Source organism: Carassius gibelio, chromosome A25 (genome assembly GCF_023724105.1).
Source record: "Carassius gibelio isolate Cgi1373 ecotype wild population from Czech Republic chromosome A25, carGib1.2-hapl.c, whole genome shotgun sequence".
Lineage (NCBI taxonomy): Eukaryota > Metazoa > Chordata > Actinopteri > Cypriniformes > Cyprinidae > Carassius > Carassius gibelio.
Genome location: NC_068395.1, coordinates 19,579,786 through 19,868,143, shown reverse-complemented (window position 1 = coordinate 19,868,143; position 288,358 = coordinate 19,579,786). Strand labels below are relative to the sequence as shown.

Below are 288,358 nucleotides of genomic sequence, written 5' to 3'. Positions count from 1 at the left end.
ATGGAATTCATAAATATTGACTTAGCACAAACTATAGCTTTCATTATGAAGTTCACTTGTGTATACGTCTAATTTTGCACAGAAGCCAGTTGTAATATTAAATTTATGTCGTGTATGTTTTATTAATCTAATGTTTATAGGATGAATTAATCCATTAGTAAAGCTGTCCAGTCTTGCTCAGCCCAAACCCTGACTGTGACTGGATTGTATAAAACAATAGTACAGTCATCGCCAAAACTACTGGCAGTGATAAATCTGTTATGCAAAGTTTGATGCTTCAGTATTACCATTTGATTTTTCACTGGTTTCTATAGTATACTAAAAAAGTTTTATAATAAATAAAAGCTCTTACTGGCAAAAACATTCAATATATGCGAACAGTTGATGGTTACAGTTTAGACCCTTTCTTAAAAATTTCCTCTGTCATGCTGGATATTAGCTTCTGGGACAGATCCTGACTGATGGCGATCCAGTTATGCTTTATTAGTTCTCAGAGTTTCTGCTTGACCTTTTGAGGATTGACCACAGGTTCTCTATGGGACTGAGATCCGAGACTTGCCTGGCCATGGATCCATAATTTCAATGTAATGATTTCCAAACCACTTCATTATCACTCCTGCATTTTCACATGGTGCTCCATCTGCTGGAAAATGCCCAGATCATCACCGAGGTACTCCTGGATCATTACAGGTTACTCTTGGGCTGCTTTCATATCTCTAGTTCGACTCATTTGGTCCGAACCAAGGGCAAACAAAAATACATTGTAGCATTTTTCAGCTTTTTTGGTTCCTTTTCACACCAGTTGAACGAACCAAAATGCAGTCACATGACAACATATACATCACTCATTGGCCAGGATGTATTTCCTAAACTGCTTTTTGATTGGTCAGAATTTACGTGTGGGAAAATTCCAACATAAGAGAGAAAGCCAGCAACATGGAGACAACACAACTATGGAGAGATGACTGCGTGGGCCGATTTTGTCCCTGGCCATAATCTATTGTTTGTATACACCACAATATGCACAATAAAGCGCGGATGCAGCTTGAAAACAACGTTCTAATGCACTGCAAACGTCCCACTCGTAACTTCAAGCGGAGGCGTGTATTAATTCTTCTTAACTCTGACATGCTCATGGTCATCTGACCAAATTTCTATGAGGCTCCGCACCTCTTCCTTACTCCAAGTTTGTCCACGAGCTGCCATATTAAAGTGTCAACAAACACTTCCTCATCCCATAATGCACAACACAGCTGACTACGGCAGCTGGTTTAGTCCATAAATGATCAGTACTTTTTGCAGTTGGGTCTGTTCAAGGTTGGATCACATTCTTACCACAAACGAACCGCACCAGAGTTCGTTTGAAAGAGTACTGAGACCACCTCTTCAAGCAGGTCTCGGTACGCTTGTTTGGTCTGCTTTAGTCCGCACCCGAGTGCGATTGCTGCTTTCTCACCTGCCCAATCGAACCACACCAAAACCACACCACTCTGGTACGATTCAACCGAACTAAAATGAGGCAGGTGTGAAAGCACCCTTGCAGGACATTTTGCATTCCTCATCCATGGCAATGTTTTGGGCCAGAACTACGGTAGAGTCCACTCTCTTGAATGAAAACACATCAGGATCCCGTCAGGATGTGTCTCTGTTGACATTCACCTTCTTCTACTGACAATCAGTTTTCCAGATGTCCCAAACAGTCGGAAAGGGACTTCATCAGAAAAATAAAGATGTCTGCTGTTCAAATCTTGTTCAAATCTTGTCCTTGATGTTTTTCTTGGAATAAAGTGGCTTCTTTGACAGCAGGCCATTGTCCTAGTCTTTGCCTCGCTGTGTGTAGATGCTCTCATCCCATCAATGATAGGAGTGTGACCCAGTATCACCTCGCGCCTGCACTGCTGTATGCGGGACATATGCACGAAACTCTTCTGATGATGACACTTGCATCACACAGTCAGTGTGTGGACTGGGAACTGTGGGATGCCTAAAGACTACCCATGAGTCCAGTCTGCTCTTATAATCCAATCAGAATCAGGGTGATTTCACCAGACTAGTACTAGTTCACACTTTCCATGTGCTGATGATATCATTAGTGAAATTACATTAGCTACTCATTTTGTGCCAGGGCCAAAACAAAACTGTTTGCACAATAATCTAGAAAGAATGTGAATCAACACTACAACAATGTACGCAGCAAACTAAAACCAGCAGCAAAACAGCAGAATACTGCCTCTCTCTCAAGCAATTTATACATGTGTGTGTTTTCAAGTTTGAGATCATCATGAAATCACCACTGGATTGTCTTTGTGAAACTACGCCAAAACTGCTTCATTATACAGAACAAGCATTTACACGACTTACTTCAGCCACACCAGCAGATCCATTCACCACCTCGAAGATCCCCGTCTCCTCCAGCGAGACCTGCGCACGCACACACACACACACACACACACACACACTGTCAGTGCAGCACACACACACACACTCTTGCGCAGTGGAATGATGCAGCGTCTCAGACCTTCAGATCTCTCAGTCGTGTCTTGGCAAGGCTGATGTACTCCTGGAGTAGAGAGCGATACTTTCCTCCGATGTACGGAGGATGCATCACATGAACCTAAAGAACAAGTAGAGGAAGGAAAGGAAATATGACGGGAGATCAGTCCTCAGCTTCATCAGTGAGGACAAAGACATTTGAGGTTTTTGACATTTAACTGGTATTGGGTTGCACTTAGATCCCAGACCCCGAGTGTGTGTCTGACCTTCAGATACTGTGGAGGTTCGTAAGGAACCAGGTCTGACAGGAACTTCAGGAGGAACACCGTGGACTTCTTGCTTTTAGCATGATAACCGCTGGAGCCACCAAATGACAACTAATGAAGCAAAACCACCACCAATAAATAAACACCAGGCAGAAGAAAAACATTTCAAATGTAGGTAAAGGCTACTAGAGCGTTTAATATGAGAGTGTTTGGAGACAGAGCACAGACTTTAAACCAATCACTGTATGAGGGAAAGACAGCGGGACCCTCCAGAGACGCCTGACGGGCCAACAGGAACAACGTGATCATCTTCTCCACATCGTAGCGGTCGAACGCTGATCTGAGCAGCCTGGACAGCAGGTCTGAGCACACACACACACACTGCATGAGCTGTGGTTACTCCTCAGGTTCACGGATCAGAAGCTGAAGTACCTGTGAGACAGCTCTGTGTCTGAGAGTGATAGATCAGCAGATGAGACAGACACGAGAGAACGTGACGCCAGTTCACCTCATGAGTCTCTAAGACCTGCTGCATCTGAGAGAGCACACACTCCACGCTGAACACCAGACACACCTGACGGATGGGACACAGCGGTTACTCGCTCTCCAAAACAAGAAGTGGACCGTTTCAGCAATAGCACACTGGATCACGGTAACTGACATGGCTAAGCAGTAACGGAGCCCATCCGTGTGTAGTTCACTTCCAGAAGAAACATTTACTCTCCCCCATGTCATCCAAGATTTTCATGTCTGTCTTCAGTTGCAGAGAAATTAAGGTTTTTGAGGAAAACATCCCGGATCTTTCTCAATATCATGGACTTCAGTGGGGACAAACGGCTGAAGATCAAATCACAGTTTCAGTTTGCTCTTCATCTGAGTGTCGGGGAGGGTGAAGATCGCATTTTCAAAATCATCTGACATCGTGTTGGACCTTTTCTGTAAAGGGCATTTGACTTTCGTTGCACGTTAGTTTTGTGGTTGGTACTTTCCCTTCATCACTCATGACCTTTCCAATGTGTGAAGTCCAGCTAGTGCAAGATGAGCATTTGTGGTCAAATAGTATATGAATTATTAAAAACATTTTGAACATAAGATATCGTTTTGCTAGATGAGACTCTTATTCTTCGTCTGGGACTGTGTAGAGCTCTGTGAAGCTGCACTGAAACCGCTATTTTCATCCTCAACCCGCTGGACCCCATTGAAGTCCATTATATGGAGAAAAACCCTGGAATGTTTTCTCAGAAACCTTAATTTCTTCACGACCGAAGACAGAAAGACATCTTAGATGACCTTGGGGCAAGTAAATGATCAGGAAACGTTTATTCTGGAAGTGAACACTCTTGATCTGGTTACTCTGTGTGTAGAGAATACGTTCAAAGAGTATAAAATTAATTTACCTTCGAAAAAAGAGGCGTCAATAATGGAAGAGTTTTAGCAAAGCTCCATTCACTCTGTACAGCGATGACATCTGACACTACACAAATCACAATCAGAACCAATTACATACACTTCAAACTGCTACAAAGATAAATCACAAACTGAAAAGAGCAGGGCTGGGTATCGAGTTCGATACTTTTAGACACAGACCAAAATTGCCTCTATACCATCGAGTATCGAAAAACGTCTTGTTATTCGGTACCAGATTTTGAAACCTAAGGAGTTAATCTAGTCGATGTCAGTGAGCCAGTGAGCATGAAGCATGCCTGATGTGCCTAAATCAAGGGCTGGTGATTGGCTCCGGTGAGGCTGTGCAGGACTGTGGGGTCTTCTAATATTCATTATTATGGGGAATAGGGGTGCATCAGGGTAAAAGGAGTAGAAATTATAATTCTGCCTAAGCTACGCGTTTTAAAATGAAAAAAAAAAACAATAGTGTAAACATAACCTAAAGATGTGAAAAAACTGAAAACCACTTGAACTATAACAGTTATTTGCACTGATTTATTTTGTTGATCACATTATGTTCCTGTGCGCAGTGGCTCAGGAGATGAGGCTTTGAGTCTGTACAACATCAACAAACTGAAAAAAATTGACCAAAGTTTTAACCAAAGACCGATTTCATCAAATTAGAATTTTAAAAAAGTATGGTTCCGGATCGGAAGTTGAAGTATCGGTATCGGTATCGATCTTGAACACGGTTGAATGATACCCATCTCTAGAAAAGCGGTTCGTGACACACTGTCAGTCTGGGCTTCAGAAGACTAGTTTTCAGTGTCTCTTCCTGCAGGTCTGGAAGTACGTCATTAACAATTACTCAAATTATTTGTTTAAAGGGGTCATATGACTTTATATGAAATTATTTTGTGTATTTGGTGTAATGCAATGGGTTTGTGCGGTTTAAGCTTTGAAAACACATTATTTTCCACATACTGTACATTATTTTTCTCCTCTATGCCCCGCCTTCTGAAACATGTCTATTTTTACAAAGCTTGTCGTTCTGAAAAGCGAGGTGTGCTCTGATTGGCCAGCTGTCCACTGCGTTGTGATTGGCTGAACACCTCAAGTGTGTGACGGAAATGTTACGCCCCTAACTATACTGTGATGTGTGTCCCCATGCGACGAGACAAAACCAATAAAACCCATTACAAACTGGAACAGTGTTGTAAATACAACTTGACCCCTGATCTCTAGCTGTGTCCTCTTTGGGAAGACCAAACAAAGTAGCTTCCTTCTTTCTTTTCTTGAACATTTGTGTGGAGTTATGCACATCTTCCCACACAGTGATGTAGACGTGTGGGGGCGTGTTAGAGTGATGTGTTTTTGGGGGGCGTGGACAAGTCTTAACTTTGATAAAGAACATCTCTTTGGGTTTGAGACTTCAGTCTTTGCACCGTTACGGATCTTATCTATGCACAAACAGCTTGTAACACTCCAAAGAGAAAGGAAAACTTGAAATGGCATCATATGACCCCTTTAAAACGACTGGAACCATTTAATTGGTTAAGCAGAAACACTTGCGGTTAACTTCTTGTTTATGGAGCGGTCACCGTCATCACTCCAGCACTCGTCTGTGTGATATTACTCAGATCTCTACGCTGTGTTTCTACATCTCATACTGTACCCTCATGTTCTGTGGGTGCTGTTCACTTGTTCAGAGAAGAAACAACAGTCTGCCCTTCACTGATGAAACATGAAGGCAACAGATACAAGAAATAAATCACAGAGGTCTCACCTTTAAACACGGGTCGGTGTGTGAGGACACGCATGAGTGTGTGTGTGAAGAACCGCTGCAATGTGTCTTCAGTAACACAGCCAGCAAACACTGAGACGTCAAACACCTGAAGCCTAGAGAATCAGAGTCAGCACACAAGCAATCTGTGTCCTGCTACACACACACACACTCACACACACATCAAGAACATCCGAGACTGAGAAAACAATAATGATGCGTCGTGCATCTGTAACAGATTTATGTACGGATGTGTGCATTATTAACCGTTTATACAGCTGTATAAATGACAATGTATTTACATAATACTTGAGAGAAAGGCAATAATTAGTTATTAAGAAAAGAATGACATATAGTTTTATCGAATTATTATTCACTCATAAGCTTTACCAGAAGCCAGCGGCTGACGTGTGTGTGTCTTTAACACTCAGTGTGTCCAGCAGCCCTGAAGATCAAACACAACACATGCTGCTCATCATTTGTAGATGTCCCAGTGTGCTTCAGCTGATGCTAGTTCTGCAGCGAGTCTTACACGAGATCATGGAGTCCAGGATCCAGCAGCACGTCTGACAGAGATCATGACTGGAGTCCTCAAACGCCCTCCGCACCAGGACACACACCACAGCTGGGAACAACACCACAACACACACACTCCGAGCATGAGACACAGCTTTAACATGACTGACACGTCACACACCGGACAGATCTGTATGAGGCTCGTGAAGAAGAACACTTCTCTTACCGGAGAGGATCTGGTGCTGTATCTGGTGCTCATCTGGGGTGGTGTTCATGGAAGCACACAAAGCTTTCAGCTGATCAGTGATCCATGATCTCACAGCTGCGTCTCTGCTCATCACACACACACACACACACATCACATCACACACACATCTGATCATCACTGATCTCCCGTGTCTCGTGACTGCAGTACCTCTCCAGCATGAAGTCCAGCGTCAGGATGTTGTGAGTGTGCAGATGATAAATCACCTCCAGCACGGGCTGTGTGCACACAAACACACACACACACACCTGTCAGTGCAGTCTCTCTCTCTCTCTCACACACACACACACACACACACACACACACACACACACACACACACACCTGTCAGTGCAGTCTCTCACACACACACTCTCTCTCTCTCTCTCACACACACACACACACACCTGTCAGTGCAGTCTCACTCTCTCTCACACACACACACTCACACACACACACACCTGTCAGTGCAGTCTCACTCTCTCTCACACACACACACACACACACACTCTCTCTCACACACACACACACACACACACACACTCACACTCTCTCACACACACACACACACCTGTCAGTGCAGTCTCTCTCACACACACACACACACAAACACACACACACCTGTCAGTGCAGTCTCTCTCTCACACACACACACACACACACACACAGCAAACACTACTGAATCACAGAAGCCTGTCTCTGAGTGTGTTTTTGAGCAGCTGTCATCACAACACAACGATCCTCTCACACACACTCACACACACACCTGTCAGTGCAGTCTCACTCTCTCTCACACACACACACACACACTCACACACACACACACCTGAAGCTTCCAGTAATCCTGCCACAGCAGCTCGGGGCTCAGTAATCCAGCGGACACCAGCGCTTGAGCCGTCTTCAGTAAGGCACACACACCAGACTGTTACACACACACACACACACACACAGTTATAATGAATCCATGCATCAGCAGCTCCAGCTTCTACAGGTGATGTGTCAGGAGCACTAAATCAAGACCATCTCATCATAACATCACTACTGTTCTGCATTAATAACTCTACTATAATAATTATATTTCTATATGTTACTATCGTGCTTCAGAGTTGGGTCACACCAGGGCCACTGCTCACTAAATGTGGTCCCATGAGCAGAGAAAGGGTGTGTGACGTACTCTCTGTGTGCTGCTCAGTAACACATCTGTCTGTCTGATCAGATCCTCAAGGTTCTCCAGCAAAACCCTGGCCGACAGCAGCCCGACAGGAACCCCCATCTGCTCCGATCGCCTCCGAAGCTCATGCTCTGACCAACACACACACACACACACACACACACACACACACAGATCAGTTTCAAACACGCGCTGACTCCCCATCATGGAGCTTTGATAGTTTCTGAGCACCGCAGGCTCCAGCAGAGGCGTCTCACCCAGAACAGATGTCTGCACGCCCGTGTGGTGCTCTTCATATCCCTCACAGCTGGAGCTCCTCATTTTACCATGTGACTGTGAATCACACGATCAGATCTGTTAACATCACTGTGCTATGCCAATTATCATTTGTTACATTACACTTATTAAAAATGTAAAAGTGCCAGAGTGTGTTCTGTGTGAACGCAAACACAGATGTGGACCTACAAGCTCCTCACCATCCACACTGAAGCTGAGATTGTTCTTAGCTTAACTATCATAATATAACTCGTCTTTACAGGATCCTTACGGGACGTGTGTGTGAACACAAAGAGTCTTAACTTTAATAAAGAATATCTCTCTGGATTTGAGACCTCAGTCTTTGCAGCTTTACAGATCTTCTTTATTCAATAAGAGCTTGTAACACTCCAAAGAGAAAGGAAAGATTTTAATCGATCATATGACCTCTTTTTAGGATAAGTGCTGACAGAAGAAGTGTGTCTTTAGCTGCTTCTGGAAAGATGCATTTATAAACACTGCCATTACAAAAGGATCTAGGGAGTAGGGAGCAAATATCTCCTATTAATGAGAAAGTGAATGTGTGTCCCTGACTGGATGTGCAGTGGTTCAGACTCACGGTGATCTCCAGCAGCAGCTCTGATGTGTTCTGGTGTCTCATCAGCAGCTTCACACACGACTCCTGTAGATCATCTCTGGCTCTCTTCACCGGCCTGCGCGCTGAACACACACACACACACACCACTGTCTGAACTACCGACACACGCGATCATACTGATACTGACACTGACAATGCAGGACAGTCTTACCGAGCAGAGCCGTGATAGAGCCGGAGCGCGCGGAGTGATCTCCGTCTGACGGCGCGCTCGACATGATGAGATACTTCTAATCAATCCACTCGATCCCGCGTGGAAGTCAACTACACAGACAACAAGCACAAATACACACAGGAACTTCATCCGCCGCGATTTCCGCAAACCCGCGCGCTGCACATCGGAGTTTTCACTGGCTGTGAGAAAACCGAGAGCAACCTATCGCGAGCAGCAGACTTTCACTGCGAGCATTTTGATTGGTTCGGAGTGAATCGGAAGCAGCCAATCGTCATGAGCGCCTCTGTTTTCAGCCAATCAAAGAGTGAGCGTCAAACCAATCACAGACATGCTACGCTTCTCTGAGCCACACCCCTAATATTAGACGTAAACATTCAACTGTTGCCTGAATTATGACGAGTTTGAAGTCTCTCCGTGCAATTATCGATCACCTCATATTATTATTTACAGTAATCATCTACACGTTTGTGTTGTATCAGTATTGATATTTGTATTGTCCATAATGGTAATTCAGGCAACAATGGTGTGCATAATACATTAATTAGATTATTAACATAACAGAAATGTTCAAACCAAGCTCTTATGCGTATATGTGTTAATGTTACTCTAGTGACGTGTTATTTTCATACTCTAATATGCCTTTGTTTATCTAAGATAATGTTCTTATTAACATAATTCCAACGAATAGTTTTCTGTTCCTATGAAGTTTCACACGGATTTTCCTGTCAGTTATTAAAACAACACATAAGAAGCAGTCAGAGGAGCACTGTGCTTCTAATGTTGAATATATGGATATGAAAACTCGAGAGCATTTTAGAGGTTGGCAATATATTACAACAAATGCATCTATTAGGCTCAATAAATATTAGTTTTTTTTTTGCTGATGCACTGAGAAGTACAATCAATACAATAAAGAGTGCATCATCACAAAGATCACTACGAGCAGAAGAAGAGCAAAGACCACTGGAGCAAAGATCAGGCTCATGCAGAGCTGAAGGGAGATTGCTCCTTTAAAATCAATATTCTGTCATCATCTCTCATCTTAATATCATTACACACCCATGTGATTTTCTCTCTTCTGTGGAGCACGTTTAAAGAACATGACCTAAAGTCATCAGGACCCACAGCTTCACGCTGCAACAGGGACATGTAAAGAAAGGTAACTAAAGGAAAGGAATCAAGCTGCAGTGGTACAGTTCTTACACACGTGTGTCCTTTTGGAGCTTGAACCTTGGATCCCATCGACTCTCACTGTACGGAGAAAAACAGCTGAGACATTTCCTTTTGTGCTCCACAGACGAAATGAAATCATATGAGTTTGAAATGAGACACTGATGAGTAAAAGATGACAATAAACTGTTCCTTCAATAGAAGATGTGAGTCAGGATGGTTTTGTAGTGAAATGAGAAAAATGAGGACTGGATTAAAGTTTAAGCGGGTCTCAAACACAAAGCCAACTTAATACTGTCTGCACTTTAAATCCACACAGGAAAAGCCAGTTCACAACCCTGTCTGTGACAACTTTTCACAAGATAAATTAAGTTTGCAAGAATGTAAGAGCGATTGTTGAAAATGTCTTACAAAGTTCACAAATGTTTTAAGAACATTTTATTCATTAAGAAGAGCAGCTCTGGTGAAATCATTAAAGAGCAGATGTAGAGCAGGCTGGAGGTTAGTCTTCACCAGGTTAGTCTGTGAGTTTAAAGATTTATTAGGATTTCAAATTCCAATCTTAAGAAATGATTTAGAAATGCTAAATACTGGTAACACTTTACTTACAGCATTGATGTATAATGTATTATAAAAGTAGATTTAATGCATTAATTACACCTTGTAATACACCTTAGGATGCACTGTCCAATCTCATGAATAATTGTAAGCACAGTTAATACATTATAACACTCATCAATTCATCGTTACACTATGCATTTCAAATTATAATTATTTACAAGATATAATGTATTACAATGCACATTAAGAATTATTACAATGCATTATACCCTTTAATAACCATTTAATTCATTATACATAAAGGCTTTAAGTAAAGCATTACCAAAATATTCCTAAAGTTAAAAGAGGAAGAGAAAAATGTGAGAATTTCTTCAGAATGTTGAGTGAATCCGGCCCTGGTTCTCGAGATGAGCTTTGCCCTGAAGATCAGCTTGTGTAGCTAACACTGAGACCTCAGATGAGAGTTACAATCTAATGTTGTGGACAGACAGCATCATCTGTGAATAAATACAAATCATGATGCTAGTACACTTGTTCTGTCAGGTCAAAAAGCATTTAATCACATGTCACCATCGCTCGATCACATCATCATCATCATCATCATCACACATCATCTCTAAACAAGATACAAACAAAGCATCCCAATTACAAAAGAACAGATCGCAAAATTACTTAGAAAAATATCTCATATCTTTCGTAAACACTGTCATATTTATACACAGAAGACTGTGTTAATTAAAATCTGATTTAAAAAAAGAGGCTGAAACAAAAATGGCCACAGCGAGCGAAGGCCTTTGGTAGTGAGACAGAAACACTGGAGCGGTCCGCAGATGTCTGGCAGTAGAGCTGGGCAGTGGGGTGTGGCTGGGGTCAGGCGCCGGGTCCGGAGGCGGGCGACACACACACACGCCGCTGCACGACGTGAACCAGCACCAGCAGAAGCATCTCCGACGTGCTGCTCAGGGCCACGATGAAGGGCGCCTGCGAGGCGTAGTCTGCCTCGGCCCGCTGGAACGACAGCTGCATGACGGCCAGCGCCAGGAGACTGTTCTGCACGCCCACCTCGATACTGACCGTCTTCCTCTGAGCCAGCGGCAGCCCCGCCAGACGCCCCAATCCACAGCCCAGCAGCAGCCCAAACACGGGCACCGTCACGCCCGCCACCACGATCGGGGGCTGCACGTGGGCCAGGATGGAGGAGCCCATCTGATAGGCCATGAAGATGCCCCCGACGATGAGCACGAAGCTGAAGGGGCGGATGAGGGCGAGCAGGACGCGGGTGACGGCGGGCAGCCGGAGCTTCACCAGCATGCCCAGCGAGATGGGGATGGCGATGAAGAGCAGCGTGCCGAGGATCTTGACGAAGGGCACGTGTAGAGCGGCGTGGACCCCCAGCAGCCGGCCGTACAGCGCGGAGGACAGCGGCATGGCTGCGGCCGCCACCACGGTGGAGATCAGGGTCATGCTGATGGCCAGGGTGACGTCTCCGCCCAGCAGCAGGCTGTAGAGGTAGCCCCCGCCTCCACCCGGGGCCGAGCAGGTGATGACCAGACCCAGCGCCAGCGCCTTGGGGAGCGACGCCAGGCGGGACAGCCCGTACCCGTACAGCGGCATGATGAGGAACTGTCCCGCTACACCCAGCAGCAGCGGCACGGGCCTCCGCAGCAGCCCCAGCAGGACCTCCACCTCCACCTTACAGCCAAACGCACACTTATTGATGAAGATGAGCGGCAGCAGGGCGAACAGCACCGGGTTCTCGGAGAAGTGCGACAGCCCGCTGGACTCCAGGAGCCGGGCCGCGGGGTCATCGCCGCCGGACGCCACCCTGATGGAGTACTCGCTCCGCTCCTCGATCAGAACCGGCTCCGAGTCCCTGTACAAGTCCAGCAGCTGGATGAGTAACGGAGCCGTGCCCGGCGCCCCGGACCGGATGCTGATGACGTAACTGCTGACGGCGCCCGAGCGGCCGCTGTCACTCACGTTGAGGATGGAGATCACGTGCGGGTCCAGAGACCTCACCCGAACCGTCTGCTTGAGGCTCTCGCGACCCTTCCGGCCTCCGGAGCTGCGGTACCGGCTGGAGATCACGATCACTCCTGGCGTGTCCCGGGGAAACTCGAACTGCTGCGACGAGCCGTCGCCGATGGACAGGTACTGGACGGGCTTCTGGCTCTGATCGGGCTCTTCGGGATCCTCTGCTCGAGCGAGTAACAGCAGACAGCTCAACACGAGCACTGTCTTCATGTCTCCAGTACAATCACCGAATCATTACTGCTTCAAACACAGCTGCGCTTCGCTAATAACACCTTTAAATCTGCTCATGATCACAAAGACCAGACTCACAATCATCTCATGACGGCGTGGACTGGAAACACTCAGAAACATCCAGCGCGATCGGTTCAGAGACTGTATTTCCGTGTGTGGGGATCAATGTTTCCCGTCATGTCTGCTCTGAGCTCGTGATTCCGGTCTGAGCGGCTCGGGCGGTTACTATGGGCGACTCCCTGTAGAAACACCACAGCAGCAGAGCGGAAGCCACGTCTGGAGGTGGGCGGGGTTTAGCAGCGCGAGCCCCTTCTTTGATTGGTCGTATACGATGAGTCTAAGCTATAATTTTCATAATTCAACTCTTCACTTCGAAATTCCAATACAGAGTATTTTAAAGTCTTTTTCCATCATTATTCAAATGTAAATTATTATCCAAACAGTAGCTGAAACGCGGTGTTGGTCACGTGGTACCCGTTTCTTTATTCAACGTTTTCAAGGATGGACCAATCACAGCGGTTTATAATTACATGTCGAGACGTTGTATTAGATCGTTTCAGAAAGACTGCAGCAGCGGATCTGCGTTTGTGAATTGGGCACCGATTCTTAAAAACGACACATTTAAACTGTTATAGCTTCAGTGTAGAAATGTGTCAAGTGAAGCATAAATGTGCTCAGGAATGTGAAAGGATTGTGCTGTCTGAGCAGCATTGCGCCCCCAGCAGGAATCATCATGTGTTTCATGGACTCCGGGGTTGGACAGAAATGCCCAATAAAACTCTTCAGAAAACACGGAAACACAATAGAACTCTTCAGAAAACACGGAACCACAATAGAACTCTTCAGAAAACACGGAAACACAATAAAACTCTTCAGAAAACACGGATAACACAATAAAACTTGTGTTGAGATACTTCAGAATCAAAATATTACAGAAATATTGTAGAAACCATCGCATGCACTGTTAGCTGCCCTGATACCTCAGCTGCCATCAACGACTGATATCTGTATCTTCATGTGTTATTGGGCTGATTTAACACTGTTTAACACATGTTGTCATCTACCTCTTAATGTGTCACTTTATCATTCTGCTGACAGATTTATAAATCGCTGTTCCACGACACTCGAGTGCTCTTGAATGTAGAAATGGAGCCACCTTTCTAAATTAATCACACATTACTACATGATTACTTGATTATTCATTAAAAAAGGCCAATTCCTAAACCAATCAAACAATATAAAATAAAGGCAGTACAACTGTACTGTGCAACACTCAACATTGATAATAACCAGAAATGTTTCTCGAGCAGTAAATCATCATATTATTCTGATTTCTGAAGATCACGTGACACTGAAGACTGGAGGAATGATGCTGGAAATACAGCGGAGCATCACACATTACATTGTACACGTACACGTATTTCACAAAATTACTGTTTTGTTGTATTTTTGGTTAAATAATAATAGCAAAAAAGACCTCTGCTTGCTCTATTATTTTTTTCCATTTTGTTTTTATTTATATATTATTTAAAAGCTCTTGTTATGTGTACTACCTGTACCTAACCCATACTCGTTATAGCACTTATATATCATTGCTCTTTTTGATTGCTTCCACTGTCCTCATTTGTAAGTCCTTTGGATAAAAGTGTCTGCTAAATGAATAAATATAAACCATTGAACCTTTGACTTGTTTCAAAAACATTAAAAAGTGTAGTTTTATTCAGCGAAAAGAACAAAAACACCCAGACAAGAAAGATCAGAGAATGTATTATATAATTGATTTCAATAAACATACAGTAATGGTAATAAAGCATGTGTGTGTAGTGGAACATTACTAACATTAGTTATTTATGAGTGGAGGAGACATATCCCAAACAAACACTTAACATCACCGTATGTCCTCCCACGCTGTAAACCAGCAGGTCTCAGGTGAAGAACGTGTGATATCTGGACGTGTAACAGAGCTTCTGTGGCTTTGACCGGGTCCTTCAGTCCAAATGAGCTCCGAGTCGAAGCTAGCCGCAGACAGAGAGGATTCATCCCCAGAAATATACAGCTTCACAGATCTTCAACATGAACGAGCTGTAAACACCATCCTCTCAACTGTTATTTGACAGATTAAGAGCCTTTAAAAACTGGAACATGCCAAAGAAGATGCATCTGAGAACTGATATCAGAATGATTTTATTTATTTACATGATAAACCGATCTAACCCCACACCCGAGCTGATCCGGAGGAAACACAGCATGACTTACAGAAACATGAGACTCCCATTACAATATGCTGTGTGTGTGTGTGTGTATATATGGGGGGGATTCATACACTCTCGTAATATGACGGAGGCACTGAACGCAAGAAGCACCCCAGTAAGGCATGAGGAACCGAAGCAAACTCAGGAGAAGATCATGCGCCGCTCTGCATCTCACTAACGTTATGAACAGACCAGTCTCTAACAGGTTTGAATAAATATGCAGACTTCAGTCAACACACACACTGCATCCAGAAATAAAGAGGGGAAATGACTTGTGCTCTTTTGAAAGGCACAGTCACGTTTGATGATGGAGACACTAAGAAATAAAGAGCAGACAAAGAGACAGTTTTCATCATAAAGTGTGGGGTATAATGTGTATAAATGGACTGGATTATAAAAACCAGCCTCCTCCAGGCGGGAAACGTTTGACCGGATCTCTGAGCGCCGTCAGTTACGTAGAGCTGCCAGCCTGTAACACAACATCAGCATCAGTCGTCATGAATCACAGCAGTCCTACACCAGACGAAACCTCAGGCTACTGTGAGAGGAGCAGGTACCGTCTGGAGAGCTGGTCCTCTTTGTCCTGCGAGCGCACAGACGTCTCTCCCAGTGACGTGGCTCCCGCCGGCAGCTGACTCAGCTGGTCCTCCACCTCCAGGCCGCTCTCCTCCGCGATCTGCAGGATCAGATCGTCCACCTGCTCCTGCGGCGTGGTCAGCGTGGTGGCCGAGCTCATGGAGTCCTCCATCACCTGCACAGACACAGACACAGACCCCCTCAGAGACCACGGCCTGGGCTACACGCTTCACCACAGAAAGGATCTCAGCACTCACCGAAGTGTGAACGTCCAGATTCTGGACCTGGCTCTCGAACTTGTCCATGACAGCCGACACTTTCTGCAGGTCCATGGAGTTCAGAGCCTTATCCAGAGCTTTGGTCACCTGCGTCATGCTCTTCGTGACCTTTAGGAATGAAGCAGGATAAAGGCTGGGCTCAGATCGGTTCTTAGAGCTGTTGAGAAACACGATCAGGACACAGTCGTCATCTCACCCCCTTCATAGTCACAGCCGTCTGGACCTTGGAGGCCACGGCGTCCACACGAGACGCCATACGCAGCCAGTTCAGACCCTCGTTCTTCTTACGAATGGCATTCTCTGCGTACACTCGCGCACACTCCACGTTCTTCTGCTGGAGAGCCTGGAGAGTTACAACACAACCAACACGTGAATCAGGTTCAGCCGAGAGCGGATCATTCATCATTAATGAGGAGCACAAGTGATTTCAGAGAGGGGAGCAATAGTGAGCTAGCTTTGAAAGCACAAGAATTAATAAATCATCTCTCCATTAATGTGTGGTTTATTAGGAGGACAATTTTTGTCTGAGATACAACTATTTGAAAATCTGGAATCTTAGGTTGCATAAAAAACACAATCAAAATATATAGAAAATGCCTTTTAAAGTTGTCCAAATGAAGTTCTTAGCAAAAATATTACTAATCAAAAAATAAGATTTGATATATTAACGGTAGTAAATTTACAAAATAGCTTCATGGAACATGATCTGTATTTAATAACCTAATTTTTTGCATAAAAGGAAAAAAAAATCTGAAATTTTGACCCATACAAGATGTTTTTCTACAAACAGACCTGTGCTACTTGAACCTTGTTTAGAGACAAACCCGTGACTTTACCCATGAGCTGACGGACACACCTCTGATTGAGGTATTACAGGCAGGGTTGGTGATTTGGTTAAAAATAATGTTTTGTTACATGGCTATGACAGACCGAGCTGACGTCACCGTCACAACACACCCTGCGGCCGTGACGTCACGCAGCTGCTGCTCTACCTTTTTGACTTTGGCCTGTTCGGATTTGGAGTCTTTCTCTGCCTTCTTGGCCAGTCGCTCCAGTTGCTTCGCCGTGAACTGTGAAAGAGACGAGATTGAGAGATCAGATGAGAGAGACGGCCATCATCAGAGCGAGGGAAAGACAGAAATATAGTCACCTTGAGCTGGAAGAGTGTGTCTGCGTGAGAGAAACACAATCAATCAATCATCAGTGAACATGATCAGAACCAGTGAACATCTAACGTGTTTTACACAGCAGCGCTGAGAGTTAATACATTAACAAACTGATCACACTACACCAGTGACACAGCAGCGCTAAGAGTTAATACTGATAACAATAATAAACACCCGAGTAACGTGAGTGTGTGATGACACAGCACATCGCTTCATAATCCTGAAACAAGATCATATCTCATGTCAGAAAATCTGATCGAATGACTTCCTAATAAAGTCAGTGACAACACGGAGCGAGAGTGTTCTTACCGTCCATGTTACTGTTCACTGCGGTTCTATGAGGTCTGATGGTTTAATTCGATGTTTTTCAGCTATAATCGTTTGTTTATGTGTCTCCGCTCGAGCGTCTCTCTCTCTTCCGGGTTCAGCTGCTCATTGGCATCATAATGACGTCACGTGCCACTTCTTCATGCTTCAACGGCGGCTTGAGCGCTGGGTGTGTCACTAGCGCCCTCCTCTGGAGCCACGCAACTGCTAACATTCTCCAGTCTCAGCGTGAGCGAGCGCGAAGAAAACGGCCCGCTAGGCGGCGCTAATGCGCGTCCCCGAGCTCTTAGCCGCCCGCAGGTCGCAGCGGCAGAGAAGAAGAAGTGCTGCAGTGGAAGGGCACAGCGATGGCGGCGTCCATCAGACTCGGACGGAGGGCCGTTTTCATTGCTCTCAGAGCCATAAAACCCAATAATCTGACAGTTCAGAATAGACTAATAATTCAGAATGAACGCCAGCGGACAGCAGGCTGGACCGGAAGCGGCTTCAGACACTTGTTTCAATCGCCGTCAGTACGTGGTGAGTGTTTTTCTGGCAGATCAGCGGAAGGACAAGACTCACTTTTATTAATTATAGCTCAGTTTACATCATAACAGCACACACACACACACACACACACACACACACACACACACACACACACACACACACACACACACACACACACACTCTTACACTTGTATCTGGTCTCATCCAGTCATCACTGATCTTGTTGTCACGCAGGTTAGTATCAGATGATTGTGACACTGATCAATATTTGCTTTATTGTGTAATTGCTCTCTGCTGTCATACTTGTATTTCCTCAGGATTTCATTCGTTTAAGTGCTATTTTTCATGATAAAATCGATCAAATACAACCTTGAAACGTCTAATCTGGAACAGTTTAAATGGCACAAATGAAGCACAGCTGTCTTGGGACACGTTGATCCCTTAATATCACATTTGATCATGTGTTTTTATGCTTTTCAGACTTCAGTTTTCTGTCATAACTTGATCACTTTTGTTGTAAATTGAGCTGATTTGCATGTCACCAATGTCATAATGTCATATAAATGACTAACATCCATGAAAATCATTATTTATGTGCACTTTGTGTCATAAACACATTCCAGTAGAAAAACAAGAACCGAAAAGACCTGATATACTTAAATTATATTTATTTCATACCAAGTATAGTTTGAATCTTAAGTGTCTTTTTTTTTAAATTGAGATTTCTGCATCATCTGAAGCTGAATAAATGATCTCTCCAGTGATGTTTGGTTTGTTCGGAGGACAATATTTGTCTGAGACACAACTATTTGATAATCTGGAATCTGAGGGAGACAAAAACATCTAAATATTGAGGAATCATCTTTAAAGTTGTTCAGATGAAGTTCTTAGCAATGCATATTACTAATCAAAAATTAAGTTTTGATATATTTATGGTAGGAAAATTACAAAATATCTTCATGATTTTTGGCATACATTTTTTTTTTTATTTTCTATAATTTTGACCCATACAATGTATTATTGGCTATCGCTCCAAATACACCCCAGACTTCAGACTGCTTTTGTGCTCCAGGGACACACATCACTCCAGACTTACTGATATAAACAGTGTAATGTTTGGAGTACTACTTGAACACAATGCACATTTCTTAATATTAAGCCTAAAATGTGTTTTGATGTCACTATCGATGAGGATTGCATGATCTTTGAATAATATTGGTCTTTAAATGCTAGAGATTAAGTCGCTTCTGGATTTGATGTGTATTTGTGAAGCAGACTGTTGTGTGTCCAGCAGGGCTCGCTCCTCTGAAGGTGCAGATGCCAGCGCTCTCGCCCACCATGGAGGAGGGAAACCTTGTCAAATGGCTGAAGAAAGAAGGTTAGTCATTCTCTGAAACACACCGATGAGAAGGATGCCAGGGTTTCGGCAGAGTTTTTAAAATCAGATCGAACTCTTTTTAAGACCAGCACAAATATACATTAATAATTGGTCAATCTACATTGGATTGTGGGCTTAATCCTGAAATACACAAGGACTCTTATTTTGAAATGCTTTACTTCTATCAGCTGCACATTAAAATATTTGAGGAAGATAAAGGGCTCATCCAAATACTCACACTTGTGGTCTTTGCTTTTGACACTTGTGTCCTTACATGACATAATTACTGTGTTAAGTGTTCATGTGCACGAATGTGTGTAGACCTTTTCATTTGTAGTGTTGTAAAAATTCAGGTTTTAACAGAGATTTATTCAGATTTTCAATACTTTGCATTTTAAAAACCTTCTAAATGTCTGCTCAGTAGTCCCTATAACAGTTTAGTAATTGTACTGCTTCTAATTCAGTGATAAACATGTACAAATGTTGCACAAAATAAAAACATCACAAGTATTTGGACTTGCTAATGACTTTTAGCAAAAACGTTAAGCAAATTTGGGGGAAATATTAATTTACCAATTATTTTACGGTCAATTATTTTAAATGAGTCTCTTTACTAATTCTGTGTTATGCTGGGATGACATGGATTGTCAGGCTAATTTGGGAATAAAATCAGAATTTTAAAACAAAACAATTCTGCATGAGTACGTGTGTGTGTGTGTGTGTGTGTGTATCAACATGAACAGAGGATAAGCTCTGTGCTCGGACTCAAGGAGAGGACGCTGGTGCTGGTGCAGATGAATGTAAACATCAGTTCTCCAGTCGTGCCAAAATAACGCCAAGTTTTTATCCACTAATCTTTTACTATCCTTGCCACCGACCAGTGACCTTTAAAAAAAAAAAAAAAAAAAAAAAAACCTGTTTGCCCTCCGTATCACCCAACTGTGGACCTTACTGGATAGCTATCAAGTAGCTTTCGAGTGGCCTACCTGTCTCCGCTAGCAAACCACCTGCCCGGAGACTCCCTGGAATCGTTCATCGCTGCTGATACGCGGCTAAAAGCAACTGTCTTCCACGCCGTCGCCGGCTCCTCCACCTTGTGTCAGCAACACAAAATATCGCTCCAGGCACACGTGATCAGAGCGGTGTCTCTTACTGGATGAGTAGTTTGGACATCTCCATGTCAGCACCTCTCAGTGAGCTGAAAGGAAAACGTGGAGTGGATTCATTACAGAGACCTGGCATCAACTGAATACCTTTTCTTCTTTAAATGAGAGCTGTCCGCAAGGATACAGCTACCTCCAGACAGCTCGCCTGTCAGTCATCCATCGCAGCGATCTGGAGCTATCTGCAACCATTACCTGAATTATCTTCATTTGAATGCATTGCGTTTAAATGTAAGTCCCCTTCCCATGTGCAGTTCCTCCTCATCTACTGACCACCGAAACCATCCCTTCATTTATCACTGAGATGTCGAATCTCCTCACAACTTTCTCCACATCCTCCGCCGATGTTATACTTTAAGGGGATGTGAACATCCATGTTGACACCCCCTCCTGCTGTTTTGCAGCTGAATTTCTTCAACTACTGGACTGCTTTAACTTAAAACAACTTGTAGGTGTCCCCACACACACCAAGGGCATACCCTAGATCTGGTCATTACCAACTCTGCCCCTCTCACCAGCCTGCAGGTGTATGACCTAGGTGTGTCTGATCACACCCTCTCCAAACCGAAGCGGAATATCTGTTTCAGAAACCTAAAAATCAAAAACCCAGAAATCTTGGCAGCAGACTTTCAGCATCTTTCCACACATTTTTCATCAGCCGACGAAGCAGTGGACTACTACAACAGCCATCTGAGCAGCCTCCTGGACCTTCATGCCCCTGTTAAAACAAGAACAGTCTCCTTCAGCCGCTCAGCACCCTGGTTCACAGATGGGCTTCGTAAGATGAAGGCAGCAGGTGGGTCCTTGAGCGGCGTTTCAGAGCCTCACTGTCCACAAATAAATCAACAACAAAAATATGCACTGTCGCTCAAAGAGGCAAGATCTCAGCTTTACTCTGATGCCTTCAGAAACAGCCCAGGAAATTCCAAGCAGCTCTTTTCCACTATAAACCACCACCTCCAACCACAGTCTCCCCCACTTACTGCCACTACAGAACAGCAGTGCAATAAATTCAAGGATTTTTTTCTCGTCAAAAATTGCACATATTCACTCTGTCCTCTCCGGTCCTCCCACCCAAACTGTTCCCCCAACATATACCGTCTCCAAACCCTTAAATAATCAGGAAGATGAAATCCTCCACCTGTCTCCTGGACCCTCTCCCAACCTCAATGGGAAAAACTCCTATCACTGTCCTAAGTCCCCTGATCACTACTCTTATAAATCATTCCCTCAAAACTGCTCACGTTCCCCCTGTCTTAAAAAAAACGCTATTATTACACCACTGCTCAAAAAACGATTCTTGATCCGGAAGTCCTATACATATATAGGCCCATCTCCAATCTCCCCTTCATATCAAAAGTGCTTGAGAAAGCAGTTTCCACCCATCTTCAGGACCACCTCAAACATAATAACCTCTTTTGAAAAATTCCAGTCAGGTTCGGTTCTGCTCACAGCACAGAGACTCCCCTCGTTAGAGTCACAACAACCTCCTTCTGTCATCTGATGCTGGCTCTCCCTCCCTCCTCGTCCTCCTGGACCTTTCTGCTGCATTTGATACTGTCGACCATGGCATTTCTTTTAAACCAGCTCCACCTCACTACTGGACTAAATGACATTGCCCTCAGTTGGTTCAGATCGTACCTCACAAACCAGACAGAATACATCTCCCTGGGCCACTCCAAATCAAATCCACACACAGTTACTTGCGGTGTTCCCCAGGGGTCAGTCCTTGGCCCCATCCTCTTCATTCTGTACCTCACTCCCCTTGGCCAAATCATCAGCCGCCACAAAATTTAATTTCACAGCTATGCCGATGACCTACAGCTCTATGTACATGCCACAGCTGAAACCACACCCTCACAGTCATCCCCATCTAAACTCAGCTCCTGTCTGGAGGAGATAAAGGTATGGATGGAGCACAACTTCCTTCAACTCAATTGCTCCAAAACCGAAGCCATCCTGGTGGGCACTTCTCACCAGATCAAATCATCATCCATAACCAGCATCACCTTTTCTCACACCAACTTTCCCCTCTCATCAACAGTCACTAATAGGGTATTTTGTACTGCTGCCCCACATCTGTGGAATGCCCTCCCTGACTCCTTGAGGGCACCTTAATCCACTCACTGTTTTAAAAAAGGCCTTAAGACATTTCTTTTTAGCAAAGTTTTTTTTTTTTTTTACCTGTAGCACTTTGAGATCTCAGATGAAAAGTGCGTTATAATGGAGCTGCATGTTTAAGAAACAGCTATACTCTGCTCGTTTACACACACTTGAACCTAAAATAACTATGGGGGTGATTTCGGACACACGCCAGGTTAGGGGTTATGTGCAACAGACTTCCTATTTTGTTAACCGAGTCTCTTCACTTTCGGTTCAAGTCCTTTACATATTCTTTGTTAAATATCAAGCAGCTTCACTCAAGATGCCTTCAAAGCTTATTATAACCCATCACATATGTGGACTGATGTCTAAAAGTGTTTTATTTATTCTTTTCACTAACATATGTATATATATATATATATATATATATATATATATATATATATATATATATATATATATATATATATATATATATATATATATACTAAAATTAAATAAACCATCACCAATAAAACTGATTATCTTAAAAGTTCATAGATCTGTCTTTTATTAATAATGGCTGTGAGCAGCAGCGATCTGTTTTCTGGGTTTGGTCAGGTGACGTTCAGCATGTACACTACTGATCTAGACACATCCGCTGGGGTTACCAGGGGCATACAGAGGGGTTTCAGCAAGGAAACAAAACCGCACTAGTTAACGGTTACAGAAGGAAAAACGTTACAAAATGAACATTTCATATCATATGTACTTAAAGGGACCACAATAAAATAACACTGTGTATAAAAAACTGTAATCTTTCAACAAAAGGCTGGTCAGTGGTGTAACTGTTGGATAAATGTGTACAGTGGGTCTGCATGAGCTGAAAAATACATAATATGAGCAAAATGGTTATGGTTGGCCCCTTCCTATATCTGTGCATTATTCATGAGTATCATCAAGCCACTAGACCCCTTCGGTCTTCCAGACAGGATCTGTTGTTTACCCCTGAGTGCAGTGCAGGAGAGATCATGCCATTAGACAAACCTCTTGTCTTGCTCTAATGCTGGTTTGACTGACACCCCCGCGTGTGTGTGTGTGTGTGTGTGTGTGTGTGAGCAGGTGATGAAGTGGCTGTTGGTGACGCTCTCTGTGAGATTGAGACTGATAAAGCTGTGGTGGTCATGGAGTCCAGTGATGATGGGATCCTTGCTAAAATACTCGTAAGTGTGTTTATTACACAGATATTGAACCAATGCCCAAACTCTGACATTTAATATCAATCTATGACAGAAGAGACTGTGAGATCTGAGACGGATAAACAAACCCTGTATGTATGGAAATAAAACAAAGATTATGTATTTTTAATTCAAATAAATCTCTATTCAATGCTGTGCTTAAAGGGATAGTTCACCCAAAAATGAAAATTCTGTCATTATTTACTTACCCTCATGTTCCAAACCTGTATGATTTGTTTTCTTATGTTGAACATAATAAGATATTTTAAAGATTACTGGTAATCAAACAGTTGATGGTGGTCACTGACTTTTCTTCTGTGGAAGTCAATAGCAAACACCAACTACTAGTGGGCACAGATATTATCATACACCTCTGTTTTAAAATGACAGTTTGCATATTAATGTGGAAACTATGTGCAGCTGACCCAATAAAAAGAAAGCTATGGGTGTGTCTGTGTCAGGTGCAGGAGGGCAGTCGAGGTGTGCGTCTGGGGACACTCATAGCACTGATGGTCGATGAAGGTGAAGACTGGAAGCAGGTGGAGATCCCAGCGCTGGAGCCCGTGACGCCCACCACAGCTCCGCCCACCACAGCCCCGCCCCCTGCCACTGACCACGCCCCTCCTCGGACCACTACACCATCAGCACCCAAACAGTCAGTGTCTGCAAACAGATGTTGTTTGTTAATATATACAGAATACCCCCTCTGGACATAAAGATATATTATATTTTAATAGCTACAATGACAGTTAAAGACAAAATTGCAATTTATTAACCATCATAAATACCTGTAAAATTTGTAAATAAGGTAATTTTGTTTAAATGAAGGTTTGCAAAAATGCGTACAGCCTTGATTCAATTCAACCAAAGTGAACATTCTAGAGCACGGTTCACGTGACACGTGAAATACTTTCCACCTCGTCATGGTGAACATTTTTTGGATGCAGAATGATAGTCTTTGTCCCATGAGGAGAGTGTGGACCCCTCGAAGTCTTCATTCTGTTAATCTGGGCTTTAAGAAGACTGAAGCATGTCAGTCTGTCTGCTTCCTGTGTGGAGGACAGCCGTGTGTTTCAGCTGCTGCAGTCTGAGAAGAGAGGGGAAGAGAATCACGCTTCTCAGCTTTGGCTCTGAGACACTCACTGAAAGCTGAAGTGAAGGCTTGATTATGGTTTCATTTGGTAACTCTCTGGAGGCTGTACCTACACGTGTGTTAAACAGACTCTTCTGACGCCGCTTTATGATTGAGTCATGAAGCTCAGAGGAACACAAACATCATGTATAGTAGCACTTTCATTGTGGCTTGGTTCAGAAAGAAACGAGGCTCTCCAGCGCTCACTGAAGGAATGTGAGGTGACGATAACAGTCATCCTGGTCTCACGTGACAGTGCAGGCATTCACTGGCTCTGTATTGTGTGTGTGGCATTGACATCAGTGTGTTCATGTGTGATTTTGGACAGATTACGCTTGAGTCCAGCAGCAAGACACATTTTGGACACTCATGGTTTGGATCCTCATCTGGCAAGAGCTACAGGTCCACGTGGGCTCATCACTAAAGAGTGAGTCACACACACACACACACACACACACACACAGCTGTGCAGGTTTCATATCACATCTGTCAGTGTTTCCCTACTTTCTCATACAAAGACAGGCACAGATCGAAATTTAAGGACTGTGAACTTTTCTGCTCTCTCTCTCTCTCTCTCTCTCTCTCTCTCTCTCTCTCATATATGGGCACATATATATATATATATATATATATATATATATATATATATATATATATATATATATATATATATATACACACACACACATTTATTTATTTAATTATTTATGTATGTATGTGTGTGTGTGCACAATCTTGTAGATGTTCATAAACGGTGTTCTAGTAAATCTATTTTTAGTTTAACAATGGAGGGTGTTAGACACACACACACTGAGCAGGATCAATACTAACACATACACACACACACACTGAGCAGGATCAATACTAACACACACACACATACACACACACACACACTGAGCAGGATCAATACTAACACACACACACATACACACACACACACACACACTGAGCAGGATCAATACTAACACACACACACTGAGCAGGATCAATACTAACACATACACACACACACACACACACACACTGAGCAGGATCAATACTAACACACACACACACACACACTGAGCAGGCTCAATACTAACACACGTTACCATGGCAATGCAGCCTCCTCCTCCCGGGTGTCCATAGAAACAGAGAAACTGACCCCTGTTAATAATAACTGGAATCTGAAGATCTGAGGAAGACCGTTCAGCTGTGAGAAGAATGTGCACTCCTGTTAGATTATCCAGAGATTCGGTTATATAATAGTAGTGACATCATCATCATATTATATAAAAAATGTATCCATGAAAATTTGATTGGTCTGTTATCATCAGCCTAAGTTTCTAGTGCCAAATATGTTTTAAATAGATCTTTATGACCACTTTTACCAAATCTCTGACACTTAAACACCTAAAGGCTGAACAGATCAGAAAGACTGACAGTGCTGATGGCTCTACAATCAAACACATAGGCTTACAGAGTTTGAATCGGTTCAGGCTGACACTAATGTAAAAGATCTTTATGAAGATCTGTCCTTCGGTCTCTGTTCAAAGCTGCGGCACATTCTTACATTCAGTCCAAATCCAGTGTGCTTCTCTAATTAGCAGGATGAGATGGAAACAATCAGATTTAAAAAGATTGTCAGAAAAATATTGGACAATTTCATGTTTTTTTTTTAATGTGAAATATTTGAGTCACAAGGCTTTTACAGTCATTTATTGATCACAGCTAAAAATGTTTTCATTGAATTCAAAGTCTTGATGATAAGTGATTTCTACTGATTTCATTGAACTGTAGCTCAGAGAGAATCTCTTTCCTGCCATGAGCGGTGTCTTCGTAGCGTAGTGTACCGCTGTGCATGTGAAGAGTAAAACTGAGCTGTGGTTGGACCAGAGCAGAGGCGCTGATGATAGGATAGAGCACTAATAAAAGACTTTTCACTTACAGGAACACTGTTACACTGATCAGAGGACTGTGTGTGTGTGTGTGTGTGTGTGTTCCTGCTTATTATTATTGCATTGATGCCTCTTTATCATCAGTTAATATAATTCTGTGATTTTACACTGTCCTGCTGTTTTTGTTTTTTATTTTGTGTGTGAAAAGATACCTGCGATTCAAATAGCAATTTTTAAACAAACCCTTTGTTTGCACATATTATATAGTGTACACTTATATTTGATTTATTGACTTCAGTTTGCACACTATATGGAGGAGAACATTTGTTAAGATGCCGGTGTGGCTTCTTTCTGTAATGAGATATAATAAATAGGGCTGGTTATTTAATGCGTTAATTAGATTAATTAATTATGGAGAAAAATAATGCGTTATAAAGTTATTAATGCATTTGACGCACTTGACCCGGCCCAGACTTGTGTGGATCATCTACCATTTCATACAGTCGATTGATAGCTAATATGAGGAACCTAGAGAATATGCCTGAAATTCAAGACATGGGCCTATCTGCTCCACCACCATCACACTCAACACCGGCGTACCACAGGGCTGTGTGCTGAGCCCATTCCTCTACTCCCTTTACACCCACGACTGCAAGCCTGTGCATGCATCCAACTCCATCATTAAGTTTGCAGATGACACCACAGTGATTGGACAATGATGAGACTGCCTACAGGGAAGAGCTACAGCACCTGGCCACATGGTGTGCTGACAATAACCTGCTTCTTAACACCAGCAAGACAAAGGAGCCCACAACGGCATTTCATTTCTTAATCCACGTTTTTGAACGAATTTGGTGAACCATTTGGCGCGTTGAACCATTGGCCATAGTCATATTGGCTTTGAAGTGGCGCTGTATGACATCAAAGTAGCGCAAGAGTGATTCAGAAGCACAAGGACTCGTCTGCTCTTTAAGCTCTTGCTGTTCTTTGATGTCACACACCGATCGGTCTGATGGTGATGATCCGCTCGAACAAGTCGAACAAGACTAATGATTTAATGAACCATTCGTAAAGAACCATTTACTTCACTCCTGAATGAATCATACATTTGAATGAATCAAACGAATGAATAAATGACTCGATGACTTAATCATTAAGACATTTACCACCACCTACTGGCAGTTTTAGTTTATTATTTAGAGTTTCATTTCATTAAAGAAATAATTGTATATTTTCATAATAATAATAATAAAATTAAGAAAATAAATTATTAAAGTTAACCCAACCAAAAATAAGTCTGTCATAATTTACTTGGTCCATAGAGTATATGTAATCAGAGTTATCAAACAAAATATTACTTGCTGAACCTACTTTTTTTAAACAGTTATTGATGTTTTGCTCAACAAATGACTTTAAATTATTTTTTCAGAGTAATTCTCTTCAAATTTGATTTGTGATTAATTAGATTAATCACATCATGTAATTAAATAGATTAGAAATTTTAATCACCTACCAGCCCCAATAATAAATCAAATTAGCCTTTTATTGTCTAGATTATCAGAGTAGTCACTGCATGCAGTCCTGGTGAATTTACTTTAGAAACTCCTGTATATCTCGTGTCAAAATGAAAGTGATCAGTAATCAGTAATTTTCTGTGCCTGATTGAATTCATTTGTGTTTCAGAGATGCTGTGAAGCTGTTGAATCAGAGTGATGAAAGGCGTCCAGCTCCTCCAGCAGCTGCGGTCGCTCCTCCTGCCCCCGTCACCGTCTCTCCACCCATCGCCCCGAGCACCGGACGCCCCTCCTTCCCACCCCTGTCTGTGCCCGGAAAACCGGGAATGCCGGTGAGCGGATCCTTTGTTTCATTTTATATTGTCGTGCTGGAATGAAAAAAACAAACATTTTAAAGCACACAGTTCCCAGGAATGAACGATGTAGCATTAAGCTTTGATGTAAAATAAAATTTTCAATCAGTATCATGCAGAGGATGTGGCCTTGGAGAGTTTATTCTAAACAAATGTGTTTAAAATATAAGAAGGAGTGGCTGCAGTGATGACTCTTGGGATGCGTTATGTTTCAGGGCACGTTCACTGACATCCCGGCCTCTAATGTGAGGAGAGTCATTGCACAGAGACTGACACAGTCCAAGAGCACCATTCCTCACGCGTACGCTTCGGTCGACTGTGACCTCGGGCCCGTCATGAAGCTGCGGAAACAGCTGGCCACGGGTGGGACACCTTCCTTTACATCACGCTACAACATGATAATCCACCCAGAACAGCAAGACAGAGGATTAGTATTAGACTGCCTGTGCTTTGAGGACGTTTATATGCTGCTCTGCAATAATATATCTGATCAGTGGATAATTGGTCAAACTGCGTGATGAAACATGATTGTCTGATGCACAGAGACCGTCTGATGATTTAGCTCAGATTCATGTGTTTTGAAGGAGATGAATGGAAAGCTGCTTAGCCTCGTGCTAACATCAGTTTTGTGTGTTTGTGTGTTCAGAGGACATCAAGGTGTCAGTCAATGATTTCATCATCAAAGCGGCTGCCGTCTCACTCAGAGTAAGTCATGAATCACAGGACTGTAACAAATCATTCATTCACTGTGGTTTTCATTTCCGTTCTTTATGGGAAATTAAACTGTGATGTCATTCATTGGCCACTGTTAGTGTTAAAAGGGACACAGTTTTACCCAAATGAAGGCTCTTTTATATATTTGTGCTGCCCTTCTAAAGCAACACCTGATCAGTTCCCTGTGTTGGTTGTCTTCTTGAGTTTGGTCAAATGCTTGTGTCCTGCAGGAGATGCCGGAGGTGAATGTGACGTGGTCCGGTGACGGGCCCCAGGCTCTTGACTGCATCCACATCTCCATCGCCGTGGCAACACCACGGGGCCTCATAACCCCCATCCTCAAAGACGCTGCTAACAAAGGGCTGCAGGAGATCGCTGCTACCGCAAAGGTCATTTAACATCACATAACAATCATAGAGTTAAGCTCAGAGTGCATATGGAGGTTTTCCTTCAGGGAGTATAACGCTGATTTCGATCTGGGGCGTTGTTGCATCATTGGCTTATTGAAGAAAGAGCTGTGTTCTCTTTCAGGCTCTGGCGCAGAAAGCTCGGGACGGGAAACTGTTACCAGAGGAGTATCAGGGAGGATCTTTCTGGTGAATACCATTTTATTATTTGAAGTAAAACCTGGATAACTTTCTTCCGATGATTTCTAAAAGAATTGTATTGGTCAGTGTTTTCATTTCAGAAACAAACACTGTTGGGAACGTTACTTTAAAAAAGTAATTAGTTATAGTTACTCACTACTTGTTCCAAAAAGTAACTGAGTTAGTAACTGAATTACTCTATAATAAAAGTAACTCGTTATCAGGGAAAGTAACTATTTGCGTTACTGTAAGAAAAAAAAAAAGTTGCTATGTCAAATTTTTTTTTTTTTGGAGCAGTTTTCACAAGTCAGTTAAAATGAGTAGAAGAGACAGGCGTTCGTACATAACTTTCAATATTTATTGCATGTCAACAGACAGCAAGAGTTTTATCCTGCACTTCAAGTGTTATCTTTGTAAGAAAAGTGTCTTTGACCACAATGAATTTGAATTAGTGCTTATATCTCCACCTTGAAAATGCCAACTGTTTCACAATCAGATTTATCAACAGAGTTCACCTAAAGACCCCATAAAATCAAAATTCAAATGTTTTAGGGTTCAACTTCAGTCAGTGATTATGCTTTCCATTGGGGTGAATGAATCCAGAATATTCTATTTAAAGTGCTAGAGTGGAGTGCTTTAACATCATATCACATCTAATCAATTAGCAGACACTTTTAGCCCAAGTGATTCACAAATGAGGACGATAGAAGCAAACATAAGTTAATCGTAATGCTGTTATAGTCTCTGTGCCGTCACTAGCATGTGCCTTCGGTGGGTGATGATGTTTGTTCTGTGTCTGCACATCATCTCTACTGTATTATACAAGAAAAAGGAGGAAGTAGAAAACAGAAGCTTGGTTTCAATAAAAGCTGTTTTTGAGAAATTTGCTGTATGTTTGGACCTGTATTTGACAATGACCTCTTGCTCTTGAACTGATTTCTCAATTCATGACTCCTTTAATATTCAGAGACTGTACAGGGGGGAAATAAATAGCAATAGAAATAATTTATAATGTTTGAGTCCACATCAGCTGGTAGTCAAGGCAAACAATTACTCAACTCATTATTTAATTCTCTATATATTATTTTTGATTCCTTTTTAATAAGTCGATATTTAAATATTTTTTTGCACAGAAAACTTATATACATGTGGAAAAATAATGATTTTCAGCCCTCATTCTGACCCGTTGTCTGAAATGATGGGCTCTTGAGGAGCGGGTCCTCTAAGGCTTGTCAGTAAACAAACTCTGTTTTTATTGGCTAACATAATTGAAGATAGAAAACGGTCTCAATCTCCCCCTCAGTTTTCCTTGTGAGTACGATCCCCATTATTCAAACGAGCTGTTTTAGGAGCTTGATTAAATAAGTGCTTTGTTTCGAATGAGAAGGCAGTTTTAACTTGCACAGTTTTAACTTCTCGTGTCACAACAGCTTTAATAGATCGTGCTTGGTGTAATTCAGATCGTCTGATCCTGCAGTGTTAGCTCCAACACCTGTCTGGAAGTTTGTGGTGAGTCTGCAGACCTTGGTTACTTTGGAGCTAAACTCTGCAGGAACAGGTCTGGACACCCCTGTATTAGACCTGTTTATCAGTCACTCAAATGGTTTGTTTGTTTGTTTCAGTGTCTCTAACCTGGGGATGTTTGGTATCAGTGAGTTCAGTGCTGTCATCAATCCACCTCAAGCCTGCATCTTAGCCGTGGGCGGCACCAGGACTGAGCTGAGGCTGGCCCCCCAGGACCCAGATGGCCCCGTTCTCCACACTCAGCAGCTAATGACGGTGACTTTGTCTAGTGACGGGCGTCTAGTGGACGACGAGCTTGCCTCACGCTTTCTGGAAAGATTTCGCACAAACCTAGAGCAGCCTCAGCGTGCGAGTCTGCCGTAGAGAGAGAGGAAGTGTTGGGACTGAATGTGCTCTGGTGTTATGGGGCTTCTCTTATACATGCTATTTATTTGTTAAGAAACACTTTGAAGCTCTAGGTCAATTAATAAAATCGTTTGAAGCACTTCTACCATAAATGGAATGGAACGTTCTGGTTATTTTGGAGTGAGAAGCATTCAGTGTACTGCGTGAAAGTAAGTCATGTGGCAATGTTAAGGCACCTTTATAGTGGACGATGTGTGTCAACTTAAGTATAAAATCATTGAACAAAGCTATTAAATCATGTTGGGACACTATGTTTGGACTGCCAAATAATCCAATAAACCCATGTCTTCTGCTGCACTGAATCCGAGTCATTTTCTGCTGTTTTCTGTTCTTCATCATGCTTGTTTGCATACTGATCACCTGTCTGAAACTCCTCAGAAAGCTTTCGCTGGGCAAGCTTGCTCAGAGTAAACAGGTAAACTCTGCTCGCCATTATTGTTCTTAACTGTATACACTTCTGACACTAATATCAGTATGTAAAGGATGCAGTAATTTGGCAGAGACGTCTCAAATGGACCTGATATCCCACCATGTTCTTCATCTCCATGAGCTGGTCTCCTTTAATGTTCAGCTAAATCTAACATCTTTACTGATCGTTTTTGGCCCAAATTTTGCAAACTAAAACTGGCACAAGCTTTAAGGTGAAAGTATATTCAGGAGTATTTCCTTTGCTTCTTGAGTATCTGAAAATTAGGTTTGGTAAGAATGGTTATACTTCTGTGTAGCACTGCACCGCAGCCGTGTGACTGTGTGCAACTCCTACTCTCACGGTACTGTTGCACAAATTAATCAAAAGAACATGATTGCTTCAGGTGGTTGCTAGGGTTCTTATCTCATTATCATCAATGTATATCTATTTGTTAATAGATATGTATCTGTTCTGCCAAGACCAATCGCATGAACGGTGCCATGTGTATTTTCATGCTAAACCACTGCAAGAGCTGTCATGCCATGAATACAAAGTTCTGTCCTGACACACTGATTGCGCAGGCAAATAGATTCAAAGTCAGTCTGTGATAAACCCATCTGTTTTTCATGATGCCTGACATTGTCTTGGTCTAATAACCATGGACTTCCTGGGAAAAGATGTCATTTTGACAGCAGCATATGTCTCTGTACAATCCAAACACATGCCTCCGCTTCAACGGTATCTTCACACATACAGGTGCATCTCAATAAACTAGAATTTCGTGGAAAAGTTAATTTCAGTAACTCAACTCAAATTGTGAAACTGGTGCATTAAATAAATTCAGTGCACACAGACTGAAGTAGTTTAAGTCTTTGGTTCTTTTAATTGTGATGATTTTGACCAACATTTAACAAAAACCTGTATGCGATGGCACTGATGAATCTCATACGGTGACATTCCTCTAAAATAGAAGTCTGGATGGTCCTTTCATTATTGGTAAGGACAACCTGATGTCTGTTTTTCCCAGCTGGACTGATGTTTACCTTTCTCCCTGTCTAACACAGATTCAAGTTGTATTTCCTAATGCAGCGATAGACCGTTAAATGATAACGATTTTCTGAAGTAATTGATGCGATAGAGACGGATTCCCTGTGAAGACCTCATCACCTCGATGACCCATCGGCACAAGACCACAGGAACCAGACGAATCCTCTGCACAATCTGGCCTCAAGTAAAGTCAAGTCTGCTTTATGGAAGGACCTGGGGATGGGGGATGTGGGATCCTGGGGTTCTGGCCTGGTCCTCCCTGATGGCAGCAGACTGAAGAAGCTGTGTGACGGCTGTGTTGGATCATCTGCAATGCAGAGGGCTTTGCAGGTGAAACGGGTTACATATATGCCCTGGAGGGAGGGTCCCCAATGATCTTCTCAGCTGCTCTCACTATGCGTTGCAGAGTCTTTCGGCAGGACACGTTGCAGGCGCCATACCACACAGTGATGCAGCTCGACAGGAGGCTCTCGATTGTGCCTCTAGAAGGTGCACATGATGGGGGGTGGGGCTCTGGCTCTCCTCAGTTTGCGGAGGAAGTAGAGACTTGAAATGTCTCTACTTTTCTCTGACAGCACAGTGGTGCTGTTTTGTTGCTCAAAGCGAGTGAAGAGGGTGTTCAGCTCGTTCAGCAGTGAGACGTTGTTGTCACAGGTCCGTGGCGAGCACCAAGATTACACAAGATGAGGGAAACATCTTGGCGCTCTCCGGTGTTATGGTTTAACTGGTTACCGTGTGATCTGGTGACCAACTTCCTGGTTCAGGTCTGATATTCTTGCGCTTGCGGCATTCAGAAAAGTTTAGATGTTTTTAACTCGATGCGGTGCGGACGCGCCTGGAAAAAATGAGCGCATCGCGACCGCGTCGCTTCCATTATTGCTTATCGCGCGCCTACATTGGAAATAACGAACTTGCGCGCGCAAAAGACGTGATATGTGAACGGCCCCTTAAAAGACAGCGCGCCGTGAGACAACAGTCACAAACCATCAGCTCCAGATCTCTGGAAACCAAGCTAAACCATAGCAGAACCCGGACTACATTTTATGGTTTGTAATACTAAAGAACATTTCATGACGTCTCAGACAACTGTAAATTTATGGCTACTGTGGTTTAATTATAAACGCTATCATAAACTCATATTTACCATAGTAAAATAATTTTATTTGCCTCTATTATTTTATACTGTAAAAACTTCAACCACATTGGTTGAAAATTAATAAAGGTTGACATATCATATTAGAAGTTGTACTTATATTTTTTTTGTAAAGTTATCCAAAGGATTCATTAGCTAATAAAAAAAAGAACATTAGGTTAATTATTTATTGTATTAAAAATAATTGTTAGATTAGTCGACTAATCGAACAAATAATCGTTAGATTAGTCGACAGAAAAAATAATCGTTAGTTGCAGCTCTACTCTGATGATCCTTCTGGCCACACTTGAATCTGTTTTTGAACTGGTTTGGCGACTTTAATGAGCGGTCTGTATGCAGGCATTAGCATGACAGTGATGTGGTCTGAGGCTCCGAGGTGGGGGAGGAATGTTGTTCCAGGATGTTATTACCTCATGTTGGAAAGTTAATGTGTTGGTGTATTTTTGGAAACGAACTCTTTAAGTCAGCAATGGTTGAAATCCCCAGCTATGACGAGAAAAGCATCGAGGTGTACTGTCTGCTGCTCACTGATTCGCTGGTACAGTTAATTTAGTGCGTCATTCCTGTTGCTGTTGATGTTGTTCGGTGGAATGTAAACTGAAAGGAGCAGTATGGCACTATATTCCCTCAGCAGACAGAACGGCTGGCACTTAATAATCATAAACTCCACCAGGGGTGAGCAGTGTTTGCAGATCACAACAGCATCGCGGCACCACGCGTCATTGATGTAAACACAAAGCCCGCCGCTGTGGGTTTTTCCTCCCGCTTCTGTCCGCTTGATGGCATGTCAGCTGAGCTGAATAGCGCCATCTAGAACGCTGTTGCTAAGCCATGTTTCCATGAACACAAAAACAACAGTCTCTTACAGTCCTCTGAGTTGAGCGTAGTAATCGAATGTAGTCCAGTTTATCGTCCAAAGAGCGTATGTTAGCCAGTACAATGGTGGGGATAGCTGACTTGTGTTTGTTAGCCGTTAGCCTAGCCCGGATACCTCCGCACTTACCCCTCTTCTGCTTCCTCTCACACCGCTTGTGGCGCCTCCACTGTGGGCGAGATGCAGTAGTGGGGGTCTGTGATGGTGTAGGCCTCCGGAGCAGACCGAGGTCCCGCAGCTCTTCGGCGTGTGCAGAGTTTTACTCTAAAAATGTGGTTCTGCCGACATCCAGCAGAAACTCACGGCTGTATGCGTGCTTAAAGACAAGTAGACACAGACGTACAAAATCACTGCGACTCCCAAGAAAATACACGCGCCACTATCTTGTTAAAGATGTTACTGAGACCTGCAGTCTGGAATTAAACTACGCTTAATTTTGTTTAACTGCTGTTGAATTCCCAACAATTCCCATGATATCCTTTTTTTCCTCCGCAAGCAAGAACAAGCAGGATATCATGACACTTTCTCATACCAGGCCTTGCAGTTTGTTATACACAACAAGACATTAGCAGAAGAAACTTTACAGTGGAATACACAATAAATGCAAATATCCTGGTAATTTGAATTAAATATGATAATATATGAGAATTTTCCTTCTACACAGTATGTTGTTAATTCATAAACAGCCTTTAGAATCAGCATTAGTCGCAATTTAAACCTGTTTCTGAGAAGAAACAGAGGCTGCAGGACTGTTTCCAGAGCTCTCATCTTCATTTGTAAGTCTAATTATAGCTTTCTGGCTAAGTTTGTTATGATCTTGATTGGGAGACTGTCATGGTGTAATAAAGATGTACTTAATATCATCTCTCTTTGCATGATCACATTTTACAGTCTTTAACACATCTGCCAATTCTAATGCAGTGAACTGAAGTCCACTGTCTGTGATTAAAGTCCCTGGGGCTCTGTGCTGAACAACTGCTGCTTTGAGTCTCTTCATCACAGCTGCTGTGAGTACTTCTAAAGTACCTCTGCAGAACATGAAAGGAAATCTTTTATGTGAAAAGTTATGTGAGCCTAGTAACACTGCACTAAACTTTGATGAACAACACTCCGATCCGCAAACAACAGATGAAGAAGAGGAGGATGATGACAGTCCAGCGCATACAGGGAAAAAGGTTTGTAGTTTTAGTTTCCATATTCTTATTTTTATGAATGTGACTGAATGTAATTATTCAAAAATGTTAGAGTGAAGAGGGTTTGTTTGTACTATTAGTATTATAATTCTCGAAGAATGTTCTTTTCAAATGAACTAAATTTAAGCTAGTTGCAGTGATCTTGAGTTAAGTTGAACTTATACCAAAAAAAGAAAAAAGAAAAAAGTGACGTGACATTCAGCCAAGTATGGTGACCCATACTCAGAATTCGTACTCTGCATCTAACCCGTCCGAAATGCACACACACAGAGCAGGGAACACACACACTGTGAGCACACACCCGGAGCAGTGTTCATCATTTATGCTGTGGCGCCCGGGGAGCAGTTGGGGGTTCAGTGCCTTGCTCAAGGGCACCTCAGTCGTGGTATTGAAGGTGGACAGAGAACTGTACATGCACTCCCCCCCACCCACAATTCCTGCCGGCCCGAGACTAGAACCCACAACTTTTCTATTACGTGTCTGAGTCGCTAACTGTTAGGCCACGAATACTAAACCTAAACCTACCCTAACAGCAACTTAACAGGTAACAGGTTTTAAGTGGTGACTGTCAGTTTGTGCAAGTATGACAGGATTTTTAGAAAAATTAATATAAGACGTAGTCAACCAGATGATGAACATTACTAATATTATTAATAATTAATAATTATTATATGATGCAGTCACACATGTAGCAATATTTGTTAGTTCTGTTTGTTGATTCAAGGTTAGCATCATCTGAGGTCCTCTGAGGGTCAGCATCATCTCTTCTCAGGAGTTCTGGATCCAGACTGGAGCTTGTGTAAATCCTAGTTACCACGGGATGAAGATCCAGCAGAAACAGAGAAACACATAGAGACATCATTAGCATAGCTGCTGATCCAACAGAGTAAAATTAATTAGTTTAACCCAAGCTGAAGAATAATAATGTGCATTTGATGAGATATAACTGCAGTACAAAATTAAGAGATACATTATTCAAATGCTTGGTGAAAGAGATGTGTTTTTAATCTAGATTTAAACAGAGAGAGTGTGTCTGAACCCCGAACATTATCAGGAAGGCTATTCCAGAGTTTGGGAGCCAAATGTGAGAAAGCTCTACCTCCTTTAGTGGACTTTGCTATCCTAGGAACGACCAAAAGTCCAGCGTTTTGTGACCTTAGGGAGCGTGATGGGTTGTAGCGTGGTAGAAGGCTAGTTAGGTACGCAAGAGCTAAACCATTTAGGGCCTTATAGGTAAGTAATGATAATTTGTAACTGATACGGAACTTAATAGGTAGCCAGTGCAGAGACTGTAAAATTGGGGTAATATGATCATATTTTCTTGACCTCGTAAGGACTCGAGCTGCTGCATTTTGGACGACCTGTAGCTTGTTTATTGACGAAGCAGGACAACCACCTAGAAGAGCATTACAATAGTCCAGTCTAAATGCTAGAGGTCATAAATGCATGAACTAGCTTTTCTGCATCAGAAACAGATAACATGTTTCGTAGCTTGGCAATGTTTCTAAGATGGAACAGTTTTTGTAACATTGGAAATATGATTTTCAAAAGACAAATTGCTGTCTAATATAACACCCAGATTTCTGACTGTAGAGGAAGTAGCAGTACATCCGTCTAGTTGCAAATTGTAATCTACAAGATTCTGTGTTGGGGTTTTTGGTCCAATAATTAATATCTCTGTCTTATCCGAATTTAATTGGAGAAAATTATTTGTCATCCAATCTTTTACATTTTTAACACACTCTGTTAGCTTAGATAATTGGGAAGTTTCATCTGTTATCGTTGAGATATATAGCTGAGTATCATCAGCATAACAGTGGAAGCTAATTCCGTATTTTCTAATAATATTACCAAGGGGCAACATGTATATTGAAAACAGAAGGGGACCTAGGACGGATCCTTGTGGCACTCCATATTTTACTGATGATAAATGAGATGACACCCCATTTAAGTAAACAAAATGGTAGCGATCAGACAGGTAGGATCTAAACCATTTTAGAGCCTGCCCTTGAATACCTGTATAGTTTTGTAATCTATCTATGAGTATGTCATGATCTATGGTGTCGAACGCAGCACTAAGATCAAGTAAAACTAGAAATGAGATGCAGCCTTGGTCTGACGCAAGGAGCAGGTCATTTGTAATTTTAACAAGTGCAGTTTCTGTGCTATGGTGGGGCCTGAAACCTTTTCTTCATACTGATAATTTTTGTTCAGGAAGGAGCTCAATTGAGCAGACACAACTTTTTCTAAAATTTTAGACATAAATGGAAGATTTGAAATAGGCCTATAATTTGCCAGTTCACTAGGATCTAGTTTTGGTTTCTTAATAAGAGGCTTGATAACCGCCAGCTTGAATGGTTTTGGGACGTGACCTAAAGATAACGACGAGTTTATGATATTGAGAAGCGTTTCTTCTGCTACAGGTAACAGCTCTTTCAGTAATTTAGTGGGTACAGCATCTAATAAACATGTTGTTGGTTTAGATACAGTGAGAAGTTTATTTAGCTCTTCCTGTCCTATGGTTGTAAAGCACTGCAGTTTATCTTTGGGTGCGATGGATGAAACTGAAGTGTTAGACGCTGTAGAATCTACATTCGCTATTGTATTTCTAATGTTATCTATTTTATCAGTGAAGAAATTCATAAAGTCATTACTATTTAATGTTGGTGGGATATTTGATTCAGGTGGCGTCTGGTAATTTGTTAACTTAGCTTAACTTAGAGACTTTAAATGTGTAGCTGTAATTGCAATGTACTTCAAGTATTGAAGCTTGATCCTCTTGCACTTTGGTCCCCATCTGGTTGCCAGTTATGTACCCTCTCCTTTGTTGGATGTTTTATGTTTTATGTTGTCTATATGTTTTATGTCTGCCTATGCAGCAGTACCCTGTCTCTAAACCAAATTTCTCCAAAGGGAGACGAATAAATGAACTTGACTTGACTTGAGCCACTGTGCTAAATAAAAACCTTGGATTGTTTTGGTTATTTTCAATGAGTTTGTGTATATGCTCTGCCCTAGCAGTTTTTAGAGCCTGTCTATAGCTGGACATACTGTTTTTCCAGTGCAATTCTCCATTTGCGTTCAAGAGTACGAGTTACTTTCTTGAGAGAGTGAGTATTACTGTTATTACTATTACCATGGCACAGTACGTTTTTCTGTAACCTTATTCAATTTGATGGGGGCAACAGCTTCTAGTTCTAGCTTCGTCTAATTCATGTGTATTTTTGGAGAAAAAATAGCAGTTGAGATAGATCAGGCAGGTTATTTGCGAATCTTTCTTTGGTGGCTGGAACAATAGTTCTGCCCAGACGGTATCGCTGAGACATATAGTTAATATCAGTGATACGCAGCATGCACGATACAAGGAAATGGTCTGTAATATCATCACTTTGAGATACAATATCTATAGCAGTAAGATCGATTCCATGCAATATAATTAAATCTAGTGTATGATTAAAATGATGAGTGGGCCAGGTGACATTTTGCTTGACTCCAAAAGAGTTTATTAGGTCAGTAAACGCAAGTCCTAATGCATCATTTGTATTATCAAGGTGAATATTAAAATCTCCCATGATTAGCGCCTTATCAACTGTAACTAGAAGGTCTGAGAGGAAATCTGCAAATTCTTTTAGGAATTCTGTATACGGCCCTGGTGGTCTATACACAGTAGCCAGAGCAAGAGATACATTAGATTTCTTTTGCATGTCTGACAGTGTAACATTTAGCAGAAGTATTTCAAAAGAGTTAAACCTGTATCCTGTTTTCTGGGTAACATTGAGAATATCACTATATATTGTTGATCAGTCTGACAGGGCTCATGCTTATAGCAGTAGTTTGGTGGAGTAGACTCATTTAGACCAAAATAATCATTTGGTTTTAGCCAGGTTTCAGTCAAGCAGAGTACATCAAAACTATTATCTGTGATCATTTCATTTACAATAACTGCTTTGGGTGTGAGTGATCTAATATTTATGAGCCCAAACTTTAAAGATTGTATTTGTTCATTTACTTTATATGTTTCTGGTTCTGGTAACAGTCACTCTTAGAGTCAGTAGACATGTAGTTGCAAAGTTACTTATAGTTAGTAGAATGTCTAAAGTGGACTATCGAAACAAAGTGTAACCAAGCAGACTTACTGTATGTGTACAGGTGCTCACTACTGCCAAAACACATGTAACTACACCAGACAGAACACAGATTTACAATTGTGTTGCTACTTCACTTAGCATGTAGAGACATACAGAAATAACTGAATATTTCTCTTAAATGTGCCACAAATGTCTTTAACCTATGTTTTGTAGTAACTAAGAGAAATGTCATTGCAGAAGTTCCTCAGACACCTCTAAACACCAAGCAGTGCACATTATCTTTAAGAGTATACTTCTCTGACTAGAATAGCACGGAACAGTTAGAGTTGATGAGAAAGTAAGTTCAAGTATACATGATTATACCATGCAATGTTATTTTTGTTGTTATTTTTTGCATACAAAAAGTATTCTCACACTTCATAATGTTACGGTTGAATCAATGATGATAGATGGACTATTCTGAGAATGCTTTTCATATTTTTCTGGACCTTGACAGTGTATTTTACTTGGCAGTAAATGGGACAGTCACAAGCCTCCCAGTTATCATCCAAAACATCTTAAATTGTGTTCCAAAGATGAACAACGCTTTTACGGATTTGGAACGACATGGAGGTAATTGAGTAATGACACAATTTTCATGTTGGGGTGGAGTATCCCTTTAAGGCCACAGGTCCTCACTCAGTAGTAGGCTGCTGTCTGTTTGTCTGTGCTAAGGAATGACATTTGTTTTCAGAGTAAGTAACGCCCTAGGTTTGTTTTTCCCAAATCAAGTTTTCTTTTTTTATCCTCAGAAGGTCTCAGAAGTTCCCCATACAGAAGTCACATAGATTGAAATATATTTTTAATAAATAGATTTTGATATATTTAAATGTCTTCTTCAAATAGAAAATATTTTTATACAATATATGTAAATTAAATATATATAAATACATATATATAATATTTGATTTTTAACACTTTTAAATATTTTTCACATATATTAAATATATGTAAATATATTTGTTTTGGAAATATTTACATATATTTGTTTTGGAAATATTTACATATATTTGTTTTGGAAATATTTACATATATTTATTTCCTTTATATTTAAATACATTTAGATATCAGACTATGTAAATATATACATTTCCAATATATGTCCTTATATTTATTTCTAATGTTTGTTCACATATTACATTTATGTACATGAAAATATATTTTATACAATATATGTAAAAATATTTTGAGATGTATATTAAAATATATATATAAAATATTTGCTTTTGTCCACTTTTTAATATTTTTCACATTAAATGTTAATATATTTTTATCTGAAATATTTACATATATTTATTTACTTTATATGTAAATACCTTTAGATATCACACTTGTCCATAAATCAATTTGAAATATATGTCCATATATTAATTCTTAATATATTACATTTGAAAAATAAAAAAAATGGCGGCATTCAGGGGACAGGTGCATCAGGAGCTTTCCTGGCACTTTTCGTTTTTGGAGTTATTTTAAACTTTACAGATTCGGGAACGTTTGTTAACACAAAGCGAGTTTCCCAAAATATATCAGTTAACCGGGAAACAACATCAGTAAAGCACTTAGGACACAGAAAGCATATTTTAATGCAAACGTTTACAGTTTTTTTCAGTCGCTAACAAGCATTTGTCCAAGCAGTTGTCACATTTTCAAAACTCTAAACACAATTAGCACAGCATCTGTCTATTGTGGGCATACCATTCACACATTTCATGTCGTTTTCACACAATATGGATTCATTGAACACATTTCCACAATGCTTACATTTTCTGAACAGACAAGCTATACCTCCCAACAAAATTATGGATTGTTTTGGTAGTATTTACAAATGTTAACACACAACATCCCACAATAGCAAAAACAATGTTCCAAACCTTAGATACAGTATAAAAACCTCTGCTTCTGCAATGATATCAGTTCAAAAACAATTTATCTTAGCTGATTTATTTTGTGTAAATTGGGCCAACCACAACTGATTCCTATCTGGCTTAGACTCAATGGCAGGGGTTATTTTTTTCTATTACATTGACACTTATACAATAAAAGGAGGACTTTGAAGAGTGATATTTTTGGAAACAGAAAAGACAAACACTATATGTATGGACGAGGAAGAGTAAGAGCAAGGGGCCCAGGGAGAAGAGCAGGCCCAGTGAGATATGCAGTGAGAGGAGCAGGAGCAGTGGGAGGAGTGTGGTGTATTTTGCCGGTTCTCCCAAGGATCAAACTCAGTCAGGGATTTTTCTCTCAGAAGAAAAGACTTTATTTTAAGCAAAACAAAGTCGAGAGCTCGTTGCAAGGAGTTCCGTCGAAATGCTAGGTTGCATCTCATTATATACCCTATACAGGGCGTTTCCAAATAGTCAAACCTTTCCTTATGCTTGCAATTTTGATCCCTCCCTAGGGAGGAGGGCCCCTACTTGTTTTTGTATAACGAAAGGCCCTTTCTGGCCATATGTTTCTCATCAGTTCTGCACATTCCAGCACGTAAGCAACTTTCTATCCATTACCTATAGGATTATAATGGAAAAACAACTAGCAACAAAAATGGCTTGATTCACATTGATTATTCTTGATTGATTAAAATCTTACTAATAAAAATCTTCCACATATTCTCCCCTTTGAGACTTAATAAGTCTCACATTTGATTATTCTTATCCAGAGTGCTACTCCATAATCCAGTCATATTATTTACACTACCTAGTGACTAAATAAGTCACATTGTATTATCACCAGTGACTAGATTATGAAATTCCACTCTGAGGGATTACTGGACCAAACATCTCTCTCCTAATTTGACATGGAGTGAGTAAAAGATCCAGTCTCCCTAACCCCTCTTTAATAGTAGACATTGTTAAAAACATGAATGTGCAATTGGTTCAGCATTTGCCTGGTTCTCACAGTTTTGTATAAAAGGCGTAAAAATACATACACATACAAATACAAATCACATCACACATTGAATATCACAAGATTATAAGAGTTGATCTTCAGCTTAGATACCTTATGTATAAATTTCCCATTATTTTGATATCTTTGAATTTAATTTGCTTAACTGTGGCTTTGACTAGTGACCTCAATATAGGAAGTATACAGTGAAATAGTAAATATTCTGTCATTAATGCAATTCCTAAAAACTGTCCCTATTTAATTATAAACTATGCTCCACATGTTCCTAATTGTAAATCAAACCAGTCTTACATTTTATTATCTTTTCCAACATTTTCTTTATCACCATTCTTAGCCTTTTCAATTTGATCAGTTCTTCATTAAATGCTCCCTTCTATAAATACAGCATTTTCCCCAAAACATAACACATACTTTTCCTTCTTCAATTCACAAATCTTGAGCTTTTCTATTTTGCTCTTTTCATTCTATTTGTTGCATCCAATTGCTCTATTTTCCCTTCAAATCTTCCTACATCCATATTTCCCCTCTCATAACCTTCCAATTCTTCATCTACCATTACTTAAAATTCTCTTTCCACCTTTTCTTTTCTATTTGTTGGCTCATATCTGCTCCCAAGTATTTTGATCTCAGTAGCAGTCCCATCACTCTCTCAATCCATCTTCACCAGGGAGACTCTTTGCGAGTCGTTGCAATGGTCTTTCCCTCGTTGGCAAGGGTGGGTCGTTACTAGCACGCCCTTCATCCCTCACTTCATGCTGTGTGGAGTTGTTGAAGCTGGTTGGGGTATTTTAAGGTTAGAGATGTGAACTCAGGTGTCACTCTGTAACCGTTTTTCTGATTAATGCAAGGCTCTCTTGAGATCATCTCTGCACCCTCACTGGTTCTCTTTGATGGGGCGAAGCATTCCTTGGCCTTACTGGAACTGCTGTCACCTGTAAATGGAAAACTTAAGAATTTTTTGTTAGTGTTATCAAGCATGCTAATTTGTTCCTCTTGCTAGTCGTCCTTCTTGGTGTGACCTGTGGAAATGTAATGTGGGTTGAGGGCTGTCTTGGCCCCTTTTTGAGTTTTCACAAATCCAGTGCTGTCTTTACAATAAGAAAAGGGTGAATACCCATTTTTTATATTATAACAAAGAATGTGGTTTTACTTCGTTTTCGTCATTCTTACTATTTTTAAATTCATTTAAATTTTATTCTCAACAATTTGCTTATTTAGTTATCTCTTTGTTTTGAAAACTGAGTTCCACTATATCACTGGATAATTTATCTAGGCCTATCTTGCTCAGTAGCATAGGCCTTTTGCCCTGGAAAACACTCAACCCACTGTATTTATTTTAACAGTCAGAAAGACAATATTTCATCCTTTTGACACAATCAGCTCCATCATGATATGCTGAAAAGAAAGTTAGATGTGGGGTGGACAGAGCAAGCGTGCTTTGCTCTGCCTTCCCATGTTATACGCTGCGCATGTGTGGCACTGTTTTTCTTTCTGCCACAACAAAGACCTAGGTACTGACCAGGAAACTTAACCAAATTCATCCATGGTCATTATTTTACTGGGCATAAGTTTGCCCTGTGGGCCCACATTCATATTTGTATACAGCTGTTTGGGCAAATTGATTGAATTGCCTCAGTGTCTCGTCAGACACTCTCTTTCATGCCATACAACACCATCATTCATACTTTTTCACACACTTTCACTCCCCCTTTTTTTTTTTTTTTCTCAAAATCTCCTAGATTAATTTGTTTAGAGTATTAGGCCTAGGCATTGGGCATTTGAGAGAGCCAATTATCATTTCTCAAATGTCATGTGTTTGTCTAATTTAAAGTTTAGTCAAATACTTTTTTGTTATTGCTCATGAGCGTCTCTGAGAAGAGGATTGGAGATCTCTGTAAATCTTGGATCCATGACCATCTACATTTCCATTTTGTTATCCCCAGTGATGACAGTATATGTGATTTCATGATTTTGGATCTTTGGAATAATCTTTTATTCATTATTATTTTATTCAGTTTTACCTTAGAAAATTACCTTAAAACAAAATGGAGTGACCAATATTTCTATTTTTTCAACCATATATATTTTTCCTATTGTTCATCAGGATACCCTTTTTTATTTATTAATTTATTATCTTCTTTCCCAAAGAGCTCAGCATTGTTGTCAAGTATTCAGTTATGAATTTTCCCCTAGTTGTTTAATGAAACTGTCTTACTATGCCAAATCCAGCTCCGTGTTTATCTGATTGGTGACTCAAGTACTCACTTCTGTCTGTCAAAGTTATTATTTTTTCTTTAAGACATGAGGCTGGACTGGTACCTATTGAAAAGCAGATTGAGAGAGTTAGTTAAAACACAGAATTTAAAGAAATGCTGTGAGACCAGTGAATAATCAAGATTAAAACATAGTAAATAAAATAATTAATAAAGTAATTAACATTTGAAGAGCATCTTGAGAGCATTAATCAAATGTACCTATGTAACTTCTGACCAAATTGTTTCTGAGCAATCAGCTCTTTTTTTAATTTTCACTTTTCAACTTCTTCTTTCAGTGGTCCCTTAATAAAAACAAAATCATCTGGTTGAAAACAGCAGTTCTCTTATTCTTTGTTAGTAAAGCAAGTTCTTCATTGCAGGAAAATGGCAAGCATTTTTTCTTCTTTGCAAAATGCAGAAATCAGCTACCTTTATTATCTAAGTATACTGCAATAAAATAAAATAAACCTTCCTTTTATAACAGTCAGACATGCATATGGTAAAATAAAGACTTCAATCATAATTTTTCTTCTAAATTTGCATACATGATTCAGAATAATCTGGTATTTGTGAATTAATGTTTCCTAACCAACATAAAATAATTCCTATTATTGTAAATAAAATAATTAAATTTAATTCTTTAAGCAACTAGTTTCCTTCCTATTGTAAAATGCCTATAGCTTTTGAATCAAAATGTCTATTAACTTGGTCACCCAATCTTGCTTTCATTCCACATTGCACAAGTTATTTCTTTTATTTTTGACATTTACACAAGCCCAATCTCTGAAACTCTGTAATGGATTAACTTTCATACTGTCCCAGGGATAACAAGATACAAATTCTAGATGTCTTCACGTATTAAAAAAAGTTTTAAGCACGTGCATATTTTAAATTAATCTATTCAGACAAGTTATTAAATAATAAATGCATATCTTATTTTAATTAATTTATTATTATTTCTATATTCCACCATTTCTGCCATCCCTATATTAGTCCATTTCTTGGAACATTTGTATTTATTTTTCTCTAAAACAACCTTCATACAGTTGACTTTATTGTTTTAGGGCTCCTGCATTCCTTTCTCAACACCAGCCACCCCCGTCTCTGTAACCTAATCACTCCCAAGTGATGGTCCAGGAGGGGAGAGCACCTCTTGCTCCACCCATGTAATACAACTTTACTGTGGAAACGACCTCCTTTGTTCTCACTCCCACTACACTGGGCTCAGAAAATGTTCTCCCCTTTCACCCAGACATCCTAAATGCAAAAATCTATTATAGATCTTGGTTCAAACTTTATTGATGCTAATTTCCTAACCTCATTCACACTTTCTGCACTCTTTATTGAGCCAGAGTGCTTATTCTTGCATACTTTTTCCCTTTATCTAAGGGATAATCAGTCATTAATTGTCCTTTTATTATCAACAGTGTTGGGTATAGTTACTTTGGAAAGTAGTTAGTTAGGTTACAACGTTACCATCAATTAAAAGTAATCAGTTATGATACAGCGTTACCTATTCATAAAAGTAACGCGTTAGAGTACTCATGCGTTACCAAAAATTAAAAGCCGTTTGCAGCGGCTCACACACGACAGACATAGCCCCCGGCCCCTTTAAATGTACCTAGAAGTCGTGACTCCCGACAATGAATAACGTCAGTCATCCGACTAAATTAACACAGCAGGATAACAATAACAGGAAAGACAGTCAGCAATTGGCTATTCCACATGGCGTTTTATTTATTTATTATCACAGAACATATTATTAATCAAAATTCGCACCTAACGTTACCCAGCCCGGGTAGCCGAGGCTACTGTATATTATGAGCACCACAAGATAACTCCTGATTTTTCTTTAACTTTAAATAATGCAGTTATCAAAGTACAAGTATGCTTACTTGTAAACACAACCTTAAACAGGCTTGCAGATTTAAATCCATTTAGAAATGATGAACAACCAGCCAGCCAATGATCTAACAGAAATTAACAGCTGCCTGTCAGACAAAAATGATAACAAACCGAATTAAATCCTTCACTGCCACACAGGCAAATGACAAATCGCTTAATAGCCGAACTAATTATTATTAAAGTGTCACTCACAGTCACAAGCCTAAATTCGCTTTAACACAGTCCTCTTACATTTACTCTTCAAAGTAGTGATTAAAACGTAGCGTTAAATTTGAGGTAGAATTTTTGGCGGTCGACAGAAGCTTTTCACCAAAGCAGATTGGGCATTTTACCGTTATGTTCTTTTCTTTTTCGTTGACAAATTGAAAATAATGTGCGTACTTCCATAAACCAAACGCTGTCCTCTCTGCTATCTTGCCGGGAGTTCGAAAAAAAAAAAACCCCCACACACACACAGGGTCAGGCGCAGGGCACAGACGCATCACAGCCATTGACTTTACGATCACAGAGCTTCGGCTCCGCTGATACATCCGCAGGTGGCACAGTAGACCTAGGCATACTGTCTGACAAAAAGCAGGCTGCAGTCGGGATTTTCCTTTCCTTAAAATAACGGATTACTTTTTTTAAAAAATAACGAAGTTACTGATTACTTATGCACGAAACTAACGCGTTAAGTTACACATTTCAGGAAAAAAGTAATTAGAGTACTCTAACGCGTTACTTTGTAACGCGTTACCCACAACACTGATTATCAAGGCTCATCATACATTCATCCCTCTCAAGTGGATACTAGTTGCGTCCAACTCCACCCAGCCACCCTGAAGTGACGGTCCAAGAATGGTGCGCAACTTTTACACACCCAACACAGAATTTATTTGTTCACCCATTCATTCGTCCGGACACAAATACATCCACACAACAAAACACAGCTCACCTAGAGCTCCTTAAGGGCCCACCTATTTCTGTCCTTCGAGAATTTCACTTATACATTCTCGAAACGGTATCCGTGGGACTTTTCCTCGCGATTCCTTAATCTGCTTATCCGTTTATCACTGTCCTACCTAGGCCCAGCTATCCGATAAACACAGACACACAGCATGCCATGTCTTTCTGCCTACACCATATTTGTCTTAAATCGAGGTTGCCTTCCAAGGCCTTCCTATTAATAACCCAAATATGTGCATGCAGTTATTTCTTCTGGAGTAAAACCCCTTTTTCAATTTAGATATCATATTATTTTTCTAAATTTGGAAGAGCAGATTTTAAGTGTCCTTACCACTCAGAGCTGACCAGTCAACAACACACACTAATTATATAAGCAAAAATGCTTACCTTATTCTATGGTGGCCACCACTGTGTGTGTGTTGCTCATCAGTCAGCTCAAAAGCAGTCGTCCACTCTGCTCCTTTCCTGTCCCATCTGAGCTGGAGCAGTGAGAGGAGCAGTGAGAGAAGCAGGAGCAGTGAGAGGGCAGTAGCAGTGAGAGGAGCAGTGAGAGGAGCAGTGAGAGAAGCAGGAGCAGTGAGAGGAGCAGGAGCAGTGAGATGAGCAGTGAGAGGAGCAGTGAGAGAAGCAGGAGCAGTGAGAGGAGCAGTGAGAGGAGCAGGAGCAGTGAGAGGAGCAGGAGCAGTGAGAGGAGCAGTGAGAGGAGCAGGAGCAGTGAGAGGAGCAGGAGCAGTGAGGGGAGCAGTGAGAGAAGCAGGAGCAGTGAGAGGGCAGTAGCAGTGAGAGGAGCAGTGAGAGGAGCAGGAGCAGTGAGAGGAGCAGGAGCAGTGAGGGGAGCAGTGAGAGAAGCAGGAGCAGTGAGAGGAGCAGGAGCAGTGATAGGAGCAGGAGCAGTGAGGGGAGCAGTGAGAGAAGCAGGAGCAGTGAGAGGAGCAGGAGCAGTGAGAGGAGCAGTGAGAGAAGCAGGAGCAGTGAGAGGAGCAGTAGCAGTGAGAGGAGCAGGAGCAGTGAGAGGAGCAGTGAGAGGAGCAGGAGCAGTGAGAGGAGCAGTGAGAGAAGCAGGAGCAGTGAGAGGAGCAGGAGCAGTGAGATGAGCAGTGAGAGGAGCAGTGAGAGGAGCATGAGCAGTGAGAGATGCAGGAGCAGTGAGAGGAGCAGTGAGAGGAGCAGGAGCAGTGAGAGGAGCAGTGAGAGAAGCAGGAGCAGTGAGAGGAGCAGGAGCAGTGAGATGAGCAGTGAGAGGAGCATGAGCAGTGAGAGGAGCAGGATCAGTGAGAGGATCAGTGAGAGGAGCAGGAGCAGTGAGAGGAGCAGGAGCAGTGAGAGGAGCAGTGAGAGAAGCAGGAGCAGTGAGAGGAGCAGTAGCAGTGAGAGGAGCAGGAGCAGTGAGAGGAGCAGTGAGAGGAGCAGGAGCAGTGAGAGAAGCAGGAGCAGTGAGAGGAGCAGTGAGAGGAGCAGGAGCAGTGAGAGGAGCAGTGAGAGAAGCAGGAGCAGTGAGAGGAGCAGGAGCAGTGAGATGAGCAGTGAGAGGAGCATGAGCAGTGAGAGGAGCAGGATCAGTGAGAGGATCAGTGAGAGGAGCAGGAGCAGTGAGAGGAGCAGGAGCAGTGAGAGGAGCAGTGAGAGAAGCAGGAGCAGTGAGAGGAGCAGTAGCAGTGAGAGGAGCAGGAGCAGTGAGAGGAGCAGTGAGAGGAGCATGAGCAGTGAGAGGAGCAGGATCAGTGAGAGGATCAGTGAGAGGAGCAGGAGCAGTGAGAGGAGCAGGAGCAGTGAGAGGAGCAGGAGCAGTGAGAGGAGCAGTGAGAGAAGCAGGAGCAGTGAGAGATGCAGGAGCAGTGAGAGGAGCAGTGAGAGGAGCATGAGCAGTGAGAGATGCAGGAGCAGTGAGAGGAGCAGTGAGAGGAGCAGGAGCAGTGAGAGGAGCAGTGAGAGAAGCAGGAGCAGTGGGAGGAGCAGGAGCAGTGAGAGGAGCAGTGAGAGGAGCAGGAGCAGTGAGAGGAGCAGGAGCAGTGAGAGAAGCAGGAGCAGTGAGAGGAGCAGTAGCAGTGAGAGGAGCAGGAGCAGTGAGAGGAGCAGGAGCAGTGAGAGGAGCAGGAGCAGTGAGAGGAGCAGGAGCAGTGAGAGGAGCAGTGAGAGGAGCAGGAGCAGTGAGAGGAGCAGGAGCAGTGAGAGAAGCAGGAGCAGTGAGAGGAGCAGTAGCAGTGAGAGGAGCAGGAGCAGTGAGAGGAGCAGGAGCAGTGAGAGGAGCAGGAGCAGTGAGAGGAGCAGGAGCAGTGAGAGGAGCAGTGAGAGAAGCAGGAGCAGTGGGAGGAGCAGTGAGAGATTGTTTTTATTTTACCCCCCCGCCCCTTTTTTTTATTCTGGCCTTTTTGCTGTTGTTGTTTTTTTGTTCAGAATGCTCTTATGTGTTTTATGGATATTTTGTTCACTGTAAGCAATACTGTCAAACCTTTTCTGTTCTATCATACCGTGTTTCTACTGTACCTCCTGCAGTAAACAGTAAAGGAAAAAAATAGTTCCTAACCAAGAAATTCAGTGTAAAACAGTGAATTGCATGTTCTGCATGCAAATACCTGTAAAACTGAGACTGAAAAGTCTATGCAGTTTTTGTAATGTCAGCAATAGCCAGTATTTTGAAACCTGGTGTACTTTGATTGACTGCATGTACCTTTTGAGGTGAAAACAAGTGTTATTCTTTGACAGAATAATTTAATTTTGAGTCAGATTTCCAGTGTTTTGGTAAAGTTGGTGTGTGCAGAGAAAGATGTGTTCTATTTTGAAATGAAGATTTAGTATATATTTAACAAAATGTGTTTTTGAGAAGGAAATTATCCATTTGGCCAATTGTGTTTTGTAGGTGTGAGTCTGTGTTAAGAGTTTAGAAAAAGTATCTGAAGTATGGTTTAGCGCTTGTTAGCGATTGAAAAAAACTGTAAATGTGTAAACACTGCGGTGTTCTGTCGATGTAGCATACTTTGTCAGAATAGCAAACCGGAAGTTGGGTTTTATAGAGGAGTCTTGTCAATTTTAATAAAAAATACTGTTTAAACAGGGGTATGCTTTTTTGATAGGCCCAGGTTTAATAAAAATACGGTTCATAAAGGGGTATGCCATTTACCGCTTGTAATCTCAGGTACTGTATGCTGAAGTGATGTTTAAATTAAATGCATGCACATTAACCGAAGTTATCCCATTCTGATGGGTAATGCAGTCTAGGGCAAATGCCAAAGTGACAGTGGGATCATCATCATACTTTACCTGCTGCTGTCCGGAGATGTCCCAGCTATCAAAAAAAAGGTCCCCAGGACGTCCCCTAAATGGCCTCTGCGAATTTACCCCGGACGTCAGTGTGTAGGGTCCACTTTACGTCCTCTGGACGTTCACAGGACATGCAGCGGCCAAACGGGACGTTTAGGGGACTTGAATGTCCTTTTATTGTACTTTTAAGCTAATCAAAGACAACAAACACACTGTATGAAGCAAAATATGTTTATTTTAATTGAACAAACGTAAAGTTGCAGTGCTCTTTTCGTGTGTGTGTCTGTTGGTGGGTGTGTGTCGGCGTGTCTCTGGTTGTCAGCTGTGGTTAGTCGATGGCATTTCTTCCCATTGTCTTCTAACCCAAAACAACAAAATTAACACATTCAGTAGTGTTATGATTTTATATGTCTAGGACTATCTTTTATCCATTGACAAAAGATTTGTAAAGACTGTTGACAGTTTGGATTTAGACCAAGTGGTCCGAAATTTCACGCTTCATGCTGAATCACACATGTGTAGTATCATCAGCTCCTCGGTTCTTGAATCAGAAACGTCTGACAGAAACGGTTCTTGACTCGAGAACGAGTCAGTCTTTCGTTCGTTATCTGGCTCGGCTCTGTGTTAATCTTCAGTTCTCTCTTCACAGCAGTTCAGTCAGTGTACTGTTTGAGTAAATGAATTACTCCGGGATATTGGTTTGTTTTAACTCAGAGGGAGTGTCAGACACATTAAAAAAGTTATCAGCTTAAGTCATTTGTGGATTAATGCGTATTGGAGACACGAACCGTTTAAAACGATTCAGTTTGATTTGGTGAACTGGTTCAAGAAGATCCGGTTACATAGAATGATTCGTTCGTGAACCGGATATCACAAACTGCAGACACGGAAGAAAAGACAATGCTGAATAAAGTCGTAGTTTTTATTATTTTTGGACCAAAATGTATTTTCGATGCTTCAACAAATTCTACCTGACCCTCTGATGTCACATGGACTACTTTGAAGATGTATTTCTTACCTTTCTGGACATGGACAGTAGACCGTACACACAGTTTCAATGGGCTAGGTGCACAAGATGGCGCCGGTGAGCTTCAGCGACGCGAGTGTGTGCATACTTATTTCCGGTCTTGCGATGCTCGCATTGACTATAAGAGAAACTTACATACGAAACTTGGCTAGATGTATATAATCAAAGATTTTCAAATTTAACAGCCGAGAGTGGTTTATCAAAAACATGGGGAAACATCCTCCCTATATGTGTGGAAATTCATCAAGATACAACGCGGAGATTGCTTTATTCTTCTGTTGATTATGCGGATCAGCGTCCGGTCTGGTACACAGGGATTTCTTTTTTCAAACACAAACCTCTCAAATATGCAATACTTTTCATTTTCGAAGAGCTGGTTTTGTTCTGTTATGTAAGATAAATGTTTCTGACTGTCAAACAAGACGCACAGAGATTTCTGATAAAGCGTTTTATTAACTTTATTTGATAACATAATTTATAACTAACTGTACAATTAAACGTAATATAATTATGGTAGGTTTGCCTTAAATAAAAGATCGCTGTTTGCATTCATGTGTGTTTTTATCTGGTTATTTGTTTTGTGAAAGATCTGCAGCATAAATCATTATCTGTCGATGAGCAGCCATGTATATTGTTATTGTTTTGCATTAATTATCAGATTAAACAGATATTAAAATTAGTCACATATTTTTTACTGTGTAAAATGATAAAATATGTTGTGAAAATAACGATGAAACAGACTGATGTATGTGTACAATTGAGAAATGGATACTTCTGAAGATAAATCGCAGCCCACGTCTCACGAGGTAAATATTTAATATAAAAAATAATAATAACAATGCAAACATCTTCGAGAAATAAGTAATTTGTACATTTACATATTTGGTAAGATAAAAATACATTATATAGCTGTGTATACACACCATGAGTTAAACTTTCATCTCGTGAACAGTAGTGAACATTAGTGTATTTAATTCATTCACCAGACAATCCACTGGGTCAGTTAACATTTATAGTATAGTGATAATAGCAGTGTATATCTTATTTGCATATGAAGTGATATTATAAATCCTGTAAACATATAGAAGGTAATTTTTGGATTTCTCCGGTTCTCTGCACTGACTTTAAGCACAACCGGAAATACCTACGCACACACTCGCAAGACCGGAAATCCAAGATGGCGGAGATATGCAACTAGCCCATGGAGGGACTGAGAGCTCTCGGACTGTGTTCCGAAGATAAACGGAGTCTTACAGGTTTGGAACGACATGAGGGTGCGTTATAAATGACATAATTATGATTTTTGGATGAACTAACCTTTTAACTTCGAAAGTGTTTCAATAGCCTAACCTTAGCAGCCACGCGGGACAACATCAGCAAGCAAAGGTTTAAAAAGGTAAACTTCATCAAATGTAAGCATTAGGAGTTAAATAGTAGTTACAGTTGCTATAATGTCTAATAATATAAAAGAATAAATACCTTTTTGACCAAACAAAAGCGAAAACTGTGTCTGAGGAAATCACCGGATGACCGTCAACTGTCACGCGGCTTAGCGTTGACATGAGCCCCTTTCACACTGCCATTCCGGCAAATACAGGGGTAAAGTGTTTCTGCAGTTGTTCCCGGGTCGCTAGATTTGGCACTTTCACACTACCAGTGATGACCCGGTATATGTGCGTGCTTTCACACACAACCCTTGAAGATCCCGTAACGACACGTGACATCAGCGCGTGACATGTAATGTACGAGTCGACAACGCTTGGCACGTTATACTTTCACTGAAGCAAGCAAACGATCTCTGCGTCAGCTCGGAAAGTGAGGAACTAACTGATCTCTGCTTCATTACAGTTTGCACATATGTTTTCGTCTCGAACGTTGATCTTCCTTCAAAACAGCCGGTAAAAGAGTCGCGTTATAACACGCGTCATCACTTCGACACTGAATTAGATCTGGCTTTTGTTCACACAGCGCTCGTTCCGGATCGATTACCGCAATGTTACTAGGTCCCCGACCCGGGTTCAATTCGGTAATCAATTCCGGGACGTGGTTGCTTTCACACAGAAGGCGACCAGGCAATGTTACGGGAATATTGCGGGTCCGACGTGCAGTGTGAAAGGGGCTATGGATACATGCCGCGTGCCCTAAAGTGACGTCATTCGGTCATGTGCTCATTTGATTGACAGCTGCTTGGATCCTATCTCCAGTGTGGCTATATTACTTTTTTTATTAGAGCTCTATGTAGTATAGCAGTCTTAAATGCAATAACTAAAATAATTTAATTCCTAAATAACTTTTCTTGTCATCTTACCAACAGTTTATACAATATATAGCACAAATAAACAGTTTAATACGTAAATGAAAATAATTAATGTATTTGTCTTACCTGTGTTATTTTTCATTACAGAAGTTACTCCTATTTTCTTTTTCCAGAAATGAAACTTATTCATTTAACATTAACTTTATTTTACAATGTATTCAAATCTATTTAGTAAAAAAAAAAAAAAAAAAAAAAAATAATAATAATATCAATCTGCAAAACAATTGTTTATTTTTTATTATAATTTTTTTAAGTTATGACTTTTTTTTTTTTTTTAAGGATTTTGTTTTAGGCAATAATACCCTTTAACCTGATTACTGTCACTCACGTTTTTGAAGATAGACTTGAATGTGCATGATACAAACCTAAATTTTTATATTTCATGACTGAAAACATTTTGTAACATGATTTTGATGTGCCATTTACATGGTAATGCAATGTCTGATTTTAAAATGGGTTTTGAAGGATGAATTTTGAGATTTTATGTTTTCAAGTGATATATAACTTCTGATGATTTCTAAAATGTGATAGAGAAAAAGGCAACGAGGAAGTCTTATTTTTAAACAAAGGTCAAAGCTCCTTTTGTAATGTAGATTTCTGAGGGTGCACTCTTGTCATAAATTGATCTATTACTTTTCCTACATAATTTTTAACAAAAAATATTGGTATAATATATATTTGGGAGTCTTAGACCTTTCCAACGATATATAGTTTGTCAAGATTAGATTAAATTTGATTGTAATATAGTATAGTCAACGTAGGTTTCCCGTATACTGGACGGGGTGACATTTAACAGGTTAAAATGAGTTTATATTAGTTTGATTTTGTCAACTCTCTTTGTCTGAGTTGCAAGGTGTCAGGTCCAGTGTTGGGAAGTTTACTTTGGAAATGTTATAGTTTACAGATTACAAATTACCTTATTTAAAATGTAATATAGTGTCACTGTTTCAAGTGACTTTAAGTAATGTAACTGATTACATTTCATTACTTTTTGATTACATTTGATTACTTTTTGATTACTTTTCTAAATTTCTATTGTTTTCTAATTGTGATTATTTTGAATCATTTAAAGCAGGCAGGGTTAATGATACAGTGGTACTCAACACTGATTACTCTCAGACTTTCAGAATCCTTCTTCACTTGAATTAAGATTATAATTTAATTGTAAAGTACAACCACCTCAAAATAGGACTTTAGCAGCTCTTTTTACTTTGCAATCTTTTTGAAGTTTAATACAGATTTAAAATCATATAGTTTAATAGCTATGATACTGTTTTTGAAATTAAATCTTTGCATAGCTATGTAAGGAAACATTGGCATATAACAATGCCTTGGAAAAAGGCAGTTATTCTAAAAAATAAATAGATAAATAAAATAAATAATCATATATATAAACCAAAATAGGAAAATAGGAAATAACAGTTATGGAATAAGCATTTGTCATATTCTGAATACAGAAACATTGGTGTCTCATATTTTAAATATGTATATGTGAAAATATTCAAATGTAACTCCCTTTGTAATCATTAACAATTTCATAATTAACTGTATTTTAATTACACCTTTTTCAGTAACTGTAACAGATTACAGCTACTTATTTTGCAATTAAATTACGTAATTTATTTACATGTAACTACTGCCCAACATTGGCCAGGTCTGATGATAAAAGATAAAGGACTGAATTTTTCAAGTGTTTGAATGGAAATGGCAGATGGGGGACGAAACAGCAACGTTCACAAATTATCTCAGACGAATGTCCTCCGAAAAAAAAAAAAAGCGGACGTACTGCGGACCTAAGCGGACGTTCGGAACGTCCGGGGGACGTCCCCTGTTTGCTGGGGTGCACCCGTGCCTATAGGTCCGATTCCCCGCGGTACCAGCTGCAAGGTCGTAAGCATACCCAAATAGGGCTCGCTGCAACCGCCACTGAGGGAGGTGGATATACTAGTGACGGGGAGCGGATTTAGGACAGCGAGGGCTGTGACGCTGGGCCTGGTGAGCGCCGAGGGCCTGGGCTGCCATCTGTCGGCGCGTGGATCGACGGCGGCGGGGCTTTCGCCGTGGAGGAGCAAACATCTCCTTCCTTGCCCTACGTTTCTGACCTTACGGGATCATCGTCCGGATGTCACGGTAACTGGTCATTGCGCTCAAGGTAAGCGTGAAAATCTAAATGGTTCAACCTATAGTTGATTCAAAAGCATTATAAAACCTGCTCTGAAAAAACACTGCCAACTGAACTTTTTTAAAACCGTCAATCACTCACGACTGATTTGGGATCATCAACTCAAACCTAAGGGTCTCTTTGGAGGCCATAACATAGCCTCACATCAAAGTCTGAACAAGCACATCATCTTCTTACTGACTCTAACTTAAACTTTTTAGGCCTGACATAATCGTGGTTACATAACAACTCTCCATCTGCTGCATTACAGGTACCAGGGTATAATATTTTTAGACGGGACAGGTCTGAAGGAAGAGAGGTCATGATTTACATAAAATATATCATCAACTGTGATCAGATATGTTGGCCTTTTGACCATGATTTGGAGTGTATTGGGTTAAAAATATAGTGCTCTCATCTGAAATGTCTTTTGTGCTCATCATCCACCCTCCTCTAATAATGATTTTCATATAACCACATCATCTCAGAAACAGATAGATTTAATATTCAGTAACAAGCCAAACGAATTGTAAAAACATTTAATTTTATTACTGAACTGTCTGACCATAATCTGACATTACTTTCGAGAAAACTTACAAGAAAGCGCTTTCATCATAAACCCGTGGAGCAATTTAGGATTTCAAAGAATGAAATGGATCATTTTCAATACTGAAATATTTAATTTGATGGAAGAAAGAGACTTTGCTTTAAAAATATCATTAAAAACATTATTAAAGTTAAATAGTGATAGGCATAGATTCACTTTATTACGTAATCAAGTAATCAAAGTGATCAGAAAGGCTAAAGCCAATTTTTTAATGACAATTATTAATGAGGGAAAGGGTAATACAAAGCTAATCTGGGAACAGATTAATGTGATGGGAATTAACCATAGGCTAAGAAACCAGTTAGAGTTGAACATGAATGGTAAACTATTACAACATCCAGCACAAATAGCTGTAGCTTTAAATGAATATTTTATCAATTCTGTGGATGAAATCGCACAGAATTTTCCCCTAAAACTGGAGATATTGTCAAATTAGATGAAAGCAAGCCTTGTTTTAGCATTCAAACTATCTCTGAAATTAAAACCCAGGCAATTTTTAATTCTTTTAAAATGTCATCAACAAAAGATATTTATGGAATGTACTCTAAAATTGTTAAATTCCTGAAAGAACATCTAGCCTACCCTATTACACAAATTGTAAATAAGTCAGTATTTGAGGGGATATTTCCAACTACCTGGAAGACTGCAATTGTAACTCTCATATTTAAGTCAGATGACCCTCTGAACATATCTAACTACCGCCCAATTAGTATTTTACCTGTGGTCTCCAAGTTTGCTGAAAAATGTGTATCAGAGCAGCTTGTCTCCTTTTTTAATAATAGTCCATTCACTTTCTCCATCCGATGCCGTTTGGCTTCAGGGCCCATCACTCTGCAGAAACTGCAAACTGTTTCTTTTTAGAGACTGTTCGAGCAATGGTGGACAAAGGAGGTGTTGTTGGTGGTGTGTTTTTAGATCTTTTAAAGCTTTTGACATCGTCAATCATCAGGTCCTTATTGCCAAACTCTCTACTTTTAATTTTTCTCCTGCATTCAAATGGTTTGAGTCATAATTAACTAGTAGAACTCAATTACGTTTCTGTGAACACCCATCGCTCATTAGCTCTTAATTTATGCACCGGGGTGCCACAAGGATCAATACTTGGCCCGCTTTTGTTTAGCCTATATATCAATGATCTGCCATCAGTTTGCCCTGATATTAATAAAATAATGTATCTGGATGGCACTGTAATTTATGTGCATGCCAAGACAAAACATCTGGCTGCTGACAAACTGACTACAGCCATGGACCAGATCACAGGTTTGCTAAATCGTTTGTGCCTTCAACTAAATGTAGATAAAACTGTGGGAATGTTTTTCACAAAAAGACAATGTAACATTGTGTCAAACATAACGATTTCAGGTCAAAACATTGGTATTGTGCCACAATTTAAGTATTTGGGCATTATTATTGATTCAAATCTTTCTTTTAAAGCAGAGAGAATTAGCAAAGACTTTGCTAATTTTAGATATACAGTATTGTTCAAAATAATAGCAGTACAATGTGACTAACCAGAATAATCAAGGTTTTTAGTATATTTTTTATTGCTACGTGGCAAACAAGTTACCAGTAGGTTCAGTAGATTCTCAGAAAACAAACAAGCATTCATGATATGCACGCTCTTAAGGCTGTGCAATTGGGCAATTAGTTGAAAGGGGTGTGTTCAAAAAAATAGCAGTGTCTACCTTTGACTGTACAAACTCAAAACTATTTTGTACAAACATTTTTTTTTTCTGGGATTTAGCAATCCTGTGAATCACTAAACTAATATTTAGTTGTATGACCACAGTTTTTTAAAACTGCTTGACATCTGTGTGGCATGGAGTCAACCAACTTGTGGCACCTCTCAGCTGTTATTCCACTCCATGATTCTTTAACAACATTCCACAATTCATTCACATTTCTTGGTTTTGCTTCAGAAACAGCATTTTTGATATCACCCCACAAGTTCTCAATTGGATTAAGGTCTGGAGATTGGGCTGGCCACTCCATAACATTAATTTTGTTGGTTTGGAACCAAGACTTTGCCCGTTTACTAGTGTGTTTTGGGTCATTGTCTTGTTGAAACAACCATTTCAAGGGCATGTCCTCTTCAGCATAGGGCAACATGACCTCTTCAAGTATTTTAACATATGCAAACTGATCCATGATCCCTGGTATGCGATAAATAGGCCCAACACCATAGTAGGAGAAACATGCCCATATCATGATGCTTGCACCTCCATGCTTCACTGTCTTCACTGTGTACTGTGGCTTGAATTCAGAGTTTGGGGGTCGTCTCACAAACTGCCTGTGGTCCTTGGACCCAAAAAGAACAATTTTACTTTCATCAGTCCACAAAATGTTCCTCCATTTCTCTTTAGGCCAGTTGATGTGTTCTTTGGCAAATTGTAACCTCTTCTGCACATGCCTTTTTTTTAACAGAGGGACTTTGCGGGGGATTCTTGAAAATAGATTAGCTTCACACAGACGTCTTCTAACTGTCACAGTACTTACAGGTAACTCCAGACTGTCTTTGATCATCCTGGAGGTGATCATTGGCTGAGCCTTTGCCATTCTGGTTATTCTTCTATCCATTTTGATGGTTGTCTTCCGTTTTCTTCCACGTCTCTCTGGTTTTGCTCTCCATTTTAAGGCATTGGAGATCATTTTAGCTGAACAGCCTATCATTTTTTGCACCTCTTTATAGGTTTTCCCCTCTCTAATCAACTTTTAAATCAAAGTACGCTGTTCTTCTGAACAATGTCTTGAACGACCCATTTTCCTCAGCTTTCAAATGCATGTTCAACAAGTGTTGGCTTCATCCTTAAATAGGGGCCACCTGATTCACACCTGTTTCTTCACAAAATTGATGACCTCAGTGATTGAATGCCACACTGCTATTTTTTTGAACACACCCCTTTCAACTAATTCAACTAATTGCCCAATTGCACAGCCTTAAGAGCGTGCATATCATGAATGCTGGGTCTCATTTGTTTTCTGAGAATCTACTGAACCTACTGGTAACTTGTTTGCCACGTAGCAATAAAAAAATATACGAAAAACCTTGATTATTCTGGTTAGTCACATTGATCTGCTATTATTTTGAACAATACTGTATTAGAAATGCACTTACTTTTAATGCTAAATTATTTATGGACGCAATGATTATTTCACATCTAACATTGTCTGATAAGCTGGGGACAAATTAACAGCTCAGCACAGTGATAAAAATTATCTGCTAGATTTACTTAAAAAATATTATGAATTCTTTTGCATAATTTTATTATGTAGATCCAACAAGAATAGTCTTTGTACAAACTACTTTTTCTGTTTGTTGAAATAAAATTTGCACATAAAGTTAACTTAATTTTAGCATTGATCTAATCAGTTGTGTGTGTGTGATCTACACAACTTTAAGAATTATAAATATGTATTTTTGATTGAATCCAACTTAATTTTTACATTTCAATATAACAAATTTCAAGTGGTATCTACTGTTTTCAAAATTTGTTAGTGTATTTAAAAGTTACATGTACTCAGATATTCTAATTAGCAACTGAGTAATTCTAAAGAAGGTATAAATTATGCAAATAGTACTTATTTTACTACTATAGTAAAAGTTCAACACTGGTACTTGTAAACAGAATGCCAGTAGAATGTACTCATCAAATATGGAAATCTAGTTATTACATTACATAAAGCTGACATTTTTGCCATTTGATAGTAAAAACTGACAAGGTCAGAATAAAACAAAGTATTATAAAATATATCCACCTCACAGGTTGAGACATTGTGTACAATAGAAAATTGTGCTTCATGGTGGTGCTAGAGGAAAGCTCATTAAGTAAAGGTGACAGGCTTTATTGTCTTCAGAAGAAACAATTCAGGGACATTTACAGAATATTTTTTTTTACAATTGCGTTTTTCAGTCCTGTACAGTAACACGCTTGCACACGATGATCCCCGTGTGACAATGGAGATCTTCTAAGAAACCTACATTTCAGTTTCTTTGGGTTTTTATTGAAAAAAAAAACTCACATGGTGCAATATAGTTTCTGACTTATTAACTGTCATCTTTCCTTCAACTGCACCTTTAACATTAACAGACTCACAAACATGGTCCCTATATGAAATAGGATTAGTGTAACTTGAGAAAGTGCATTGAAAAAATCCTGAGAAATTGTCTTTGTTTGCTAACGTGAAGAATGCATTTAGCTCTTTACTCTCCATCTGAACAAAAATCTGGGTGGGATTATGTGGTTGCTGCAGTGTTGTGATTTAAGCCAATTTTTTTCCCACATGGATTTGCCTACATTTATAAACAATAACAATCTTGAATCTTGGGAAAGATATTTTGAAGAATGTCTGTAACTTGGGTCCCATTGACTTCCATAGTATATATTTTTTCCTGCTATGGAAGTCAATGGGACCCGAGTCTGTCTGTTTACCGACATTCTTTAAAATATCTTTCTTTGTTTTCAGCAGAAGAAAGAATTTCACACAGGTTTAAAACAACTTGAGAGTGAGTAAATGGTGACAATTTTCAACTTTGAGGTGAACTAATCCTTAAGGTGAAAAATTAAGTCTGAAATCATCAGGAACCCTTAAGTCTCCAGCGCCACCATTTTCCAGAACTGTAGCCTACCTGGAGTCTCCAGAAGAGCACCCTGACACCTTGCACTTCTGGAGATTTCAGGTAGGCTACAATTCTGGAAAATGGTAAAGAAATATAATTTCTTTACCCGGTAGTCCTTGATTAATTCCTCTGTCTTTTCACCAAGGTAGAGAATGAGGCCTCTGATTACAGATTCTCTTCTGGACTCAATGCTGTTGTCCTACAAATATATGAAATATGGAATTATATTAAAGGGTTCGTTTAACCAAAAATGGATTAACCAAAAATTCTGTCATTAATAAGAAGAAAATAAATAGTTGAATAAAGTCGTTATTTTTGTGTGTTTTTTCACACAAAAAGTATTCTCGTCGCTTCATAAAGTTAAGGTTGAGCCACTGTAGTCACTTGGACTATTTTAACAATGTCTTTACTAACTTTCTGGGCCTTGATAGATGCAATGGGCTAGGTGCACAAGATGGCGCCGGTGAGCTTCAGCGACGCGAGTGTGTGCGTACTTATTTCCGGTCTTGCGACGCTCGCATTGACTGTAATGGAAACTTGCACATGGATCTTGGCTAGATGTATATAATTAATGATTTTCAAATTTAACAGCCGATAGTGGTATATCAAAAACATGGGGAAACATCCTCCCTATATTTTGCGTACATCTGTGTGGAAATTCATCAAGATACAACGCGGAGATTGCTTTATTCTTCTGTTGATTATGCGGATCAGCGTCAGGTCAGGACCACAGGGATTTCTTCTTTCAAACACAAACCATTCAAATATGCAATACTTTTCATTTTGAAGAGCAGGTTTTGTTCTGTTATGTAAGATAAATGTTTCTGACTGTCAAACAAGACGCACAGAGATTTCTGATAAAGCATGTTTTATTAACTTTATTTGATAACATAATTTATAACTAACTGTACAATTAAACGTAATATAATTATGGTATGTTTGCATTAAATAAAAGATCGCTGTTTGCATTCATGTGTTTTTATTTGTTTTATGAGATCTGTAGCATAAATCTTTATCTGTCTATGTATATTGTTATTGTTTTGCATTAATTATCAGATTAAACATATTAAAATTAGTCACGTATTTTTTACTGTGTAAAATAATAAAATATGTTGTGAAAATGAAACAGACTGATGTATGTGTACAATTGAGAAATAGATATTTCTGAAGATAAATCGCAGACCACGTCTCACGAGGTAAATATTTAATATAAAAATAATAATAATAATGCAAACATTTTCGAGAAATAAGTAATTTGTACATTTACATATTTGGTAAGATAAAATACATTATATAGCTGTGTATACACGCCATGAGTTCAACTTTCATTTCCTGAACAGTAGTGAACATTAGTGTATTTAATTCATTCACCAGACCCAAACATACACAAGTTTCAAATCCACTGGCTCAGTTAACATTTATAGAATAGTGATAATAGCAGTGTATATCTTATTTGCATATGAAGTGATATTATAAATCCTGTAAACATATAGAAGGTAATATTTGGACACCTCCAGTTTTCTGCACTGACTTTAAGCACAACCGGAAATATCTACGCACACACTCGCAAGACCGGAAATCCAAGATGGCGGAGATATGCAACTAGCCCATTACCTATCAGCCTATGGAGGAGTGAACAGGAGTTAACACAGAGTTGCACTTCAACACCGGCAGCGTTTTTTAAGTAGAACACGGAAAGGCAACGCTGTGTTTACTATGTGAACAGCATAGGAGACTGACATGGAAGAGATGAAATAGTTGAATAATGTCATTATTTTTGTATGCACAAAAAGTATTCTCGCCGCTTCATGGCAGGTTGAGCCACTGGAGTCACATGGACTATTTTAGCAATGTTTTTACCGCCTTTCTGGACCTTAAAAGTTGCAATGACATTGCGGTCTATGGAGGGTCAGAAAATTCTCAGATTTTATAAAAAATATCTTAATTTGTGTTCCGAAAATGAAAGGTATTACGGTTTTGGACGAAATGAGGGTAAGAAATTAATGACAGAAATTCAATTTTTGTGTGACCCTTTAAGTACAGATACAGATTTTAAAAGTACATGCCTCATTCATGATTTCAAGGGTCTCATCAAGTTTCTTCCCAACAGCTCCTCCCTTCCTCCTGTAGAGTCTCAACAATTTAGGCGTGTTTTCGTCCAACTTCCCAAAGAATGTGGACTGTAGTGGCTTCAGTGTGATCCTCCGGAATTCCTCCTCGATCTGAGAAAGAGACCAAGAGAGATGGAGAGACATCATGAGATACTGAAAGAAAAGAATTAGAGGGAAGAGAAACAGTATACCAGCTAGAAAAAGTAACCCTAGAAATACACTAAGAAGAACATTTAGGTGGCCTGATGTCTGGAAAGGGATGCTGCACCGGATGAGAGTTAATTTAAGTGCATGGTTTCAGTTTAGTTAAGTTAGCAGCTTAGTTTCAGCAAATTCCAATCAGAATTTAGATAAGTTTTAAAATGCAATTAGATAAGTATTAAAATGTTCTACATACCTGGGAATACTCAAGCAGGGCAGGCCATCGAGCATTTAAGTCAATAACAAGTGGTTTCTGGATCACATCTTTACGACGCAGTGAGAAGGTTTTTGCCATCTTCTCATTAATGACACTGTTGTTGTCTCTGTTCTTGTACTCGTAGAGAAGCTCCACTCTCTACTTTTCAAGGGATGTATCAGTTTCGCCTTGAGGATGAGGCGGGAGATAATTTACCTCAGATTTCTTTGCTTTTTTTTAAGTTTTTGCTGGGGTTTTATCTGCAGCTGACTTTCTCTTGAGACAGTTGACATTTAGCTCTGGTATTCCAAGATGTTTCACCTTTGCTCTGAAATTTCCAAGTTTGTACTTCAGGCTGTTGTGCCAACTATATAAACCATTGAAGGATACTGGGTCCCTCAAACATGGGTGTTTCATAACCAGGGCCTCAGCAACCTGCTCCCTTTGTGCACTTGATGGATAGGCGGTGTAGACAAAGATGCTCTCTGCTAGTTTGTCCAGAATGTTGGATTTTACTGCAGGATTGCAAAGTAAGATTCCGTCCTTTAGGTTAGCTTCATTTGCTGCTTGAAGAATGAGCTCCGTGTCAAAAGAGAAGGTAGGAATTACAAACTGAGCTGGCCAAGGCACAGAACAAAGGAAGTAGGTGCTACCTGGAGAAGACAGAATTGTGGTATCGCTGGATGCAGTGGAGCAGGTACCAGCATCTTCCAATAACTCAGTGCAACTGCTATCAAAGCTATCCGGGACTCCTTGATCCTTAGAAGAATCTCGAAAAGTTACTGTGATAACTGGTTCAGCAAGGACCACCTTGATGGTGTCTTTGTCCTTTATTTCATTAGTTTCAAGGAGAGTAAAAAACTGACCATTAAAATCTTGGTCCTGGAACTGAAAACGAAAATCTTGGTGTATTGCAAATGTTTCTTGTACAATATGCTTCAATTCCTCTAGAGTCTGCGGTATTCCTGAAGGCAAGGAAAGCTTGCGAATTTCTTCTTCCAGTATAACTCGAAGTCGGGCAGACATGATGATTCTGTAGTTATAAAAAAAAAAAGTTTGGTTAAGTTAAATTTAGGCATGCAGTGAATCAAAAAGTTTACAATTTTAATTTAGATATGGGTCACTTGTAAAGGATGCCTCTGGGTGACATTTTTGGGTAGTTTTGCATTTTTTCAGATCCCAGTAAGTTTGAAAGTCATGTGAAACACTTAACTAATGACAGTGAATTGAGGATTTAGAAACAAACGAAAAAATAAATATATACTGTATATAAATACCTAATCTTGTATGGGTATATGATGCTTCAAGGTGACAAATCGCTTTTGCTCAACAGCGTAAGCTGCAAGGGGATAGGAGTCTGTCAATTCTAGTTGCTCGCAGACTGTCACTTGTCTTGTGGATTCCAATTCAAAAGCCCTAAGGTGCTCACTTTACCATGAATGTAGACACTTGACAGCAAATACAGGCTGGCCATGCACAATAAGGATCAGATTTAGTTCAACAAAATCCGGAAGCCCTCCAGTGGATCCATATGGCAAAATCATTCCCACTGAGTAAGTGGTGCCATGACAGGTCACTGTATTGGCAACCTGAATGTATGTTTCTCCAGGAAACCTTTTAAGCACTGCTTCCTGTATGTTTTCCTTGAGGACATCCACAGGCAATGTGAACATATTTGAGACACTGAAGGCAGGTTTGAGTACATCTGTGCCATGCAGATGGTAAGCCAGCATGAATTGATGCTGAACAGCAAGAGACAGTAAAATGTTACGAAAACAGTTGGTATGTCGAACAACTCGCTTGAAAAAGCTATGCTTCGCTTCAAACGCATGGTCCACATGGCTACAAGCGGTCCAAATCCTTGATCCTTCATCTACAGCGATATCGTTGACTTGATTGCAAATAAATGCACAGACACTGAACAGAGATGACATCACTGAATTCAATGATGAAATGCCTTTAACTATCATTTTGCATTATTGAGACACTGTTTTCCAAATGAATGTTGTTCAGTGCTTTGACACAATGTATTTTGTTTAAAGCAATATATAAATAAAGGTGATTGATTGATTGATTGATTGATTAGTTGTGGGTAATGCTCTTGATAATGGTGCTTTGGCAGAACTCTTGCTTCTGGAAAAACCTGCAAGTATCACTTTGAAACCAATCATAAGGGGGAGTAGTCGCAATAAACTCCAATTTTCATGAGCGTTTCCACCTATGCTTTTCCGGGTGGCAAAGTTCATCGGGATAGGCTGTGGGCTGTCAGATTTGTCAGTCCACTTGTAGGGGAACTGGCTGATTAGGCCATTCAGTTGAAATAACGTAAAGTATTTTTTCTTAATCAGAAGATCAAGGCACAAAGCCAACTCCAAAGGTACTATTCCCTCGAATAGGTCGTTGAGCAAGTCTGGGGATACCCTGACAAAATATCAAAGTATTTTAATTTCTTAGTTAAGGGACATTGCCTTTTCACACCGAAGCAGTGAGTGACAGTGGGACTTTCTAAAGCTGCTTGTACATGAAAAGAATGTTCCTGCTTCGTTCTTGCTTGCAAGGCCCCAGTCCTCACTTCTTTTACCTGAAACTCAGACAGCTTTCCCACCTGCAGACATGAGATCCAGAAAATCTTTCCAAAAATCCACCGAGTGAATGGGCACCTAAATTGTCAGCTACTACACTAACTATTGTGGCTTTTTATTTTCTTTCCAAACAAAGGAATAAAGAGTCCTTCTTCTTCCAATTAAACAATGTCTTTTAACAATGGCTCAAGCACTGCCTCATAACCATACTTCTTTACATCTACAGCCTTACAAAGTACAGCTAAATAAATTGACTTAAGTGTTGCACAAAACTGTAGTGGAACATTTGCCAATACCCAATACACTGCAGTAATCTTGTGCTTTTTTCGGGATGTTCCCAGAGGATTGCACACTTCAAAATCATCAATATAGAGAAGTAGAGAAAGTGTTAGGTCTTCAGTAGATGAAAGTGCATTTTCTTTAAAATGTGTTCCATCAGTAAATGACTCGTACCGACTCTCATGAGTAGCATATGAAGCTTTCTCCTGTATGTCTTTAACGCTTAATATCTGTGACAATAACTGAAGAATGGGAATATATTGTAAGGTTCGACCTTCCTTCTTGTCCAGAATGAATTCAACAGGCTCAACCGCATGAAAATTATTTTTAAAAAACTGCTGTCTTCTGTAAGATGTGGCTAGAGGACCATCAGCTCTTAAAGCTGTGCTAATAGAGTTGGACTCACTCAACTGTTTGACTATATCTGAGATGACAGTGTCATCAAGCACACAGTCATGTTTCCTTAAACATGCGTTTACAGTCTTTTTTTATGCCAGGACCTGACAATGAAGAGGATATGAACTGGAGCTCTGCTACAACTTCATTAATGCACTTGCTTGGAATATTGTAAATGCTCTGTAATTTTGACAGAAGGTGGCCTAATTTTAGTTCAATTTCATCCTCTTTCAATTCTTCAGTTTCATACTCTCCTAAAAAGTCATCCTCTCCCAAACACGCATCAGAACAATGTGCTTCTTCAACAATATTATCTGTAATATTTGACTGATCTATATGCTTATGTACAGCTTGTGCCTGAAAGTCACTCGAAGAATATGTTGCGTGTTGTCGGGATCTGTGTGAGGCAGAGGTTCTATACACATTAGTATGAAAATCACAGTCTTTAAAGGGGGGGTGAAATGCTCATTTTCACTCGATATCCTGTTAATCTTGAGTACCTATAGAGTAGTACTGCATCCTTCATAACTCCAAAAAGTATTTAGTTTTATTATATTCATAAGAGAAAGGTAGTCTGTACCGATTTTTCCCGGAAAAACACGAGCGCCTGGAGGCGTGACGTGTGGGCGGAGCTAAAGAATCACGAGCGCCAGTTGCGTTGAGAGCATGTGGAAGCTGTGACAGCTGTGAAGGCTGAAACTGAACGAGAGCAGCAGCAGCAAGGACTCGCTCCGAGCGGGGCTCGAACCCGGGTCTCCGATGGGAGGCGGACGCACTAACAAGGAGGCAGAGATATTTTAAGCAGTTTTACTCACCGCCTGCGGTTCCAACACACGATCGTGATCCTTTTTCGTTGGGATTGCATCATCCTTAAGAAATAAACGATACGCAAATCCGTCGTCAAACTGGGCTTTGTTTGTAAAACAAGCATTCCAAAAATGCAAAACAAACTCCATCCACTGGTCCCTTAATGCTGTTTTTTCTTTGGTAATCTGTGCAGGGTTGTCTTGCCCTGGCAACCAAAAACACACTCCTTTTGTGACATTTCGCGACGCTCTCGCTCTGAATCTGATGAGTGATTGTCTGTGCACAGCCTCTCTCTGCTCTGCTATACGGGAGCGCGCGCTCTTACTGCAAACGTGCCCTCAGGACCCATATAAGGAAATTCCGCTCCATCTAACGTCACACAGAGCCATACTCGAAAAAAACTTTCCGAAACTTGTGACAAACCGGAAGGAGTATTTTTGGAACAGAAATACTCCTTCAAACGTACAACTTAATTTTTGAAACTTTGTCCATGTTTAGCATGGGAATCCAACTCTTTAACAGTGTAAAAAACTCAGTATGCATGAAATAGCATTTCACCCCCCCTTTAAAGACACAGTGCACAGTTTCATTTTTCCTAAGATGAACTCCAAGATGTTGGAAGTAATCCTTCTCAGTGGAGAAAAAAGAAGTTCACAGTTAAAAAAAAAGTACTTCTGGTGTTGATTTTTCAGTTGAATGTGTCCTTCTCAAATGTGATTTTAGGGCACTATAGGTTTTGAAGGAGCAAGGGCAATCAGCATGTAAACAGGGAAGAAATTCATTGTGTGTAGAACTTTCCAGCAGGTGTCACTACTGTTTGTTTATGTGTATGACAAGTGATGGATGTTATTTTTATTTTCTTGGGTATTTGAGGAAAAATGTATACATTTACCATCTTATTCTAAATGCAACCACATTTATGTTATATTTTATACATGTTCTAATATTACTAGGTCGCAGATATGCCTCTTATCATTCCTAGTCACCAGATTGTGAATCTGTACATGCGTAGTTAGTGAGTGCACAGGCGCCGCCTTTATTTTTCATTTTCATTCTTTCATTGATCAGGACTGGTACGCTTGCCGGTAAGTGTCTGTAAACTGGCATTGCTAGTAATTCAGATCGAAAAATGATATTGCATGATCGTGTAATTTCATTAGTTCTTTGATGTTTGTTTGGTTTTCATTGCAGGTTTACAACCTAAAGATCTATAGTGATTAGTTAACTGATGAGCTAAACGTCACATATGACGAGCTGTGTATGTGTGCTCAATAAATGCTCAAAAAGTGGCTCGAGTTGTATCCGCCGTGCTTGTCCTGAAATCCTTCCAGTGGGGAGTTTACTGAGCTATAGCAGGTAGCTTAGAAGAAAACTGGACAGTTGTAAACCGCCGTCGGAGCCGTGCTAGGGAATTCACGGACACCGAGCGGGGGAGAAGCCATTGTTGTTGACAGAAGTCGGGATCGGAGACCCGTATACTGAGAAGGAAGTGGCCGTTAACAACACCACTGCAACGGAAGAGCCGAAGTTAAGAGCTAATGGGGGCGTTAAAGTGCTGAATAACCGTGAGTAAGACTGTGTGATTAATAACAGCTGCGGAGCTATAACAACACGACTATCAGCCGTAACCGCTGAGTCTAATCTTTTGAAGCGAATCTTTCAGAACGAGTTATTTGAGTCGACTCTTCTGAACGATTCTTTTTGCTAAAAAGTGATTTTAGTGATTTTGATCACTAGGAAGAGGAAAAAAGATACAGAAATGGCAGATGAAAAACCAGATCTGGAGAGTTTAATACGGAAACGCTCAAATGCACAACAAATCTTTACAACAAGAATAAACCGCCTTAATGTCAGTGCTGGCCGTTTACGTGAAGCTGAATTGTCAGAAGAGTTAGTGAAGTTGAAAGATGATTATGACAAACTCCTTGATGTCAGTAATGAGTATGTTGATGCACTAAGCCAAATAGATGCTACAGGTGATGACAGTGAGTCGCGGGACGCTCTGGCGAGGAGAGATGCCAGTGAGCAAAAATTCCTTGAAACAGAGTAAAATCATGGAAATGCTGTGGACCAAGTATGCAGAGCCAGACATAGACGCTATTGTAAAACAGTTCAAATCTGCTTTTAATCGAGCTGAGGCACTCGGCACAAGTAAAGTGCCATTGGGTGCAGCAAAGGGTCGAAAGTGGTAAACTGGAGAGGAAACTCCATGAGCTCAGGGATGCTGTGTACACTTGGAGAGATTATCGACCATATGGAAGAGACAAGTGGATGCTCTTTTTATCATTAAGAGAGGATAAAGAGCAACTGATGGATGGGTGGACATACAGACGTGAGGATGAGGTTATGAAGAGGGACAGTACAGAACTAAAAGGCGATGGTGAGGAGGCCGAGGATGAAGATGAGGGAGGCAATGATGTGGTCGGTGGGCATGTTATAACAGATATCAACAGCCTTACAACTGCAGATAGCATCACCTTTACCCAACCAGTAACTCTTGCTATTACTACTCCACCTGTTAACAGTCAGCCTGCTGTTGTCAGTCCACCCGCTGAGGGGCAGGAAACTGTATATGTAACAAGTTCTCCTTCATTCATGTCTACAGACAGAGCAATCATCTCTACTTGTGCTGACAAAGGTTCTACAGCCACTAGTCTACCTCAATGCAGGTATGGCGCAGCTACTGCACACAATGCCCCCCAACAAATGTTACAGCCCATTCTGCAGTCAAGAAGGTCTGATAGTGGGCTTGGTGTCAGTTTCACCCTACCTTCAACTTTTGCCAGCACGCCACAATTGTTGAGCGATCATGCTACTCCGCCTGTTGATCTCAGCATGGGACAAAGTAGTAGCATGCCATATAGTAACCCTGGTTCGCACGCTGGTGCAGATAAAAGCTCTCAGTGGGCCCGACCAAGAATAAAGCTCACACCAATAAGCTTACCTAAATTCTCCGGTGACCGGAGGAGTTATTGGCGTTGGAAGGCTGAATGGGAAAGTATCCAGGCACAAGCAGAACCTACAGGGTCTAGGGAATGCAAGAAACTTCACTTACTGGATAGTATAAGTGAGTCTGTGAAAAGTGAACTCAGGCTATATCGGTGCAGAGATGCAAATGATATCTTCAGGGAATTGGAGAACCATTATGGTGACAAAGCACACACGGCCGAAGAGATTGTGTTGGAGCTTCAGTCACGACCTGCTGTAAAGAACCATCAGCCACGAGAAACGTTAGAGTTGATTCTAGCAGTGGAGAGGGCAGTACTGGACCTCTCAGACCTGGGGTGCGAAGATGCTGTACGCAATCAACTTGTGATTCGGTCTTTGGAGAGTAAACTCCCTGATGTTATGAAAAGAGAGTGGCTCATGTGTGTGAGAAATCCTGTAAATGACGTCCATCCTGGAAACCGTTTTGACAGGCTCTTGATGTTCCTGGAAGACCAAAAGTCATTGCTCGTGAGGTTGGAGCAGTTGCTGCCCAGCAAACCATGGCCTGCTAATGCTCCTGAGAGACCAAGCCACCGGGAGAAACCAGGTGACAGATGGAGAGAGAAGTCTTTCACTAAGACTACAGCAAGTGAAGTCAAAAGAGAATCCAAACAGTTACCATGTGCCGTGTGTGGTGATGGAGATCACGGAGGTAAACTGTTTCGTTGTAAAACTTTCAGAAAAGCCAATCTGTCAGAAAAGAAAGCTCAAGTGAAAAAGGTAAAAGCATGTACAAAGTGTTTGGATGTTCACGGGGTCGAGAGTGACTGTACTCCAAAGTTTCTCTGTCGTAAAGATGAGTGTAAGAAAGGCGACACTCCAGCAGACCACCACTATTTCCTTTGCCCTAAGGCGTCAACAAAGAAGGACACTGTTAAAAGGGAAAATAAAGAAGAGGAAAAGAGGGGAGCTCGAGGTCCAACAGAGGAGCAAGAGGCTGTGTTCGTTGAGTTGGGACTGACTCCCGACCAATTGGAAGCTGTCCGCAGAGCCTGTATTAACAAGGCGATGAAGGTGAGAGTTGATACAAAAAGGTATCTCGTAAAAGTAAAAGTGTGGACCTCCCGAGGAACTCTGAAACTCCACGAGATGATTTGCTGTGGGATGGAAGACATCGCTAAAGTGGATCGAGTGGTGAAATCGGAGCGGCTAGAGCAATTTTTCCCCGAAGTAAAGCCAGGAGAATTGGCCCGCCCAAAAAAGATTGATCTTTTAATCAGCACTCGTGAAGGGCGATTAGCTCCACAAAGACTGCAAAGGGTCGGCGATCTAGTGTTGTGGGATGGTTCTCTGGGTAAGATCGTGAGTGGTGTGCATCCAGACCTCTTTGAAGATGTGGAGGTGGCTGCATGGCGGTCGAAGACGCACTTTGCTCATTCAATGAGGACGGTAGCAGTCAAAGTTGAAGAACACTTGGTTGTAAGGCCAGGAAGCCATTGGGAGCAAGGAAACAGAGCAGAAGTTCGAACGACAGCAGTGTGCAATAAAGAGGTCCTTGAGTGGCTAAAGTGGGACAGCATCGGTGCTGCCTGTGATCCTATCTGTGGAGGATGTCGCTGTGGAAAGTACTCGCGGGGAGGAAAGGAGATGTCCCTAGCTGATGAGAAAGAGCTGGAGATAATAAAGGCAGGTCTAACCTTCAGAGAGGGAGATGCACACAGCGACCAGCCCCACTGGGATGCGAAGTATCCCTGGATGGAAAACCCAGTCTCTCTTCCTAACAACCGAAAGGCTGTGGAAGCAACATTCCTGAGAACGGAGAAGCGGCTCATGCGAGACCCTCTGTGGAAAGAAGCTTACACGAAGCAAGTCCACGAGATGGTAGAGAGGGGAGCTGCTATTAACCCTCTGGAGTCTAAGGGTATTTTTGGGGCCTTGAGAAGTTTTGTCATGCCCTGACATTTGTGCTTTTTTCAGTTTCTTATAAATATCTAAATGGGTAAAGTCTAATATCACTGTAATCAGCACAAACTGGGCTATAATAATATGTGAAATGCATGCATGTACATGATTGTATTTTTGAGAAAAAAAATGTTATGCATGGTTAGTGAAAAACTTAAAATGTTAAATCACTTGAATAAGGCAATAAAACACATACATAAAATTGGTTGCCGGAAAAGTTGAGAACTGGAGCTTGTAGCCTAGAATTTTTCTTTCTGAATGATGTGAAAATCATCTTGTTTACTCACTCACAGAAAACAATATATTGATTTAAATTTTCTAAAACACTTTTTGTTGGTAAAAGTCATATGCGAGTAGGCGTCAACTATCATGAATATCATTGTGATTTACACCTGAGAAGACAAAGGCCTGCATAATGAGCTGCATAATGAGCCTCTCATTCAACTGTGCCACTCTGAGGGCAAATTTTTTGGCATCCTTTCTCTAGTCACACAATCCTTCAGAAATCCTTTTAACAATCTTATTTTCTACCAAATAAACCCCATTTATTATCATTATTATTATTATTATTATTAATGTTGAAAAGAGCTGATAATATTTTTCAGGTTTTTTTTAGGGGGAATAAATCGAAAGAACTGCATTGTTTTTACATTTGTTAGAGTTATCTCTATTTGTCACATTTATATTATTTACATCAAGCTTTTGAATGGTATAGTATTGTATATTGTTATTGAAACTTCATAATGTTTCACTTGATTATACATTTAGTCAGGAATTATAGTTTGGAAAAAGTATTTGGAAAAAGTCTAACTAGTAAAATGTTTACACGTTATGTGAAAACTAGTACAAATAAATAAAAAGAGACTTACTCATGTTTATGATCTCTGCTGAATAAAGCGCTTCATTCTTTTTTCTGAGGAAATCCATTTCTCAAATCCTCAACCACATCACATCTTTTTGGGTTGAATTATGTCTTAGTCCTCTCATCGGCGAAGCAAACAGTAAAATAAAATAAAAACTTGAAGAATAGTCTCGCTGCTTTTACTTCTGTGTGGGCGTATTCAAGCCGCTCGCTTCAGTTTGAATCTGAATAGCGCGTTAAGCGCGGGGGCGTGGTCACATTAGATATAATGAGCGGAGATATGAAAAACAGACATTGCGTTGTTTTCATATGGATTACTTTATCTCAGAATATTTGTTTTCGGCAGCACTTGTTTAGTTTAAAAGTAGACATTCCAGGCTTTCTATAGATATCTCTCTCATGTTTCTTCGTTGAGTATTCACGGAGTTACACTTCATTTTAATGAAATGTTTGTACATGACGATCAGCGGAGATAAAGACTGTAGACAGCGCACCTTGTTTGTTATCTTTATTTTATAAGTGCACAAAGGTTTTTTGTTATTATGTCTGTATCCAAAAAAAACTAGACCCTTTACAGATTCGATAGATGTATTGCTCTTATCTGTACGATTAAAACTGAGAGTGTAATTTAAGTTCTTTTCAGGGTTATCAGGTGAAAATGACTCAAAACGCATATATGCGTTAATCGACTCGAAAGGGTTAAGCTCACTATGGATGTTATGGACCCTATGGAAGGGTGCTGTGTGGTGGGTGAGTCACCTAACTGCCCCAAAACCCCATTCAGTAACTACGCCAGTACGACTCGTCTGGAACAGTAGCCAGGAGTTTGGAGGGGTCAGTATGAATAGTATTTTGCTTAAAGGCCCAGATGTCTTAAATCCCATCAGAGCGGTGCTCCTTAGATTTCGGGTGGGAGAACATGCAGCCATCGGAGACATCACCAATATGTATAATTCGGTCTGGCTGGAGGAAGAGGAAGTCCATGTGCATCGATTCCTATGGAGGGACTCACCGGAGGATGAGATTGAAGATTACGCTGTCGTGAGGGTGAACATGGGGGATAAACCTGCGGGATGTATTGTGCAGGTTGCCATGCGAGAGACCGCAAAGTTACCCCAGTTCTCTGAGATGAAGGAGGAAAGAAGGGTAATCGAGGAAGACTCCTATGTCGATGATCTCCTCACATCCCACAATGACCCACACCGTCTAAACAAGATTCAAGAGGGAGTGGAGAAGATACTAAAAACAGGAGGTTTCTACCTCAAGCCTTGTATCCGGTCTGGTCAAAGTGGGAGGAGAGAAGAAACCAAGTCCAAAACAGTGACTCTGACTTTACCCAACCAGTTAAGGGAGGAAGATAACAAAGCCCTGGGAGTTGGTTACCTTGTGCAAGAGGATAAACTCTTTGTGATGCTCTCTATTAACTTCTCCAGTAGGAAGAAGAAGATGAGAACTGAGATTGACCTCACTGAAGGGGAAGTAGAAGTGAAAACACCAAACCCACTTACTCGTTGTGTTCTACTGAGTCAAATCACTGGACTGTATGACCCGATCGGTCTAGTAACTCCTGTGAAGCAGAAAGGAGTAATACTTGTTAGAAGAGCCTTCCAGGAAGCTGGTAAGCTTACTAATGATTCCTGGGATGAACCTCTGTCTGACGAGCTCAGAGGCAAGGCAATTGAGCTGTTCAAGGAGTACGCTCGTCTGAGTAGTATTAAGTTCTACAGAAGCCTCATGCCTTCTGTTTGGAAAGGTAGACCCTGGGGAATCACATTTTCTGACGGCAGCTGTGAGTACTATGGTGCAGTACTTTACTTAAGATAGGAGACATTAAATGGTGTAGTCACTCGGCTAGTGGAGTCAAAGGCCAAGTTAACTCCTCTCAACCAGAAAGGTGATGCAGTTATGGCAGAGGTATGTGGGGCTGTTTTTGCCACACGCCTGAAAGGATACATGTTGAAGCATGGACGGTTGGACGTGGAGAAGTGGTATCTTTTCATTGACAGTCAGACAGTGCTTGGAGCCATCCAGAGAGAGAGCTATGGTTTCCAGACATTTTTTGCGAACCGAATCGGGGAGATTCAGAAGGCTGGACCTGTAACTGACTGGTGGTGGATACCAGGCAAAGTCAATGTAGCTGATCAAGTCACAAGAGGGTGCGCTCCTGATCTGCTGGGTGAGCATTCTGAGTGGCAGAAAGGTCCCGAGTTTCTTTCTAATCCAGTCGAGGATTGGCCCATAAAGTCAGCCTCAGAAGTGTCAGCTGATGCAAGAGAGGTAGTGAGTAAGCTCCAGAGAAAAGCCTTTTCAGCAGTTCTTACCAGAGTTCAAGCCAAGAAATTGTTAAATCTTGGCAGTCTTGGTGGTGAAGATCCAATAGTCACAGATGGAGAAAGCGGGGCTTCACTGTCCTCTGAAAAAGGGAAGAAAGTAACCTTAACTGAGACTAAGGAAGAGGAGACTCTGTGGGGAGCCGCACTCATAGACCAAGTGGATCCAACAAGGTGCAGTTCTCTAACTAGACTTTGTGGAATAGTTGGTTATGTCCACAGAGCTGTAAAGAAGTGGTTGGCCCGTATACACAGGACCTCCAAGTCAGCAAATTGGGAGGCAGTATTGACAGTTAAGGAACGCGAAGCTGCATTCCAAGACCTGTGCTTAGCTGCCCAAAATGATTGTGATTGTGATTGTGAAGTGACATTCAGCCAAGTATGGTGACCCATACTCAGAATTTGTGCTCTGCATTTAACCCATCCGAAATGCACACACACAGAGCAGTGAACACAAACACACACACTGTGAGCACACACCCGGAGCAGTGGGCAGCCATTTATGCTGCGGCGCCCGGGGAGCAGTTGGGGGTTCGATGCCTTGCTCAAGGACACCTAAGTCATGGTATTGAAGGTGGAGAGAGAACTGTACATGCACTCCCCCCACCCACAATTCCGTCCGGCCCGAGACTAGAACTCACAACCCTTCGATTGGGAGTCCAACCCTCTAACCATTAGGCCATGATGGAGTTTTACAGTATCTTTAATGGAGTTATGTTTCCTGTGACCACCCTAAACAGGCTTGTTGTCAGCAGGGATGAGGCTTCAGGGCTCCTGAGATGTCATGGTAGAGTCCAGGATTTGACCCAGGGAGAGATTGGTGTACCTTTGGTTCCCTACAAGGCATGGATCAGCGCTCTTCTCGCGAGAGAGGCTCATGAAGCTAACCACGAAGGGGTTGCTGGCACACACCTTCGTGTGAGATCTAAAGCATGGGTGATTAGGGGTTCAAGGATTGCCAGAAATGTTGTTGATTCTTGTATGCATTGCCGGAAGATCAAAGCAAAAATGTGTAAACAGGTAATGGGTGAACTTCCCCTTGAACGAACTAAACCAGCCGCACCATTCGAGTTTACAACATTAGACCTTTTCGGTCCCTATGTTGTTAAAGATACTGTAAAACGAAGAATGGAGATGAAAATCTGGGGTGTGGTGTTCAGCTGTATGGCTTCAAGAGCAATACATGCTGACATTGTAGAAGATCTGTCCACGGAAGGATTCCTGAAAACATACCAGCGCTTCACAGCTCTCAGGGGTCACCCAAGAAAGCTTTGGTCGGACCAAGGGACCAACTTTATGTGTGCCAAACCAGTAGTACAGGAGCTTTATGAGTTCCTAAGTAACATTGACAAGGATCAGGTCCAGAGGAAAGCAGTAGTTGAAGGAACCGATTGGACATGGGTGTTTCACCCGGCAGACTCTCCCCATCAAAATGGAGCAGCTGAGGCAGCAGTTCGTGTACTCAAGAGGGCGTTAAGTAGTGTTGGCAAGGGATGTAATCTGACAGCGCTAGAGTTCCAAACCCTTCTGTACCTGGCTGCTAATCTGTCGAATGAGAGACCTATCGGTGCCAGAGCTCAGGTACAAGATGAGACCGTGGAAGTAATCACTCCTAACTCACTTCTGCTTGGTCGTGCAGGACCCAGTGGGGACTCACGAGGGTTTGAGTATCCAACTTACCCCGTTGTGCGTCTGAGAACAATCCAGATTGAGGTTAATAAGTTTTGGAAGCGTTGGAGTCAGCTGGCAGGTCCAAACCTCTACATCCGGCAAAAGTGGCATGCACCTGCTAGAAATGTTGCAGCGGGTGACCTGGTAAGGTTAGCTGATCAGAACGCACTGAGGGGCCAGTTCAGGCTGGGTCGAGTCGTGGAAGTGTGTCCTGATGTGAGGGGTGTAGTACGAGATGTGAGAGTGGCAACATGTCGAAGTTGTCCAGTTTCCGGTGGGCAATCCAAAAGAAACCGAGTTGAGGAAAACTATCCCTCCACCATTCTCCACAGGGATGTTAGAAGGTTGGTGGTTCTGCTTCCAGTGGAGGAGCAGTAAAGGATCCCCACCATGATGTGTTTCGGTAAAGGTTCCCCACCATGGTGTGTTTCGGTATAGGATCCCCACCATGGTGTGTTTCGGTAAAGGTTCCTCACCATGGTGTGTTTCGGTGAAGGATGAAGACTTTCCCCACTACCATCCTCTTCAAGGCTGGTAGTCTGTTTCGGTAAAGGAGGTTGTTATGTCATCAAGAACAATTTGTGTTGTTTCAGACATTAAAACCATCTTGAAGATATAATTATTCATGTTATAACGTGATATGTTTATTCATATCGAAGTATGCAATGTTATTTGCATGATTATGGAGAAATGTTATGTCTAAAAGGGAATTGTTTGGTTATGGTGGCCTACTTGGATTTTAGAATCAGTAGACCAAGTGGGAGGTGTAGAACTTTCCAGCAGGTGTCACTACTGTTTGTTTATGTGTATTACAAGTGATGGATGTTATTTTTATTTTCTTGGGTATTTGAGAAAAAATTTATACATTTACCATCTTATTCTAAATGCAAGCACATTTATGTTATATTTTATATATGTTCTAATATTACTAGGTCGCAGATATGCCTCTTATCATCCCTAGTCACCAGATTGTGAATCTGTACATGCATAGTTAGTGAGTGCAGAGGCGCCGCCTTTTTTTTTTTCATTTTCATTCTGTCATTGATCAGGACTGGTACGCTTGCCGGTAAGTGTCTGTAAACTGGCATTGCTAGTAATTCAGATCGAAAAATGATATTGCATGATTGTGTAATTTCATTAGTTCTTTGATGTTTGTTTGGTTTTCATTGCAGGTTTACAACTTAGCGATCTATAGTGATTAGTTAACTGACGAGCTAAACGTCACATATGACGAGCTGTGTATGTGTGCTCAATAAATGCTCAAAAAGTGGCTCGAGTTGTATCCACCATGCTTGTCCTGAAACCCTTCCAGTGGGGAGTTTACTGAGCTATAGCAGGTAGCTAGAAGAAAACTGGACATTGTGGTTGTGCCTTAATCTGTAGTGTCTCAAAAGTTCATTTATTACAGGGGCAACAAAAGTACAAATCTTGCAAATCCATCCCATATAATCCAGATGCTAGATCTGAGTACATCCAGACCCTAAATGAGGAGCAAATTGGGTGGTCTCTCTGAGGGTGGTGGAAGTCAGTTTCGAGATTCGTCATATACTGGTAGCGGTGAGGAGCACAGCTTCCATTTAGTTGTGTTTGCCTCTCTGTCTGCTTGTCTGTCCTCAAAAATGTAAAGAGAAAAAATATATTTATTTATCAAGTCAATCATTTGTAATCTTAAAGGGATGGTTGATTATGATTTAACTTTTTTTTACTTTAGTTAGTGTGTAATGTTGCTGTTTGAGCATAAACAACATCTGCAAAGTTACGACATTCAAAGTTCAAAGCAAAGGGAGATATATTATTTTAGATAAATCTATTTTTAAGGACTACAACAAATGGCTGGTAGAGACTACAACGGCTTCCACTCGGGTTGGTGACATCACTAACCCTAAAATTTACATAAATCCTGCCCCCAAGGATCATTCAACCAGGAGCAGCAGGTCATTTGCATTTAAAGGGACATACAAAAACTGAGCTTTTTTTTACTACGTTATAAAAAAAATTCTGTGCGGTATGTTGAGCAAAAACTTCACATACTCTGAGGACATAAGAGATTTATTTTACATTTTGTAAAAAGGGATATTATACCACCCCTTTAACCAAACAATACTACAAATTAAGGAAAGACGGCAGCTATTTTTTGCCTGTTTACATACTGATTGCCCTTGTCCATCCTGGAATTCCCTTGAATCACATCTGTTAAAGAAACATTAAACTAAAAAGTCAGCACAAGTCATTTGTTTTGATTGTGAACTTTACAGAGAAGGATTACTTTCAACACCTATGACATCTTTAAACAAAACTGTCTGTGTCTTCAGTGTGAGTGTCTTGACTTTTACATTAATTTATGGTGCCTGTGCATCACACACATCCCAGCATATTCTTAGTCATTTTGGGGCACTAACTGAACATAAGTAGATTGGTCAAATATGACAATATTGAGGCCCGAGTATGCAACTGACGAAATAAAAGAAAAGAATCTAAAATTACTCCATCATTGATAAGGTGATCAGATGTTTTTCTGACAGCCTCATCAGGTAAACACACTTATATTTTTTCCACAGCAAGCATACAGATTGGTTGCATTCTCTTTTCATTCTTACAGCTTCATCAGGTAAGCATCTTGTTATTTCCTCCACAGGTAATCGGGTAGGTTTGATTTTATCACAGCCTCATCAATGTTAAATAGAAAGATGTGACTTTAAAATGGTGGAAGTAAACTAAGTTTTTTTGTATTTTTTAGCTAATGTAACCATGGGATCAACAAAAAAAGATTATCATGGCAATGGGAACTAATACAATGGCAGACTTTGAGCAACCAGCAACATATGGTGCATACACGTTAAGTCATCACTTTTTTTTGTACAATTTTTTTTTTACAGGACTGTAAATTTACTCTGTGAAATAAAAAATAATAAAAAAAAAAAACGTCATACTTGGTTATAACTTTACCCCCAGTTTCCTCACTACTATAAATTTATTATATAATTTAAATAAAATTTATTGAAAGTTACATACCTTTATCCAGTGTAGCCTATTGTCAGGAAAATCACCTGGTTAAGTACACAGTGTAAGATAATGGTTACTAACTGACCAATGCAAGAAACCCAATTCATAGCAAATCATGTAACTATAACTAATTAAAAATAGTTTCACATTTTCTTCTCTCCACAAACACTACAGGTAGTTGACCTGCCGATCAGATCAAATAAATGTCGCTACCACCTAGTTTTATCATAAGATAGTGTCCAAATATCCAAGCATGAGTCCGATCAAGTAAATGTTTTAACGTGCAGTGAATATTAAACAATAATTTTTCTACATAAACTAAAGAAGTTAAATAAAAAGTATTTACTCTATAACAAACGGGTTGACCTCAGTAGTAATCCTTTCCATAATGTTGTCAGACACTTAGAGTAATAATCTGAGCATGTCAGTGGCAAATAAGCAGGTTTTGTGGATGTAAATTAAAGATACGCAATTGCCCATTAACATAGGCCTACCGTTCGACTCTCCGCCTCTGCAGACTGCAGCGGTCTTGTATAGCCTAATGGCCGATTTAAAAGATTGTTGTTCCCAACAGTCACTTAATCACAAAAACATATATTTTTAAAGAATAAAATAAGACCCTGATTGAAAAAACAACAACGTTACCCTACATTATACATGGATCGTGGATGTTCTAAAAATCCATGTGCTTAGACTACCTTATGCTGTGTTCACACCAAACACGAATGATTTCAATGTTAAGTCAATGCAAAGGCGCGTTTACGCGCGTCTGGAGGTCTCGCGTCGCGAATGAGGCATTTAGCGCGGCGCAGAAAACGCGTTGAAAAATTTGAACTTTAACCAATCAGGAGCCTGCTAGGAGTCACTCATTCAACATGGAGGAACGACTGATGTTGTCAGTGAGCAGTCAGACGGAGCTATATGACAAAAGTTAATATTTCTATAGAGATGGGAAATAAAAAGGACCTATATATATATATATATATATATATATATATATATATATATATATATATATATATATATGTATAACATATTGATAGATTAATTGAATAAGGGCCAAAGATAAGAAACGTTTCGTTTTACCACAAACAAATTATATTTTATCTTGAACCACTAAAGAGACATCAGCACCAGCGGCGAATGTCAGAAGGTCTAGCCGAGGTGAGGCTGCTCTCGGCGCATAAATCATGACGGAGCTCCTGCTGATCGCATGAAGCTAATCTCCAAAATCAGCGAAACACATTTTTTAAATAGATGCTGTTTTTATAAATAAACTGCATATTTGAGTTTAAAACAACTACATTCTCGCCTGAAATACTTTTAAAACTAAATTACATGACACTATCACAGTAATATTTTGAAAATTATCCGAATAAAAAAGACGCGAATTTGACACTCTATTCATGTTTGGTGTGATCACAGCATTACATGACTTATTTTATTGCATTCTAATGTAAGCTTCAAATTACACTACAAAAAACTATTGTATCACCACTTGCAAAGTTTCAATTAGGCCTCCATTACGTTAAAGCAACTAAGTTAGCCACCTAACATTAACTTACCAGCGTAACCACATGGTAGGCCTAATGCTAATTAGAAAATCCACGTACAACAATCTTCAAATTACATTTAAAGCCTAGTTTTTGTACAGCAATTCGAAAACCGTAAAGAATGTACCAACCCAAGTAACATTAACTGTTAATTTGCTAGCTTTATTCTGACCTTAAGTTCAGTCCGCGTGTTCGTCTTCGGCTTCGTTAGGAATGCAAGGGGTTTCCAGACCAACGGAACAGGAAGGGGAGGTTTTTTTTTTTGTGTGTGTGTGTGTGTGTGTTTTTTTTTTTTTGTACCGAGCAAGCAAATAAAACAAGGTATTGTTTGTTGTGCGTGTATACCTAAAAAGCTTGGCTGGGATTATTAATTTTGTAAAGGAATAAATTACACATTGTCTTGTGTTTTGAACAAATGCAGATTAATTCAAAGCTAGATATATTAATGTAAAGACACAAATTTAACATTTTATTGTTGATATCACGCATTTTAATTACTTAACATTTACATCCACTCAGATTAATTTTTTTCAGTGCACTAAAGCCATTAGCAACTCTTTATAAAAAAAAAAAAAAAAAAAAAACTCTCAAGGTTTTGGACAAGAAGCCTAACATTTCACATCATTGTATTATCTTCAATAACCATAAATTGCTAAGCTGGGAAGATGTAATGAAATACAAAAACATCTGTCTGGTCTACAAAATTGAACATAATACTGCTCCTGCTCTTTTTAATTTGTTCATAATCCAACATAATAATAGTAGTCAAAATACCAGAAGCACTACACAATGTGACCTTCTAATCCCATTCAGGAAAAGCACGTTTGGTCAATTATCATTTTCTGTTAAGGCAATACAAAACTGGAACGCATTGCCCACTACAATCAAAAACATACATACTCCACTTTTACTACACACCTTAAAAACTGTCTGTCTGACAATTATAACTCCACACATTAATCTGATAGATGTAATGTGTATTAGATGTGACATGGTCATGCTTCTGCCACTCGATGTATGTGCTACAATGTGGCCTCTACTTGCTTGAACTGCTTTTATACTTTTGTAATTTTTGCTTGCTTGTCTTAATTATGTGCCTCTTTGCTCATATGTCTAACTCCTTGTCTAACTATGCTGTAAATATGAATATAATTGTAATGTATTTATTTGATGTATGCCTATTAACAACTGACTACAGCTGGAAATTAGCTGTAGAGGCTAAAGCTGCTCTTTTTATGAAAGGAGACTGTCCATGTTATCATAAACTAATAAACTAAACTAAAGTAAACTATAATACTGTCAATATCCTAAATAATACATGTAAAGAAACAAGATTCATTAAGGCTCAGCCAGTTCACAAGGCAAAAGAAAAAAACCCCAGATATGAAAGTTTATGAACTAAATAAATTAATATAAAATAAAAGATTTTTTGTATCTGCAAAATAATATTTTTATTTTAAGATATTCACCCATTCAATTTTAGTAGTATTCCTAATTATGTTGTAAATGCGAGAAATGCTATTTTCGTCACAATAATTATGAATTACATTAATCATATAAATGACAGCCCAACTTTCAATTAAAACAGCGGAAATTGACCAAAAAAATAAAATAATAGTTTGCATCACTGGATAATACAGTAGAGCAGACTGTTGTTATAGAAACTAATTCATACATTCAACATTAATGGCAAGACAAAAGGGGTAAACTTTCGGCTGTGCCTACATGCATTTCAGACAATTTTATGCTTGTGCCTTGTCATGCAAAGAACTTACATTATTGAGTGTTTTTTCCCCTTCTTCTTCTTTTAGAATTTTAACATCGATTTTGTGTAGATTATCAGTGAATTACGGCTCGGTGTAGTAAATGCCAACCAGTGTTGCCAAGTGTGTGGTGGTTGTTTTTCATGTCCGCGGGTCACAGTGACCCCAATACAAATAACGTGATATTTAGGCCCAAAAAGATGAATTTTACAAAGGCAACCCTGCTAAAAAACCTATATTTTAACCCCGGGAAGCAATGTTTTATCGGGGAACCTTCTGGAAGCGGGATTGGGTTAGTTTTGAGAAGCCACTGGGCAGGATTTGTTGTGAAAACCTGGCAACCCTGATCTGAACACACGTGCTGGAGATATAATTCTAATTACAGGAGCGTCTTTACTGATGAGATGTACAAAAAAATCTGATTCGATTTTATGCACAGCCCTAACATAGAGACGTCGTTGCTGATGCTGCTCTTATTAAATTTCAGCCTCTGGATCTGATTCTGGATCATAAATATACGCTGAATCTGACTGTTAGCCATGGTTTGTTTTGGATGATTTTTTTTTCCTCATGGTAATGTCACAGCTTCCAAACGCTCTCAACGCAAAAGCCTACTCGCGCTCGTGATTCTTTAGCTCCGCCCACACGTCACGCCTCCAGGCGCTCGCGTTTTTCCGGGAAAAATCGGTACAGACTATCTTTCTCTTATAAATATAATAAAACTAAATACTTTTTGGAGTTATGAAGGATGCAGTACTACTCTATAGGTACTCAAGATTAACAGGATATTGAGTGAAAACGAGCATTTCACCCCCCCTTTAATTATATCATTTATTTGAATTAGAGACAGAGAGAGAGACAGATGAAAGTTGAGTATGTGAACCTGCGTCTGCGTGTCTTTCTCTACAAGCAATGAGGCTAGTTTCTTCAAAAGCTACAATTTTTATCCGCTCATTGCAGAGAAATATAACACTGCGAGTCAGTAGCCTGTTGAAGCTATTTTACAAATAAAAGTGTCCATTCTCTGTGTGATCTCTGATATCTGTAGGCAACATTTGTGTGTCCGTGCGTCTAACCAGCGTAGCCTGCTGCATATAGTTTTAGTTTAGCTACAAACCCCAGCCTGACACGAACCCAAAGCTATTCATTGAACATTAACCTAAACACGACCCAAAAGCATTTGGGGACAAGTCTGGCTCCAGAGCCCCAGACCATGACACTCCCATCACCATGCTTGACTGAAGGCAAGACACACTTGTACTCCTCACCTGGTTGCCGACACATGCTTGAAACCATCTGAACCAAATAAGTTTATATTGGTCTCATCAGACCACAGGAAATGGTTTCAGTAATCCATGTTCTTAGTTTGCTTGTCTTCAGCAAACTTTTTGTGGGCTTTCTTGTGCACCATCTCTAGAAGGAGGTTTCCTTCTGGGATGACGGCTATGCAGACAAATTTAATGCAGTGTGCTGTGTATGGTCTGAGCACTGAAAGGCTGATCCCCACCCCTTCAACATCTGCAGCAATGCTGACGAGGCCTGTTCTGAGTGGAACCTGTCCTGTTAAACCGCTGTATTCTCTTGACCACCGTGCTGGAGCTCAGTTTCAGGGTCTTGGCAATCTTCTTATAGTCTACGCCATCTTTGTTTTTGTTTTTTCAGATCCGCAGAGAGTTCTTTGCCATAAGTTGCCATGTTGAACTTCCAGAGTAGTAGATATTGTGACGAGTCAGCTGCCTCCTCCCTGATTATCACCGGCACCCCGTCCTAAATCGCCGCCCTTCACCAGGCTCCCGACTGGAGTGGGTGTGTGAGAGGAGGGGCGCTAGACGAGTCAGGGCTGGCGGCGTGTGATGGGGCACACCTGAAGGAAGTGGAGCCTCATTACCGCCGCTGTTTAAAAGCCCAACGCGCCTCTCCTCAGGAGACCGGTCTCTTCCCCGTGCATGCACACTGGTGTCCTCGTGGGTCCAGGAAGGGTGCGTTGAGGGACTCCCGCGCCACCAAGACGTGAGCTGCCGGACCCGCGATCCGGATGGGAACCGCACCCGTATACACGGCCGACGGGCCAGGATGCCGGGCCGTCCATCCCCTACCAGCGCCGCGGCCAACGAGAGAGACGCGGCCGCTAGGAGAAGCCGCCGCCCCTCGCGCCCCGGACCAAGGAGGGGAGCGCGTGCGGCCGCCGGACTCCGCCCCTTTGCCTGGACCCTTCCTTGATGAACACTGCCCGACCTACACAAATCCCGCAGCACGACGAGGACACCAGATTCCCTGTTATTTTGGACACTTTCCCCCTTTGGCCACTTTTATTCCCTTTGTTTTATGATTTCTGTTAATAAAAGCCTCTCCGAGGCCTGACGCCACGCCCACTGTGTCTGTCTTGTGCTCCTCCCGTGACACTGGTGGAGAATGCGGGCAAGGCGGAGCCTAGACAGCGCAGTTGGGAAACGTCTGGTGACGTCACTCCCTCTCGCTTGCAAACGTTCGTGAGAACCCAGACTGGGACGGAGGAAAACTGGGGACAGCCTCCCAGCCACAAAAGGGGTAAGTGACTTCTGTTATTGTCATTTTACCCTGTGGTTGGTTGAGGCTGTCACTAAAACCCGGTTTCTCTGTCCCTGTTCTGGCGCGCTGCGAGAGGGAGGACCGCCCGGAGAGGAATCCCCGCCCACTCCGACCGTTTGGAGTCTGGTTGAGGATGGTAGCACTCCCGTGTGGGTGGCGCCCTGGGGACGGGGATGTCGCTTGGGAGGGGGAATGTGACGAGTCAGCTGCCTCCTCCCTGATTATCACCGGCACCCCGTCCTAAATCGCCGCCCTTCACCAGGCTCCCGACTGGAGGGGGTGTGTGAGAGGAGGGGCGCTAGACGAGTCAGGGCTGGCGGCGTGTGATGGGGCACACCTGAAGGAAGTGGAGCCTCATTACCGCCGCTGTTTAAAAGCCCAACGCGCCTCTCCTCAGGAGACCGGTCTCTTCCCCGTGCATGCACACTGGTGTCCTCGTGGGTCCAGGAAGGGTGCGTTGAGGGACTCCCGCGCCACCAAGACGTGAGCTGCCGGACCCGCGATCCGGATGGGAACCGCACCTGTATACACGGCCGACGGGCCAGGATGCCGGGCCGTCCATCCCCTACCAGCACCGCGGCCAACGAGAGAGACGCGGCCGCTAGGAGAAGCCGCCGCCCCTCGCGCCCCGGACCAAGGAGGGGAGCGCGTGCGGCCGCCGGACTCCGCCCCTTGCCTGGACCCTTCCTTGATGAACACTGCCCGACCTACACAAATCCCGCAGCACGACGAGGACACCAGATTCCCTGTTATTTTGGACACTTTCCCCCTTTGGCCACTTTTATTCCCTTTGTTTTATGATTTCTGTTAATAAAAGCCTCTCCGAGGCCTGACGCCACGCCCACTGTGTCTGTCTTGTGCTCCTCCCGTGACACTGGTGGAGAATGCGGGCAAGGCGGAGCCTAGACAGCGCAGTTGGGAAACGTCTGGTGACGTCACTCCCTCTCGCTTGCAAACGTTCGTGAGAACCCAGACTGGGACGGAGGAAAACTGGGGACAGCCTCCCAGCCACAAAAGGGGTAAGTGACTTCTGTTATTGTCATTTTACCCTGTGGTTGGTTGAGGCTGTCACTAAAACCCGGTTTCTCTGTCCCTGTTCTGGCGCGCTGCGAGAGGGAGGACCGCCCGGAGAGGAATCCCCGCCCACTCCGACCGTTTGGAGTCTGGTTGAGGATGGTAGCACTCCCGTGTGGGTGGCGCCCTGGGGACGGGGATGTCGCTTGGGAGGGGGAATGTGACGAGTCAGCTGCCTCCTCCCTGATTATCACCGGCACCCCGTCCTAAATCGCCGCCCTTCACCAGGCTCCCGACTGGAGTGGGTGTGTGAGAGGAGGGGCGCTAGACGAGTCAGGGCTGGCGGCGTGTGATGGGGCACACCTGAAGGAAGTGGAGCCTCATTACCGCCGCTGTTTAAAAGCCCAACGCGCCTCTCCTCAGGAGACCGGTCTCTTCCCCGTGCATGCACACTGGTGTCCTCGTGGGTCCAGGAAGGGTGCGTTGAGGGACTCCCGCGCCACCAAGACGTGAGCTGCCGGACCCGCGATCCGGATGGGAACCGCACCCGTATACACGGCCGACGGGCCAGGATGCCGGGCCGTCCATCCCCTACCAGCGCCGCGGCCAACGAGAGAGACGCGGCCGCTAGGAGAAGCCGCCGCCCCTCGCGCCCCGGACCAAGGAGGGGAGCGCGTGCGGCCGCCGGACTCCGCCCCTTGCCTGGACCCTTCCTTGATGAACACTGCCCGACCTACACAAATCCCGCAGCACGACGAGGACACCAGATTCCCTGTTATTTTGGACACTTTCCCCCTTTGGCCACTTTTATTCCCTTTGTTTTATGATTTCTGTTAATAAAAGCCTCTCCGAGGCCTGACGCCACGCCCACTGTGTCTGTCTTGTGCTCCTCCCGTGACAATATATTGTACCATGTTTTTTTTTAGAAATCAAGGTTATTCATCATCAGCCATGAAATGACATCATCCGTGAATAATCGGCAGCTGTAACCCATCATCTGTTTCATAATATATAATGTCATAAGGGATTATCCTAATCACAAGTGTGACGGCCACCTGTTTGAAAAATAGACTCCGGACCTCCGGTACGTGACCCATGTCCTTTAGGTGACAAATAAATCTAGTCTGTGTGTGACTATCTGGTGACCTATGAACTTGGGGTGAAAGATCTTATGGTCTGTCACTTGTGGGGCAGGGTTTCCCCAGCAGCAGCGGCAGCGGATTGGATTCACTCAGATAAATAGGATCCCCCTCAGATTTCTGAGGAAATCAGAAAAAGAGCTGTGAAAAAATCTTATACTCACCTAAAACCCCCCGAGAAGGAATTGGACGTAGAGGACAAGCGGATTAATATAGGAGTGAAACACGGGCTTTATTTTGGAAACATGGAAGGTGGAATGAATCCTCCTGTACACTGGAGGGAGTTTGAGGCGGACTGCCACCGGACCAATGGTCTTGGTGACAGTGAACGGGCCGATAAATTTAAAGCTACATTGGAACAATGCCCCCAATGAATAACGTCGGACCGTAATCCCTCTGGCACAAATAAACGGTTCGGTGGACAGTCAACCGGGGGCGTTACCCCTTGTAAGGCCGTCTTGACCTTCGATTCGACCTCCTATGAGAGTGTGGAGATAATTAGGGTCTCCGGAAAAATGCACTCGGGAGTAGACGTGCGATTGGAACGGTCAAAAATGCGTGATAATGAATCGAGCTTGATGTTTTTGGAGCCCGGGCGGTACGAGAGAGTAAAGTCAAAACGTCTGAAAAAAAGTGCCCACCGAGCCTGCCTGGAGTTCAATCTTTTAGCGGTTCTAATGTATTCCAAATTCTTATGATCGGTCCAAACGATAAAAGGTACCCCCGACCCTTCTAACCAGTGACACCATTCCTCCAATGCTAACTTGACTGCCAACAACTCTCTGTTACCAATATCATAATTGCATTTAGCAGGGGACAAACGGTGAGACAAAAACGCGCACAGATGCATCCTTTCATCTGCAGGAGAAGGTTGGGATAGCACTGCACCTACCCCTACCTCTGACACATCGACCTCCACCACGAACTGACATGATGGATCAGGGGTAATTAAGATCGGGGCTGAAACAAAACGGCCCTTCAGTTTTGGCAAACGCATCCCCCTCTGCCCCAATTTCTACCGGCGGTTCATTCGCAATTTCATCCAACTAGCCTTGCCTCTGGCCACCTTGACCTCCCCCAGAATGATGTTCAGGTGGTCAGAGGCAAGGCTAGTTGGCTGAAATTTCGAATGAACCGCCGGTAGAAATTGGCGAACCCCAGAAACCTCTGTAGGGCCTTACGGGAATCTGGACTTGGCCAATCCACCACAGCCTTAACCTTCTCAGGATCCATACGCATTCCCTCAGACGACACGATGTACCCTAAGAAAGGGACAGACTGTGCATGAAAAGCACATTTCTCCGCCTTGACAAAAACCCCATTCTCTAGCAGCCTCTGAAGCACTCATCGAACATGCTGCACGTGCTCCTGGAGAGAAAAAGAAAAAATCAATACATCATCCAGGTAGACATATATGAACTGATCGACCATATCTCGCAGCACGTCATTGACGAGTGCCTGGAAGACTGCTGGGGAGTTGGACAAGCCAAAGGGCATGACCAAGTATTCAAAGTGCCTCCTGGGGGGGTTAAAAGCAGTCTTCCATTCATCTCCCTTCCTGATGCGGACCAAATGATAAGCATTACTTAAGTCCTATTTAGTGAAGATCAGCTCTCTCTGCAACCTCTTGAAGACATCAGCGGCAAAGGATAAGTATTCTTTACCGTGATGCTGTTCAACCCCCGATAGTCAAAGTAAAAGTCACCTTTATTTATATAGCGCTTTAAACAAAATACATTGCGTCAAAGCAACTGAACAACATTCATTAGGAAAACAGTGTGTCAATAATGCAAAATGATAGTTAAAGGCAGTTCATCATTGAATTCTGTGATGTCATCTCTGTTCAGTTAAATAGTGTCTGTGCATTTATTTGCAATCAAGTCAACGATATCGCTGTAGATGAAGTGACCCCAACTAAGCAAGCCAGAGGCGACAGCGGCAAGGAAACAAAACTCCATTGGTGACAGAATGGAGGAAAAATACCTTGGGAGAAACCAGGCTCAGTTGGGGGCCAGTTCTCCTCTGACCAGACGAAACCAGTAGTTCAATTCCAGGCTGCAGCAAAGTCAGAATTGTGCAGAAGAATTAATATGTTTTTGTAGTCTTGTCCCGGTGGTCCTCTGAGACATGGTTTTTACAGGGGATCTGTATCTGGGGCTTTAGTTGTCCTGGTGTCCGCTGTCTTTCAGGGCAGTAAAGGTCCTTTCTAGGTGCTGATCCACCATCTGGTCTGGATACGTACTGGATCCGGGTGACTGCAGTGACCCTCTGATCTGGATACAGAATGGATCTGGTGGCTATGGTGACCTCGGAATAAGAGAGAAACAGACAAATATTAGCATAGATGCCATTCTTCTAATGATGTAGCAAGTACATAGGATGTTTTGGGAAGTGTTTCCGGTTCTGGTTTACCTAATTAATGCAGCCTAAAAATCCTTTAACGGATTTGGATATTAAAAGCATATTAGTATGTTATGTGTAAGAGATGGGTCTTTAATCTAGATTTAAACTGCAAGAGTGTGTCTGCCTCCCGAACAATGTTAGGTAAGTTATTCCAGAGTTTAGGCGCCAAATAGGAAAAGGATCTGCTGCCCGCAGTTGATTTTGATATTCTAGGTATTATCAAATTGACTGAGTTTTGATTATAATGTAAAAGGAGCTCATTCAAATACTGAGGTGCTAAACCATTCAGGGCTTTATAAGTAATAAGCAACATTTTAAAATCTATACGATGTTTGATAGGGAGCCAGTGCAGTGCTGACAGGACCGGGCTAATATGGTCATACTTCTTAAATACAGTAAGATTGTTATTCATGCCGGCGCTAATGATGTTCGACTTCGCCAGTCGGAGATCACTAAAAATAACTTTAAAGAGGTGTGTGAACTTGCAAACACGATGTCAGACACTGTAATATGCTCTGGTCCCCTCCCTGCTTACCGTGGTGAAGAGATGCATAGCAGATTGTCATCACTCAATGGCTGGATGTCTAAGTGGTGCCCACAGAATAACATAGGTTTCATAGACAATTGGACGAGCTTTTGGGGCAGACCTGACCTGTTTAAAAGAGATGGTCTTCATCCCTCCTGGGGTGGCGCCACTCTTCTCTCTAGATATATGGCAAATAGTCTTAGTGTTTATACTTGACTAACTGAGGCCCAGGTCAGGAAGCAGACAGACTGGCTAAACCGACCGTCTGCTAGCTGCCTCCCGTCACAGAGGTCAGTTAATTCTCAGCACATAGAGACTCTTTCACCTAGATATCACACTATAGAGACTGTGTCTGTTCCCCGAACTAGAAAATACAAAAAAAACGTCCAAACCAAGTTAAGGCTAACAATTTAATTGAGGTTCAACAAATAAAAAAGAAATGCAATATGGATAAACAAATGATAAAGATTGGCTTATTGAATATCAGATCCATTTCTACAAAAACACTTTTTGTAAATAATATGATAACTGATCATAATATAGATGTGCTCTGTTTGACAGAAACTTGGCTAAAACCTGATGATTACATTATTTTAAATGAGTCCACCCCCCAAGATTACTGTTATAAACATGAGCCGTGTCTAAAAGGCAAAGGGGGAGGAGTTGCTTAAATTTATAACAACATTTTCAGGATTTCTCAGAGGGAAGGCTTCAAGTATAACTCGTTTGAAGTAATGGTGTTTCATATAACATTATCCAGAGAAACCAATGTTAATATCCCCTGTTATGTTTGTACTGGCTACTGTATACAGGCCACCAGGGCACCATACAGACTTTATTAAAGAGTTTGGTGATTTTACATCCGAGTTAGTTCTGGCTGCAGATAAAGTTTTAATAGTTGGTGATTTTAATATCCATGTCAATAATGAAAAAGATGCATTGGGATCAGCATTTATAGACATTCTGAACTCTATTGGTGTTAGACAACATGTTTCAGGACCTACTCATTGTCGAAATCATGCTCTAGATTTAATACTGTCACACGGAATTGATGTTGATAGTGTTGAAATTATTCAGCCAAGTGATGATATCTCAGATCATTATTTAGTTCTGTGCAAACTTCATATAGCCAAAATTGTAAATTCTACTTCTTGTTACAAGTATCGAAGAACCACCATGCTTTTTAAGTTATCTTCCTGATGTATCCAAATTCCTTAGCATATCCAAAACCTCAGAACAACTTGATGATTTAACAGAAACTATGGACTCTCTCTTTTCTAGCACTTTAAATACAGTTGCTCCTTTACGCTTAAGGAAGGTTAAGGAAAACAGTTTGACACCATGGTTTAATGAGCATACTCGCACCGTAAAGAGAGCAGCCCGAAAAATGGAGCGCAGCTGGAACAAAACAAAACTAGAGGCATTTCGTATTGCTTGGCGGGAAAGTAGCATATCCTACAGAAAAGCATTAAAAACTGCTAGATCTGATTACTTTTCTTCTCTTTTAGAAGAAAACAAACATAACCCCAGGTATTTATTCAATACAGTGGCTAAATTAACGAAAAATAAAGCCTCAACAAGTGTTGACATTTCCCAACACCACAACAGTAATGACTTTATGAACTACTTTACTTCTAAAATCGATACTATTAGAGATAAAATTGCAACCATTCAGCCGTCAGCTACAGTATCACATCAGACAGTTCCACTCATTCTCTACTATAGGAGAGGAAGAATTGTATAAACTTGTTAAATCATCTAAACCAACACCATGTATGTTAGACCCTATACCATCTAAGCTCCTAAAAGAGGTGCTTCCAGAAGTCATAGGTCCTCTTCTGACTATTATTAATTCCTCATTGTCATTAGGATACGTCCCCAAAACCTTCAAACTGGCTATTATTAAGCCTCTCATCAAAAAAACCACAACTTGACCCCAAAGAACTTGTTAATTATAGACCAATCTCGAATCTCCCTTTTCTGTCCAAGATACTAGAAAAGGTGGTATCCTCACAATTATATTCCTTCTTAGAGAAAAATGGTATATGTTAGGATTTCCAGTCAGGATTTAGACCGTATCATAGTACTGAGACTGCTCTCCTTAGAGTTACAAATGATCTGCTCTTATCATCTGATCGTGGGTGTATCTCTCTATTAGTTTTATTGGATCTTAGTGCTGCGTTTGACACAATTGATCACAGCATTCTTTTGCATAGACTTGAACACTTTGTTGGCATCAGTGGAAGTGCACTAGTATGGTTTAAATCATACTTATAAGACCGCCATCAGTTCGTACCAGTGAATGAAGATGTATCATATCGATCACAAGTGCAGTATGGAGTACCTCAAGGCTCAGTACTAGGGCCGCTACTCTTCATGCTTTATATGTTACCCTTGGGAGATATCATCAGGAAACCTGGTGTTAGCTTTCACTGTTATGCTGATGATACTCAGCTCTATATTTCCTTGCAGCCCGGTGAAACACACCAATTTGAAAAACGAATAGAATGCATAGTCGATATAAAAAATTGGATGACGAGTAATTTCTTACAGCTAAATTCAGAAAAAACAGAGGTGTTAATTATAGGGCCTTAAAACTCTGCTTGTAATAACCTAGAACACTGTCTAAGACTTGATGGTTGCTCTGTCAATTCTTCGTCATCAGTTAGGAACCTAGGTGTGCTACTTGATCGCAATCTTTCCTAAGAAAGCCACGTTTCTAGCATTTGTAAAACTGCATTTTTCCATCTCAAAAATATATCTAAATTATGGCCTATGCTCTCAATGTCAAATGCAGAAATGTTAATCCATGCATTTATGACTTCAAGGTTAGACTATTGTAATGCTTTATTTGGTAGGTGTTCTGCACGCTTAGTAAACAAACTACAGCTAGTCCAAAATGCAGCAGCAAGACATGCTTGACATGCCATCTCTGTGTTTTCAGACTGGGAAAGGACATTCTTCACCTTTTCATTTTTTGATTTTTTCTTGAAGTACTCAATGATAGCATTTCCACATTCAATCATGGACATATCGAAAGCATTCAGAACATCAATGTCAGTGAGCAACTTGAAGTGGGCACAGATAGACTTCTGGTGGAAGAGGTACGGCCACTGATTCCTAATGTCTTCAACTAAAGGTGCTGGGATGGTATTTAATTGCTGACGTATAATACAGAATGTAGTCTCCATGAGACTTTTTACTTCTGCTCTCTCCACACCTTCAATTCCCTCATGGCTGTATATGTCCTGTAGTCTTTGACGTTTGGACTCTATTGTGTCTGTTGTCTCTTCTGGTGAAAGCTGCGGTTCAAATCTCACACAGCCATAGGTGTCCGATGGTCCTCTTTTGCATCCTCAGTTTGGCTTTGCTCTATGAAAGACAATGCTGCTCTCATGGTTCAAATTTTCCACTCAAGTCTTTACTTGAATTAGGAGAGATGTATATACCGCTCCTATTAATGAGCCATTTTGAAATTTTTCTCCAAAAGTGTTAGGGTACTCCCTTGCAGTCTTCTAGTAAGATACTGTGCATGTGTTGGGGAAAACTTCAAACTTTCGCATTTCGTCAACCAAAACTCTAACCATTTGGCTCGGATTTCAGGAGACATGTTGTTCCGAGGGACTTGAAGATTGTAGCCCACGTCCCCCGACCGGGGTAGCCCAGGCTGACATACATGAAAGTAACGGAGTCCATTAAATAGAGAGTCAAATTTGACACCTCCAGTGGTATTAGATTTAGCATCACTTGTCTGACTTTGAACAAGATCCTTATTTGACTGTGCAGTGCGTTTACTTTGAACAAGGGATCTTTTTTAAAGGTTTCCCTATCTATATTGCAGTATCTGCAAAATGCACAATTTTTGAGAAATTTTCCACAAATCCACCAATGCCATGGGAGCCCAAATTATCCACACAAATTGCAGGTAACGTTACCCTGTACACTGTTCCATCAGGCAAAGTAATGCCACTTACCTCGATCTATTTAAGGTCTTTGATGAGAGAGATTAACACTTTATCCTGGCCGAAATACTTGAAGTCCTGCTCCCTGCAAAGCAAAACAAGCTGCATCTGATTAATGCGTGATCTATGTTGTGGAGGAATATCTGCAAGAGTTGCATATATACAGAGTAATTTATGCTTTTTCCTGCCAGATCCCAGTGGGTTGGCTACTTCCAAAGCATCCTGATAAAGGATTAAACTAAAGGATGAGGCATCTGTTTTGAGCAGCTCATTACCTAAATTTCTACCATCCCATACATCGTGTAGAACATTGTGAGGAAGGACACCAGAAAACACTTGTTTGCGATGTTCTGTAACTGTGTCGAACTGTAATAGAGAACCAGTTGTTTCTTTAATTGAAACATATTGAGCAAAACACTCTTTGCCTGCCTCATTTGTCCCAAGACACAGTGTAACTGGTGCTACCTAGTTAAAGGTATTCTTCAAAAAGGTCTTTCTTTTTTGATCAGTTTTAAGTGTTTGTGAATAACAAGTCTGAAAGAGATTTTCACTTTGCAAAATTTCAAAAATAGCATTTGTGTCTGCTTCTGCAACCTCCAATGCACTCAATTTTTCTCTCAATTTAGAAAGTAGTTGTGAGTGACTAATTTCATGAATTTCCTGAAGGTGATCAACAATTATTTGAACAGTGAAGGATGGAATCAGAAACTTTGATTGCAATTTGAGATAAAATAAAGCAAGATGTCTCAAAAATGTATCTTCATTCACACTTTCACCAAAGGTGTCTTGTTCCACACCATCTGTATCACTGCAAAGAATTTCCTGTGGCATTTCATGATGCTGTTCAGAGAACACATGCATGTCATGAGAAAGTGCAACTGAATCAATCAGGTTTACCTCTGAACAATCAGAGTGTTTTCTAGATACATGAGCTGTTAAGGTGGACACAACTGAAAAAGACTTGTCACATTGCTGAAATGGACATGAAACTCTTCTTCCCTCTCAAATGTGAGTTTGAAGATATTGATAAAATTTACTCAGAGTTTCACACTTGACTTGACACGAGTCAGCATGACATGTTAATTCAAATGAGGTAAATGGCATAGATTTGAGTTTAGATTTACCCTCTTTGAGTTTTTAAAGCTGAAAAGTTTTTAAAGCTCTATTACAAGCTGGCAATGCACAATTAAACCTGACATTAGCTACATGAATGTGAATGCACATGTGTCTCACAAATGCACGTAAAGTACTGCATGTGTGTGCACAAAGATTGCAAGTAAACATTTTCTTGTATGGAAGAGCACAATCCAGCTTTCAACACACGCGTTTTAACTTGTTGTTAAGAAGGATGTTAAAATTTAAGTAAATTTCATGTTAAATCGACGGCTCAATGTACGTAGTTCAAGAAAATTTATTAAGTGCTAAAGTATGCTGTTGATAGGACTGTACTCAAATTCTGTACAAAATCAAGCTAATAAAATGTATATAACCCCGTATTGCTTTAGACGAGACTTATTTAATCAGTGCAGATAATGTACAGTGAAAAAGTAAAAAACCTTGCTTCCCCCCACCACGTAAAAAAAAAAAAAAACTTTACTGCCAAAAGGCGGCAAATTCAAGAGCCTCCCTAATAAACTAATCATATGAACGCACTTATTTTACATTTTCCTCTATATTAGGGTGACTTTTGCACAAAAAAGAACAAAAGTGTACGCACACACTTAACTTTAAGGAAACAATACATTTAGCTACAACCACTTTCTTAAAGCTCAAAATTAAAAGTAAATTAATAAGATTAACTGAACACTTATTTTAGATTTACTCGTGGTCTACTACCTGTACATGAGATTTAAGATTAAACCTGTTTAGATGACTTCCACCGAGAAAGACGTATGCTGTGCAATTCACTTGTGCTACCCATAGAGTGTAAAAAACTTTCCCCCACAGTGTAAAAAAACTGCCCAAAGGCGGCAAATTCAAAAACCTATTTAATAAAATAATCCAACGAAAGCACTTATTTTACATTTCCCTCAATATTAGGGTAGCTTTTGCACAATAAAAGAACAAAAATATGCAACCAGCTGCAAGCACACATACACACTTAACTTAAAGAATAAATTTAGCTACATCCACTGTCCTTAAACTCAAAAATACATACAATGAATTAGATTAAAAGTGAACACACTTATTTTAGATTCACCCGTGGTCTGCTATCTGTAAATGAGTTGTAACTTCACACAATGAAAACTGCAGATTCCACTGAAAAGACGTCTATCACCAGAGACAATTTGGTATCACTCACTAACTTTTGCCATTCCTCCCCTCACCCACAGAGCACGTGCAAATTTATAGTAAGAAACTGTAATTTTAGAAAACTGTTCACTACTGTTATTTACTACTGTAAATTTACAGATTTTTTTACAGTGTACCAACACAGTAAACATTCTAAAGATCATGTAGTATAACTGATCTTTTTCAGAAGCTGTATAATTATATATTTTTACTGTACACCTACCACCACACAATACTGCATGCACATACATTTTTTTATTAAATTTAGTTTTTAAGCGATCTGAATTGACTACTCAATAAATTTCATCATATAACACACGTACCTTGTTATATCAGTGTAATATCAACATTCTGATAAATCATATAAACAAGCAGACATATACATGAACATATCAAGTTAAAAAGAGACTTATCTCTGTTTTAAAAAAATATGTCGGGGGATGCCAAAATATCTCCAGTGCCCACAAACCCCCTCAGACTTCAGGGGTTACAGAATATGGAAATAAATAAGTATATAATGACATCACGCTACTATAGCAATTAATTAATAATAAAAAAAAAGTATTCAACATTTAAGTTAATCAAACTTATAAAACACACCATTCTCTACTTTTAAAAAAAGAATAAAAATTATGTTATTTTAATACAGCGTGATAAGATCTAGCATCCATTAAACACAGTGAAAAAGTCTAGAAATTTCGCAAATTTAGGAGAAATAGTTAAGTGCACCACTCGGTAGATGCTAATAATTATGACCAATGTGGTGTACACATAGACCTATGCTTTAATGTCAAGCAGAAATGTTGAAAGAAACGAATATGACGAGTAAAATATGAACATTCTCATCGGCTATCTGAACAAGAAGTCTAAATCTAGTGGCGTAAGAAAAAAAAAAGAAAAGAAAGAAATTTAAAGCAGCTTTTATAAGAACACATCAAAATGGTCACAATCTGGAATTTCCAAATTCATATGCTAATTTTCTTAGTGATTCAGTTACACAGGGGTTCTGTGTGCACAACATAATTTTATTTTTTATGAGTGTCGAGTGTCAACCTCAAACTTTTTGAATTTGACCACAAAGATGAGATGTTTCAGTTGAAAAAAATATGCTATTTACTTAAAAATATAGTGCATCATTTTTGCATCTCTTTTCTCAAGTAAATGTAGCATGGAATTTTAAGCAGTGTTACCTTAAAATCTTTAGTCAACAATGTAAACAAATGTATTAGTTGGTGTAACACAATATTTTAAGTACATTTTACTAATAAATGTAAGTTGTTTCTACAATAAAAGTCTTGCTAATCCCATTATAAAATTTTAACTCATTTAGATTGATAATTTTAAGTTTTTGTATTTTATAATACCTAGGTAATGCTCAGTACTTACATTAGTTATATATAACAATCAGTGGAAGACATGACAGACAACTGGTGAATATTATATGAAAAATATTCTTTTTTTTACAAATGCAAATCTTTTAAACCTTTTTAAAACAATTAAAAAAATGACAATACAGATACAGTAAAAATACTGACCAGTAAGTATCAACATGCTTTTTATATCTGCAGTGTTGTATGTGTGTGTGGCATATATTACACAATGTTTGAGGGGTTGTTTGTGCATGTGTGTTTGAGTGGAGTGAAGTGCTGAATATGTAATTTGTGGTGTTGCATGTGTGAGTTTTACAATGTTCTGAGGCATTAAAAATGCATTAGTCACCATTTTCTCACATCTACAAACACTCAAAACTACACACCAGCTTGTGCAAACTTCAAACTTGCAGGTCAAAATCAAACAGTCTGAGAAAATCATGTTCTCTTTTGTCAGACTAAAACTTTGTCCGCAGATGATGCACAAACCTGAAGTTCAAGGTTTGAAAACACTGTTACGAAGACCTCCTTTTGGGAAATAGGAATCCTTTTGCTAGTCAGTGACTCTAACAGGACACTCAAAAATATATATATATATTTAACCCCAAAAATAAAAATGTATGCAATTCAATTAGATGTCAATTTTCCATCCAATTTAATCACATAAAATCCAACGCGAAAGTTAACATTTGTTTAAGCTTCAATCTTTCATGTTCAGTTAACGTAAATGAATTAAATACATTTTATGAAAACTGATTAATTTTGATTTAAGCCTGATAATACATAAACTTTACTCATTTTCAATAACTCATTGTTACTTGCTTTATATAATCACCTTACATTTTCTTAATTCTATTAAATAAATGGACAAAACGTTACATTTTCAAACATTTATTTGCTGTAATTGGTCCATCAGTTGAAAGTAACATCCAATCTGCACGAGCACCTCAGAGGAAAACATCCTGGCACTGTCCGGTGTAAGGGTTTAACTGGTTACAGTGTGATCTGGTGCCCAACTTCCTGGTTCAGGTCTCTGCTGCAGACGTGATGGAATGACCGCAGCAGATGCGGTTGAAGTAAGGATAAAATAAAAAATAAAGTAAGTTTGTGCTGGCACGGGTTTCGAACACGCATAAGGGGCCGTTCACATATCGCGCCTAAAAACGCGTGGAAAACACTAGTCGCACCACTTTCTCCTTCTTTCCAAAGCGCTCGGGCAGTTGCGCCCCTGGGATGTCTGCCGTTGCTAAGCAACCATGACCCTCTCTCTCCATGAAGACACGGAAAAATTTCAGCAAAGGATAAATGGATTTGCAGCAGTAAAATTCGCTTTCAGTAGCTCTGCTACTAAATTTATTTCAATATGGCAATCCATATACAACTATGATCAGCAGTTCCTTCATCTTAGCTGAGCTTTCAACATTGTTACGGGAAAGGATGAAACTGATTGGTTAGTTCTTGTCACATGAGCCGCTGTGCGCTTAACCATGCTAAACCATAGCAGAACCCTGATTACATTTTATGGTTTGTGATACTAAAGAACATTTCATGACGTCTCAGACAACTGTAAATTTGTGGCTACTGTGGTTTAATTATAAGCTCTATCTTAAACTCATATTTACCATAGTAAAAATAATTTTCTTTGCCTCTTTATTTTTGTATACTGTAAAACCTTCAACCACATTGGTTGAAAATGAATAAAGGTTGAAATATTATATTAGAAGTTGTACTTATATTTTTTTGTAAAGTTATCCAAAGGATTCATTAGCTAATCAAAAAAAGAACATTAGATTAATTATTTATTGTATTAAAAATAATGATTAGAGTAGTCGACTAATCGAAAAAATTATCGTTAGATTAGTTGACAGAAAAAATAAAGCTCTAGTACTTAACAAATAAAAGCAATTAAAAACTAAATCTTCCACTGGTCATGTCTCATGTTTGACTTTTTAGCTCTGTGTGCCCACAACTAACCGGGATCAACAAGAGATTAATTTCACATTTTCAAGGTAACGCTGTCATATTATTGCATAGTCCAGTAAACAGTGTGCTTTCTTATGATCTATAAAAAATAAATAAAAAGAAAATGGAAATGGTCCCTTTATACAATAAAAAATAAAAACAAAAATAAATAAAATAAAATAATTAAATTTTAAAAACGTAAAAAAGGGGGTAGGCGTCAATAAGCTTAAGCTTCTGCCTACTCCTTTTGAGCATCAGATCCACGGTTTTATTTATTTGTTTTAATGTACTTGATCATCTGCGCATGTATCCTTTTTGGTTTCGCCTGTTGTGTTGAGGATTGTTAGTTGTTACTATGTTGATTTTGTGGAATTCTGATGCCCAAATAAAAACAGATGATGATGATGAAATTAAAAGGGAAAAAAGAAAAGCAAATATTTGACTTCACATATGTTTTCAACACTTTTTTAAATACATATAACAGTTTTTCACATTTCAGCATTTAGGCCATTACAACGTGTCCTACTCACTGCAGAGGGGTATGCTGCATACCAAAAGACCTTCTCAGCCATGCCTTCAATAATGTCAGACCTTTGTTTTGGTGGTGGTATACTGTAAGTAGCATTCCACTTTAATTTAACTCTGTTTTCACTCTCTTAAGCTGAATTTAAAGGGGGGGGGGGGGGGGGGTGAAATGCTATTTCATGCATACTGAGTTTTTTACACTGTTAAAGAGTTGGATTCCCATGCTAAACATGGACAAAGTTTCAAAAATTAAGTTGTAAGTTTGAAGGAGTATTTCTGTTCCAAAAGTACTCCTTCCGGTTTGTCACAAGTTTCGGAAAGTTTTTTTCGAGTATGGCTCTGTGTGACGTTAGATGGAGTGGAATTTCCTTATATGGGTCCTGAGGGCACGTCTGCCGGAAGAGCGCGCGCTCCCGTATAGCAGAGCACTGAGAGCACAACAGATGTTCACTGATCGGAGCGAGAGCGTCGCGAAATGTCACAAAAGAAGTGTGTTTTTGGTTGCCAGGGCAAGACAACCCTGCACAGATTACCAAAAGAGAAACAGCATTAAGGGACCAGTGGATGGATTTTATTTTTACAGAGCATCAATGGAGTTGTGCAAGTGTTTGTTCCCCTACATTTCGAAAATGCTTGTTTTACAAACAAGGCCCAGTTTGATGCCGGATTTGCACATCGTTTATTTCTTAAGGATAATGCAGTCCCAACGAAAAAGGTTCACTATTGTGTGTTGGAACCGCATGCGGTGAGTAAAACTGCTTCAAATATCTCTGTGTTGTTAATTTAGCTATCGACGTGTAAGCACATCAAGTAAACAACATGCGATGTTGTCATCAAACTGCACTTTCCACATGTACAGCTTAAAAAAAAAAGAAAAAAAAAAAGACGACAAAGTGGAACTTAGTCATTTTCCAAAACCGCTAAGCAAATATATACAGTTTCAGTACATACTACATAGAGACGTTTTTGCTGATGCTGCTCTTGTTAAATTTCAGCCTCTGGATCTGATTCTGGATCATAATTATATGCCGAATCTGACTGTTAGCCATGGTTTGTTTTGGTTGGTTTTGTCCTCACGGTATTGTCACAGCTTCGCTCTCAACGCAAAAGCCTACTGGCGCTCGTGATTCTTTAGCTCCGCACACACGTCACGCCTCCAGCCGGTCGTGTTTTCCGGGAAAAATCGGTACAGACTATCTTTCTCTTATGAATATAATAAAACTAAAGACTTTTTGGAGTTATGAAGGATGTAGTACTACTCTATAGGTACTCAAGATTAACAGGATATTGAGTGAAAACGAGCATTTCACCCCCCCTTTAAGCAGGACATGAAAAACGACCAAGTACTACAACGAGGCTAAGATCTGGAACCGTTAACTCGAGAGGGCCTCAACGCTACCGGAAAATCAGTTTTCTGAAAAGTTGACTTCCTGGACTCAATAGCAATATAAGTAACATCTCCTGTATTAAAAGTTTCAGAGCTACAGGAAGCAGGAAAGTGCAGTCTCTTGCATGCTGGAGTTAGCGTCATCAGTTTTTAGAAATATTTCTTTCAAGGGCATTCTTGTCTAATAGTTTTCAATATTCCTCCAGTTGTTGGAAATATGTAGGCAACCAGTGAATGTCCTATTCACTGAAACATTATAATTTTAATAATTTTACCTTTGGGGAAAGCTTGCTGCCATCTAAATTCATCAGTACCTTCTGGAAGAATTCAAATGTGAACCTGAGACTTTGAGGGTAGCTTAATGGGAAAGTTCACCCAAAAAAAGATATTTTAGATTTAGTCAGAGAGAGTCTCTCAGTCCCTCCATTGAAGCTGTGTGTACGGTACACTGTCCATGTCCAGAAAGGTAAGAAAAACATCATCAAAGTAGTCCATGTGACATCATAGGGTCAGAATATTTTGAAGCATTGAAGATACATTTTGGTCCAAAAATAGCAAAAACTACAACTTCATTCAGCATTGTCTTCTCTTCCGTGTCTGTTGTGAGAGAGTTCAAAACTAAGCAGTTTTTCATTTCCGGTTCGCGAACGAATCATTCAATGTAACTGGTTCTTTTTGAACAAGTTTACTAAATCAAACTGAATCATTTTAAATGGTTCGCATCTCTAATACGCATTAGTCCACAAATGACTTAAGCTGTTAACTTTTTTAAATGTGGTTGACACTCCCTCTGAGTTCAAACAAACCAATATTTCGGAGTAATTCGTTTACTCAAACAGTGCACTGACTGAACTGCTGTGAAGAGAGAACTGAAGATGAACTACGAGCCGAGCCAGATAATGACTCAAGAATTAATCAAGAACCGGTTGCATCGGGTTTTCGGATCACCAGTAGTTCTTTCGGACAGTTCAATTCGATAAACCGGTTGAAGAAAACGGTTCACCGTTTTTTTTTTGCGCTTGACGTAATGGCTTCATTGCTGATGATTGCCCTTCATTCAAGCCTTCGGTTTACCCACGCTCATAACACTAGTACAGTGTAGGATTATCCTTGAACAGTCCATTTCAGTAAAGAAACCAACACCGCATTCAACAGTTCAGAACACAGTCATGGTGCCAAGATGGCTAAAGTAGATATCAGCCCCCCTCTTCTCTTCTCGTACCTGTCTAATCTCATACAAGCGATGTCAGGACAGCAGGAAATGATTTCTCTTTGTTCCCCAAACTTAAGACCAAATGGCCAGGAACCCTGTGGTGACCCCAATGCATAAATCCCCAGCCTTATCAGGAATCAGGAAGGCATTCCTTTGGCCCAGGATCACCAAAAACCTTAAACCAGGGTTAAACCACCTCCTTGCTGCAGCTGTAAATTCCAGAGACTTTGTCTCCACATTTAAATTTAACCCACTTGTGGTTTAATACAAACAACGGTCTCAAAATTGATTCCAATAAGCTGAATTGATTACAAATATTTACCTCACACATTTATTAGGTATCATGTATCAGTATCATTACGTTCTATATAACCTGTGGAATTATTTCAGTGTGTTTAACTTTCATTACAGCCTATTCGTAGGGTTTTCTACCTCAGTTATAGGAACTAATCACCAGAAGTTGCCTCATACATGTATATTTTCTGTATTATGCATGCTTTATATTACTCAAGTAATTTTGTGTGTTAAACACTTATCTCGGCTAAATCCTTATTTACTTCCATCTCAACTATGGGACGTATATGTGTTTTGGTACTTACTTGATGGGTAAATGATTGGCAGGACACGCTTATAACCCAATGACAAGCAGCTATGCATTGCTTTTTGCCTTGCTCTTTGCCTTGCTTGCAGTGACTTGGGCTCTTGCCTATTTTTGTGCTGACCTTTCCATCGTCCAGCTTCAATCCACCAAGAGCTCACTCAAAACTCATCAACTCTTCCGTAAGATCCTTCGTTGAACTTCATTAAAGAAAAACCCTCTCAGAGACACTCTCAATTCAGGATGTCTCGCGAACGAAGTGCCACCCGGCAAAGCCAACCAACCACTCACCATCGATCGCTGTCCCTTTAGAATGCGTCATCGACCGACTGCCAGCCAATCAGCACCAGAGATTCCGTCTCCAGCAACGCGCCCACAGGAGCATCCAAAAGCAAGTACACAATATCTCCTAATTCTGGCTGACTACAACTGGTGCAAATCTTAAGAAACCGAACTAAAATTAAAGTGCTAGTAGATGATTCTCTCAGGTTGCGATCAAGAAATAGTGTCTAACGCTAGACACTTGGGACTCCATTCACCCTCCGTTATTAACATCACTTTTCTCTGTCACTGTTTGAATGAATATTTGTGTGTTTTCGTTAGTTTAGTTTGTGTGTATTAGAATATTTCGATAAAGCCTTGTTTGATTTTACATACCAGTTTCTTGTGCTATGTGTTTACAAGTTACTGCCTTAAACTGTAGATTCTGTTACCTTGCTCATAATCAGTTATCATATTTTCATGATATTATTACCGTAGGCCACGGGATAATATTTTGTCCAGAATTAATAAAATACCCTAATCTCAATTTATCGGTGGACGAATAGATGATAAAGTGTTAATAATTAATCCTAAATCATTTCCATACTAATTTTGTTCTTATTCACTGTAATTCAATCCCCTTTGAGTTATATTGATCTTAATTCCCTTATTAATCTTACAACAGAATCAGTTCAGAATCAATCATCAAAAAAAACAGTTCGGTTCAGACGCTCTGTGTGTCAGTCTGTTTCACGCTGAATCACACATCCAGTATCATCAGCTCCTTGGTTCTCGAATCGGACACATCTGACATAAACAGTTCTTGACTTGTGAACAAGTCAATGTTTCGCTCATTATCTGGCTCGGCTCGGTGTTCATCTTCAGTTCTCTCTTCACAGCAGTTCAGTCAGTGTACTGTTTGAGTAAATGAATTACTCCTGGATATTGGTTTGTTTTAACTCAGAGGGAGTGTCAGCCAGATTAAAAAAAGTTAACAGTTTAAGTAATTTGTGGATTAATGCTTATTGGAGACACAAACCGTTTAAAACGATTCAGTTCGATTTGGTGAACTGGTTCAAAAAGATCCGATTACATCGAATGATTAGTTCGCGAACCAAGTATGACAAACTGCTTTGTTTTGAACTATCTCACAACAGACATGGAAGAGAAGACAATGCTGAATAAAGTTGTAGTTTTTGCTATTTTTGGACCAAAATGTATTTTCAATGCTTCAAAATATTCTAACTGACCCTCTGATGTCACATACTACTTTGATGATGTTTTTCTTACCTTTTTGGACATGGAAAGTATACCGTTCACACAGCTTCAATGGAGGGACTGAGAGTTCTCGGACTAAATCTAAAATATCTTAAACTGTGTTACGAAGATAAATGGAGGTCTTACTGGTTTGGAATGACATGAGGGTGAGTTATTAATGACATAATTTAGATTTTTGGGTGAACTATCCCTTTAAGTGGAGGGCGTAGATCAGTCCGAATAGCTTTACTAATCCAAAGGAAATACTCTTTAAGTGTTGTAGCAGCTTTGCACCCTCTATCACAACTCCAACATCACCAGGATCATCCTCAGCACCAGCACCTTCTTTGAGAATCACAAAAATTTTTTTTGAGTGGTCTCAAAAATTCCTTTTTCTGCTTCTTCATGGTTGCAGTCCTAAGGCCAAAATAGATAAATAAATATTAAATAATTTCATAATAATAAATTAATAAAAAATTAACACATTTTCAGTTTCAAAGAAATATTTACAACATACAGACTGGCAATGTAAGGTAGTTCCTTAAAAAAGGGCATATGTACACAAACCTTGAATTCTTTGATGACTGTTGTAATGTCCTCATTGAGGTAAACACATAGACTCTGGATGACACAATCTCGTTTGATGTGTATGTCACCACACTGAAAATTTGACACAAAATTAAGCAATCAGAAATGGCACTATAATAAATGCTGATTTTTATTATAACTTAATAAGAACTTAAATGCAATTTACCACATGTTGTCTGCAACTGACATAATGCATGAAATCTTCTGTCTAGAAACACCTCCTTTGCTGCTGAAAACCTTCTGTAGATTAGCAGTGTATTTGTCCAGCTGCGCTAAGAACTTTGACATAAGGGGCACAAGTCGTTATCCACATGAATTCTGCATTAATCTACAAGAAAAAAGGGAAATGAAGTACAGTATAGGCGTACTTTGGATCTGTTGTATAGGACTTGATGTTGATATCCCTCAATGCATACTTGACGCACCGATGAGACTCCGTGGGATGGTCCATTGAGTGATGGCATTGTTGTCAAGTATGCATCCCTTAATGCATACTTGAGACTTCGATGAGACTCCGTGGGATGGTCAATTGAGTGATGCCACCCTTTGGGTTGTCAAGTGGGTGCCCTCCTTCTTTGGTGTTTCGCTGATAGGCCCACGACACCTCCAGAGGGTTCAGCAGTGAATCCCAGCATCCCAGGTTCACTCCCTAGGTGCCATCAAGTCACTTGAAGACCCAGGCAGAGTCTTTTCTCTTCACCCATAGCCTAGGCTTCCCTTTTCCGCAGCCGTGGAGAGGTCTTTGACTGCCTGCCAGTGGGCCTTTCCTCGCACTCCAATCTCCCTGAGAAGCCTTGATGTTGAGGTGGCTACGAACCATCTGCAGCCTACTTCCACTGGGCGTAATTTCACATTCCAGCCTTTTATGTTGCGCATCGGTTGCAAGTTCAGCGTACTTCAACCTTTTGCGTTCATAAGCCTCCTCCACTGCACCCTCCCAGGGCATGATGAGCTCGATGATTTAAACCAGCTTGAGCGAAGCTGACCACAGAACAAGGTCTGGTCACAGGTTGGTTGCTGTGATTTCAGCTGAGAAGCAGAGTTTCTTGCTCAAGTCTAGTCCCGTGCTCTGACCAGAGTCTGATCTTATGGTGGTGAGGTTGGCTTGACACTCACCCTCCCGAACAAATGGTGTTGGATGCCACTGGGGTGATGGGGAAGGAAGGGCATTCACCCTTGTCCGTCGACTTTCTAACACTGCTGCAAGACACTTTAGCACCTGGTTGTGCCGCCAGGTGTAACGGCCTTGTTTAAGGCTTGTCTTGCATCCCACTAAAATGTGCTTCAGTGTTGCTAGTGTTGGGCATAAAGGGCACGTGGGGTCTTCGGCATACCATTGTCTTCGGTTTGTGGGAGAATGAAGGACATCGTAGGCATCCCTGATAGTAAAGCCTACCCTGAATGCCTCCATCTCCCACAGCTCTTTCCAGGAGATTTTCCTCTTCTCCACTCCTTCACATGCCATCCACTGCCCTTGCTTTGCCTGAGCCACAGCTTGGGCGCACCTTCTTGATTCCTCCTCCTCACGTACCTCCTGGACCACCATCTTGCATCTCTGAGATAGAGAGGCCTTGCTCCATATTGGTGTACTATCCCCAAGTCCAAGACCACTCCTCCCCTCCTGCACTAGCTCCACGATATCTTTGTGTCTGAGTGCTGCCTTTGCCTGCTTAGTTGCAACCAGCGGGGGGTCCATTTCCTCCCGGTGGCCAAGATAGGGGCAGCATTGGGCTACAAATGGATCGTTTGAATTCAGTAGCATCATCTCCAGTCTGACTTTGGCACACTTGTACTCCTCTACCAGACTGGAAATGGTCAGGTGTAGCATCCCTTTGCCGTAAAGTCCAATACTGCTGAGGCACCTGGGAAGGCCAAGCCACTTCCTTACATATGAGCTGACCAGTCTCTCCAGCTTTTCCACCTTTGACAGCAGGACTTCATAGAGGGTTGGTGGCAACAGTAGACGTGGAAGTAGTCCATACCGCATACACCAGAGCTTCAACTTTCCAGGAAGCAGGGTTCTGTCAATGTTCTCCAGGCCACTGGCTACCTCCTTCCTAAGCTGCTCCACTTGCTCTTTGTCTTTAAGGGAGGCATCATACCACCGACCTAGGCTCTTCACTGGCTTCTCGGAGACAGTTGGGATGGGTTCCTCACCAATGTGGAAGCGGTGGTCTGACGGCTTCCCCTTAATGATAGAGATGCTTCTGGACTTGCTCGGCTTGATCTTCACACGAGTCCGCTCAATATTTTCCAGGAGCTTTCTTAATGGCTGTGCAGGGCAAACCTTGGTCGTGGTGAGAGTTGTGAGGTCATCCATGTAGGCTCTGACCGGCGGCAGCCTCAGCCCAGGATTTTATTCGCTGTCCGCCAACTGTCCATCTAGAGGCCCGAATGATGACCTCCATGGCCAGGGTAAAGGCCAGTGGGGAGATGGTGCAGCCTGCCATGATTCCCACTTCCAGGTGTTGCCAAGCTGTTGTGTACTCTGCTGTTGTCACACAGAGTTGGATGTCCTGGAAGTAGACCTTGACAAGGGTTGTGATAGCTGCTGGGACTCTAAAGTAGTCAAAGGATTTCCAAGGAGGTTGTGAGGGACTCAGCCAAAGGCATTCGCAAGATCCAGGAACACTACATAAAGATCTGTTCCCTCCTTTTTGGCGACCTGGATCTGATGCCAGATGACACTGGCGTGTTCTACACAACCAGAGAAGCCTGAAATGCCTGCTTTCTGGATTGACGTGTCAATCAAGTTGTTTCTTTGGAGGTATCCTGCCAGCCTGTGAGCGACCACGCTGAAGAAGATTTTTCCCTCTACGTTTAGAAGGCTGATCTATTGGAACTGCCTGATCTCCGATGAGTCCTTTTCCTTGGGGATAAGGATGCCTCCGGCTCTCTGCCAGGATGTTGGTATCTCATTCTTTTGCCACACAACTCTCATCAGTTTTCAGAGGAATCGAAGGACATCTGGAGCAGTTTTTGTAGAGCCTGTATGGAACTCCATTGGGACCTGGAGATGATGCGGGCCTTGCTCTATGTACGGTTTGTTCTACCTCACTCCACCTAGGTGGATTGATATCCAGCTCATGCTCTGGTGGGTTGACTGGTGGCATGTCAGGTGGGAGTGTAACTTTTTCCTGGTGTCTGTCATCTTTGCAGGAGTTTTTCAGATGTTCTTCCAGGTCGGCCTTTGACACTGAGAGACTTACACTCTTCTCCTTTGTTAAGAGACTCGTCACATATTTGAAGGGATCTTTGTAGAAGCGTGATCTTGTTTGCTCCTTCCTTATGCGCTTCCTCAGGAGGTTTTCAGCTCTCCTCAGTGCTGCAAGCCTGCCCCGAATCTCTTTCTGCAGCAGGTTTATACACTCCTTCTCCTCCTCTATGGCCTTCCTCCATTGCTTCTTTAGCTGTCTCCTCTCCTTGACTATCCAATCTATCTCTGTCTGCCTTCTGGACTTGGTGGGGATTGAAGGAGTAGTTTGTTTTCCTTCAAGCACTCCAAGTTGTTCCACTCCATAGGCATAGATAAGATCGCCCATTCTATCCAACTTTTTCATGGCTGTGCCTTTGATCCCTGCCAGCATGTTGCAGAGATCAGTGTTGGCCTCCTTCCATATCGTCTTGTTGCAGGCCTTTGGCCACTTGACTAATGGCCTTTGCTCCTGGATCTTCTTCTCTGCTGTTGGTCCTGATGGGTTGGGTTCAGGTTGCCCTCTTGTGCAATGTTGTTCCTCGTTTAGGGCAGGTGTGTTGATGTCCTGCAGACTGTGGTGTGTGTCCTGCTGCTGAACTTCTGTCGACTGACTCGGCCTGCTTCTCAGAAAGTAGCTGTCGAAGCGACTTCCCTGTTGACCCTTCTTTAGGCACCCTAAATCACTGAAACTTATACAGTATTTATTGTGTTAATATGAATAACACTTACTTCATTTATTGTGAACAGCGCAGGCCACCTGCTTTGTAAATCAGAAACCACTGGCAAGTCCTCAACCAACTCTTGCCACCTCCTATAGGTATAGGTCAAGAGCATTTGTTCCTTAACGACTGCCTTGTTATTTTTCTTTTTCACTTCAGTCAAGAGAGCAATTCTTTCCTTCTCCATGCTTTCTGCTGTTTCTCCTTTCGGATGGCAAGGAAGGAAATTCTCTCAGCTTTTTTTGGCTTTTTGATGTTTGATGCTGCTTTACCCTAACCTTTACGCTTGTTCCTAAGATAGTTCACAGTAATTTCAGGGTGCCAAATCTTGCTGAGTTTGGAGTGAAAATTAGTTATCTTAATCTTTAGGTAGCGTTTCCATCCTTCATTGCCAGTGCAAGTTCCTTTTTTCTTCAAGCAAGGGGTGGGCATTTATCAAGGCTTCAGCTGCCTGATCAAGCTGACTACCACTTTTGTTGAACTCTGTGTCAGCTCTCTGAAGCTGAATTTCAGCAGAACATGCAAGACAGTCTCAGCACTGCTGAAAAATGAGTCATCAGACAAGTTGAATTCCTGGACTGAGTCAATGACACAAGGGCTAACATCTCTTCTGTCAAGAGTGTCAGAGCTACGAATTGATCTGGGTGAAGGAACAAGAATGCTGGAACAGGAAGGTGCATCAGGTGAGGTCTCTTGCATGCAGGAGTTATAGTTATCAGTTGATAGAAAAATCAGATTCAGGGTATCCCTGTCTTCAATTTGACTGGTTGACATGAGATTCATGTAATCATTTCCAAAGTCCATACCTTTGTACTGGAGCCAGAACTTTTGCTTCACCCCAAAAACAGTCATTATTTCAAGTACAAGGTCATCCACAGACTTTGGGATTCCTGTCTTAAGTGTACGCTTTCTTGCATCATCATCCCCACCAAAAACAATCCTCAGAATGACCGGACTCTGCATTTTTCTCTCCTTTTCTAAAAAAGGGTACAAATCAGTAATACAATTTTTGTGCTGTAATTTTAAATAAAAACACCTCATAAATACATTACCTTAAATGAGGATGTGCCTCTTCAGGGTCACCATTCGTATTCCTCCTACCATATAGTCATACAGTAGATAAGCATCAGTTAGCTGATCTAGATCAACCAGGGCAACCTCTATCAGGAGAGACAATCAACAATCATTTATATTTAAAATGTTTTTAACACCATGCACACAGTACCTTCACAACAAAATTCAAACTGCTTTTGACAATACAGATTTGAAGAATTTCAGCAAACTCTGGGCGCCCACCAGCTGACCCAAATGAAATCAGCATACCAGTTCTATAATTTATCCCATCGTTTGTCACATTTTTTTTGCAAGATAAACTTCATTAATATCAGGTGGATAGCATCTAGTAACATGAAAGTGAGATAAATTCTCTGTTAAAATGCAAACTCTTTTTACTCCACAAAATGTAGCAGAGTTTTCCTTTGCAGATGTAACATGTGCATCATGAATTCCCTTTGTTCTAAGGGCAAATTCCCAATAAACAGATGAAAGAGTGGAACTGAATCCGGGTGGCAAATTTTTTAAAATCCAATAGACACCACAAAGTTTGTGCTTTTTACGTGAGGCGCCTTAGAGGTTACAGAGCTCAAAATCATCAATGTACAATGACAAAGAAAATTTGAATTCCTCTCCACAAGAAAATTAAGACTAAGAGCCCTCGGACTAAATCTAAAATATCTTAAACTGTGTTCCAAAAATAAACTGAGGTCTTACGGGTTTGGAACAACATGAGGGTGAGTTATTAATGACATAATTTTGCAAATTGGGCAAACTAACCCTTTAAGAAATGTTTACTTTCATTACACTAGTGTAAAGCAATCGTATAGTAAATGAAAAGCACTACGTAAAAAGGGCTAGAAGAGAATAGGCTGAAGGCCAAACAACTGTTGGGGGAATACTATCAGTTAAATATATTGTTTTATCAATCAATCAATCATTCACCTTTATTTATATAGTGCTTTAAACAAAATACATTGCGTCAAAGCACTGAACAACATTCATTTGGAAAACAGTGTCTCAATAATGCAAAATGATAGTTAAAGGCAGTTCATCATTGAATTCAGTTATGACATCTCTGTTCAGTTTAAATAGTGTCTGTGGATTTATTTGCAATCAAGTCAATGATATCGCTGTAGATGAAGTGACCCCAACTAAGCAAGCCAGAGGCGACAGCGGCAAGGAACCGAAACTCCATCAGTGACAGAATGGAGAAAAAAAACCTTGGGAGAAACCAGGCTCAGTTGGGGGGCCAGTTCTCCTCTGACCAGACGAAACCAGTAGTTCAATTCCAGGCTGCAGCAAAGTCAGATTGTGCAGAAGAATCATCTGTTTCCTGTGGTCTTGTCCTGGTGGTCCTCTGAGACAAGGTCTTTACAGGGGATCTGTATCTGGGGCTCTAGTTTTCCTGGTCTCTGCTGTCTTTCTGGGCAGTAGAGGTCCTTTCTAGGTGCTGATCCACCATCTGGTCTGGATACGTACTGGATCCGGGCGACTGCAGTGACCCTCTGATCTGGATACAGGCTGGATCTGGTGGTCACGGTGACCTCGGAACAAGAGAGAAACAGACAAATATTAGCGTAGATGCCATTCTTCTAATGATGTAGCAAGTACATAGGGTGTTATGTGAAGTGTTTCTGGTTCCGGTTTACCTAATTAATGCAGCCTAAAAATCCTTTAACGGATTTGGATATTAAAAGCATATTAGTATGTTATGTGTATGCCAGGTTAAAGAGATGGGTCTTTAATCTAGATTTAAACTGCAAGAGTGTGTCTGCCTCCCGAACAATGTTAGGTAGGTTATTCCAGAGTTTAGGCGCCAAATAGGAAAAGTATCTACCGCCCGCAGTTGATTTTGATATTCTAGGTATTATCAAATTGCCTGAGTTTTGAGAACGTATCGGAAGTAGAGGAGTATAATGTAAAAGGAGCTCATTCAAATACTGAGGTGCTAAACCATTCAGGGCTTTATAAGTAATAAGCAATATTTTAAAATCTATACGATGTTTGATAGGGAGCCAGTGCAGTGTGGACAGGACCGGGCTAATATGGTCATACTTCCTGGTTCTAGTAAGAACTCTTGCTGCTGCATTTTGGGACTAGCTGTATTTTGTTTACTAAGCGTGCAGAACAACCACCCAATAAAGCATTACAATAGTCTAACCTTGAAGTCAAAAATGCATGGATTAACATTTCTGCATTTGACATTGAGAGCATAGGCCGTAATTTAGATATATTTTTGAGATGGAAAAATGCAGTTTTACAAATGCTAGAAACGTGGCTTTCTAAGGAAAGATTGCGATCAAGTAGCACACCTAGGTTCCTAATTGATGACGAAGAATTGAGAGAGCAACCATAAAGTCTTAGACAGTGTTCTAGGTTATTACAAGCAGAGTTTTTAGGCCCTATAATTAACACCTCTGTTTTTTCTGAATTTAGCGGTAAGAAATGACTTGTCATCCAATTTTTTATATCGACTATGCATTCCATACATTTTTCAAATTGGTGTGTTTCACCGGGCTGCGAGGAAATATAGAGCTGAGTATCATCAGCATAACAGTGAAAGCTAACACCATGTTTCCTGATGATATCTCCCAAGGGTAACATATAAAGCGTGAAGAGTAGCGGCCCTAGTACTGAGCCTTGAGGTACTCCATACTGCACTTGTGATCGATATGATACATCTTCATTCACTGGTACGAACTGATGGCGGTCATATAAGTACGATTTAAACCATGCTAATGCACTTCCACTGATGCCAACAAAGTGTTCAAGTCTATGCAAAAGAATGCTGTGGTCAATTGTGTCAAACGCAGCACTAAGAACCAATAAAACTAATAGAGAGATACACCCACGATCAGATAATAAGAGCAGATCATTTGTAACTCTAAGGAGAGCAGTCTCAGTACTATGATACGGTCTAAATCTTGACTGGAAATCCTCACATATACCATTTTTCTCTAAGAAGGAATATAATTGTGAGGATACCACCTTTTCTAGTATCTTGGACAGAAAAGGGAGATTCGAGATTGGTCTATAATTAACAAGTTCTTTAGGATCAAGTTGTGGTTTTTTGATGAGAGGCTTCATAACAGCCAGTTTGAAGGTTTTGGGGACATATCCTAATGACAATGAGGAATTAATAATAGTCAGAAGAGGACCTATGACTTCTGGAAGCACCTCTTTTAGGAGCTTAGATGGTATAGGGTCTAACACACATGTTGTTGGTTTAGATGATTTAACAAGTTTATACAATTCTTCCTCTCCTATAGTAGAGAATGAGTGGAACTGTTCCTCAGGGGGTCTATAGTGCACTGTCTGATTTGATACTGTAGCTGACGGCTGAATGGTTGCAATTTTATCTCTAATAGTATCGATTTTAGAAGTAAAGTAGTTCATAAAGTCATTACTGTTGTGTTGTTCGGAAATGTCAACGCTTGTTGAGGCTTTATTTTTTGTTAATTTAGCCACTGTATTGAATAAATACCTGGGGTTATGTTTGTTTTCTTCTAAAAGAGAAGAAAAGTAATCAGATCTAGCAGTTTTTAATGCTTTTCTGTAGGATATGCTACTTTCCCGCCAAGCAATACGAAATATCTCTAGTTTTGTTTTGTTCCAGCTGCGCTCCATTTTTCGGGCTGCTCTCTTTAGGGTGCGAGTATGCTCATTATACCATGGTGTCAAACTGTTTTCCTTAACCTTCCTTAAGCGTAAAGGAGCAACTGTACTTAAAGTGCTAGAAAAGAGAGAGTCCATAGTTTCTGTTAGATCAAGTTGTTCTGAGGTTTTGGATATGCTAAGGAATTTGGATACATCAGGAAGATAACTTAAAAAGCAGTCTTTTGTGGTAGAAGTGATGGTTCTTCGATTCTTGTAACAAGAAGTAGAATTTACAATTTTGGCTATATGAAGTTTGCACAGAACTAAATAATGACCTGAGATATCATCACTTGGCTGAATAATTTCAACACTATCAACATCAATTCCATGTGACAGTATTAAATCTAGAGTATGATTTCGACAATGAGTAGGTCCTGAAACATGTTGTCTAACACCAATAGAGTTCAGAATGTCTATAAATGCTGATCCCAATGCATCTTTTTCATTATCGACATGGATATTAAAATCACCAACTATTAAAACTTTATCTGCAGCCAGAACTAACTCGGATGTAAAATCACCAAACTCTTTAATAAAGTCTGTATGGTGCCCTGGTGGCCTGTATACAGTAGCCAGTACAAACATAACAGGGGATTTATCATTAACATTGGTTTCTCTGGATAATGTTATATGAAGCACCATTACTTCAAACGAGTTATACTTGAAGCCTGCCCTCTGAGAAATCCTGAAAACGTTCTTATAAATTGAAGCAACTCCTCTTCCTTTGCCTTTTAGACGCGGCTCATGTTTATAACAGTAATCTTGGGGGGTGGACTCAATTAAAATAATGTAATCATCAGGTTTTAGCCAAGTTTCTGTCAAACAGAGCACATCTATATTATGATCAGTTATCATATTATTTACAAAAAGTGTTTTCGTAGAAATGGATCTGATATTCAATAAGCCAAGCTTTATCATTTGTTTATCCATATTGCATTTGTTTCTTATTTGTTGAACCTCAATTAAATTGTTAGCCTTAACTTGGTTTGGACGTTTTTTGTATTTTCTAGTTCGGGGAACAGACACAGTCTCTATAGTGTGATATCTAGGTGAAAGAGTCTCTATGTGCTGAGAATTAACTGACCTCTGTGACAATTAACGGTTTATATTTATATTAAGTATATAATATGGATAGCAAAGATACTTCTAATATAAAATATATTAAATAGAATTACAGCCATTAGATTAAATTTTATTTTCATTTTTAACATACAGAAAGAATTTAGCATCATGTTTAATTGTGTATGTGTTGTGTATTTGTATGTGTGTGTGTGAGGGAGAGAGAGAGAGGCCACTGTAGCATCGACCAGATGGCTACAGTTCAAAGAGGGAGTGTGATGGATGTGAGGTGTCCAGAGTGATTTTGCCAGCCCTTTTGTCCAGTTGGAATTGGGTTGCAGGAGTTGTTGATGGTGTTAACGGTTGATTGGAGAGGAGTTGTGAATGGTGTGAACGGTTGATTGGAGAGGTGTTCAGGGCAGGTTGCAGGAGTTGTGAATGGTGTGAACGGTTGATTGGAGAGGTGTTCAGGGCGGGTTGCAGGAGTTGTGAATGGTGTGAACGGTTGTAAGGGAAACAGGTCAATTTAGCTCAAAGGGAATCATTTAAGATTTTAAAGGGAATTTGAACAGAATCACTGTTTCACGGCTGTTCACGGAAACGCGCCTGCGGTTCAGTGAACAGGCCGTTTAACATCAAATCTGCGCTGGATACTAATATACAAACTATAGTGAAACACTATTAATTAGCACAGTAACAAGATCGGCAGTTTAAGACATTAACTTGTAAGCACAAAACACAAGATACTTCTCTTTTCAATATGAATAAGGCTTTATTAGATAAATCTAAGACATATAAACTAATCTAACACATAAACGCACGCACACACACATTCACACAAGTTGCAGGAAGGTCGAAAGTTAGGGAAAGATGAGTTTAAGAGAATGGAAATATGGAATCCCAAGTTTACAGCAATACGTTAAATTGCATAGACATGAACAACCATCAATCACGTAATTAGCCCTTGCATTGAGTTCCTCAATGTGACTAAAATGATATTAGATACACCAGCACAACAAATATCTGGGGATACCTTGCCTTAGTTTCCTGTGAAAGGGACTCCCGTTGAAAGGGGTATCCCGGTGTCGCTGATTGGCTGGAAGTTCAGTAGTGAAGTGACGTCTTGGGAAGCCTGTGGTTGTTGGGCGTTGGCTGAAAGTGCAGAGTCGTGTGCGCTGGTCGAAGTTGAACGGGCATCCGAGGTCAGGTGTCGGAGACTCGACGTTACAAAACTTAACTCAGAACACGAAACTCTCAAACGGAAAAGAAAAGAAATAAAGTTTGACGAGACTAGGTTGTGTTCCTTCTCATTGTGGCATAGTAGCAGCAGGCAGGCACGCTGGAACCGCGCTCAAAGAACAATGATGACTAACCGCATGGCTAGATGCTACAAGCTAAAGCTAGGTAGCAAAGCTAAAAGCTAAGAGCAGGCATGACTAATAGCATGACTGATAGCCCGAGCAAGGCTGGAACTAAAAGCAGACATGGCTAATAGCAGCAGCTAGGGACTAAAAGCAGACTAAAAGCCCGCATGACTGATAGCACAAGCAATGCTAGACTAAAAGCAGACTAAAAGCAAAATTTCATGGGGTCCAACGTATTTAACTTCCTTGTTGGCCACCCCTCAAATGTTGCCTTGACCAATCAGATATGGTCTTGGGGTGGGTATCATAAATCATTTGTTTATCTTACCAAGCATGTGGTTCTTGCCTCACAGGGTCTAATTTTGGACATGATTCCTATAACACGATTATGATATATTTTACAAATAAATGATTGTCAGGACAATATCAAGCAAGAAAATTCGATTATGTCAATACTAGACATGACTATGTATCCTATAGTTATCAAAAGACATACACAATAAGTGATTATACATGATAGTCAAATGTGTGGGTTACACATAAATGAATATGGAGTTAAGCAATGGAACGATTCATTTAGAAGTTTTTTTGAGTTCATTCTGGTCCATATATAATGTATAAAAAGCAGTTTCTTTGCCATTCTCTGGCAAAGGGACTTTTCTGTGAAGACAAAGGTTTAAAGCCCTTCCCCCTTAGGAATTTCAGTCTGGTTTCACTGGCTGGGGGGGAAGTCAATGCAAGTATTTAACTTGATCTCCTGGGTTTACATGTGATGTCCAGCGTTGCATTCCAATCACGAACAATAAATTTGACAATCTCTTCTTCGAATTAAAATTGTCAATAATTGTTATATTGGTGTTAATGTTGAAAGCTGTTGTGTGAACAAGTTGGCTGGTTGGTTATCTTGCTTGGTTCTTGTGGCACTAGAACTGATTTATGACTTCCTGAGGAGTTCGGCTCTCGTTTCAATGCACACAGCTCTGATAGACTCTTTGATTTGTCTGATTCGACTCATTTCTGCTACATATATCCCCCTTTCGATCGGCGAGGTGTTTAGGTGAAGACATCGTCGATCGCTGGAGAAACAAAGGCAGAAGAAGCAGACAAACACAGCAAACAGCAAGACAACACCTCCATGACAGTTACTGTACTGGTGCAGGCATCAGGTTATTTAGGTACACGTGGTTAAGTTCAATTAGTCAATGTAGTTTAGCACATTGTGGATAGTTTAGATCGTCTTGGAAATTGTTTTTATTTTGATTCATCAATCAAATTTGTGGTTAACTTTGTTTGGTTCTTCTAGGTTGTCTTACTTTACATGTTTACCATTAGTTTTCTAGTAATTTCGTTTTCAATTCAATGGATTGACCTATCATGCATGGAGCTCTCTGGCTTCCATTCAGTTTAGAGTGGCTGGCGGATATTAGGTGTTGCGAGTCAATCCTAATATCAGACCTTCGACCCTCGCAGGGTGTCTAGGCGTTTCACCTACTCAGGAAAGAGGGGAAGGAGAAGGATAGGTAAAAGAAGAACAAAACAAAACAAGGCTGCTGTGGGTTTTCCTAGCATGTGTTACAACTACTATTGAGCTAGGATGTCAGGTGCAGCTAGTGTGTCGTGAACCTGAAGGTGTTCTACCTATTGTGAGGATGGCTGCACGTTTCTTCATGGTGGGTATGTGTAACTTTGTTACGCTAAAAGTTGGATATTTTACCTGTGGGAAGAATATGTTTGTTGACTGTGTTATCAGTAGATGTGTTTACCTCTGGGTGTAGGTAATGTTGTGTGTTACTGGTGTAGTGCATGTGTGGTCAGATCTGTTCAAGTCTGTGTTGTCTCCCCCTTTTTCTAGCATGTCACTGAAGACTGGCTCTCTGCATCCTTGGCTTGGATGAGGGTGTGTCCATGGTCTAATGAGGGGTCAGTCCAGCAAGGCAGGAAGTTCTTTAGCACGCAGTCGGAGGCAGTTTGGCATGGCTGTGTGAAGCTGAGTTGCAAAACTTTGTCTCCTATGTTGCATTCTTCTTGTGATGCCTTCTGGCTGTAGCAGACTTTCTGACCTTCTGTGCTCTGGTGGTTGCTGTTGCACAGACAGGGAGTTTGGTACCTGGAGTTGGAGTTAATTTGACAGTTTGTTAGTGACTGTGTTAGGTGTCTGAGGTGATGTCCTTTAGTACCTCAGATTTTTCATCAACAGTTGGCCGTGAAAGACTTGTTCGTTCTGGGTCATTGTTGAACAGGTGCTTGTCATCTCTGATGTGGTGCACCAGGTGATCACTGGCCTTCCGTTCGGTCGCTGGTCACAGCGAGCATTACTCAAATTTGTGGTCACCTGCATGTAAATTGTCTTGAAGGAACTCTCTTAGTTGTTCCATGACTTGTTCCGTGTCTTCTAATGGTAAGCGGTTATGTTCTTGTGCATACTCAGCACTGTGCATGTCTGAGTGGTGCTGAGGTGGGTTTTGTTGTCGCTTACCCACACGAGTTGCTCTTGGATGAGTCAGCTGATCACCTTTGGATATCTGGTTAGGTTTCCAGATGTTCTTATCCTTTTGGTTTCTTGAGAAGCGTGGCTGGTCCCATGGATTTTTCCAGCAGTTGGGCTGAAAGCGGTCGTGGATATGGGCGTCACGTTCTCTGTGCTCTTGATGGAAGACTCTGGTGTTGTGATGCCACTGGGTGTCGTCCAGTGCAAGGCTTGAGTCTTTGTTGACAGAGTTCAAGAGTGTGGATGTTTTGTTACTTTTCTTTGAGGCCAACTTCTGCTTGTTATAGGCCTTCTGTGTTAGGTCACGCAACTGTTGGATGGTCATGGAGTTCGGACAGGCCATGACACCTAGATGGTGACTGACTCCGGGGTGCAGATTTTTTTGGAAGAGGGTTTTGAAGTTCACATCCTCTTCAAGGTCAGGGCTGTTGTGTGCACCAAAGTAGGCTTGTCGGAGTCGGATGTAATAAGCTTGTGGAGTCTCTTGACGACCTTGTTTGGTTTCCAAGGCAGTTAACAGTCCATGTTCAGACTCTGGGTCTGTAAACTCTTTAATCAGGACCTCACGAAGTCGCTGGTAGTTTGACTTGGTTTGACTGGGCTGTCGATCTAGAAAGTTTCGTACCTCGGGACTGGACGTGGCTCTAAGGAGGCATAACCAGTCTCTGTCAGTCACATGAGGTCTCACTTCCAGGTGAAATTCGATATCTCGCAGGTAAGCTTGGATGTCGGGGCTCTCTGTGGAGTTCGGGTTGAACCTGCTGATGTTTTTAGACAGCTTGTTGAGGTCTTTGATTGTCATCCTGTGTGCAGCTTCAAGGCCTTGGACGGGAGGTTTTCTTTCGTTGGCAGGAAAGGGTTGTGTGGCGAAGGCAGGTGAGGTTTTGGGTTGTGGCCCTTCGCTCCTTTCGTCATATGCCAGTTCTTGGACGTGGGACGTGGGTACAACTAAGTGTTGTATCAGTGATTGTGAACCACTAGTGAAATGTGGTGATGACTGTGTTGGTCTCAGGGTGTCTAAGTAGACTAGAGATGCGAAGACTTTGTCACTTTAATGAGGAAGAGGAAAAGAGAGACAGAGGTGAAAAACAAATTCAAATGACAAGCAAAATGTATGTTTTTCAAATGAGGAAAATTATTATTTTTTTTTCCAATTAAATGTTATCAAAAACGTAAACAATATTATTATATTTCTTTCTTTGGACAAAAGAATACAATAATAATTCTGATATCTCTTTTCTTAGTCTGACAGGATTGACACCGTACACCTTTCAGTTGGACCGCTCACCAGGGAGTCAGCGAAGGCGACAGTTGCTCAACACGTATCTCTATTAAATTGATCTCAACGTTGGATGAGATGCTAAAACTTGGATTGCGTTTCCAAATGTAGGGAGGTTAGGAAGAACAAATGAGAGGATAATTACAATCAAATTCATAAGGATGATTCGTCGTCTTTGGCACGATTGTGTATTTACTTCACTTAGAATTGATTGATGGTTCTTACATGTCCTACAAATGTAAAAAGAGAAGAGGAAAGTAAAGGAGAGAGAGGACGGAGATGGTAAGTCTCAGTAGCGGTTATCTCAACTACAAGGAGAGCGTTGTGTTAGTTGCTGCACAACTAATCAAACAAAATAAACTTTAAGTGAAAGAGAGTTGTCTTTCTAATTTATTTGAACTCGTAGTGAGGGATAACAATGTCTTCTTTTAGGGCTCAGGTTTGTCGTTCCCAGGCTAGGATACACAAAAGAAATGGTAAGAAATAGGAAAATTAAAAAAAAATTAATAAATGGGCAAAATATGCAAAAATGAAATTAAAAAGAGGAAATCAATAAGTAAAACAATAGTGGTTAAGTGTATAACCAAAACAGGAAGAGGGGTAAAACACATTCAAATAAGTAAAGGTCTGAATAGCATATATTCAGATGGGTAATAAATAAATTAGGAAGAATAAGTTTATTTTAACTTCCAAAGTTCAAGGCTTATTCACTCCTAAAATAATTAGACCCAAAAGAGAATACTAGAAATAAAAGATCATATGAAATGATCTGAGAGGGAAATTTTAAATGCTTCCAAATAAATTTAATGTTTCAATTAAATTTCAATTTGACAATTAATAATTGTGAGTCAGTATTTCCCTTTTTAGTAAAATGAAAATAAGTGGTCTAGTGAGAAAAGAGAGCGATAAAAAGAAAGGGACTAACAAGTGTTAGTTAAGATGTTTAAAATGGTTAAATCACGTCAGCGTTGCCCAAACACACATTATTCTACCACTGGATGGTAATGCTAATGGCTAACCTTTGAGGCTAGTGGCTTTAGTATAGACTTCAATGTAAATGCAATGGTTTCGTTAGCTTAGCGACACCGCAGAGTTTGTGCGCTGCGCGTGCACAGTTCAGAGTTGCTCCGGAAGTACGTTAGGCTTCCGGGTCACGGTCGTCACTATGGCAACCAAAACACATTCTAGTGGATTAGCACATGAATCGTTGCATTGTTGCAAATACAGTTAAGCATGTTACATGAAATGTCGGCTCATTTCAACACTGTAAAAATAACAACACCGCCTTTCAGTTGGTTTTGCGATGTGGCACTTAACTCTCAGTTTGTATAGAGTTAAATTTATCTTAATTCAAATAGCAGCTTCCTGCTGGAGTTATTATATCAATCTCAGCAATTTAAATCTCCGCGCCAGTTTTTCTGGACACAAACATAAAAGTTTTCCTTCGCTGTTGGTACACAGTTAAAATTTACTTGATCAAGCTTTTAAAACACTCCCATTCAAATTACTCTCGGACACACGCAGTGTTACGCGAGATTGCATTCACTTTGTGAACGGATACAAATGGGCAAACATTGTTCTCTAATGTTTAACGTTAACTTAGGGGAGTCGAATATCAAATTTGATTCGGCAGTGGAACACGCACTGGCAATCAAACTATATGAAATATGAATACGGGGACTTTGATACATAGATTGAGGAACCCGCTCAAAACTATTCTTTATTCACTTTATCCCTTTTGAAACACTAACAGTTTAGCTCCGTTCAGCAAACAGTGACTAAGATAGCGTTTGAGACACTGGAACACGCAGTGAAATCAAATCAGCTATAAAACAAGGCATTAAACAAATGAGGAACACGCTCAATTTCTACCTTATTGTACGATCTCAGATGTTTACTTTTAAGTTCACTTACTGCTGTTAACATTGAAGAGACGGACTTGAGTTAAAGTCTCCTCTAGTTCCTTTCATTCAAGCGGGAGGGCGCGCGCTGCTTACGTCACGCAAACACACACACATACTCAGGTCTCGCATGCTTCTCATCTTTCATTCCTTTAGCAAAATCAAAGATTAAATAACTTGGTTTATGCTCACAATTTAGATTAAACTGCCCGCATTCTCCACCATTCTAATGTAAGGGAAACAGGTCAATTTAGCTCAAAGGGCATCATTTAAGATTTTAAAGGGAATTTGAACAGAATCACTGTTTCACGGCTGTTCACGGAGACGCGCCTGCGGTTCAGTGAACAGGCCGTTTAACATCAAATCTGCGCTGGATACTAATATCCAAACTATAGTGAAACACTATTAATTAGCACAGTAACAAGATCGGCAGTTTAAGACATTAACTTGTAAGCACAAAACACAAGATACTTCTCTTTTCAATATGAATAAGGCTTTATTAGATAAATCTAAGACATATAAACTAATCTAACACATAAACGCACGCACACACATTCACACAAGTTGCAGGAAGGTCGAAAGTTAGGGAAAGATGAGTTTAAGAGAATGGAAATATGGAATCCCAAGTTTACAGCAATACGTTAAATTGCATAGACATGAACAACCATCAATCACGTAATTAGCCCTTGCATTGAGTTCCTCAATGTGACTAAAATGATATTAGATACACCAGCACAACAAATATCTGGGGATACCTTGCCTTAGTTTCCTGTGAAAGGGACTCCCGTTGAAAGGGGTATCCCGGTGTCGCTGATTGGCTGGAAGTTCAGTAGTGAAGTGACGTCTTGTGGTTGTTGGGCGTTGGCTGAAAGTGCAGAGTCGTGTGCGCTGGTCGAAGTTGAACGGGCATCCGAGGTCAGGCGTCGGAGACTCGACGTTACAAAACTTAACTCAGAACACCAAACTCTCAAACGGAAAAGAAAAGAAATAAAGTTTGACGAGACTAGGTTGTGTTCCTTCTCATTGTGGCATAGTAGCAGCAGGCAGGCACGCTGGAACCGCGCTCAAAGAACAATGATGACTAACCGCATGCCTAGATGCTACAAGCTAAAGCTAGGTAGCAAAGTTACAAGCTAAAAGCTAAGAGCAGGCATGACTAATAGCATGACTGATAGCCCGAGCAAGGCTGGAACTAAAAGCAGACATGGCTAATAGCAGCAGCTAGGGACTAAAAGCAGACTAAAAGCCCGCATGACTGATAGCACAAGCAATGCTAGACTAAAAGCAGACTAAAAGCAAAATTTCATGGGGTCCAACGTATTTAACTTCCTTGTTGGCCACCCCTCAAATGTTGCCTTGACCAATCAGATATGGTCTTGGGGTGGGTATCATAAATCATTTGTTTATCTTACCAAGCATGTGGTTCTTGCCTCACAGGGTCTAATTTTGGACATGATTCCTATAACACGATTATGATATATTTTACAAATAAATGATTGTCAGGACAATATCAAGCAAGAAAATTTGATTATGTCAATACTAGACATGACTATGTATCCTATAGTTATCAAAAGACATACACAATAAGTGATTATACATGATAGTCAAATGTGTGGGTTACACATAAATGAATATGGAGTTAAGCAATGGAACGATTCATTTAGAAGTCTTTTTGAGTTCATTCTGGTCCATATATAATGTATAAAAAGCAGTTTCTTTGCCATTCTCTGGCAAAGGGACTTTTCTGTGAAGACAAAGGTTTAAAGCCCTTCCCCCTTAGGAATTTTAGTCTGGTTTCACTGGCTGGGGGGGAAGTCAATGCAAGTATTTAACTTGATCTCCTGGGTTTACATGTGATGTCCAGCGTTGCATTCCAATCACGAACAATAAATTTGACAATCTCTTCTTCGAATTAAAATTGTCAATAATTGTTATATTGGTGTTAATGTTGAAAGCTGTTGTGTGAACAAGTTGGCTGGTTGGTTATCTTGCTTGGTTCTTGTGGCACTAGAACTGATTTATGACTTCCTGAGGAGTTCGGCTCTCGTTTCATTGCACACAGCTCTGATAGACTCTTTGATTTGTCTGATTCGACTCATTTCTGCTACACGGTTGTTTGGAGAGGTGTTCACGGCGGGTGATGGGTGTTCTTTCAAACCAGCAGTAAAACTCGTTCAGATCGTCTGCCAGTCGTTGATTCTCAACAGTGCTGGGGGGTGGTGTCTTGTAGTTGGTAATCTCTTTCAGACTTTTCCACACTGATGCTGAATCGTTGGAAGTCCTTATTTTTCCAGAATAATTCCTCTTTGCCATTCTGATCTCCTTTTCTTGTGTGTATTTAGCCTGTTTATGCAGGACATTGACCCCCTTCCTGTAAGCATCTTCTTTGGCCTGACGGAGCTGTCTGAGTTTTTTATATATTATTTTATATATTATTTTATATAGTATATGATATATGATCAGATTTTTGGTAATAAAATAATATAATTCTTCTTTTTTAAGCTTTTTTAAGCTTTTTTAAGCACTGATATTACACTGATATAACAAGGTACATGTCGTTTATGATTAAATTTATTGAGAAGTCATAATTCAGATTGCGTAAAAACTCAATTTGATTAAAACTGTATGTGCATGCAGAATAGTATTGTGTGGTAATAGGTGTACAGTAAAAATATATAATTATTCAGCTTTTGAAAAAGATCAGTTATACTAAATGATCTTTAGAATGTTTACTGTGTTGGTAGGGGTGACATAATAATCATTAATATGATGTGAATATAAATATAAAAGGTTCTAAATATAATGTAGAAAATGTTTTGTGACAATTAATGTGAATTGAAGTGAATTGTGTCAATGATGTGTCCGGGTTCCCCAATAGCCCATTTCCTTCAGCCTGTTCAATTTATATATATATATATATATTTATATATATATATATATATATAAATAAATATAATTGAACAGGCTGAAGGAAATGGGTTCACACCATTCACAACTCCATATATATATATCAGTGGTGGGCATAGATTAATTTTTTTAATCTAGATTAATTTCACTGTGATCTTGAAATTAATCTAGATTAGTGGCTCAGTGGTTCATGTAGGTTGTCTACAAACCGGAAGGTTCAATCCCCAGCTCCACCTGACCAAGTGTCGAGGTGTCCTTGAGCAAGACACCTAACCCCAGCTGCTCCCGACGAGCTGGATGGTGCCTTGAATGGCAGACACCGTAGTCGGTGTGTGAATGGGTAAATGTGAGGCAAAATTGTAAAGCGCTTTGGATGGCCATTTGGTCTGTTGAAAGTGCTATATAAATGCAGTCCATTTACCATTAATCTAGATTAAAATGGCTAATTCGAATTCTACCGAAGGCATTCAGAATATGTGTGTAACCCAAATAAAATTGAAAAACAGTAAGTCTTTTAGAAGGGGTTTATCAAGCTAGGTTGTGCATTAGAAAAGGGGCTCATCTCCCGTTTCCAAAATGCATCACAAAGTGCTTGAAAAAGCTGACTAATTCCACATCGCACAAGGTGCAAACAACCTTACGCCTGTTTACTCCGTCTGCAGTGCGTATGCGTTGCATATTTTTTTTCATTTTTTTTTCTTAGATTAACATTACAGCAGCCGGTAGCTAAATTAGGCACGGTCACTTTAAGAGACGATGAACGCATCCAATATAATACACATCCCATTTTCCTCAACTGTTTACTTTCACTTAAGAAATAACTGACAATTCTTTCGAGCATGATTTCCGCAAATTCGATGTTCAAGTGTTGAGACACCTTTCTCTGCATGAACATCAGAACATCGCGAGTACTGAATTGGGCTCTTTCACATCTTTTTGTTTGTCCAAACTGTGATTTGTATTTGTTCGTTCAGGTGCAGGAGGGACTTCGAGGAGAACTTCGCAGAAGAGAGCTCGGTTCAATGTTGCTGTCTGTGATACGCGTCTCTCTCTCTCTCTCTCTCTCTCTCCGCACCGAACACAGCGCACGAGTGACCAGCTCTGTTCAGCTTTTCCGCGTCTTGTGTTTGGATGCTTTAATGTTTCAATCGACAAGAGGTAAGCCTTAAAAACACGTGAAAAATATGAAAAAGATAAGATTTTGTGACGATGCGCAGCAGTGGCCTGTCAACTGTCCTGAGCATCTTTTTAGGCTGGCCTCAGCCATTAGGTTATATAAAATATCAAGGTGAAAGTCATCATAGCTTGCTTAGTATAGACCCAGCTCCCAACCCAACTTTGAGAATAGATTAACGGCGATATTTTTTCATCGCCTGATAAGAGTCTCACGTTAATGTAGCACGTTAACGCCGATAACGGCCCACCACTAATATATATATATATAATTTTTTATTTTTTCGGATCCTGGCAAAATGTATATTTTTAGTGATGACTAAAACTATTGAAAATGTTTTGTTTTATATTGTGTGTGAATGAAGAAAACAAGGCTTGGAGACGATTGAATGTGTTAACGTGTATGAGAGGGAGAGAGAGAGAGACATGAATGGACCATAATACTTGTGCCACGTAATCCACAGATGCGTCTACAGCATAAGAAAGGAGTAGAGAAGAGACTGTAATATTGATGAATCATCGATCAATATCCTGGGGAAATGACAAATGCTCACGTCATATGAATACCTCACATGTTTTAACACAAAGGAAGAGTTTAAAGAGATGGGGATTGAATCTCACAAAACTGCCAGGAGCGGCTGTGTCTAACACACACACACACACACAAGGTCAAAAGGTCAAGGTTGAATGGGGAGAGTTCAAGGTCAAAATGTCACAGTCATGTGGGGGATTGGTCAAAGGTCAAAGTCATCAATCAAATCTTGGCAGGTGGTGCAGTATATCTACTACTCTCCAGTGACCAATATAAGAGAGTGACATCGATAACACCAAATTTAACACACCTGCTCCCCATTCCTACCCGAGACCTTGTAACACTAACGAGTCACATGACACCGGGGGGAGAAAATGCCTAATTTGGCCCAATTTAGACTTTTCACTTAGGGGTGTACTCAGTTCTGTGACCAGTGGTTTAGACATTAGTGGCTGTGTGTGGAGTTATTTTGAGGGGAAATTAAATTTGCACTGTTATACAAGCTGTACACTCACTACTTTACATTGGAGCCAAGTGTCATTACTTCAGTGTTGTCACATGAAAAGATATAATAAAATACAGTATTTACCAAAATGTGAAGGGTGTACTCACTTTTGTGAGATACTGTGTATGTATATGTATATCTTCATGCACCTACCTCTGAAGAGAACTCATAATATGCTAGTAGACAGCAATCCTTGTGCGTGAGAAATCTGGTGTTGAGGGTGGATCTGGAGCTGAATTCAGTCCAGGTTGTCACAACATCACGAACAGCCCTGATATATAAATCAAATATTAAAAATGGTTGTTATAAATGTAATGTGAAGCTTTTACATTCACAATGCTCATTTTGCTCTTGGTAGTGAAGTGGGCAGGAAATTCTGCCAGACTGCAATTTAGTCTTTAGGGAACAGTTTTCAAGGATGCAAATAAGATTTTAAGTTTTAAGCACCTTTCAGGCTTGTGTGAGGCTTCCATAATCAACAAAGTATACTTGAGCAAACACTTTTTTTACATTTAAATTTTAGAAAATCTTACTTATTCCTTCCTTCTCCATGGATCTGGCATGGCAGATGACCATTACAGACCATAGCGCTTTGAAGTGAGGCACAGTCACAGTACTCAGTTCTGTCTTACCATTATTAATTTTCATTTCAAAGTACTTTTTTATCATCATCTGTGTCTTGTAGTGTCCTCAGTGCAGTGTTAAACACAGGATGGCCTAGAAAGACATACAGGACTCAAAAAAAAAAAAAAAAAAAAAAAAAAAATATATATATATATATATATGCTACTGTAAATGAAAAGACATTAGAGTTTTTTTATTATCAATAAACGCTTATTAATTCATAGCCTTATTGTCACGGTTGGTAAACCATGATCTGGGGTTGTTTACACTTTGTGGTGAATTCTGTGTGTTCTGCGTCTGCACTGATTAGTTGTGGGCGTCTCCGTTAATTGTATCAGCAACAGCTGCCACTCATTACTCATCTCCTATATAATGGCTTGTCTCACCTCTTGTGGTTGTGAGATCGTTGTTTCATGTCATTGTGTTTACCCCCGTCTGGCTTCTGTGTAGTTTGCGTTTGGATGTCTGTGTTTCCCCAGAACCTCATCCACTCTCCGCACGATCACTCAGCCACGGACACTTACCTTCGGCTCTGTTCCCCGCAGTTCCTGTGCCACTCTCTCCTGCTGTCTCACGCCGTCAACACCCGGACTCCTCACCTGCACTCCATTACCGTCTGGACTTCTCACCGCCTTAATGATCCCTCTGGAGTGTTCCCGTATCATCGTCTTTGTGTGTCTTTGTACAATATCTCATCATCTCATTAAACTTTGTTAACTTGCTATTGTTTCCAGACTGTCCTTTCACCAGCCGTTACAGAACGATCTCACCAATATGGAAGCAGCGAGCACCAATACCCTCAACGACTTCATGCACCACAGTGGTCAACGCATGGATCAGCAGCAGGAGAGAATCACTAACACCGGACGCGCTGTCCGAGAGCTGGTGGCACAGGTGTCAGAGCTCACCCAGCGGATCCATCAGCTCAAATCTCCCACTGCGCCCATCGCATCGCCTGTGCCGTCCGTTCCCCCGGGGATTCCCCAGGACTTACGGCGCCGGAGAATTACTGGTGAGCCAACTTTTTGCAGAACATTCCTTAACAAGTGCTCTATGCATTTTGCCCTGCAGCCCCGCACTTTCGCCACAGAAGAATCCAAGGTAGCGTTCATGCTCACCCTTTTATCGGGCAAGGCTGCCTTATGGGGAATGGCGGTGTGGGAAAATCAACATCCGTGTTGTGCCTCGTTCCACCTCCTATCTGACGAAATTAAGAGAGTCTTCGACCGGGCCGCGACTGGCAGGGAGGCCGCCCATCGCCTCTCGGAACTCCGGCAAGGACATTCATCTGTCACCGAGTATTCCATTGAGTTCCGTACCCTGGCAGCCGCGTGCCAGTGGAACGAGGCGGCGCAGTGGGATAGATTCCTGCATGGGTTATCCTACCGTGTTCAGCAGGAGATCTACCTCCTCGAGCTGCCCCCTACTCTCAACAAACTCATAGACCTGGCGTTGTGGGTGGAGGCCAGGTTTAATCGCCTGGGCCGCCAACACAGTCCTTCCAGACCTCCATTCTCTCCTGGTAGGGGGCGCTTGAGTCGAGAGAACACGGTCGGTTCTGTCGACAATCACGAGCCCATGCAGGTGGGTCGAGCTTGGCTGTCCCGGAGGGAGAGGGAACGGCGGAGGTCCCAAGGACTATGTTTATACTGTGGAGGCTCTGACCATAACATCTACTCATGCCCGGTTAAAGAACCCAGCCCGGTAGTAAACCTGAGGCTACTATCGGGTGGGATCTCCGCTGAGAAGTCCTCACCTACATCATCGACCCTCCTTCCAGTGAAACTGCGGTGGAGAAATCAACATTACGAGTGTCACGCCCTTCTGAACTCCGGAGCCGAAGGTAACTTCATGGATTCTTCACTGGCACATCACTTGAACATTCCTGTCCTTCCTGTGTCTCTCCCCATCCATGTCACCGCACTCAACTTGGGAAGTCTTGGGAAGTCTTGGGAAGTCGTGGCCTAATGGTTAGAGGGTTGGACTCCCAATCGAAGGGTTGTGAGTTCTAGTCTCAGGCCGGACGGAATTGTAGGTGGGGGAGTGCACGAACAGCTGTCTCTCCACCTTCAATAACACGACTTAGGTGCCCTTGAGCAAGGCATCGAACCCCCAACTGCTCCCCGGGCGCCGCAGCATAAATGGCTGCCCACTGCTCCGGGTGTGTGCTCACAGTGTGTGTGTGTGTGTGTGTGTTCACTGCTCTGTGTGTGTGCATTTCGGATGGGTTAAATGCAGAGCACAAATTCTGAGTATGGGTCACCATACTTGGCTGAATGTCACTTCACTCACTCAACGGCCAGGAACTGCCTCACGTCACCCACCATACTGAACACATCACACTCATCACATCTGGCAACCATCAAGAAACCATATCCTTTTTCCTAATGGACTCCCCTGTTGCTCCCATTGTATTAGGTCACCCCTGGTTGTCCAAACATAATCCACGAGTGGAATGGGGTTCTAACACTGTCATTGTGGAGTGAAAGATGTCATGAGTCTTGTCTGGTTTCTGCTTGTCCTGTTGTTCCTGTTTCTGTCTTACAAAAGGAGACCATGGCTTTGCCAAACGTGCCCGTTGAGTATCTGGACCTGAAGGAAGTGTTCAGTAAGTCCCTGGCTGCTTCTCTTCCTCCGCATCGTCCCTACGACTGTGCCATAGACTTAGTGTCAGGTAAATCTCCACCTAAAGGCAAGTTATACTCTCTTTCTATTCCTGAGAGGGAGGCCAATATATTTCTGATTCCTTAGCCTCTGGGTTCATCCGTCCTTCCTCTTCTCCAGCGGGGGCGGGGTTCTTTTTTGTGGGTAAGAAGGATGGTTCTCTCCGACCTTGCATTGATTACCGAGAGCTGAACAACATTACTATTAAGAATACTTATCCGTTACCACTCATGTCTTCAGCTTTCGAGAGGTTGCAGGGAGCATCTGTATTCACAAAATTGGATTTACGTAACGCTTATCATTTGGTCTGCATCAGGAAGGGGGATGAATGGAAAACTGCCTTTAATACCCCTAGAGGGCACTTTGAATATTTGGTGATGCCGTTCGGGCTCTCCAACTCGCCCGGGGTTTTTCAAGCACTCGTGAATGACGTGTTGAGAGATATGGTAGATCAGTTTATATATGTTTACCTGGATGACATACTGATTTTTTCTTCATCTCTCCAGGAACATGTTCAACATGTCAGATGAGTGCTCCAGAGGTTATTAGAGAATGGGCTTTTTGTCAAGGCGGAGAAGTGCGTATTCCATGCACAGTCGGTCCCCTTCCTAGGGTATATCGTGTCGTCTGAGGGAATACGAATGGACCCTGACAAGGTAAAGGCTGTGATAGACTGGCCATCTCCAGATTCCCGTAAGGCCCTACAGCGGTTTCTGGGGTTCGCCAATTTCTATCGGCGTTTTATTCGTAATTACAGCCAACTAGCCTCACCTCTGACAGCCTTGACCTCCCCCAGTACTCCGTTCAGGTGGTCTGACGCACCTGAGGCTGCGTTCTCTAACCTCAAGAACCGTTATGTTTCGGCTCCCATCCTTGTCGCCCCTGATCCCACACGGCAGTTCGTGGTGGAGGTTGACGCATCAGAGGTGGGGGTAGGAGCAGTGTTGTCCCAACGTGTTGCTTCAGACGATAAGGTACACCCTTGCGCATTTTTCTCTCATCGATTATCTCCTGCCGAACGTAATTATGACATTGGCAATAGAGAGTTGTTGGCGGTCAAATTAGCATTGGAGGAGTGGCGCCACTGGTTAGAGGGTTCAGGGGTTCCCTTTATTGTTTGGACCGATCACAAGAATTTAGAGTACATCAGAACTGCTAAAAGACTCAATTCCAGGCAGCTCGGTGGGCACTTTTTTTCGGCCGTTTTGAATTTACCCTATCGTACCGCCCGGGTTCCAAGAATGTTAAACCGATTCTTTGTCACGTCTTTTTGATCCCTCCGCCCATCCCGCTACTCCCGAGTGTATTTTGCCTGAGAGATTAGTAGTCTCAGCACTCGTATGGGAGGTCGAGTCGAAGGTCAAGACGGCCTTAGAAGGGGTAATGCCTCCATCCGGTTGCCCACCGAACCGCTTATTTGTGCCGGAAGAGTTAAGGTCCGAAGTTGTCCAGTGGGGACATTGTTCCAACATGGCTTGTCATCCAGGGATAAGTAGAACTAATGGGTTGGTTAGACAACGATTGTGGTGGCCACGTATGGCTCGCGATGTCCGCGATTTTGTTTTGGCTTGTTTAGTTTGCGCCAGAGGTAAGTCATCTAACCGACCTCCTGATGGGCTTCTTCAACCGCACTCTGTCCCTTCGAGACCTTGGTCACATATCGCTCTAGATTTTGTCACCGCCCTCCCGCCCTCTAATGGCATGACAGTCGTTTTGACTGTAGTGGACCGGTTCTCGAAGGCGGCACATTTCATTCCCTTGCCCAAATTACCTACAGCCAAGGAGACAGCGGTTACTTTTTTAGATCACGTCTTTCGGCTTCATGGCCTCCCGGTAGACGTGGTTTCAGACAGGGGATCTCAGTTTATATCCAAATTTTGGAAAGAGTTTTGCAAATTATTAGGAGCGTCAGTTAGCTTGTCGTCGGGTTATCATCCCCAAAGCAACGGACAATCTGATTGAGCCAACCAAGATTTAGAGAGGATGTTGAGATGTTTGGTCTCCAAGAATCCTTCTTCCTGGAGTCAACAACTCTCTATGGTGGAGTACGCCCACAATTCGTTGCCAGTGTCAGCTACGGGCCTCTCTCCGTTTCAGTGTTGTGTAGGGTACCAGTATCTGGTGGCCTGGGAAGGTTACGGTCCGGAGGAGAAGAGTTGGGTACCTGCTAGGGACATATTGGATCACTCCCTTATTGATGAATTCAATCAGCAGGTAGGCCCTTCTGGGAACTCCAAGAGGAGTTCTTGGGGGGGGGGGGGGGTGGTACTGTCACGGTTGGTAAACCGTGATCTTGGGTTGTTTACAGTTTGTGGTGAATTCTGTGTGTTCTGCGTCTGCGTCTTTTTTTTCATAGTTATCATGTAGTTTTTTCATTAGTATGCCATGTCAAAGTAAAATAATTATTAATTTCTAAAATAATATTTATCATGCAAGCAGAGAGATGTCATGACAAACGTTTAGTGATCATTTGAACACAACTGGATCAATTCAATGTGCACATTTTCATTACATTAACTCTTTAAGCAAGTCTTAATGTTTAATGAACTTCACTAAACAAATGTGTGTGTGCTGCGCAAACCAGAAAAAGATAAAGATGCAAACATGTAGGACAAGTAGAAAATGTATCCATATCTAAGTTGATTATAAGCGTGCTCTCAAGAACTGGTTTTTGTGAGACTGAGATGCGCAGCACAACTGTTTGATTGGTGAGTGTGCTGTGCTTAATCCATTAATTCGTAGCCTAAGGTTTAAAGCATTGCCTTTGAAATGTATACAATAGAACGTGTATGATGTATTATTATAGGTGATATTTTCTTGCCAAGCTCTGATTTCTGAGAGATGCACAGAGAGGCAACAGCAGTGTGTTAGCGGTCTTTTCATTCATAAAGTTTACATTCATTCAATTCACACTCTGACTTTAGAGGTCTATGTATAATATTGTGCTGATTCCTTGGCTCACCTGTTATCTAGCAAACTCCGGACTGTGCCAGCTTCAGACGATTATTCAGGCAGAATTATTCCTTGTCTGTTATTCATTTTTGAAGCCATTATCCGTGCCATTCGGAATAAAGTATTCGTAAGCCTATGTACATATTTTAATTTTACATGCAACATAGATAAGGTCATAGAAAGTAACAGCTACACACAATACTGTAATCCTAAAATTCACGTCGTACTTGCAAACTCTTTGTACACATTATGGTTAACGCATGCTCGAGTAGTCCATTGTTTCCGCCAGCGCCGACTAGTGGTTTAAGTAGTCGATCACTCGATTACTCGACTAGTCTATGCAAGCCCTAATGTACATGATTGTGTTTTTGAGAAAAAAATGTTTATGCTTGGTTAGTGAAAAACTAAAAATGTTAAATAACTTGGTTCCCGGGACTTTTGAGAACTGGATCTTATAGCCTAGAATTGTTCTTTCTAAATAAGGTGAAAATCATCTAGTTTACTCACTCACAGAAAACAATATATTGATTTACATTTTATAAGACACTTTTTGTTGGTAAAAGTCATATGCGAGTAGACGTTAACTATCATGAATATCATTGGGATTTACACCTGAGAATACAAAGGCTGCATTATGAGCTGCATAATGAGCCTTTCAGTCAGCTGTGTATCTGAGAGGGAAGACTTACAAGAAGAATGTGAGGACTAAATAAATGTATATAATTTTATGTTTGTTGTTTATTTAGAATATATTTAATTAATCCCACAACATAATTTAATATCCATTTGCGAGTGCAGTTAAACAGTTTATTAGGAACAATCAAAGCTGACTTTTAAACTAATTTTTTTGCATCATTACTCCAGTCACACAATCCTTCAGAAATCCCCTTAACAATTTTATTTTCTACAAAAAAAAAACATTTGTTATTATTCATTCATATAACATTCATTATTAATGTTGAAAAGAGCTGAGAATATTTTATCAGGGTTTTTTTTTTTGGGAGGGGGGGGATAAATTGAAAGAACAGCAATGTTTGTTACATTTATATTATTTACATAAGGCTTTTGAATCGTATAGTATTGTATATTGTTATTGAAACTTCATAATGTTTCACTTGATTATACATTTAGTCAGTCATTTAAGTTTGGAAAAAAGGCAGATAAGTACCATTCCACAGTTTAGCTTGTTCGACAGCCAAATACCAGAGACATGAGCGCTGGAATCTTCTTGGAGTAGTGCATTCGTGAGAACAAAAAGGCAGAGCAAAACAGTAAAAGACACCGGAGCCTAAAGACAAGGTGAGTACACAGACCAGCTCAAGCTATTGGTAAGAGTTACAAAAGTCTGGCAACGAACAGAGAAACACAGGGAATTATAAAGGGAAAAAATTAGAAGAACATTGAGAACAGGTGGCGAAAAATTAAGGTTAACAACAGAGAAACAAAGAGGGCAGGGAAAACTCAAATCAAACAGGCAGATGCAGTAAGCGGTCAAACCATCCAAACACACATTCACAACCCCCAAAAGGCAGGTGTTTAGCCCCGAACCCTGACAGTACCCAGGGTTTGAAAAGACAAACAGAAACAACCTTTAAGGACAGGACAAAACAGACAGGATAGCCTCTTCAGATGGCTGACAACTAGCAGGAGCATCCTCCGAGGGACTCGTCAGAAGCAGCAGACAGCTGGTCTGGTATGATCTCGTGGTCGCAACCTCTAGCAGGAACAACCTCCGCGGGCTTGACAAGGCAAACAGGAACACATCTCCACGGCCATGACCCAACTGGCAAATACGACCTTAGGACATAACCGAACCGACAGGAACACTGTCTAAGGCCACGACCCAACTGGCAGGAATGACCTCTGTAGGTCTGACAGGACAGGCAGGAACACTTTACATGGCCCAGATGTGACCGGCAGGAACACTTGATAACTTGACAAGACAGGAACAATCTCTATGGCCAAACAGACAAAGTAGGTAGGGGCAACCTCTGAGGGTGTGATCTCTGGACACTTGACAACAGCTGTGGACATGACAGGAATGATCTCTGGACACTTGACAACATCTGTGAACATGACAGGAGTGATCTGTGGACATGATAGGAGTGATCTCTGGACACTTGACAACTTCTGTGGACATGACAGGAGTGATCTCTGGACACTTGACAACATCTGTGAACATGACAGGAGTGATCTCTGGGGACTTGAAAATGTCTGTAAACTAAACAGGAATGACCACGTGGGACTTAACACTGTAGTGTTGTCTGCCGGTTCTCTGAAGAAGCACACTCAGTCTGGGGTTTTTCTCTCACAAGAAAAGACTTTATTTCAAGGAGAATAAAGTCAAGGGTTCCTTGCAAGGAGATCTCGCGAATGTTATTTGGTATCTCCTTATATACACTATATGGGGCGGTTCCACATAGTCAGACTTTTCCTTATGATTACAATTTTAATGCCTCCATAGAGAGAAGAGGCCCCCTGCTTGATTTATTATAAAGAAAGGCCCTGTATATATGTCTGACCATAGGGGTCTCATCAGTTTTGTACATTCCAGCACGTAGGCAAATTCCTTTCTATACTTTACCTATAAGATTATAATGGAATAATCCCTAGGAACAAAAATGGCTAGTTTCACATTGATTATATACCTGATTAATTAAAATATTACTAATAAAAATATACCACAACACACGACTTACAGGAACATTTTCTATGGGCTTGACAGGCATTAGGATCGCCATTGGCGGATTGTTGACATGGGGTTCAGAATAGTAGGACATACCGGTGTGAAGAACGGACCCCCTGCTCGTCGCCTCTCGCCAAAGGCCATCCACCCGTGTCAGGAGTTAGAAGACTCGGGCACTAAGAGCGTCCACATCCTGCGTGATGGTGTTGAGCTGGATGGCAAGCTGACCCAACAAAACTCCTTGCTGTACGATAGCTGAGCAGAGTGGATCAGATCCCGCTGAATCCATAATTGGCCAGACTGTTCTGTCAGTAGAAACAGGGATTGGATTCAGTTGCAGGTTACACTGAGCTTTATTGAAAGCAGATAAGACAAGGCAGATGAGTATCGTTCCACAGTTTAGCTTGTTCAACAGCCGAATACCAGAGACATGAGCACTGGAATCTTCTTGGAGTACTGCATTCGTGAGAACAAAAAGGCAAAGCAAACCAGCAAAAGACACAGGAGCCTAAAGACATGACAAGACAAGGTGAGTACACAGATCAGCTCGAGCTATTGGTAAGAGTTACAACAGTCTGGCAACGAACAGAGAAACACAGGGAATTATAAAGGGAAAAAAAAATAGAAGAAAATTGAGAACAGGTGGCGAACAATTAAGGTTAACAACGGAGAAACAAGGAGGGCAGGGAAAACTCAAATCAAACAGGCAGACGCAGTGAGCTGTCAAACCATCCAAACACACATTCACAACCCCAAAAGGCAGGTGATTAGCCCCGAACACTGACAAAGTCTAACTAGTAAAATGTTTACATGTACAAGTAGTACAACTAGTACAAGTATTTAAATGAATAAAAAGAGACTTACTCATGTTTATGATCTCTGTTGAATAAAGCTCTTCATTCTTTTTTTCTGAGGAAATCCAAATTTCAAATCCTGAGGTAATCCTTATCACATCTTTTTGGGGTGAATTATGTCTTATTCCTGTCATCGTGAAGCAAACAGTAAAATAAAAATAACTTGAAGAACAATCTGGCTGCGTTGTGTCATTATGTGTGGCGTATTCAAGCTGTGCGCTTCAGGGAAACATTAGAATCTGAATAGAGCATTCAGCACGGGGGCGTGGTTGCATTAGAAGATAATGAAGAGAGACATGAAATATGGACATCGCAATGTTTTCATATGGATTACTTTATCACAGAATATTTGTTTTCAGCAGCACTTGTTTAGTTTAAAAGTAGACATGTCAGACTTTCTATAGATATCTCTCTCATGTCTCTTCGTTGAGTATTCACGTAGTTACAGTCAATAAGGTTCCATTAGTTAATGTTTGTTAATGTATTAATTAACATGAACAAACAATGAATAATACATTTATTACTGTATTTATTCATCTTCGTTAATGTTATTTAATGAAAATACAGTTATTCATTGTTAGTTCATGGTAATTCACAGTGCATTAACTAATGTTAACAAGCACAACTTTTGATTTAAATAATGCATTAGTAAATGTTGAAATTAACATGAACTAAGACTTATAAATGCTGTAGAAGGATTGCTCTTGCTTAGTTCATGTTAACGAAAGTAGTTAACTAACATTAACTAATGGAACCTTATTCTAAAGTGTTACCGTTCATTTTAATGACGCGTTTGTAAATGAAGACCAGCACAGACAAACGCTGCAGACAGCACACCTTGTTTGTTATCTTTATTTTATAAATGCACACAGTTTTGTTGTTATTAAGTCTGTAATCAAATAAAAGTAGACCCTTTACATATTCGATAGATCTATTGTTCTGATCTTTACGATCAAAACTGAAAGTGTAATTTAAATTCTTTTCAGGGTTATCAGGAGAAAATGATTCATAACGCGTATAGGCTAGTTAAAGATGCATGATGATATAGGTGAAATATATTGTGAAAAAAACATTTTAAGTTATTTAAAGCTCGGTTGGTAACTTTTGACGCTCTAACGGTTAATAAACAGAACTGCTTGCGTCTTGTGGAAGAACATTGTAGCCGGAAGTACTTCTCTCTGTTTATGTCTATGAAGAATCACAAAGGTACTGGGTTACTCCCGCCGCGGTACCCCGAAGCAATCTAAAATAGTCTGAATATAAACACTTATTATAGGTGCACCCTAGTGAGTCAGGACAAGCTAAAAACACAGTTTGGAAAACGGATTCATGGTGTACTCGCTTATTATATACATTTTTCTACATTTTGAACACAAACAAAGTTACGGACCACAGCTCTGATTGGTTGTTTTCTTACCGGGAGCGATGGATTTCTGCAAATGGCAATAGGAGCACCGGGAGGAGCCAGAGGAGCTTGATTTTTTTTCACAGATTATCTGTCTCATATTCTACTGTCAGGACATAATGAGAGGTTTAACAAATATGTAAAAAAATATATTTTTACAAAAGTTACCTACTGCAGCTTTAATAAGCTTTTTCAGATCACCTGTGTTTCCTGTATCTCTATCAGCAGCTCCCATTAGATGGCTTTTTTCTGACACTACTAAAACCGCAGTACAATATTTTGTATCAATATTTGTCTACAATAAAAGATAAAAACGTGTTTGGAATAGTCAACACATGGTATGTTGTTAAAATCCCACTTTCATAAATAAGAGCTCAAATCTATAGCTAGTTTACCTCTTAAAGCTAGCCTCTATAGTTAGCTCACAGTTGTGATGCTAATGGATTTATTCCCATGACACTGAACAATTTATTTAAAGTAAATATTCCACAGAAGCATGTCATTTAAACGTAAGAGCATGTCAGGAAAAGTTGTATGTATTGTTTGTGTAATTTTAAGGACTAAACGTACCTGAAAGCAGTAAAAACAACAGTGAGTGACAGAGTTTGCTTCTTTTCACCCTCACCCTTGCCACCCTGTTTCCATAGTAACTCCCTCCACTCCAGTTTAAATGTGCCTCGAATGTTCAATGTGTGCCAATCAAACACACAAGTTACACAGCGTTTACATAAATAGTACATAAAATTTTAAACTTGTCCTGAAACTTCATAACGTATTGTTTAAGTTGATAGTAGGCCTAAATTGAATGAGAATATAGGATCTACATAACATAACACAGGCCTCTCAAGGGTCACACATTTCATTCTTTTGTCACGCACTCCCGCCACACATTGAATTTCTATTTCACACATTTATAATACATTATTATGCCGCATTGCCCAAAATTTTTCAGGCCGCGCCGCTCTCACTATGGAACCAATTAAGCGTGTCTCTGAGTTCTTAGTCGAGCCAGCCACTTATCAGCCAATCAAAAAAAAAGAAATATGCTACACAATAGCCAATCAGAAAATAGCACTATTGTATCTGGGTAAGATTTAACAACAACCAATGAATAAAAAGCATATCCTGGAATTGTTCACTATCTTCCTCGTTCACATTTACATTTACATTTATTAATTTAGCAGACGCTTTTATCCAAACTGACTTACAAATGAGGACAGTGGAAGGATTTAAAAATGAACAGAAAGAACAATGAAATATAAGTGCTATAACAAGTCTCAGTTAGGTACACGTAGCAAGGGCTTTTAAATAATAATAAAAAAGAAAACAGATAGAATAGAAAAAGAATAGAGCAAGCTAGTGTAAGAGGTCTATATATATATACATATATATATATATATATATATATATATATATATATATATATATATATATATATATATAAATTAGTGGCGGGCCGTTATCAGCGTTACTGTGCTGCTCTTATTGGGCGCAAAAAAAAAATATTGCCGTTAAAGGGGGGGTGAAATGCTCGTTTTCACTCAATATCCTGTTAATCTTGAGTACCTATAGAGTAGTACTGCATCCTTCATAACTCCAAAAAGTCTTTAGTTTTATTATATTCATAAGAGAAAGATAGTCTGTACCGATTTTTCCTGGAAAAACACGAGTGGCTGGAGGCGTGACGTGTGGGCGGAGCTAAAGAATCACGAGCGCCAGTAGGCTTTTGCGTTGAGCGCGTCTGGAAGCTGTGACACCGTGAGGACAAAACCAACCAAAACAAACCATGGCTAACAGTCAGATTCAGCGTATATTTATGATCCAGAATCAGATCCAGAGGCTGAAATTGAACAAGAGCAGCAGCAGCAACAGCGTCTCTATGTGGTATGTACTGAACCTTTATATATTTGCTTAGCGGTTTTGGAAAATGACTAAGTTCCACTTTCTTTGTCGTCTTTTTCTTTTTTTTAAGCTGTACATGTGGAAAGTGCAGTTTGATGACAACATCGCATGTTGTTTACTTGATGTGCTTACATGCCGATAGCTAAGTTAATAACACAGAGATATTTGAAGCAGTTTTACTCACCGCATGCGGTTCCAACACACGATCGTGACCCTTTTTCGTTGGGACTGCATTATCCTCAAGAAATAAACGATGTGCAAATCCGGCGTCAAACTGGACCTTGTTTGTAAAACAAGCATCTTCAAAATGCAGGGAACAAACACAAACACTTGCACAACTCCGTTGATGCTCTGTAAAAATAAACTCCATTCACTGGTCCCTTAATGCTGTTTCTCTTTTGGTAATCTGTGCAGGGTTGTCTTGCCCTGGCAACCAAAAACACACTCCTTTTGTGACATTTCGCAACGCTCTCGCTCTGATCAATGAAGTCTGTTGTGCTCTCAGTGCTCTGCTATACGGGAGCGCGCGCTCTTCCGGCAGACGTGCCCTCAGGACCCATATAAGGAAATTCCGCTCCATCTAACGTCACACAGAGCCATACTCAAAAAAAACTTTCCGAAACTTGTGACAAACCGGAAGTAGTATTTTTGGAACAGAAATACTCCTTCAAACGTACAACATAATTTTTGAAACTTTGTCCATGTTTAGCATGGGAATCCAACTCTTTAACAGTGTAAAAAACTCAGTATGCATGAAATAGCATTTCACCCCCCCTTTTAATCTATTCTCAAAGTTGGGTTGGGAGCTGGGTCTATACTACGTGAGCTATGATGACTTTCACCTTGATATTTTAGCGCAGATGTATACCTAGCAGAATCTGTAGGGGGCGAGAATGAGTCTTTAAACCTGTTTGTATGCCTACTGTGAAATTACCACATTAAAACGTGACGTGCTAACATGGATGCAGCTTTGTTTTTGTTTTTTTGCACCTTGTGCAATGTGGAATTAGTTTACAGCTTTCTCAAGCAGTTTGTGATGCATTTTGGAAACAGGAGATGAGCCCCTGGTCTAATCCACCACCTGAAACCCCATTCTCAATGACTTAACGTTACTTTTAGTCATTAGTTTATTTGTGTAGCACACATATTCTGAATGCCTTCAGCACAATTCAAATGAGCCATTTTAATCTAGATTAATTCCAAGATTACACTGAGATTAATCTAGATAAAAAAAAAAAAAAAAAATCTATGCCCTCCACTATATATATATCATCTTCCTTTTCTTCTTTGGTTAATTGATTAATCCTGTCCTGTCCCCATTCACCTAATTTCTCCCTCATGTTTAAATACCTCCCTCATGTCCTTTGAGTTCCTCCTTGTCCGTGATTGATGTAGTGATGTTGCATCCTAACTTGATGTATTGTATCATGTTGGATGTGCCCTTATTCTCCCGCTATCATTAAAAGTACCCTTTAGTATATCTTCTCCTTCATGCGCATTTATTCACACACCTAGCAGCCATAACAGAATCACGGACCCAATTGAGCCTGAGCGAGTGGTGTAAGGCATGCCTGCCAGCGAATGGTACCAGAGAGGATTTAGCAGCTTTCGTCGAGTGGGTGCTGGAGAAAAATGGATCTTCGTTCACCATCTGCACCACTGAAGAGGATATCTCCAGCCCCACTCCCGAACCAGAGACCAGCCAGCCACCATCCCGCTGCACAGAGCGAAAGCCAGAGCCCATCAAAGCCGCAGAGCCCGAGCCAATCACTGTCGGGGAGCAAGGACTCGAGAGCATGACTGACCAGGTGTGTGAGCTGGCAACACCGTGCATTGTGGGATTACTGGTGGAGATCGAGGGCGTGGAGGAAAGTCCTGCCCACACTCCTGTGACTGAGGGTGAGCTGCAATTGTTTTTTGTAAATTATATGGAGGAATTAATGGACCTTTTTCAAATAGACCTTATAGAATTGTACAGTGAGTTTTACCTGAATCCCCTGTGTCTCAGCTGGTTCCGTCCAGCCCTGATCCTCCTGTGTTCCCTCCCAGCCTCCCTCTCCCACCTCCTCCTAGACCAGTCAGTTCCTCTGCTCCATTCCGCTGGTTCCACCCAGCCCTGAATCTCCTGTTTCTCCACTGGCTCTGTCCAGCCCTGTTCCTCCTGTGTTTCCTCCCGGCCTCCCTCTCTCATTTCCTCCTAGACCAGTCAGTCCCTCGACCTCATCTCCGCTGGTGCCAGTCAGTCCCTCAGCCCACCCTCAGTCAGCGCCATCTGGGCGCGATGGTTCACCGCGGGACATCCAGTCTCCAGCTCTGCCTTGGCATGTGGATTCCCTGTCTCTGCCTCCAGCCTCCGAGCCCTGGACTCCACCTCAGTCCTTCGACCCTGCGGCTACGCCTTGGCACCCTGATCCCTCTTCTTCACCTTGGCCCGTCATCCCAACTGCTCCACCGTGCACCCTCGTCCCTCCGGCTCCACCTTGGTCATTCGTTGACCATTCGCCGCCTTGGGACTCCCCTCCTATGGCTTAACCTCGTCATTCCATCCCTCCGGCTCTATCAGGCTCCTCCTTCCCTCCGGCTCCACCTCTATCCTCATTCACTCCAACTCCGCAGCAGGCTTCCGGAGCCCCACCTCCACCTCGGTTGCCGGTTCCTTCAGAGCTGCCTTGGACCTCTGGACCCTCTGTGTCACCCTGGCTCTGAGGCTGCTCTGCTCCATCTTGGGCTCCTCACCCACCAGCGCAGTCTCCGTCAGTCAGCCCCCTAGTGTCGTCAGCTACTCCTCCACCACGGCTCCTCCCACCGTCGACTACACCATGGATCATCATCCTGGCTGGTCTCTGGAGCACCATCTGGCTCCTCCTGCTAATGGCTCCTCCCTCCATCCACTCCACCCTGGTTCCAAGCTCCTTGCTCCCTCTTTGCCTCCCCCTTGCCTGCTCCACGCCCGCCTCCAGAACCCCCACCCTCCCTCCGATTGTATTCCTCTTGCGGTGCGAGGACGCACCATTCTGGGAGGGGGAGAACTGTTACGTACATGGACTTTCAGTTCCTTATTTGGTCATCTTCCTTTTCTTGTTTGGTTAATTGATTAATCCCCACCTGTCTCCATTCACCTGATTTCTCCCTCATGTTTAAATACCCTGTCTTTTGAGTTCCTCCTTGTCCGTGTTTGATGTAGTAATGTTGCATCCTAAATTGATGTATTATGTTGGATGTGCCCTTATTGTCCTGCTATCATTAAAAGTACCCTTTAGTATATCTTCTCGTTCGTGTGCCTTCATTCACACACCAGCAAACTGTAACACTGGTAATATAATATAATAGCTTTAAAAATTGTAAACATAGTGTAGAAATAAAATTCATTGCAAAAACACACTGATGCACTGTTTATTTTTTAAATATATTTTTTAAATATATTTAACAGTGCTTCACGTATATGTGAATATATTATCTTTCCGTATGGGTCCACAGTGACACAGCCAGCTGAGACTTTACATTTCAGTGTTTTTACTGGAGTTCTTTATAAAGTCATGTTTCTTGTATAGTGCCTGAGACAGACACACCTATTTGTTGTATTTAAATATATGCTTCTCGTCTAACAAGTAAATTAGGTGACAGAGTGTTTGGGGAACTACTGCCAGACTGTAACTAACTAAAAAAAACAGTTACCATAGCTGCAAAGACACATAAGCAAGATTTAACTCTCACTTCCTCTCAGATCTGATCATCTGATTACAGTCAACTCGGAATAAGAATGAAACAGACAAACTGATGCAGTCGTTATACAACATAACAATCCTTTAACAGATTAGAGTATTAGAAATGTATTAGTGTGTTATGTGTAAGGGCCAGGTTAAAGAGATGGGTCTTTAATCTAGATTTAAACTGCAAGAGTGTGTCTGCCTCCCGGACAAAGGTAGGAAGGTTATTCCAGAGTTTTTGGCTCTGCTGTCCACAGTGGATTTTGATATTCTAGATCAAGGATACATTTATTCATTTAGCAGATGCTTTTATCCAAAGCCACTTACAGATGAGGACAGTGGAAGCAATCAAAAACAACAAAAAGAGCAATGATATATAAGTTCTATAACAAGTCTCAGTTAGGTTTACACAGTACACATAGCATGGGCTTTTAAATATTATAAAAAACAAAACAAAAAACAGATAGAATAAAAAAATAAATAAAGCAAGCTAGTGTTAGAGGTCTTTATATATATATATATATATACAGTACAGACCAAAAGTTTGGACACACCTTCATAGAGTTTTTTTTTTTTTTTTTTTTTGAGGACTATGAAAATTGTAGATTCACACTGAAGGCATCAAAACTATGAATTAACACGTGGAATTATATACATAACAAAAAAAAGTGTGAAACAACTGAAAATATGTCATATTGTAGGTTTTTCAAAGTAGCCACCTTTTGCTTTGATTACTGCTTTGCACACTCTTGGGATTCTCTTGATGAGCTTCAAGAGGTAGTCACCTGAAATGGTCTTCCAACAGTCTTGAAGGAGTTCCCCGAGAGATGCTTAGCACTTGTTGGCCCTTTTGCCTTCTGTCTGCGGTCCAGCTCACCCCTAAACCATCTGGATTGGGTTCAGGTCCGGTGACCAGGTCATCTGGCGCAGCACCCCATCACTCTCCTTCTTGGTCAGATAGCCCTTACACAGCCTGGAGGTGTGTTTGGGGTCATTGTCCTGTTGAAAAATAAATGGTCCAACTAAACGCAAACCGGATGGATTAGCATGCCGCTGCAAAATGCTCTGGTAGCCATGCTGGTTCAGTATGCCTTCAATTTTGAATAAATCCCCAACAGTGTCACCAGCAAAGCACCCCCACACCATCACACCTCCTCCTCCATGCTTCATGTTGGGAACCAGGCATTTAGAGTCAATCCGTTCACCTTTTCTGCGTGGCACAAAGACACGGTGGTTTGAACCAAAGATCTCAAATTTGGACTCATCAGACCAAAGCACAGATTTCCACTGGTCTAATGTCCATTCCTTGTGTTCTTTAGCCCAAACAAGTCTCTTCTGCTTGTTGCCTTTCTTTAGCAGTGGTTTCCTAGCAGATATTCTACCATGAAAGCCTGATTCACACAGTCTCCTCTTAACAGTTGTTCTAGAGATGTGTCTGCTGCTAGAACTCCGTGTGCCATTGACCTGGTCTCTAATCTGAGCTGCTGTTAACCTGCGATCTCTGAGGCTGGTGACTGGGATGAACTTATCCTCCGCAGCAGAGGTGACTCTTGGTCTTCCTTTCCTGGGGCGGTCTGCATGTGAGCCAGTTTCTTTGTAGCGCTTGATGGTTTTTGTGTCTTCACTTGGGGACACTTTCAACGTTTTTCCAATTTTTCGGACTGACTGAGCTTCATTTCTTAAAGTAATGATGGCCACTCGTTTTCCTGTACTTTTTTCCTGCTTTTTTCTTGCCATAATACAAATTCTAACCGTCTATTCAGTAGGACTATCAGCTGTGTATCCACCTGACTTCTGCACAACACAACTGATGGTCCCAACCCCATTTATAAGGCAAGAAATCACACTTATTAAACCTGACAGGGCACACCTGTGAAGTGAAAACCATTTCAGGTGACTACCTCTTGAAGCTCATCAAGAGAATGCCAAGAGTGTGCAAAGCAGTAATCAAAGCAAAAGGACTCAGCTGGATCTTCGTTCACCATCATGAAGAACCTACAATATGACATGTTTTCAGTTGTTTTTGTTACGTATATAATTCCACATGTGTTAATCATAGTTTTGATGCCTTCAGTGTGACTCTACAATTTTCATAGTCAAGAAAATAAAGAAAACTATTTGAATGAGAAGGTGTGTCCAAAATTTTGGTCTGTACTGTGTGTGTGTGTGTGTGTGTGTGTGTGTTTGTGTGTATATATATATATATATATATATATACACACAAACACACACACACACACACACACACACAAAACTGCATAATAAATGAAAAGGAAATAGAATACAAAATGATTAGAAAGGTAGTTAGATTTTTTTAAAGAATAGAATTAGAATAGTGAGTGTTAAAGTTAAAGGGTCAAACAAATAAAGATGGAAGAGATGTATAGATAAGGATAAGGATAGAAAGATAATCAATTTCAGATTGGCTATTTGATAAAAATGGCCAGAGTTTTGAGATCGCAGCCTATGTGAAGAACTGCATATTGTGATAAGATCTTGTTCAAGTACTGAGGAGCCAAACCATTCGGGCTATATAAGTAATTAGCAAGATTTTAACATGCACATATATTTAACAGAAAATACAGTCCTTTTAGGGATCCCCATATTTTACACCAACAAGTCATTGCATATATAAATGATTCACAAAGACTTTCAGAAAAAAAAAAAATACAAAAATAAACCCATATAATAATCTCTGCATATACTGGAAGTGTGTATGGGACATGCAAAGATGATGTTTGAAAAACTACACAAAGTGAACAGTGGTAGTTCATGTGACTGCAGCTGATCAATCAATGTCTTCTGAAGTGAAGCAACGTCTATAAGAAAAATACTTAGATGTTACATTTTACCATTTTGTTCACTTTGTGACTTTTACACTTGCATTATATGGACTAAATCTTTCTTTGTGAAGAAAGACAGTCAAAAACATCTGATGTGGCATTAAGGCTGAGTAAATGATGAGAGGATTTTCATTTTTGGGTGGACCAGAAAAATAATCTAGACAGAATACTAAGGTGTGTGTTGAAATAATGATTTTTAAAGCCCCCTTTTTTGTGTGTGTTTTCTATTCAACGCCCTGTCTGCAACAGTTTGTTTTGTAATTGTTCATTTGTTTAGTATTTTTTTTTCTCAGCAAATACTATTGTGATTGATTAATTAATGAGTAAGTCATTTAATTATTTATACTGAAAAATAGTCAGTCCTGATATCAAAACTATTGGCCTTTGCTAATGTATTTCCTGCTTGAATACACTCATTAAAAATGATGATAGTTGATAGTTTATTCATTTTAAAATTGATGTTTATACAGTTCTACTATATATAATATTAATGAATTACTAAATAATATAAATAATATAAAAGCATTTATTTGATTATTTTAATGAAAGAAATTCAGTTTATATATGTCAATGTTCAGTTATTTTGGTCTGTAGGTTAGGTGAAATAACCTAAATCATCAGTAAACTTTTAAAAGCTGATGTATGTAAATAACACTAGATAAGCAGGGTTATTTTGATAATTCCTTGCTTTCATTGGCATCTAAACGTTTGTGTTACCATGGTGAGATTGCAAAACTGCAACCACTACAACCACTTCCTGTTTTTAACTTTTTTTTTCCAGTTCAGTTTGATTTTGTGAAAATGCAATTCATTAGAATTCTTTGTAAGATGTTTAATAATAATTTCCTATTTTCAGCAAAATTCCAGCAGGAACCAGACTCTGAATAACTCTACATACTGTAGTTGGCATCATTTAGCACATCTTCAGTTCTTGTGTAGAGGGCATGCTGTGCATCGTTGTTACCACTTACCCAAACTCATGACGTAGCTCATCTTCTGCCATCTGCCATCTTTCACACTTCAAAATTAAAATAAATCGTACCTATATATTAATTTCTTGACAAAACTTGAACTGGAGCAACCAGAAACTGTTGAATTGACTTCAATTGATTTCATACACATTGCTTTCCATGTTTTGTTAATGTTGAGTGTATTTTTCATTTCTGGGAAGAAATGTTTACTTATTTGTCTATTTTTTTGGACTTTGTCAGATCGGTATGATCAGTAAAGTGTTTTAGTAGCAGCCATATGATTTGTGCCTCATATATGTATTTATTGTGAATTTAAATGAGCTTTATGGCACAGACATTAAATGAGGCATTTTAAAGTGTTAAAGTGAAATTTCATTCGACTAGACTCATCTTTACTTAATCGGTCTTTAGGGGTTTTTGTGTACATTTGTTTTTGTGTATCACCATAGCAGAGTGTGGAATCTTAACACTATGAAACCAACAGCTCTCTACAGGAAGTGACAGTGTCTTGTTTACTCTGTTCATAACAACAGTACTGTTGACAACACAGCATGATGAACTGTGATCAATGAAGCAATTCACCTTCATTCAAAAAGCAGTTTCTGTTTTTCGCATGGAGTAAGACAATGAGATACTTGACTAATAATGTCAGGTTTGTTCATATTGTTGTGTTTGTCAGCTGTTGTTGCTTTACAAAGAAACTTCCTGTTGTTAATCTTAAACTGAGAAATCATTTGGGTTATTTCAATAAGTCACTGATGTGGAAGATAAATGCTGGTGTTCTACTTCTAATTTGGAAGTGAAATAAAAAATCACTGCATTATAATATTTTTTTACCTTTGTAAAGATCTCTTTGTGAGCTGACAGTAGTTGTACCGTGTAGTTCTCAGAAACTTTCACCTTCCCCAAATTATTTTTACCATCTTTGCATCTTTTCTACTCACACAAAATGACCAACACATGTTTAAATATGTTTAAAAAAAAGAAACAAAACAAAAATTCCAGTGATTGTTCATCTCTTTAGCACTGGTTTGATTCATAGTTACATTTTATTTGACCGCCAATATAAATGTAAAGCATGACGAGAATCAGTAGCAGGGTGATTTAGAGGTGAAGGAAGATTCAAGAATTACGTCAATCAGCGATTTACAGATAATCATGGTCACTTACCAAACAAACACACTAAAAGTGTCAGGCTCACAGAGGCCTGAGAGAGAGAGAGTGTGAAGGCGAGTGGATGGGGAAATATAGAGGGGTGTGTTGAAGCATGCACCTCCCTTTCCTCTGATCTTTATTAGCTCTGACACTGAAATCTCACCTTACAAAACTCCAAACTGACAGCAAACTCTAAGCTCTACTGTACACCCTCTGGATTCACACAGGTTTCCTCACCAGCCATCGAGATGTGGATTATGCTGTTGGGACTCGCCTCTGGATTACTGGTCTCCTCGGGATCAGATGATACCACAGGTAAGAAAAGCCATCACAGGAACATTATACATCTGTCTATATTGACTGAATTTCACAGAGTATGAATTGAGGAGCGTCAGTATGCCCTGAGTACAGATAAACAGCTGCTCAACAGCTGCTCTGAAGAAATACAGATATGCTGAATGCCGGTAAAGAGCCAGAAGAGATTAAGCTGTGTGAAAAGAAATAAAGATGGGGAATGACTAATGGTGGATCAGATTGTTCTCTATGTGTTGTCATGCAAGCAAGAAATGAAAACTCCTCCAAAAATGCACTCACTGTTTCCTTAAGCAGTTACTGTGGTAACATTTAGTTCTGAAGTTTGTCACCTGTAGTTCTTGAAAGCTTTGACCGCCATGACACATTTGATTGGATAAGTGTGATAAATTCTGTGGTGTATTATTTGTATTATCTCTTCTTCACATCTTAAATCCCTTCTAAGGGTTCTCTATGATTGCACTACTGATGAAAGCAATACTAATGAATACCTTAATGAAAAACAAAGTGAAACTCAGTCGCATCCACCAAAGTGTTTTTAGCCAGCTGAAAATGCCAAGTGCTCTGCAGAAAACGCCCAGCTGTGAGCATCTTTTCAGTAGAGATGCGGTTGCAATGAAGCTGTGGTCACACTACACTTTGAGTGTGCCAAATTCATTTGGATGCTGCAGCGGTCGGGACATGATTCAGATTTCCGATTCACATTTTAATTCAGATTGGAGGTCAAGCTGTTATGTATCGATCTGCTGTTGGTCACACAGTGTCACGTAATGCTAATTCACAGGCCAGAATTCACCAAGTTTGAACTTTGGAACACAGCAAAATGCGAAAACTTTTTCCATGGGCTTTCATTTCCAGCCTGATGCATTTTCATGTGTATGAATGGAAGTCAATGGAATGAAAAGTGTAGTGTGACCGCGGCTTGACATAAGTAACATGGCAGATGCATCATGAATTAAATGTTTCTCCAAGCTTTATGTTTCATAACAATGCTATGGTAGTCCTGCAATTCCATGTGGTAAAGACATAAATACTCAAAGTTCAGTCATGACATGCAGGGCAGTGTTGCCAAGTCAAGCCAGTGTTGCAGATTTCCCGCAGAATTGAGGGATTAAGCTCCTACCCTCAAACACAGATGAGGCAATGGCCATTGAGTATCAGCTGCACGGGGAGCGGTTTCAGCGCCATAGAGAAACACTGGAAGATCCGAAGCTCACATCGGTTTAATGACGTTTATGCTGTAAAAATGTAAAAACAATGTACCTGGGATATTTCTAACACTGATTTCAGGTATCCTGAGAGGATGGGCAATAGAATGTATTTTATTACATTTCCTAAACCCAAACAAAAAAGAGCAAGATGCCCCTAAGCATTCAACCCTAATCCCAATGAAGAGGAAAACGTTCATTTTCCTGGTTATCATACTCTCATTTAAGTTACAAATTTCATCTGCTCAAGCAGAACGTTAATGTAATCTTGCATTTCAGCAAGGTATCTCTGGCTAAATCTTCTGTAGCTAACGTTAAAGTTAGTGAGTCAATACCATTACATACCTAAATAGTGAACTGTTCTCACATCATTTACAGTGTATGTCAAAAATACATAAACAAATGTCTACATTTCAGTGCCTCTCCATATTAAACTAGTTAAGTGTACATTAATTTAATCGTACTCTGCGATACATGAACAGTGTTGATGTGGGATGTTCTCATCCACATCTGTGACGACCATAATATCAGATTTCTCCTGCTTGCATTGTGATCTGTAAACCATGTCTTTAAGTTGCCGACCATATTTACTTTAAAATCTTGAATGTCCACAGATTGAAGCGACCCAATTAAAGTGACAAAAAAATAGAATGATTTTCAGTGATAACTATTAAATCACTATAAAACTGATTTCTCGCAGGAAATTACATCAAAAGTGCAAAAAGTTTGTCAGAAATATACATTTACACACAAACTGACCACCAAATGCAACTTTCAGATTCCATCTTTATTTTTAGTTCAACCATCATGGAATGGAATGCACATGACTGTGGTATATCAAAGGCAGTGAAGTATATCTATGCTGCCTTCAAAAATCAATTAGATTAAGGTATCTCATGAGACAGGAAGTAAAGCTAACTTTTGATTCAGACATTTAATTAAATTAAATACAATTAAATTCAAGTTTATTTGTATATTGCTTTTTACAATATAAATCGTTGCAAAGCAACTTTACAGAAAATGATTTTTCTACAATATTTGGTATTAGTTTATCAATAGTGACTGTCAGTTAATGTGCATATGGCAGAAATGTATGGATTTTTTTTATTTTAACAGAGCAATGCGCGGCCAATTGAGCTACAGGAACACTAATATAACTAATAATTAATAACTAATATGTAATCAAACAGACGATGAACACTATTAACAGAAATGATTATATGATGCAGTCACACATGTAGCAATATTAGTTAGTTCTGTTTGTTGATTCAGGGTTAGCATCATCTGAGGTCCTCTGAGGGTCAGCATCATCTCTTCTCAGGTGTTCTGGATCCAGACTGGAGCTTGTGTAAATCCTAGTTACCACGGGATGAAGATCCCAGCAGAAACAGAGAAACGCACAGAAACATCATTAGCATAGCTGCAGATCCAACAAAGTAAAATTAATTAGTTTAACCCAAGCTGAAGAATAATAATGTGCATTTGATGAGATATAACTGCAGTACAAAATTAAGAGATACATTATTCAAATGCTTGGTGAAAGAGATGTGTTTTTAATCTAGATTTAAACAGAGAGAGTGTGTCTGAACCCTGAACATTATCAGGAAGGCTATTCCAGAGTTTGGGAGCCAACTGTGAGAAAGCTCTACCTCCTTTAGTGGACTTTGCTATCCTAGGAACGACCAAAAGTCCAGCGTTTTGTGACCTTAGGGAGCGTGATGGGTTGTAGCGTGGTAGAAGGCTAGTTAGGTACACAGGAGCTAAACCATTTAGGGCCTTATAGGTAAGTAATGATAATTTGTAACTGATACGGAACTTAATAGGTAGCCAGTGCAGAGACTGTAAAATTGGGGTAATATGATCATATTTTCTTGACCTGGTAAGGACTCGAGCTGCTGCATTTTGGACGACCTGTAGCTTGTTTATTGACGAAGCAGGACAACCACCTAGAAGTGCATTACAATAGTCCAGTCTAGAGGTCATGAATGCATGAACTAGCTATTCTGCATCAGAAACAGATAACATGTTTCGTAGCTTGGCAATGTTTCTAAGATGGAAGAATGCAGTTTTTGTAACATTGGAAATATGATTTTCAAAAGACAAATTGCTGTCTAATATAACACCCAGATTTCTGACTGTAGTGGAAGTAACAGTACATCCGTCTAGTTGCAGATTGTAATCTACAAGATTCTGTGTACTGTTTTTTGTTCAAATAAGTAATATCTCTGTCTTATCTGAATTTAATAGTAGAAAATTATTGGTCATCCAATCTTTTACATTTTTAACACACTCTGTTAGCTTAGATAATTGAGAAGTTTCATCTGGTCTCATTGAAATATATAGCTGAGTATCATCAGCATAACAGTGGAAGCTAATTCAGTGTTTTCTAATAATATTACCACTCAGGACATGCCTTGATGCCTTCCTACCTTGGAATACATTCTTAGGGGGCAGCATTTTAGAGCTTTCAGATGCAGCAAGTAGGCTTTGGTTTTACCCAAAGTTCAATTTTTTTTATCGCTCAGCGCTGAGAAAAAAAACGACTTAGTGCTCAATGCTCAGCGTGAAAAAGACATTCAGTTTTGTGTGAAAACTCAGCATGAAAGATGTCAAAGTGAAATGTGTACTTGTGTTTGTTTGTTTTGAGGGAATGGTAGGAAACTCTGTTGGCTGCAGAGACATGCTACTGGGAGTTGTAAATTTCAGCATTTCAAAAGAAAACCAATGAAAGTCAAAAGTTTAAACAGTTTCAGAATGGCTCAGGAATTGCCTGTCGTCATTGCCAAGTAAAACTCCATGCAGGGCTTTAGTTTTTTTAGAACATCTATTTCAGAGTGAAAACTACACACAGTTTTAGAATAATACAATATATCTGCTCAGAACTCACTTTGAGTGTTTGTATTTTGTGTTGTATTGTGGATTTTGTACATAATAAAATAACAAATATGTGGGGTGTTTTAACTACACTGGTTTATTATTTCTCATATAAACATACTTTATTCTAATTATTAATACCACAAAATGCATGGAAAACAGAAAAACCATACACTATGATCAAACATAGTAGAATTGTGAAACATAGGGAATTATGACCAAACTATATTGACTGATGAATCTGCAGACAGTCTCTCAGTGAGTCATCAATCCTGGCAGAGAGAGAGGTAGACAGTGGTTGAAGTTCATTCTCGTCAAATTTTATTATTAATGGAAAATGAATGACACATTATATATATATATATATATATATATATATATATATATATATATATAAACCAAAAAGTTACCTTCTGAATAAGTAAATATTTTTAAATTAAAATTAACCATGATTTTCCAAAAAAAAACATAAACACAATATGGTAACCACAAATGGTTTTGCTACACTACCATTTGTATAACCACAGTTTTACTACAAATACCATGGTTACTATGATTAATCAATATGCAAACCAATAATCAATATGCAAATCAACCATGGTTACTACACTTATACTACAATAAAACCATGGTTGATTTTTGTAAGGGTGGACTTAGGTGTCACAGGGATCCCAGGCCATACCACTTCTGTTAATATCCCTTGAGGCAGTAAAATAAAAAAATAAATAAATAAAGACTTCCCTGGCTATAGCGTGTAGAATTTTGGGTATTTTCCCTTTACTACTGGAATGATACTGTCTTAGGGACTGTTTATTCTGAACTGGAGGATATTGCTCCCAAGAGGTTGATGCATTTTGACTCTAGCTGGTTGAACTGTGGAGTCAGGATATTCTATGCCCACTATGATCTATATATCTAGAGTCTAGAGAGGAAGGCACTCCCTTAGTGTGGTGAGTGGGCGTTGGTTCCCCATAGTGTCAACATAGTTCCGCTATGAATGGGAACCTCTAGGTTATGACTGCAAACAAAGATCACTAAAAAAAGAGAACGAGAAGTGACATCTCATTGCCATGCATTGGGTCTGCCCAAGTCTCCTGAGCACATGTCAGGTAAAGCATGAAGAGTGATTAAAAAATAAATAAAAATAAAACTCTAAAAAGTGAAAAGAAGTAGATTGGTGAATAAGAGAGTTGTTACATTTCCAGTCTCAGATTTCCAACTCTTGGAAAGTTAAATGGTTTTAAATTCCTCTGACAGGTAAAGTGAATAGCATTGATCATATCACTAGAATAGAATCTGTCAAGCGGTGGGATATAGGCAGCAATTCAACGTACAGCCCTTGGAAGAAGGAAAACAAATGTCTGACAAGGGCCAAATAGTGATGGCTAGATGACCGGGTATGCCGTGGTTAGGACCCACCAAAAGTGTTGCAAGGAAGGACAAAGTGTTCTACTAACAAAAGTAAAAAGTAGCTTGAAGTCATTTTATTATTTTGTGTAATCTAAAAAAGAATACTCTACACATTTGAACAACAACAACAACTAAATTATATTAATGAGTTATAAATCCTAAGTCGCCTGAACAAACAATTTCACAAATAACAAAGCATGCATTGTATTTTGAAAAAAAAAAAAAAAAAAAATGTTGATCATCACCTTATTTGCTTGTGATTTTTGTGTTAAAGGGGTGGTTGATTGCGATTTCACTTTTTTTAACATTAGTTAGTGTGTAATGTTGCTGTTTGAGCATAAACAATATCTGCAAAGTTATGAGACTAAGTTTAATGCAAACTGAGATATCCTATGGTAGTTTAATGCCTACACAAATGACAGGTAGGGACTACAATGAGTTACTTCCCTGATTCGTGACATCACAAACCCAGATAAACCCCGCCCTCTGGAAAAGGCAGCAAAAGGAGGCGAGACCATGCTGCACTGCTTTAGAGAAGAGGAAGAGAAAACTAGAGGTGCACGTAAAAATCTGTTCAGATATGAATCGCGATTCTGTCTTCTAACGATTCTAATGGTTTCACAAGTTTCGAAACCAGTGTTCTAAAGCAGCAGTTCTCAATCCTGTTCCTCACATTGCCTTGTTCTGCATCTCTCTCTCTCTCTCTCTCTCTCTCTCAGCTCAGCTCCAGTGATCACCTGTTACAATTATACACTTATTTTCACATAGCTATGAGAAGCATTAATGTGTGTGCAGCTGCCATACTGTACTGAAGCTTTAATAAGGATGACTGTATATTAAAAGCTGAAATAAACAGTAGCATTTACAAATAACATTGTATCTAAAAGTCTGAGACAACAACAAACTAAAAACATTGGCCTACCAATACCATTAAAGCCTTGCTTGCACAGGTTCTGGAGGGTCCTCTTCAGTAATATTCTCTGCCTCTCAAGCAGGCTCAAACTGATAAGAGATATTAACGATACTGTTTACAACACAACTGGAGCACATGCTGCTGAGGAGAGGGGGCGGGACGTTTAGACACACTAGAGGTGGTTTAGCCAATCACAACACATAGGGCTAACTAGCCAATCAGAGCCCATCACTTATTTCTGAGGGCAGGGCTTTACAAAAGCAGGACATGATCAGTGAGCCTGTGGAATAAACATAAATTATGCTGAAATTTTTTTTTTCTATTTATTAAAGAAGCATGTTAGACTGCACCCTATAAACACAATCAGGTCTAGAAAAAAAAATATTTATGTAATGTCACATATTCCTTTTGTTTTCTTAGGACTTTTGTATTACTTCTTGTCCCATGTGCTATTTCAGTTTGTAGTCTTTCTGTTTGCTCATGTTTCTGTTCTCAAGCACCATGTGTTCCTGGTTATTTGTTTATTTTAATACTTTCATTAAAATTAAGTTTGCCAGTTAAACATGAAGTTTTTAATTGTCCCAAAGCTTATGATCTTTATGTGATGTTAGCTTCTTTCCCTCTTCGAGATTTAAGCGAAAATCTTCATATAAACCTATAGTTTCTATAACTTTTTCCTTTGTCTCCATTCTTCTGCTATGTATTACAAACAATCTTGCATCTAGAGTGGCACTATATGAATAAAATCCATTAATTACTATCATTAATGTCCTGTTTGACCTGTTGTAGTGCGCTCACGGACCTGCAGCTTTGTTGGAGTGTTTCTCGTGGAGGGGAGAGATCGCTATAGTCTGACATTTGAGAAGGCCGGGAGATTGTGTGAGCATTTATCATCTTCATTAGCCAACCTGGAGCAGGTGGAAAAAGCCTACAGTAAAGGACTACAGACATGCAGGTTCTCACATTCAGCTGAACATAACCAAATGACAATTAAACATACAGGCTCATTATTGAAAAAAATATATGTTTTGTCTGCAGGTATGGATGGATAAACGGCACTGATGAGGTGGTGATAGTCCGTCAGAAGCCAAATAAACTCTGTGCTGGCAACCAAACTGGCATCATCAAGAAAACTCCAGATGGAAAAAAATGCTTTGATGCTTACTGTTTTGATGCTAAAGGTTTGATTTGTGCAACATGCTGTAAGTTTTAGTCAACACATGATTTATCTTTTTTTTTTTGGTTAACAAAATTGCATTTTTATCAGATACGTCAGAGAAGAACTGCATAGCTCTGCTCGACCCTGAGAGTTCAAACAAAACAGATGGAGGCTCAGCATCTACAGGTATGATTTAGCAATTAATAACATTTTAAATGCATGCATTTGGAAGGCACTTTTGTATGAAAGAAAAAAGTTTTAACATGGGTCTACAGCCAGTACGCTTCTGAAATAAATGTAGTTAAACTTTACTAATTTTGAGTCACTGGGAATTAAAATGGGATTTTTTTTTTTTTTTTTTTTTTTTTGATTGGCTCTATTTTTTTTTAAGATATACTATTGGGTCAGTATATATATATATACCTTGACTTGGGAATGGCAAATGACATAAACATAATATAGAAAAAAAGAAACATATATATTTTTTTGTTTATTTATTTATTTACAAGGACAGTGTATATTAACATAACAGCTCAATTGTACAACATGCCAGAGTTAGTCAGAAGGCTAGTATTCATCTGTAGTCCTAGGCTAGATGTACAGTAGGCACCCTGGAAATAGGTAATAAGTAAAACAAAATTGATTATCACATGGCAAAATAAAATAAACATCACATTTGCTGCAGCAGCAGGAATAAGACACCATAACAAACATGCAACAAGGAGTTCATGTGCTACAGAGCTTAAGTGGGAATGCAGCTGGAGGCGACATGACATAAGAGCACAAGCAGCAGTTCATGAAACAACTAGAATCAATATTAAAGGACAGTCAATAACAATATTCAATTATAATACAACACTTATAAAAGGGAGAGGAAACATTAAAATGCAGCAGTATCGACATTAGATAAGAAAAACATGCAAAATGACCTAGGAGAGTGGCGGTGGAAGTTTAGTGCTGGTGTGTTTGATTTTTATGGAGCCAACGTTTTAATGATGAGCGGAATACATTATAACTACTGATTTCTCTGATTTGTGTTGGAATATTGTTCCATTCTTTTGAAGCTTTAATAGAGAATGACACAGTCTCCTCTGGATGTTCCTCTAGTGAGGCGACTGGTGTTGGACCTTAAACTAAGAAACTCACTAAGAGGTGGAGGAGCCAGGCCATGAAGGATTTTAAATGCTAAACAGATATTTGTGAACTTAATAAGATTTTCCCAATTTAATAAATTATGTTTTGACAGAATATTGCAGGGATGAAAATGAGGTGGTTTCTTATCCAGAACTTTAAGCGTTTGTTTGTATAAGGACTGTATATGTTTCAAAGTTGTGTGGTTGGCCTGAGACCAGCTGGTGAGGCAGTAAGTCATATGCAAAAATGACTCGAAAATTGGATAGATTCAATTTTACTTTCTTAACAGTTTTGGTGATGTGAGAATTAAAGTTGAGTTTGGAGTCTATGAGAATACAGAGATATTTAAATTCTGTGACTATTTGAAGTTTTTCTCCAGATATTACAATGTCCGGATTTGCTGTAGAGTTGGTAGTTTTAGTAAAAAACATACAGACTGTCTTGGAAACATTTAACTGAAGGCTACACTGGTTTAGCCATTCACTGATCTTTACCATAGCGTTTGTAAGTTTAGTTGCCACTGTTGTTTTTGATGGCCCATGTATGTATAGAACTGTGTTGTCTGCATACATTTGAATATTTACTTCTGGGCACACACGTGGTACATCATAATAAACATGCAGAACAGAAGAGGGCCCAGGATTGACCCTTGGGGCACACCTGAGGACAAATGAATGGGTTCAGACTGACAGCTGCCAATACCTACGGTTTGTGATAGATGGTAAAGATAAGATGTTACCCACTTAAGAGCATTATCTGAGAAGTTGAAATTAGAAAGTTTGGAGAGTAAAATTTTATGATTAACAGTGTCAAAAGCTTTCCTGAGATCTAAAAAGATGGTTCCAACAACGCTGTTCTTATCAAATAATGATTTAATGTTTTCAATGAAAAAGCAATTCGCTGTGTCGGTAGAATGGTTTTGCCTAAATCCAAATTGTAAAGGATGGAGGGAAAATACAGTGTTGTTCAGGTGATCTCTAATCTGTTGAGATACCCACTTTTGTAAATTCCCCCTCGGAGATAGACTGATTTATAATTTTTGTGATGGGGATAACTAATGATGAATCTAGATCTTTCAGCATTGTGGTATCCATTACAAACACATGTTTAGCTTTTGATGTGTTAAGTGACCTGATTAAGGCTTCTATGGCCTAATCCCAATTCTACCCCTTAGCCCTTCCCCTTTCCCATACCCCTCTGTTTTGCGCGTTCACGTGAAGGGGTAGGGGTGTCTCAATTCGTTTTTGGCTGGAGGGGTAGGGGAAGAGCCAGATAGCCCTTCAAACAAAGATTTTTCGGGACCACACTTCAAACGAAGGGGCATGAATTGTCTCAGCAACATGGCTGCTACAGCGAACAAAAAGACACATAAATGTAAGCTTTTTTGGCATTAATGAAAAGTAATCATTTGTTTTATGTTACATTCAATTGTGAGTTCATATTAACGGTCATGTTACTCAAAGAAATGTTTGCAAAAAATCACTAATATTTGCTAACGTACTATATAACTATCATATCATTATAGAGTGCATGATAGTGCCACAGCATATGTCGGGCAATAACTGCCGTAGACATTGAAGGGGGCTAATCCCCCCAATAATTTGAAATTGCTAAACCAATTTCTTAATTATTGTCTATTCGAGAGAGAGAGAGAGGGAGAGAGAGAGAGAGAGAGAGAGAGAGAGAGAGAGAAATGGATGTTGCGTGTATTCGGGTCTGTGCGTTTATCTTTTTAGAGTGAGCTTACTTAAAAACAGCGATTTTATCCTCTCGCTGCTGGAAAATATAATGTAGCGATTCAGTATTTAAACTGTATTTAATAAAAGTCGTGGGGCAGCGTTGACAAGTTTATTTTCTCCTGGATGTGTGAGCTGCACAATTTCTGATATGTGTGTGTGCCAGTAAGCAGCTCATTAATACAGAATGATAATTAAAGGCTATACTGCACACCAGTATATGTGTGTGTATTGTAAGAGCTAGACGACAAATGATGACGTGTGACGTCATGGTAGTGGTGTCTCAATATTTTCTCCCCTACCCCTTGACAATCTGTTTTAAGGGACAAGGGGAAGGGGTAGGTGGAGGGGAAGGGGTATAAAATAGAATTGGGATTGGGCCTATGTCACGGTTGGTAAACCATGATCTCTGGGTTTTGCACTTTGTGGTGAAGTCTGTGTGTTTCACGTCTGCACTGATTAGTTTGTGGGCGTCTCCGTTAATTGTCATCAGCAGCAGCTGTTTAATTACTCACTCCCTATATATTGGCTTGTCTCACGTCTTGTGTTTGTGAGAACGTTGTTTAATGTCGGTACTCTGTCTTTTGCTTCTGTGTCATTTGCGTTGGATGTCCGTGTCTCTCCCCGGAACCTCATCCACTCTCCGCACTTTCACTCAGCATCAGACTTACCTTCGGCTCTATTCCCTGCAGTTCCTGTGCCATCCTCTCCTGCCGCCTTCTCACCATCATCCTGTGGATTACTCACCGTCTTCCCACCATCTTGGATTGTTGTCTTCCCAGCATTGTTTTTGTACTCTTGTTTGTTTGTCTCATCCTCATTAAATTGTTAAATTCGCACTTCTTTCCAGCTCCTCCTTCACCCAGTCGTCACAGCCTATATTTCTTTCAGAGGCACTGGAAAACACAAGGCTGGGCTCTGGCAACAAAACTGAACAAATACTGAACAAAATGTCTATCTGTGAAAAACATAGAGCAACAGAGTCGACAAAATAGTTGTTAAATACAGTGTTCCTGTAGCTCAATTGGTAGAGCATTGCCTCATCAAGCGCAAGGTTGGGGGTTTGATTTCCCCGGGAACACATGATCGGTAAAAATTGATAGCCTGAATGCACTGTAAGTCGCTTTGGATAAAAGCGTCTGTTAAATGCAGAAATTAAATTTGTTTAATTTAAATACCATAGCAACACTTGCAGGATCAGAGATATGTTTTCCATCTAATAAAAGTTCAACAGGTTTTCTTTCTTTGTGTTCCTGCCCCATCAGTTTTTTTTTACCGATCCCAAATCAACTTCAAATTGCCCCCTGCTTTGCTTATTATGCTCAGAAAAAAGTCAGCCCTTGACTTTCTCAACATAGATGTTACTTTGTTCCTCAGCATTGTAAAATGGTGTTTATCATGACATAGTTTTGATTTATTTGCCTTTTTTTTCTTTTTTTTGCAAGGTCACGTTCTTTCATCACTTTCGATATTTCAACATTAATCCATAGAAGGCTATTCTTGGAGTTTCTATTTCTACATTTCTGAGTAAACTCCTTAATGAAATATTGCAGTTTATTTGAGAGCGCAGTACTTCCCTCATGTAACTCTTTGCCTGCAAGCAAATTACTCCAGTTAAACCTGTTTATTGTGTTTTTGAAACGGTCCTGTTCTTTGTTAGGTATCTTGGATTCTTGCTCCTTAGCAGTGGAAACACAAAATCTTTTGGACTGTGATCATGTTAAAGGATTGTGTGATTCTTTCTGGTTTGTTTGTTGAGTTCCAGTATTATGGGATATTCTTGTTGGGCTTATCGGGAAGTTATCGCTTATTTGTTTGAGATGTTTCCTGGCTGATTTGTCTTCCCAATTAAAATTAAAATCTCCCATTAGTATTTTCAAAGTTGCAATTTAAAAGCATGCTGCAGAAATTTTCATAAATTCATCCCCTCATCCCACTCGCTTCGAAGAGATGCTCCATTTAATGTTTACAAAAAAGTGCAGAGTAGACACTTACTAGGACTAAAGTATATAAATAATAGTTTTTGCCTTTTGTTTCATTATACATTTTATGGTGACACTTTAGTATAGGGAGCAGTTTCTATTAACTAGTTGCTTATTATTATGCATGTTAGCATCTTGGCTGTTTATCTGTACTTATGCTTAAAAGCTTATATACTTACATACCCAAAACCTAAACTTAACAGCTACTTTACTAACTATTAATAAGCAGCAAATTAAGAGTTTATTAAGTCAAAAGTTGTAACTAATGTTTTTTTGATAGCGATATTTGGACCTTAAATTAAAGTGTGACCAGTTTTACTTTACTTTTGCTAAAGTTTAGAGTTTTACTTAAATGGGAGAGGTGACAAGTACTATAGACGTAAAGTTTTGTGTAACTTGTTTTGAAGTAAATTGTTTTAATTGTCGTATTTGAATTCAGCACATCAAAATACACAATAAATATCATATTTTATCTCTTTAGCAGACAAGTTCTGTAGACCAGTGTTATCTGTAAAAAACAAAAAACATGACCAAATGAATGCTAAGCTGTGAATGTTTCGCTAATAACTCTGGTTGTCTAATAAACTATTGTAAATATCTATAAGACAACACGATGGACCTTATTTTTTTCATACAATCAGTGTTTGATGAGCAGATACACTAAGTTGTGCATAATGGTCATTTGACAGTAGCCACACCACAGCGACCAAATGCTGGAGGGGAAGATTCTGAAAATTCAACCTCTGAAGTCACATCTGTGTCTGAGTCCTCTACTCCAGTTCACTGGACACAGACCAGTCCCACACAGAGCACCGTGGAACAGAGCCACACTGATCAGACAGATGATCAGACAAGCCGTTATACTCATATAGAGTATATAGAGTCGACAACTTCACATCCAAATCCAGACACCACAGGGCTGTTTGAATCATCAACAAATACAACAGGTGACGTTTCAGTTTAAAGTCATTATAGGAATTTTAGTATCTGACATTTCATTCTTTACTAAATGTATACTGTTCTATCTGGATTATTTGTAATTATTACTGAAAATGACTTCTGACCTCTTACTTGAACTGTTTTGTCTCTGTGCTTCTGTCTAGCTGACACTTCAGAACAAGCCATCGCAAGCAACAGGTCTATAGGTATGACCGGTTTAATATAAATCATGTAGTAAAAGTAATGCCCAAATCAATTGAATTCAATTTGAGACTACTATTTGCTTTAACAAGCCTTGATTGACAACATTCTGACAAAATTTCATCAGGGTGTGAATTATAATGCAGTCTTAGGTCAGGGCTCTTCAACAACTCCAGTCCTGGGGGCCGGGGTCCTGGAAACTTTACTACCAATCCCAATTAAACCAATACGTCTGTAATTTGCAAGCAACTCTGAACTCCTAGTTTCAGGCATGTTTGGTTAACCCATTTAACCCATAAAAAAGGTTTTCATTTATAAAGCCCAAAGGGTCTCAATTAAATATGTTCAGTGTTACATAGTAAGTGCAAACTGTCACATGACTAGAGCAGTTTAATTCTGGTTTACACCATGAGAAGATGATGACTGCATCAAAACTCCAAAACAAAAGGCTAATAAATCATATTAACATAAAGATATGACAAAAGTTGTGGTTCAAATTATCTTTAAGGTGTCTAGTAAAAGTAAATATTGTTGGTGACAATAGTGTCTGGTGGGCTAACAGTGAATTTGGGTATAGCCTACACTATAAACCCAGTTGCAGTTGTTAGTGAAAGCTGAGCTAAAATATTGCAATGACAAAATATTGCACTACATTAAAAGTTCAGATGTTACAAATTTTTTACAATATTCATGTTGTAATACTGGTTGCAGTTGTATAAAAAAAAAAAAGATATATTTTACAATAAGTTAACAATTTTGTGGTGATGGTCCGTATTTCAGACACATGTATTTAAATTACGTATTTGAAATACAAAATGCTAGATTGTATTTTGTATTTTAAAGCTCTTGGCAAAAATTGAATGTAATTTGTATTTAAATACATTTAAGATGAGTACTTTTGTATTTTCAAACACATAAAATCGTTTGTGCCAGTCGTCCTCTTTATCAGGTGTTGATTTGGTGCATCATCTAGTTCAGACAGTCTCCCCTGAACCCAACAGTCCTCATTCAGCTCTGAGTGAGAGAAGGGGAGGATGTCATGCTCAGCTGTACTCGATGATTACAGTTCAAATAGTGCATCATTCAGATTTGCCTTCAGTTAACATGAAACAATAGCACCATCAAGGGAAGAAAAAGCATTAACCAATCACTTTTATAGTTAATCAAAAATTTTTTTATCAACTATCTTTCCAAAAACCATAGCAAATACTTAGAGAAAATTGTGTTAAATGCTATTTAAATGATTGCTAATTTTAAAATGTTCATTTTAGATAAACTTTCTTATTTTAATAAACTTTATATAAAAAAAAATAACCTTTACAAGAAAAAAAAAAAATATATATATATATATATATATATATATATATATATATATATATATATATATATATACACATACATATACATATATATATATATACACATACATATATACACACACACACACACACACACACTGTAGGGAAAGGGTGTGTAAACTGAGGTTTCTAAGCAGTGGTACACATCTTATAGGGATGCCTACAATGGATGGCCAATTTCACATGTTTTGTGTATTTCAAAATACAAAATATTGTATTTGTATTTAAATAAAAAAAAATTCCACACAATATTTAGCCTTTTTTATTTTAAATACATTTTCATGTGTTTATGCCCATCTCTGTTGAAGGTTTTCTTTTATCTCAGTATTATTTTTTTTTATGACTGCAGAAATATGTTAATTCAGTTCACCAGTTACATTTGTGACTCCCGTAAAACAAAAATTTTCACACACTTTTCCTGCAGTGTTCAGCTCCAACCCCAATCAAACAAAACAAACCTGAACCAAAGTAATCAAGCTCTTACTAGGCATACTACAAACTTCCCGACAGGTGAGATGAGGCAAGCTGGAGCTAAACTCAGCAGGATACTGACCCTTCGGGACTGGAGTTAAAAAGCCCTGTGTTAGGGGTCTGATCACCATCATCAATGGAGGGGTAAAATAAAGGGTTGGGGCATTTACAGTGATAAGGTACAACTTTTTCTGAGTAAGACTTGACCCCTAAAACACAATCTGTTTGCAAAACCAAAGGAAAACAGAACAATGTTCCTAGTCAATAATATTCTCATAATTGGGGGAGTTAAGTAGAATTTATTCCCATAAATACATTTGTGTCACAAATACAAATGCTAAACAAAGATGACCCTGAGTGCTGTTGTACTGAATAAAAGAAATGAATCTCATAAAACAGGAAGTGGTTTATTTTTAAGTTAAACCACAAGTTTAGCAAACAGTTGTACATAACAGCTTTTGGTTGTCTAAAAATTGTAAATATGTATTTGATTATTTGCTGACAGCAGACAATCCAGCAGTTTTCCTCACATTCTGGGAGGACACGAATAGGGCAAAGCATAGGCCTGACCCTAAGGACACACACCCAAACCTCCTGCCAAAGTGATTATTTTGTAATTTGCACACTGACTTGCACTGCTGCACTGAATTTTCATCATTGCTTGGTTTGAAATAACATCTAATTTGTTCTAATCCTCTTACAGACTGGCTGATCATTTTACTGGTCATTTTGGCAGTTTTTTTCATTCTGCTTCTCTGTGTTATTGCAGCCAACAGAAAAAGGTATGTTGTTTTAATGCAGATAATTACGGCCCACAGCAGAAGTACAAACAATACCACCAACCTGCCACAAAACCTGCACTTGTCAATTTGGACTTGCCTAATTGTGTTATGAATTGCTAATAATTCTAGCCACTCTGTGCAAGTGTGCATCTTGAATGTGTATAAATGAATGTTTGACTGACACAGCTATCAAAAAAATCTAAGTTGCTGTTAGTTTATACCAGATAGTTTTAGAAAACAATATTATCGTTGTCTTGCAACTGTCTTTGCTCAGGAAGGAAGGCTTGTGGGTTGCACTTTGAATTTAGTGTGTGTTAGTGTTGGCAGTCTTGTTATACTTCCTCTCTGTCACATGCGTGCACCCTGAAGTGGGCAAGAGCATAAGTTTGGGTATTGAACAGGCTAAATGTGTTTAAATCAGGTATGCTTAACCAACCATATGTGCTCCAATATAATAAGTAGACAGTAGTGTCAACAGCTACAGTAGATTTGAACCCACACCCGAAACACAGGAATAAAGAACATGTTTGGTTTACACTTTCTAACTTTAAAGATTTTAGATTCATAAAATAGCTGCCAGTCATTTATGTATTTATTTTTCTATAGATGGTGTGGCAAGAAACAGACTCTGATTATTACAAAAGAGAGCAGAAGTGAAGAAAATGCTGCAGCAGCTTCATTGACTAAGGAGCAGGAGATGGTCAAACTCGTGAACACGGAGAAGATCACAGAGGACTCAGAGCTTGTCAGCGTCAGTCCAGAGAAGTGAACAGAGATAACCCAGATGGCATAAGGAGAACACAAGCCGTTTTACACTAACAACAAATACAGATGCACTAATATGCCTTAATTAAAGCTGAATTTATGCACAGATAATCTTTAGATAATGTATGATTTATGTAGAACTAAGCCATACATTAACAATTACATCAGCATCTGATATAGTGTATGATTAATAGATTAAGAAATAATTAGTTAAATAATTAATTAAATGTGTCATGTATTAATGCAGCACCAAGTAGGTATTACGGTCCATTGTTTATTATTTTAATCAATTTGCCCATCCTTTAAACACATTATTTGATTTCAATTTTTCAAAAGTTTTTTTTAATTAAATTTTTGTCCTGCGTAACCATGAGAAAGGACTTCTTACCTGTTCTCTCACGTGTCTTCTGAGTATCATCTGCATCTTCAGTCTCTTTCTCTTCATGAGCAACACTTTTACCATCTAGACTTCTCTCAACCCTTTATGATCGTATGCTTATTAAGTAAAGTCATAACAATGATACCTTCACAAATTATTAGCTGGAAGTTAAAATACATGGCTTTGAAACATTTTGTTAATTCATCCACACTGTTAATAGTAGAATTTGATCCATGATGACACATTTAATTAACAGAAATTCATATAGGACTTAATCTATTAATCGGATAAATTATTAGTTGATGATTCAGCAATAATTAATGAATAGATTAGTTTCTCATGAGTCATACATTAAATGTGCATTAGTAAAGCTATGAATTAATGGATGTGCACATGTATTTGTAAGTGTTGCCAGTTTTACATCATAAAAACATGAGCAAAGAAAGAGATAAGTAAAAAAAAGAATGAGATGGACATAGATGTGAAACAAATATATGTCTATTCTGAGTTTTTGATAGCAGCCTACTGTATGTGTGTGTGTGGCATCAAGATAGCCAACTCACATCTATGTTGTACTTTGTTGTTTCATATCTCGCTATCTATGTTTGCTTATTTCTTAATATTAATTTTATAGTAAAATATTAAATAAGTAGTTAAATTTAATTTTATACAAGAGTTTATGTAAACCAGCAGTTTCCCCGTGCCTTTGCTTGGTATAACACTGGTTAAATCGGTGCTGGTCAGATAAGTTGAATGATCATTGATAAAGAAGCAGCCAAGTTTATTCAATAAAGTTGTTAACATCACTTGGTCTCCAGCTTTCTGTTCTTCCTTTCCCTTCTCTTCCATTCTGAAAGAGTAATGTTAATATGACAATGTGCTCACTGCTGTGAATGCACATAAAATATTTTTTGACAGAGAGAGAGAGAAGTCTTGTAAAGGCCTCCAGATGAGATGATTATCTGAAGCCTGCATACAATCACATCATTTAACTGGTTGATACATTAATCCCACTCCAGCTCTCAGCAACTGTTTTCCTTTTGGGAGAATATTGGTGTTTGTGAGACATTTCATTAAGAATGCAGAATATGTAATAGCATTGAAACAGAAGTTCCCTTTCAAATGGGAACTCGAGCTGTGTCCTCTAGAGGGCACTATGGGGAATGCCCTCTAGAGTTTCTCATATTGCTGCCACACCATCCTCTACCCAAGATTCGACTATGACATGGCTTGTGAATACTGGTTTTCTACCACCCCCTATACATCTTGAGAACATATTTGAAGCATTAATGAATGATGAATGATGTGGGTGAGGAATCTCCAAATGTGATTAAACATGGATCGGATCAGCCAGCAGCTAACACCGCTACTAACAGGTGCTCAAGGTCGAGCAGACAGCGGCATTCAGCTCAGAGCGCAGCCGATCCCAGGACTCTGATAGTGGGTGACTCTGTTATCAGAAACATCCGTAGCAGGACTACAACAACATGCTGCCTTCCTCAAGCAACGGTCTCTGATGTGAACAAGGAACTTCAGAACATTCTGATGAAGCACAAGACTGCAAATCAAATCATCATCCATGTGGGGAAGAATGATATTTGGAAAGAGCAGTCAGAACTTCTTAAGAAGGACTTCATTGAACTCTTTGAAACTGTTAGAAGACTCAAAGTTCAGTCGTTCATCAGTGACCACTCCCAGCAAGGGGAACAAATATGTTTTCACAGTTGCTTGGGCTGAACACATGGCTACAAAATCTTGCAGTAAAAAAGGAGTGAATTTCACTTAAGGACAATATCTACTTTTCCCTCCAAACACTGCTGATAGACACTATCCCAGCTGACTGTGATGTATCAAAACAGCTACAAGATTCAGCACCCAAGGACAACTTTCTGGAAAACAGCCAGGGAAGCCAGGACAACACATCACAGCCACCGGAAACACAGCCCATCTCACCAGACACATTATCACTCTCTCCAGCATCTCCACTTCTGTGCTTCTCACAGAAAATGGAGGAATTGGTGTGTACTGGGACTAAACTCTCCCACTCATTCGCTGCAAGCCCGCAGATATCAACAACCTGTTGGCCCTGCTCCTGTGAGAGCTCTCCGACCATTGCCACAACACCAGGGCCCAAACCCTCTATCTTCTGAAGGTGAACCAAAAACAACTGATAGCAGCTCTCAGTGATATGTGTCGTAGCTTGCTCTATTTCACGTGATAGAAAGTCTAAGGCCTTTTCAAGCCAGAGGGAAAACTCATCTAATCTGCGGCCTATTATGCGTCAAACTAAGATTGCTGTAAAGACACAAAACACTGCCCTCAATTCAGCATTTTTAAACATTTGATCACTAAAACATAAGTAATTTCTAATCAATGACTTTATAACCACAAACAATCTGGGTTTTATTTTTCTAAAAGAAACATGGCTAGAAGAAAGTGCAACAGTCCTAAATGAAGCAGCCCCTCCTAACTTTACTTACATGAGTATTTGCAGGATTGTTAGGAGAGGTGGGGGTGTAGCTGCTCTATTTTTAAAGATGTCTATCAATGCAAGCAAGTGTCATGTGGTCAGTATTTGTCTATTGAATATCTAGGGATTGTGCTGAAAGGCGCTCCACACATTCTGTTTATCATTATTTACAAGCCTCCACATTACCCTCCAGCCTTTGTTAAAGAGGTCACAGAAATGTTATCAATGATTTCCTCAGTGTTAAACTGTTTTGCTATTACAGGGGATTTTTATATTCACATAGACAATGCAGAAAACAAAACTACAAAAGAAATGATAACTGTTTTAAACACTTTTTTTAAATACTTTTGAAAAAGTTCAAAAGAACTCAAAAGTTAAGAATGTAATTTATTATATTGCTCCAATAATAGTCAGTAAGAAAACAGACAGAAATCAGCTTGGAGAAAATCAAAAGCAGTATGAAAATACAATGCAGAAAAGCTGAGCGGATGTGGCGGAAGATGAAAACTGAAATTCACTATAGCATCTATAAAGACAGCCTTCATGTTTTCAATGTGGAACTAGCCATATCTAGACGGAGGTACTTATCAAAACTTATAAATAGTAACTTCAACAACACTTATACTCTTTTTGCTACTTTTAAGAGACTAACAAACTCCTCAAGTCAGATTCTCAGTGAAATGCTCTCAAACAGCAAATGCAATGAATTTGCTTCATTTTTCTCTTAGAAGATTATGAATATCAGGAAGGGGATTAGCACATCCTCAAGTTATGCAGAGGTCAGACAGATTTGATCACAATATCAAAACCTAAAATCGTCAACCTACTATTTTTTCAAAAGTGTGCTTAATTATTTAGAGGCAGATGTCTTAGAAGTGGTGAACGCATCATTCTTTCTGGGACATTTCCAAACTCCCTGAAAACTGCAGTTGTTAAGCCCCTCCTGAAAAAGAGAAATTTTGATAACACCATTTTGACCACTTGTAGACCAATATCTAATCTTTCTTTTATAGGCGAAATTATAGAAAAGGTAGTTTTTAAACAGCTGAACAAATACTTAAACTCAAATTGATACCCGGATACCTCAATCTGGTTTCCGACTGCATCACATCACAGAGACAGCTAAGATAATAAATGATATTCGCTTAAATTGTGACTCTGGCAAAATATCGGTGCTGGTATTGCTAGATCTCAGTTCTGCGTTTGACACTGTCGATCAAAACATACATACTACTAGAGAGACTGGAAAACTGGGTCTGGATTTCTGGGATGGTACTCAAATGGTTCAGGACATACTTAGAAGGGAGAGGCTATTATGTGAGTCTAGGAGAACATAAGTCTAAGTGGACGTCCATGACATGCGGAGTCCCACAAGGGTCAATTCTTGCACCGCTCTTGTTTAGCCTGTATATGCTCCCACTAAGTCAAATAATGAGAAAGAACCAAATTGCCTATCACAGCTATGCTGATGCTACCCAGATTTACCTAGCCTTATTTCCAAATGACTACAGCCCCATTGACTCCCTCTGCCAATGCTTTTATGAAATTAACATTTGGATGTGCCAGAACTTGCTTCAGTTAAAAAAGTAAAAAAAAAAAAATGATGTCATTGCATTTGGAAACAAAGAGGGAGTTTTCAAGGTGAATTCATTCCTTGATTCTAGGGGTCAAACACCTTAAAATCAAGTCAGGAATCTTTCTGTGATTCTGGAGACAGACCTTAGTTTCTAAATCAGCATACTATCATTTAAAACATTGCAAGAATTAGATATTTTGTTACCAGTCAAGACTTGGAGAAACTTGTTCATGCCTTTATCACCAGCAGGGTGGACTATTGTAATGGGCTCCTCACCGGCCTTCCCAAAAAGACCGTTAGACAGCTGCAGCTCATCCAGAATGCTGCTGCCAGGATTCTTACTAGAACCAGAAAATCGGAGCGTATCACACCAGTCCTCAGGTCCTTCAAGATTCAAGATTTTTATTTGTCACATACAAAGTTATATATAGCATATATAACCAGCAGTGAAATGTGAGTCAGGTCCGCTCCATGGAAAGTGCAAATATTAAGAATACAACAAAGATGAAAATAGACATAAATATAGCTATGAAAGATTGAAATAACAGTAAACAATACAAATTTAAAAATAAGATATTAAAAAAAGATATAAAAAAAGATAAAATAATGTGCATGAAAGTAAATTGTAGTCTTAAATATTAAGATACCCAGGGATGTGGAAGAGGCAATGTGCATATGTGCATTATACTGTAGTCTTAAATATTAAGATACACTGGAATGTACAAGAGGCAAATGTGCAAACAGGTTGACACTTCCAGTATGTCAATGTGAGGTAGAGAATGATGAATATCTTACTAATAAGGGAATGTTAAGTGGAGACATGAGTCTCTCGGTTTTTGCCATCAGGCTACGGAAGCGATTACCAGATGGCAGCAAAGTGAAAAGATGGTTACTGGGGTGGGTGGAGTCTTTGATGATTTTAGCAGTTCTGCTTCTGCAGTGTTTGATGTAGATTTCCTGCAGAGAGGGGAGAATAGATGCACTCAGCTAAGCGCACAACTCTATGCAGGGCTTTGCAGTCTTGACTGGAGCTGTTCACATACCACACTGAGATACACTGAGTCAATACACTTTCTATAGCCCCAGAATAGAAAGTTTTCAGGATTGCTGGTGAGACCGTGAATGACCTCAGCTGTCACAAGGATGATGAAAGTTTTTTGAATGGGGTGGGAACCACAGATGAAGCAAGAGACTCATTAAAAAATGGATGTAAACAAACCGCAGGACAGTAGAATACTGTCAGAAATCCCATCAGGTCCAGCTGCTTTCCTGACGTTCACTCGCTTTAACGCCCTCCGAACCTCGTCCTCCGACATGGTGATCACATGATAATCACTGCTCTGACTGCTGCTTCCTGACGCACTGATCGACAGACTCGTGCTGCTTAGATTGTTTTCAAAGCGGTCATAGAGATTGTATAGCTCGTCAGCCAGCGACGGATCTGCTTTCACCTCTGCAGAGGATTTATTTCCAAAGTCACAGATGGTCCTTAGTCCTTGCCACATGCGTCGGGAGTCATTAAGCTGGAAATGTGACTCTATGCGTTCCCTGTATCTGTGTTTGGCGGTGTGAGGAAAATGGCGGAATGGTCCGTTTTTCTGAAAGCCAGTAGTGAGCGAGCTTTGTAGGCATTCTTAAACTGAGTTTAATTCGGTCTTCTGGTTGGACAAGATACATGTTGATAAAAATTAGGCATAACTTGCTTTGTTAAAGTCCCCAGAGATGATAATAGCAGCTTCAGGATGTTTGTTGATGTTGCCGCTGAGCGCATCATGAAGCTCAGACAAAGCCAAGCCAGTGTCTGCTTGTGAAGGGATGTAAACAGCAGCTATGATGATCAATGTAAACTCCCGGGGCAGATAGAATGGGCGGCAAATAATGGATAAATGTTCCAGATGAGGTGAGCAGGGGCGCGACAGAGTGGAGATATTCCTGGGGTCACACCATTTCTTGTTAATCATGAAACACACTCCTCCGTCTTTGGATTTGCAAGCCTCAGCTGTCCATCTGTAAAACAGAGAAGTTTTCAGACGGCATTACAGCAGCGTCCGGGACCAAGGGCGTGAGCCATGTTTCAGACAAACAAAGGATGTTACAGTCCCTAATGTCCCGTTGGAAACTTATCCTGGCTCTAAGATTGTCCATTTTATTCTCCAGAGACTGGACATTGGTGAGCAGAATGCTCGGAAGAGGAGGACTGTGAGCTCTTTTTCTCAGTCTGTTGCGGATCCCAGCGCGTTTCCCGTGGTGTTTTCTTGATCTATCAACTCGGGTGGTTATTCATGTGGCCATTGTTAATCTTGGCATTCCGGAGAATCTCAGATGGCCACGATGGGTTGGAGGATAAAGTGTCCTGAAAAAGGTCAGTGAAGCGATGTTCAATGTCCAAAAGTATTTCTTTGTCGTAAATGATCAGTGCAGAAGTTATGTGTGTAAAAAGAGAAGGCAAAAGTAGGTAAAAAAGTTAACAAAAACACAATCTAAGCGGAATGACCTGGATGGCGATTGGACATGGCGGCGCCATCTTTTTTGACATCTTTACAATGGCTCAGTCTTTAGCTTTCAACTGCACAGCGTACAGGTAATGTGCTCCGCCTCTGTAAGCACCAGGAGAGAAGGGGGCAACAAATCTGAGAAGGGAGACAGGAGAATAGTAGAGCAGACGGGTGGTCAAGTGAGGTGCAGACAGGGCTGAGTACGGCGGACAGCAATGGGGTCAAAAACAGACCGAACAGGACGAGAACCAGAAGAAAATCTGAGAAACTCTGAGGGCAAAACACACGTTACACCAACTAGGCAGACAAACAATCTAGCGCTCAGACCAGAGAAGAGAGACAGGATTAAATCACCAGAAAACACCAAAAAATAACAGAACACACTGACAAAGAGTACTGAAATCAAGCAGAATAAATAGGATGAGTAACGAGATAGAGGGAACAGGTGTGTCAGACAAGTCGCAGCATAGATTGCTAAACGTTACCATTGTGTTTGCAATGTGTCAAGTCAAGTCAGGTCACCTTTATTTATATACAGGGCGCTTTAAACAAAATACATTGCGTCAAAGCAACTGAACAACATTCATTTGGAAAACAGTGCGTCAATAATGCAAAATCATAGTTAAAGGCAGTTCATCATTGAATTCAGTGATGTCATCTCTGTTCAGTTAAATAGTGTCTGTGCATTTATTTGCAATCAAGTCAACGATATCGCTGTAGATGAAGTGACCCCAACTAAGCAAGCCAGAGGCGACGGTGGCAAGGAACCAAATGTGCTATATAAACAAACTTGCATTGTCTTACTAGTGAACTAAATTTTAATGAAGGAATTATTTTACAGATATCAAGAAGTATGTTTATTAATAGTTGGAATTACATATTTGATATCATAAACATATTTCTGCAAGTAATTATGTCATTTTTCATGTTGAATACATTTAATTTCATCAGGAGTATCGTTTGACGTAACAGTTGTGGAGTGTGGAGGCACGTCCAGGATTGGAATAGTTGTGTGTATATTGTAGGGAATGGTTGACGTGTTTGCTTGATGTTTTTGTAGTTTTGGTAATGTAGGATTTATCCTAGGGATGACGTTTCATATATTTGTGTTATTAGACAATTGTTGTGTCACTACCAAGTGTATGTGATTTAAAATTTCAGTTGGGTGTCATTGCGTTTTTGGCAAGTGTCCGCCATTTTGCATTTCACAATTTGTTTTGGTTAGTGATAATGATCACCTGTATGCAAGAAGTTGTGTTCTTTCTCTTCAATGTTCTTCAGAATGGATTATTTTTTAAACTTAATTTTTTTATTTATATAATTTATTTACTGAACATATGTATTCAGGAATCATTAAGATCCACACTGAAGACAACAGTGAGGTAAGAGTAGTTTGTTAATTAGGTGCATTGTTTTCTGTAGGTGAAAAGGATGACAGAATTTGAAGTGGATCAATTTTGTGCAGGTGAGATCACGCAGGGAAAGCTCTCTGGGCTTAAAAAAACTTCATATTAAATTGATGAAATTGAGGGTGACTTAAGGAAGTCGAAGCTTATTGATGAGCTTTTGTTGTATTTTGACGTACCTGATGTGACCTCTGAAATGGCAAGAGAGGAGATGGGGAAAAAAGGTGAATCCATTAGGAGAAGTAAGGAGCATGAGTAATTGTTGTAATTGATGCAGTATGTGGTCTGGCATTGTCATGTTGGAAAAAGCAAGGCTTCCCTGAAAGAGACGACGTCTGGATGGGAGCATATGTTGTTCTAGAACTTGGATATACCTTTCAACATTGATGGTGTCTTTCCAGATGTGTAAGTTGCCCATGCCACACACACTCATGCAACCCCATACCATCAGAGATGCAGGCTTCTGAACTGAGCGCTTATAACAACTTGTGCTGTCCTTGTCCTCTTTAGTCCGGATGACATGGCATCCCAGTTTTCCAAAAAGAACTTCAAATTTTGTCTGACCACAGAACAGTTTTCCACTTTGCCACAGTCTATTTTAATGAGCCTTGTCCCAGAGAAAACGCCTGTGCTTCTGGATCATGTTTAGATATGGCTTCTTTTTTAACCTATAGAGTTTTAGCTGGCAACAGCAAATGGCACGGTGGATTGTGTTCATCGACAATGTTTTCTGAAAGTATTCCTGAGCAAAATTTGTGATTTCTATTACAGTAGCATTCCTTTATGTTATGCAGTGCTGTCTAAGAGCTGAAGATCACGGGCATCCAGTACCACTTTCTGGCCTTGAGCCTTATGCACAGAGATTGTTCCAAATTCTCTGAATCTCTGGATGATATTTTTTTTTTTCTCTGAGAAACTCCTTTCTGATATTCCTCCACTATTTTTCGTTGCAGTATTGGGGGAATTGGTGATTAATTGCAAACTGGTCCTCCAGCCGTTCCTTATATGTACATTTAACTTTTCCGGCCTCTTATTGCTACCTTTCCCAACTTTTTTGATAGCTCTCATGAAATCCAAAATGAGACAATATTTAGCAATACATTTCAAAATGTCCCACTTTCAACATTTGATAAAATATATATATAAAATATAAAATATATGTAATAATATGTAAGTTTATGAGATTTGTAAATTAATCCATTCCTTTTTTACTCACAATTTGTACAGTGTCCCAACTTTTTGGCAAATGGTTTTGTACATAGGGGTGTTTAGATAACTATATAAGAATTCAAATGTTCACAATTTTTGAAAAATATTAACTGAAATGTTTTATTTTTGATATTTTATTAAAATAAATAATTGACCTCAAAAAGGAAATTCATTACCAATAATTGTTCCATTTTTTTCATTATATTGTATGTCACTTATCTAAAATTTTCATAATTTAGTTACATCAAAGTTCAAATCAAATATAAATACCATATTAAGATTAAAAGTTGAACACTTTTTGTGTGTGCACACTCTACAGTTCTGGTATAATGTTTTTTGCTAATGTGACCAAAATGTCCTCCCAATAGAGAAATGTTTTGCTTAAAAAAAAAAAAAAAAAAACCCTTCAGGGATGGCTTGAAACCTTTCCCAGTAGCTTTTGTTTCTTGATGTGTCCCTCAGAGTTCTGTTCTTGGCCCGCTGGTCTATATTTCTTATGATGCAAACAAATGCTTAGTCACAGTATTTGCAGGCATAGACTCCCTAAACCTTAATTTCTTAAACACTACAATATTAGTTTCAAACCCCCTTCCCCACTAGATCCTCGTCTCTCTTAAATACCCTGTCACATAAAAAAAAAAAAAAAAAAAAAAAAAAAAAAAAGACAAAGAAAGAAAAATACATTAATTAGTTATGAATCAACATTTATTAGTTATAATAACTGTATGTACACCAATGGTACAACATATATTGATATGCATGAATACACTTTTATTTCACAGATATGAAACAGGAAATCATTTATTTTACCACTTTCATTTTGAATATAGTTTCCTCTCTTTTTACATAAAAAAAAATCACATCACAAAAAGGATGAGAGAAAAGAGAAGCAGATGAGTTTACGTAAAGGATAAGTGTAAGAAATGCAGACCATCTATTAATGATGGTTTCAGATGTATTCAACTGAGTAAGAATAATAAATCTGGGATATTCTACAAGAATGTTTCACAATTGCCTGTAAATTGTGTGTGTGTGTGTGTGTGTGTGTGCTTGTGTCTATGTGAGTGTTTAAAAATATATCAGAAACATTGAAAAGAAACATTGGAAAGTCAAGCGCAAGACAGACAGCATGGAACAGGATCTGTTTTACATCTGTTTAGGATCTGATGTACATATAACACAAACATATGTAAGACTATCACATTAAAACAATATTTTATTGTATAACATCTTCAAAAATATAGCCTGAATATTTTGAGATGCTATAAATAATATACAAATATCTTCGTTTTGAGTCTGGTGTTAGATTACATAGAAATGTAGGGACACATAAATGTATGTAGGGAAAGAAATTCCAAACATAGATCAGATAGAATAATTGATATGAAATTGTTGAGAGCTAATCTGAACTAAACTCAAGCAAAGTACTATCTTTCTACACTTTTCACTATAGTATTATCTTATGCAGCACAGAAAAACACTTAGTTAAAACTGTCACATCAATAAACATCAACTCAGTGTTACCTACAATCAGTGGCTTCGCTAGGTTTTCTTGGCCCCCTGTACAGCACATTTCAATGGGTCAATATCCCTCAATAGGAATTGTGGACTGTCGCCCCCCTCAGTGGGGGGTGGAGGAGGAAGAGAGGATGCTGCTCTTCCCCCACTAGCAACACCTCTGCCTTCAATATGTACAAAAACTGCGAGGAGACACTTTAAAATTCATGCTTTTTAAGAAACTGGTGCAAAACACTAAATGTCCATGCAATGAAATAAAACACAAGAGTGACTCAACACTCAACGACCAAACAATCTCAACAGTCTCAAACATCTGCCTTTTGATGGGCAACTCTCACAACATCTAAAATTCAGATTATATTTCTATATAAAGTGGCAACATGAACTTGTGCTCATATGGCATTTATTCTCTTGGCAAGGGTTGAAACACTGGAACGTCAAATAGCTGTTTAGAATTCAAGGAATCATAGAGAGATATCTCAAATTAATTAGACATATTAGGGGTGGAATTCTTTTGATTTCTTTGTTTAGTTTTGTCAAATACAGGATTTTTAAAATAATCATCAAACAAATAAGCAAATAAAAAAGGCCAAAATTAGAATCCTGTGATCCGAGATCACACGGGGAAGAAGTGTGCTCGTCTGAATGTATCATTCATTTGAAAGAATCTTTTGTCTGAATCTCTGATTGGCATAGTGAGGTATGTGGAATGTGCATATTGATTGGTCAGTCTGACAGGAAGTGATAGAAAGTTGGCCTATGAGTGTTTTGCAGCATGGTGGGGCTAAGAAACAGTCATTTGTAATATGAGGGAACGATGCTGTCAGAGATGAATAAGAGGACAGAACATCCAGAGGTAGTATATAATATCAGCTCAGTAGTAAAATCCTCCTCTTTATTATGCTTTAACCCTTCAATTGTAATACTACTTGGCTTCATTGTTACTGTAATTTAGTTCTGATTTTCAAAAGCTCAAAATAAAAACTGCTTTAAAATAGTTATAATAGCCTTGGGGTAATGTCTCTCTGAGGTAAGAAATTCTGTTAATTGCAAAATGAAAATGAAGGCATTATGTATTTATAACTGTGTATAAAAACAGGTAAACAGTTCTCTGCAGCAGGCTAACTGGGCCTTAATACAAATGATCTCTGTGTGCATTAGCGATGTTATTTTTTTATTATTTTTTTTTCCCTGACAAAATTTTTCCTGGAAAAAACAAATAGTATAATTTTATATGCCTGAGTATACCTCTATATCTTACCAGTGGAATGAAAAATAGACTAAATGTATACCGTTTGTGGGTAAAGGCATTTAACTGCTTTAGATGGGGTGTGTGCTCTCAACATGCTGGACATATTAATAATGCCAGTCCAGGTTTAGCACTCACCACTCTGAATTATATAAAAATAATCCTGTTATTTTAAAAGATGCACTGAAGCCATCACTGTATGTTCACTGTATGACTGACAGTGTTCAGGCGCTGTTTTGGTTGTACAACATAAATAGACAATTTGTGCTTTATAATGAACTAAACGTAAGGCATGCATTGCATATTTCAGTACTTCTGAATGACGCAAAGGGCTCTTGTAAGACCTGAAATAGTAAATATAGAATGTGCCTGAAAAGTTTTTGTGCTGTTGTGCCACTGATTCACCAACATACATACGAGAAACACCCTATCATCCGTTTCCTTGACAGAATATAGAAGAAAAAAACCCTCTCCAGTGAGCACTGTGATAAAAGGAGCTCCAGAGACTTGTGCTTTACCTTCCATCTGTCGCCTCCATCCCTACTTTTGTATCCTAGCAACACCATATTAGCCTTTTGAGAAGTGGTTGTAACATTTGTTCGGACCAAGAGGTGCTACAGTGTTGTGCAACGTAGTTCAGCTGTCTAGTGTAAGGCCAAGGAACTAGAGGCAGACAAGAAGGTTTCTGTCATGTTCTCACATAAAAAGTAGTGGACGATGGCTCTGCAAGAAGCTATGTTATCTGTCTGTTCTCACTCATTTTTCACCCCTTTTCAAAATACATATGTTTGGAAGTTTACGTATTTATTTATTAGCATCACAAATAATTTATGTAACTGCCTCAATAACATTATGTCAGCTGCATGTGTGAGCTTTTGGCCTCATATTCGTGTGTTACATGAGACAGTATGATATTGTTAAACATGTTAGAAAATAATAGAAACCATAGAAATAAACTACAAAACCCATTTGTTCTATGTTCATGAATATAGGTTGCTTTTTTCTCTCTCTTCTGGGGTTTCGGCGTCTGTGTGCTTGCATTAATCATTTTTCCAAGGTTCTTCCTCAACGAGTGTGTTCTCCGCAGTTGAGCCGTTTGTGGCCGCCAAGGTTACCTGAAAGAGTTTCAACAAATTTGAGGTCATATCCATGTGAATCTTCAACGGTAATTGTAAGATCTCTCTGGAGCTTCGGAGCAAAGAATTCTGGGACTTTTAGCACAAGTACAAATATAGCAGAAAAAATATTTTGATAAAAAAAAAAAAAAAAATATTAGGATGGATGGCTGTTTGAACCTTTCAGTTCTAAAAGTGTTCCCAAAAGCGAAACATGTTTGTATTGTTCCTTTGTGTTGTTACCATTATTGTTGTGGTGTGGACTCCACTATATGTTTGTTGTCATGATGTATTGACTGATAATAATATTTCAAGGTCAAAGCATCCACTCCGTTTCAACTGAGAATACCATCTCAACAGCGGTTCATGAGCCCAATTCAATTGCAGCACACAAGCTTTTAAGAACTACAAACAGTCTACGGTTACAGCGTCCCAGACACCAATATTTTTACAATTCAGAAAAGATCAATCACAAGTGAGATTTCGTTTGGGAGATGTTGGTTAAGACCATGATTTTTTGGAATTATTACACAGCACACCATGTGCATACAGTATATTAGCACTGTATGCTGTTTGCTTTTGTGATCTGAAGGTTTGGTCCCAGAAAAGACGTCACCAGGTTTAACAGCCAGAATCTCTTAGAGTTCAATTTTTTTACTTTAACTAGTTAACTTGTTATAGTTATTTTACAGGTATCATTCTTGACGTGGATGATTAAAGTTTACATTAAACAAATTCACAATCTAACTGCCAGTGCTGATGTCATAATTAATGCCTGTTATCATTGTTTACTTCAGCAAATGATGCCATTCTCTGGCACTCTTCTGCTTTTGACCATTTAATTCAGGAAATTTGAATCCAGTTGTTTAATTTTTACTATGAAACATTGCATAGTGATGAATACTTTTGTTTCTGTCATTTAGAATTCTGTGCTCCAAGATATATAGACCTTGACACTAAAGCCATTTGACCATTTACCTGTATGAGATTTTCAGTGACAAATACACAGACTGCTCTATAACATTTGACTAAAAATAAATAAATAAAAATAGCAAGGTACAACAATAGGACAAGCATTAATGAGTGGTTACTTTGCATGGCTTCTACAATGGATTGCATTTTTAGATAAAATGGGTTAGTTTTTGTTAAATTATGGTTTGCATTCAGAGCATGCAAGCACAACAGACAGCAGAAAACAGAAGCAGATTTTCTAGTCTAGTCTATTTTGCACCAAGGAAAAACACAACAAAAACATGTCTAACTGTTTTGTAAAACTTTCAAAACTAAAAGATGAAGATGTGTCTACTCAGGAGGACGGATCTTCTCTTTCATTCTTAACTCCCATAAACGTTTGTTTAGTCTCAGGCAATGCTTAATTGCTGATGTTCTCAAACTTGATTAATCAGTTAATTTATGTAAACTTAACTTAATAATTACTTAAACTGAATCACTCAATAAATCATCCGTATCATAAATACATCAGAGTTGAATAAAGCCTGCTTTCCACCATCAGGTAAAGGGTAATTGTTACCAAACCATGCACCAAGATGGCCACAGTCACAGTTTCTTTTTAAGATTAGGATGCATGTTACTTTGGTGATGGAAGAGTTGGTGGCGGTATGATACTGTGAATAAACCCTGGAGCATTTGGGCCCTATTTTAACGATCTAAATGCAAAGTGTAAAGCGCACGGCGCAGGTGCACTCAGTGCGAGTCCAAATCCACTTTTGCTATTTTAACGTTAGAAAAACGGTTTACGCGCCCAGATACATGGTCTAAACGGGTTGTCTTTATTCTCTTAATGAGTAATGGGTGTTTTTTGGGCGTAACGTTCAATAAACCAATCAGGGTCTCATCTTCCATTCCCTTTACGAGCCAGTTGGGCTTTGCCATGATGGATTTGCTATTTACACGGCGGAATTTGGCAAGCGCAAAGACAGAATGCGTCTCCGAGATGAAACAGAGCTGTTCGTATGCGAGCAAATAGATAGACTAGTTCCGATACATGCGATGACTATCCATTATGACATGTAGCCATTTTTATATTTAATTAGCCTAAAAAAAAATTTATTTATTGCAATCCTTTAACTTTTTATATTTGGCATGTTTGTGTGCTGCTGTGCGTCCCTGTGTTTAATAAGCAGCGTGTACGCGTGTTGCTGAACCGCCTATAGTAACACGCTCTTTAAATAACAAAGAAAAAACATTGCTCCAGACTTTAAACCAGGTCTGAGCTGGTCTATGGCGCAGTCTATTTTCAGCACCTTAAAATAGCAATGCGCCAGCAGTGCGCCTGAAAACACCTCTTTTTTTAGACCAGCAAGCCCATGGATGCCAAAATGAGCGCAAATACATTGGCTAATTAAATGATGTGGCGCTGGACGGGAAAATGCAAATGGCACCGGACTGAAACTAGCAAACACACTTGTGCTGCACCTTGTGTCGCATTGTGCCGGGGGTATGATACAGTAGGGACCTTTATGTTGTATGGGATGTTCACATCATGTAGAAAGGGAAAGGTTCCCATAGTAGCTAAAAAAGGAAACAATATTATATTATATGTTTAAATGTGCTAGCCTCTTGTTGAAAAAAGCTTGTAGAATAATAGTCTACAAAACTATAAACACATTATCACGTATGGTTTGCATTCGCATCATGCTCAAGTGGAACTGCAACTAGAACCATTCAACACCATGCTCTGAATATTCGGCCTGCTGGTGGAAAGGTGCTTTCATAGGTTTAGCTTGTAGTTTATTATTTAAATCATGGATCTCAACTGAACTTAGAGTGAACATTATTCACATATTATTTAAATAACTGGTGTAGGTAAAAGTAAAAATAATAATGAATTATTTGATTTGATATAGATTATGATGCACTGGTGTTCAAAACATATAATATTATGTTGTAATATCCTCAAAATATGCTCTGAGAAAAGATGCAAAGAAATATAAGTATATGAGTAAATATGCAATTATACATATGCATATACATATATGCTAACATGCAAAAGATATCAGAAAAGAGACATGCAGGGATGTGTTATGTAGATGTCTCTACCTCCTTAAGCATGACTTGTACCTTGCAATCATCTAATAAGACTGAATTTTGAGCAGCAAAGACGCACTGGTTGGAGTTGTTTTCATGATGGTTTTTGAGGTCATCATAGTAGGACTGGGTCTTGTTCATCATCTCTATGTCATCAGACTTTGCATGTTGGGCGTCCAGAGCATCCAGCTCTGCCTTGGACAGATGGTAGACGATGCCAGCCCCATATGAGTCTCCAACCACATTAACTGAGGTACGGAAACGATCCCTGAGAAAACAAAAAACAAAAAACAAATGATGATATGCTCTGTTCAGCAGTCACATATTTCCTGAACAACAGCAGGACAATCTTAAACATAACAGTAACAGCTTCAGGGAAGGCTTTCATTTAGTATTTACAAGTCCCAGTCAGGAACAAATACGTCGAGATTCAGAATACTCACAGAAGCCAGTCAACAGCCACCAGCAGACTGATGTCTTGAGTAGGAAGTCCAACGGCTGTCAGAATGAGTAACATGGTGACCAATCCAGCACTGGGGATACTAGCTGCCCCAACACTGGCAAGTGTTGCTGTAAGACTAAATTTTGGGAATGCAAACACTTATGTTATATTCATATACACATAAAGTAGTAGAAAATAGAAGACAATCTTGTCCAGAGCAACTTAAAGTGAAAATACCAGGCTACTGTTTAAAAAGGGCAAACATGTTCTGAATTTTGCCAAACAAGTAAGTGAACACCTAAACTTTGACATTGCTTGGCCTCAAAAGACTGGCAACAGACAGTCAATTCTTTTTAGAACACAAGATATGTGGTACAGTAGGTGGACATCCAGATTGGGTAATACCGCCGTGTGCAGCGCTGCCAAAGGACCGTGGCGTCAGCTGCAAGTCAGTCGCATGTGTAAAAATCAGTCGCGAAACCGAGAGGGCGCCTCCCTGTCATGCTTGCGCATTAATAATTTTCACACTTGAATATGAATAATAATTCACATTTTGCATATGCATTACAAAGTAAATATTTTTTACAAGCAATTATCTAAAATAAAACCAAAAAAGATTTGTAATGAAGATAAAATATGTAGACAAATAAGAATAAAGCAGTAAACACACGCACTGCTGCTTACAATGCAGCATCATCTGTCATCATCCCTGTGCCTAAGAACAATACATCCTCTTGTCTGAATGACTATTGTCCAGTTGCCCTCACATCAATAGTCATGAAGGTATTTGAGGGACTGGTTAAAAACGTCATCTGCTCCTCCATCCCGGATACTATAGACCCTCTTCAGTTTGCCTATCGCCCAAACAGATCCACAGATGATGCCATCTCTCACATCCTGCACTCTTCTCTCACACACATCGACAGCAATAACAGGAACTATGTAAGGCTGCTATTTATTGACTATAGCTCAGCTTTTAATACTACAGTCCCCATAAAGCTAGCTTCCAAACTCATAGACCTCGGCCTGAATTCTTCACTCTGCAACTGGATTCTTGATTTTCTCACTGGAAGGCCTCAAGTGGTGAAACTAGGCCAGTACACCTCCAGCTCCATCACCCTGAACATAGGAGCCCCACAGGGCTGTGTCCTGAGTCCCCTGCTCTACTCTCTCTACACACATGACTGCGTGTCTTCGCACAGCTCCACATCTATAATCAAATTTGCTGATGATACTGTGGTTCTGGGCATCATTCACAACAATAATGAGACTGCATACTTGGATGAGGTAGAGAAATTAACATCATGGTGCCAGGAAAACGGTCTCTCTCTGAATGTGAGCAAAACTAAAGAACTGATTGTGAACTTCAGGAAGAGACAGCAGCAGCCCTATACTCCTCTTATGATCAGCGGGACCCCTGTGGAGAGGGTGAGCAGCTTCAAGTACCTTGGTGTAAACATCTCAGAGGAAATGATTTGGATTACACACATTCAAACACAGGTTAATAAAGCCAGACAAAGACTGTACCATCTGCGACAGCTGTGGAAATTCAGGGTCTCACCAGCAATCCTGAAAACTTTCTATTCTGGGGCTATAGAAAGCGTATTGACTCAGTGCATCTCAGTGTGGTATGTGAACAGCTTCAGTCAAGACTGCAAAGCCCTGCAGAGAGTTGTGCGCTTAGCTGAGTGCATCTATTCTCCCCTCTCTGCAGGACATCTACCTCAAAAACACTGCAAAAGCAGAACTGTTAAAATCTATTTTTAATTCTACAATATACATCTTTTTTATATTGTATTCTTATATTTGTATTGTTTACTTTTATTTCATTCCTTCATAGCTATATTTATGTATATTTTCATCTGTGTTGTATTCTTTGATAATTGCACTGTCCATGGAGCGGACCTGACTCATTTCACTGCTGGTTATATGCTATATATAACTGTGACGAATAAAAATCTTGAAACTTGAATCACTGAAGTTGTCAATTAATGAAGCACTTTTTTTACATTGTGTACATTTTGTTGATTATAATGAGAGAACTTGAGTTTAATCGTGAGGACATTTTATTGATCAGTCCATTCTTTAGAGTTTCACTGATTTAGATAAATTGTGCAGGTTTAATTTATTAATTTCTTGTTTTGCTAATATAAAAGAAAATAATTTATAAAACACGCAACAATTTCTTAATCAGTGTACAGACAGATATCTTTTCCCCAAGAAGTTATCTGTCAAAATAAAGGACAGGTAACGATTAACATAGTAGTGCGTGACAAAAATGCATGTTGTTTTATTGAAGGAATTTTAAAATATAAATGAAAATCGGGCCTAATATGTGAGAATATTGACATTTTGCATATAAATCCAAGTAGCCTAGATCACTAAAATAGGCTACCATTTTTAATGCCACAAACCACAATTTATTTTATTTGCCTCAAACCTATTAAATGTGTCAATTCTAAAATATTGTGTAATACTGTGTTGCTTAGAGAAAATATAAGCACAGGCTCATAGGCTTGACATTTATCCTGCCTGAATTTGTTCTAATAAACACAGATAACTTCAAGTAATAAACTTTCATCTGTAAATATTAAATATTTCAACTACAGTGTTTTTCTTTCATTTTCCCCGAATGCAGCTGTCAAATGTAACACATCGGTGAGGCAAAGCTGATGGCTATTTGCGAATTTGCTGTGATGAGCTTGTTTGATAACTTATGGTCAAAGCGCCACTCAGCGGTCAAAAACTGCAAATGCACTATACAGATGCGACGATGAATCATTATCATTTTGGTTGGCCAACTACTGTACATACATTTTGGAAGAATGAACTGGACCATCATGTATTCAAAATACACATTATGAAATGTCATTATGTAAATTATTACTTAATTATGATTACTTAACTACATTTTTGTTACATTTAAGTGACAAACAACACTGATCATTGTGGCACTGTCAGCATCATATCTAGTATTTAGGTTGTGTAAAATGTTTGTGTCATGTATATAACCCTAGTTTCCTGAATTACGGGACGGGACACTGCGGTAGTAACTTATATTTATAAAACTCCACCCAGGAGCTTGTATAGAATAGCAACAGTTAACTGAAAGATGCTGTTTAAGGTCCTCTCCTCAGCCCAGTGACATTTTATTAAGAAGAATAAACCTAGATTGTCACAAGGCACTGCAACTTTTGTAACTTATAACAGTGGTTCTGATACCTGTCCTGAGGAACTCCACCCACTGCATATTTGGCATGTCTGGCAGGTCTTGATTCAACTTCATCAGCTCTTTAGTAGAGTCTGCAAGAGTTAAACTGTGTGTGGCCTATGAGGGAGATATGCACAATTTGTGGTGGTTGAATATGGGTGTGAGATCAACTGCTATAAGTCACTTGATCGCCAAAACTAGCCAGAGAGACATTCTCAACTTAGAGATAGTCAGACCATTGACACAGCCCATTGAGGGCCCACAAGTCCAACCTCCACCTCTCCAGGAGAAGGTACCAGATTGTCCTTACTTCAAGAGAAGCGAGATTTCCCAAAGAACCATTATTGTGCTGCTTTCACCATGAAAATATTCACTAATTGTATAACCTTCTACAAGAGAAGGCTCTTGCATTTAAAATGTTCTCCAATATCTCAGTCGAAAAACCACACTTAATCGAAGTGCTTAGTTTGGAGGCCGAACCCAGGGTTTCCACATCTACAGACAGGGGTGCCACACATTGCCCCAAATCCAAAAAAGCAAATCTGCTCTGATCTCAATCTCCTCCAAGAGGGAAATAAAACCCAAGAACAATATGTGGTATATTGCATGTATGGAACTTCCAACCAAAGATGCATTCCACACTCTCATTGTCACAGTTGGAAGCAGGTATGTCAGCAGGAAAACATACAGACTGTTGTGCAAGAGCAACTATCCACAAAGCTGATGATGGAGACAAACCAAAAGGGGGCAACAGGCTGTTTCGCATTTAGACCTAAAGAATTTTTGTCTTCATTATGCCATTGCACATACTGAGTGTCAAGTCCGGCAGATGCAAGTGCAGGATTGGCCACAATCAGTTATCCTTTTACAGCACCAGAAAATACAGACTGTAAATTAAGGGATTCTTTTTGGGAAGGATGCACTTCCTCTCCCCATGGCTCTTTTCTCCAACAAAGAATGAGTATCTGCCCAGTACTGGAACTTTCGATGCAGAATCAGTCATGAAGCGACTGATTGTGTGTCTTGGATATTTGGTAGCTCAAAGTGACAAATCAATAATAGCAATTCAAGTTGAAAGGGATTGCATTGTGAAAGGGATTGCATTGTGAGCTTTCAGAGTTCCAGAATGCCCCATGTGCAAGCCACTTAGAAAATACACCACACAGAGTCTGGGAAGAGTGAGAGACTGACTCTTCTTAGACTTGAGCTCAGCATCAGATTCCCAAAACTCTAACTCATGCAGTGCCTCAAAAATTGCATAAGTAATAGTGATAGAGGATAGCCAATTGCCCTTCTTTCCTCCGAAAGGAAATGAGCCTCAGTGAAGCAATAATATCTTAACAATATTATTTAAAAATTAAATAATATGTCAGATAGCTAGGTGACATTGATACAATGTTGAGTTTTCATCCAAACCATCATCTTGGTTATGTCAGGATTATGGAGCTGTCTGTGTGTTTTCGACCCTGTGACCCAGTTTCTGTCTCCCGTGATTTGTTAATTTGATTCCAGGTGTGTTTAGTTTCTTCCACATGTGTTCCATGTCCCGTTAATTTAATCATTCCATACACCTGTGTTTTCCCCCATTATCCTGCCTTTTATAAGCCCATGTCCTTTCTGTTCAGTTTTGTCGGGGTCTATCAGTGAAGTATGTGTCTTCCTCCTGTTCTCCATGTTGGATTTTCCCCTGTGTTGGATTAATAAAGACTCATTCGATTATCCTCAGCACCGTGTTCCTTCCGGCAGCATAGTGTGCCAGGTTGATGTCATTTCAATATTTCAAAAATGTTGGATCAACATTGAAATTTTGATGAAAGAAGTCTTGTTTGATTAATCAAGTGACAAATTTCACACAACTTCACTGGTACACTTTTAAACAATGCTGCTTCTACTTTAGACTGTAGTTGCATCTACAGTCTATTGGACATAGAGTATTGAAAGAGAGCTGAACTGGATGACAATATCACCTAATCATCAATGAACTGACTTTAGCTGAAAAAAGACTCTTTGTTATTTTCTTCTTGCATTGTTGACAATCTATTTTCCTGTTTAACACTGTAAAGCTGCTTTGACACAACCAGTATTGTATAAAGCACTATAGAAATAAAGGTGACATGACTTTATTACTTGACAAGTGACATGAACATCAACAAGAATGTCACATTTATACATAGCCCATGTCTTACTCAATGTTTGCAGAGCACGTTCCGTTCTTTCTTTTAGTAGAGATAAAGGAGGATTTACTGCTTTGTCGGGTAATCATTCATTTTCCTCAATCTATATTAAATGTTGTTGTTGTTGTTGTTGTTTTTAGCAATTTAAAAGTGATTCATACTGTGTTTTACAGATTAACATTCCTGAATGTTTCTGTATGTATGACAGATGAACTGACTTGCTCTAAGGTGACTCCATGCTTTCTTTTTCAGATTTCAGAGAGCCCTAAGGAAAAGAGGCAGCAGCCTGACATATAAGCCAGTTTTTTAAAAACTTGAATCACTTGATCACTTGTAATCTGACATCAGACTCTTATTAAAAATATTTTAAAGTTTGTAAAGCTTTTGTAATTGTGTTATTTTTGTCTCACTTTTATTTTTTAAGACTGATATTCTGTATCTTTTGTCACTGATTATGTTAAACTGTTTAAAAAATTACATAAAATGAAGCGACTTTTAAATAAATGCTCAGGAATTAGTCGATATTCCATTCTGTAGTTGAAATATTGTTGTTTTATCATAAACTTGGCACATAAGATGGCAACATTATTTATGTTGAAATTTCAGTATTTCAGTAGTTTTATGTTTGTTTTCAGTGTTTCGACAAAAGTGGTTTAGTATTAACATTACATATATTGATCCAACAATATTACCAATGATTAAAAGAAAAAACAAAATCATTATAGATTAAACAACAGTGATGTAGAATCAATATTACAATGTAATGCTAATTCAATGACGTTGCCATTGTTTTCAAAAAAAAAAAAAAAAAAAAAAAGCTTTAACAGCACCGAATTAATTTTAAAATGTGATGTTGTTTCAACATCACTTATTAACCCTCATTTAATGTTGGTGTTGATGCATCAACATTCTGCTGGAAGAGGTGTTAATGAGGCTAGCAGGGGGTGCTTCTGTTTGGGTCCTAATGCCCCAGTATAGTGATGGGGACACTATACTGTAAAAAGCACCATCCTTTAGATGACACGTTAAACAGAAGTCATGACTCTCTGTGGTCATAAAAATCCCATGCAACTTGTTATAAAGAGAACAGGTTTTTCCACTGATGTCCTGGCCAAATTCCCTCCACTGGACCTTGTCATCATCAACACCATCATCATCCCCATCCACTGAAATGGCTCTACCAGTCTCTCTCTCCTCTCTACCTGTAGCTGGTGTGTGGTGAGTGCACTGGTACAGTTTTCGGCAGATCGGCAGACCCCAGGTGGTTAGAACTGGTAATCACACATCCTCCTCACTCACATTTAGCACTGGTGCCCCACAGGGATGTGTACTCAGTCCTCTCTTGTACTCCCTGTTCACTTATGACTTCCCTGCTAAGCTCAGCTCCAACATCATCCTCAAATTGCTGACGATACAACTATCCTAGGACTCATCACTAATGTCGATGAGACATCCTAAAGAGATGAGGTTAATGCACTCACAGCATGGTGTGCTGATAAAAAAATCTTTCTCTAAAAGTCAGCAAGACCAAGTAGATGACCGTAGAATACAGGGAATCAAAGAGAGAGGGTCACGTTCCCATTCACATCAATGGAGAGATAGTAGAGACAGTTAAGAGCTACAAGTTTCTTGGCATTCACATCTCTGAGGATCTTTCCTGAAGCCTACACTCAGAGACCATAGTGAGAACAGCCCGTCAGCGTCTCTACTTCCTGTGGATACTGAAGAGGTTTGGCATCTCCTCTAACATCATGTCAAACTTCTACTGCTGCACTATTGAGAGTATTCTGACCAGCTGCATCACTGTATGGTATGGCAACTGCTCTTCTTTGGACCGTAAAGCTCTTCAGTGAGTGGTAAGAACAGCAGAGCTCATCATTGGACATAAACTCCCAGCCTTACAGGACATCTATCAGACTCGCTGCTTGAGAAAGGCTTGCAGCATCATCAAGGACCGCACTCACCCTGCTCATCACCTGTTTGCCACACTGCCATCTGGCAGGCACTTACGATCCATCTGATCACGGACAACCAGACTGAAGAACAGCTTCTATCTTCAAGCCATCAGACTGCTTAACAATCAGCTATCCTCCATCTAAAAATACCGGAATACATGCTGTTTACTTTTATTGTACTTGCACTGCCACTTTTTTAATATTCCTTCATGTAGCTCTGTGACAGTCTACAGTGAAGATTTGGACATTGCTCTACTCAGGAATACATCTGAATGTGTGCTGCTCTTAAGTTTATTTATTGCATCTGCACTAAATTTCCACTTTTCCTCAATGTAGCTCTACGTCACCCTAAAATGACATTTTAGACACCGCTCTACCCCAATAATCATATTAGTACCTCGGGACTACTTATGAATACTATAACTCCTAACACTGTCTACCTTTATTGTATCTGTTACTTCCACTTATTTGTATATAATGCTCTGTCCGTGTCTTTCTGTGTATGGGCACTAAAGTCACTCCAAAAATATCAGTGCTCTCCATGTACGTCTATGTCTTATGTCTTGTTATTGTCACTGTACTGTATGTCTGAGCCTCGTCACAAGCCTTTCAATGCCCAGTTTTTCCCAGCGTTAACTATGCAAATGACAAATAAATGCCTCTTGACTTCAAGAGGCATTTATTTGTCATTTGCAAAGTTATTTGCATAGTTAACTCTTGACTCTTGCCTGGTGGTGGTTGAGGAGAGATCCCTGATATGATTTTAAAGCGCTTTGGGTGTACAGCAATACACAATAATTTGGGTGTACAGCGATACACAATAATCTGCTATATAAATCCCTCATTAATTCAATCCACACTGACTTTTGCTTGCTATCCCCAAGTGGATATTAAATTATGTTGTGGGATATTTAAATATATTCTAAATAAACTAACATAAAATTATATAAATGTTTTTTGTCCTCACATTCTTTCTTGTAACTCCTCACTCACAGTGGCACAGCTGAATGAGATGCTCATTATGCGGGTCTTTGTCTTCTCAGGTGTAAATCACAATTAAATTCATGATAGTTGACGCCTACTCCCATATGACTTTTACCAACAAAAAGTGTCTTAGAAAATTTAAATCAATATATTGTTTTCTGTAAGTGAGTAGACAAGATGATTTTCACATAATTTAGAAAGAAAAATAATAGGCTACAAGCTCCAGTTCTCAAAAGTCCCGCGAACCAATGTTCTTTGTGTGTTTTATGGCCTTATTCAAGTGATTTAACATTTTTAGTTATAATATTTTTTTTTCTCAAAAATACAAACATGTACATACATGCTGCTCACATATTATTATAGCCCAGTGTGTTCTGATTACAGTGAGATTAGACTTTACCCATTTAGATATTTATAAGAAACTGAAAAAGGACAAATGTCAGGGCATGACAAAACTTCTCCAGGCCCCAAAATACCCTTATACTCCAGAGGGTTAAAAGCCTGTTTCGCCCTCACTGATTGGAGTGTTAAAAAAAAATAAAAAAAAAAAAAACGGAAAAATAAGGTTAATATAAGATTTACAGCTCCACCTTTCCGTAACATTTAGAAACCAATATGGTGGCATGGTCAGATGCAGCGGCTTCTCCAGGTCCCGAGTCTGTCTGCTGCTGAAGCTGAAACCAGAGACCGCAGCCTCGTCTACTAACACTACCTGCACAAAATGGCAATGTCGGCGGTGTGATACGAGGCAGAAGCATGTCAAGTGTGGAGCCAATAGACAAGCGATTCCATCACTCATGCTCTCAAACGTTCGATCTCTGGAAAATAAACTGGATGTAATTCAACTCAGTCTGTCTACACAGCATGAGACAAGGGATTTATTGTGTGTTTGTTTTCACTGAAACATGGCTAAACAACAATATCATGGACTCCACTATTCACCTGCAAGGTTCAACCTGCTTCCAAGCAGAAAGAGATACAACCCTGTCTGGTAAGACTCATGGGGGTGCCTTGTATGTGTATGTCAACACAGAGTGGTGTAACAATGCTGTGGTAGTGACAAAACGCTGTTCATCGCTGGTGGAGATTATATTTGTGAAGTGTTGACCATTCTATCTGCTGCAGGAGTTCATGGCCATTGTTACTGTCACAGTTTACATTCCCCTGTGTGCAAATGCCAAGGATGCGCTATACAATCTGTACAGAATCAGAATCAGAATCAGAATGAGCTTTATTGCCAGGTATATTTACACATACGAGGAATTTGTTTTCGTGACAGAAGCTCCGCAGTACAACAGAATGACAGCGACAGAACATAAAACACATAATAAAAGAATAAAAAATACAAATATGTAGACAGTGAATGACAATATACAAATGACAATTGTAGGCAGGTATATTACAAAGTGAAGTTATGTATGTACATATATATTGTGTGATATAGTATGTGTGTTAGATAAATAAAGTGTGTGTATATAAATATAAAGTGTAGTGTGTTCGCCATTATTATCAGCTGTTCATAAGATGGATTGCCTGAGGGAAGAAACTGGTCCTGTGTCTGGTCGTTCTAGTGCTCAGTGCTCTGTAGCGTCGACCAGATGGCAACAGTTCAAAGAGGGAGTGTGCTGGATGTAAGGGGTCCAGAGTGATTTTGACAGCCCTTTTTCTCACTCTGGATAAGTACAGTTCTTGAATAGATGGGAGAGTTGAACCGATGATTCGCTCAGCAGTCCGGACTACTCTCTGTAGTCTTCTGAGGTCAGATTTAGAAGCTGAGCTGAACCAGACAGTTACTGAAGTGCAGAGGATGGATTCAATGATGGTGGAGTAGAACTGTTTCAGCAGCTCCTGTGGCAGGTTAAACTTCCTCAGCTGGCGGAGAAAGTACAACCTCTGCTGGGCCTTTTTTACGATGGAGTCAATGTGAATGTCCCACTTCAGGTCCTGAGAGATGGTGGTTCCCAGGAACCTGAATGACTCCACTGCAGTCACAGTGCTGTTCATGATGGTGAGTGGGGGGAGTGCAGGGGGGTCTCTCCTGAAGTCCACGATCATCTCCACTGTTTTGAGGGTGTTAAGCTCCAGGTTGTTGAGACTGCACCAGACAGCCAGCTCTTTTACCTCCTGTCTGTAAGCAGACTCGTCACCGTCCTGAATGAGGCCGATGAGTGTGGTGTCATCTGCAAACTTCAGGAGCTTGACAGAGGGGTCCTTAGACGTGCAATCGTTGGTGTAGAGGGAGAAGAGCAGTGGGGAGAGAACACAGCCCTGGGGAGCTCCGGTGCTGATTGTACGGGTGCTGGATGTGTATTTTCCCAACCTCACTAGCTGCTGCCTGTCTGTCAGAAAGCTGTTGATCCACTGACAGATGGAGGTGGGCACGGAGAGCTGATTTAGTTTGGGCAGGAGGAGGTTTGGGATGATCGTGTTGAAGGCCGAGCTGAAGTCCACAAACAGGATCCTCACATAAGTCCCCGGTCTGTCTAGGTGTTGCAGAACATAATGCAGTCCAATGTTTACTGCATCGTCCACAGACCTGTTTGCTCTGTAGGCAAACTGAAGAGGATCCAGCAAGGGCCCAGTGATGTCCTTCAGGTGGGCCAGCACCAGTTTTTCAAATGACTTCATGACTACAGACGTTAGAGCCACAGGCCTGTAGTCATTTAGTCCTGTAATTTTGGGTTTCTTAGGGATGGGGATGATGGTGGAACGTTTGAGGCATGAAGGGACTTCGCACAGCTCCAGCGATCTGTTGAAGATCTGTGTGAAGATGGGGGCCAGCTGGTCAGCACAGGATTTCAGACAGGCTGGTGTAACACAATCTGGGCCTGGTGCTTTTTTCCTTTTCTGCTTCCGGAAGACCTGGCGCACCGCATCCTCGCTGATCTGAATTGCAGGTGTGGGTGAGAGGGGGGATGCAGGAGGTGAGAATGGTGAGAGTGCTTGATTGGAGAGGTGTTCAGGATGGGTTGCATGAGCTGTTAATGGTGTGAACGGTAGTTTGGAGAGGCATTCAGGGCTGGTTGCAGGAGTTGTGAAGGGTGTGAATGGTTGTGTGGGGAGGCGTTCAGGGCAGGTGATGGGTGTTCTTTCAAACCTGCAGTAAAACTCGTTCAGATCGTCTGCCAGTCGTTGATTCTCTACGGTGCTGGGGGGTGGTGTCTTGTAATTGGTGATCTTCTTTAGACTTTTCCACACTGATGCGGAGTCGTTGGAAGTGAACTGAGTCCTTATTTTTTCAGAATAATTCCTCTTTGCCACTTTGATCTCCTTTTCCAATGTGTATTTAGCCTGTTTATACAAGACATTGTCCCCCTTCACGTAAGCATCTTCTTTGGCCTGACGGAGCTGTCTAAGTTTTGCAGTGAACCACGGTTTGTCATTATTGTAAATTAGTTGAGTCTTTGTAGGAATACACATATCCTCACAGAAACTGATATATGATGTTACGGTCTCTGTGAGTTCATCCAGATCGGTGGCAGCAGCTTCAAAAACACTCCAATCAGTGAGGTCAAAACACGATTGTAAATCCTGCTCTGCTTCATTAGTCCATCTTTTTACAGTCCTTGATACAGGTTTAGCTGATTTTAGTTTCTGCCTGTAGGACGGTATAAGATGAACCAGAAGGTGATCAGAACGTCCCAAAGCTGCTCGTGGAACAGAGTGAAATGCATCCTTTATTGTGGTGTAACAGTGATCCAATATATTACTGTCTCTTGTGGGACATGTAACATGCTGTCTGTATTTTGGCAGTTCACGGGACAGATTGGCTTTATTAAAGTCCCCGAGAATTATTAAAACAGAGTCCGGGTGTTGTTGTTCTGTCTCTGTGATCTGATCAGCGAGTTTCTGTAAAGCTGAGCTCACATGCGCTTGAGGATGGATGTAAACACTGACCAGAATGAACGAGGGAAACTCCCGCGGTGAATAGAACGGCTTGCAGTTAATGAAGAGTGTTTCGAGATTTGAGCAGCACGTCTTCTTTAACACAGTTACATCTGTACACCACCGTTCATTGATGTAAAAGCATGTCCCGCCGCCGCGCGATTTTCCAGTGGATTCTGATTCGCGATCCGCTCTAAACAGCTGAAAGCCCGGCAGATGGAGCGCGCTGTCCGGTATGGTGTCATTCAGCCAGGTTTCCGTGAAACACAGAGCAGCAGAGTGTGTGAAATCCTTATTAGTCCGAGAAAGCAGAAGGAGTTCGTCCGTTTTGTTGGGTAGAGAGCGGAGATTTGCCAGATGGATGCTAGGCAACGGCGTTCGAAATCCGCGCTTCCTGAGTCTGACGAGCGCTCCCGCTCGCTTCCCCCGTCTGCGCGTCCTGAAGCGCTTGATCAGCGCCGCCGCTCCTCCGATAACAACGTTCAGTAAAACGTCTGAATAATTGAAATCCGGAAAAACATCTTGTGGTGCGTTCTGCCGAATGTTCAGCAGTTCTTCCCTGGTGAAACTGATGGCAGGAATATAACTAAAGACAGGACAAACTAACAAAAACACAAAAACATATGCGGAGCTCGTCACGGAGGCAGCCATCCTGTATCGGCGCCAGCGTTAAACGTACAGCGCCATCAGCAAAGAAATAACAAATAACCTTAATGGATTTTTCATAATACCCAGTGAGTTCATGGTCATATGCTCAAACAATCAACAATCACTTCAAAGACACATCCCTCCCAGATGCACTCAACCACTTTTATTCACGATTTGACATTTAGAATGTGCACACCTGTACAAAAACTGCCCATAGCTCCCAACGACCAGGCGCTCTGTCTGTCTCCAGCTGAAGGAAGACCCTATCTAGGATTAACCCATGCAAGGCTGCGGGTCCAGCTGACAGATGTCCTAACAGATATCTTCAATACCTCGCTGAGCCAGGTAGTCATCCCCACATATCTCAAATCCACAGCAATCATACTGGTACCAAAGAAATCACCTGTGTCCTGTCTAAACGATTACCGTCCCATAGCACTAACTCCAGTCACGATGAAGTGCTTTGAGAGGTTAGTCATGCACAACATCAAAACCAGCCTCCCAAACACACTCGATCTGCTCCAGTTTGCATACTGTCCAAACCACTCTACAGACAATGCAATATCCTCAACTCTCCACCTGGCTCATTCCCACCTAGAGAATAGGGACTCCTATGTCAGAATGCTGTTCATCGAATTAAATTTAGCATTCAATACAACAGCTCATTAATAAACTAAACCTGCTGGGCCTAAATACCCCTCTCTGTAATTGGATCCTGGACTTTCTAACTGGAAGTCCATGTCGGCCACAGCACCTCGAGCACTACCACACTGAGTACAGTGAAAGTGAAAGTGAGGTGACATACAGCCAAGTATAGTGACCCATACTCAGAATTCATGCTCTGTATTTAACCCATCCAAAGTGCACACACACACAGTGAACACACACCCGGAGCAGTCGGCAGCCAATAATGCTGCGGCGCCTGGGAAGCATTTGAGGGTTCGGTGCCTTGCTCAAGGGCACCTCAGTCATGGTATTTCCAGCCTGAGACTCGAACCCACAACCTTAGAGGTTAGGAGTCAAATTATCTAATTCTTAAGCCACAACTTCACCAAAAGTTTAATTCACAGGTGCCCCACAAGGCTATGTGCTCAGTCCACTGCTCTTCACGCTGCTGACCCACATCTGCACTGCCAAGTTGAACTCCAACCACATCATCAAGAATGCAAATGACACAACTGTGGTAGGTCACTTACCATCAACAGCTTGACTGTGGGGAGAGTCAGCAGCACTAAATTCATGGGGGTGTACATCACAGAGGATCTCACTGGACCACCAACACCATGTCACTCTCCAAGAAGGCACAACAGCGCCTACACTTTCTCTGCTGGCAGAAAAGAGCAACTCTCCTTCCAACCATCCTCACTACACTCTACAGGTAAACCACTGAGAGTGTGCTGATGGGTGCATCACTATCTGATATGGGAACTGTAGTGCAGCAGACCGCAAGGCCCTCCAGCAGACAGTGAACACAGCTGCAAAGATCAGCGGTGCCCCTCTCCCCTCCATCCTGAATATTTTCCTTATACAATGCTCCAGGAAAGCCAAAAGTATCGTGAAGGACCCCACCCATCCCTCCCACAGTCTCTTCCAGAGACATCAGAGCTCGCTCTTCCAGACTGCTCAACAGCTTTTTCCCCCAGGCTATGAGAGCCCTGAACTCAAATCACCCCGCCCTCCTCTGAAACCCCACACAAACCCACTACCTCCTGAAACATAGACCATATCACGCCCCAAAACAACCCCCAACTTTACCACATCACAGAAAGACTGTCTGAAACTCTTTTTTTCCATGTGCAATTCGAAGTGAGCTACTCGCAGGTGAGTGGGCCTGTACAAACCACCTGTAGTAACAAGGCACCTGTAGTAGGCAAACATTTATATGTAGTATATTTAGAGTCAAAATCTGTCAGTAGGTTAGTTGTGTATAGGTTTATACTGTTTTACTTAATTGTTGTATGTCTGTATTTATGTCGCACCATGTTCCTGTGAAGCATAACATTTTGTTCCACTGTATGTCTACACATGTAGCAGAATGACAATAAAGCTTAACTTGACTTGATTTAATTGGTGCACAGCACACTAATCAATTAGGTAGATGTTAGTTCATAATATACATTTTTGAAAATATTCTGTCTTACCTGACAGTGATGATTTGACCGGGATCTAAATCTATTCCGTTCATCTGGGCAATGAAAATGGCAGCTACAGCCTCATAGAGGGCTGTTCCATCCATGTTAATTGTTGCTCCAACAGGAAGCACGAAACGTGTAACTCTCTTGTCAATACCAAGGTTTTCCTCAAGACAACGGAACGTTACTGGCAGAGTGCCAGCACTAGAGGAAGAAAAGGAAAACATATAATTATAACTCAGAAAATGAATTATGCTCATGGTCATGTTGTAATAATAAGCAGTTTTTAACTTTTTGTATTTTGTCTTACAAATATATTTATTTATTATAGTAATTTGCACAGTAATTTTCTCCAATAATAGTAATTCTATACAGTGGGCATAGAAAGGAATCCCCCCCCCCCTTTTAAAATAATCACATTCACATTTTGAATTGAAGATGGACACAGTTTTTGTTTTATCCAGCTGTCTTCAACTTATAACATCTAAGTCAAAAATAAAACACCAATGTGTCAAAAAACAAAAATACTGAATCACTGAAAAAGGATCACCTTCTCAATGGCAAACAGAACCATTTGATTTTCAGCTGTGCTCATTTTGAGGGGAGCACTGGGGAGGAATGCTCTGGGTCCGGGCTAAATGAACCGGACAGAGGTGTACACTGGGTTCGGGAGGAATTACCAAGCTCCGGGCCCTCTCCCCCGACAGTATGGCAAATACGCATACCATTGCTTTATTATCTGTAAGGCGAACTCATGAAAGAATGGTCATTGTGTGCATGTGACAAAAATATCACAGATTCTCAAAAAGAATGTGGCTCGTATGGGGGGCTGAAGAAACAAAGGCCACACGCAGTCATCACTGAGCTTTGCCAAAACACACCTTGAAGATTTCTGAGGCAGATGAGACTTAAAATGTCATTATTTGGCCTCAACACCAAATTATATATCTGACAGAAATCCAATACAACTAATAAATTAAATATTACAATTTTAAATACAATTTTATATACAAAAATCAATTAAACTGAAAAATATAAAAAATAAAATATATAAAAAATAAATAATTGTAGTGTTGCAAACACACTAGCAACCAGCAACATTTGTGTTTGGTATAAATGACACAGAACATCTAAAGTGCATTCTAATTTCAAACTTACATTGCAGTCTGTGCATTATTAAACAGTCAACCAAACATATACAAGGTTACACAAGTCAGTTTAAATAGACCACAGTATACCGGTCCACTCTGCTGTTATGCACTTTTTTGCTCATGTGAAGAGGATGATCTTTTCTGTCTACTTTATATAAAAAAAAAAAAAAAAAATACGATTATAGTTTAACATTCAGATACATTGTGAATATGGAAACATTTGGATATGTGCAGAATGAGACGTGAGCAACAACCTTTAAATAAATTGAATATTTTGCAGAACAGGATCAAACAAAAAAGTACTGGTCATAATACTTGCATAAAATGTTTGATGTGAAAAAAGCGGTTCACTGACTGTGCAGCACAGCCACAAGCGCCACAGTTTTATTTTATTTTTAATACTAGTGTCATTTGAAAACATTGCAATTGCGTTTTAAAATACAAAAAACCGAGCACCACAAACCCATTTAAAGAGGCGCATTCAGCGGTCTCCTTGATGGTAAAAATGTATCTAAAATGATCTAAGATGATTTGAAGTAAAATGATCTCAAACATATGGTGCGCTCTCTTTATGTTATCAAATGATCATAATCACATCTATTCATTTTACAGTCCTGCTACTAGCATTTTATTCAGACTAAAACCCCTTTAATTCGGGTCAGAAAGCTTTTTTTCCAAGTGCCTTTTCCACATAATAATACCGCTGCAGACGCATTTTGCAGCATTAAGGTTATTAATTGATCGTTAATTTAAATGACGATTGATCATGGAAATGATAGAATATTGACTTCCCTAAATGCAAATGAGTTGGATGGAAACCTCACTATTGTCTGCATCAATACATGCTTCCGAACAAATGTCATTCACCATTCTGGGCAGCTCCAGGACAGCTGTCTCTCTGAGCACGGTGCTGTCTGTGAGCGGGGTGGAGTAGCGCTGCAGTGCTTGTAAGAGCTGCCAACTTCTCCGCCCCATTTACAGAGTAAAATTCTCTGGCTACTTTTATCTCCCAGGACTGTTGTTGAATCTTCCAAAAGTTTTGGCTCGGGGTCCTTCACATGTGGCAGCAGCACTTTCCACCGCACCAATAACGCGGGGCTGCTCGCCAAGGTGCCTGACATTATATCGATGCCGATATATAAAAAAATGACAAATATCGGCCCAAGTCCGTTAAAGGATTTTTAGGCTGCATTAATTAGGTAAACCGGAACCGGAAACACTTCCCATAACACCCGATGTACTTGCTACATTATTAGAAGAATGACATCTATGTTAATATTAGTCTGTTTCTCCCTTATTTCGAGGTCACCGTAGGCACCAGATCCAGTCTGTATCCAGATCATAGGGTCACTGCAGTCACCCGGAGCCTCTGGCTTGCTTAGTTGGGGTCACGTCATTTACAGCGATTTCGTTGACTTGATTGCAAATAAATGCACAGACAATATTTAAACTGAACAGAGATGACATCACTGAATTCAATGATGAACTGCCTTTTTGCATTATTGACACACTGTTTTCCTAATGAATGTTGTTCAGTTGCTTTGACACAATGTATTTTGTTTAAAGCTCTATATAAATAAAGGTGACGACTTTAATTTAGTGGGAAAACAAGTCAAAACACGCTTACAATATCTGGATCTGTCAACATGAGGCTGCGTCTCGCGCTCTAGTACACAACAGTCTGAAGACTCGTTCACTTCGGAAGCGTCTCGCAGTGATCATTTTCATACCACGGATGCTAAAAATTCTGAATTATACATGCAGACATTCATATGAGGAGTCTAGCCGCAAATTAGTCAATCAGAGAACAAATTTTATTTTCGAACATGAAAAATTTACAGAGATCCAGACCTCGGTGACTTCATAGCTGGCATTTTCAATGGATGGAGAAAGCTTTCAGACTAAATCTAAAATATCTTAAACTGTGTTCCGAAGATGAACGGAGTTCTTACGGATTTGGATCGACATGAGGGTAAGCAATTAATGACATAATTAAAATTTTTGGATGAACTAACCCTTTAAAAGAACTATATAAATAAAGGTGACTTGACTTGACAAGTAAGGATAGAAGGATAAATGGATGTGGCAAAATACCATGAAATTCTGGAGAAAAATCTGCTGCCCTCTGCCAGAAAGTTGTCAGTTGGAAGAAGGTTTACATTCTTACATGACAATGAGCCAAAGCACACAGCAGAACTGAGAACTCAGCGGTTGAAGGAGAAAAAGGTGAATGTCCTTGCATGTGTCCCAGTAAGAGCTCAGACTTAAACCCCACTGAAAATCTGTGGAGTGACTTAAAGACCGCAGTCCACAAATGAACACCATCAGATTGAACTGAACTTAAGCAGTTCTACAAAGAAGAGTGAGCAAATAATGCAAAGTCTAGATGTGCAAAGCTAGTAGAGACAAATCCCAGCAGACTAAAGGCTGTAATTAGACTCACAAGGCAGTGATCCTTTTTCCAACTCAGTAATTCAGGTTTTTTTTTTGTTTTTGTTTTTTGCTGATGTTGGTGTCCTATCTTTCACTCGAATGTCACAAGTTACACTGAGTAAAAACAGATGGATGAGACAAAAAACTGTGTCCATCTTCTTTTCAGACTGCTAAGCAACAATATATAATAATTTTAAAGGGTTTTAAAGGGTGAACAGAGTCATGATGATTTGACACAAGTACCAATGAGATATGATGTTATCCATGTGTTGCTATATTTGACTGGGGCTGGAGTTTTGTGAATTAGTTTTATGCTACTCTCAATGTGATACATACTAGGTGTATTGTGAAAAGCGTTACACAAATAAAAAAATCCATCAGGCTTTTAAATATGAAAAGTGAAAAAAAAGTGACGTGACACAGCCAAGTATGGTGACACATACTCAGAATTCGTGCTCTTCATTTAATCCATCTACAGTGCACACACACACACACACACACACACCCAGAGCAGTGGGCAGCCATTTATGCTGCGGCGCCTGGGAGCAGTTGGGGGGTTCAGTGCCTTGCTCAAGGGGACTTCAGTCATGGTACTGAAGGTGGAGAGAGTGCTGTACTTTCACTCCCCCCACCTAAAATTTATGCCAACCCGAGACTCAAACTCGTAACCTTTGGATTATGAGTCCAAATCTCTAAGCACTAGACTAGACCATGACTTGATGTCCTGAAGGCTTAATATTACTTTTCAATAACATTAACGTACAAATGTATGGCTTAAAAGAATTTATATATAATTTATGCAATGGTCATGCAGTGTAATTTCATACCTAGATGCTGTGCCCAGAGCTGTAATCCAAGCCTGGAAGATACCCATGAAGAACGAGAAGGGGTTTTTCCGTACAATTGCAAAGTAGATGCATGGCAGGAATATGGCACCATGGATAATCAGACCAATAATAACTGTCACCATGTACATCCCCAGCTGCCTGGCCACCACCTCCAGATCTTTAATAGAGATGATCTTTCCACAGATCAAGCAGGCGATGCCAAAGGGAGAGTACCTATAAAGTCAGTCCATAATGTCAGACCCTCTGTATAAAACGTAACATTACTGGACTTTGTTCTTAGCTAGAGACCATAAAAATTACAACTGACCACATGATCATGATAACCAGTTTCATCACAATCTCATTAAGTATGCTGAAGAAGTCAATCATGAGCCTAGCTTTCTCTCCCATCTTGCCCATACAAATACCAAAGGCAATGAAGAATCCAATTAGCCCTGGAATGAAAGACAAAGATAAATAATCAATCAGTCAATCAATGAAAAGGGAAGGAATTCATACAAGGAGTACGGTCGCCCTACCCAGCACATTCATTCCACTCTTGAACTGGAGAGACTTCTTGTCTTTGAAAATAGGGGGCGGTTTGGTGGCGTTTAACAGATAGTCAGTGCTGTTGGTGTCATCGAAATCAGGCTGAACTTCTACTTTCTTCACAACGGTCTGGATCTGTGAATTCAATCAATCCACATCACCTCAATCAATCCACTAATTTATTACACCAATGTAATGTACACTTTCCACTTTATATCAGATGTCTTTAACTTCAATGCACATTATTAAATTAAACATTTAACATTTCTATAATTTCATGCATTTACTGTTGATTGATTGATTAGGAATGATTCATTAATTGCACAGAATTCTTTAATTAATTCCACCATTGATAGTAACCTAACATAAATCATATTATAAATATTTCATAATTGAATCAACAAAAGAATGTTTAAATAACTATTTTGAGTCATATTTTTGATATTTCATATTTTAAAAAACATGCATCTTTCTGCTATAAGCACTACCATAACAGTGAAATCATAATATGACATTATTACATAGCCATTTGATAGAACAGTATGACTGTAAGCCAGGCCTAAATTGATCGACTGATTGATTTATCAATTTATATTATAAAAACTTTAAATTGAAGTAAATTTGTAATAATATCCACCAACAGCCATTGTAATGTTACATTTAGCTATGTTTCTATAGTGTGTTTGGTGCTTTTTCTGTTTGTCAGTCATTCCTGATTCAGTAATCCTAAATCTCTCCAAATCTGTCCTGATAAAGAAACAAACTCATCTACATCTTTAACAGCCTGTTGATGAGCACATTTTCAGCAAATTCTCATTTTTGTGTGAACTATGCCTTTAATTACTAAACACTGTAATGCTAACCAAAAGATATGTAGGCAGAACATTCGCACAGCTTCTTGAGGAAAAAAGGATGTTATCTTAACTATTTTCAACATGTTAAACAGCAAAAATGCTTACCTGCTGGAAGCAAGCCTGAACCAAGTTTTCAGGGAAGAGGTTTCTGATGAGGTCAAAAAAGGCATCAAGACTGGAAACCTCATCATTCTGAGCTCCTTCTCCTAGATTCTCCTTGAGTTTAGGATTTCCGGGGTGGATGAGGAGCACTAGGATAACCCCCAGCACAGCAGCAATGATAGTAGTGGTCATGTAATAAATCATGGCTCTGGAACCCAGACGTCCACTTGACTTTGCATCCAGACCGGAAAGACCTTGGTAATGGAAAAGTGGCATGTCATTTTAAATAATCATTCTGTCATATTCTCAACTCAAATGTTGTACATATTTTTATATCCAGTTTTTGCCAATCTAATTCAGTCAGACTTCTGTGAACAATGAATTGTGAATATTTGATATATTACTACAGTTTATAATCATAATGCATGATTTAAACAACAAGAACGTTAGTATTACTGTTGCTATCCAAAACAAAAATGAATCTCAAATAGATTCAACACTGTATTTATTTATTTATTTTTTTACACTTGTGTTAAATTTCAGTGAATTGGCATGGTATACAATTTAAGTTTGTGGTTACTTCTACACAGCAGACATGTTGATACATGTGATTCTGTGTTTGATTGGCAGATGTTTGTGGCTTGATGGGATTAGCAGATCTGACTAGACTGAGAGTATACAGCATTAGAGACAACATGTGATACAATTTGTAGTTTTGTACTGATCAAGATGATGATCCAGGTTTTGTACTTTGCTGTCTTGACATTGACTTGACATTGACTTGACAGCACCTCTGACTGTAATACACAGAAGCTGTCGCTCACATGATTATAGAAGTTATGCTGCACTAGCAATGCCAAATTCAGTGTGGAGAAATAAGGTAAACCCTCTCTGGCAACATTTTATAATAAGTATACTAGGGCTGCACAATTAATCACATGCTATTATCAGAAGTGTCTCGTCAGTAAAGCCGGTTCTGTGATTAGCAGTAAATGTCCATCACCTGCTTTCAAATGGAGTGGCACAGAGGTGGCACAGAGTCGTAGTTCGCTGACAAGCTACACAATATCGCGATCATAACCGAATGCGATTCATCTGTGATTATGATACAGTATCGCATAGCTTGTCAGCGAGCTACGGCTCTGTGTAGTAAAGTGCCGCTCCGTTTGAAAGAAGATGATGGACATTTACTGCTAATCACAGAACCGGTTTTACTGACGAGACACGCATGACAATCGCATGCGATTAATCGTGCAGCCCTAGTATACTTATTATAAAAACTATGGAACACAGTTCTTCTCACATCAGAAGACTTTTGGCATAATTAAATCAAAGTCATAAGCATATTTTGAAAAGGCCTATGGTTAAAATATGACGTCTCTTTCTCTCTCACTGTTTTCCACTACTTTTGTTAGTAAAATAACACACCTAATCATTAATCTCAGCTGAATTAGTTGTTTGTGGTTTCGCCCATGTATTTTACATTTCCAATCAAATTGTTGACAGATTACCTGTGATTAAGCTGGAGATGATTAAGGGAAGGATGAGCATTTTTAGCATCCTCATTAGAATATCTCCAGGAAAGGAAATAACCATGACAATGTTGTCATCGATTGGAGACGCTACACGCAGCAGCATACCAGAAACAGCTCCCAAAATCACACCTATGAAAGGAAAATATTCCAGAACATGTTTTAAATATAAATACAAATATATGGCCATATGTGATTCCAAACAAATAAATCACCCCACCCAGTTCCTCTGGGTCATAGGTAGGGAAGAATTTTTTTTTAAAATATGAATAGTTGCAATAATGCAAGACAAGTAGGCCTACATGAATTGGAAAAAAAAGTGTCTTATTGAGAATGCAGGTCCAGATAGTCATATATACCATCAACTATGGGACGTTTCCAGATATTGTGTTGTGGAACCATATCTGTGGAACAGAGGCATTCCATCCCTGGGCACAGTGCACTCTTCAGCATCCGTCCCAGCCACCACCTACCTTACAGTCTCTATGGCACTAACACACCCCTGCTGAGGCACTTTAGTTTCTAAGTTTAGAATCCTAAACAGAAGCTCGTTTTTTATATCCTGAAACACACACATAATTACACATTCATCACACTCGCCCACTCAAGATTTCTTCGAACAGCTATCCATACCATCCAAAGACCATCCAGGAATATATTCACCTATTCAAGTACTTCATTAATGCAATATAAAGATGAATTCCCCTGTTTTCACTTTGTATTCAACAGTGCTTCAGAAATATTCATTCCCCACAATGTATCATGCTTATTTGCAGAAAGATAAAATAGTAAAATGAATTAATATTAAACTTTCCTGTCACCTGCTCTCTACTGAGCCTCTGCTGTCCAGATAGCCGTTATTCAGCAGTAGCTCTGCTTTGCAGCATCAAACCATGCTATGCCAGCTGTGTTCTTTTCTCTGTCTACTCTTCTCTTTCCTCACTGTGGATTGCTGAACAACACTCACCCATCACAGTCAGTGTGAGCAGCAGGTTCTTGCGCAGCTTCTGGCATATTGTGCCCCATTTGGAGTTTGGCCTCGCCTCAATGGGTTCCAGGTGGCTTTCGTGCATCCTTACCTCCACGTGCTTCGGCATGTTTCCAGAACTACAGAGAGAAAATGACAAAAGTGTAAATAAGTAAATACATGGGATCAACATGTGATCAGTCTGACAAAATCCCAGTGTTATGTAGCAAGACTCTCAATGTGTGCTAGCACCAACCAATCATTCGAGGCATCCGCAGGTTCAAAATGCAGCCTTCATATCTGTCACATCAAACCAATCCCGATATTATATACTTCTGCATTAGCTTTCTGAACGGACATTTTATCAATATTTCAAACTCAGATATCTTAGGTCCAAAATTGGAAGCATACTGTCATCATTTTTGGACACAAGAAAAAGTAAAGACTGCACTCTATCTGACGAGGGAAACATCTTCTATTGCCCTTTCAAGAAAATAATTGATTTCATACTGGAAAAGTGGTTTTCGGAACAGGCATTACTATATGAATTACCCCTTTGATTACCACAGGGGTTCACTTGAACAGAATGATGTAACCGTTATTTATAGTTTAAATTACCCAGTCTGACACATTCTTTGACTACTGACTGATTTTGTGTAATCAGTCACTGCAAAAAAAAAAAGAGCTAATAATCAAGTTTTTTTTAGCTTGTTGGTAGTTAAAAAAGCAACAACAAAAAAAATCCATTAATACATTATAATAATATACTGTATATTATGAGTACTGTAGCTAAACACTATTGCTATAACATTTAATGCACTTCAATAGGGTTCTCAAATCCAAAATCAAGCTAATTTTGTCAGCGAACATGTAGAGTTTATGTCAGATATCAGCAGTTTCAAATGAGCTCTACATATCTCTGAAAATCCTGATTAATCCACATATTGAAATCTAAGCAAACCACTTTAAAATAAATGAACGAATAAATAAACAAACAAACTCATAATTGATCCTCATAATGGTACAAACATGAAAAAAAAAAAATTAAACAGGAAATTTAAATAAAACCATCTAGACCTAGAAAATGCATTAGAACTGCTTCTCACAGACACAAACTCCGATGTTCATGTTGGCTGATCATGTGTGATCTGATGTAATTGCACATTTTTAATTGGTTGCGTGTTGAAAGGAACTGGCAGCATGAGCATATTTGTTTGTCTTAATGAGACAATGCTGATTTCCCTATGGGAAGATCTCCTCGTCAGCTCCAAGGAACACAGATGGAGATCATGAAGTATTGTTATTTTTAAAGTAGAGAAAATCTGTCATCCAAATATCAAATGAACACCACTTTCACTAAGTTCAGTGTGTTGTTAACTGATATATGAATCCTGTTCTGTTTAATGGGTTATTACTCTCTTTTCTGTGAGGAAAATTCTTACACAATACTATAAAACACAAAGACATTCAACACAGAGACAGACAGATAAATGGATGCTGAAAGGGTTAATGTTATGTGAAAAACAGTAATCCATATTTTATCCATTATGATTATAAGTTGTTTGGCTAATTATTAAAAATACATTATCAAAACTAAAATGCTTAACAGAATCTGAATTATTTATTATAAATGATTACAAATATAATCATTGGAAGGAATGATACTTCTATTACACCTGTGTGGCTTATTCTTTGAGATTATTTCTACATGCAGCCTCTGAGGAGCAGCAGGGCATGGGACAGAGGACGACTGTCTATTGGACACACAAGGACAATCCTCACTCTGATGCACACTTTTTCTTTATGAAGCTGAGGAGAAAGAGCACACACACAAATTGCTTGAGCATATAAAACTAGCGATGTGCATGTGTGAAAGGAGTAGCCCATCACACACTCACTATATAGCACTCACTTAGATCATTTTCAAATTGCGAGTATTGTTATGCACGTATCCCTCCCCTAGCTGCGATACCAAGCCATTCCGTGTTTGTTTTCTTGTTTAAGTTTATATTTTTCATAGTCTTGTTTCAGTTTATAGCTTTCATAGTCTTGTTTCAGTTTATAGTTTCCTGAAGATGGTACTCCTCTGGTACTGCGTGGTGACTTCAACATCCACCTAGATAAACCCCAGGCTGCTGACTTCAAAACTCTGCTCACCTCATTTGATCTCAAGCTATTGTCTACTACAGCAACTCACAAATCAGGCAACCAACTGGACCTCATCTAGATGCCCTGTTGCTCTATGGACAACTCTTCAGTTGCTCCACTACACACCTCAGACCACTTCCTCATTACTGCTAACCTAGCACTTACTCCTGAAGCATCACACACTCCAATGCAGGTCACCTTTCAACGGAACCTACGCTCACTCTCTTCATCTCACCAATCTTCTTTGCTTTCATCCTTGCTTCCTGCACTTTCTCAGTTTTCAGCTCTGGACACGAACAACGCTACGGACACTCTTTGCTCCACTTTAACATCTTGCTTGGACAACTTTTGCCGACTGTTGTGTAGACCAGCACACACCATCTGCCCCCTGGCTGTCCGAGGTTCTCCGTGAACATTGCTCTAAACTCAGGGCTGCAGAGAGGAAATGGCAGAAATCAAGAAACTCTACCGACCTCAGTGTGTATCAGTCTCTCTTCTCTTCCTTCTCTACAAATATATTCACGGCTAAAACATCCTACTACCACAACAAAATTAACAGCTGTTGTGTCGCTCGGACACTCTTCAAGACTTTCTCTTTTCTTCTTAATCTGCCTCCACCACCTCCTCCATCGACTCTTACATCAACTCCTCTCTTCACTCTGGAACAGCTTCAAAATCCTCAGTACTCATCTTACTGGACCTGTCTGCTGCTTTTGACACCGTTAATCACCAGATTCTCCTGTCCACCCTCAGAAAGATGGGCATCTGAGGAAATGCACTCCTGTGGGTTAAGTCCTACCTCTCTGACAGATCCTTCAGTGTGTCTTTGAGGGGTGATGTCACAACACCTTGCTACTGGGGTTCCTCAAGGCTCAGTACTTGGACCACTTCTCTTCTCCATCTACATGACATCATTAGGATCTGTCATTCAGAAGCATGGCTTTTCTAATCACTGCTACGCTTATGACACCCAACTCTACTTCTCATTCCAACCAGATGACCCGACAGTAGCTGCTCGCATTCCTTTTCTGGACTATTGTAATGCTCTCCTGTTGGGCCTTCCTGCATGTACTGTCAAGCCTCTGCAATTGATCCAGAATGCAGCAGCGAGGGTTGTCTTCAATGAGCCAGAAAAAGCTCACGGTACTCCTCTCCTCATTAGGTTAAGCATCAAATTCAAAGTACTGATGCTTGCCTACAAGACGACCTAAATCTAAATCTAGATTAAAGACCCATCTCTTTAACCTGGCTTACACATAACATAATAATATCCTTTTAATATCCAAATCCGTTAAAGGATTTTTTAGGCTGTATTAATTAGGTGAACCAGAACTGGGATCACTTCCCATAACACCTGATGTACTTGCTACATCATTAGAAGAACGGCATCTACGCTAATATTAGTCTGTTTCTCTCTTATTCCGAGGTCACCGTAGCCACCAGATCCAGTCTGTATCCAGATCAGAGGGTCACTGCAGTCACCCGGATCCAGTACGTATCCAGACCAGATGGTGGATCAGCACCTAGAATGAACCTCTACATCCCTGAAAGACAGTGGAGACCAGGACAACTAGAGCCCCAGATACAGAAAAAAGACCTTGTCTCAGACAACCACCGGGACAAGACCACAGGAAACAGATGATTCTTCTGCACAATCTGACTTTGCTGCAGCCTGGAATTGAACTGCTGGTTTTGTCTGGTCAGAGGAGACTATATTCCTAGGTGGGCAGTTAGCAGGGGCTGGTTCTTTGAGCTGTATCTCCTCCATGATATCCCAGGTAATCAGGGCAATGATTACAGATGAGAGGAGTATGTTTAAAAGGGTATGGCTGTTGAAGGAAAGGTCATACTGTCTAGAGAGGCCGCCCATCAACTGGAATAGAGTTTTTCAATAGGATCTGGCTGCAGACATGCACTTACACTCTACGACACCTGTACTTCCGCAAGTGACATCACTTGCAATATTTTTATTTTTTTATTTACATTTTTTATCAATAGTAGTCAGGTGGTTAAGACAAGAAAAAAGAAACAAAATTACAATTGTCACCTGTACTCCCGGGTACCCGTGATGATCCTTGTAACTGATACAAAATGTGCATGTTGCCAATGGAAATGAGACACTGTGGAAGTTAAATGTTCAATCTAGTTTAGTACCATAACTTTAGCACCCTGCCAGACACCTGAAGGAGAAAAAGTAAAAAGACTTGCAAATCCATGGCCACAGAACAGCAGAATCTGAATACAATTTGTCATAAAAAAGAAATAATTTGCAGAAGTGCAGGTATCTGAGAGTGCAAGTCTGATGCTACTTCCCAATTTGCATATTAGCCATTCTAATCAGTATTCGAAAATAGAATTAGTATCTCCAAAATTGTAGTATGTTTAAATTAGTCAGAATCAGAAATAAGCTTTATTGGCAAGTGTTTTTACACACAAGGGATTTGTCTTGTTGTCAGAGGCTTCCGGTACAGAAAGTTCAAACACAGTGCAGACTTATTTCTATAATGTAATAAAACACTAATAATAAAGAGAATAGACAAAACGTTATGAATAAGAATATAGTAATAAAATATAGAGAAAAAGAAAATGTCAGTAGACAGAAATGTGAATGTACATATGTGCAGTTTTGATGAGTTATTTACAGTGCTGAGGTAAGTTATGTATTGTTCAGGTGGGATATGGACTGGGGGAAAAAACTGTTCTTGTGTCTGGCCATTTTGGTCCACAGTGCTCTATAGTGCCGGCAAGAGGGCAACAGTTCAAAGAGGGAGTGTGCTGAGTGTCTGTAGTCCATAGTGATTTTACCAGCCCTTTTCCTCACTGAAAGTGTAAAGATCTTGAAGGGTGGAAAGGGTGGCACCAGTAATCCTCTCAGCCTTCCTGGCTGTCCATTTTAGTCTCCTGATATCTGATTTGGTAGCTGAGCTAAACCAACCAGTTACATATGAACACAAGACAGACTCAATGATGTTTGAGCAACTCCTGTGTCAGGTTGAACTTTCTCAGCTGGAGAAGGAAATACAACCTCTGCTGGGCCTTTTTGACAATAGAGTCTATGTGAATGTTCCACTTTAGGTCCTGAGACATGGAGGTCCCCAGGAACCTGAATGACTCTACTGCTGCCACAGTGTTGTTTATAATGGTGAGTGGGGGAGTGCAGGGGGTTTCTCCTTAAGTCCACAATAATATCCACTGTTTTGAGAGTGCTGAGCTCCAGGTTGTTGTGATTGAACCAGACAACCAGCTTTTTAACCTCCTGTCTGTAAGCAGACTTCATGACCATAGATGTGAGAACGACAGTTCTGTTCTAGTTAAGTGTGTGAAGTGCAGATTAGAGCAAGTGTGTGGTGAGAGACTGTGCTTTTTGATTGCAGCTTCTGCCAGTAGGTCAATATAAGAACTAGGACCAGAGAAAATGAAAATGAAATGGCTTCACTCAGCCAGCTTCCAGTGAAGCACAATATAGCAGAACTTGAAAAATCTTATTTGTGCAGGTGAGAAGAAGTTCATCCGTTTTTTAGGAAGGGATCGGAGATTCACTAGATGGATACTAGGAAGCACTGTTCGGAAGCTGCGCTCATGGAGCTTAACTATCACACCAGCTTGCTTTCCTCGTTTCCATCTAAGCTGAACAGGACCGCTGCCGCTCTGAGTAGAACATCCAACAAAGTATTTGAATAATAAAAAAAACTGGAAAATTCTGTCTGATGTGTGTTGCCTTAAGTTCAGTAGTTCACCTATGGTAAAACTTATAGTAAAATAGTGACTAAACACAGAACCAACAAACAAAAACAGCAAAAGAATAGTAGAGCTCCACACCATGGCAGCCATGCGAGGCACCATCTTGATGATTGTATGCCATCATAGTATGCCAAACATTCCCGGAAATTTCACATTATTTTTTAACCAGCACATTGTGTTATTACAACTCTCTAATTATTTTTTTCTTTAAAGATTTTACAGCCTACATTATACTCAAGGGCAGCACTGGGCAAATGAAACATGATAATACCACTGCGTACTCAGACCAAGTTCTATCACTACACTATTACTACTAATGCAGTATCCTGACTCGCTGCATCAATTATGTGAGCTTTTTCATTCATGGCAAAACACTGCAGGACGTGATGTAGGCAGCCCAAGATGTGAGCTACAAAACATTATTTTTATTATTTTTCGTTAAGAAATGCAGGTGCAATCAAGCTGTCAATATTAAAACTGTGTTCTGTCAATTGATTTAAATAGTAACACCAGAAGAAAATGTGTTCCCTAATCTAAAATGTTACTATAGAGTGGTGTATCAGGTAAAACTGCAACTGAAATATTAAAATTCTCTACCTATGATAATTTACCAACTATAATAATGCAAATTATGCATATTCTAATCAGATATGAGGTTTCAACATTTTTGCTGTCTTCAGAAATGGCAAGGAGGACAGTGTGTTCTTTAAAAAGAAGAGAACAGAAGGCAAGCTGGCAGTGTTTCAGGATGACTACTGTACCTGTGAGTATGAGGGACTGAGAAACAACAATAAACAGAGAAAGATTTTTTCATAGTCATCATCATCCACATCCACCGTGACATTTTTGGAGTGCTGAAAAGTGTGGGGACATTGCCAATAATGATATAAACCTGCCAAAGTTCACTCTGAAGGCATTGTTCAGGTTGTTTGTTACTCATGTAGTGTGTGTGTATGTGTGTGTGTGAGTGTGTTTGAGAGAGAGAGAGAGAGTGAGAGAGAGAGTGTCTGGTGCTCAGCAGGCGTGGACTGGCCATCACGAGAACCGGGAGAATTTCCGGTGGCCTGGCAGGTGATTTGGCCCACTGCCCTGTATTTATTATGCCAATGCATGCCTGTTGTATGTGTTGGCATTCTTTTTCTTTTTTCTTCTTCTTCTTCTTCTTTTATTTCTTCCGCTATTGAGTCTATGGCAGCCCACAGAACCACTTGCGGGAAAGTTGTGTAATTTGGTACACTGATAGAGGACAGTCTCAATACTAACCACAGTAAGTTTAGAGTCTGTAACCACCATCACTTGTCCAAATTTTCACTTATGTTTAATGCATATTACTTTTGAATCATAAGGCCAAGCCAAATGTTTCACTATTTTTAATTGATCGAAAAACGATACTTTTTAGATCTCATCCTAAGATGGTTTGTCTGATTCTCACCAAAATTGACTCAGATCATCTTTGGACCATGCTGGCAAAAAGTGATGGAATTCAAGTTGATTAGTCAAACCGTGACAGGTAACCAGTAAATCTGGGAAAATGAAGAGACTGAAAAGAAAAATGGAAGTGAGGGTACAATTCAAGAGAGAACCTTTTAATTATTTTGTATGGCCTTTTTTATGTATAATGGTAATGGCCATACAAAAAAGATCATGTTGTCTGAGGTTTCAAAATTTATTGTGGGTGTATGGGATGGCTACATGACTACAGTACATGAATATTTGACAAGTTCATGGCTATGAACCACTGTGAAAATGTGACATTATATGTTTATATAAAGATCATTTTATTTAGATGTTAATTTTATAAAATTATATTTTGTTAAATACAATACTGTATTCAACAAAATCAACATCAATAAGTTTTGTAAACACTGCAAGAGGTCAGCAACAGGACCAGCTCAACGCACACTTACACACACATATACAAATATTTGACCACACCAAGACCCTTGATTTTTTTACTTTTTATTTTTAATTGGCCAGTGGAATTATGCAACTTTTGTGCTTCGCTGATTCCTTAGCCCAAGCTTTCAGAAACAGACATTTTACTGTCAGTGATTACTGCTGCAATCAAAGTGTTAATGTGGATGCTTACATATAACTATATAAAGTAGGATAAGATTTATGGATACAACAAAAAAGCCAAAATAACAAATAATCCAAAATTACACAGTGTGACACTTAAGGCAAATCTCCATATCATTTGAACAATGCACATCGACCATGCGACCATCCACCCATTGGACAAAAGGTGAAAACAACACCAGGCTCAAATCAGCCATGTTTAGTCACTGTAAACTGGAGCTAAACTCTAGTGAATGCAGCTTTAGGGCTGCCCTCTCATACATTATACTACAAACAAACAACAGCACAGAAGTCACAAAAAAAAAAAAAAAAACATTAACAAATTTAATGCTGGATGAAATTAGAGAAACAGAAGATTAACTATATGTGACCCTGGACCACAAAATCAGTCTCAAGTGTCAATTTTTCAAAATTGAGATTTATATGTCATCTGAAAGCTGAACAAATAAGCTTACCATTGGTGTATGGTTTGTTAGTACAGGACAATATTTGGCCAAGATACAGCTATCTGAAACTCTGGAATCTGACGGTGCAAAAAAATCTAAATATTAAGAAAATCGCCTTTAAAGTTGTCCAAATTAAGTCCTTAGTAATGCATATTACTAATCAAAACTGAAGCTTTGATATATTTATGGTAGGAAATTTACAAAATATCTTCATAGAACATGATCTTTACTTAAAGTGCCCCAATTATGCCCTTTTGAATATTACCTTGCACCTTACACCTCATGCAGTGTGTCTTGTAGCTGTATGTGAACATAAACTGCCTGCAAAGTTGTGAAGCCGACAGTGCATGATAGATAAAGTCATTGTCACAAAAAACAAAAAACAGTTGGCTTGCAATCTCCTAAACGAGCTCGTAGTTTTTGTTATTTTTGGTCCTAAATGTATTATCGATGCTTCAAAATATTCTAACTGACCCTCTGATGTCACATGGACTACTTTGATGATGTTTTTCTTACCTTTCTGGACATGGACAGTATACAATACACACAGCTTCAATGGAGGGACTGAGAGCTCGCTGACTAAATCTAAAATATCTTAAACTGTGTTCCAATGATAAACGGACGTCTCACTGGTTTGGAACGACACGAGGGTAGGGATATGCCGGTATCAAATTTTCCTGTTGTGGTTAATTGATAATGCTTTTGTCACGGTATACGGTATTATCACGGTATTGAAATTTTGTCATAATACAGTATATACATTATATATAATACATAATACATTTTTGGTCATAATACAGTATAACAGGTTAAATGACTTTTTTTTCTTATAACAAAAATAACTAAACATTTAAAACAATAAGGCAATACAAAAAAATATATAAAAGTTAAATGTTTTACACATTAAAGTGCAAAAGAACTATAAAAACCGATAGGTATAACTTTACAATAAGACCTCATAAACCTTAGTCAATGCATTAACATTCAAGGCAAGGCAAGGTAAGTTTATTTATATAGCACATTTCATACACAATGGTAATTTAAAAAAAAAAAACGAAGAAAAATAATCACAAAAATAAAACAAGCAATTTAAGAACTTGAAAATGAAAATGATTTAAAACTTGACTTAAAATGAATTTAAGACAGTTTAAAAATAGAAAATGATATTTCCTCAAATGCAGTACAATACATAAATTATAGTGTAATCAGTTCGGACATCGCATAGTGCTTATTTAATAAGTGCACAGCTAAACAATGAGCAATAGATACATTTACTATAGAAGTTATTAATCTTTGTTAAAAAATACAAGTCTTAGCTCATGTTAGCTCATCAAATAACACAGTTGCAACTTTCAATTTTAACAATGTTATTAAATATTGGAATACCTAAGATTAATGAATGTTCAGAATATTTTTTTTCATTGGCAGTTTATGTTAACTAATGAAGCCATAATGTAAAGTGTGAAGGAACAATAAAAGATCAAAACACTTTCAAACAATATCTAGGGAATTTTAGTCCAGATTAAAAGAAAAAAACAAAGATTGTTTGAAGATAAATAGCCTATAGTCTAAATATTTCAGTAGTTGGCCATAGGGAAAACACAAATCTGAATGGTTATTTAAGATTATTTAAATATGGTTTAGAAAGTAACAGCTGCTTTATTTACTGTGTTTACAGGGTAAGGGCTGCATTTAGCATGATCTGCTGTCAGAGAGTGAATGTGCTTTCATTAAGCGTGTCTCTCACGTGTTCCTCCATGTGCTTCTCAAGCGTGCTTGTTTACATCAGAGTGCATGCGCTCTTTAAAGCAGCATACAGCGGTGTTGTGCATTTTGAGCAGCTGATCGGAATACTATTCTTAAAATGCATTCCAAATTCGGAATAATTTGTAATGTATATTTATTCACGGTATTTAGAAGTGCCCACGATAACAATATCGTGCATATTAATCACCGCAATATATTGCATTACCGAATACAAGTCTACATGATGGTGAGTTATTAATAACATAATTATGATTTTTTTCGGTGAACTATCCCTTTAAGTGATTTTAAAAGGGTCAACTCTGTACAGGCAAGCAGACGAGTACAGAACGCAGTGCGTTAAATTGTACATTAAACATATTCCTCCTATAGAAAATCATTATAAATAAAACACATAATGTAGCTTAATGGACAAAGACAGTGATATAAACGAGCTGTAGACAGTTTATTCCATATGGAAACATGCTTAACGCGAAACTTTGTGTGTTGCGTTTATTCTGGGCTCACCTGCCAGCCTGTACATATAGTTATGTATTTTAATAACGCAGAGAAGCATATTGAGTTTGGCCTTTATCATCTTAGTCCATTATGCCACATATTGCGGTATGTGAGGAAAATACTATATATATATTAATTATATTAAAGGTGGGGGGGGTGAAATGCTATTTCATGCATACTGAGTTTTTTACACTGTTAAAGAGTTGGATTCCCATGCTAAACATGGACAAAGTTTCAAAAATTAAGTTGTACGTTTAAAGGAGTATTTTTGTTCCAAAAATACTCCTTCCGGTTTGTCACAAGTTTCGTAAAGTTTTTTTCGAGTATGGCTCTGTGTGACGTTAGATGGAGCGGAATTTCCTTATATGGGTCCTGAGGCACTTCTGCCGGAAGAGCGCGCGCTCCCGTATAGCAGAGCACTGAGAGCACAACAGACTTCACTGATCAGAGCGAGAGCATCGCGAAATGTCACAAAAGAAGTGTGTTTTTGGTTGCCAGGGCAAGACGACATAAAGTGGAACTTAGTAATTTTCCAAAACCGCTAAGCAAATATATGCAGTTTCAATACATACTACTTAGAGACGTCCTGCTGTAGTCGTTGCTGCTGCTGCTCTCGTTCAGTTTCAGCCTCGGGATCTGATTCTGGATCATAAATTTAAGCAGAATCTGAATTCAGCTAAGCTAAGCTGAATGATATTGAGTGGAAATGAGCATTTCACCCCCCCCCCCCCCCCCCTTAATGAACTGTTTATTTAATTTGATATTTTAATAGCATCTAAATACATTAAGCCATGTTAAGTGTTTATGTTTTTCTACAAGAGACTTTGCGCAAGCATTCATTATCTAGTGTTCTGGCCACGGATTTGTCGGTCTTGTCTTTTTCTTGCAGGACCCTGTACGTTTTAGTACTAAATTAGGTTTAATCACCACCACAGCGTCTTGTCTCCATTGGCAACACGCACGATTTGTGTCGATTGCAAGTGATGTCACAGGAAGCGGAGAGTGCAAGTAGCGATTGCAAGTGACATTGTAATTTAGTTTCTATTTTCTTGTCTCCGCCACCTGGCTACTGTTATACAATTTTGGAAAATTCAAACAAAAAGTAATAAAAAATTCAACAAAATAAAAAATAAAGACTGCAAGTGATGTCACTAGCGGAAGTGCAAGTGTCTGAGAGTACAAGTGCAAACCTGCAGCCAGACCCTCTTGCTTGAAAGATCAAAGACAATTATTTATATAACTCTGACTGGATTCGTCTGAAAGTAGAAAAATCATATACACCTAGGATGACTTGAGGGCGAGTAACTTATGGACTAATTTTCATTATTGGGTGATCTAACACTTTAAGTACCCAATCCAGAACATCAGATAATTAGGATTTCTTGACAATTTCACTTTTTCCACTTTTAGGATTTCACAGACTCCTCTCAGTTTAAATTCCCTACCAGGCATCATTTGGAAGCCGACACGACTGTAGAGTGTGTGTGTGTTTTATGTGACTCAATGCAATGCCAAAGGAGGCCAGTGAAAGGTATTCACTCTTTTTGTTTCTCTCTAACTTGGCCAGGACCATGTGAAGTTTCCCAGCTACCCATTTTAAGGCTTTTGTCCTACCCGAAAAAGTGGCAGTGCCCCCCTCTTACTCCCCTGGGCAAAGATTTGGGTTTAATCTGGCATGGAGAGGGGTGAGGAGGATGCCAGCTCCATTCAGCCCACTGATGTCATGCATATGCCCACCGTGAGAGAGCAGCGGATGGACTTGGAGGGGGGCAAAGACCCATTCTCCTCTCACTCAATCCACTCTCTATTGGGATGAATCACTCTTTCAGTAATGGCAGCACGCTGTGAGGCACAACTGATGGCGATTACCCCAATTTTATGCTACCTTCCAGAGGAGAAGATTCTCTCTCTGACTCTATTTCTTTCCTGTGTCTCTCTCTCTGACAGCTATTACAACCTTTTGGCCCTTCTTCAATCAAGCACACACACACACACACACACACATACACGGCTGTCATCAACAGCTAATTAACATAATAAAAACTGGAGTTAAATATAGATTAAATATACTGAAACACCTAAAATAAAAAGAAAACATCATTACAGCAATACATGTAAAATCAGTAATCTAATGACATGATTTGTACAATATACATGCAAGCTTTAGACTAAAAATTTTGGTAACACTTACTATGAAACCTGTATTTATAATACATTATAACGGTATTCTTAAAGCATTATAATGAATGCATAATGCATTATAAAAAAACCTTATAATATGTTTTATCATCTCATTAATATTTATTAGAACAGTTTTAATATATTATAATATTTAATTATTTGTGGTTATAGCTTTTAAGAGTATGATTATTTATAACACAATGAACATGTTGCATCCACTTTTACAATTAATTATATTTCTCGTTATAATATACTATAAGTCACATATCTTGTCATTTTTCTGATGCTACTTTACTTAAAGTGGTCAAAGCCCACTTATAAGTAGAAATAATAATAATAATAGTAATAATAATAATAATAACGACAACTTTTTTTTTTTTTCTCAAACAGCCATAAGATCAGATACCATATCATAAGAATATGTAGTATGACACATTTGCTTTTAACTATTTATATTATAATATTAGTTTGATTATTTTGATGGTACCCTTTAGACGGCTGTTGATAAGTAACACTACACATCAACTAGCGGTCAGAAGAGTGTAAGTATGTCTGCTACTGTAAATGTATGCTAACACTTTATTTTGATGGTCAACCAACAGATAAACTGACATTAAGTGTCTTTGGAAGTACACCAGCTTATTCTACCATACTAGATTCTACCATTTTTGAGCATACTAATACTGTAAATGAGAGTTAGTTGGCATGTAGTGGCAAAGTTGCTTATAGTCGATTGATTAAGGGGACCATCAAAATAACCATTTAAAACACTGCACTCACATCAATTAATTAATATTAGCTCCAGATTTAATATGAAATCCTACTCTGAAACTTATAACCACAAATACGTTAGTATTATGAGGTATTATAACTGATGTTGATATAACATAACATATTTTTATAATCCATTATGCATTCATTATAATGCCTTAAGAATACCCTTATCATGTATTATAAATACGGGCTTCATAGAAAGTGTTACCAATATTTCCTATGCAGACTATGCAGTAAGTCTGAATAATATCAGTGCTGATCTAATATATCATGCTTGGATTGCTATATTTACAGCAAAGTTCACATGACTGGCCATTATTGTAGGTTCTGTTCCAGAATCTGCATGGAAATGTGTGATCTTACTGTGAAATCTCTCTTCAACAATAATTGTAATAATAATAATTGTGGTCAAAATAGCAGAAAATAGCACATCTATCATTAGCATATTGTCTAAACCAGGTTAAAGCCACGAGTCACGACTGTGGTGACATAAGCTCTTACACACACACACACACACACGCACACACACACACACACACACACACACACACACACACTGACGAGGGTCAAGACTCAGGGCAACAGTGAATGTCAAATCCAGAGGACACAAACGTATATTCCCATCAGGTCAAAACTAATAGCAAATACAAATTAGCATTTGAGTTTTAAGGACTGAAGCACACTAACAATGCAACCCAATACCAAATTAACTAGATTATGTCTTAAAACATACAAATTCAAAACATATTGACCAATTAAGTAGTAAAGTAAAGATCTAGTGGGGAAAGTAAGCACGACTGTATAAATCACAAGAATATTCTGGATCATTACATGTCTCTCTCTTGATTCTGATTGTTTTTTCTTCATATTTCAACTTTATTTACTTATGTAGCAAGCAATCATGTAATAAACAGGATAATATACATCCAGCTGCTGTTATTGCAGAATAAATCCTTTCAACCCTTTGTTTATCCCTTACTTTTTGCCTTACTTGTCAGTAAGTTTACATATATTAATACTTTTATTAATACAGTTGAGCTGATAATAGTTCAAGTTCAAAAATAATTTGACGAAATGAATATTTAAAAGGATTTAAATTAAAATTATCACTTTATTAATTTTAAATTGTTCAAATAAATTAATAAATGATCTTGTATCTCATATCAGACACACTCAGTTCAGTTTCCTAATGAGCTAATAATCTGAATCAGGAGCCTTAAATAAGGACGTCATACAAAATGTGCAGAGCAGTGAGCATAAACTACTAATGTATACATTTCTCCACTTACGAAACATAACAAAATAAGTGTTTTATTGTAATTTCTGTAGTTTTATTCAGTACCAACCATCCCCATAATTTTCCAGGTTTTGTAGGAGCTGTGAGGTCAAATATAAGCACATTACTGACCCATATGTGCGCTCTATCAGTGTGCATGGGCGCACTCTCATTGTGCACGAAAACACATTCTGCCTGTAAAGAGGGAGTGATTAGGGAATTGTGTGTTGTGCACAGGTTTCAGATGTGATTTGTAATGATGTGTTCAAAGATCATTCTGGTTGAAGGGTTACCAGGCTCCCATTCATCTATAGTGAGCGCACAGAGGGGCACTGCAGGGGGCCAAGGGCCATTACAGTCTCTCCCTCTCTTTCTCTTAGTTTTTTTTTTTTTTTCACATGCTTTGTCTGTCTCTTTGACTCTATGCTTTATGTCTTCTCTAGTTCTTCTCTTTTAAGTCTTGTACACTTGTGTTTTCTCAGATTGCACAAAGCTTTTCTAGAGGAATATTCCAGTATTTTTCAATCTAATGTTTATGGAGGTGATTTGTGCAAGGATTGAGACCAAAAATAGTTCCCTCGTGTATGTGAATTTAGATACATTTGTAAAGTAAACATTCTTTTAAAGGGGTGGTTGATTGTGATTTCACTGTTTGAGCTTAACAATATCTGCAAAGTTACAGCACTGAAAGTTCAATGCAAACTGATATATTCTCTTTTAAAATTCTGGCAGTTTAATGCAGGCCTACAAAAACTCCTGGTAATGACCACAACAAGCTTCTTTCCGGGTCCGTTACATCATGAATCCAGATAAACCCCAACCCCGTTTTTTCAGGTCTCACTACACCAGTAATTCATAACCAGAAGAGCATAGACTACAAGTTCAATAATATAATAGACTAACTGAAATAAACACAATTGTCAGTGCTTGTCAAAACATCCACTGTCCAAAAATGTCTCCTGAAGGTTCAAACCTGTCTTTCTTGCTGACTCAATTTGTAAGGAGACTGACTGTAAAGATGTTTCCTGAAATCTGTAATCATTCGTTGATGTACATTAAATTCTATGACAATTATGTTAAATAGCATTTTTATCAGAGCAGCCATAACGAGGGTATGGTATGTGGAATACTACTGAATACTTTAATCAGATTTCCTCTGCTCTGATTAAAATGTGTATACTACTGGATGATGGCTCAAGCCATGTTCAAAACACAGCGGTGTAGAAGATGACAGGATCTGAGGAGTTCATTCTGACTTAAGATAATGTGATCAACAGATCATTATCATAAAATACAGGGTCATATGAGTTTATTTTGAGATCATATCCAGCTGACTGCACATCATACATTATATGCCTATTACACAGCTACCCACCAAATAAATATGTGAACATGAATTATTGATTTGAGTTAAATTAGTTCACAATATCTGCTATATATCAAAGCTTTTATTAAGAAAAACATTTTTCTAAAATGAATGCTAGGGGGAGGGATTGAAACTCATGATACATAGCAACTTCAGAGACTGAATTACTATAGGATATGTGTCATTGTTTTATCACACTCCAGAGTCTCATCCCACACCACACTGAGCCAACACCAACACTGGGCCTAGCTAAACTGCTTTCCACCATTATTTTACTACCCAGTTGTTTTATCCCTTAATCAATCTTAGTTTTATCCTTAATCAATCTTTAAACTGCATGTAAACAGAACTGAAGAGGTTTGCTCATGTCATCATGTAAACATCATAATTGGATTAAATCCATGATTCTTAGCAATATTATTGGTTATTGGTAATTATTGGTGTGCGTGTATAGGTAGCCAACGAGTTGTGCTCAGCTAGAATGAAACGCCGTGCATCTGTTATCTGACTGTAGTGAAGAGCAGCATTTGATCATCTCAGTCTGAACCTCAGAGGGGCTCATTAAATCAAGCACCCATCCCCCACATGTCCACACAGAGAGAACCAGAGAAAACAAAGCGGACAAGCAATGAAAAGACAATAGTGGATACTGACAAACCTTCACTTCTGCATGTAACAAGCACACACACACACACACACACACACACACACACACACACACCATGAACTCACACCAGAGCAGTGGGCAGCCATATTGAGGCAGCACCTTGGAATCAGTTGGGGGTTTGCTTCTTGAGCAAGGGTCTCACCATTAAGGGTGAAAAGAGCACTGGTTATTCACTCCCCCATGACAATCTCTGCTGGTACTAAAACTTGAATCCCCAACCTTCAGGTTACAAGTCAGACTCTCTAACCATTAGGCCATTTAAGGTATAACACACAGTTGTATCACTTATTACATACCCTCTCACCACATAAATATGCAGAAGACATAAAAAAGATAAGGGCTTGGCTAACTAGACAATTATTAACGATCACTCTCCGTTTCGGATCGTCTGTTTGACATTCAAATGGAACCTACTATAAAATTTAACCAAGTGTTTTGAAAGCACCAATCACTTTAATAATGGTCCAGTAGCTGAAACTGATTTAGTTTAATTTGTATTTATGATTTATGATTACTGCTGTGATGGTAAGATTTAAACATAGCTTTGTTAGATTGTCAATGTGTGACAATGTCACACTGCAGGCAGTGCCACTCACTTCACAATCACTATACTGCAAATAATCAATGTCAAACATGTCTGCTGGATTGAGCTGAAACCTCATATAGACCTCATATCATGACCTCTGGCATCATCTGCAAATCAAAACGCTGGATCTGAAAGGCATCAACTCTTTCAGGAAAGATTCAAAGGTTCTCTCAGAGACAAAGAAACCGTCTACTGCAAGTGCTTAGCCTTATTTTGCTAAGCTGCTACGCTAAGGTATTCCAAGGAGAAACAAAGTTTGCAGTTTGGAAACAGGAACAACGACCACAAGCTTAGTGCCCCATCTTCAACAACAACGTCAGAGCCTTCTCTTCAGGGATCCTTTTCCTGCGTGTTCCAGATAATCTTCGGAAAAAACTTCAGAAACTTCACCTTCAAGGCTCCTCTATTTACCTATCTGCAAACCTGCAGGAACGTCTCAATGTTCAGGAGTTCATCGTTCACCAGTGCTATGTGTTCAAGACTGTGGATATGACTCCTTTCTTTCCACTCTAGCGTGGCTCAGGTAAACAAGTCGAAACAAGACGTTGTGGCCCAGACTCAGCACATGATCAGGCAGAATATCATTCTTTCCGCAGACTGTTGACATTTGTGTGTATTGTCAGTATATGATTATCTAATTTTCATTAGATTTTATATAACTGATGCCAGTTAATAAAAAAAATAATCTTTTAGTATTTTTGTTGAATTCAGAATAAGGTGCATTTTATTACCGACAAAGGAAATATAATTAATCTTTCCATAAGATAATGTGTAACATCCATAGAAACATCCAACTCAGTCACTTGCATCTATCAATTATTATTTTTTTTTTAAAGTTACTCTTGTCTTTTCTTTTGTTAATAAAAACCATTTTATTACACTTGTATCTTCTGTTTTGATAATTCAGTAAGAGGCTCTACAAGTTAACGATATCTCTGAAATCCTTGAGATTGGTCAGACTGCAACTTGCTCCAATATGTGTAATTCTTATTTCTTTAACAATCTTCCATGATTTTTCTTTACTATCAATGTGAAATTCCAATCTGGTGCCCAGTAAAACAGTATACCCAAACCTATTATTAATATCAATATATAAGCCCAAATCCATTACACTGGCGGTGCTACTTTGATCTAAGACCAATACATTTAGTGGCAGACCATGTGAGGCTATCTAACATTAAAATCATTACTGTACAACTTTATTTAAAGGAAATGGTAAGATTTAAATCTGGGGGAAGTCTTGGCCTAATGGTTAGAGAGTTGGTCTTGTAACCCAAAGGTTGCCGGTTGAAATCTCATACCAGCAGGGAAAGTGTTTGCACTGCACTCTTTCCACCTTCAATACCACAACTGAGGTACCCTTGAGCATTTTTATGGGATAAAGGCAGAGCACTAATTCTGAGTATGGGTCACCATACTTGGCCCCAGGTCATGTAACTTCTTTTTTTAAAATGATCTGTGAGTGCCATTCAGATGTCAGACAATTGTGTTTACAATGCAAAAATAAGTATTTCATTCTTATGAAAATATATAAACATGCTGAAGTGGGCTTGAGATTATGTTTAGCCCCTATAACTACACTACAAATGCCCTCAAATAGAACATAATCATGGAGTAACACAGAATACACAAACATATGCTTTGAGGTTCATAAACAGTACAATTAATAATGCAACATGTCTAGGCTATTGTAATAATATAATTAATATAAATTATAATATAATAATATAATTTTTAATTTTAAAAATTATAAAATTAAATTTCACCCATATAAAATATGTATGCGTGTAATATATTGTTCCTGTGGCTCAGTGGTAGAGCATTGCATTACAAGCGAAAAAGGTTGTAATTCTCAGGGAGCACACATACTGGTAAAATGTATAGTCAGTCGCTTTGGATAAAAGTGTCTGCTAAATGCATAAATATAGTGTAAATGTAATTTATAATATGAAATGAATTAGGGATTGTTCAATTCTATTTAATACATTTTTGTAAAAAAAAAAACATTTTGTAAGTTTTAAAAACAGACTTACTTCTTATCTTATCTTTCAAGTTTAAGTATATTATTATATAATGCTATTTTGCTAAAAACCACAACCTTATGATGATCAGATACTGTAGACAGACAGACAGACAGAAAAACAGATAGATGGACAGATAGATGGATAGATAGATAGATAGATAGATAGATAGATAGATAGATAGATAGATAGATAGATAGATAGATAGATCTTAATTAAGCAGTGCATGCGTGCTGAGCCAAGTTTCCCCACAAAAGGCCTCTGTGTGGAGTTGTCCATTCAGACACAAGCAGCTCTAGCATCATGCCAAGAATTAAGAAATAATGGAGGAGTTTAGAGGCTCCGTCCCTGTTCACAGGCTCCCTGAGCTGGGAAAACGTTAGTGCAGCGTTCAGGAGGGCCTTTTAATTGTTTTCTCATCCCTCTTTTCCATTGGTTGTTTAAAAGGCTCGGGGCTGACAAACAGGCAATGAACGGATTGTTTTGTGTTCCGTTGGCCTCAGCCGGAGGTGAACACAACGCACCCCTGTGTTCCCCCAGGGGTCCTTCGGAAAGGGGGAGAAACAGACAGAGATGGAGGCCCTCCGGAAGCTGATGGAGATGGTCATAGGGTGCCATTATGAAGGCTGCCATTGTGTGTGCTTCTGAGATTCTCATGCGTGTCCGTTAAGAGAAGACGAGGGTGATAAAGCTCTCTCGGATGAAGTGAGTAACGGCTCTGCGCTCCCACACATTCACTTATTTACAAGCTCAAGAGTGAAATTAATGCCCCGTGATCTCCGACACAAAGATACTCACAAAGCTACCTTAAAGGGCTTTACGAGACTCTGGTGGAAATGGTGGCTTTGAGGCGATGAGAAGGTTCATCTTCTGGGGTTGGGGAGGGGCACCAGCAGCATGGGACTGGATACGACTGCCAACAAGGGTTGAGGAGAGAGAAAAAAACAGCCCTCTTTCTTCCAGTTTGAGATCTATGGACCCGAATGTTAATCTTGTTGCTAACAGCTACAACATGTACAAACTGTAGCATCGACACACTGACTCACATCGTTCGATTCTGATTGTGTGTGTTGAAGAAGGTGTGGCTAACTTTACAGAACACAACACTGGACACTTCTGCAGATGATTGTTTCTGTTCATTCGCTCACAAAGATTTCAAATCAGGGAGCTCACAGTTCCTCTGACAGACTGCTAAGACAGACAAGTCAACAGTCCCGTCCCTCACGCAGACCTGGAATTCACCGGTGGATCACAACAATCACAATTATAAAATGATGTATTTATCCCACTTAGTAATGGCTGTACACATGATCCTGAACGGAGCAGGTCTGATTTAACTATATTTGATCATGAGCTACATAAGACAATATGTTTTGATCCATATTTGATCATGAGCCTTTATAATAAAAACAAGATTGCATACAAACAAATAATTTCATGTCTGATTAAAGCATGCAGTGATGTAGTTAAACACTGTGGAACGTCACACAGATAGATATCTACTGTCCGGGAATCCAGCTCTGAGGCTATTGTCTTGTCATGACCAAATTTATTTGAAGTCTACATAGGCTATGGAGAGACGGAGATGGAGGAGGAAGAAAGGAGTGATGAAGAGCACAGAGAGAAACAAGTTGGATGGCACTTTGGCAGCACAGGCGCGTTCCCAGGAGGATTACTCAAGCCTAAACACACACACACACACACATACATACACCCACACACACTCTCTCTGCCATTCTTTCCTTCATGTTTTCACTTCTAACACCCCTTAAGCTGTTTTACATTTCTCTCTCACACCATATATCCACTATTTTTCAACATCCAGCTTTCCACATTTATTAGTCTCATTTCTTCCTCTTCAGTAGTCTTCTGTGAGCATGTGAGTAGGTTTCTATGCTCATAGTATCCAAAAACAAGCCTACCCCAATTACTCAGTCTTTACCTTCATTCATTTCTCCTCTTCCCTCAGGCCATCTACCTCATTAAATATTCTCCCCACTTTGCAATAAAGCAAGTACAATACTCAACTATCCATACTTAATATTTATATGTATGCTATTGATTATATATATTTACATTTACATTTAGTCCTTTAGCAGTCACTTTAATCCAAAGGGACTCACAAATGAGGACAATGGAAGCAATCAAAAAAGTGCTATAAGTCTCAGTTGGCTAAACGCAGTACACGTAGCAAGGTTTTCATTTATCTATGTATTTATTTTGGAATCATATAATAAATCAAATGAAAACAGATAGAATAGAAAAAAAATAGAGCAAGCTAGTGTTAGAAGCCTTTTTGTTTTTTGCTTTTGTTAAATGTATAATAAATAAAAAGAAAACAAATAGATAGAAATACAAAATATTAGAAGCCAGTGTTAGATTTCATTTTTTTAAGAAAACAAGCAGTTAGTAAATAAATAGAGTGCAACTCAAAAAAATTTTTTTATAGAATATATATCTGACATATTTCACAATCCCTTGTGTAGTTTGTATATAGCACATCTGAACATACTGTCTATTGTCTCTTTGTCTATTGTTTTTACATATGTTTTACATTTTACATATACATACATATGTTTTTTTCTCTGGCTTTTTACTTGTAAATCTCCAAGACAAATTCCTTGTGTGTGTAAGCACCCTTGGCAATAAAGCTCTTTCTGATTCTCTTATATGTAATAGCATATACATTCAATACAATACAACTGAATATAACTCCCACGTTCGAAGCAGACATGCCTGAATTATTATTATTATTATTATTACTATTAATATCTGGTTACACTTTGTTGAAGAGGAATTTACAGCATGCTCTATTTCCTTGGGGATATCCTTTACATTGATTTTTCCTGAGCACACCAACCCCCAGCCTTAATTTCACCCCCATCACACCTGCCTTCACGGCTAGCCTTTGGCTGAAGGCTCTGATACGACATGAGTGGGGGAGGATTTCACAAAAAGGTCTCCATCTGACACAGAATACTTCATAATCTACCACTGTATTTCCAAATCAAAGTATGAAACAAGCTGCAAAAATAAGATCCCCTCTTTTTAAGCTTCAAATTCAACCTGTTTGTGTAGCGTAAAGGTTTGAATAAGAATAGATTCTATGGTGACAAACACATTTGTGCGCACATTATGCATCTATGCTCACACACACACACACACACACGCACACACACACACACAGGTCCCTTAACACAATGAAAGGGGGACTTGTAATTTTGCCACTCAGGAGGCTTTTGAACTCCAACAGAATGAACATAATGGATTCTCTGCATGAAGGCTCTCTCACACATCTCCTAAAATGTAATAAATATATCTATAATAAATACTCACACCTAAGGGCTCCAGATCTTACTGAAAATGTATGAAATTTCTTGTTTTATTTTTTCTTTGTATTATTACTATTTTGCTGTACTATTCTGAGAACAGTTGAATGACTGATATCTCTTTATTCTCTTGAGTAAACTGCGCATTTGATAACAGGTGAATGTAGCCTACATGAGTTTAATGTTCTTACAGCTCAAAGAATAATTCAGATGCTTCAACCAGCTCATACAGTCATGCAAGAAGAAAGAAAGAAAGAAAGAAAGAAAGATCCCACGAGCAATTTCAAACACATTACATTGATCGCATTAGTAAATCTTAATGCAAGTATGTATCTATGGTTACTATATGTATCCACTGATTTGAAAACACACACGTGCAATCTAACCTAAACAGATCTCACCTGTCAACCTGGAAGATTCAGGAACGGGTAATTGTTGGTGTTTTCTTCACCTTTTGCTCTCGTTCTTTCATGCACTTTGGTGAGATGTGACGCGTTGGTAGCGCGCAGCGGAAAGAGACGCGCGTGCAGCGTTCTATTTGGATAATCCGGTGTTCCGAGCACATCTACGATCACAGTGAAGGAAGACTACCTCAGTGAGAACACAGGCGATGTTTACACTCTTCCCGCCCCGCCTCACATCAACCATTCCTCCTATCTTCACACTCTAAAGTGGGCTACCTTTGAGTAATTCCACTCACATTCATTACATGAATTGACGTTCGCGAATTGTTTAATAATTGGCATGTAGGCTACCACAGTTAACTGACGTTTCATGTAAAACAGCAACCCTTACGCAAATTTATTTAGGCGTATTGATTACTATTTGTATAACTACAGTTTTACAACAAATACCATGGTTAAACTTTGGGAAATGTAGCAAAGCCATGGTTAATTTGTGTTTACTATGGTTTAACTATAGTAACCATGCATGTTTTTTGGATTTATTTGTAGTAAAAGCATGGTTAATTAATTTTAGTAAGGAAATGGGTATGTTTAGGAATGTTTGATCCGATATGGAAGAATGGAAAGAGAGCAGAAAGGAAAGCGAGGGAAGAAGATGATGTGTCGAGTGATGAAAGGATGAGAGGAAACAAAGCAGTTTCAAGGCAATTAGTGACGTATTTGTATGAATTTGTAAAACCTCATTCCTGGATCTGCTCTCGATCCACCGATGGCTATGTTAGGAGTGTAATCGTTTGCCTTTGTTATAAATCTGCATTTTAAATGAATCATATAGTATAATTCCCACACCTGGCAAATTTGCAAAACGTTAGTTAAAATAAATAAATAAATAAATAAGAACCATAACGGAATATGGAAATTAGCTTTGTAGCACTGCTGCTGAGTGCTCACTAGTTTTATCACTATTTTTCACTATATATTAAGCAATTTCACTTCATAAAGCTCCCATATAGTCTATAAAAAAAATAAAATAAAAAAACCTTTTTTCTATATTTTTCAGTATTTTGTGTCATATTGCTATTTTGATGTGGTTTGTGTGTGAGAGAGAAAGAGAAGTGCAATGACCTTTTATAATATATACTGCTTATTGACTGCAGTGTAGTGAGAAGAGATCGAACTTCTAAGCTCTGAGTACTTCGTTTGCTAAAGATGCATTACAGCCCAATAATGAATGAATAAATCAATTAATCCATACTTAATCATGTAAATATCATACATCAAATATCAATCGGCTTAAAACACGTCTTCCATCTTTATTTGAACCTCTAACTTTAACACTCACTATTCTAATTCTATTCTTTAAAAAAAAATCTAACTACCTTTCTAATCTTTTTGTATTCTATTTTCTTTTCATTTATCATGTAATTGTATGAGTGTGTGTATGTGTGTGTAAAGACCTCTAACACTAGCTTGCTCTATTCTTTTCTTATTCTATCTGTTTTCTTTTTATTTATTATATTATTTAAAATTCCATGCTATGTGTACTGTGTTAACCTAACTGAGACTTGTTATAGCACTTGTATATCATTGCTCTTTTTGTTGTTTTTGCTTTGGATAAAAGCGTCTGCTAAATGAATGAATGTAAATGTAATGTAATGTAAATGTAAATAATTGTTATTGTGATTAATTGCATAACTCAAAATTTATAATAAAAAATCTTCACCTGTATTTTCAAATTAATGTGAAAAACAGCCGACACTGAACAAAATGAAACACATTTTTTCATCCATTTCATACTCACCATTGCATACATGAACTAGAATTTTTTTTTTTTGTAAAGACAAACTTTAAGTTGGCTTGAGAAAGCCTTACCAGAAATTTTGAAAACTTTAGAAAGTTTAGAAAGTTTGAAAAGTTTAAGTAAAAAAAAAAGCAAGTGATAAGAATATTGCTAGCATTACAAGCAAGTGACTAGCATGTCATTAGCAAGTCAAGTCAAGTAACCTTTATTTATATAGTGCTTTATACAAAGTAAATTGCGTCAAAGCAACTGAACAACATTCATTAGTAAAACAGTGTCAATAATGCAAAATGACAGTTAAAGGCAGTTCATCATTGAATTCAGTGATGTCATATCTGTTCAGTTTAAATAGTGTCTGTGCATTTATTTGCAATCAAGTCAACGATATCACTGTAGATGAAGTGACCCCAACTAAGCAAGCCAGAGGCGACAGCAGGTGACTGCAGTGACCCTCTGATCTGGACACAGACTGGATCTGGTGGCTACGGTGACCTCGGAATAAGAGAGAAACAGAAAAATATTAGTGTAGATGCCATTCTTCTAATGATGTAGCAAGTACATGTGTGTGTTATGGGAAGTGTTCCTGGTTCCGGTTTAGCTAATTGATGTAGCCTAAAAATCCTTTAACGGATTTGGATATTAAAAGCATATTAGTATTTATGTGTAAGCCAGGTTAAAGAGATGGGTCTTTAATCTAGATTTAAACTGCAAGAGTGTGTCTGCCTCCCGAACAATGTTAGGTAGGTTATTCCAGAGTTTAGGAGCCAAATAGGAAAAAGGATCTGCCGCCCGCAGTTGATTTTGATATTCTAGGTATTATCAAATTGCCTGAGTTTTGAGAACGTAGCGGACATAGAGGATTATAATGTAAAAGGAGCTCATTCAAATACTGAGGTACTAAACCATTCAGGGCTTTATAAGTAATAAGCAATATTTTAAAATCTATACGATGTTTGATAGGGAGCCAGTGCAGCGTTGACAGAACCGGACTAATATGGTCATACTTCCTGGTTCTAGTAAAACTCTTGCTGCTGCATTTTGGACTAGCTGTAGTTTGTTTACTAAGCTTGCAGAACAACCACCCAATAAAGAATTACAATAATCTAACCTTGAGGTCATAAATGCATGGATTAACATTTCTGCATTTGACATTGAGTACATAGGCAGTAATTTAGATATATTTTTGAGATGAAAAAAAAATAAGTTTTACAAATGCTAGAAATGTGGCTTTCTAAGGAAAGATTGCTATCAAATAGCACACCTAGGTTCCTAACTGATGACGAAGAATTGAGAGAGCAGCCATAAGTCATCAAGTTTTTAGGTCCTATAATTAACACCTCTGTTTTTTTCAGTATTTAGCAATAAGAAGTTACTCATCATCCAGTTTTTTATATCGACTATGCATTCCATTAGTTTTTCAAATCGGTGTGTTTCACCGGGCCGCATGAGATACAGAGCTGAGTATCATCAGCATAACAGTGAAAGCTAACACCATGTTTCCTGATGATATCTCCCAAGGGTAACATACAAAGCGTGAAGAGTAGCGGCCCTAGTACTGAGCCTTGAGGTACTCCATACTGCACTTTTGATTGATATGATACCTCTTCATTCACTGCTACGAACTGATGGCGGTAATATAAGTCTGATTTAACCGATGCTAATGCACTTCCATTAATGCCAACAAAATGTTCAAGTCTACGCAAAAGAATGTTGTGGTCAGTTGTGTCAAACGCAGCAATAAGTTCCAATAGAACTAGTAGAGAGATACCACCACGATCAGATGATAAGAGCAGATCATTTGTAACTCTAAGGAGAGCAGTCTCAGTACTATGATATGGTCTAAATCCTGACTGGAAATCCTCACATATACCATTTTTCTCTAAGAAGGACTATAATTGTGCGGATACCACATTTTCTAGTATCTTGGACAAAAAAAAAGGTGATTAGAGATTGGTCTATAATTAACTAGTACTTTGGGGTCAAGTTGTGTTTTTTTTATGAGAGGCTTAATAACAGCCAGTTTGAAGGTTTTGGGGACATATCCTAATGACAATGAGGAATTAATAATAGTCAGAAGAGGATCTATGACTTCTGGAAGCACCTCTTTTTGTTAGCTTAGATTGTATAGGGTCTAACATACATGTTGTTGGTTTAGATGATTTAACAAGTTTATACAATTCTTCCTCTCCTATGGTAGAGAATCAGTGGAGCTGTTCCTCAGGGGGTCTATGGTGCAATGTCTGATGCAATACTGTAGCTGACGGCTGAATTGTTAACATTTTATCTCTAATAGTATCGATTTTAGAAGTAAAGTGGTTCCTAAAGTCATTACTACTGTGTTGGGAAATGTCAACACTTGTTGAGGCTTTATTTTTCGTTAATTTAGCAACTGTGTTGAATAAATACCTGAGGTTATGTTTGTTTTCTTCTAAAAGAGAAGAAAAGTAATTGGATCTAGTTTTTAATGCTTTTCTGTAGGATAGGTTACTTTCCTGCCAAACAATATGAAATTCCTCTGGTTTTGTTTTCCTCTAGCTGTGCTCCATTTTTTTGGCTTTTCTCTTTAGGGTGCGAGTATGCTCATTATACCATGGTGTCAGACTGTTTTCCTTAACCATCCTTAAGTGTAAAGGAGCAACTGTATTTAAAATGCTAGAAAAGAGAGAGTCCAAAGTTTTACATCATCAAGTTGTTCTTAGGTTTTGGATATGCTAAGGAATTCGGATACATCAGGAAGATTACTTAAAAAGCAGTCTTTTATGGTAGAAGTGATGGTTCTTCCATACTTGTAACAAGAAGTAGAATTTACAATTTTGGCTATATGAAGTTTGTACAAAACTAAATAATGATCTGAGATATCATCACTTGGCTTCATTATTTCAACACTATCAACATCAATTCCATGTGACCTAGAGTATCTAGAGTATGATTTCGACAATGAGTAGGTCCTGAAACGTGTTGTCTAACCCCAGTAATAGAGTTCAGAATGTCTATAAAAGCTGATCCCAATGCATCTTTTTCATTATCAACATGGATATTTAAATCACCAACTATTAAAACTTTATCTGCAGCCAGAACTAACTCGGATGTAAAATCACCAAACTCTTTAATAAAGTCTGTATGGTGCCCTGGTGGCCTGTATACAATAGCCAGTACAAACATAACAGTGGATTTACCATTAACATTTGTTTCTCTGTATAATGTTATATAAAGCACCATTACTTCAAACGAGTTATACTTGAAGCCTGCACTTGGAGAAATCCTGAAAACGTTGTTTCAAATTGAAGCAACACCTCCCCCTTTGCCTTTTAGACGCGGCTCATGTTTATAACAGTAATCTTGGGGGGTGGACTCATTTAAAATAATGTAATCATTAGGTTTTAGCCAGGTTTCTGTCAAACAGAGCACATCTAGATTATGATCAGTGATCATATTATTTACAAAAAGTGTTTTCGTATCGTAGAAAGGGATCTGATATTCAATAAGCCAAGCGTTATCATTTGTTTATCCGTATTGCATCTGTTTTCTATTAAAAACTACTAAAGACTGTTCATTCAAATTCCAAATAGACAAGGCAAAGCTAACTGGGGACATACAGGATCCAACAAGTAACATCGAAAACAACGATTTAGGAAAAAGATGATCCAAAACCAGTCTAAAAAGGCATCTTACATCCCAGAACCCTGAAAACAGCAGCTGACGAGGCAAAACTATTTATCTAAAATAGATGCCAGGCCCATCACATTAACACAAGCAAATACCCCAGGCCGATGTCTTGGTGACAGCATGTTTTAAAAAACAATATTTTTACTCTACATATGGTAATAACCATTTGGGGTTAACCTTCCATGATACTTTCCGACTGTTTCTGGATCGTTTAATAAATGAAGACAAGAATAATGTTTAATGAAGACATTTTAAGGCACATTCAGGCTTTGGTGCCAGTGGTGGAGTGCAACATTTAAAATATAAAACGCTAACGTTAGCGGTGTCAGTAATCTTGAAATGAATCTGATCTATATATTTCATTTCAGAGCGACACATCGGAGTAATTGTCATGATTCTGCCCTCGTGTCCTTGATTTTCCTCTAGTCTTGAGGCAGGATCATGACAGGCCCCTGTTTTTTGTACAAGCACATGGCCTTGTCTTTGCAGTGCAGTGTTGTCTCGTTTCCTTGCCCCGGCCCCTTGTTATCCTTGTTTTGTCATTATTGCTTTACCTGTGTCACCTGTTATGTTATGATTAGTCTCCCTATTTCTATCCCCTTGTGTTCACTGTCCTGTGTGGTTCATTGTTACTGTTACGTGACCATGGTAATAAACCAAACTGGTACAACATAACATACAAAAACCATAGACGCAGTGACATTGCAAAAACAATTTAATTTAATGAAATAATGATTTTTACATAAACAGAGCGTGGTGGTAAAAATAACAAAACAAACAGAAAGAAAATCCTGATCACATAACTACAACAAAAGATAAAACTTACCTACCTCCCGACCAAAAACTAAATACAAAGTTTACCTTGAGTCTTCCGGGTCCTCTAACTGCTGCACTAACTAATCTAAACTAAATAACATGAAAAACACCAATCACCGGAATCTAAACCACCACTGCTCTAAAAATCAATTATAAACATGCTTGTGGAAATGGAAATATTATATCAACACAAAAAAACCTCCACAAAGATCATAAGCTGAGCCGTGCGAGCCCAGCGGGAGCAGATGAGAATGAAAGGAGAGCCCGCCTCGCTGTACGTCGAACAAGGCGTCTTTAAAGTGGGTTGCCCCACCCACAAACAGCAAACACCTGGACATCATTGACCTAGAGGAGAAAAAAGAAACAACGGGAGCATAACCGCAACTAAGCGGCTCAAACAATTCAAATCGCGCTTAATAGCGTAACACCCCACCCTTAAGAAAATAAATTGGGGTTGAAATCACCAATATAATTAATAAATATTTACAAATAAATATTTACAAACCCATTAACATTCAGCAATGGCACCAAAACCCTGCTAAACGAAAAACAAAAACAAAATTAGTGCATTTTTTTTTTACAATTTGTTTTCAAGTTTATCCCCATCAAGCACGATACAATGCATCTGCAACTACATTGTCACATCCTAGAATATGCCTGATCTCCAAGTTTGCAGAATCAAACTCCACCGCATTAAGCGCTGGTTAGAGTTGTGCATGCGATCAAGAAAAACCAAGGGGTTGTGATCTGTGTATACCACAACCGGACATGCAGTACCTCCCACGTAGACCTCAAAGTGCTGAAAGGCAAGCACAAGAGCAAGGGCATCCTTCTCTATGGTCGAATAAGCATGCTGATGACAGTTAAATTTGCTCGAAAAAAAAACAGACCGGGTGTTCAAGACCATCCCTCTCTTGTTGTAGAAGAACAGCTCCTGCTCCTAAATCACTTGCATCAACAGCAATAGAAAAAGGCCGAGAAAAATCAGGAGCGGCTAACACCGGCGCAGTAGACAGCAGTGCTTTAACAGACTCGAAAGCAGCCTGACTCTGTGGAGTCCAGTTGTAGGTCACTTTCGGACTGAGCAAATCAGTGAGGGGTGAGGCAAAAGCTGAGAAATTTTTGCAAAATGACCAGTAGTAACCTACCATGCCAAGGAAGCGACGAAGTTCGTGACGAGTGGTTGGAGGAGGATAATTCAAAATCGCTTCAACTTTAGACTGGACATGACGCACCTGCCCATGACCAACCACTTTACCCAGATATACGACAGTAGCCTGGCCAAACTCACATTTAGCCAGGTTAATGGTTAAATTAGCCTCTGATAGCCTACGAAACACCGTTGAAAGATGGGCCATATGAGAAGGCCAGGTGGAACTATAGACCACCAAATCATGCAAATAGGCCTTGCAGTTAGGCATACCATCAAGCACGCCAATGATGAACCTTTGAAAAGTGGCGGTAGCGTTTCGAAGGCCAAAGGCCATGGCGGTATACTGTAAAAAATGATCTGGCGTTACAAAGGCTGAAATCTCTTTAGCACGAAGGGTCAACGGAACTTGCCAGTAACCCTTCAACAGGTCAGTTTTACTGACAAATACAGCTGAACCCAGGCGATCAACACAATCGTTGATACGCGGTGGTGGGTAGCTGTCAGGTTTTGTAACTGCATTCACCCTTCTAAAATCTGCGCAAAAACGCATGGAACCATCACTTTTTGGAATAAGTAAACAGGGCGAACTCCATGGACTATTACTAGATTCTTCAATGCCATTTTCCAACATAAACTTTACCTCACTCTGAAGCAACAACCTTTTGTGTGGGTTTGTAAGATAAGGATGCTGTTTAATTGGAAATGAGGCCCCCACATCAATGTCATGTTCAATTGCCGTTGTTCGACGAGGCACATCAGAAAATAAATTCTCATGTTGTTTAATCAAGGAGATTAAGTCATTACGTTCTAATGTGGATAAACTAGACAAAAATGAATCTAGGTCATTAAGAACCTCAGAATTCTTCATTCTCCCTTCAATTACCTCCATCGATGGAATACGACCCTCATCTTCAAACAAAGCACTCACCACAGCACCCTGTTGTACCGACGAAAACGCATTTTCAGGTTGTGCTTCAACCACCAGCGAGGAAACAACTTCAGCATCACACTTCTTGGATGGCGGCAGGCTCGTTACGCAGGCCTCACTATTTCTGACAGTTGGAGAGCAAGGAGATTTGAGCTCAGAAGTAAAATCTTCTTGACCACAATACAACTTCAAACGGTTAATATGACATAGTTTGGTCTTTCTCTTTCGATCAGGAGTCGAAATGACATAATTAAAATTACTCACCCGCCATTCAACACAATAAGGCCCGCTGTAACGAGCCTGCAAAGCAGAACCCATCACAGGAATCAACACAAGAACTTTATCACCAGGACTGAAACTTCGAAAAACAGCCTTCTGATCAAACCTCTGCTTCCTTCGTTTTTTACAGAGACCTAAATTCTCTTTAGCCAACTGGAATGCACGACTGAGCCAATTACACATGTTGGACACGTAATCACACAAATTGACAGACTCCTTAGGCTCAACGAGCCAGAACTCTTTCAACAGCTTCATAGGCCCACGAACCATGTACCCGAAAACAAGTTCTGATGGGCTAAAACCCAAACTCTCTTGTACTACCTCGCGCACCGCAAAAAGAGCAAACGGTACACCTTCATCCCAATCACGTTGAAACTCGAGGCAAAAACACTTGAGCCTACTTTTCAAAGTCTGATGGAACCTCTCAAGTGCACCTTGAGTTTGCGGATGATACAGGCTGGACGTAACATGGTGGACCGTGAGCTGGCACATAGCTTGAGCAAATTTTATTTCTTAAAGATAATGTAACGAGGCTGCCTCAAGCTGGGATTGAACCCGGGTCTCTGGTGCTCTAAGAGGGTGAATTTACTCACTGAGCTACTCTCAGACTGTTAAACCCAAGAGCGGAAGAGCGAAAGAGCAAAAAGGCCAAGGGGCTTGAATCTTCAAAAAGTAACAATAATCTTTACTTGAGAAAACAAAGTACAAGATAAACGTAGCAAACTTAGCTACCGTTAAACAGAAAAAGACACAAGGGTCCAAATATATGAGAACAATCAAACTTAACTTAGCAACTGGGTACAAAGGGAGCATAGGCTCAAGACTGAACATAATAGCAGGGAACAAACAGACTTATAAAGGGTCAAACACAGGTGTGAGGAATCAACACTGATGAGCAGAGCACTGAACATGGTACGGGGCGATGCCGCCCTCTGGAGGAGCGGAGAGACCATAGGGCCAGAGTTCATAGGACAAGAGCCATCTGCAGTTCTGGAGGTAACATGACTCCGTACTCGTTGATAGTGACTCCTGCAGGCCAGGATGAAAACTGCAATGCAGATACGAGCCCATTACAGGATCCCCTCTCCTAGGAACGGCTCCTGACGTTCCTTAGATTGGCTCCTTGGGCTTGGTGAAAGTCTGAGATGAGGGCCTTATCCAAGATATCCCGAGCTGGAACCCAGGTCCGCTCCTCTTGGCCATAACCCTCCCAGTCTACCAAGTACTGAGCCCCTCCACGTACCCGGCGGTAACCCAGCAGCCTGCGGACAGTGTAGACTGGCTGACCATCAATCATGCGAGGAGCTGGGGCAGATTTACTGGCTGGAGACAAAGTGGAACAAACAACAGGTTTTAATTGAGAAACATGGAAAGTAGGATGGATTTTCATGGACCTGGGTAGGAGAAGACGAAAGGAAACCGGATTAATCTTTCGGAGGATCTTGAAGGGGCCAATGTATCTTGGAGCCAGCTTACGAGATTCCACTCGCAAGGGAAGGTCTCGGGTAGAGAGCCACACTCTTTGTCCTGGACGAAATGAGGGTCCTGCTCTCCTCCTTAGGTTAGCCTGCCTCCGTTGGAGTCGGGCCGCCCTCACCAGGGCTGCACGAGCCCTCTTCCAGGAAAGTCGACAACGACGGACAAGCTGTGTGGCAGCTGGGGTGTCAACCTCTGGCTCCTGTCCAGGAAACACGGGTGGGGGGAATCCATAGAGACACTCAAAGGGGGACATGCCTAAAGAAGAATGGTACAGAGTGTTATGAGCGAATTCAGCCCAAATTAAACGAGAGCTCCAAGTGGATTGGTTGTCGGCCACCAGGCACCTCAGGGTCTTCTCAATGTCCTGATTTACCCTCTCAGTTTGTCCATTGGACTGGGGGTGGAAGCCAGAGGACATGCTGATGGAGGACCCAATGAGCCGGCCAAACGCCTTCCAAAACCGGGATGTAAACTGTGGCCCCCGATCAGAAACCATATCCTGGGGAAAGCCGTGGATTCTGAACACATGTTTCATCAGAAGTTCTGCAGTTTGGTTAGCTGTGGGGAGTTTGGGCATGGGTAAGAGGTGACAAGTCTTAGAAAATCGATCTACCACCACCAGAATTACTGTGTTTCCCTGAGACGGGGGCAAGCCTGTGACGAAATCCAGGGAAATGTGAGACCATGGACGTCTCGGGATAGGCAGTGGGTGCAGTAAACCATGAGGGCGAGTTCTTGACCCCTTGCACTGGGCACACACTGGACAAGCAGAGACAAAGGCCCTAACATCTCTCTGTAACTTGGGCCACCAAAACTTCCTCTGAACAAGCTTACAGGTTCTAGTGGTACCCGGGTGTCCGGAGGGGAGGGATGCATGTGCCCACTGCAGGACCTCAGAGCGCATACAATTAGGGACAAAGAGACGCCCTACAGGGCCATTACCTGGACCAGGCTGTTGCTGTTGGGCTCTCCTGACGGCGGTCTCAATATCCCACTGGATGGGGGCTATCACCCTGGCTGCGGGGAGGATGGTTTCTGGGCACAACTCCCTCTCAGGTGGTTCAAACTGCCTCGAGAGTGCATCTGGCTTGAGATTCTTGGAACCTGGGCGATAAGAGAGAATGAAGTTGAACCGGTTAAAAAAAAGGGCCCAACGGGCTTGTCGTGAGTTTAACCTCTTGGCATCTCGAATGTAGGTGAGATTTTGATGGTCCGTCCAGATTAGGAATGGGTGTTTGGCACCCTCAAGCCAGTGCCTCCACTCCTCCAATGCCATCTTAATGGCCAACAGCTCCCTGTTCCCAATGTCATAATTTCTCTGTGTTGGGGTAAGACGGCGGGAAAAAAAAGCACATGGGTGAAGTTTAGAATCACTCTTACACTTCTGTGACAGGACCGCTCCTACCCCCACATCCGAGGCATCCACCTCCAGGACAAAGGGCAGCTCTGGGTCTGGGAGAGTTAGAATGGGGGCAGATGTGAAGCGTTGTTTCAGTGTAATGAAGGCATGGTCAGCATCGCTGGTCCACATGAATGGCCTGTTGGACTTCTTTGTGAGTGAGGAAAGAGGTTCTGCAATAGAACTAAAATTTCTTATGAATCTCCTGTAGAAATTAGAGAACCCCAGAAAGCGCTGTACCTGCTTGACTGAAGTGGGTCGGGGCCAGTCCACGACTGCTCGGATCTTGCCGGGATCCATCTGGAGGCTGCCCTTGGACACATGGAAGCCGAGAAATGAGACAGCTGGGACATGGAACTCGCTCTTCTCCAGCTTAACAAAGAGCTTGTGCTTCAACAGCTGGGTCAGGACCTGTCTGACATGCTGAATGTGCTCTTGGAGGTTGCGGGAGAATATCAAAATATCATCCAAGTAAACAAACACAAATATATTCAGCATCTCTCTAAGGACATCATTAATAAAGGCCTGAAAGACAGCAGGAGCATTAACCAGCCCGAATGGCATTACCTGGTACTCGTAGTGGCCTGTCGGGGTATTAAATGCAGTCTTCCATTCGTCCCCCTCCCGGATCCTGACAAGATGGTATGCATTTCGGAGGTCCAGTTTGGTAAAGATGGTGGCCCCCTGCAGGATCTCAAAGGCTGTGGTCATAAGTGGGAGGGGGTAACGATTCTTGATTGTGATGTTATTTAAGCCTCGATAATCAATACAAGGTCTGAGACTGCCATCCTTCTTTTCAACAAAGAAGAAACCGGCTCCTGCCGGTGATGTGGAAGGACGGACGAATCCATTATCTAGAGCTTCCTTCAGATACTTGTCCATAGCTAATCTCTCAGGACCAGAGAGGGAAAATAGCCTTCCACGGGGAGGGCAAGTTCCTGGCATCAGTTCAATAGCACAGTCGTATGATCTGTGGGGGGGCAGTGTGGCAGCTTGGACCTTACTAAATACTTCGAGGAGGTCCATGTATTCCGGGGGAACACGGGATGGCTCGGGAGGGTAAAGAGGGGGCTTGATAGTGACTGGTTCGATCCTGGGAATAGCCATGACTTCCACGGACGGGGCTTTGAGCCTAAAGATGGAATTGCTCTTGGGATTGCCAGACATTGATTCTTGGACAGACTTCAGCTCAGGTGGACCGCAGAAAGCAGTATTTGACAGTTGGCAGTGTGTTCCCCACTCTGTGACAACTCCTCTGGACCAGTCAATATTGGGGTTATGAGCAGTCAACCATGGGAAACCGAGGATTATAGGGAGTCTAGGGGTATGAATTAATAAAAACTGAATCAATTCCTGGTGGTTCCCTACTTTTAACTGAAGAGGTGGAGTGCACTCACTGACCCGACCCGATCCCAGTGGGCTGCCATCAACTGCAGTAATGTTAAGGGGTTCTTGGAGAGTCACAGGGTGAATTGCAAGACTTTGGGCCATCTTAAAGTCCATAAAATTCCCGGCGGCCCCAGAGTCTACAAAGGCACATACTTGATGGTGTTGCTGGCCCATGGTAATTGTGGCCTGGATCCTCAAACCCAAGTTTGCTGAGCAGGGGATGGTTCCTATTCTCGCCCGGGCCCCCCTACTCCAGGACGAGACTTGGCTTTTCCCGAAAGCTCAGGACAGTTGGTACGAAAGTGTCCTGGCTTGCCACAGTAGAGGCAACATCTATCTCTCATCCTCCTATTACGTTCGGACTGGGATATCCGAGTTCCCCCCAACTGCATGGGTTCATCCATGTCCCCAAGAGGAGGAGATAATTTAACAGGACTGGTGGCCTCAAATAAGCTGGTCTCCCGCTGCCGCTCCATCTGGCGTTCTCTGAGGCGATGGTCAACCCGGATAGCTACATCAATGAGGGACTCAAGGTCAGGGGCAGGGTCTCGGAATGCCAATTCGTCTTTGAGCTCTGATGACAAAGCATGGTGAAAGGTCGCTCTTAGGGCTCTTTGATCCCATCTACTCTCAGCCGCCAGAGTGCGAAACTCTATGGCGAACTCAGCTGCGCTCCGGGTACCTTGAGAGAGATTCAGCAGGCGACGATCGACATCACCTCCACTGGCTGGATGTTGGAAAACTCTCTTCATCTCCGTGATGAACTGTTGACTGTTTGTGGTTAGTGGAGACTTCTGGTCCCACAAAGCTGAGGCCCATTCGAGCGCCTTGCCGGTGAGGAGAGTAATGATGTAGGCCACCTTACTGCTTTCAGTGGGAAAACAACTTGGTTGTAGTTGAAAAGCCAGAGTGCACTGGGTAATAAATCCTCTGCATCTCTCAGGGCTTCCATCAAACCTTTCTGGGGCTGGTAATCTGGGCTCAGAAGGAAGGGTCACCATGGGCCTAGGTTGAGGATCAGGGGGCTGTTGGAGTTCTTGGGATGAAGAGGCCTGGGACTGAAGGCTCAAAATCTGGACAATTTGAGACAGGGTTTGATCATGTCGTTGGATGGTAGTGGCTTGCTCAGAGAGTGCAGCAAGGATCCGTTCCACATTGGAGGGTGGTGAAGACTCTTCCGCTGGGTTTGCTTCCATGGTTCAGTCTTGCTGTAACGAGGCTGCCTCAAGCTGGGATTGAACCCGGGTCTCTGGTGCTCTAAGAGGGTGAATTTACTCACTGAGCTACTCTCAGACTGTTAAACCCAAGAGCGGAAGAGCGAAAGAGCAAAAAGGCCAAGGGGCTTGAATCTTCAAAAAGTAACAATAATCTTTACTTGAGAAAACAAAGTACAAGATAAACGTAGCAAACTTAGCTACCGTTAAACAGAAAAAGACACAAGGGTCCAAATATATGAGAACAATCAAACTTAACTTAGCAACTGGGTACAAAGGGAGCATAGGCTCAAGACTGAACATAATAGCAGGGAACAAACAGACTTATAAAGGGTCAAACACAGGTGTGAGGAATCAACACTGATGAGCAGAGCACTGAACATGGTACGGGGCGATGCCGCCCTCTGGAGGAGCGGAGAGACCATAGGGCCAGAGTTCATAGGACAAGAGCCATCTGCAGTTCTGGAGGTAACATGACTCCGTACTCGTTGATAGTGACTCCTGCAGGCCAGGATGAAAACTGCAATGCAGATACGAGCCCATTACAGATAATGCAGTCCCAACGTAAAAGGGTCACGATCGTGTTTTGGAACCGCATGCGGTGAGTAAAACTGCTTCAAATATCTCTGTGTTGTTAACTTAGCTATCGGCGCGTAAGCACATCAAGTGAACAACATGCGATGTTGTCATCAAACTGCATGAGTAAAACTGCTTCAAATATCTCTGTGTTGTTGACTTAGCTATCGGTGCACATCAAGTAAACAACATGCGATGTTGTCATCAAACTGCACTTTCCACATGTATAGCTTAAAAAAAAAAAAAAAGACGACAAAGTGGAACTTAGTCATTTTCCAAAACCGCTAAGCAAATATATACAGTTTCAGTACATACCACATACAGTTTTGTTCAAAATAATAGCAGTACAATGTGACTAACCAGAATAATCAAGGTTTTTAGTATATTTTTTATTGCTACGTGGCAAACAAGTTACCAGTAGGTTCAGTAGATTGTCAGAAAACAAACAAGACCCAGCATTCATGATATGCACGCTCTTAAGGCTGTGCAATTGGGCAATTAGTTGAAAGGGGTGTGTTCAAAAAAATAGCAGTGTCTACCTTTGACTGTACAAACTCAAAACTATTTTGTACAAACATTTTTTTTTTCTGGGATTTAGCAATCCTGTGAATCACTAAACTAATATTTAGTTGTATGACCACAGTTTTTTAAAACTGCTTGACATCTGTGTGGCATGGAGTCAACCAACTTGTGGCACCTCTCAACTGTTATTCCACTCCATGATTCTTTAACAACATTCCACAATTCATTCACATTTCTTGGTTTTGCTTCAGAAACAGCATTTTTGATATCACCCCACAAGTTCTCAATTGGATTAAGGTCTGGAGATTGGGCTGGCCACTCCATAACATTAATTTTGTTGGTTTGGAACCAAGACTTTGCCCGTTTACTAGTGTGTTTTGGGTCATTGTCTTGTTGAAACAACCATTTCAAGGGCATGTCCTCTTCAGCATAGGGCAACATGACCTCTTCAAGTATTTTAACATATGCAAACTGATCCATGATCCCTGGTATACGATAAATAGGCCCAACACCATAGTAGGAGAAACATGCCCATATCATGATGCTTGCACCTCCATGCTTCACTGTCTTCACTGTGTACTGTGGCTTGAATTCAGAGTTTGGGGGTCGTCTCACAAACTGCCTGTGGCCCTTGGACCCAAAAAGAACAATTTTACTCTCATCAGTCCACAAAATGTTCCTCCATTTCTCTTTAGGCCAGTTGATGTGTTCTTTGGCAAATTGTAACCTCTTCTGCACATGCCTTTTTTTTTAACAGAGGGACTTTGCGGGGGATTCTTGAAAATAGATTAGCTTCACACAGACGTCTTCTAACTGTCACAGTACTTACAGGTAACTCCAGACTGTCTTTGATCATCCTGGAGGTGATCATTGGCTGAGCCTTTGCCATTCTGGTTATTCTTCTATCCATTTTGATGGTTGTCTTCCGTTTTCTTCCACGTCTCTCTGGTTTTGCTCTCCATTTTAAGGCATTGGAGATCATTTTAGCTGAACAGCCTATCATTTTTTGCACCTCTTTATAGTTTTTCCCCTCTCTAATCAACTTTTTAATCAAAGTACGCTGTTCTTCTGAACAATGTCTTGAACGACCCATTTTCCTCAGCTTTCAAATGCATGTTCAACAAGTGTTGGCTTCATCCTTAAATAGGGGCCACCTGATTCACACCTGTTTCTTCACAAAATTGATGACCTCAGTGATTGAATGCCACACTGCTATTTTTTTGAACACACCCCTTTCAACTAATTCAACTAATTGCCCAATTGCACAGCCTTAAGAGCGTGCATATCATGAATGCTGGGTCTCATTTGTTTTCTGAGAATCTACTGAACCTACTGGTAACTTGTTTGCCACGTAGCAATAAAAAAATATACGAAAAACCTTGATTATTCTGGTTAGTCACATTGTACTGCTATTATTTTGAACAATACTGTAGCATACCGCCTTTGCTGATGCTGCTCTTGTTAAATTTCAGCCTCTGGATCTGATTCTGGATCATAAATATACGCTGAATCTGACTGTTAGCCATGGTTTGTTTTTCCTCACGGTAAAGTCACAGCTTCCAAACGCTCTCAACGCAAAAGCCTACTGGCGCTCGTGATTCTTTAGCTCCGCCCACACGTCACGCCTCCAGCCGCTAGTGTTTTTCCATGAAAAATCGGTACAGACTATCTTTCTCTTATAAATATAATAAAACTAAATACTTTTTGGAGTTATGAAGGAAGCAGTACTACTCTATAGGTACTCAAGATTAACAGGATATTGAGTGAAAGCGAGCATTTCATCCCCCCATTTAAGTTGCCTGTCTTTGCCCTAGTCATTGTTTTCCCCTTTTTGTCATCAATAAACCCTGTGTGTTGTGCAACCTGTTTGCGCTTGAGTCCATCCCTAACCTCCACGTGACAGTAATTCTCATGTGATTCAATGAAGATAAAATTTTATATAATCGATTTGTTATAACGAATATTCTTCTTCATCTCTTTCATCTCTTTTTTATATATATATAAAGCAAGTTACACTGAGCAAGTTACACTACATATCATGAATGTGGATCAAGTGTCACCAAATGGGTGTAATCGGATGACATCTAATTGCAACTTAAATTGCAAAAAATAAATAAAAATAATAATAATTGTGTGCACTTTGTTAATAAACTGTAACCAAATCGAATGTAATTGGAACTAGTTTGGTATGAGCACATACTGTACCCATCTTCATCATTAGTGCATGACTCTTTGAATGAAATTCTATTCATACATAAAGTTAGAGCTTTGAGAACTGGCATACCAAATTTTTTTTTTTGAAGAAAGCACAGTTCAGAATCTGACTCAGGATCAAACTGTATTTCAGATGGCTTATCTAAAAGCATGGCAAAAAAGGAAGGCAGAAATGGACTTTCTGCATTCTGACACTGATGATGACCATGAATGTCAGAGATCAGTGACTGATAGATCAGCCTGTGGATTACATAACCAGGCAGACACTACAAGCAATATCGAAAGTATTAATTCGGCAACTGACAGTTTGACAACAGATGAATCAGACTTTGACACTGATGTGGAGTATGTGTCTTCTGACTCAGAAAAGAACTTCTAAATGATGATGCTGAATTAGATTTTCCCGATTTAGAAGAGAACTTAAGACAATGGTCTACAAAAAATAAAACCACACAAAGATCCTTAAATGAATGATTGGCAATTATTAAGAAAGCAAGGACGCCTGCTACCGAAGGATGCAAGGACACTCCTTGCTACACCACTAGCCATAGGATCTGAACCAAAATGTAGTGGGCAATACATTTATTATGGGTTAGAAAAGGGAATTTGTCATTTTCTAAGTCAGACTACGTCTTACAGACATGATTACGATTCAGTAAACCTCAGCATCAATATTGATGGTGTCCCACTCTTTAAAAGCAGCCAAGTACAGTTCTGGCCAATATTGGCAAAGTTTCACAACTTTGAGCCATTTATGGTTGCTCTCTTTTGTGGGGGCAACAAACCATATCCTTTTGAGCAATATCTTGATGACTTTTTGATGGAATGTAAACATCTCACAGAGAATGGGCTAATTCATGAAGTGAAGACCTACACTGTTCATTTTAAAGCACTGATCTGCGAAGCACCAGCAAGAGCTTATCTGAAGCGCATTAAGAATCATAATGCCTATCACAGTTGTGAAAGGTGCATCACCAAAGGTTCTTACATCACAAAAAGAGTGGTATTCAATGAACAGGGATGCACTTTGCGAACAGACAAAGGATTCAGTGCAGTAGCTTACAAGAACCATCAAACTGGTGTCAGGCCGTTCATTCCTGCAGGACTGTCTTGTGTTAGCTCTTTTGTCTTAGACTATATGCATATGGTCAACTTGGGAGTTGTTCGATGGATGCTAATATTCTTGACTCGAGGCCCAACAGTTTGCGATTATCTGTAAGGCAAAGGAAAGAAATATCACAAAAGCTAAACAGACTGCGAGGAAAGATGCCTAGTGAATTTGCTGTCAATTATGTTGGAGTCAGATGAGAGCACTCGCAATACATACCTTCAGTATGCCCATGAGCTCATATCACACTTTGTCATGCGCTGTGCTGACCTATACGGCAAATATTTTTCAGTTTACAATGTACATGGACTGATTCACCTTCATGAGGATGTGAATCACTTTAATTGCTCATTAAATTAAATTTCTGGTTTTCCTTTTGAAAACCATCTCCAACAAATCAAGAAACATGTGCGGAGTGGGAAAAATCCCCTAGCACAGGTGACCAGGCGATTGTCAGAGATTGAATATGCAAACGCAAAAACACAGCCTGAAGCACGACCTCAAATGTTTCTTTCTACAAAGGAAAAGGACAATTGTTTTCTCTTGTGGGATGAAAAATTTGCTTTCATCAGAGAAAGAAGAGGAGATGGCATTGTGGTATGTGATGTTCTGCACCAGCTTTACACATCCCCATTGTTTGAGAAGCCATGCAACTCCAAAACTTCTCAATATAGTGTACACAAAAAATGGGCAAGACAGGATGAAAAGATGACAACTGCTTGAAACTGATCTGTTCCGCAAGGTGGCCTGCCTTGAAGATAGTGGTTCTGTCCTCATACCTCTCCTCCATGGTATAGAACACAGAATTTGAAGGTTGGCAGGTTTTATCTTAATTAGCCTAGTTTTATCTTAATAGATGGCCAAATTTGGTCCTGGAGAGCCACAGTCCTGTAGAGTTTTGTTCCAACCTTGATAAAACTCACCTGCCTATAGCTTTGAGGTAACTCTAAAGTCCGTTCACATCAACAACTACAGAGCGAAATAATGCCTTTTATTTTCAGTGGTGAGCTGGGGACTTCCAGTAACACGGGCGACAGTGACAATTGACGAAGGATTATGGGTGTGTCAAGCAATGCGAGTCAAGCGACAGATGTTCAGAATTCTTAAAATTTATGCAAATAAGCAGCAGATTTTGCGAGCGACAACCAATGGGAGTGAAGTCAGTGGAGAGCATGTGATTCATCTGCTGCAATGGAGTGTAACGGGTTAAAAATGCCTAAGCGCAGTGCCCTTAACACAATACTAAATCCACACTATCTTTAATACCGCTCCAGCACGGTATTTAAGGGTTAGTGTATCCCGTCATGCATCATGTTTTGGAAATAAATCAAGAAACGTATCACCAAAATTGCAAGAGGTCATGGAAACCTTTCGAAAATAAGTTAATATTAATAATATTTCGATATTACAAATAATTTGGTATTAAAAAAAAAAAAACTATGTAGCCTATGATTATTTTGTACATCATTTGCAACTGCTTTTTTTATCACTTAATCAGAAGCATCAGAAATTAAAATGTGTCCCATCAGGTAATAAAAAGTTGTACATACACTTGCTTTTTCATCCTCACTTGAACACTTGGGCCAAATACAGTAAATACGTCATATAAGTATTCAAGTGATCAGGTGCAAAGACTGCAAGTGTGGCTATTTGGACAAGGTGTGTGGCTCTCCAAGACTGACGTTGGCCACCCCTGCTCTACGTAGATGTGTTTAATGTAGATGTGTTTAATAATGAGCACACCATGCACAAAACACAGCCAATCAGCAGTAAGGAGTACACTCTTGATGATGCAGTGTGTGGGGGGAGGAGACAGCTCAGCTCAGTAAAGACAGAGACTAGAAACATAAATATACAGTGTGTCTGGTGTCATATTCGCTTGTTTGTTCATTTGTTCAGAGCTGTGTGTGATCCTTCTGGCTAATGTGCATGTTTGTAATAGTGATTTCAAATATCAACAGCGTTTCTCAGAAATCACTGAGTGTACCTATAAGCACACAGTATAAGTTAGCGTACTGATGATGAGTATTGACAATCCAATATGTATTATTTATTTATTAATATGTTATATGCTAACACTTTATGTATGTGTTTTACTTCCCAGATCATGTATGCCAGAGCTGTGTGGGTGGAGCATGGTAAAGAAGTGGAGGGAACTGCGCCAGACAACTGGATTGATGCTGAAAAAAAAAAAATCATTAGATGGCCAAAAAAGGGGGAAAAGGCAGCTTTCCTCAATCGGCACTCCCCTCAGGATGACTGGATGACGTTCACCTTGGTGAAGCGTAAAATGACCTCCGGTAAGTTTTTGTTAATCTAATTAGATTCTTTGTCAAAATTAGAATTGTAAGGAAGCCAAATGAGAAAAATCAAGTCAAACTTGGGTCAATCTAGTCAAACCTGTAGTCAAAGTGATAGTAAAGTTGTTTGCATTGTAATTGTATTGTCTATGATTTTAACTTTACAGTTAACATTCGGGAATGCGATGATTATGACATGACGAGTCATGTCGAGGAGGAAGATGAGCAAGATGAGGAAGCAGGACCAAGGAAAAAAACTAAACGCAACTTTGATGACTATGTTCTTGATATGCTTTTATGATAATTGTTGGATCTGTATTGAGAATCAAAGTCTAAACACTAAATTAATATGGGGCCCTCAAGTTTCAGGTCACTTTTTTAACTGATAATTAGTGCATGTTAAAAAAAATATAAATGTGTACAATTACAGAATCTGACGATTTGGATGAGGAAGAAGAGAACATGACAGGTAATGTTTTTTTTTAGCTGCTGACATGGCACTCTTAAGTAGTTTCCTATAGAATTGCAAAGTTATAAGATTAAAAAGTCAAAGCTCATTATTTTTACAACTAATGCTTCCATTTAATTTATATACTGCATCTGTCTAGATGCCATTATCAAGGTGCCCTCCTTTCCCATTCCACCAACAAAGGTGACAAAGTCCATCCAGATGGAGTCTGCTGGATTTAACAAAAAGTCCACAGGTACTTAGTATCCATTACTTAAATATACTAATTTCTTTCAGATGTCTTTCTTGCATAATTATAACATGATGGTGGTTATGAAATCATTGTTAATAATGTACATTTGCTAATTTTCAGACTCTGGACCCTCTAATTTAGCCAGGTCTCAACAGACAGGTGTTGGGTCCAGGGACAGGTCCACAGGCAGTTAGTAATCGTCATATTAAACCAGACCCTGGACGTTCAAACATAAACCGAGCCAGCCAGTTGAGGGGTGCTTGGTCCAGTCATCAGTCCAGCCACAGTGATGTATCCCAGCACAGTAATGTATCCCAGCAAGGTGTCGGGTCCCAGCACAACAAACGGTACCGACACAGGAAGCAGTCCAGGCACAGCGACCAGTCCAGGGACAGCAACCAGATGGGACAAGGCAAGCACTCAGGGCACAGCGATTTGTCCAAATACAATTGTGGTTGATAATTTTATCAACCACAAACTAGGGATGCACCAATCCGATACTGGCATTTTCTGCCGGATCAGGTAACAGTTACATGGCTCCAGACTGCGACTAAAACGGTCACATTTGCGACCAAAAATATTAATTGGCGAGTGTTTTTGCTGAGGTCACTGGCGACTATATATATTTACATAATATGAATTAAAAATGTGAATGTTTTTGAATATGAAAAATTTGAACTTAAAATTTATTTCATGTTTGTTTCGCGGTCACAACTTTTGTTATGTTCACGTGTTAAACTGAGATGATCGCATCTCATTTTTAGTGGGAAAAGGAGTTTCAAACAGTCCTCATCTCTGTAGCACAGCAGCACAGTTGATAAACCTATAGCTCCGTTGTGCAGCGCAACAGAGAGAAAGTACAAAAAAATAAGTGTCTATTTCATGCACAACTTTCACGTACAAACTACAGCAGGTAATTCTATCAGCTGTTTGGATGTTGGCAATATCATTAGCAATTATCTTTTATAATAATTACTAATATTGCTTCTTTCTTATTAAGATCTTATTCTGTATGCTGTCTTAATGCGTGAACTTCATATTATTTAATTTGCACTTGTCATCTAGTAATCACGAAAAGCTTTGTGCCTTGTTACTTTTTAATAAAGTAGTTTAAAATTATGGAAAATTAATAATTAAATTCAAACAATAAATATGGTTTTGGCACTCTTTAATGCGGCATGGGTGATTGCTTTAGCACCTCAGTTAAAGCAGCAAGTGAACCCATTCTATGTTTCTCTTTACATGGATTTTTAATGAACATTCCTATAAAATAGCTGACATTTTGATGCTAGAGTCTACAGTACTTACTTTAATGTCTTGTGTAAAAGCTCATTCAGTGTTTCAAACTGCGGAAAATGTGTAAAGCTTTGCAACATTGCAACATAATAATACATTGACCTCAAATAACCATTCGTGTCCATAAGCTCACCAGTCAGCTAGAAAAACAACTTTAAAGAGGAGCATCTCGCTATATTTATGGGCTATTGCTGGTTAATATTTTTACTTAACTTGTTTTCTACAAGATTCATCTCCTCCTATAAAATGGCATTTAACTTAGGGGTGACCAAAACGATAGATAATAGTATCATGTCATATCACCTGTTGCTGATGGCCTTCGACGATAGCAAAATATTAGCAAATATTATTATTATTATTATTATCCAACAAAAATACACTAGGCGGCTCTCTTATGTGAAGCAGCATGGAGCAGCTGGTATAAACACAAGCATTGACTCTATACTGGCTGCGATCAGCTCGTGGCCTGTCAGAGCTGTAATGTGCCACATACGTGTGCAATGTAAATTAGGGGTAAGAGATTTATTCAACATACAATTTAGCTTCACTGATTATAACAGTTGTATTTTTGCACCGATTGAGCTTGACTGACTGCTGAGTACAGCAGAGGCAGGAATTGCACCTGGGTTGCTTGAGTCATCCAAAATTAATAAATAATATAGGCACAAAACTTGCTACAAGAGCTATATCCACTATTACGAACAACAGAGAAATATTTGACAAATTTTATCTTTCAGATTATGAAATTGATCAAACAAAAATCTTAAAATCATTTTTGGGGTCTTTCTCAGAGCACAGTAACAGGTCCTCTGCACATGAATCCAGACATACAGGGCCTCGTAGGGAAACAGACTTAAGATTTCCAATGGATATGGCAAGTAAGTTCTTAAGTTGGAACTGGTATCAAAATCACAAATATTGAATTAAACAGGACATATAGCATTAGCAGATTTAACTTACACATCTGTTTAAGGATAACAATAGCATAATTTTGATTTCAGAGTTTCATAAAAAAGTTTTGACTAAATTGGTGGAAATCCACATGGAGGTCAGAAGGCTGGGAAGAAGCGAGCCTCCCCTTTCATCCACCCATATACAGCAGCTGGAGACAATGGAGGACTTTGCGAGAGAGGAGGAACGCCTCAAGTACAAGCAAGCCTTTGAGTCCCTGGTATGATTTGCAAGACACACTCTGGAAATGAAGTAAATTTATCAGTAATTTATCAGTGAATCGTGTTATTGTCTAATGTTTTCTAACATGACAGGAATATTACCCCCTCTCTTTAAAAGTGTTGCAACTTGCAAGAATTGGAGGGAAAGATGTAAGGGATTGTGTCCATAGAATTCTTGACAGGTATTTGCAACAGTATCCCTACATATAGAACTTGCCAAACATGTTACATTTATTGTTTGCCAGTCGACAGAGATGTGACATTTCTATCTCTGCTTATACTATACTCTCATTTTGTTCAAAATCTGCATTTATTTCTTTCTTGTGCTGAACATAAAATAAGTTGTTGTTGTTGTTGTTGTTTTATGGAGAATGTGGGTAACCAAACAGTTGCTGGTCCACATTGACTTTGACAGCAGGAAATAAATACTAAGGAATTCACAAAGGACCAGCAACTGTTTAGTTACCCAGATTCTTCAACATAACTTTCATGTTAAACAGAAAAAAATAAACTCATTTAGGTTTAAAACAACTTGAGAGAGGGAAAATTATTTGAGGATGATAATTTTTTGGGTGACCTATCCCTTTAATGTTAACAAAACACAAAACATCTTTACTGAAGAACTTTAATACAGTTGCTTTAATAAGAATCAAGTGTTACACAGTGAAGTGTGTATAATGCTTTATATTTCTTGGTTCAATTTCTTGAATGCTACTGCTAAATACACCTACTGTACCTAAAAACAAAGCACTGCTTGTTTTATTTGTATATTATGTGTATTTTTAATGTTGTTCTTATTTTTTAATAACAAAGACAACATAATGATAAAGTTTTTATCTTCGCCCATTTTGGCCTAAATGTCTGACTTAAAGGTTTGGCCTAAAGGTTTTTTTATTTTATACTGTGTTACCTTGTAAGGCTTTGTTTTTAAAATAGGGAAATTAGTTTGGCTGTACTCAGAAAACTAGCAAAATAGTTAAACGAACACAACAAAGAATCATGATAAAATTGTAATTGTGATTTCCCTGAAAAATAGTTTGTTTTTGAAATCTTAATTCAAAATTTTAACATTTGCTTTGGAATGAAATTTCTTCTATGATGATGTCAGTCTGATTGGGCAGAATATCCTTAACCACGTCCTTCCAACCGTTAGTTTGCTATGAGTGAGATGGAGAGGAGGAGCACTACAATAAAACCATCCCTGCTATTTAATCTGTTTCAATTGGAATTATGTCACTATACTAAAATGAAGTCAGCAGCGAATTCCAGTTCACACAGACTTTAATTATCTGAAATGCAATCACTGCATAGAAACCTGATGTGGAAGTTAAAGAGGATGGGGTTTGACAGGTACAGGGACAGATGAAGGGAAAGCATGTCATTGGAGCTATCAAATGGTCACCTCCCAGAGGTTTGTTTAATCAATATCAGAAAACTACAGTGTCCAAAACCACATCCTTCGAGTCCACTCTTAGCACACTCACCCATGCTACAGCTGTAGATTGTAACACACATGTAATTTTTAATTGGTGCATTTGTTTCTTTAGGCTCTTTACCAACCGGTTGATGGCCAAATTCAACATGAAGGGGAAGGGAAAGAAGCAGAAATTGCCTCTGGAGATGACTAAAACCTATGAAGCAATTAATGGTACTCAGCATTTTCCCCATGTCTTTTAAGTTTAACACCAACTCGCTCATATTCACTACCTAATCTTTTTCTAAAAAATATTGCAAATATCACTGTAGTCTATTGATAGAATTTTATTAAATACATTTTTTTTTTGCTTGAATGAGAATATTGGAGACAGCGGGTCAAGCAGAAAGCTATATGATGCATTAGAAAGTATTAATCAGCCATGGCCCCTTGATATTAATGTTATTAGTTTTGTGTTCTAGTCCCCCTTCGTTGAGTCAGAGTCTACTAATTGAACCGAGATGAGCAGTGTTTCCTAAAAGCTGCACTGGAGAAATGATATACAGTGCACAGGACAGACACAAAAATTAGTTTTAAAGCAATTTGATTGAATTCTAGTAAATGTGAAATAACTGCAATGCTTGGATAAACCTCTATAAAGTGTGCGTCACTAGAGAGTTACAACCATTACAACAATGTCTTAAATATTTAAGAATTTTTTATGTTAAATTGTAATATTATTTTATATTATTAGACTCATAAATAATGGGCCTCAATAACTGCTTATTTTTTTCAGACGGGATTAGTTTTCTCAGAGGATCACTGAGTTTGCTGAAAAACAGTAGGTCATTTGCTTTGGAATTATTACAGAGGTTGTGTGAGAAAAACACAGACGTGGCCGATTTGGACAGGATTAAAATCACCAAGTACGTCTGTGAAAAACAGATTTCTCTAACGAACCCTGTAAAACTAGTCCCGTCCGAATAGGGCTTAACAAAAACATTCTGTTAGTGTTATTAAAATTTAAAATATACCCAATTGGATCTTAACATTTTTTATTTATTTTTTAAATGGTAACCTATTGAACAAACTTTTTTCAAAAATTGCAAATTCAAAAGCATATTGTACATCAAGGGTAGACAACATCAGTCCTGAGTGCGGCTGTCCTGCAGAGTTTAGCTCCAACCCTTAAAAAAAAATCTCACCTGCCTGTAGCCAAGCCGACATTCGGCCATCAGGCCATTGGCATTAATATTTTTTGGGCTAGTTTGTTTGGTGTGCTCACATCTCTGGTAGTTTGTCTGGTTCAACATGTTGAATCGACATTGGGACAATCGGTGAGAGAGTAAACTCTGATTGGACTGTTCTAATGTTTTTATATATAATTTCATATATCTGCGTATCTTGTATATTTTTGTTTCAGTTTCTCCTTTTAAATGACGAATATACTATTGATAGCTGCTGTTGTCCAGACACTGCCGAAGTTGGCTTGGTGTGTCACGGCCTTAAAGACTTTTACAGACTGCAATTTTATAACTTTATTACAAATCACACCCTGCAAAATAGTTTGAGGAAAGCAGTTTTAAGTTTTAGTATCATGTCGCGTTGATCAACATGATTTTTTATTTAGCTTTTTATTAGTGGGTCAGTATACCTGGTTTGTAGCAGCAAACATTGTGTGATCAGGCTGAATTTCTGACAGTAAGAAAATTATCGTAGGCTACCTTTTGTCACAATACCATGACAGACGTTTTTTAATGTCTCTCACTGTATGACACAAGGTAGATGCCACGACCATAGATTTTGACGTGATTGTTTCACGATGGTAATCTTTCACTTTCATTTGTCTATTTGAAGTAATTCATTTATTTACATTTTTTTGTGTTTGTATTATTTAGTTGAAAATAAATACTCCATTTTAATTTACCATTTTATTTTTAGTGTTTGTCCTCCATAGTGATTTGACATCTTTACCTGACACATTTTTCCAGCTGGATGGATGTTAATGTTAATTTAAAACCCTGTTATACATTTAAATTTATGAATATCTCTAAGAAGTAACAAAACATTTTGTCTGCAAATAATGCTTATATTGCTGTATTTACCCACTTAAACATATTAATAAGTTGCCTGTACATGCCTTTGTTTTATTTCCACATTTTTGTGATAATGTTTTCACATAGAAATACTTAATGAACATGCAAACTGCAATTAAATGTACAATTGCAATGAACACTGGTTTTCTTAACATATTTGTAATTTTTGTTTTTGTTCAAGTCTTGCAGCTGCAGTGATAAAATGGGACAAAAATGCTACAGAGGCTACAATAAAACATCATGCAGCAGAGCATCTTAAACATGCACCAGGGAGGAAGGGAGGTGGAGGGCATACAGGGGTGGAAACTAATTAAGGACTTTTGGCATTTGTGTTTATTTCCCATTTAAAATATTTTATACCCCCTTCCTCTATGCTGATTTCAGGTAAAATATATTAGTCTTGGGGGATTTTTTTTTTTTTTTTTTTTTTTTTTTTTTTTTATAATTTTTTTGATATTTTTTTTTTACTTGAGTTAAATTTAACTATTAGAATTTTGTTTTATCAGCTTGTTAATATTAAAGATGGTTAAAAAGTAATCTCTTGTCATTTGGATTTTGTTTCTGTCCTTTTTTTTAATTCTAAATTAAAAATTTCTAAATTAATTTTTAGTAAATTCATGTATTTCCAATTGTAAATAAGGCTACTAAAATGTCTTTGCTCACCTATATGTCTATATGTCTAATACTGAACGCTGAACAGACGTCTAAAAAAGACGTCGTAAAAACTTTCATTCTGGCTTCTCAATGGACGTCTACTGAACGTTCACTATGTATGTCACTTGGACGTTAATACTGAACTCTAAACAGTCGTCCAAAAAAGACATTGTAAAAACTTTCATTCTGGCTTCTCAGTGGACATCTACTGAACGTTCACTATGTATGTCACTTGGACGTTAATACTGAACGCTGAACAGACGTCCAAAAAAGACGTCGCAAAAACTTTCATTCTGGCTTCTCAGTGGACGTCTACTGAACGTTCACTATGTATGTCACTTGGACGTTAATACTGAACGCTGAACAGACATCTAAAAAAGACGTCGCAAAAACTTTCATTCTGGCTTCTCAGTGGACGTCTTCTGAACATATGACAAAGACGTTAAATCGACATCTTTTGGACGTGTCTTTGCTTAGTGGGTAGATAGATGAGTTTGAATGGGTTAGTAATAGTACATATAAAGGAAGTCTGATTGAGTCTAATGGGCTTCAGCGTGTTTAGATTTTAATTTTTGACAGTCGGACTTTGATGGAGATGTGAGAAATTTTGACGGAGGCTTGTGTCCGCCCACAGGAATACACAAAAAAGGGGGCATAGTCTTGTTGCGCTCCGAGTTGCGTTTGAAGAGTGCGTTTGTTGCCATGTCGTCGAAATGCTGTTATTTTCATCTCGGAGTCGAATCACCTTTGTTTGGCCTTCCCATTGACGCTGTACTAAGAGATCAATGGTTAGAATTTATGTTTAACTCGGTTCCCGAAAACGATAATCCACATGTAAAACTATGTGCAGAACATTTTGCTGAGGACAGCTTCCTCAATCAGTTTAATGCCGGATTCGCACAAAGATTATTCTTGAAAGATGTAGAAGTTCCCTCTTTGTCTGGAGAAGGCCAAAACTAGCCCAATAACATTTCCAGGAGGGCAGTGTGCACTCAGCTGCTGTCGAGTCACAACACAGGAACCGCTGGCAAAGAACTCATTACGTATTTCTGAAGGAGGGACTTCATAGAACAAGAAAGTCATCAGCCTGTTTTTATGACACTGAAAACAGAGGTATACAGATAAGTTAATTGTGTGAAAAATAGTTTTTTTTATACGCGGAACATGAACACATGTTATATTGCACACTGTAAACACAATCAAAGCTTCAAAAAACACGAAAAACGTGACCTTTAATATTCAAAATTTAACATTCAACAATCTGTGAATGTTGCATTTCTCTCATTGAAGAGAGCCAGCACTGTGAATTTCACCTTGCAGGTGACAAGAAAACATTTGTTTATTAATAAATAATTAAAATGTCTAATTTTTCACAATTATTAGGCTACTTCTGCATGGGCTTTTTGGCAAACTTAATGCATGTGCTTGAGCACGGAATAGATTAAGACTTGATTATGTAAATTTAATATAAACCTTTAATTAGTTGAATATAACAAATGAACGACTAGAACTAGAAAAATATTACGTGGGGGCAGACCATTTTTTGTCTATAACCAATACAACATAAACCTGTTCAGCAAGTTTGAAAGCCTCATAAGACACTGTCCATATGAAAGAGCAAGAGAACACCTTTATCTCGACCCCCACAAAACATACATAACTACCCCCCAAAAACCCAACCCCCTACAGCTGAACAGAATTCGGTCTGTTTTTTGGATGTGAAGAATGATGTGTTTTCATGTTACTAATTTGAAACATGCCTGTACTCAGCAGCACTACTCTTTGTTTTCATTATTTTCTCGCAGCCCATATTATTATTTTCACAAGGCCATTATCTGACAGATAGAAATAGTCAGATAGATAGATAGAGTCAGATTGTCAGGGATCTGGGAAGGATGACCCAATTGCAGTGAGAGATAACAAGGTTTTATTGACAAGACAGACTGATACAAGAGGTAGTGAATGCACAACAGATACCACAACAGGAACACAATAAACAGAACAGCTAGGGAAGGCTACTGGGAAGGCTTCAGGAAACAACTGTGTAGCAGAAATTACTTGAACCAGACAAATCAAAGAGTCGATCAGGCCTGTGGTTGAAACACGAGCCGAATTCCTCAGGAAGTCATAAATCAGTTCTAGTGCCACAAGTCCCAAGCAAGATGATCAACCAACCATTTCACAGAACAGCTTTCAACATTAACACCACTAGAACAACGCCGGACATCACATGTAAACCCATGAGTACTACACAAGATCCTTTGACTTCCCCCACCTAGCAGAACCAGACAGAAATTCCTAAGGTGTGTGGGGGGGGCTGGGGGGGGACTGTCTTTTCTACACATATATGGACCAAAATGAACTCAAAAGGACTTATAAATGAATATCAGTCCATCGCTTCACTCCATATTCATTTATATATAACCCACACATTTGACTATCATGTTATAATCGCTTTTTGTGTATGTCTTTTAATAACTATTGGATAGCTTAAAGATACATATCCATGTTTAGTGTGTACGTGTTCAAGTCTATTAGCTTGAAACAGTCATGACCATCAGTTATATATGTCAAATGTATCATATTCTTGTTATAGGAATCATGTCCAAAATTAGACCCTGCAAGAGCGGGAAAATTTGGACCACATGCTTGATAAGATAAAAAATTATTTATGATAACCCTGAGCCAAGACAATATCTGATTGGTCAAGACAACATTTGAGGTGTGGCCAACAGGCCAGTTTAAATACTTAGGACACCATAAAATCCTGCTTTTAGTCTTTAGATATGCTTCTGCTATTAGTCATGTCTGCTTTTAGTTTTAGCTTTGCTTTTGCTATCAGTCATGCCAGCTTTTAGTTTGCTTTTAGCTTTGCTTCTTAGCTTTAGCTTTTAGCCATGCTGTTAGTCATCACTGTTCTTTGAGCGCGGTTCCAGCGTGCTTCGGCCTGCACGGCTGCTGCTACTTAGCCTCGATGAGAAGAAACACCACCTAGTCTCGTCAAACTTTACTTCTTTTCTTTTCCGTTTGAGAGTTTTGTGTTCTGAGTTAAGTTTTGTAACGTCCAGTCTCCGATGTCTGACCTCGGTGCCCGTTCAACTTCAACCAGCCACACAACTCCATCTTCAGCCAACACCCAACCACGGGTTTCCCAAGAAGTCACTTCAGTGACTACTGAATTTAAAGCCAATCAGCGACATTGGGAAAAACCCCTTTCAACGACAACAACGGGAACACAGGCAATGTACCTTCAGACATTTGTACTGGTGTATCTAACATAATTTTAACCTCATTGAGGAACACAATGCGAGATTTAATTAAGTGATTGATGGCTGTTCACGTCTATGCAATTTCATGTATTGCTGTAAACTTGGGATTCCACATTTCCATTCTCTTGAACTCTGAATCTTTGAATCTTTCCTGGATCTTTCAGGAAAGACTGAATCTTTCCCTAACTTTCGATCTTCCTGCAACTTGTGTGAATGTGCGTTCATGTGTTGGATTAGTTTATATGTCTTAGATTTATCTAATAAAGCCTTACTCATATTGAAAAGAGAAGTATCTTGTGTTTTGTGCTTACAAGTGAATGTCTTAAACTGCCGATCTTGTTACTGTGATAATTGATAGTGTTTTCACTATACTTTGGATATTAATATCCAGCACATATTTGATGTTAAACGGCTTGTTCAGTGAATCGCAGGGCGTCTCAGTGATCAGCCGTGAAACAGTGATTCTGTTCAAATTCCCTTTAAAATCTTAGATGATTCCCTTTGAGCTAAATTGACCTGTTTCCCTTACAACTGGCAGAATACTTGGGCAACAGAGGGGGCAGCAAGACCAGGCTCATAGAGAAGGCCACAAAAGGCACCATAGAGCAGAGCTCAGAAACTTGTTGACCACTGACTCTGGAGACAGACCAGATGCCAGGCTGGAAGAACCAGGGCAGGACACATGGGGACAGGTCAGGAACTCGAACACAAGACTAGACAGGACAAAGCTCCACAAAAGCACAAGTTAAATCCAAGACAAAGAATATTAACCAATGAGCTAATAAAAGTAAAGTAACAAAATAAGAAATGACCAATTTGACCAACTTGAGAATGATCAAACAATACCAAGAATCAGGACTAGAAAAACTAAATTACAAATAAAAGCAAAAAGGCAAAAACAAACAAAATACTAAAACAAGGAGCAAGACAAGAACATGGAATTACAAAGATTAGACAAGGGCACAAGACCAACCAGACAAGGAGACATGAATATATATTTAGCCACATCCACTGATAGAAACAGAGGGGGTGAGAATGACCATGGACTAGCAAACACAGAAGGGTAAGGTGCACTATAAATAGGGAGGAAAATACATGAGTGAGAGGGGAGCACAATTAGACCAACTAGGGTAAAAAGAGGTTGTGGTAAAGAGGAAACAAGGAGGAGGGGCTAAAGGAGCACATGGCCGAGAAAATAACTAACAAGGCATTGTGCTGACATTAGACACAAGAAACAAAAGCAAAACAAAGTGACAGTGCAAAACCCTGACACCGATGATAGATAAATAGATAGATAGCAGTGATGCGCGGGTTGATCCAAAATGAGTGGGTGCCTTCGGTCACCCGCGGTTATGAGTCATCACAAGAATATTTGTAATGATATTCAGGTCGCGGTCGGTCGGGCCGTTTGAAATAAAGATGCCAATTAAACCTTTGTAATTAATATAGTACTAGACACAATTTTGAAATACATAGGCCTACAATTTATTGGCTGAATAACTGGCGTGAAGATGACGCACAAGCTCAGTCTGCAAGTAGAAATGAAGGTGGCAAGAGAAAAGGTATAGAGCTGTTTTTGGTAAAACATGATTTTGACGACTTCATTAAGTTTTGCTTTATAGAAAACTCTTTTTAAAAGATTTTAGTTTTGTATAAATTGCATCTTAGTTTTGATCAATGTTTTATCAACCAATTGCCCGTATTTTATAAATAAGAAGCTAATATATAGCAGAGGCACCGGCATGATCACTTGCATTGCATGTGAAATGGAGGGCGCCGAAACTCTGTTTGTGCCTCACAGATTTGAGAAATATAGGCTATATATTACAGAAAGCTTGAAATGTCTTCTTTTAAACTAAAATATTAAAACCAAAATAAATAGGCTACTCTCTGATTATGTAATCAATATGAAATGTGCATTTCCTCTGGCATTCATGGTGAGTCCGCATCATCAACTTCATCTTTGACAAAAAAAATTCTCACAAAATGTTTGCCTAGTCTTTCAGATGTCAGTTTTGCATACATTCCCAATCACAAACATCTTATAGACATCTAATAGACATCTATTTGACATCTAAAAGGAATAGTCCTATTGACTTACTGCAGATGAGCAAACACTCTGAAAAATACATCTTTGCAGATGTAAATGTACACGTCAAATAGACGTAAAATAGAAAATATTTTTCATTTTCCTTTTTTTTTGCGGTCCGAGTTGCGGGCGGGTTAGTTTAAAACGTTGGTCGGGATCCATCGCACCTGCACAGGACACAAATGACATCACACTCCTGCAAGGACTTAGCCAGTCTTGGGTTTGTTTATAAAAAAATATCTTTTTTAAAAGTAGGGTTGGGTATGGAACTGGTATGCACCGAACCAAATAAGGATGCAGATTTTGGTGCCTCATTTCAGTGCATCTTAAATGCCTGAGCGATCGATTAAAATGTTTGTCCTGGTTCTCCGAAATGTAGGCCTACACAAGAGGCATGGACGTTGCTATGCTTTTTTTAGCGGGGTTATAGCATTTAGCTCCATGAACTGTACACAAATTTGCAATCGCCTCAAGGTCAGTCCGCTTAAATTTCATATGAAAAAGGCGACAGACCGTTCTCCTCCGCGTCTTTCAGCATACTCTTTAATCTGCAGACCGCGGCGTCAGAGCAGCGCGAGTGCACTTAAACATAAACAGAGGACACAAGGTGTGTGTTTATCAATAGATTGTTAGAACATCCGTATCTGTGCAGTTCATTGTCATAAATACAGTTTATGACAATGAACATACACTACTGTGCAAAAAGTCTTAGGCACGTTAGTATTTTCACCCAAAAGAATGGTGTTCGGACAGTTATTTATATATTTTGCTGTAGTTTGTCAGTAGAAAATATCAATTTACCTTTCCAAACATTCATTTTGCCGTTGTCAGACTGCTTGTGTATTGAAAATCGCACTACATTATTGTTAAAATTAATAGCAAACTGATATTTCCTACTGACACACTACAGCAAAAGATAAAAATAACTGGCTTAAAACCCTGTTTTTGGGGTGAAAATTCTAATGTGCCTAAGACTTTAGCAAAATACTGTACTTTACAAACTACATTTTTGCTACTTTATAAAGAATGACCATACAGTAATTCACAGGAGCGATTGACAGGGGTACAGTAGAAATATTACATGTTTTTTTTGTATTAAATAATGACCCAGATTGTGAAATCCATTTATTAGCCTTAGAGTAAGGGAAGCACAAATTGGGAAATGAGAGCATCCAAGGAGCGTGTGAAAGCTATGGCTTTATTTTAAATATTTGTAATATTCTTCAATGTTATCCATGTTTTTTTTTTTGTTTTTTTTTGGCTGATTTTTTTAAGGCACCTGTAATGTTTTAAAAGTATCGAAATGGCAAAGGACCCTAATTAATCTGTGTGTAATGCTAATTAAAAATAAAATATGGGAGGGAAGAACTGTGGCTAAAAAGGAAAAAATTGTGTTAGATGTTTGGACTGTATTTAAAAGGAAAACAGAGTTATATATTGAAAGACTGTATGTGTATTTTAAAGGTGGAAATATGTTGGATTCTTTTTATGATGTTTTTACCCCAAAAGTAAGTTGTGTTTTAAATGATCTAATGTGGAAGCTGCCAGGAAGAGAAATTTTAAATTATCTATGTAAAGTAAAGATGTGTAATGTAGAGATTTTTATACAAGAAATTCTGTATTTTTAATTGATCGTGTTTAATCTATTGTATTTTATTGATTAAAAAGTAAAAAAAGGATATGCCCGATCTCATCTGATCTCGGTAGCTAAGCAGGTTTGGGCCTGGTTAGTACTTGGATGGCAGACCGCCTGGGAATACCAGGTGCTGTAAGATTTTGGATTTTTTCACTAATTATCTAATAATCTAGCAAAAAAGAGTCTATGTCCCATTTCAGAAGCAAAGCAGGCTTGGTCCTGGTTAGTACTTGTATGGGAGACAGCCTGGGAATACCATGTGCTGTAAGCTTTTGGATTTTTTCACTAATTATCTAATAATCTTGCAAAAAAAAAAAAAGTTCCTATGCTCGATCTCGGAATCTAAGCAGGTTTGGGTCTGGGAAAACCAGTTGCTATAAGATTTTGGGTTTTCTTCCCTACTTATATAATGCTCTGGTGATTAGACTGGCCGATCTCTAAATAGCTATCTCTTTGCAGCAGTCCTAGCTTATGGCCATACCAACTTTGTTATGCCCAATATCGTCTGATCTTGGAAGATACACAGGTTTGGGCCCGGTTAGTACTTGGATGGGAGACCGCCTGGGAATACCAGGTTCTGTAAGCTTTTGCATTTTTTTACTAATTATCTAATAATCTTGCAAAAAAAAAGAAGAAAGTTTCTATGCCGATCTCAGACTCTAAGCAGGTTTGAGCCTGGGAAAAGCAGTTGCTATAAGATTTTGGGTTTTCTTCCCTACTTATATAATGCTCTGGTGATTAGAGTGGCCGATCTTTAAATAGCCCTCTCTTTGAAGCATTTCCCGCTTACGGCCATACCAACCTGGCTATGCCTGATCTCGGAAGCTAAGCAGGTTTGGGCCTGGTTAGTACTTGGGTGGGAGACCGCCTGGGAATACCAGGTGCTGTAAGCTTTGTCGTTTTTCTTCCCTACTTATATAATGCATAAGCGATTAAAGTGGCTGATCTTTAAATAACCCTCTGTTTGCAGAAACCTCGCTTACGGCAACACCAACCTGGGCTCATCTAAGCTTGTTTGTACTTAATCTTTTTGTGTTAATTTTAGGAGTTTTTCTTTTGTTTAGTTTTTTTAATTTTTTGTATAAGTTTATGCTCCCAACAGTTTATGGTGTTTGGGGGGAAAGTAAGTCTACTAGTTCTTTTGTTTATTTTGTTTTGTTTGTTTATGTCAAAATGGATGGATCGTTGGTGACGGACAGAGCAATGGAAGGAGGGACACAAAGGCAAAAAGAACCTGGAGTGGCATAACGACGACGAGATGGAAACGGAATAGACAAAGATGAAAGAAGAGATGCTGCAAAAAGAGTTTATATGAAGGAAGCAACAGTGACTGTGCATGTGCAGGATGCGAGGGCAGAAGACATTATTAAAGCAATCGCAGGGAGAATCGGTGTGGCAAAAATTCTGGTGGTGAGACCAAAGCTATCAAAGGAATATGAAATTACCTTAGAGAATGAAGAGGATGCAGATGAATTAACCAATGGACTGATGATTAAGGGGATAAACTGCGAGGTGAAAAGTCTGCAAAACAGGGATTATGTTGTCTCATTCATGCACCTGCCTGCTTATGTGAATGATGAGGACATCCTAAAAAAGAATGATGAGGACATCCTGAAGTAGCTAGAGGGAAAGGGGGGTAACCCCTGTCTCTAACATCAGGAGTAAGTAAGTAATTTTAATTTATAAAGCACATTTACACACAGCGCAAAACTGACCAAAGTGCTGTACAATGAATAGCTAAAAAGACAATAAAAAAAATAAACACATAGATTGAATAATCATAATTATATAAAACATTAATAAAAATAAGCCTTCAATATCACGTCACACAACACAGAAATACAGAAAACAAACAGAGGTACCAGGTTAGGGAACAAGGAAAGCCAAGGAATAAAAATGAGTTTTTAACCTGGATTTGAATGTAGCAATGGAGGGGGCAGATCTAATATCCTGGGGGAGCTGGTTCCACAAACGTGGGGCAGCAACTGCAAAGGCTCTGTCACCTCTCTGTTTAAGCCGTGAGCGCGGCACTCTCAGTGACCTTTGAACTGAGTATGGTTGTACAAGGTCGCTGATATACGTCGGGGCGAGCCCATTAAGTGCCTTAAAAACAAACAATAAAACTTTAAACTGAATCCTAAAAGGAACTCGGAGCCAATGCAAAGATGCCAAAATGGGGGTGATGTGCTCACGCCTCCTAGTGCCAGTTAAAAGACGCGCTGCTGCATTTTGTACTAACTGCAGACGTCTAAGTGATGATTGTGGGAGGCCCAAGTAGAGGGAATTGCAATAATCCAGCCGTGATGTAATAAAGGCATGGATAACTGTCTCAAGATCATTAAAAGATAGGAATGACTTCAGGCGGGAAATCATTCTGAGCTGGTAAAAACTATTTTTAACAACAGAACAATCTGTTTGTCAAGGCAGAGTTCTGAGTCAAGAATGACACCCAAATTTCTAGCATAGGGTTTGATAAATGGAGTGAAGTTACCTAAATGTTGTACCACAGTGCATCTTGCCTTGGGAGAACCAAAAACAATCACCTCTGTCTTGTCACTGTTTAACTGGAGAAAGTTATTAACCATCCAAGTTTTAATGTCTTGGAGAGAGTCCAGAAGAGATTGTATGGAATCCCTAGATTTTAGAGGCAAGTACAACTGTGAATCATCTGCATAGAGATGAAAAGAGATGTTATGCTTCCTTATGATGTCACCCAGTGGGAGCATATGCAGGCTAAAAAGCATAGGACCCAAGATGGACCCCTGAGGGACCCCACATAAAACAGAAGCAGAGGATGAGGAGAACTTGCCAATAGAACCACAGTAATGCAGTCTCCCTAATGCCCACCTGCTGATCAAGGCGAGTAAGGAGGATGTTGTGATCGATAGTGTCGAAGGCGGCACTAAGATCCAATAATATCAGGATGGCACTATTACCTGAATCTAGTGTAAGGAGAAGATCATTGGTTACTTTGAGCAGAGCGGTATCAGTACTATGAAATGATCTAAAACCTGACTGAAAAGGTTCTAGTATATTGTGAGTGGTCAAAAAGGGGAGCAGCTGTGACAGAACGGCTTTTTCCAAAATTTTTGAGATAAAAGGAAGCTTGGAAATGGGACGGTAGTTATTTAGGAGTTTAACATCGAGATCATGTTTTTTGAGCAGGGGCTGGACAACCGCATGCTTAAAACATGTAGGGACAGTGCCGGATGCAAGACATAGATTTAAGATGACCAGAATGGAGGGACCGACTACATCAAAAACATCCTTTATAATAGAAGAGGGGATAGAATCAAAAGATGAAGTAGTAGGTTTCATATGTGATACTAAATTCCTCAATTCAATGAGAGAGATGGGCTGAAATTGGTTAAAAGTAGCCAGAACCCCTGAGCAACCAGGTGGAGTAGCCGATGAGGTGGGAGTAAACACTGATCTAAAGTTCTCAATTTTATAAGTAAAAAAAATTAAGAAATTCCTCACAGGTATCAGTAGATACATCAACAACTGGGGAATTTGAGGGGTTGATAACAGAGTTTATTGTACTAAATAAAATTGTAGGTCTGTTTGAGTGTTTACTGATCAAATCAGAGAGATGCTTTGTTCTGGCTATTTTTGCTGCTGTCTGAAAAGAAGCTAATGCAGATTTAAAAATTTGAAAAGAAACATTGAGATGATCCTTTTTCCATTTCCTTTCAGCTTTACGACAGGCCTGCCTAAGAGAGGTGACTAATTCATCCGGACTAGAGGAGAGCGATGCCTCTGTTGCAATAATAGACGGAACATTTCCACTCAAAAAACTATCAGAAAACTGAGTTGCAGTATGAGAATGTATCTGGCGACAGTAATGATCCTGAACTCTGACAGTTTGCTGGGAACTGAAAAGGGTGATGTCAAATGTAATAGGCTTATGATCAGAGAAAGTGGCCTCCTCAATCACAATATTATCGACATTAAAAACATATGATAAAATTAAATCTAGTGTATGTCCCAGTTTATGAGTAGCTTTATCTATATGTTGCGTAAGGCCAAATGCCTCTATTACACCAGAGAATTCACTAACCATAGGTCTATCCAGACAGCAAACATGAATATTAAAGTCACCAAGTATAAGGAGACGATCATACAGTGACAAAAACTGAGAAAGAAAGTCAGAGAATTCAGTTATAAAGTCTTTGTCAGGCTTAGGGGGCCTAAGCAGGAGGAGGACATACCCAGGCACCAGCATCGAGGATGGGAGGAGGTATATTAAAGTGCAGTTCCCCAAAGAGGTGGCGTCCATGCCCTTCAGCAACAAGATGGAGACGGCAGAAGGTCCACAGTTTTTTTGGGTGGTGCACAGTAAGCAGGTGAAGACCTGTAAGACTGTGCATGAGCCCAGACCACATGGTAAAGAACTGCCCAGAATTTACGTCTTATAAGTGCCTGGAAAGGGGCCACTTCGCAAGGGACTGCATTGTGGTGAGTTGCCCGGAATGCAGGAGAGTTTTGGATAAGTGTGAGTGCTGGATAGAAAAAAAAAACAGAATCAAGAGGAGCAGAAGGGAAGGCAGGTGTATGAGAGAGATGATGACAAGGAGATGAAGGAAGAGGAGGAAGGAACGCAGGACAGTGGGAATAAAGAGAAGAGTAATGGACAAGGAAAGGACAACAATGAAAAAATGATGCAGACTCAAATGGAAGGAGGAAAATTGGCACCAGTGCAAAAAACTAAAAGGGTACTGTATAGTGTATTGGACAAAATTGAAAAAAAAAAACAAGAGGACAAAGGGAATAGAAGACAAGAGATTGTGGTGGGAGAATGTAAAATATGAAATAAGAAAATATTCAATTAAGTATAGCAGGTTGATCCAGAAAGTGAAAAGGGCTAAAGAAAAAGACATAAGAGATAAATTAAAGGAATAATTAAACAAGGAGGTGGTAAATGTGCAAAATGTTATTGTCACAGGTCGGAGCGGACCACAGGTGTTGTGAGTCACGCCCCTTCCTAGTTTCCACCTCGAGGAGGTCCCAAGAGCACCCCAATGACCAGACACACGAGAGAAGGTAAGTATAATTAAAACAAACTGTATTTAATTTTTAAAAAAAGATAATTTAGGGAAGGGGAAAGGGGAATCTAAAATTAGATTTTCGTCTCTTGACAGGAGGGGACTGGGCCTGAGAAATCTGGAGGTCGTTAGGTAAGTGATCACAGCTGATTGTGGTATGCCACGAGTAGTGCCTGTACCTGGTCTTCAGGTACTACGACCTGGCAGATCTCGTCGCCCATCCCAGGATCATGGATGACCCTGCACAGTACTCCATCACGTAATCGTAGTTTTTCCCATTGTCCCAACAACTTGCGGCCCGTTCCACCCTGGGCTTGCCTCTCTGCTGGTGTCGGCTCCTGGCCCTGCTCTAGCCAGCAGCTTACGGCCTTCACCCGTTCATCACCTTGTTGCCGCTCTCTCCAGCGGTCGGGGTCCCAGCCCCAGCTCAACGGCGCCACCTCCTGTTGGCTCCCTGGTGCCTCAACAACACCCACCATGTAACCATCGTCTTGTGCGGGGCCCGTCTCTGTTACCTTTTCCTCTCGGCCCCGTTCCTCCGGGAGCCGGGACAAGACATCTGCGTTCACGTGCTCCCTTCCGGGTCGATACTGGAGCTGGTAATCGTAATTCGCTAGTTGGGTCACCCATCGTTGCTCTACGACTCCCAACTTCACCGTCTGTAAGTGAACAAGGGGATTGTTGTCAGTAATTACTTGTACCTTCGCTCCCCACAGATAGTCTTTGAACTTCTCACTCAAGGCCCACTTCAAGGCCAACAGCTCAAGTTTAAACGAGCTATAGTTCGCATCGTTCCGCTCCGCGGGATGGAGGATCCTGCTGGCGTAGGCGATCACTCGCTCTGCTCCTTCTTGTCGCTGGGCCAATACTGCTCCCAAGCCCAGATTACTGGCATCTGTATACAAGATAAAAGGTAGGTTAAAATCTGCATAAGCCAGTATCGGTGCTTGCAATAACTCCTGTTTAAGTTGTTGGAAGGCTCCTCAATACTCGGGGTCCCACGTGATGGATGGGGACCCCCGGCCTCGGGGCCGTCCTGTCCCTGCCAGCAGTTGATTAAGGGGCTTCGCGATTTTGGAGAATCCTTTGATGAAGCAGCAATAGTATCCTACGAACCCTAAAAAGGACCTGAACTGTCTCACCATCTTCAGAGCACTCCACTCCCGTACCGCTGCTACCTTCTCGGGGTCCACCGCCACACCCGAAGCGCTCACACAATGGCCCAAGAACTTTACTCCTCTCTGTAGCAGGTGGCATTTGTCAGGCTGCAGCTTAAGGCCGTATCGTTCCATGGCCTGGAATACCTCTTCGATGTGTTGTAGATGGGACTCGAAGTCAGGGGAGTAAACTATACTTACGACCGCACACACGGGGGGATCTTTAACCTCTACCTGGTCGATGACCGCCTCCTTCTTCAGATCTTCAAATGTCAGTTCAGGGTCTCATCGGAATTGTACCCGCAGGCTCTGCCGCACTGGGCCTTCCCGCAGTCCTAGTTGGAACTGATCCCTCAGAAGGATCTCTCCATCCTCCAGGCCGTGATCTGGACATTTTTGCAATCTGGTGAGCTGTACCCGAAGTCGTAGTGCATAGGCTTGTATGGGCTGCCGGGGTCCTTGTTTACAACTGAAAAACTGGGCTCTAAGGATGGCAACGGGGGTCGTGTCTCCGTATTGCTTGGACAGGAAGTTAAAGATGGACTGGGCCGTAGCCCGCACAGCTTCCGGGGCGGCCTGGACTTAGCGCCGCGCTTCTCCTTCCAAGGAGTTCAGCACAAACTGTAGCTTTTGGGCTGCACTCAATCCTTGAATCCCGGCCAAATACTCAATCTGAGCTCTCCATTCAGATAGTCTCACCTCTGATTCGGTGCCGCCGTATTTCTGGATCCAAGGGTTTCCCATAAACACAGGCATGACTCGGGGTGGGGCTTCGGGCAACTCATTGTCGGCCATTGGGGGACCTTGGTCTCTCCACTCGAGGTGGAATCCTGCCGACTGCGCCAAAATCTGTCACAGGTCGGAGCGGACCACAGGTGTTGGGAGTCACGCCCCTTCCTAGTTTTCCACCTTGAGGAGGTCCTAAGAGCACCCCAATGACCAGACACACGAGAGAAGGTAAGTATAATTAAAACAAACTTTATTTAAATTATTTAAAAAGATAATTTAGGGAAGGGGAAAGGGGAATCTAAAATTAGATTTTCGTCTCTTGACTGGAGGGGACTGGGCCTGAGAAATCTGGAGGTCGTAAGTGATCACAGGGGGAGAGGGAAAAGGGCTCCTTCATCCTTTCGCAGAACTCCCACCAATCTCCTGACTGATCCTAGGTCCTTCCTTATCGGCTTGATTTCCCGTGGCGCCCTTCTCTTCTCCTGAAGGCAACAGAAACACACGATGATTAATGGGTGAAACGGAGAAGAATACTTTGTTCCTGTACTCGTTGCTCTTCGGGTTTTCGCTTCACCAGCGTCTGGACAGCTCCTCTACTCCAATAGACCTCCTAGGTAAGTACGGGGTAACACACAAGTTCCTGAGGGCACAGGTAAGTAACAAAGGTAAGTATGTAGCAAGGTAACTGGGTCTTTCCCCTGGACGTACACTGGCGTATTCGTTGTGAGTAGCTTTTAACTCGTAAAAGAGGTAGGTATTTAGCAAGGTGACTGAATCTTCACACTGGACGCATGCGGGCGCATCCGGGGTAGGTGATCTCTAACTCGTGTCAACAGTTAGGTATTCAGCAAGATAACTAGTCCTTCATACTGGGCTTACAGGGCGTGTTCGAGGCCAATAGCTTTTAGCTCATGCAGACAGGTGTGTATTCACAGAGTGACTGTGTCTTCACGCTGGGCTTACAGGGCGTATTCAAGGTCAATAGCTTTTAGCTCGTGCAGACGGGTATGTATTCAACAAAGTGACTATATCTTCACGCTGGGCTTACAGAACGTATTCAAGGTCAGTAGCTTTTAGCTCATGCAGACGGGTATGTATTCAACAGAGTGACTGTATCTTCACGCTGGGCTTACAGAGCGTATTCAAGGTCAATAGCTTTTAGCTCGTGCAGGCGGGTATGTATTCAACAGAGTGACTATAACTTTAACTGGACAACGAAGGATAGCAAGCGCTAATTTCTCCTTGGCAAGTGCGTGGGCTCTAGCAGATAAGTGGGAAAACCATACCTCACCTCTTGGCTTCGTTCAAGGGCGAAATGGGGCTACGAACTCCAAGCTGCGGCTCGTTGGACCTGGTACAGCCAGTGGTGTCACGGTGGACAGTTCAGGTAGGTTGGCTACACCCGGTAAATACTGCTGGGCCGACTCACCCGCTTCCCTTTCCTCTCCTCCAGCCAACGGGACAGAGATCTAGATGGGGCGGACAGCTGGAATCGCTCCACAGTACAGTAAATATGCACAGCGGACTGTTTCACGTATGATGGTCAATTGCTCCCCTTCAATAAATGGCTTTCCCCACAATATCCGCACAATACCTTGTCTTGCATTCACGCTTCGCCTCCTTCAGGTTGGATACGGGGAACGGAGTTATGGGCGGGCGTATATGGAATAGGTGGGCACCGCCACAGCAGCCTACGTTCTCTCCAACAGGAACTTTTCTCGGCCTAGAGGGCGAGTACAGAAAACAGGGACACGGCACAGCACTGCAAAACTTCAGGTGTACACACACCAAAGACAGACTCACCCACTGCACTACACACACTTCAGTGATTTTTAAGGTCGGCACTCCACACCCGGTCGGAATTCGTCCTGGAGGAGTTTAAAGTCGCTGGCACGGTAAGTGCTCCAAACTTTACGGTGTAGCCACAGCCAAATAACATCCGTTCACCCCCACTTCACTTCGGCTCACCCACTCGTCTCGTCCTCCACGATGGGGCCGCTCAACAAGCTATTGGACACTCCAGCAGATATTAGTTATCCATATCCAAGTATGAACAATGATATATAAACAATCCAATGTACTCACAGTCTTCGTGGTACTGATCTTCTCCCGCTCTCTTTCTCATCCCAGTATAAACAACGATATAAGCAATTCCAATGTACTCACAGTCTTCGTGATACTGATCTTCTCCCGCTCTCTTTCTCTCCCCAGCTACTTACGGACACCCGGAAGTGTTATTGTTGTTCCACAATGGCACTGTTTTCCTACGGGACCTGTTCTAGTAGTCGTATCTAAATCCTCCAATTCGCTTAGCGACTTCACAATTGCTCTCATCTGCTTCGCCCTACTCCAGCGCCCAAAACACTCCGTCTCACTCGTGGCGTTCCTTGGAAAGCAACAACTACTTCCTGTATCTTCAATGCTTTCTTTATACTCCCTTCAGCATCCAAACTGCCCCATCTGCGATCGCCATGTCATTTGACACACCTGCTGTAGATTTCCCTTGATTCGAGCTGTCCGGAGTTTCCGGAAGTGACGGGTGCTTGTACATTTCGGTCCGGGCGGAACTTCTCCTCTCACTTTTGGTTCCGCCCTCGAAGTCACTCTGTGACATTATAGTAATGGAGGAGGAATTTAAGAAATTTGAGGAAAGTAAATGTAATGGAGCTATGTTAAGAAGTAGAGCAAAATATACAGTAGAAGGAGAAAAATGCACCATGTTCTTCTTTAACCTAGAAGGGGGAAAAGCTAAATCAGAAATGATAAAAGAATTGAAAAATAAAAACAGTGAAGTAATTAAGGAAACAAAGGGAATTTTGGAAGTAGTAAGAAGCTATAATGAATAATTATTTAAAACTAAAGATATGGATGGAAAAATTAGAAACTTCTTATTACAACAAATAAAAAAAAAGAGTGGAGGCGGCAGACAAAATGGAATGCGATAAAGAAATAAAGCTAGAAGAAATAACACCGGCAATAAATAATTTGAAAATCAAGAAAAGTCAGGGTATAGATGGCATAGGTAATGAGTTTTATAAAGTTTTTAAGGAAAAAATAAGTTTGATTCTACAAGTATATGAGGTGAAGTATATGAGGAGGTTTTTAAAAAATAGGCTTTCAATCAAAAAATGAGTATGGGTTTGATGAAAATAATATAAAAGAAAGGGTGATAAGACGCTTTTAAAGAATTTTAGACCAATAACCATGTTAAATACTGACTTGAAGATTTTACCAAAGGTTTTAGCGAACAGATTGAAAAATATTTTACCGAGTATAATAGAGACAAATCAGGCATATGGAGTAATTGGAAGAGACATAGCTGATATAGTTTTAAGTTCAAGTTCATTTATTTATATAGCACATTTAAACAGCTGCTAGACAGACCAAAGTGCTTTACAGAACAAGCATATAAAAATAAAAGCAGCAAAACACACATAAGCACATAGAGAACAACTAAGCTAAGATTAATTATAAAATCAAAGAAGCAAATGTAAAATAATAAGAACAGTCTAAGATAAGTAATCAATATGCTAACGAGAATAGATAAGTTTTGACCAGAGACTTAAAAACAGAGAGGTTGGGAGCTGTTCTGATCTCTAGAGACATGGTGTTCCACAGTCAAGGCCCTGCCACCGCAAAAGCACGCTCCCCTCTACGCTTAAGTCTGATACGAGGGACTACCAGCAGCGCCTGGTCTTGGGATCTGAGACTTCTGGACAGAATGTACGGATGAATAAGTTCAGAGAGATAAACCGGTGCTAAGTTGTGTAAAGATTTGAAGACAAAGAGAAGAATTTTGAAATCTATTTTCTGCTGGACTGGTAACCAATGTAAAGATCTGAGGATGGGAGAGATATGATCATATTTGTGACAATTATGGATGAGTCTGGCCACAGCATTTTGGACTAACTGAAGATTTGAGAATCTGATATACCGCAATATAGTGAGTTGCAATAATCCAGTCGACATGTGATAAAAGTGTAGCATACACACAGGGTATGTGTGTTAAATATAGCTATAGATAGTTAATTAATAATTGCATTACAAAAGATAAAGTTCGTCTGAGGGAGGTGTTGAAAAAGCAAATAATAACACAGAGACAGATAATTTAGATTTTGTGTTGGTACCATGTATTAAGTGAAAACAAAAGACAAACAATAACAACAATACCCAAAATATTTCAAATCTGCAGAGAAGTTCAGTAGTTCACAAAGGGTAAACAACAACTTGTAACTCAGAAAACTGGAGAGTACTCAATTTAAAGACAATTCACTACACAGTATAGGACTATATTCTTTGCTCATAAAAGATGAACACCATGTCCAAATAATGTGAATGGTCCCTGATATGCAATTAGTCCATGAGCCAGAACCTAGTGAATGGCTGTGTGCGTGTATATATGAGAGTGAGGGGGTGAGCAAAGCTGCACAACCTCCTACCGAACCCACAGGTGGCGATGATGTTGTTGAGGCAGGTTCTGTTCCAGGTAATGATAGCTCGCCATCAACTGGCCCGCAACTGGCCGCACCTGGCCTGTATTAATTAAACAGGACCTATGGTTTAATCACTACTCATAATATAAATTTACCTACTAGCTAGTTTTATATTCTATATTTGTGTACACCATAGTATTCAAAATACTGCACCAGAGATAGTCACAATTGTATAAAACAATACAATACACAATAACACAATTGTACAAAAATACTCAAAATGCATGGAAACAACCACCCATAAATAATGGAATTATTTCCTACATAACACTCCATTCGATACAATTGATAATCCTATCTCTCAGTATATAAATCATTTAAATACTTAAAACCATAGCTTTGAAACAAAGTGCTAGGTTTACATTACAATTTATAAACCCCAATAGAATTCCATAGGGATGGATACAATACAATGAGATGGCTTAATGCTATAAGCATTAAGCTAGCAGAACCCGTCATTATAATAAGGATGCCAATAAAGTTGTCAGTGCCATAATAACATGCTAGCGGACACAACAACAAACAGACTCACCAATTCCTACAGATATTCGACACACCGCGGCACTAGTCGGCTTCTAAAGACGACGGTGGGCGACACTACAAATACAGGATCGCATGCTAAAATTAAACAAGCATTTAAGATGGAAATAAGCGGAAAAGCATTGTTTGTATAGAGACATAACGAGTGCAACTGCTCCGGTGGCTTCCCCCTCACACTACTGATTGGGGAAACTCACCGCAGCTTGTAAAAACATGCTTGCATGCTATGATTGGTTGAAAGCATTCACTGAACCTACCATGTGACTCCTGCATGATGATATAAATGAAGGGTGTGTTCAGGTGACTGGGAAAATAGAACCATATAATTTTACTATTTATATTTTACTTTAATTTTATTAATTAATTTTACTATTATTCTCTATTTATATTTACCCTGGGTTACATCCTCCCCCCTTTAAACTCATGCACGTCCCCGTCGCATGTCAGAGCACTAGACGACACTAACCGCTGAAACTGTGTCAGACGCAGATGGAATACTTAAAGCATCCGACAGGCTTTGGAGCAGAGACTGAACTACTGAGATTAGGGGATTACCTAAAATCGAGTATTGAAGTCGCTCAGGCGGTACTCGGTGTCGTGTCGAACGTCTGAAAGTCAAGTTACTGTCAACTATATCATTTTCAACTGAAGGCTCAGCAGGAACAGCAGACAATGGACTGGATTCTACAGGAGGATCTTCATTCAACTGTATTTCAGTAAATGTCTCTTCAGGTTCAGGTAAAGTCTCAATTACAGTTTCTACAACATGTTCCTCTCCCACAACTTCCTCTTCCTCACAGGACTCGCTGCTGAATTCCAACACAGATGGCACAACTGGGGCTGGAGGACTGACAGAAGGTGGAATAGAAGAACTACAACCAGCAGTATCACTGGGAAGAACAGCGGTTGGAACTCTGCAGTATCTTTCCACAGAAAATCGAGATACGGAGGGGTCAAAGATAAGTGGCTCCACATCTTCAATGTGATCATCACTAGCAGGTAAATCAATCAAGTTGTCTGATTTCTGTTTTTTCTGGCGAGTTCGCGACTTGGCAACATGGGCACGCTCCAGCGATGGAACATTCTCAGCTACCGGTAAAAAGCTACATGGCAGGAGGAGATCTCTATGTACTGTACGCAGTGGTCGATCTCTATCCTCTGGCTTTATAGTGTAAACCGGGAGTTCACCAGCCCTTCTGACCACAACATAGATGTCCCGTTCCCACTTATCTGAGAGCTTGTGCTTTCCACGGAGACGTACATTCCTTACAAGCACTCTGTCTCCCACTTCCAACACTGACGGAATGACTCTCTTGTCAAACCGTATTTTATTCCGCTCGGCTGTTTTTAAAGCATTTTTGGAAGCAATATAGAAACTTTCTTCCAAGCGAAATTTAAGCCCTTGCACGTACTGAGAATGAGTTTTGTGTTGTGGTTCACGCAGAGGTAAGCCAAAAGCCAGGTCGACAGGAAGACGTGGGGATCTACCAAACATTAGTTCGTATGGGGTGAAACCGGTTACATCATTTCTTGTGCAGTTATATGCATGAACTAATGGCTTCACAAAGTCCTTCCATTTTGATTTTTGCTTGTCTTCCAGAGTACCCAGCATCCCCAGCAATGTCCGATTAAATCTTTCCACCGGATTTCCTCTTGGGTGGTATGGCGTCGTCCGACACTTTTGGATACCAGCAACTTCACACAATTCTTTGATCAGTTTGGACTCAAAATCTTGACCTTGATCCGTATGCAACCGTTCAGGGATTCCATAATAAACAATGAAGTTATCCCATAGACATTTTGCTACAGTCCTTGCTTTTTGATTTGGCGTTGGAATAGCCACAGCAAACTTGGTGAAATGATCGGTCAAAACGAGGATGTCACGGGTGTTGCTTGTGTCGGGTTCAAGACTCAGGAAATCCATGCAGATTAATTCAAGAGGACGAGATGTTTTGATGCTAAGCAATGGAGCAGCTCGTTCAGGAAGAGTTTTCCGTCGCACACAGCGACCGCACGTTTTGATCTTGTGCTCAACATCCTTAGCCATCTTTGGCCAGAAAAATCTGGTTCGAACTAGATCTAAAGTTCGCTCAATTCCCATGTGGCCCATTTCATCATGTAGACTCTTCAGCACAGCTGGACGAAGACACTCTGGAAGAACAAGTTGATAAGAAATATCTTCATGGTCCTGCCGTTTCCTGTAGAGGACTCCATCAATCAGCTCAAATCTTGCCCACTCTCTCAACAAGAGAGGTAACTCGGGCAACTCTGCTCTTGCCATTGAAGGGATCCTTTCTCCAGTCTCCATCTGATGAATCAACGCTCGAATGGTGACATCAGCCCTCTGTTCCTCCTTGATGCTTAAATGAGACAGGGCTGAAGGTAGCTGATCCTCTTCAATGGTATAACTATCGGGGACTGCCTTCTCTGTGATGGAGAGGGACTCAACCAGCGTAATGCCCTCAAAACCAGGACTAATAGGCCGAGCAGCTCGGACGAGACAACCTTGACAGATGGCATCAACAATTTCTAAAGAAATCAAGGTTGAATCGGCAAGACGATTTTCCAGGAACTGTTCTATGAGCTCATGATCTTTAGGTGCTTCGTCAAGACACTGATGAGGACGTCGGGAAAGTGCGTCTGCATCTATATTCTGATTCCCAGCCCGGTACAGGAGTTTGAACGAGTATGTAGAGAGTGCGGCCAACCAGCGGTGACCAGTAGCATCCAGCTTGGCGGAAGTGAGTATGTAAGTCAAGGGATTGCTATCCGTCACAACGGTAAATGTGGCTCCATACAGGTAATCCTGGAACTTTTCAGTGACACTCCATTTTAATGCCAAGAATTCCAGTTTGTGGGCTGGGTAACGGCTTTCGCTCTTAGACAGGCCTCTACTTGCATAAGCAATCACTCTCAGCTTCCCCTCCTGTTCCTGATAAAGTGCAGCTCCTAGTCCTGTTGTACTGGCATCTGTATGAAGTATGTACGGTTGGGATGGATCTGCAAACCCAAGGACTGGAGCTGTGGTTAATTTCTCAATCAATGTGGTGAAAGCAAGTTGGCAACTGGGACTCCAATGTTCTCCAAAAGGCTGATTTGGACTTTGGTATTGAACGTTGGATGGCTTGGTTCTGGACTTCCGTGCAGGTAAATACCCATGGGTAAGGTCATTCAGAGGCTTGGAAATGGCGGAATACTCTTTAATGAACCGACGGTAGTAACCCGCAAATCCTAGAAAAGAGCGTAGTTCCTTTAGGTTGGTGGGAATTGGCCAGGATTTGATGGTGGTTATCTTTTCTGGATCCGTTTCTACTCCTTCCTCTGACACAATATGACCCAAGTAGCGAACAGATGTTTGGAAAAACTTACACTTCTCTGGTGACAATTTTAAGCCATACTCTCTCAACCGATCCAACACTCAAATTAATCTCTTCTCGTGTTCTTCCAGGGATTTGGAGAAGATTATTAAATCATCCAGAAACACCCACACTTCACGAAGATGAAGATCACCCATGCATCGCTCCATCAACCGCTGGAACGTACTGGGGGCATTAGTGACCCCCTGGGGCATCCGGTTAAAATCCCAGAATCCCAGGGATGTCACAAAAGCAGTCTTGGGCTTATCTGCTTCGTGCATTTCAATCTGGTAATAGCCTGACTTCAAGTCCAAGACTGAAAACCATTTTGAGCCGGTTAGCGCCATGAATGATTCTTCTAACTTTGGAAGAGCATAGGCATCCTTGATGGTCTGGAGATTAAGCTTCCTATAGTCGATACACAATCGAATATCCCCATTTTTTCTTCCGTACCACAACAATAGGAGAAGAGAAGGGTGATGTGGATTCACGGATGACACCGGCCTCCAAAAGCTCACTCAGATGCCTACGAACGGCTTCTATGTCATTAGGATGGATTGGTCTAGCCCGATGTTTGAACGGAGTTCCATCATGAAGCGTGATGTGATGCTTTACCTTGCTCGTGCATCCAAAGTCGAGGTCATGATGGGAGAAAACCTCCGACATGTCGCTTAATCTCCTTGTAATTCGCTCTTTCCACTCCGATGGTATGGGAGAGTCACCAAAATCAAAATTGAGAACTGTGAGTGCAGGTTCTGACAGATAGCCTTTCACCTGATGCGGTGACAGAACACAGTGGTACGTTCCAAGCTCTGCAATGACACTCAATGGTGGAATATAGAGGTCCTGTTCTGACTCATTTGTTATGACCACTGGAACCTTGTAGGGCGCATGATCTGGAAGAATAAGAAGGCAGTTGCTAACACATAGACCACCAGGCAGGATAGACATCAGGGACAACTAAAGCCAAAGTTGAGACATCACACTCCTTGCCCATAAAGTCCTTCGGAAATTCCACCACCATCTCCACATAACCAAGGTAAGGAACTGACTGCCCAGCAGCACCTTCGATGTATAATAGATTATGTAAAGGATTAATTTGTTGATCTTGCAAATGTTCATTGTAAAAAGAGGCAGATACTGTGGTCACTTGCGAACCAGTATCAAGCAGACACTGACAGGTGTGACCAAAAACAGCAACTTCAGCTGTGCATTTTGACCCCACCAGGCCTTTGGGGAGATGGGCTATAGCCTCCCAGTTGGACTGCTGGAGGTATGTGCACTGAACAGACTTTTCCAACTTTGCGGGACAGTGTGAGTCCACCTCAGTTCTTGTTTGTCCCCCAACAAGAACTGAGTCTAGTTTAAAGGTTCGCGTACTGATTGATTCTGCTTCTGCCACTTTGGTTTCTTTTCACTGAACTGTCTTTTCTTAGCACTAACGAGTTCTGGGTTCGGCCGGTTGTCACATTGCGGCCTGATGTGTCCATCTTCTCCACAGCAGAAACAGAACCCAGGCTTTGGGCTTGCAGAGGAATCACTCACAGCAGCTGCCATGTTCTGTTTCCCACGTGACTTTAGAACTGGATTGGGTCTTGGAATGTAAGGCTGTCGGCCCTGAGACTGGTTTGCAGTCAAAATAGCCAGTTGACGCTGTATAGCAGCCATCTGTTCAGTAAGTTGTTTGGTAATAACAGTCAATGTCTCGCATAATTTACTTTCCTCTTCTCCATATGCCATTTGGGCTTGTGACGTTACTTTCTGTCGGCCTCCGCCTCCTCCCAGATGCTGTTTCATTCTTTGTGTCTTTACAGCCTCACGATCCTCTTCAGTTCTTAACAGCAGCAGTAATTCAGCGAAAGACGGTGGTTTCTCTTTTTTCTGTTTAAGCTGCAGTTCAGATATCAGGACATTGTCCCAGCATCCTCTGCAGAACTGATTAAGAAGATGTTTATTAACTTCAGCTTTTAGTGCACCTCCCCTCTTTACTGCAAGATTTAAAACAACTTGTAATCGCTGCAGGTAAGTCGAAGGTTTTTCACCAGCATTTGAAGAGTATCCATAAATTTTACATACAACTCCTCCCCGTCCTGCACTGTCCCATAGGCAGAATCAAGCTGTTGGATATAGATGTTAACAGACATGTCAGGACTTAGATGTTTCACCATGTCAGCAGCTGGTGGCAGGAGACTATCGAGGATTTGTCGCGATCGTTGGATTTCAGATATGGCAGAATCACTGAGAACCAGATCCACACTAAACCGCCATGTGTCATAGTCCACTTCATGTTGTGGTCGTGGCACCTTTCCAGAAAACACACGGAGTCTGTGGGAAGAGCGCAAATGCACAGCAGTATCCTCAGACTTGACAATATGTTCTACCACATACCTCTGTAACTCAGGAGGGTTGAGGTCGGAAGCATTGAAACTGACAGTGGCACGTCGCTCCTGCGGCTGAACTATGGGAGCAGTGGCAAGCAGTGAAGATGGAACAGCCATTTTATATGGTGACTGAGTTGTATTCACTGAAGACTGTTCTGCCTTAACATCAATACCGGCTTCCACATCAGGGCGCAGCTCTGAGATTGATTTGCTGATCTGGCCCATCATCTCATTCAGCACTTCAGCATAGTTTTGTCCAGTCAGTTTAGCAACTTCTTTTAAGTCAGCTAAATATGTCTGAGTTTTAGAACTTCCTACATTTGCAGTATATACTTGAGATAAATTCTTAATATTATAGACAATACCAGTCTCAGAAGTTTGCGTATATGGTAGAAGTGGATTCAATAGAGTCAAAGGTAGACCAGACTCAAATTCAACAATGAGCATATCGTGAAACTCGGACTCGGGCGAATCAACAGTAAGAGCCCGATTTATCCTACCATACTGCTCGAGAAACCCTTCTACTTCAGCAGCAACCTTGGACTCTGTGACCAATACTGCATTTGGTATTTTAATGTCAAGTGTTTCAAAAATATTCATGGTCGAATTAATATTGGTGAGACTGAATGTTCAAAAATGTGTATATTAAATACCCTTTCAAGACCTCCTAGGCTGGCTCGCCACAATTATGTAGCATACACACAGGGTATGTGTGTTAAATATAGCTATAGATAGTTAATTAATAATTGCATTACAAAAGATAAAGTTCGTCTGAGGGAGGTGTTGAAAAAGCAAATAATAACACAGAGACAGATAATTTAGATTTTGTGTTGGTACCATGTATTAAGTGAAAACAAAAGACAAACAATAACAACAATACCCAAAATATTTCAAATCTGCAGAGAAGTTCAGTAGTTCACAAAGGGTAAACAACAACTTGTAACTCAGAAAACTGGAGAGTACTCAATTTAAAGACAATTCACTACACAGTATAGGACTATATTCTTTGCTCATAAAAGATGAACACCATGTCCAAATAATGTGAATGGTCCCTGATATGCAATTAGTCCATGAGCCAGAACCTAGTGAATGGCTGTGTGCGTGTATATATGAGAGTGAGGGGGTGAGCAAAGCTGCACAACCTCCTACCGAACCCACAGGTGGCGATGATGTTGTTGAGGCAGGTTCTGTTCCAGGTAATGATAGCTCGCCATCAACTGGCCCGCAACTGGCCGCACCTGGCCTGTATTAATTAAACAGGACCTATGGTTTAATCACTACTCATAATATAAATTTACCTACTAGCTAGTTTTATATTCTATATTTGTGTACACCATAGTATTCAAAATACTGCACCAGAGATAGTCACAATTGTATAAAACAATACAATACACAATAACACAATTGTACAAAAATACTCAAAATGCATGGAAACAACCACCCATAAATAATGGAATTATTTCCTACATAACACTCCATTCGATACAATTGATAATCCTATCTCTCAGTATATAAATCATTTAAATACTTAAAACCATAGCTTTGAAACAAAGTGCTAGGTTTACATTACAATTTATAAACCCCAATAGAATTCCATAGGGATGGATACAATACAATGAGATGGCTTAATGCTATAAGCATTAAGCTAGCAGAACCCGTCATTATAATAAGGATGCCAATAAAGTTGTCAGTGCCATAATAACATGCTAGCGGACACAACAACAAACAGACTCACCAATTCCTACAGATATTCGACATACCGCGGCACTAGTCGGCTTCTAAAGACGACGGTGGGCGACACTACAAATACAGGATCGCATGCTAAAATTAAACAAGCATTTAAGATGGAAATAAGCGGAAAAGCATTGTTTGTATAGAGACATACCGAGTGCAACTGCTCCGGTGGCTTCCCCCTCACACTACTGATTGGGGAAACTCACTGCAGCTTGTAAAAACATGCTTGCATGCTATGATTGGTTGAAAGCATTCACTGAACCTACCATGTGACTCCTGCATGATGATATAAATGAAGGGTGTGTTCAGGTGACTGGGAAAATAGAACCATATAATTTTACTATTTATATTTTACTTTAATTTTATTAATTAATTTTACTATTATTCTCTATTTATATTTACCCTGGGTTACAAAAGCATGAACCTCCATTTCCAGAGTTATTGGAGTGAGAAAGCATTTGATTTTGGATAGTAAGCGAAGTTGGTAGAAACCAGAAATGACTACAGATGAGATGTGTTTATCAAACTTTAAAGACTGGTCAACAAGAACACCTAAATTCCGCAGTCCTGTAGATTTAAAGGGAGATAGACTCCCCAAGTCTGGGCATGTGCACTGGGACCTTTCAGTCGGGCTGAAAACAATGACCTCGGTCTTATCATCATTAAGGGATAGGAAATTTTGAGCTAGCCATGCCTTCACCTCCTCTACACAGATACACAGTGTTTCCTAAAAATTGTGCCCAGCGGTAGCATGTAAAGAGAAAATAGAGAGGGAGCCAAAATAGAGCCCTGTGGAAAAGTTTCCCATCTT

The 288,358-nt window shown here is 40.0% G+C and overlaps 7 protein-coding genes, 2 long non-coding RNA genes and 2 pseudogenes across 14 annotated transcripts in view; 4 read left to right on the top strand and 7 right to left on the bottom strand.

The window, feature by feature from the left end:
* LOC127947385 (Fanconi anemia group A protein) overlaps positions 1 to 9,147 on the bottom strand; it is a 26,124-nt gene extending 16,977 nt beyond the window's left edge. Inside the window, exons 1-16 of one of the 2 annotated variants that reach the window (XM_052544475.1) lie at positions 8,924 to 9,147; positions 8,734 to 8,834; positions 8,117 to 8,192; positions 7,863 to 7,990; positions 7,515 to 7,610; positions 6,860 to 6,927; positions 6,671 to 6,774; positions 6,461 to 6,553; positions 6,319 to 6,373; positions 5,932 to 6,044; positions 4,157 to 4,233; positions 3,192 to 3,333; positions 2,988 to 3,121; positions 2,760 to 2,870; positions 2,519 to 2,614; positions 2,362 to 2,421 (exon numbers count right to left, since the gene is read on the bottom strand). In XM_052544475.1, coding sequence (XP_052400435.1) covers positions 2,362 to 2,421; positions 2,519 to 2,614; positions 2,760 to 2,870; positions 2,988 to 3,121; positions 3,192 to 3,333; positions 4,157 to 4,233; positions 5,932 to 6,044; positions 6,319 to 6,373; positions 6,461 to 6,553; positions 6,671 to 6,774; positions 6,860 to 6,927; positions 7,515 to 7,610; positions 7,863 to 7,990; positions 8,117 to 8,192; positions 8,734 to 8,834; positions 8,924 to 8,987 — 1,518 coding nt within the window. In that variant the 5' untranslated portion in view covers positions 8,988 to 9,147. The remainder of the gene's footprint in view (positions 1 to 2,361; positions 2,422 to 2,518; positions 2,615 to 2,759; positions 2,871 to 2,987; positions 3,122 to 3,191; positions 3,334 to 4,156; positions 4,234 to 5,931; positions 6,045 to 6,318; positions 6,374 to 6,460; positions 6,554 to 6,670; positions 6,775 to 6,859; positions 6,928 to 7,514; positions 7,611 to 7,862; positions 7,991 to 8,116; positions 8,193 to 8,733; positions 8,835 to 8,923) is intronic. The other variant, XM_052544476.1, reaches the window with a different exon arrangement.
* Positions 9,148 to 10,639: 1,492 nt separating this feature from the next.
* Positions 10,640 to 13,172, bottom strand: slc10a3 (solute carrier family 10 member 3). Its single transcript, XM_052544508.1, has one exon. It carries the CDS (start codon positions 12,917 to 12,919, stop codon positions 11,546 to 11,548), a length of 1,374 nt encoding a protein of 457 aa, XP_052400468.1. The 5' UTR covers positions 12,920 to 13,172; the 3' UTR covers positions 10,640 to 11,545.
* A 1,932-nt stretch (positions 13,173 to 15,104) lies between these two features.
* chmp1a (charged multivesicular body protein 1A) lies at positions 15,105 to 17,670 on the bottom strand. Its single transcript, XM_052544523.1, has 7 exons — positions 17,522 to 17,670; positions 17,197 to 17,216; positions 17,039 to 17,116; positions 16,243 to 16,389; positions 16,026 to 16,154; positions 15,750 to 15,943; positions 15,105 to 15,661 (listed from the first exon to the last, which is right to left on the bottom strand). The coding sequence occupies exons 1-7, from the start codon at positions 17,526 to 17,528 to the stop codon at positions 15,640 to 15,642; spliced, it is 597 nt and encodes a 198-aa protein (XP_052400483.1). The 5' UTR covers positions 17,529 to 17,670; the 3' UTR covers positions 15,105 to 15,639.
* Positions 17,671 to 17,846: 176 nt separating this feature from the next.
* Positions 17,847 to 32,292, top strand: pdhx (pyruvate dehydrogenase complex component X). Of its 2 annotated transcripts, none has more exons than XM_052544503.1 (11): positions 17,847 to 18,058; positions 19,320 to 19,406; positions 23,774 to 23,874; positions 24,351 to 24,544; positions 25,350 to 25,448; positions 28,585 to 28,747; positions 28,984 to 29,131; positions 29,415 to 29,473; positions 29,713 to 29,871; positions 30,014 to 30,078; positions 31,692 to 32,292. In XM_052544503.1, the coding sequence occupies exons 1-11, from the start codon at positions 17,887 to 17,889 to the stop codon at positions 31,954 to 31,956; spliced, it is 1,512 nt and encodes a 503-aa protein (XP_052400463.1). In that variant the 5' UTR covers positions 17,847 to 17,886; the 3' UTR covers positions 31,957 to 32,292. The 2 variants fall into 2 exon arrangements, with proteins under 2 accessions (XP_052400463.1, XP_052400464.1); XM_052544504.1 differs by having other exon boundaries at positions 17,848 to 18,058; positions 19,323 to 19,406.
* Positions 32,293 to 57,356: 25,064 nt separating this feature from the next.
* LOC127946922 (uncharacterized) lies at positions 57,357 to 66,124 on the bottom strand. The gene is made up of 4 exons (XM_052543735.1): positions 65,307 to 66,124; positions 64,865 to 65,020; positions 62,808 to 62,997; positions 57,357 to 57,514 (listed from the first exon to the last, which is right to left on the bottom strand). Exons 1-4 carry the CDS (start codon positions 65,403 to 65,405, stop codon positions 57,357 to 57,359), a joined length of 603 nt encoding a protein of 200 aa, XP_052399695.1. The 5' UTR covers positions 65,406 to 66,124.
* On the top strand, positions 57,369 to 170,535 carry cd44b (CD44 molecule (Indian blood group) b). Of its 2 annotated transcripts, none has more exons than XM_052544511.1 (9): positions 57,369 to 57,564; positions 152,334 to 152,421; positions 159,613 to 159,778; positions 159,862 to 160,004; positions 160,091 to 160,168; positions 165,524 to 165,781; positions 165,938 to 165,979; positions 168,507 to 168,585; positions 169,192 to 170,535. In XM_052544511.1, the coding sequence occupies exons 2-9, from the start codon at positions 152,355 to 152,357 to the stop codon at positions 169,352 to 169,354; spliced, it is 996 nt and encodes a 331-aa protein (XP_052400471.1). In that variant the 5' UTR covers positions 57,369 to 57,564; positions 152,334 to 152,354; the 3' UTR covers positions 169,355 to 170,535. The 2 variants fall into 2 exon arrangements, with proteins under 2 accessions (XP_052400471.1, XP_052400472.1); XM_052544512.1 differs by lacking the exon at positions 57,369 to 57,564 and adding an exon at positions 168,309 to 168,405 and having other exon boundaries at positions 152,232 to 152,421.
* A 9,037-nt stretch (positions 170,536 to 179,572) lies between these two features.
* Positions 179,573 to 233,178, bottom strand: LOC127947393 (excitatory amino acid transporter 2-like). 3 transcript variants are annotated; one of them, XM_052544489.1, is made up of 11 exons: positions 232,939 to 233,178; positions 209,662 to 209,801; positions 208,674 to 208,826; positions 207,166 to 207,416; positions 206,197 to 206,341; positions 205,986 to 206,112; positions 205,658 to 205,891; positions 201,256 to 201,450; positions 186,259 to 186,393; positions 185,828 to 186,083; positions 179,573 to 182,767 (listed from the first exon to the last, which is right to left on the bottom strand). In XM_052544489.1, exons 2-11 carry the CDS (start codon positions 209,789 to 209,791, stop codon positions 182,693 to 182,695), a joined length of 1,701 nt encoding a protein of 566 aa, XP_052400449.1. In that variant the 5' UTR covers positions 209,792 to 209,801; positions 232,939 to 233,178; the 3' UTR covers positions 179,573 to 182,692. The 3 variants fall into 3 exon arrangements, with proteins under 3 accessions (XP_052400449.1, XP_052400450.1, XP_052400452.1); XM_052544490.1 differs by having other exon boundaries at positions 185,849 to 186,083; positions 232,939 to 233,177; XM_052544492.1 differs by having other exon boundaries at positions 185,895 to 186,083; positions 232,939 to 233,174.
* A 35,401-nt stretch (positions 233,179 to 268,579) lies between these two features.
* Positions 268,580 to 268,698, top strand: LOC127947812 (uncharacterized; annotated as a pseudogene).
* Positions 268,699 to 268,896: 198 nt separating this feature from the next.
* Positions 268,897 to 269,005, top strand: LOC127947790 (uncharacterized; annotated as a pseudogene).
* Positions 269,006 to 279,150: 10,145 nt separating this feature from the next.
* Positions 279,151 to 280,226, bottom strand: LOC127947421 (uncharacterized). Its single transcript, XR_008151289.1, has 2 exons — positions 280,069 to 280,226; positions 279,151 to 279,576 (listed from the first exon to the last, which is right to left on the bottom strand). It is a non-coding gene; the product is annotated as an uncharacterized LOC127947421 (long non-coding RNA).
* A 6,404-nt stretch (positions 280,227 to 286,630) lies between these two features.
* On the bottom strand, positions 286,631 to 287,726 carry LOC127947420 (uncharacterized). The gene is made up of 3 exons (XR_008151288.1): positions 287,699 to 287,726; positions 287,549 to 287,613; positions 286,631 to 287,056 (listed from the first exon to the last, which is right to left on the bottom strand). It is a non-coding gene; the product is annotated as an uncharacterized LOC127947420 (long non-coding RNA).
* Between the last annotated feature and the right edge of the window lie 632 nt (positions 287,727 to 288,358).

What these genes read in the sequence shown, in the direction of transcription:
- slc10a3 (XM_052544508.1), bottom strand. Translation starts at nt 12,919, where the DNA reads ATGAAGACAGTGCTCGTGTTGAGCTGTCTGCTGTTACTCGCTCGAGCA.
- chmp1a (XM_052544523.1), bottom strand. An exon ending in ACACACTCTTCCAGCTCAAG is followed by an intron (nt 17,117 to 17,196) that starts GTGACTATATTT and finishes TCTCTTTCACAG; the next exon opens with TTCACGGCGAAGCAACTGGA. An exon ending in GAGGACCAGCTCTCCAGACG is followed by an intron (nt 15,662 to 15,749) that starts GTACCTGCTCCT and finishes GTTGTGTTACAG; the next exon opens with GCTGGCAGCTCTACGTAACT.
- pdhx (XM_052544503.1), top strand. Translation starts at nt 17,887, where the DNA reads ATGGCGGCGTCCATCAGACTCGGACGGAGGGCCGTTTTCATTGCTCTC. An exon ending in CAAATGGCTGAAGAAAGAAG is followed by an intron (nt 19,407 to 23,773) that starts GTTAGTCATTCT and finishes GTGTGTGAGCAG; the next exon opens with GTGATGAAGTGGCTGTTGGT. An exon ending in CCGGAAAACCGGGAATGCCG is followed by an intron (nt 28,748 to 28,983) that starts GTGAGCGGATCC and finishes GTTATGTTTCAG; the next exon opens with GGCACGTTCACTGACATCCC.
- LOC127946922 (XM_052543735.1), bottom strand. Translation starts at nt 65,405, where the DNA reads ATGGCAAAAACCTTCTCACTGCGTCGTAAAGATGTGATCCAGAAACCA. An exon ending in CCCTTGAAATCATGAATGAG is followed by an intron (nt 62,998 to 64,864) that starts GCATGTACTTTT and finishes ATATATTTGTAG; the next exon opens with GACAACAGCATTGAGTCCAG. An exon ending in TGCTCTTCTGGAGACTCCAG is followed by an intron (nt 57,515 to 62,807) that starts GTAGGCTACAGT and finishes TGATCCCGTAAG; the next exon opens with GTCAGAAACGTAGGGCAAGG.
- cd44b (XM_052544511.1), top strand. Translation starts at nt 152,355, where the DNA reads ATGTGGATTATGCTGTTGGGACTCGCCTCTGGATTACTGGTCTCCTCG. An exon ending in CGCAAGCAACAGGTCTATAG is followed by an intron (nt 165,980 to 168,506) that starts GTATGACCGGTT and finishes ATCCTCTTACAG; the next exon opens with ACTGGCTGATCATTTTACTG. An exon ending in ATTGCAGCCAACAGAAAAAG is followed by an intron (nt 168,586 to 169,191) that starts GTATGTTGTTTT and finishes ATTTTTCTATAG; the next exon opens with ATGGTGTGGCAAGAAACAGA.
- LOC127947393 (XM_052544489.1), bottom strand. Translation starts at nt 209,791, where the DNA reads ATGCCGAAGCACGTGGAGGTAAGGATGCACGAAAGCCACCTGGAACCC. An exon ending in GCTCACACTGACTGTGATGG is followed by an intron (nt 208,827 to 209,661) that starts GTGAGTGTTGTT and finishes TTCCTTTCATAG; the next exon opens with GTGTGATTTTGGGAGCTGTT. An exon ending in GGTCAAATCATCACTGTCAG is followed by an intron (nt 186,394 to 201,255) that starts GTAAGACAGAAT and finishes CCCAAAATTTAG; the next exon opens with TCTTACAGCAACACTTGCCA.